This window comes from Pelecanus crispus, chromosome Z (genome assembly GCF_030463565.1).
Source record: "Pelecanus crispus isolate bPelCri1 chromosome Z, bPelCri1.pri, whole genome shotgun sequence".
NCBI classification, from domain to species: domain Eukaryota; kingdom Metazoa; phylum Chordata; class Aves; order Pelecaniformes; family Pelecanidae; genus Pelecanus; species Pelecanus crispus.
Window position 1 is genome coordinate 85,651,000 of NC_134676.1, and position 288,358 is coordinate 85,939,357.

General features: G+C 47.6%; 2 protein-coding genes across 8 annotated transcripts in view; one reads left to right on the top strand and one right to left on the bottom strand.

Moving 5' to 3' along the window:
* Nucleotides 1–17,803: 17,803 nt before the first annotated feature.
* PAX5 (paired box 5) lies at nt 17,804–157,789 on the bottom strand. 7 transcript variants are annotated; one of them, XM_075726220.1, is made up of 11 exons: nt 157,744–157,789; nt 149,888–150,053; nt 145,187–145,384; nt 141,075–141,139; nt 138,903–139,031; nt 105,729–105,904; nt 86,699–86,755; nt 82,562–82,691; nt 50,707–50,808; nt 26,557–26,643; nt 17,804–17,880 (listed from the first exon to the last, which is right to left on the bottom strand). In XM_075726220.1, the coding sequence occupies exons 1-11, from the start codon at nt 157,787–157,789 to the stop codon at nt 17,804–17,806; spliced, it is 1,233 nt and encodes a 410-aa protein (XP_075582335.1). The 7 variants fall into 7 exon arrangements, with proteins under 7 accessions (XP_075582335.1, XP_075582336.1, XP_075582337.1 ...); XM_075726221.1 differs by lacking the exon at nt 86,699–86,755; XM_075726222.1 differs by lacking the exons at nt 86,699–86,755; nt 157,744–157,789 and adding an exon at nt 154,433–154,475.
* Nucleotides 157,790–199,338: 41,549 nt separating this feature from the next.
* The window catches only part of ZCCHC7 (zinc finger CCHC-type containing 7), a 111,861-nt gene continuing 22,841 nt past the window's right edge, over nt 199,339–288,358 (top strand). Inside the window, exons 1-5 of the mRNA XM_075726607.1 lie at nt 199,339–200,060; nt 272,031–272,074; nt 273,285–273,410; nt 275,184–275,354; nt 286,959–286,994. Coding sequence (XP_075582722.1) covers nt 199,373–200,060; nt 272,031–272,074; nt 273,285–273,410; nt 275,184–275,354; nt 286,959–286,994 — 1,065 coding nt within the window. The 5' untranslated portion in view covers nt 199,339–199,372. The remainder of the gene's footprint in view (nt 200,061–272,030; nt 272,075–273,284; nt 273,411–275,183; nt 275,355–286,958; nt 286,995–288,358) is intronic.

A 288,358-nucleotide genomic window follows, 5' to 3' on the forward strand; every position in this document is an offset into this window, starting at 1 on the left:
CATGTTTCCTGGCTTGGTGGCTCGATTATTTTTTAATGAAAGTAAAAGTAGGAATCATTAAGGTTGGAAAGGATCTCTAAGATAATCAGTCCAACTGTCAACCCAACACCACCATGCCCACTAAACCATGTGCCAAAGTGCCATGTCTACACAGTTTTTAAACAATTTCAGGGATGGTGACGCCACCACCTCTCTGGGCAGCTTGTTCCAATGCTGGACCACTCTTTCAGTAAAGAAATTTCTTCTTGTCCTGGTTTCAGCTGGGATAGAGTTAATTTTCTTCCTAGTAGCAGGCATAGTGCTGTGGTTTGGATTTAGTAGGAGAAGAATGTTGATAACACACTGATGTTTTTAGTTGTTGCTGAGTACTGCTTATGCTAGTCAAGGACTTTTCAGCTTCCCATGCTCTGCCGGGTGCACAAGAAACTGGGAGGGGGCACAGCCAGAACAGTTGATCCAAACTGACCAAAGGGCTATTCCATACCATATGACGTCATGCTCAGTATAGAAACTGGGGTGGGGGGGTTGGCTGGGGAGCAGCAATCGCTGCTCGGGAGCTGTCTGGGTATCGGTCAGCAGGTGGTGAGCAATTGCATTGTGCATCACTTGCTTTGTCTATTGTTATTATTATTATGATTTTTATATTTTTATCATTATCATTACTATTTTACCTTATTTCAATTATTAAACTGTTCTTATATCAACCCAGGAGCTTTTCTCACTCGTCCGATTCTCTCCCCAATCCCATCGGGGTACGGGGAGCGAGCGAGCGGCTGTGTAGTGCTTAGTTGCTGGCTGGGGCTAAACCATGACACTTCTAACATCCAATCTAAACCTCCCCTGGCGCAGCTTGAGGCTGTTTCCTCTCGTCCTATCATTAACTACTTGGGAGAAGAGACCAACACCCACCTCACTACTACCTCCTTTCAAGTAGTTGTAGCAAGCGATAAGGTCTCCCCTCAGCCTTGTCTTCTCCAGACTAAACAATCCCAGTTCCCTCAGCCGCTCCTCATAAGGCCTGTGCTCCGGACCCTTCACCAGCTTGATTGCTCTCCTCTGGACACGCTCCAGCACCTCAATGTCTTTCTTGTATTGAGGGGCCCAAAACTGGACACAGTATTCCAGGCGTGGCCTCACCAATGCCAAGTACAGGGGCATGATCAATTCCCTGCTCCTGCTGGCCACACTATTCCTGATACAAGCCAGGATGCTGTTGGCCTTCTTGGCCACCTGGGCACACTGCTGGCTCATGTTCAGCTGGCTGTCTACCAACACCCCCAGGTACATTTCAGCCAGGCAGCTTTCCAGCCACTCTTCCCCAAGCCTGTAGCGTTGCATGGGGTTGTTGTGACCCAAGTGCAGGACCCAGCACCTGGCCTTGTTAAACCTCATACAATTGGCCTTAGCCCATTAATCCAACCTGTCCGGATCCCTCTGCAGCGCCATCCTACCCTCCAGCAGATCGACACTCCTGTCCAATTTGGTGTCATCTGCAAACCCACTGAGGGCGCACTCGATCCCCTCATCCAGATCATTGATAAAGATTTTTTTCTTTCCAGAGGAAAGAGATTTTTTCCAGAGGAGACAGTTTTGTCCAGAGGAGATTGTTGATAAAGACTTTTTTTTCTTTCCAGAAGAGAGAGTTTCCAGAGGAGAGTGAGGGTGACCCATGAATCTTCATAGCTATTAGTGCTATATGAAGGGTATGGAGTGGATGATTGCTCAGGGTTAAAAGTGCGATACTGACTAAAGGTGTGCATTGAGTTGTATCCTGTCCATGCAGCAGCTGGAATTAGATACTAAAGGAGGGACCAAAACAGAAAGGGATGGTTTAGGGCAATCCTTCAGCTATGAATCTTCCCAGTTTCTGGGAGCTGGTGGTTTAGGTAATTCCTATATTGCTTACAAAACCTTTGATTGGTTGTGTTTAACACATGTAATAAGATACACCACCTCACTTCCCTAACTGCTAAAATTCAGCTATGAGAACCAGTATGTTGCAAAAAATATCAACCAACCAGCCAACCAGCCAGACAACTTGCCATTCCCAAAAAAACACCAAGGGACCAAATCCTGAACTCTTTCCAGGAGAAGCAGCTCATTTTGTAGCCTTGTCTCAGAGTCCCATGCAAAGCAGGAGCCACCAGGCAAGACTCTGCACAGTCACCAAAAAAACCAGCTCTTTCTCCTCCTCCTCCTTCTCCTCCTCCTCCTCCTCCTCCTCCATGTGCTGGCTGGTGGCAAACCGGAGGGACAGAGGGAAGCTGCCCTGAGGAGCAGGAGGCTGCCATGGGTGCAAGAGCATTTTCCAATGGTGCCAGTGGGAGATGTGGCTGCATGCAGCTAGCAAAGGCTTCCCTTTTAGTGTCTGTAATATGAAAGCCAAGGAAGAAGCAGGGTTGTACACTCTTCATGCAAGCATTTCAACTTGGTCTTCTCAGAGGAGAGCTCCCACCACCATCATCATTTATTTGCTGTAGAAAAACTCAGATATAAAAATTTTATTCCTTTTTTTTTTTTTTCTGCTCTGAACATTCCATTTTACAGAAGTTTTAGCCTCCCCTTGTTTTATGTGTTGGTTTCTCTGATTGGTATTCAAGAGCTTTGGCACCTCCCCTTCCCCCTGAGCGGGCACAAGAAACGTACTTTATTTTGTACCTTTTATATCCCAGTAATCAGGGCAATTTTTTTTAGTCAGTGAATTTAAACCCACGGTCCCAAAGTCAGTCACTGAGCCAAACAGTCCTGCACCTTCTGGTTTATTTAACAGCTTCTCAAATTAACACATGCAGAGCATGTCGAGACAAGGAAGATGAAAGATTTTTAGGAGAATTTTGCACAAAGGAAGTGAAGTATTAAACTGGGCGTTTGTAAGGCAAACAGGGATGCACGTCCAGTGCCATTTTCATAAGAGCCAATTAAACATGCACGGAGCTCTTCTTTCACCATCAGGTTTGTCCACCAGAATTCACACAGAACAGGCTGCTCTTCTCCTTTTAGATTAGCTATTTTTCCAGCCTGACGCGTAAGAGCCATACAGCTCTAAGTGTTGGGATACAGCCCTGGTTTTCCCTTGCCGTGCTGTATGTCCTTCATGTGCTTTACTTCGTTTCCCATTGGTGCACCAGCCAGTCAGTAAGTTGCCAGTCCCAGCGGATCACTAACTAACCAGGATTTCTCCCCCAGCCAAGAACAGCCATCACTTCTCTTTCCCTTGATTGCACAACAGGAAATGGAAAGCAGGTGACAGGAATGAAGGCAGATTATTCCTCCACCTGTATGAGAAGTTTTCTTACTGTTGCTTAAAAATACCTAGTAAAAAGGATCGCAGTCACATTAGAAGTCTTGTAGACAAACTCTTCTGTAAATATGACTTGAACATGAGGACCAAGATAAACACCATCGTAGAAGTTTTGTTGGAGTTTATTTCAAGAGCATCTTGCATGCCAAGGCTCAGAGGTTTGCTGGGGAGACACCAGCAATGTGCTGCTCCGGGGATTCATTATTTGGACAGAGGAGACCCCCTCTAGCTCCGACCCGCACGACTCTGCTGTCAGGCTTCCCCCCAGTCCTTGTGCGAGGAATGGGGCTGGTACACAAGCAGGGCCCCCCCTGCCAATGTAAGTAATCCTCACTGGGAGTGGAGACAGCTGGTGGTGGGACTGCCCCACACACAGTCACAGCCCTTCTCTGTCGCAATGCCCATGTCCCTATTGGGGCTGGAGCATGCTGGGTGTGCAGCTCCAGTTCCCCTCCCCAGGAAAGGATGGGATGGTTGCATCCAGAGGGTAATGGTCAATGGCTCAATGTCCAAATGGAGCCCAGTGACAAGTAGAGTCCCTCAGGGGTCCGTACTGTGCTGTTTAGTGCTGTTTAGTTAGCTAGGGGACCAGTGCTGTTTAGTTTCTTCATCAATGTCATAGACAGGGAGATTGAACGCACCCTCAGCAAGTTTGCAGACAACACCAAGCTGAGTGGTGTGGTTGACACACCAGAGGGACAAGATGTCATGCAAAGAAACCTGGACAAGCTGGAGAGGTGGGCCTCTGTGAATGTTAAGAGGTTCAACAAGGCCAAGTGCAAGGGCCTGCACCTGGGACGGGGCAACCCCCAATATCAATACAGGATGGGGGATGAAGGGATTGAGAGCAGCCCTGCCGAGAAGGACTTGGGGGTACTGGGGGATGAAAAGCTGGACATGAGCTGGCAATGTGTGCTCACAGCCCAGAAAGCCAACCATATCCTGGGCTGCATCCCCAGCAGCGTGGCCAGCAGGTTGAGGGAGGGGATTCTGCCCCTCTGCTCTGCTCTGCTGAGACCTCACCTGGGGCACTGCGTCCAGCTCTGGGGCCCTCAGCACAAGAAGGACATGGACCTGCTGGAGCGGGTCCAGAGGAGGCCACCAAAATGATCCGAGGGCTGGAGCCCCTCTGCTGTGAGGCCAGGCTGAGAGAGTTGGGGTTGTTCAGCCTGGAGAAGAGAAGGCTGTGAGGAGACCTTAGTGCGGCCTTTCAGTGCTTACAGGGGGCCTACAGGAAGGGTGGGGAGAATCTTTTTAGCAAGGCCTGATGTGACAGGACAAGGAGTAATGGATTTAAACTAAAGAAGAATAGATTTAGACTGGATATAGGGAAGAAATTTTGTACAGTGAGGGTGGTGAAGCACTGGCACAGGTTGCCCAGAGAGGCAGTGGAGGCCCCATCCCTGGCACCATCCCAGGCCAGGTTGGACGGGGCTGTGAGCACCCTGGTCTGGTTAAAGCTGTCCCTGCTCACTGCAGGGGGGTTGGACTAGATGACGTCTAAATGTCCTTTCCAACCCAAAGCATTTTATGATTCAAACATTCAAAGGAATGGAACCACATTAAAAACAGTTTGCAAACTGAACTGGAGCCCAAATCTCGGTGCAGATGGTGCCTCAATGAGAAGCACCCACAGTAGGTCACGTTGGTCCCAGGGGGTGTGTGGAGGGAGGCGAGCACGGCAGCTCGGACAGCTTCTGCCCATATAGAAAATGGTGTGCCCTGAGGACAGCCTGTAACCTCGTCTGTAGGGTTTTACCCCTTCCTGGCAGTTATTGCCTTTCTACAAGGAGCAACCTTTCTGGCAAACCCTGGAGCCAGGCTATACAGACAAACCTACCACAAGTTCTTTCAGGACCAGCATGTGGTTACCCAAAGACACGAGGCTGGTGTGCCAAACCCCTGCCCTCTCCTGCCTTTTCTCACCGTATAGACACTCTGAATTACATTTTGCTCTGCTAATTGAACATTTTAGTATCATATGCTTGCATCAGCTGTATGTAAATGAAAAAGGCCTTAATGTGTTTGTTAATGAAAAAGTTACACTGGTACATTAAAGAAGAGTTTATTTAACTTAGTTTAATTTAAAGGCCACTTAGCACACTGAGCATTAATGATCTACAGTAAATGTATTTCTTCAAAGGATTTCTCCATTATTGGGTGTTCTTAGACAAGAGTCTACATTGCATATATAGGATTTAGATAAATTGCTGCACTGGGTAACACAGTGTGATAAATGGACATTAATTCATGCTAAATTACGATGAGATTCCTTCAGAGGAATTATTATATCCCTATGAATATAAAAGACACCCTCTGTATCTGAGGGTTTCCTGGGAAGCCAGACATTTCTGTGTGTTATACGAAATTGCAGATGTATTCATTATAATAACATTAATCATGATGACTCCATTTGTCAGTTCCACTCTAATTAAGCATTGCTGCCGTAATGGACCATTATTTTAAAGTGTTATCAGGGACTGTTTACAATGGGTTTAATAGAGTTAGGAGCCAGAATTCAGCAGTCTCCTATCAGGTGTGACTTTCCCAGTGCTGTGAGGTGTCAGAGGCTTAATAGGGACATCTCATGGCAGGGGTGGCTGAGGCATCCCTCTCAGCCCGACCCAGATGCGTTACCCACTGCACCAGGTCTGGCTGGGATGGGGTTAATTTTCTTCAGAGCAGCCTGTGTGGGGCTGTGTTTTGGGTTACCACTGCTTGCACAGCATCAACAGCTTCTCTTTCTCCCACTCTGCCCCACCATCAAGTGGGCTGGGGGTGGGCAAGGGGCTGGCAGGGGACAGCTGACCCCAGCTGACCAAGGGGATATCCCACACCATACAATGTCGTGCTCAGCAATAAAAGCTCAGGGAAAGAAGGAGGAAGGGGGACGTTCAGACTTATGGCATTGGTCTTCCCAAACATGGCTGTGTGCTGAGGCTCTGCTTTCCAGGAGTGGCTGGACATCTGCCCACCAATGAGGAGCAGGGCATGAACTCCTTATTTTGCTTTGCTTGTGTTCACAGCTTTGTTTCTCTTATTAAACTGTCACCACCTCAACCCATGAGTTTTTCTCACTTTTACCCTTCTGGTTCCCTCCCCCATCCCACCGCAGGAGTTGTGAGTGAGCAGCTGGGTGGGGGCTTAGCTGTTGGCAGGGTCAGCCCACCACACGCAGGCACAGAATCTGGCCAGAGAAGAGGCTTACGCATGTGAACTCCATTGGTGGTATCAGAATCCAACTGGTCTGTACCCAAGTTCTGGTTCCCCTTCTCCCACCTGCTCCCAGCTCAGCTCTGTGGAGGGTGATTCTCAGACCAGCTGCTCTCCTGCTGCTGAGTGTTGGCAAAACCTTCTTTTGGCCCCTCTCAGCTTTCTGGTATATTCCTCAAACTAAGGTCCTATTGACTCAACCAGGAGTATTTTCTGCTTTACTTTCAAGGGCCTTGTTCCCTTACCATGCTCTAACCCTGGAGACCCCCTACAAATGTCCTGGGTGAAAGGATCTTCATCTTCCCTCAACCTTGTTTCAGCCAGTGGGGGATTTCTCCTTTGTTTGAGGGGATTCAAACCCAGATGGTGGAGGGAAGGGATGTGGTGGGTTCTTACTCCATGCACTGGCATTGCCTCGCCATGTGTGACAGTGAAGTGGTGCAGCCTTGGGAAGAGGGCAGGGTCTACTCTAAAAATCCTCTGTGGCCCTACACTGACAACACCTCTAGTTTAGTGGCTGGAAGCATTGTGTAAATGGCCCAGATCTGAAGACCTTTCCATCTAAGAAAATCATCCTGAAAGGAAGGTTTCCTCTAAGGCTTTTCACAGGGCTCTTCTCCTTTCACAGCAGTGAAAGTGTGTCAGTTTGGTTGCACACACAGACGAGATTATGCAGCATAATGCCAAATCTATATCTTTTGGAAGTTCTCCAGTGAAGCCATTTCTTCATATTCTTTTGATGCTTCTGCAAAATATGTCCCATTGCTAATTCATGCTTCTAGCCTTTATTTGATTTTGATGTTGCTGCCAAATTTTACCTGTTTTGCTGTAGGTGGGCCAGTTTCTCGTGCATATGGTGACAATCTTTGGTTCTTCAGTTTTGGCTACACTTTCAATGCCTGCTGCTCAGTTTGAAGCAAGGGCATGGGATCCAGTTTCAGGTGTGCTCAAAGCCTCTTGCCCAGCAGAGCCTTTGGAGGGATGAAGAGTGACAATCACCACATGTTTGCAGGCAGACAGAAGTCCATCCAGCTGGATGGCAGCTGGAGCACACTTTTCAATTCACCATTCAGGTCAGTAGCCCCGCCACTTTGGAAACACTGCCCTAAAGGATGCTTCCTAATGGCTCCAAGACAGTGTATACACAGACAAAGAATTTTCTTTTCTCCCTAGGGCATTTCAAGTCTTTTGAGTTTTTCTGAGAATGAAAATAGGTCATGAAATCCTGAGACAGAAGCCACAAGTTCTCACCAGCTGTCTGTGACATTATTTCCAGATGTTCCTGCTCATAGCCATCATGGCCCACTGCAGGAATCCTGGCAAAGGGGCTGTCACTTTGATCTCTTTTTACCAGCTCCTGTGCACCCGCCATCTCTGCTCCTGACTTTCCTGGCTGGACTGCATATTGCCCTTGTCTGCAAAATCTATTACAATACAGAGACGTTCCTTTGCTTAACCAAGGGTCTTCATTTCCTATTCATTAATAGTTTAAATGACAATTCCTGAGCATCTTAAACAATGGCCATTTGTATGGAGGCTTGAGCTAAAACCATATTTGCATCCTTGAAGGGCATTCTCACTGAAGGAAGCAGTATGGGGCCTCACACCTGGAGAGACAGGAAGATCCCGCGCCTCTCACCGCAATTTTGTCAGGTCTAATCCCACTGTTCTGCTGCCAGCAGGCTGACGTGGCATTTCACATTCAGACGTAGGAGGGCTTAATGAGGAACGGGCACTGCCCGCCTGCTGCAGGACAGACAATTTGCTCCTCTCTTAACCTAGCATGGCTGAAAGACAGCAGAAGTACAAAAGTACAAAAACCAGTCAGGAATAGCAATCCCTGCCACCAGCACCTCGTTGCAAGGAGAGGACAGCCACAACACATCTTGTGGTGTCACCAACTGACAGTTCTCCTGCAAAGTCCCTTTGCTGCAGTGCCATGAATCTTCCCCAAAAGGCTGCCTGGGCATCACCATGGGCTCTGGGAGGGAAAGGCAGTTGGGTTCATCCACCCCTCTGCCCTCATGAGGTGCTGGGAGCTGCACTTGAATATACTCTGCTGTAGGACGTCCGGTGAGTGTGGTCTCTGCACACCAGACACACTTCTGCAGTCTTGCTGCCTGGGAGGTGAGCTGTCCTTTTCGGTGTGGTGCGCTCTGAAGGGCTGAGGGCTTTCCTTCCTCCCCAGGAGGCATCACCACCAGCAGACATTGCCTACAAGAAGTGGAGTCTCCCAGGGCTCAGAGGCCAGCACAGGGGATTCCTGCCCCCTCTGATGATGGCAGATCACTCAGGGCACCCGTGCCTTGATGGATGCTGGAGGACAGCAAACACCAGACTGCAGCAATGAGGTGGGCAGTGGCACTGGGAGGTGTCACTTCAGTCCACACAGGGTGCAGGACATGAAGGGCTGTTCCCAAAAGCCATGCTTTTCAGAGACCTGCAGGGTCACCCGTGCAGGGAGAACAGCTGGTGACTGATGGCAGGAGAGGAGCAAGAGGAGGGGACACTGAGTCGAATGGGAAGTGTAGCCTGGCTGCATGAGTGCTGCTGGATGAATCTGGCAATTCCAGAACACTGGTTACTGAGTGCTTGTTCTTCTTAAGTCTGCTCCATGACACTGCATGGTCAAGTGCAAGAACACCTGCTCCACTCTGAAATACTAGTGCATGAAAGCATCTCCGCTTTGTGCCACCGGAGCAGACAGTGCAGGAGTCTCCTGAAAATGGAGCCTGCTGGGGGTTAAGTAGATATTGGATGCAAGCTGCTGGTTGACTAAATTCTCCCTCTCTCTACCTATTGTCTATGATTAGACTGTGGTTTTGTTTATCTACAATTATTTCCTGAATTGTGGAAAGTTCTGTGAGCTCTGTTTCTCAAGTTGAAGACTGAAATGTATGGTATTGGGACACAGAAATAAAGTGGCATTGCACCCATTCTCCTGAGCTCCAAGAGGACTTTAACTGTCAGAATTGATGTTAATGTTTATTATAAGGAGAACACTGCTGTGGTGCGTTGACCATGGCCAGCAGCTCAGCATCCGCCCAGCCACTCGCTCACTCCCCCACAACAGGACAGGGGAGAGAATAGGAAGATTAAAAGTGAGAAAACTTGTGGGTCAAGATAATGACAGTTTCCTAAGGACAGGGGAAAGAAAACCAAAAACAAGTGATGCAAAGATAACCGCTCACCATTTCCCACAAGTAGACTGATGGTGAGCAGCCAGCCCCTGAGCAACAGCTGCTTTGGAAAACTTCCCCCAGTTTTATTGCTGAGCACATCATCATGTCGTACAGATATCCCTTCGGGTAGCTGGGGTCAGCCATCTGGCTGTGAACCCTGCCAGCCTCTTTGCCCACCCCAAGCCTGCTCTCTGGGGTCAGACAGAGAAGCAGAGAAAGCCTTGATGCTGTGCAAGGGGGCTCAGCAAGAGCTAAACACTGTTCTAGCCACAAATCCAGCACCATACCAGCTGCTATTAAGAAAATCAACTCCAGCCCAGCCAGATCTGGTACAAACATCATTAGTAAAGCACTAGGAATTCAGAATGGGTGAAGGCAGAAGTTCTGGACACATTTGCCATTATTTGTTTAATGTCAATTAAAATTTGCAATACGTCAATTGCTAGAATACTGCTAAAATTAAGACAGAGAATATGGGAGCTTGGTCCAAACACATGATCATGTGAAATCAAATGGGTATTCCATTACCATTGTCTCACAAACCCAACACTTGGGTGTTTGGGGGTACTGTGGCAGCACTAGCCAGCACAAGCAGGACACTATGAGGATGATCCAAGTAAATTTCTCACAACTCAAGGCTACACAAGAGGTTTGGCTCTGGTCATGCAGACCAGACAGCAGTCCCAAGTGCATGCATGAACTTGCAGACACACACAGCTGCTGCCATGAGACGTCAGATGGAGACAAAGGTGAGCATGCAGAAACATCAGTAGCACCACAAATAAACACCCACTTATGCCTATGCATCCAAATGTAGATGCATTTATATGTAACTCATTGAGAATAAATAATTCATCAGTCATCAGCTATAGCTCTTTTTAATAGGAGCTTTTTTATGGTAGTAGTAGTTAGCAAGATTAGTCCTGCAGATAGTGGCACGTACATGTGGGTACGTGCATCTCAAGACACTGCCAGGACGGACTCCAGGGCAGGGGGAAGGAGAGCTCATCTACTCTGCCGTGCCCAGTGCCTCCCTGCCTGGCTGCAACCCTGTCTCTGTCGGTGGCCAGTGGTGAAACAGGCAGAAGTTTGGGCTCTTCCTGTCTGTCTCACAGTGAACCAGTTATTTTTGCTTAGACCAAGAAGGCAGCTGGGGCAAAAATCTCCGTGCCTGGGAATCCCCTTCCCTTCTGCCCGCACAGCCAGGGGACACCCCCTCCCACAGTGGAGGGTCTGGGCAGGACAGCAGAGACCTGCTCTGAAGCAGGAAAAGCCTCAGCGAAACCATTGTGGTCTCCAGAGACCAAGAGCTGCTCTTTAGGTGCTCCTGAACAGCTGATGGCCCCAGTCCCCAGCAAACCATTCCAGTTTGCATCTGGGTTGGCTTGGAGGTTGTCTATGCTCCATCAGGAGGTCAACCCACCTGCAGGACCGAGTAGGTCTGAGGACCTGGACTTCCCTCACCAACACAAACCTTACTGTTTGTGTGGTGACCCGGGCTTTGCCAGAGCATGAAGCGCCCTGCGGGGTTCGACAGTGCAGCCAGCTAGTGAGGTGGGTTCAGTGAGCCCTGGGCTGCAGTGCCAGGCCCTGTGTGATGGATTCCTTTTCATGAGGGCCCCCAAATTGCCATTTCAAATGCAACCACCTGGTATTTTTTCCAAGGGATCCAGGACACAAGGTGAAAACAAGAGTGAAAGCAGACTTTCTGAACTTAAAAAAATTACTTTTATTTTAGGAACCAATAAAATTATGGTAAATATTTACAAATAATTATCTCACATAAAGGTTACATAAAACCAAATGTCCACAAGTAACAGTCACTCTCATGAAAAGACACACAGATATTGAACTACGCCAATCTTATTGCATGTTTCTTCAACTAATCTAAAAATAAAAGTGTTGCAGTCAACCATTTAACTTAGAATAAAATCACAAATTTCAGTATTGACAAGAAAAAGAATTGAAAAAACCAAATAAATGAAAAAAAATCCTTCAAAAGGCCCCTCCCTTTTGACCCATGCCTTAGCACCCCCACTCCCCAGCCCACCTCCCTTTTGCTCCTCAAAACAACCCCCAAAACAAAAACCCCAAAATAATGTTCGACATCTTTGGCAAATTGGCACTGCTGTAATTACATTCAAATATTATAACACACAAAAGCAACACACAGCACTAAGGAAAAAACACCAAGATTTCAAGTCTGTTCTTTTCCTACTAGAAAAAAAGAATACAAAACATACACATTTTAAGAAGCATTTTTCATCTGTTTTGCAACAGATGTTATCCCCTACTTTCAAAGGCAATTCAACAGTTATTTTTACGAGTTTTTTTGTAAGTTATTTTTCTTGTTTGTATGTATTTTTCAAAGGGAGGAGGCTTTTATTTCTCTCCCTCTTTTCTTTTTCCTCTCTTTTTTAAGAAGTAAGCTTCAATGCAGGCATTGCAGACTTTGGTGGATACAATAGATATGTATTTCTTTGATGCTAGAAGTCCCTAATACAAAGTAGTTTGTCTCTAAGAAAAAAAAAAGCCTGTTCTTTTTTTTTCTTGGAAAGGAATTCCATTTGCAACGAAATGAGTTTCTGTAATTTCAGAATGTACAAAGGCCACTAGAAAGTGAAAAACCAGGACAAGGTTTCTTCCTACACGAGGCTGAGTGAAGCGAAAGTCAGGTCTAAAAGCCCACCGGCCATTTTCCCGTCTCGCTTCAACAGGGCAGAGCAGAAGACCCTGGACACAGGGGTCCGGCTGGGTGGTGGCCAGGGCTATCGCAGGACTCAGGTCCACCCCTCTGCAACCCCCGCCAGGGTCTGGCAGACTCAAGCATGCCTGCACATACACACACATGTGCACATCAATCTCTACATGCCCGCATGCCCGTGCTGCAGTGCTGCGGCGGTGTCCTGCAAAGTCCCTTCAGTCTGCTCCTGCCCTGGAGCTTCTCCACTGCGTGAGCCCTCTCACAGGACTAGCAAGCCGAGGTCACAGCTGGTGCTGACGCCTACGCCAGCCACGGCACTGAAGCGAGCAATCCTGGCACCAAGCACCTCTTTGATGTGCTTTTCACTCGGTGTTTGCACATCAAGTCTCATTAGCTCCACCAGAAAAGCGACGCTAACTGGTTTTGATCCTTTCGGATCTTTTTGTTTCCCATGCTGCGGTAACGCGTACCTGTGGCAGGAGTGGGTTTCGGTCTGAGGGACACAACAGAGCTCCCCGGCTGGCATCCCCAGCCTTGCACTGCCACCGAGCGCTCTGCCTCTGGCGCAGAGCAGTGGTGGCTGCAGCTCAGGACGTGTGCTCAGCGCCTGTGTCGGTGCAAGCCGCCCGACCTGGCTCTGCCTGCCAACGCCTGTACAACCATCACCTGCATGCTCGGTGAGCGGCTGCAGGCCACGTTACTCAAGAGCTGTTGTCCCTCTAACGTCATTTTCTCAGTGAATCCAGAAGAAAAAGCAGGTTTTCCCAGCTGCTTGCTGGGACAGAGTCACAGGGTGGGTCAGCTTAATGCTGTGCTACCTGTCGTGGCCATGGCCTCACGTGTCCTGATGGCACGGGCATGGGCACACGCATGCAGGAAAGTGCACAGCACCGGGAAGGACACTCGGTCACAGCCGTGTAGCTGCCAACTGCAGCCACATAAGTTAACTCTGCTACAGACCACGGCTCTTTGAAGCTATGGGTACTCATGGTTGGAAATAAGTGACACCGTAACACGGCTTCCTCTCTCCTCCGTGCTGAAGGACATGCAGAATAAGTAAATTAAAGAAAATAAGAAAAGGAACACAACCCCATCAGTTAAGACTGGGCATGGCAGAGCATTTATCAACAGCCAGCGGCTGCCAGCACCCGGCACAGCAAGCCCACCATGCTGCCATCGCACCACAGCACCAAGAGGACTTGGCCACAGGGAGCCGAGGAGAGGTGATGGGTACCCCAGCACTCCGCTGTTGTGAGCTCCAGTGACCATTCCTTCCTGGTCAGATAGACTTTCTTCCAAAAAACACCTCTCAGCCTGTTTCTTTTTCTTCTTTTTCCTTTCTTTTCCTGGCGCTGTTTCTTCCCTTGCTGTCTCCTTTCCAAGTGCCTCAAGCACCAAGGCTGCCCCGCTGCTGGCAGTCCCAGCGTGGATCAGAGCACGGCTCAGATGTCTCTGTGCCTCTGAATCAACATGCGCTCTCTGGCCCTGTGCTCCCAGATCCTGGCACATTCCTTCTGCTTTGACAGCAAACAAACAAAGTTTTTGGTCTGCAGATCTGGTCCTGAGACATCCTGCGCTCTGCAAGTCAGTGGAGCTGCCTAATGATAATGCCTCCATAATTGAACCTTCAGACACAGATGCTAAGCAAACTCAATGCGCACAGTGTTTTACATCTTCTTTATGGTCACACTCTCAGAGTTTGACTGAGGGTTTCCTCAACAAGTCAGTTCATATAATCCTTGCTCACAGCCTCTGTTGATTTAGCCTTACAGCAGCGTTTTCCCTCTCCATCTCTCAGATTTCATTTCTCAGCCTGTACTTGATGAATTTATTGCTGGAGTGCATACTACTGGAAAAGCCTCCCTCTAGCCGAGCGTATTACAAAGTTTAGTGCTGAAACTACCTAAAGCACTTTATGGGGCTAATTTCTGCAAGGGTCTAGTAATGATATGCGATGTTAGGGGCATCCTGCCTGAGCAAAAGGTAGGCAGGACACCCCAAACCCCTGTTCTGGTCTTGCTGTCTCCCCTCCTTGCAGCCCCAAGGGGTCATTTGCTTCCAGCTTCCACCTCACCCAGTGACCCCCTGGGCAGTGGTCCTCCATTCCTGCCGTGGAGGGGCCACAGAGGAGAGGTCAGCAGCAGATGACTCTCCATCATCCCCAGAGGACCACCTTCTGCCAGCAGTGCCTTTCAAAGATGCTCCCTGAGGAGGAGGATTCCCCCAGTGAAGACTACGGATGGAAAGTCCAAGCCTCCTGAGAAAAGCAGTTTGTAAACCCCAGGTGAAATATTCTCAAAAACAGCAAGTACTGCCAAGAAGTGTCTTTTCCAGAAGTATGGCATGCATACTCGATGGGCCAACCCTTACTGGCCTTTCTTGCAGGGAAGCAGCTCCAGCAGATATAAGTGAACCCGTCTGCCATATTTTGGGAGGTGGGTCAGGTGGTCAGCACCTGCCTTGCACGTACAAGGGTGGGAGTTTGGGGTTTCTGCTCTGCAGCTCCAACCAGGACCTGTACACTGCCCGCACACCTGCATCATCTCTGCCTGCACCCCCGGCCAGCAGGATGGAGCCCACCACCAAGGCCAGCTAGTGGCTCTGGCAGAGGGCCACCCTCAGGGAGTCCCGATGAAAACCGTAGGGCCAGCCAGGTCTGAGCACCTCGGATCACTTCATCCAGCGGCATCCATGCATGCTTCAGGGGCAATACACCCACCGTGCCTTTCCTAAGTCCCCAGCACAATTGCAAGCACTGCTGGCCTGAGCATCCTAACATCTGCCAAAGTCTCATATTTCGTCTTCTCAATGTTATCTGAATTAGCATACATCATGTAAGCCATGCCACTGAGGAAAAAAATAAAAGAAACGTGTTTGCAGGGCAGTATGCAGAGTGGGTGAAGGACCCACATGCCGTTGACAGGAGCTGCTGTTCCCTCACTATTCATTTAGATTCATGTCAGCCCAGCCTGGTCACCAAGCAGGTGCTGTCTCCACAGCTGCTGTAGCTCAGCGCACCTCTGCTCCAGAGCCATCACCCACACCCTCGCTGCCTGCAGTCAAACCCTCATTTCTTTTCTCTTCAGCCAAGGTGCTGGACAGCCTCATCCCTTCCTGAGCTCACAGAGAAGGTGTGTCTATGCTCATGGTGCAGACAATGCACACGCCTTGGCCCAGGACAGGCATGAAGAGTCCCCACGCAACCAGCGTCCAGGGACAGAAATGCCCTTTGCAGCTTTGTCACCAGGGTGCAAGTGATCATGGGGTGCTCAGAAAGGGACAACACCGAAGTAATGCTTCAGAAGGTTCCCAGTGTAAATTGTCCATGCTGTTATTTGTCTTCAGTTAAAAACGGGTGTGTATCAGCTATTAATTGCTGAAAGATGAAAAGCAGGACTTTTCTCACTTGCAAGTTTGTCACAAAACTTACTTCTGGGTTAGGGATGCAATTTGAAGGAGTTCGGCCAAGATCTCTGATGGGCTCTGTGAACATCTCACTGAAACGCCATTAAGCCTAGTGGGAGCTAGGTGCCTTCATGGCTTTTGAGGATCTGAACACATCTGCCCCACAAACCTTGAAGTGATGGCTGTGTTTCCATAGCATGAGAAGATGCCACTGGAGTTGGAGAGGGAGCTTCTCGACAGGCCAGTGGCCACTAAGGACACTGGACATGCAGCACAGGCAATAAGGTGGGGAAGGAGGAGGAGAGGGAGGAGTGCTAACCCAGGAGCTGCCATTTCAGGGAAATGCTTGTACAGCTGGAAGCAAGTATTTGTACTTGATTGTTCATCCATGGGAGCGCATCTCAGGTTCAACACCAACAACCGTTCTTCAGCCTTGGGACACACACAGGCAAGTGCCAGCAGGACCCCTCTGCAGCGCCTGTGCTGCTCGGGGCAGATGAGGATGGTTAAGTCAGGACTAAGAAGGCTATGGCCAGATCTCCATCTCACCAGGGTCAGGGAGTTTCTCCACTGCCCTCAGGAGGAGGGGACGGGGTCATGCCTGTCATCAATGCATGACTGAGGTTGGCTGCCCCTTCACCTGAGGCAGGGGGAGGCTGCATGGGGGAAATCAGCAGTTCTCCTGGCTTCCATGAAGTGGCAGTGATTGGTGTAGCTGCTTAGCAGGTCATTTGTGGCCGTTCTCCTCTCTTCATCATCCCCAGGAAGTCCCATATCGAAGGACATGTCACTATTAGTGCTCTCTCTCCAAGCAGGAGGGGAGAAATGTAGAATTCACAGGGCAAAATCCCCCCGGCACACATCTGCACTACAGCAGCTTGGATCTGAAATGCCTTCACTGAAATCCACAGACTCCCAAAATGAGTGCCTTCCCCTCCAGTTTGCCTTGGAAAGTGCGTGTGGCCACCCCAACACTCGGTACGCCCCCCTCAATATGTCTGTTTAACAAAAATTATTACGGTGGTATTTCTCCCCACTTCCTCTCAGGGTGTTTATAACTGGGTTTTAGCACACACCCTATTGAGATGGACATAAGGTGTCAACTATTATTTAGGAATTCCTTCTTGGATGCTGCTTAACTTGAAACCAGAGAATTTCAGTGCTCATTATGACGACAAATGAACGTAAATTAATATTAAGCAGTAAAATGTCACAAAACTGCCCATGTCTTCAGTTTCCCATGTGTTTGATACCAGCATATAGCATGATCACACATGACTGTCAGATAGGATGCTCTATACAGAAATAACATCAGCCCAAAATATAGCCACAATGAGTGTTAACCTGGTTCAAAGTTGCTTAAAGCTTACTGAATTCTTTGAATCAGTGCACCAGTTTCAAAACACATCTTCAGATGTGTTTTGAGTTCATATTTGTACAATGTTGCTGCTTATGCTTAAGCCATTCTTATAGGAATACAAACAAGCAAGTATTTACAGTGGTGCTTGTGTAAAATTGAGCAGACTGATTTTTTTTTCTTTGCCACAAAAAAACCCAAAAAACAAACAAAAAAAAGAAAATTGCCTTGAGTCTCACAGCCTGTTTCAGTGTGCAGCAAGAGGAAGCCGCCCCAAGGAGGGCTGCTCACATCTCTTCCTTATCCCCAGATACAGCCGTGGCACCCACAGGCGATTAAAGCAGTAGCCAGCCGGCTGCAAAAGACATGAAGCTACTGCGCGTTTTTGATCACACGGAGCGTCAGGAGAACCGCTTCCTCCTGTTTCTTTGTTTGATTTCAGACCCAATCAACACGACCAGCTTTAAGAATACAACAATAATCAGTTCACCAAGTTTAAAGAGCAAAATTTCAATTAGCACATTCCTACTAGGTACTTTCTCCTTCCCTTGCAGCATGGCTGGTGTGGTTGCAGCAAGGTGACTCGTCGCAGTTGTCCCAGGCGGTGCATGCAGTCAGTGCTGGCGCCCTGGGCTCTGGCGTCAGTGGCGGTCGTAGGCAGCCGCGGCCGCTGGTGGGGCTGCACCGCGGGCTGCAGCACTGTAGTAGTACGGTGAGCCTGCAAGAGAAGAGACGACCGTGAGGAAGACAAAGGTGGAAAGGTGCCAGCTTGCAGCGTGCCGACATGGGCGGCAGAGAGCTCTCCAGCCTGAGCTCAGACTCTCAGTAATAAAGGTCAGGTAATTAGAATAAAAATCACATTCGTGCATTCTGCATGAGAATGGTGCTATGCTTTGCATTTCTGCCGGCTGTAGGGTACCTGGTTCCCTTCCTCCACTCAAAACATTAGTTTCATTTACTTCCCCCAAAAAGTGGATTACTTTTCAGTGGAAGGTCAAAAAGTTCCAGCCCCAACATATTACAACACCCTGACTTCTTTGATGTATTTTTTCCCTCCTTTTGGAAGGAGAAGAAGGTTGAACCCCAAAGCATTCAACATATTTCACTGGACTCAACAATACCCCTTTTTCCCAAACTACTTTTCAGGGAATAACTCCCCCCAGATTTTGCTTAGCTCTGGCAGTGACCTTGGAGCTTCAGACAGAAACACCAAGTCAGTGCTACCAGATCTGATTTGGCATCACAACACTGTGCCAGCCTCTGCCTGGCCAGGGAAAGTCCTTTGGCATCCAATACCTTTGCTGAAGGGAGAAATTGTCTTCAGAAAATATTGGTGACTTTCTCTTTCACTTGGTAACAAATCTGAACTCAGAAAGTAGTTTACAACTACCTCCAGCAAATAATGCCTCAACAAAGTATGTGATACTCCATATCACAGCTTTTGAAATGGACACTTAAGCATCAAACTGATCAAATTTATGCTCTATTTTTTGATTGAGTACATGCATTACACACTTGAATAAACTATGCAGACGAGGCTCAAAGCCTTGGACATTGATGAATGCCGAGGCACTCATCTGCAAAGACAAGGCCTGAAAAATATCAGCAATGACTTTCCTGCCCTGCAGGGCTAAGTGCTGGTAGATTGGGTGATCACCAAAGTATCACTTGGAACCTGGACCATTTCCTTGGATGAGGAGGAGTCTTTGACTTCAGATGTATCCAGAGCGATACTAATCTGTCCAGACAGCACCAGCTATTAAATACCGTCCAAGTGTGCTGGAGAGGTAACCAACTCTAATTTGGTGTAAAAAAAGAGTCCGGCAAAACATTTTTCAAGGCGCTACTAGCATGGTCTCCAAGTCACCAGCAGTTTCACATGCATGAGATGCAAGACATGCCACGGTGTGGAAGAAGCCCCTTGGGAGGACTTGGACATGTGTCTGAGACTCCCAGGCAGGTTTGGATGAGCGACAAAGAGCCAATGCAAGGAACGGCTCTGGAGAGGGTTGGGCTGTCACTGTTTTCACGAGTGACCCTGTCTGAGAGCTGCCGGCCATTCTGAACTCCCTGCCTTTACCCCACTTGGGACAGTGGCCTGGCAGCCATGGCTGATGGTCTAATGGCCAGGGACATGACTTGTCACAGAGGGGGTAACTTCTGCAGCTTCAGTGAGGCAGTGGAGCAGGCCTCTCTAGGAGAAGGTGGTGCCACCAGACGTCGGTCAGGCAAAGCATTGGTAGCAGCAAAGCCAAAGGTCTGTTTTCCAGCCATTGCTTCCCACCCCAGACTCTAGCAAACCCTGCTCCAGCAGATCCGACAGCTGCCCGGCAGCTGGGTGCAGGCTGAGCGTGGCAGTGCCCCAGCTGTTCCACCACCACGGCCCCGGAACACCCTCTGGAGCGGGAAGGAGAACCCAGACAGCATGCCCTGTGCTGCCAGTCACCAGCTCTCCCCTGAGCGCTGACCCAAGGAGCCTCTGCTTGGTAGGCTGGAGAACCTCCTGGCCTCCCCTCCTCTTACACAGCCTCCAACTGAAGGCTGTGCTTTTCAGAACAACTTGAGTGATTACTTGAGGGCTGATGGCTCAAAAGCCTGAGCACAGAGTGAGAATCCCATCACCAGCCTCTAAGATGAAGTCCACAGACATTTACTGTTAACCGTCGGCTGAAGAGGGTGGTATAATTGCAACATGCAGGATTTTCTCCACTTTCTTCCCAAACCAGCCTCAGTGAGCTGCCTGGAGTGGTTTCCTGGGCTGGTGAATAAGCTGTGCTGTCCAAGAGGACACCCCAAGGAGACAGCCCCACCAACTGAAACACCTCCTTGCAAGGATGGGCTCTTCTACCCTGCCTCACTGTTGTGGATCCACCAGGATGCATCTCACAGGCAAGCCCACCTGTTTCTTCTAGGCTGCTTTCATCCTGAGTGCCATGTCAGGAAATCAGCTCAGGCTTCATTGCCAGCCTCATGCTGCTCATTTCCAAGGGAGCACAAGTCAACTCATCCAAAAAATGGAGCTCAGCCAACATCTGCTATTACATGGTACATGCAATGCGCTCCTCAGCACAGCCATGGAGAAGAAACTTGTTTCTCATGATCAGAGTCCTACCAAAGTACATGATACTCTGCTGCTGCAACCCCGATGGGTCAGGAATGATGGCATTTGGCTACAGCAATGTGACTTCTGCATCAGTCAGTGCTGCAACAGCACGGGAGCTTCTACACAGTGGGGTCTGTGTTGTCCTCAGCATCATCCTCAGTGCCTCAGGCATCCCAACTTAAATATCGTGCAAACTGCTGCAGAGGGCTGGGTTTAAAGAAGATAAACCAAGCTTCAGGACTGTGGTCCCAGTTGTCTATAACGGTAGCCTTACCATACACAAGAGTAATTCAGGACAGTCCATGAAATCACTGGCCAGGCTAAGTATTCACAAAGATGTTTGCAGCACTTTTTAGGTAGGAGCCCATCTCACTTAGGTTTATTAACTAAAAGGTAAGTATTTTAAGCCATAATCGATGGAGGCAAAGCAGGTCCCTTCAGAGGGTCATCATCTTATTTACACTTGCATAAGTGCAGAGCTGACAGCCTTGCGTTATCTGCTGAGGGCACCACGACTGCTATCCTGGGCTGGATGGACATCAGGTTAACAAGCCCCAGCCTCAGGAACCATGTATCAGGGAGGAGAATACTAGAAAGTTTCACAAGGTCATTGAACACCATTCTCATGGGTAGCCTAAAATAAACTGCTGCCATATAGGCGTATCCCAGCCAAACTCAAGCAATTAAAACCACGGAAGCCCTCCTCAGCCAAATGAGGCAGTCTTGAATGAGCAAAGGCAAACTGAACAGCCCACCAGACTTTGAAATGTGCATGCCCTGTCTAGCTGGGGTCTGGGGGATGTTCTCTGTAGCCAGTGAACAGGAGAACACACTCTCAGGGGTGCCCAGTTTGTCAGTCCGTGTCCCATCACAGCCACTCCTGCTGCCTGGAAGTCCTTGGGGACCATCTCCTGCTGCAGGGCAGGCAGCACCTTGGGGTAAAACACCTTGTAGGCTCATGAAGAGCTGGGTGCAACTGCTGTCCTCACCCACCGCAGCACCAGGAGGTCAATGGGGAGCAGGGAGTGGTGGTGCCTGGCTCCCAGGCATGACTGCCAGCAGAGACTCCGGTTCTTGCCGGCACTGGCACCAACACCCAGCCACAGCAGCTCAGCTCAGGCAGAGGGGTGGGAAGTCCAGAGAAGGGATCCAGAGGCACCAAGCAAGTTCATCCTGACCCACAGAGTGACACAAGTCCCACCAGAGCCAGATGCAGTGCTCCCCGAGATTTTGAGGGAAAAGGGGTCTTTTTGGGGTCAGGGCCTTCACTTTCCCCCTCCCTCTTCCTCCACTGCTGTTCTGACTCAGTGCAGCTACCAAAGCACAATATTTCTCTCTCACGCTTTCCAAAGGCCTTACACTCCTTCTGAGTTTGATTTTTCCAGTTTGCCTATCAGCAGTGAAATCAAAAAACCTTGTATTTAAAGTGAAAAATGAAAACATCACATCACAAAGCATTCACTCTTCCTCCCTGTCACTATGCCCCCATCCAGAACAGACTTGTCCGTCCTTCTGTTGTTTTTCCTTTCTAATTCATACTATCATCAATTTATTTCTTGACACAGTCATTTCTGGTACCTACTTGTTCTCTAATCTTTTCACAGAAGCCCACAGAAGAACTGAATCTAATCCTAATTGACTGGCTCCAAGCCCTGCCCTCGCACGACGCCATGCTGGCACCAGCAGCTGTGGCACCGCAACAGTGCAAGCAAACCCTCCCAGCCAGCGTGCAGGGACCACGTCCGGGCAGGAGCAGGGACACCGCATCAAATGAAACCTGCCGTGAGCAGTGTCAAGTTGAATGCGATGAGCAAAAATGGTAAAGAAGTTATTGCAACAAGCCAGCACGAAATTGAATCGTTTTTCTTCATTAGACTGTGTTGCTGTTACCCGCTCTTAGCGTGCGTGTGTTGAGCTGACTCTATGCTGGCACGTGCACCAGGATGTGCTGACAGTGACGGACTGAGCCCCAGGCGCGCACGTGCTTGCTTCCCGTGCGCTTGTACATACACCTCTATGTGCATTCCTGTACTGTAGCACTTCCAGGTCTTTCACAGCACAGTGGGGGAAAGAAAAAAAAAAAAAAGATGCCCCTTTCTCCATCTCCTCTTCTGGCTTTGAGATGGGGACACCCGCTACAGCCACTGAGCCAGATGCCACACAAGCAGCCAAGGTTTGCATCATCTTCCCAGCACATCCCTCTGAAACTCGGGGTCTGTCCTCACTCCAGCCATGGTTGGGGCGGAACTGAGCCACCACAGCAGAGCTGTCGTGCCCCTGCCGCAAAGCTGGGTGTGGGTGCCACTGGGGGCCGATGACAGGGTGGGAGACCAGGAAGATGCTGCAGAGCTGCAGCAGGGAACTAACTGACTTCTTCTGCCCATGCTTCTGTTGACCACCCTGCAGCCTGGTTGTCTCCCTTTCCACAAGAGCTACGGGCCATGGTGTTCAGGACTGCCCTGGAGAGGAGGGAGCATGGTCACCCATTTGCATCAGTTCCCACGCCAGCTGGGGCAGACGTGAGTGGGTTGCCTGCTGCAGAGGAGCGGGGAGCACCAGAGCAAGGGCAGAGCAGGCTCAGGGACGATGGAGAGCAGCTGGTGCTCTGCTGGGGCCAGAGAGCCGTTCCCCACCACCTGCATGCAAAGAGCATCATCCTGCCTTCCCGTGGAGACACTGGCTCACATCTTTTCCTGCTGCTCCATACTCACAGGACAAAGACCAGGGACTAACGACCACAGTCTTTTCACCGTTCTCAGCTCTTTCTATTCCTATTCTCTTTATTTCCCCACCCCCCCCAAATAATTTTTCAACCCAAGTATCCTTTCTTCCTGCCACTTGCAAATCACAGCATCTCTCCTTCTGAGCTCCTCTTTCACAGGCCTCAGGCTGGTGTCATTGCTGTGGTGCAATTCTTTCTTGCCAGCACAGGGAATTAATTGAACATAGGCGCTGTTAAGTGCTTACAGTATTACACTTTCATCTCAGTGAAGGGAGCGGGACTTAGTAAAACAAACTGTGTCAGTCCATGTACCAGTCCTGATTAATTTTGTCAAGGTTTCTGCTTTGAGGCGGATACTGCCAGAGCTTGCTCTCTGGAGAGAATTACTGAACACACTCACGTATACTCCTGAGAAGAGTGGAAGCATCCTGGATATAGTTTAAATTAACCTCCTCTCCACTGCGGGTGCTCAGGCTCCTCACACGGAGCCTCTGGGTGTGCAAGGAGACTTGGTGCAGGATTTTAAGGCTCTGCCACAGGATTCCTACTTGCCCTGAATTACCAGTGGGGTTAGCAGACACCCTGGCCGAGAAGTGAGTGTAGGATCAGGCTCACAGAGATAAAGGCAAAGCTGTGGGTAAGCAGGATCTCTGCAGGGCACAAGAAATGTCTGACCCACAGCCTACAGCTGAAGAGGGAGACATTCTTGCTGGGGCCTACAGCTGTACCTGGACCTAGCAGTGTCTCTTGGAGCACCAGCCCAGTGGCCTTGCCCTCCAACACTGTGTTGGCATGGGCAAGCAGGCTGGGCTTCACCACCTAGGTGTTGCATCATGGAACCTTGCAATGCCCTGTGTGGTACAATGTTGACTTCTAATAAATGCCTTTCCAAACCGACCATTACTTTGCTTTTGGTGTTTTTCTGACTGAGTGGCTTGAAATGAAAGGGAATACCAAGGTTCAGCTCACCAAGACCTCACTGTCCAGCTCTCACATGGTGCCCATGGGGCATGTGAGCAGCACAGGGAGCTACAGGCTACACCAGCTCTCAACCAGCTCAGCGGTTCCTGCAGCAATGACAGGAACAGAGCAGAGCAGGTATTTTAAAACTATCAGTGGTCAGACAAGGGGATCCCCCTCCAGAAAACTGCAGCACTCCCAGTTTTCTGACCAGGCTGAACCAGAGTGGTAAGTTCATCCTTAGGACTTGCTGCAGAACAAAAACTCCTGTTTTGTTTTCTTTTTCATGCATTAAAACTCCCAGTCTTGCAACTCCAAATCAATGTGTTATTGCACATGCAAAGCAATACACATTATCTGTCCAGTGAGTCTGTGTTTACCGAAACGTAAGATTTTGAAAATATCAAAACAAAGTATTTAGAAGAGCATAAAGGCAAGGAATCTAAGATTATACATTTTAACAACTCTTGCCAGCAAAAAAATGCCAGCATTGTTGTCATTATACTGTGAAACATTTCATTTTCAATAAAGCTGCAGTTTCTGAAGGAAAATGGTAGCATCCAAATCTTCTCACCCTTGCCTCATTTAAACACATGTTCACAGCATGCTGCTGAGTAAATACTGCTGTAGAAATCCTTGCTGGCCTGAGACACAAGCGTTGCCATGGGGAGCATGCCTCTGTTTCAGCTGTGCTCATACAGCACACCTCCCGCACAGTCAAAGACGAGATGGAATTTGGCCCCAGAAACATATCATCCGAAAAGTACAGGAGAAGAAGAGGAGGAATGGGGAAAAAAGAGAATGGCACAGGTAAAAGGTGTCCTGGCAGAGTGTGGCCAGCTCCTAACAAACCTCTGTTTTAAAGTTTTCTGCTGACCTAGACCCATCCATCTCCACTGGCTTTGGAGCACCGCGGGGACCTATCCTGCCCTGCACCCTGGCCAGCAAGCTTAGAGCTTATAAGAGCCCATCATCTCAAACCAGCAGCAGACACAACCTGGGCACAACCTGCTGCTGCTAGAGTCAAAAGGCCACTGCCCATCCCTGCGGGGCAGCACGGAGCTCTGGGATGGTTTCAGGCCGGCTCTGGGCTGGCTCTGGTGCAGCTCCGGTGCGGCTCTAGTGTGCACGTCCTCCCACGCGGAGGTATGAACCTGCAGGCAGGAGCACGGCATGCAGGCCAGGAGCGTCACCAAAAGCCCTCTCTCCACCAGGAAGGGCAGGCCTGGGTCTGGGTTTTCATTTATTTTTAATATCCTGCCATTTTCTTTACCAGTTTGCAAGCAACATTTAAAAAGCCACCCAAAACCTGGCTTCCCAGGCCATCCATGCATCAGAGCTTTGCTAAAGCAGCTCTCCTGCTTCCAAAGGACTTGCAAAATCAGAAATTAAGAAAGTGTGGCGCACGCTCTTCCCCCAGCTGAAGCATCTTCCCCACACGGCCAAGCCAAAATCCCGCAGGTGCTGCCGGCTGTGGCCATGGAAACTGCGGGTTTAAGCGCAGGGACTCCCCTGGCTTTGTGCAGCTATGCCCATCCATATTAGCTGGAGATCTGTCCGCTGATTTATGATGGAAGCGCTAACAAACCCTTAAATGTGGCACGGCAAATAGCGGCATTATACCAGCACCATGGCATGGGAGGCAGAGGCTGTCTATTGCTCCCCGAGGATTTGTTTAAGGACAAGAACCATGATGAATACAGCCTGGGTGGCTCAATTACATGGGGACTCAATTACTTAAAACAAAGAAACTGGATGAAAAAAGTATGACAAAAATTCAAAATTATTTCTCTGCTGGAGGTCACATATAACAGCCCTGTCATCCATAAATCTGGAAATCTCTAAGGCATGCTACTCCTGTGTTGAGAGATGACAATTAATTGGTATTTTACTTACCTCATCCATGCAAATTATGCAGGGAAAAATTCTAATTACTGCATGCTACATGTATATAAGGTCAAAGTGGGCCAGCTTTTGACAGTGGTGTAAAATGGATTATGTTTATCCTTCACATGAGGGCCATGATCCTGCATGAGCCACGGGGCTCCTGCCCCCCACCGCTTGTAGGGACCATGCTGGCATCACTGAGGCTGCGCAGGCACAGCCATCCCTTGCAGGAGGGATGGAGTGGGCAAATGCACAACTGGGGAGCAAACGCAACCTGAGGTTGGGGAGAAATGCAAAGTGCTTGAACAAGTAAGAAACAACAGCATGGGGGACAACAGGGCTCGCATTTGGCCGTAAGCAACCCAGTGCCTCCCTGAAGCAGGCACTCCTGACAAAGTGCCCCAAGTTTTGTCTGAACAGGACTCCTCAGCCTCAAAAAAATGAGGATCCTGCCTTCTGGCAACACTTAGTGTCTATGGAAGGATTTTAAGGGGCAGAAAGGGGAATACCAGAGGTTTGCGCATGGGACTTCTTGCTGGCAAAGAGAACCAAGAGCATTTGTGTGCCCCGATTGGAGATGTGCAGTCCCAGACAGGGGATGAGCACGGGGACTCAGGACTGCACCAGCCATGCGTCTGACCACCCCAGCGGTGGGCGATTGCCGCCAGGTTGCAAATGGGCACAGCTTGCACCGAGCCCCCAAGGCTGGGACAGCAACTTACCCAGTAGTCCAGGGTTGGGAAACCTCCAGGAGTCATTGTACGTTGAATATTGTGGGTGGCTGTATGGGCTCCCAGAAAACTCACTCCCTAAGTTAAAGAGAAAAAGACAGAACAAAAGATCATTTGATTTGAGACCACAGTTACTGTTGTGGGGGAAAGGAGCTATTCAGTGCATGCTGTGCTCCAGTGATGGCCTTAGTAAAAGCACTGCTGGCCACTCTCTTTGAGGAAGGGCTATATGGGTGGGTGAATTATTAAGTAAATGGGTGCAGCCATCTTTTACAAGTCTTTTTGCGTTGCAGCCCAGGCCTGCTGAGCTGGTGGAATTTTCTCAGGCAGCCTGTGCTGCAGGAGCAAGGCAGCGAGGAGGGAGGGAGAGGAGTCTGGGACACACCAACGGGACTGGCCCTTGCCTCCATGGCCCTACAACACTCAGGGCAAGAAACACAATACAAGGACAGGGCTGCTCAGACAGGCTCTCTGCCGCTGGAAGAATATGAACCAGCTAATCCTCTAGACACTGGCTACCCTTCCAGGCTCTCCAGGAGAACACTGTCTTGGTCCCAGATGTCTGTCCATCACTACAACCCAAGGAGAGGGATGCTTGCATCAGTTTCAGATGGCTTTGAAACCCTCCAGACAAAGGCACAGAAAAGGCTCGAAGAGTTATTGCTATTTATCTCCTCACCAGTTCCCGCTCTCCCCATCTGCTTGTTCTCTTCACATGTCACCTCCCGTTTCATACTTCAGCTGCAAGCTCTTCAGGACAGAGGTTTGCACCATGAGGCTCTGACCCTGGGCAGGGCACCCAGCTCCACCACCATGCAAATACCAACACTGCTTCTGATTTATTAGGAAATCTTCCATGAAAGACAGTTTCCCACTGTCCTCCTCTCTTTCTTCCTCCTTTTCCCTCTCTTGTACACAAATATATGAATGCATAACACAGCATGGCAGGGGAAAGAGTAGGTTTCATATGGCAAGAGGAAGACAGGGCTGCCAGGCTGCAGCAGAAGATGCTCGCTGTGACCTTTGCCTGTTCTGGTCCTCGGTGCTGGCATAGCCCCCACCCCAAATCCAGGGGCTGCCTTTATCACAGCTGAGTGGCAGACCCCTGCCTCCACATCTCCACCTCCCTGGGCTCAGTACCCCCAGCCAGCACAACCCACAGACCTGCCCTGGGGACCACATCTGGGTCGCTAGGCCCATCAGTGGCCTGCTTACTCAGGACATGGTTTTGGTGAGTTGCTGACCCACTAGTCCCAGGGGAGAGGGGATGATGAGAGCAAGGGCAAGGCGGCGTGACCCCACTGTGCTGCCTGTCAGGGGGGAGCTCTCACCTGCGATAGCTCTGCAGTCCTGGCAGCCGTTGCAGTCACCTGCAACGGTATTTTCTGCCAACACAGAAATAACGCAGGTTGGTGACAAAATTTCAGGCCAGGTCCAGGGTAGCTTGGTCTCCACATGATGCTGCTTCAGTAAAAATGAGCTGCCTCTCAACCTACACCGAAGGATGCCAGCAAACAGGCTGAACGTGTTGATGGCAAGAGCCACCCATCACTGATTTGCTCCAGGGGGTCTCCATTAATAACCCTTGTCTGTTCCCCACAGCCCTTTGGACCTGTAGGACTGTACCAACCAGCCTCAACCTGCTCTGTTCCCCCTGACCCAGCATCCATGGACAGGACAATGAGATGAGGTCTGAAGCCAGCAGCAGCAAGTGTTTCCACGCTCAGCACTCCTTGCTGTTTTGAACACATTTCTGCACAAGCTCAGAGCAGGTTTTCATTACTGCTTCCAAGGAATGGTTTTACTTCACCATGAGCCATGGAAAATGGAGCTGTTTCCAAACCTTTCTTCTTGGTGAAGTACATCTACTTTTCTTGTCTGCTCCCTGTCCTGGATGACAGCTGACTTCAGTACCTGAAGGTTACCTCCATCATAGTGCTTACTCTAAAAGAGTGAGGCATGGTGAAGATGGTGAAGCTACAAGAGATGTCAGGAGCCACTCGAGGTACCACGGCCACTGGCAAAGGTGTCCCGATTACATTCCACCAGCCAGGGAGCAAGCTCCCTCCAGCAGGACACAGCCACTCCTCTGTGGTCCCTTCTTCTGCCTCCCCACTCCCGCACCTGAGGCTGTCTGCCCAGCCAGAGCCCTCCTTGCTCACCCTCTGTTCCCAAATCCCCTCAGCTTCCAGCAAGTCTCTGACCTAGTTCTGCCCTACTGGTGCTTGCCCAAGCCTGCCAAGTGGACAGGCAGAAAACTGGCTGGTAACATCATGGCTGATCTTTCCCATCATATGATCCTTCCCAGTACTTGAAGGCTCATGGCCAGGTCCTCCATCCAGCATGTGCCACACAAAAATCCCTTCATCCTGTGGGTGCCTCTTCTATGGGGAGGGGCTCGCACACTGCCTACCCCAATGGTTTCATCTCTTCCTTTCCATAGGGCAATGAGAAATGTGAAGATTTAGCCCTGTTTTAGTCACACAATACAGTTGTGCTGCTTGACCTACACAACACACGAAAGCCTATGGGAGCAAGTCTCGCTGCAGCATCCTTCCCTGGAGCTGCACGGTGCACAGACAGAGGGACAGGGCAGACACGACAGCAGGACAGACCCCAATCCCCACTGCAGGTTGTTTGCACAGGGTGTGCAGAGGAGCCTGCCCAGCTCCTCCGTGCACTGGTAGCACCTCAGGCTTTGAACGAAGCTCGCAGTGAGTTGCTGCACCCCTGCAAGAGTTGCAGTCAAGGGAGGGCACATGTACCCATCCAAGGACAGGATAACCCCTCATTTTCAGCTGTCCCATCACTTCCCTCCCTCCCCTTCACACCCACCACTCCCCTCTCCTGTTCTGAGGTTGCACAGACCCGGTCCGTCCTGCGCCGATGCTGCGCACGCCACTGAGCAGGCAGCAGCACTTTCTAAATGCTCATCAGCGCTGCGGCAGGGCTGCGGGTGGGAACGGGCTGACATTTCATTGTTTCATCCTCTCCTGCCTTGCTCTCCTCCCCCACCATCCCCACTGCCCTCCTCCCCACACTCACACACAGACATACATCGTGGACCCTCTCTGGGGGATGCTCCGGTGCCTGTCAGGCTGAGGCTTCCAATTCTCTGTTTTTTATGCCTCAGTGGTCAGGGTGTCAAGCTCCTGCAGTACAGACCAGCCAGGAGCTTGAGGAGTCACTGAGCACCATCAGCTCAGTGACAGTATTGCTTGCTTCTTAACATACTCTGCATATCCATCAGCCTTGCAGGGAAAAAAAAGAAAGAGAGAGAAGGGGGAAGGAAGGAAAATGAGAGAAAAGAAATATGAGAGAGGGGAGGGGAAAAGGAGAAGTGGGGGAGAAAGTCTCAAGCCCTGCTACTACCATCACAGCACTTGGGCAGACAAATGGTACAGCCATAAGTGAAGCTAAGCTAGATGAATGAATGCTGCATGAATGCCTCGTGATTTCCACCAGATATTCCAAGGTCCATCAGCTACACTTCTTGACAGCACTGCTTAGCGACCAGCCCTCGTCCCATTCAAAACCACAACAAATCAGCTACCCGGGGATGCACACACAAGCAGCATGTTGCACACACGTGCATGGTGCTTGCCCGCGCCGCAAGGAAGGGGTGAAACTGTAAGCCCCCTCATTAGTAATTCTGGCATCACTGAGACACAAAGATACCAAACCAAGGGTTTCTGCCAGAGTTAGCCCACCTCTCACTGAAGACCTGACTCCACACTGCCATGGCATTTTATGCAGCTGTAGCCCAAAAGGGGTCAGGTCCCCCAAAACCATGAGAGGTAGAGATTCGGGGGAGGAGGGAAGAATGATTCCCAGTAATGATGCCGCTACAAGGCAGCAGCAAGCCCTGGGAGGTGCAGTCCACCTTGAGATGGTGGGACAAAGGCACAGCCCCCTTGCCCATGGGGTGAGCCCCAGGGGCAGCTGCAAACAGAGTCTCAAGGTGGTGGGTGGACCCTCTGCTGCAGGCAGAACAGCATTATCCCTTCTGCAGCACTGCGTTGTCCATTCTGCAGCATTTTCTCTGGGGATTATCAACTCATGTTTACCAGTCTGTTTGGTTTTAAGGTAAGCTTCCTGCAAGTTTCCTTTGTGATGTGCAGAAAAACTGAAAAGCATGCGCTTAAAAATATCAGGAACCAAGAGATGAAGAAAGAGATTTCACGGTGTGTTTCAAACTGCCATAGTTTTAGAAAACTGCCCCTGCAGGTGACAGGAGAGGATGCAGGCACCCTTGTGCACCGGTGCTGGACGCAGAGCAGGAGGGTGCTGGAAACCGAGGAGAGAGGCAGGAGAATGGGGCAGACAGGCAGAAGGGACAACAGATGCCATCAGATGGCTGGCTGCGCAGTGGGACAGACCCAGAGTCAATTTCAGCCAGCTTTGGATCTTGGCAGGTGGGAGGGGGATGCAAATTATTTGCCATCTAATTTTTTTTAAACATGGATGCTGTAACTGCAAAGTAATTTAAGTTGGATGGAGCCTTAGTAGGTTACCTGCTCCAAAACCCTGCTCAAAGTTTTGACATAGGCCATGTCCAGCCTAGGTGTGGAAATCTCCCAGGACAGAGATTTCACATCTTCCCTGGGCCCCTCTCCAAAGCCACTGTCACTACACTGCCACTGTTCACTGCACAGAGCACCCAGCTGCGGTCACATTAGGTAGCATAACAGTAATGAATGTGTCCTTTAGCCTTCTCTTCTTAGGACCGTGTGGCACTTAACACCACCAGAAACCAGCAGCCTAGTCAAACGTGGAACATGCTCGTAACCCACCTGCTGGTACCTTTGGACTGAAATGCAAAATTTGAACAAATACTCAATAAAGAAGTTTTATATGTCACTTCCAAGTTCAACACACTGCTCCGGTCCCCAGAGTCTCAGAAGATCCCATGAATCAGAAACTCCAGAGCCAGTACAGCTCAACCAGAGCCAGCTATGTGAAGGTAGACACGTGTTTGTGCACTTTTCACTGCATCTTCTCAGATATCAGGTTTTTGCATGGGTGTTTGGGATGGGGAGAAGCCATCAGGACCACAGGGGTGAGCAGTTGTGTCTGTATGATGGCTGCGGGTAATACAATGTGCAGGTGATACAACGTGCAGGTGATACAATGTGCCTTCCTCCCTGCGACCACCATGCAACAGCTCCTGGCAAGCGCCAGTGGGAGCCGCTGCCACGCAATGGGAAGAGTAACCACAACCCCGCAGCCATGCCATCCCTCCTGCCAGACTTGTCCCAGCCACTGTCCCCACCAGTCCCAATTAGCTGCGTCCTTTTGCCATCCAAGCTCCAGGTTTAGGACAGTGTTTTATTTAGCCCTTCCATTTGGCAGAAAATTAAAACAAACCAGGAGAAATGGCGTTAAATAAATGCAACTGCATGAGAGACAAGAACAGGATGTTGTGGGACAAAAATCAGAGTCCTGGCCAAGAACAGCAACACCTTGCCCATTCCTCACTGGGGTCCTGGGTAAGTTTAAAAATAATCTGCTGTACTTGTCCCTAAATTGGGCCCCTGTGGATGAGCCCCTCTCCCCCTCCACCCCAACCTCCCGACAGAGGCTACAGGTGTCTCTACCCTTCCCTTGTAGCAAAAGACCTTACTGTAACTTTTTAAAATTAACATTCTCATGACTTTTATTTGTTTTCTATTGTTTTGTTTTGTGGAAGTAATCACATGGATCATAAATTTCTTCAGCGAATTCCAATAACAATGATTACCCTGGTAGCTAAGATATGCTTGACTGCATGGGGAGCAGGGCTAAGCACTGCACTGAGCCACACAAACACACCCAAGCAGCCTGCGTATCACTGACCAACGTTGTGAAATAACAGCTATCCAAATGCAGCCTTGAAATCTATTACACAAAAGACGCGTGTGCCACAGGGCCAGGCATCACCTGCGCTGGAGGTGGATATAAACCAAAGGACAGCGGGAGAAGTCACTTCTTACCATATGCCAACACCACCCAAGAGATTGCTTCAGGATCCAGCAGCCCTGGGCAGCATCTTGCATAAAGTCAGAGCGACAAACAAGTGCGAGAGACCTTAGAAAAGAAGGAAAACGGTCTGGCCTCTCTGCAGAGAACAATGGCGTATCTTCCCCTTGGTAAAGCAAACTTGGCTCTCCACAGCAAGCTGTCATAGTGGCTCAGGGTGAGAGGGAAAGAGGTCTGCAGCCCTGCCTGGAAAGCTGCAGCCTCCGTGACTCACAAAACTCACTCCCTTAGAAGTTTTCTCCATGTCCGGGGGAGCCAGGAAACACCTTTCAGTTAAAACTTGCTTTCACACAAAAAAGTAGTTTCACAACACTAACATACTTTTTGCAAATTTGTGACAATTTTGACAAAATTGTTCTGTTAAAAAGAGCCTCGCATTTTAATTTTTTTAAAAAATCAGATGTTTTCCAAACAAATACTTTCTTTTTCTTCTAAATTCAGAGAGTTCATAAGTTGTCAAATTCAGTTCAGTGAGGCTAAAAAAAAAAAATCCAAAAATCTCAACTGGAAAAAAACCTGTATCTTTGAAGTAAAGTCCAAAGTAATTATTATTGATGTGGGTTTTTTTATTATTGAACCTTGGACTTTCTTCCAATTTTAACATTCATTAGTAAACACAAGAATCAGTGATCTACGCTGCTCTAATCTGTAAATATCAGCTGTATTTAACCTGCGGGACTGGAAACCCAGAGCACGCCACAGGCTGACCACCAGTAATCTGCCAGGTCTTCTCCTGGTCCCCCACATTTTCTTTGTCCACAGAAGTCCCACAGGAGGAGGACACTGATAACTCTGCCTTCTGCTCTGTGGACCAAGTACACTTGGCTGCTAATCTGCCTGCTCTAGACCAAGTAGTCCACATACCACAAAAAACAGAAGCACAGAAAAGGGAAAAATTACCAAAATACAGCCCTACTGAAACAAAATGTGTCTTTTGGAAACAATGTTCCCCCTGGGAAGAAGCTGAGCGGGAAAATACACTATATCTAGCAAAAGCACGTCACATTCTACCCAATTTATCTCAGTGAGAATACTCAGGATAACAACCAGCTAAAAATTCCAGGACGAGCAAGCAGGATTCACAGGCCAGTCTTTGAAGGGCAGGCTTGGGAAATTTTCTCAAGACTGGATTATCAGAAACCGTGCCAGGACGAATTACGGGTCCAACACGTGAGGGCGATCGCTGCTGCAGCAAGATCCCTCTGGAAGGGAACAGCAGCCTGCAGGTGGAGGGGCCCATACAGGCATTTCAGGTGTTGATGCCACCTTCACGGCCAGCTCCTGAGGATGACAGACACAGCACCCCAAAGACACATAAGCCCGCACCAAGCAGAGCGAGGCAGGGACAGCAGCCCCAGCCCGCTGGCTGCTTCTCACCGCCTGCCTGCCAGCCGTGCTCACAACCTGCCTGCACTGGCAGGGCAAGGGCAGTGGGAAAGCAGGCGCGGACTGGGCGCCATGCTTTTGCTGCTTCCTTCAGACGTACCCACAGCTGGACCTCGCTGCCTGCCTCTGGCTTGCCCTTCAGGGACGGCGGCCAAGCCCCCAAGAGCTGGCAGGAGTCCCTGAGGGATTTGCCCCAGCTGGGAGCCTGGTGTCGTCCTGGCACGCAGTCCCTGCCTGCTCTGGCCCCGCTGGCAGCTGATGGAGGATGCCGGCATGACAGGAGGAGGCTCAGCATCACGTACCCCCCCGCGCTTGCACAACACCAGGGCCGGCGTGGTTTGTGGTTGGAAGGAGCTTTCATGAAAAAGAACATTTCCCAAGGGGACTGAAAAAAGCCATTTTGGAAAACCTCTTCAATGAGCAGTTTTGAAAGAAGAAAGCTGCTTTTCAAAACACCTGAGATCCTCTGCATGGAAACGGGAAGCTGCTCTTGGTCACTGGACCCTTGGTTACCTGGTGTTGTACCCAGCAATTTATCTACTCCCACAGGAAAGAAGTGAATAAAGCATTAATAAATGGAAAAGGGGAAATGCTTTCTGAACAATTAATATTTTTCTTTTTGGTTTTTTTGAGGAGGTAATAGAAGGTGATAGATTTCGGCAAAAGAACAGCCCTCACAAATTATTTTTGTGTAAAACTTTCAGAACAAAATCTTCACTTCCTGTTTTTCAATGAAAAAAAAAGACAAACAGCAAGTTCTGAGCCCCCTAAGCTCCTACCTATGTTCTTTAAACACAATATGATAAAACTATGTCCAAAATTTCATCCAGCTGTAGCCAAGAGAGAGCCCCTGGAGCTGCAATGTACTGCAAGAGCCCAGCCAACCATGAGTACACAGTCACTCACAGGATCCCAGGTAGTGCTATTAATGCCATACAATTAATTAGACAGTGTCTGTACTGCCAGATGAAAGAACAGCCAGAAAATGCAGCGCTAGCTGTTAATTGCTATAACCAGCAGTGTAAGCAGCACCCTGCTTCTGTGGCTGAGCACCCACAACACCCTCCTCGAACAAACCTGAACAGTGAAATACCTTTTGCTTGTTAAAGCTCATTTCTCTCCTAAAAGCAGGAGGAACAACCTGCTGGCTAGAACCGCAAAATGCTTCCTATACCTTTCATGCTCAGTTACCTACAGACACTACCACAGCCACCTGTCTGGATGGCCAAAGTGATGCTGAGGGCAAAATCCAGCTTTGAGCAGGGCACAGGGCTTGCTCCGTTAGCAGGTGAGGTATCACACACAGATCCACCTCCAAGGGTGCCAGGGAGCCTGCCACCACCAGCAGGCTCAGGCAGTGTTTTCCTGGGATGTCAGGAACTGTACTGTCAGCAGCAGCTTCCTCCTGGGAGCACCGAGGATGCATGTGCAGAAATACAGCCCACACGTACAGGCAGACATGCACCACCATAGAGATCTGACAGCGTGCACGGACAGGTATGTGCATGTAGAGAAAAAGAGGCTTGTAAATCCACCGGTAAACCCATTGCAAGAATCCAGTGGATCAACAGATTGGTTATTACCATCTATGACCCCTTCCACCAGTACACTTATACTCACGAAAAGAAGATCCCACTCATGTCTGTAACATCTTGTAGTCATTGATTAACCCTTCAACAAACAGTCTAGGTGCAGCCATCACCTGAACTTTCACATGTGTGATTTCAAAATGAAATTAGCCCATACACTGGCTAATTTTTCCTGCATGTCAGCCAAGCAGTTTATAGCAATTGCAGCTGGAAGGTACTTGGTCACATTCAGACAACGTCCCTCCAAAGTTCTCAGTCCCATCAAGACTGCCAATTAACTTCTAATGAAGGTTGTATATAATTTTATGATCGTACAGATTGGACAGTATTTCCCCCTTATTTTATCTTTATATTAACTAGCACCTGCTCAAAGATGTACAATTTTATTTTTAATGGTTCTGAGTGGGTTGTCATATTTTAAGAAAACAGTAACATGCAGATTTTTGTAACACTACCTCATTTCCAAGAAGCTACAAGGCACAGAAATCCCATCAATGACTAATGAGTTGTGGGTTAAGGTGGACGTACCTTGCTGTGAAGTCACTGTACTATTCTCGACCCGTGCTGCCTGCCATAAAATTTTAATGCTGCCTCTGACATATTTATGAAATACCTCACCTAGTCTTTGCAGCATGACAAAAAGATTTACATCTACAATTACTGCAAGCACATAGGTTTTAGCTATGCACTTTAAACTTTTGTACACAAAGGTATTTAACTTTAATACAACAAAGGTAGGTGGTGCCACAGAGCAACCACATTGGAACTGCATTAGCAGAGATTTATCACCCTGTTCCAGGAGGACAACTGCCCAACTCATCTGCATAGAAGATGGCATTGCAATTAATGATGATGAGGAATCTGCCCCTTCCCTCTTGCGGCTCCCCGCTGCACAGTTGTCCACCCTCTCTACCAGCCACCGGCATGCAGCCTGTTGGGACCCCAGGCAGACCCAGCAGTGCGAAGCTGCACCGCCGGCGATACCAAGCCCAGCGAGCCATGCTCACGATGCACCAGAGCCTTGGCACCAGCGCTATTGGACACAGGGCTGGGAACACGGTGCTGCTCTGTGCCAGTTGCTGCAGCTGCTCACCCCAGACCAGCTCACAGCTCCCCCAAGCCTGGTCTGTGGGGCTGCCTGCGACTTCCGCAAAGCCCCATTTTACCCCACGCCCAGGCAAGTGGATGAGGGGCACGGAGTGGACAAGGGACATGGAGTGCTCTCCATCTATATGCATAGGGCATCACTCACTCCCTGCCCTTGTACCCAGGGTCTCCAGATCTGCATGTGTGCAGCCTGACAGCATACAAGGGCAGGCATCGTTTCATCATCTCTGCTCCGGACTGACCGGCTGGTAGCACAGGCAGGATGAAAAGGAAAACTTCCATCTCACAGAAAATACCAAGCTTTACAATACCGTTTCATCCCAAATTGGTGTAAAAAGTGTCAAGAAGTATCTTGTGGGATGAAACTCTCCAAACTATGTAATGGAAATGTTGCATTTAGTTCAGATGAAAATATTCCACTCCATGCTTTGTCCTGATTTTAGCCTTTTCTATAATTTCAGCCTTCATAATGATAATGTAATGTGTAGTTACTTGCAGGAATTACACAAGTAATTTAGCTAGTAGCAGAAGTAGATATAATATTACGAGGTATAATAACATAGATACAGTGTGGAAATTCTGAAGTCCGGTAATTAAGCATTTTCGTAGCTTGATAAAGGTATGTTGTTGCTGACATGGAAGCAGTCTTCAATTATCTGCAAACATGGTGTGAACAGGGGCAGGCAAGTGTCTGCATGGCTGAGGGAGCATCCTCTCACACCAGCATCTTCTCAGGCATCCCGCTGGTGTCCCCATCCTCAGTGACCGTGTCAGACCACACTGGGGGCCAGCCACAGCTCAGCTGGGACCGGGCCAGCGGCTCCAGCTATGCCAGGCAATGGCCAGGTCCTGTCCTTTCTGCCAAGGCAGCAGCACCTTCAACAGATGGAAAAGTCTGTTGCCCTCATGTAAACCCCATGCGCGGATGAGTGTTGCCACCTGAACCGCTCAAAACCTCAGCATCTTAGCCCTTCTGCCTGCAAGACCAGGTTTTCAGCTGGACTCCAGCTTCAGCCACCCCCAGACTGGGGCTTTAGCACGTCAACAGGGTCTGCTTTCCCCCTCTGGTTCTTTGTCATCATGCGGACCTTGTGCAAGCTCTGAAATACAGAGACACAGCCCCAGCAGAGATGTCAGTTTTTCTTTCTGACACCAAACACAATGCAAATGAATGCCTGAGTGACAGAAGACAGATAATTTCTCACTTGATTTTCACAACACTGCTTTGGTTTTACACCACATCCACATTACAGTCATCCTTTTAATGCAGAGAAAAAACATGTCAGCCAATCTCAGGTCAATCTCCAGGAGCACAGCAGCTCAGTCCTCTGGCAGGATGGACACTGCTGGCAAACGTTTTGTAGCCAAAGCCATTTCCAAGTAATGTCTGCAGCTGCTTAGCCTGGTCTGATCTAGCTGAATCAGCCAAAAATTGTGCCGAGGAAGAGAACACGTGGTGCAGAAGGGATGATGGACTGGGTGTCTCCTCCCACATATAGCAGGCTGATGCTTGAGGACACCGTGGCTGCCATGGCACATCCCCTGGGGGCACCTGTGGCTCCCCACACATCCCAACAGCCCAGGGCACACCTCCACAGGAGCACGCTCCTCACTGAGGGCTGGCATTACATTTCCTGACTCCAGTAAATGTGCAAGATCAGTGACTAGACAGGCTGGGCTGAGGCAGTTCCTTTTTGCTGAAGGAGGCTGGTAGGAGGAAGAGAAGACAAGCCAACATCATCCCGTGCCCAGTGCCCCTCACCGACACAGCAAGCAGCCCCTCTCCTACTTGGGCACTGCTTATCCCACCACGCACACCTCTCCATGTAAGTAAAATATCCGTGTACACTTGGAAGTTATTTATTCTTTGATGAAGTATCTGTGTGGCAAAGCAACCTTTGCTGCTGCTACTCGAGACTGATGAGATTTAGTGCATCTGCTGCTAAATGGACATCGAGTCGGGACCAGAGTGCCACTTTTAGTCTTTTTATGTAGGAATTAAGACGGTTACATTTAAATTTCCCAGCTTATTGTGCAATCAGTGAAGAGCCTGATCCCAAATCTACTACAGTCATAGGTGATAGATGACACATTTGCAATCAAAGTGTCCCAGTGCCATATTTGCTGCTAGAAATAAGCGAATGCATTCTTCTTTCTGGAGACTTCTCGCTTCCTCATCCAGGCTGTCCCTCTTCTCCTGGCACAGCCAGACAGATGGTAAGCAGGGCATGCAGGTGACACGTCCTTGGACTCTTCCACCTGCACCCCTCTGTGCAGGGGTTTACACCTGCCCGACACAGGAGCACACACAATAGTTTTCCAACACAAACACTGCCTCCTAAAGTTTGACAGCCTCCACTTTAAATATGTTTTCAGAGGAAAGTTCTGCTGTGAAAATGGGGCAGTCCTTGGAGCACCTTCCTTCCTTTTTACTAAGGCATGTCGTTTTGCTTAAAATTTTTCACTTAATTTGGTTTTCTTTCCATTACCCCTTCTTGTTTCTTTTGCACGGATCATATTACATTGCATTGTACTGCATTGAGATCTATTGTAACGTCTTGGCATTTTCACTTCTTTTGATAAAGTCTCTAAGTGTTCAGAAACTCCTGGAAAGAGAATACTTAATTCTCAAAATATTTAATTTCAATTTGTGCCATAGATATCAGTTCTGAGTGCTGGAGTTTGCTGCAGGGCAGATGTTGCAGGTTCAAACAGTTCTAACTGCAAGCAAACTCCCTCCAGAAATACTCACACAGAAATCAAATCTACAGTCTCAGAAAACAAGTCCACCGAATGGTAAAAAGGCTGAAGTCATAAATAACATTCTGCAGGAGAATGGCTGCAAACCTCCCCAAAACCTCTGCATGGGTCATCCTGCAGCAGCAAAGGGGAGGGTACAGAGAGCCGGGGTGCCTGGGTGCAGGACCTGGTCTCCAGCGTTCCCCTGCCCACACAGAAGCAGAAGACATCCAGTTCATCGCAGGACAACTTGGCAAGTACTTCCTAACACCATGAAGCTGGGCAGGTATTGAACCCTTCAGGCTGTCGCCCAGAGCCAGACACATCTTTCAGTATACACAGAAACCCAGGTTTAGGATGAGGCATGAGAAGCCACCCTTCCATGGGGTGCTCAAGGTGGGCAGCAGATGGGCTAGCCAGGATCTAACCCCGGGAGAAAAGAAACTGCATCCTGCCCAGCACCCACCACACGACAAAGCCCTTGGCAGTTCAGCTGTAGAGCTCGGATGTGATGGGAATACATACTCTGTTCTCCCATCACTGCTACCGGCTACTGCCTTCCAGGTGACACCACGCACTCCTCGCACGGCGCGGTGCAGCAGGAATACAGCAGCCACGTCACACTCCCGCTCACAGGCACAGCGGGCCATGAAGTGCTTTCCACTCCGCTTACTTTGGGGATCTCGGTGCTTGCTCACAGTTGAACACAGTTTGTCAGGAAACTGCCTGATTGATTCTGGTGGCTGGGTCCAGCTCCTGCACACACCCAGCACGTGAGGCACAGAGCTGTTCCAATGCCAAACCACCACTGGCAGCTGTGACAGATGCTGGGCATACCACAGCACTCAAAGCTCCGGCAACTTGCTGTTAGTAACCGCAATGCTTTTGTAATCTCCGATTTTTTTAAACTCTGGCTACTGACACACAAGGAGACACAAGCATAAAAAAAGCTGAACGCTCAGAAATGATAAAGCATTTTGTGTGCTCTCACTCTGGTCTGAGAAACCTCATCACGAGCAAGGGGTTGTGTTCAGCCCTGCAAGCACAAGCCAGTCCGCGTCAGCTCCAGTCATGCTTTCCCACCTTGGAGGCAATGCCTGTACATGTCTCAGGACACTGCGCACCTTAACTGGCTTGTCGGTGCTCAGCTTCACTAATCCAAACCACAGCTTTCCAAAATCAGAACTAATTGAGACCTCATGGCTTCCTAATTACAGTTAGCTTTTTCTTACTGTGTTTCCACCAATGGACAGACGTCAATAACGACAAAACCAGAGTGAACAGGAGGGGACCCGTGGAGGGCAGAGGATGCAGCAGCATGCCTCACCCATGACACGCCGTGTCCCGGGTGGACACTGAGCTCTCACCACCGGCACACTGGGGGCACATCGCCTGGGGAGCTGCTGTCACTGCTGGTTTTGAGGGCCAGCCAGGAAACAATCTGTTAGGAAACCCTTTGTAAAGCTATTCCTGCCTTCCCAGAGGAGGAGGATGGTGGTGCACCCTGCAGCCCCCACACACGGAGGGGACCAGTGCCCGGAGGAGACCCTGGGAGCCACCTTGGTGAGGGCAAATGTACCCTGTGTAGGGCGAGCTCTGCCAACCCGCCCCACGTCAGGCAGTTCCTGATGCCAGGTCCTACAGGGCTAATGCAATTAATGAGCAGAGGGCAAGCTTTTAACACATTTCATCTACAAGCACCTCATCTTTAAATTTGGGACAGAGACTCGTGTTCGTTGTAGTTGCCAGCTTGATGGGGCCCAAAAACAGCTGGCTTGCAGGGGACAGAAAAATGTTTAGCAACATAAAAAAACCCAAAAACAGCAACAAAAGGCTTTTTAAATTCTCACTGCTCATTTTATAATCAGCTTTGTTGCTTAAAGGTGGGCAGCACGTCAGACCCATAACACTGAATGAACCATCAACAGGGAACAGCCTCTGTTTTCAGCTGCTGCCAGTGTCTCCTTGTGGGTACCTCAGCACATGCTGCACAGAGACAGGAGCTGGAAGGGTCACATGGTTGTGCCCCCCCTCACCCTGAGACACAGCACAGAGCCCTGTGCCATCAGCTGGGCACCTCCAGCCTGTCCGCAGGGGTGGGAGGCGGCCACGGTGCCGCAGGCGGCATCGCTCCAATGCCAACTGTGTGTTGCATTGCCCAGCGCAGCATCCTCCACAACGATGCTCCGTGAGCTCCATAGCCACAGCCAAGCCAGCAGCCCTGGGCAGGGCTCCAGGAGAAATGACCACAAACCCTCACTTCCACCCCTCAGCACTAAACACCCCCAACAGCGACTCCTTTTGCCACGAACAGCAGCTTAACTTGAAAATTACTGTCTGAACAGAGCACTCCCCTATCCCATGGCTGGCACCGCTTGGCTGCCAGAGCCCCAAATCCCAGCATCATTCCAGGGTGTGGAGGGGACGGTTTCGGCATCAAGGTCTGGCTGGAAACCACCCCCCCCCCCAGCCCCGCGGCCCCCCAGCATCGCTGCGTGCCGCTGCCGGCTGATGCGACTGATTGATTTGACTGAAGGTAGCCAAACTGTCACTCAGGAGGTGCCCCCTTGGTACCTCTTCTGGCTGGATCTACTTGAGGGTGGGATTGCCTGAGCCGCTCCTGTCAGGGATTTCAAAGGGAACAAGCAGCTGAATGCGGATCTGACAGCTCGGCCGCCGAATTAGGGCTATTTGCATGCTAATTTCCACCGTGCTTAACTCACTGGCAGACCTAGAGCGAGAAGCAGCCTCTGCATGTTTGGAACAATGCTTGACTGATCTAGCTGCGTTAACGAGCAAATTATGGTAATTTTGTTATTACAAATGCATAGAAATTTCCAAAGAGTGGAGCAATACAATATGTTTTCTCTCCTCCTCCTCACTCCTAAATACGGACCCTTTTGTTTATACACACTTCGCCTTGCTTACTTATGTTTAGATATGCACAGCGTCTCACCTCAACGGGAGGAGGCAGAAATTGCGGCCAGAGCAGAGGGAGCCCACAGAGCAGACGGGACCAGCTTTGCTGTGCATGGGACATTTGGGACCACATCCTCAGCTGGTGTAAAGCAGCAGAGAGCCACGGCGGTCGGGGGTCAGGACTAATTGACCCCAGGTGAGGATTGGGTCTCTAAGAGGAAGGCGGGTTTGGGAACAGCAGATCCAGAGGCTGCTGGCTTCCCAACATTTCACCTTCTTGCCCTCTCCAGTGTAATATCTAAATCAATTTAATGAAATAATATCTGACAACATCATATTGAAAACAATATAAATTTTATCTATATTCTGTGCAAGCGCGGTAATTGCATTCCTGAGAGATGAACACCAAAACGTTTCTCCAGGCTTCCAAGATCCTGGCAGCCCCTCATTCAATATGTACAGGAGCAGTGGATAAACGCATACCATTTACTTAACTGCTTCATTATTAATTAAGGGAATCATTTGTCAGTTGATTTGCAATCTGGTATTGCCCCAAGATATTTGTGACGGCACATCACTTGCTCCATCATACGTGATGAAACTTCTTCAGGATTTGTCTTCTGAGATTACAGAAGGGTGGGGAGGCACCTTTGTGGAGCAGCCCTAGACTGGGGAAAAACCAGTAAATTCGCCTAACCAGAAAATGCCAAATGTTGATACTTCTATCCTTTGGCAGCAGGTCTTCTGGCTCTGGCAGTGGAAGTTGTGGGTACTTCTAAGTGTGTCTGGGGGGTGGGGCGTGAAGGTGTTTTTGACGTGCTCCGGGTGATGGCTGGGTTTGAGCTACATGAGCTGCAAAAAGTGGCGGTAACAGCAAAAAAAAAGTAAGCGCCCATAATCCGAGCAGATGCACACATCCCTGCCAGCGTGAAGCAGGTGGAGCAGATGGCAAATGGACTTAGGAGTCACCTCCAGGCTCCAAGGAAGTAACTTGAAACTTTCCACTTCACCAAAGAAATGTTAAGGTTTATTCCTCATTTGCTTTAGGTCTTTCTAGGATAAAAGGCCTGATTCTCCTTTCACTTTTACTGGCCACAATAGCATCACTGTCCAAGCAACCAAGCAGATCCAGCTTTATGCTGTAAAGCAGAGGAGGACCCGGTTCAGGCTCTGCCACCGATTCCCTCTGTCACCCACATACTGTAATTCACTTTCTCTGTGCCTGTTTTTAAGCTTTTTACTTCTCAGCGACCTCGCTTTCAAATATTTACTGCTGCATGTCAGGAGATTACAAAATGCTATCTCAAAACTTTGGCAAAGGCAGAGCCAGAACAAATAACATAAGCTCATTAAAATAACAATGAATAAAGTATTCAGCGTGCCAGGGGGGACCAAACCCCACCAACCCCTACAGGCTTTATTCCGGAGCTCCTACATCCTAACTGCTGCCCCCCGAGCCCCTCCGCGACACAAGGCTCACGTTCCCGCTCCCCTGCACCCCTCACTGCCGGCTCAGTTCAAGGGGGTTGAGGGAGGCTGCTGTCCCTTGCAGGCTCAGGTGGGAGAAACAGCCCCAACAGGGAGAGGTCACACAATCTCAGTTCTCCGCATTAATATCTGCTAGCCACAAGGAAAAAATGCATTTGAAAACCACGTGTTTTGTTTCCCAACACCATCTCTTTCTGCTTTGCACATTAGAACAAGCATCTTCTCCTAGATAAAAGATTGCTAATGACACCGTTGCTATTTTTTATGCTTTTCTTTTCAAAGCCCAGTTTTGAATGTCACTGTTTTCAGGTCCCTTTAGTCGGGTAATTGCACATAGACTTCATATAAAGGAAATTCATTTGTTCAGGGTCACTGCATGGTTTTTCATTAAAAACAAATTACCGGTGTTCAGAAAGGACATCTGGGTTTCGAGAGTCCCATTAATGACTATATTTTCAGCATCACTATTCCGGACAGTCTACCCTTTCCTGTCACCCTGCGCGCAGGGCTGGCCAAGAGAGGAGGGGACAGGGTGAATGACAGTCCCGGGGAGGGGACAATGGGTGGCGGAGTGGGGGCTCCATCCCCGGAGACAGGGATAGGGAAAAGCAGGGAAAGAGAAACCGGGGGGCAGCAGGGGCCACTGTCCCCCCCAGTTCTAACACAAGAACTGGAATAAGTATTAAGTGAATGATTGTGGCTACTTGAGCATAACCTTATTCCAGCTCAGCCACGGCACCACAAGCCTGATGGCAAGGGCAATCAGCTGCCGAAGCTGGACATGGGCATCGTTCGCCCAAACCCCTGCCTGGCCCTCACTGTCCTAGCTGTGGGAACCGCTGTGAGCCCCCCTGCCCTGGCACTGGTGAGGACTCAAACGGCACACGGCTCCTGGGATGGTGGTCCTCAGAGCAGGCACACAAGCCACAGCTCCAGCACTGCTCCTTGTATCTTCCCCTCTGTCCCCTTGCTGACGGCCATCGTCTTCCCCACACACGGGAGGACACAGATGTTCAAGCACATCTCGGGAGCAGTCCCACAGACTGTGGAGAGATACCTGACCTGGTGCTGGAAACAGGCTAGTGGTGTCTGGAGCAACAGAGGATGAAGAAAGGACCCCAGGCAAGCAGCGCTGGTCCCCATCACCACGCCAGCCCCAGCCAACAGTGCACCAGAGCCTGTGTGGAGGAAGAGAGGTGCTGAAGGGAAGGTCCAGCCTCCCAAAGGCAAGGGAAGCATGGTAACATTGTGCTATCCATGACCCGCAGGCTGTCGCTCTAGAAGCTGCACTCCCTTTCAAACACTTCACCTCAAAAAAGGCTCTGGGTCATCCACATAGGTCACAGAGTAAAATCCCTGCAAATATTGCATTTCCCAGTGATGTGCTTCCTACTAGCTGTTGTTACTCTCCTAAAGCCATATCTGCAAATGTGAGGTGGTAAAGGGAGCAAAGAGAGCAGAAGTTGCGAGCGGAAGACAGTACCACCTCCATCAGAAGAGCCAAACAGCCCTAGGACTGCCTCTTTGGAAAGGAGTAAGCAAAGCTGGGTGGCACTATGCTCCAGGCTGCAAGTACTGGATGGGATGGAGAAGATGCAGTTTGTTCCTGCCTGCTCTTCCCAGGAGACAAAGGGAAGGCTGATTGGAAAACACTGTTCTGCGTTTCTAAAGCGACAGCACATTAGGGGCACAATCATGGTGTGAACAAATAACAGTAATACCAAATGGAAACCAGAAGATAATTTCTGCATATAGCATCTCATTAACCTGTGGGATCCTGTGCCCAGAGGTGGTACTGAAACAACGAATCCAGTAGGAATCAATAGTGGATTAAACCTCTAAATAGATAATGAGAACATACAGAGAGCTACACTAGACAAAATAAACATTTATAAGGGATATAAAATCTCTTACTTCAAGGCATAAGCCACTACACGAGGCAGATTAAAGAGAAGTGTCCACTTTGGGCAAGCTGCTCCATGAGCTACGATGTCCCCTGCCCCAGCCACGGGCAGCTGAGGACGACAGGCAGGCAGTGGCTGTTGCCAGGACCCTGTGCCTTCCCACGACAGATGCCACATGATGCTGTTGATCTCCTGCCTGCTCTCAACACATCCAGGAATACTCACCAACAGTCAGCAATTTTATGCTGGGTCCACCTGCCTTCCCCCTTTCAGCCCCGGTCTCCTGGAGGAGGAAGTGAGCTGGACAGCTGGGCACGGGGCACGGGTGGACATGGGATGCTGAGCAGGGGGCCACAAGCAGGCACCGCTGGGGCTGCAGTGGGGTGAGAGCATGGTTACAAGCAGGAGGAGGAAAGTGGAGGGCGATTTTTCCTGGTCCCTGTGTAGACTTTAGACACTGCCCTGTGACAGGGAAGCTGCCCATGCGGCTCCCTCCAGCCTCCGAGGGGGACTCATGGCTCTGTCATTAGACAGCAGTTGGGGTCTAGAGCAGAGCTGTCCCATCTGTGCACCTGCCTGGACTGCTGGCATCATGCTTTCCAGGGAGGGACCTGTTTTCCTGTTAACTGCTTATTGACTCCATCTCTGCTCACAGTACCAGGCAGAAGCATATGAATTCCTGATCCTGCAGCACATTTTCAGCAGTGCCATAATCAAGACATTGAGCCATAGGATTATGGGGCATTTCAGGATGGAGGGGACTGCAGGAAGTCTCTAGACCCTGCTCACAGGAGGATCAGCAACGAGGCCAGACCAGGATGCTCAGGGCTTCATCCAGCCTGGCCTTCAAAACCTTCAAGGATGGAGACTGCACAGCCTCTCTGAGCAACCTCTTCCACCGCTAGACCCTCCTTGTGGGGGAAAGTTTGAAGCTTTTCCTCATACCCAGTTAGCATTTTGCTTGTTTCAACTTATGCCCATTGCCCCTTTGTGTTGGGGGACCCAAAACTGCACTAGTCCCATTGTGGGTACCAAGTGAGGAGGATAATCCCTTCCCTCCAGCTCCTGCCCAGGATGCTGCTGGTTTTCCTCGCTGCCAGTGCACACTGCAGGCCAATGCTCCACTCCTGGTCTGCCTGCATCCCCAGAGCCCATCCAGCAGCCAGCCAGTCCTCAGCCTGTTTTGTTGCAAAAAGCTTGCTTCCCTGGTGCAGAATTTTACGTTTGTCCTTGTTGGATTTCATACTCCTTCCCGAGCCTGCCTAGGTGCCTCCACATGACAGCCCTACCCTGGAGCATACTGACGGTACTCCTCAGTTTGGCATCATCTGAAAACCTGACGAGGTGTGCTCGTTCCTGTTTGAGGATGAAGATGATAACCAGGACAGACCCCAGGCCATACCCTGCAGCACCGCACGTGCTACCAGCATCCAGGTGGAGCATGGCATTAACCACCACCTCCGAGCTTGACCACCCAACCAGTTGTTTTCCCATCTATCTGCCCATCTGTGCACACTGCAGCATTTCATTTGTGCCCTGTGCCGTCAGAGCACTGTGATCTGCTGGCACTGCAGTGTCTCTCAGAGAGCTCCTCTCCGGTCACATTTACGGGGTGACAGACACCAAAAGGCAGGAGAAGCACGCAGGGCCTGTGACCTGCAGAGGGAACACATTTACGGGAGCCTCAAGTGAAGCCAGATCTCACTTCGTAAAGCTCTGGACTGAAATCAAAGCCATGTGTTTGCTCATTTGGTTCCTTTAGAGAAAAGTATTTGATTGATTTATTCTCTGGGTCACGGCAGACGTTCGTGAGCCACATAAAAAAGGAAATTCCCTATTGATACGTAAGTCCCTCTTTTTCCATGGAAGAAAGGGAGGAGATATGAGAGCATGGACCAGGTTATTTGTGCCAGGCATGGCAGTGTGGTGAGGACAGGTTCCTGCATGCATCCTTGCCTGTGGGAGAGGCAGAGAAGGACCAGGGGCTGGCAGGGGAAGAAGCCTCTCCTGTTCAGATGAACAGTGGCAGAGCTGGAGGAGAGATAAGCACAGAGCAAGCAGCTGAATCCACACAGCTCCTGTTCCCAGTTTCCAGCTTGGGAATGCCAGGGAGCTGGACAGTCTCCCCAGCCCTGCAGGCGTGCTACAGACCCCCGGCAGATGCGGGACAAACACCAGCAGCATGGTGAGGGACAGGTTTACTCACAGCAGCACAAGCGATGGCAGCAGCAACAAGCATGCAACAAAACACCGCCTATGTCTTATCATGTATACATTTCTCCCACGTCTCTAAGCACTTAACTCACACAATTACTTAATTACGAGCAGAAATTAATGGCTAACGATTAAAAATCTTATCAAGGAAGCACATTTCTAGCAGAGGCTCTGAAAACTATGATGAGGCAGTGGCAGGTCGTGAAATGAATCCCTGAGACCTGGTACAACAAACATGCGCTCATGCTCAGGCACAGTGATTTGGCCATTTCGGAACAAGGGGGTGAGGGTGTGCCAATGGCACCAGACCGGATCTGTCACCTGTTCTGGGTCAGCCCCTCAGGGACTGTGGTGCTTTCCCCAGCAAGGCTCTGAAACTGCTCCTGCAAAGGACAGGAGTCAAAGAAGGATTGAGAAGGTATTTTGGATGCTAGTTAGCAAATTCTCACTTAAATGAGAAGGAGAACCTACAGGAATTGCAGCTGACCTTCACACTAGCTGGAGCAGAAGGTTGTTATTAAAGGAACCAGTGAGAGGAACAGTGCAGTTATTCAATATAATAGGTCACACAAGTCTATGTGTAGTTAAAAATAAAATCTATTACCCGGGAAAATCAGCTCAGATGACTCTACATCACCGAACCCTCACTGCATCTCCTCTAGCTGAGCACTGCCAAGGCCCATGTCCTGCAGTTTTGCCATCCCACCCTGGTGGCTGCTCCTGAACAGCCAGTGATGTATTGATTCCCCAGCACCCCAAAAAAGAAGGAAGAGCAAGTATTCCCCGTAGCTGGGGGAGGAACTGGGGCTCACAGTCAGATTTTCAGAGAAAGGTACTCTGAAAGAAGGTGGTAGATTCCCACAAGGTTTCTAAAAGCCTCTAAATTGCTGTCTTTGCCAGGAATGATGCATCCAATGCACCCAGGCTTTCAGACGTTCACCCTCAGCAGGAGGATGCCCCTGAGGTGAGGAGGGGCTCAGGACATCGGTAATGAACCAGCCCAGGAGGGACTGGGCAGGAGAGGAGGGGACCGGCGGAGCAGGACGTCTGCCCCCTGGACATGGAGGTGACCAACCAAGTCTGCTGCTCCCCATGCTTTAAAGTGTGATTACAGCTTGCAGTCAAGCTAAAGTCTTGGTGCAAGTTCAAATCTTAACCTGATGTGAGCAGTCAGCTGTGCCATCGCAGTCAGGCAGGCCTGGCTAGGGATGGAAGAAATATACTGATAATGGTGTCTATGTGTGTGGGTGTCCACGAGGAACAGCATGAAACAAGGACAAAACCTCATGCTCTTTTGAAACAGGACTTGTTTTCAGGTGTTTACTTTTCATTCTCACTCTTCATGGGCTGCATCTGGTACCCTCACAGCCACTCTTTCAGAGATTACATTTTATGGGTAAAAACTGGTTTCTACACAACCTATGATCTAACTTCCATACCTAGTTTCTAACTCTAACACACATGTAAAACGGCTGATTTTTTTTCTTAACTCCTTAGCGATTTGGTACAACCCAATCTGTAGAACATAATCAAAGCTGGTAGCAAAGACTAACCCTGAAAGAGCCTGGACATCAAATCACTGTCACCAACTCCCACTTTCCTATTACAAGTATTTTTTTCTAAATCACCATTTCCTGGAGCCATGTGATAACACATGAAATTCCACTTTGGGGTGTTTTCCTCAGTAACTCTCTGACCTTGCTGACTCCAAAGAGCTGGCCCAAACGACCTTACAGGCTTGGAAAGCAATAGGGGAAAGAAAGAGAATCTCCAAGTTATCACCACTTTTCAAATCATATGATACTTAGTGGCCAGATTTGTGACCTTTAAGATACATATTTGGGCCTCAGAATACCACCTTCCCTCATAGCCAGCAGTGTCTGTCATGTGCAGACCAAAGGCAGCAGAACCTGGGGAGAAATCCTGGTGGTTCTTTCAGGCTGAAATAAGTGCACTGATTTCCAGCAGTATCTGACCTCTGGTCCTTAGGCAGGAGTGAGCCCAGCTCGGTGCTCCCACCACTGCGCACCCACTGCTGCTTGCTGCCAGCACCCTGATGTCGCCGTCCTACCGCAGGTCATGCGCAGATCTGCAGCCGACAGTGACAGAGGGTTGCACCGATGACTTTACGTGCCCGCAGACCCTGCTCTGCCCACCCTGGGTGCTTGCACACCCTCTGCTCCCACTGGCCACACAGGCAAGTGCCGGCCACCGGCTGGCTTGTGCTACCAGCATTTCTCACTGTGAGGTTCCAAAAGGGGAAGGAAATTACAGAAATACAGTGTCCTGAAGGCAACTCAGGAGTCAGCTGGATCGGCACAGTTTTGCACAGAGAAATGTTGAGGTCAGGACACGTCCATCCCCCAGGGGCCAGTGACCTCACCACTGGAACACAGCATGGAGGGACACAGCATGTTCAGAGAAAACAGGCGGGTTAGAGCAAAGCCTGTGTCAAAGGGGAAGAGCCTGGCACAGTCCAAAATGGAGTGATCCCCAGGCTCCACAGAAGGGAGGCTGGGGTCTCTTTCAGCATCCCAGTGCGAACGATTTGCTTTGGCAGTCTACAGGCTGGATTACCTCCCGCACTGGGGAGCCTGGTCTTCCTTCACTCAGGACCGTTCTACACCTGCCCTTCCCCTTCGCCTCTGCCTCGTGCTCGCCTCAGCACAGAGCATCCACAGAGTGCCACACTTTCCTCCTGAAATGCTGTCTTTTTCTTTGCCTTTTATCACACACACCCCACCCCCCCACCCCACCCCCCCGTTCTGAAGACTCACCAGGCACCATTCCTGTCAGCGCTGGAGCGGAGTAGCTGCCCTGTCCGGCGGGGGGGACGTGCGGAGGGTATCCTGGGAGGGTTGTGCTTGCCAGCTCGCGACCTGAGGAATCAAACCAACAAATCACCACGTGAGCATCGCGACGAGCAGACACAGTTTTACATCTCCCCAAGTGCCCAGAACACAGCCATGCATTTGTCATCACTGCTCTGCAAGGACCAGCGTGGGATTTCCAGCCTGGCAGGGAGGGGAGGCACAGTTTTGCTTTCTCTATAGGCTGCCACAAGGCTCCGACGAAGTGAGAGACGGGAAGGGGAAGAGCAGAGCTCTGTAGGGAGAGGAACGTGCCCGCCTGAACTCTGGCTGCTCGCCCCTATTCCCAAGTTCCTCCAAAGCTCAGATTTGTAAAGTCAGAAACAGTGAAATGTGAAATAACACTGATCTTAATGACATTTTCCCAGAAAACTCTCCAGAAAATCACAGTGCACAGGCTGACAGTCTGCAGAGATCTAAATACAACGCAGGACATTGTTTTTATCTGTTACTAAAGTCTGTTTAAAAAAAGAACAGACACAAGATATTGAGATGTGAAGATAGTTTAAAATAGAGTTTGCTGTGGTGCTAGAAGAAGGGTCAGATTCACAGACACGGCCTGATGTAGTGCTCTTTACCTAGACCACAGAAACATGTCTTTTCATTCAAGTACCCACAGGTCTTCCATGGAAATGACCTGGCAGAAAGCAGGCAGTGCGGTGTCCCCCATCTCCCTCTGCCCCTGAATGAGGGGGCTGGGGCCCCCTCTCTTTGCCCCCCTCCCCAGGCACAGCTCCCAGGACCGCCCAGGACATGTCGCTGCCCGCAGAGCAAAGAGGAGAGGTGCAGACAGCACAGCTCATGAAGTGCTGCAAGAAGTGACATCCAGACCCTTCTCAGACCCTGCCTCCCACGTGTGGATCCCAGGATAGCCACTGTCCCCGAAGGCTGCTGCTGCTGCAGCTGGATTTCAGGGAAATCGCTGTCTGCTGTGGCCACAGGTGGCCCGCCAGGAGAAAGGGACACTCCTGTGATCCCACCAGGAAAGGGACACTCCTGTGATCCCACCAGGAAAGATCCGGTCCTCACCAAAGGAACCCTGGAGCCCACCCATGGTCTTCTGGAGTCCCAGGACATCCTTGGGCAGATTGCTTATCCAGGGATAAGTTGCCTTCAAAGAACCCTCAGGGTGCATGGTACCGTCTACCCTGGCACACCACGGCCGGGTCTGCAGCTGGACTATCCCCTCCTGGGGAGCATCACATGCTGCTTCAGCCACTGTTCTGCTGCAGGGATCTGCCTGATCCACCACCCCGGCAAGGGACGGTGCTTCCAGGTACCTCTGCCGTCCTGCCAGATGGCTCCTCCAGAGGCTGTCAGGAGTCAGTGGACCCTCACAGCGGGGACTGGCCCCTCTGGCCAAACTGCAGGCTCAGAAGCAGCGGCACAGCATGGGCACTGAGCTCTGAAAAGCTCAGTGTGCACTTCAGGTAAGAGAAAGTGACCCCAGGCTGCAGGGAGCCCTGGCCCTTGCCTAAAGGCTGCGCCCCTGCTCCTGTATCCTCTGCACAGCAGGGACTGCTTGGGCTCCAACCAGCTCTGAGCTGCTGTTGGCCCAAATCGGCCCATGAGCCAGCAAAAATCATTGTGAGCACAGGTTCCCTCATCAAAACATGGCATGTCAGATCACGAAAAGTTATGAGACTTTGTTGATTTTAGCACCACTGACAAGAAGAAACACGCTGATCCTCATGTTCAAATTGGTTTTTGTAGGTATTTGATTTTACGACGGCATTTTTTTCAAGTCTCTAGAGCTCGGAGTGGTTAAAACTAAACATTTTCTCATGAGCCAAAACCATTTTTTAACTTTTTTGGTTGGCAGAGATTTTGAGCCACAATTTCATTTCGAACTGATCTAAAAATAAAATTTTAAGCTCTTTTTTTGTTATCATCAAAGAAATGAGACCTCATCTGATGAGACAAGAGACAGGAGCACGAGTTATTGTAAATTGCTGCTCACCACCCCCGGGTCATGGCCATGAAGCCCACTTCCCCCACCACCCCCATCAGATGAAAGGGTCTGTGCTGAAACGCTCCGGCAGCACCTGGCACGTGGGCATCACTGCAATGATCTCTCAGCACATGCCCCACTTTCCTTGGCGCTGTGCATCCACAAATCGGGATGCACACCATTCCTCTCAGGCCCTTCCTACAGAATATTTATGGGGCATCCACATCCTGAAAGAATTTAAGGTTCAAAACAATTGATTAATTTGCTCTCCAGTTCTAAGGGGAAGCCAGATCCCTGACGGAAGGGCATCATGAATTCTAATTATTCAGTGCAGGCACAAAATGGCCCTTTTAGATTAAAATGTTCTCCCCTCATCACTGCCCTGCTTCCTTCTCTCCCACACAAAATTAAACTCTGATTACATCATCTCTACAGCCTGGGGAAGGCAGAAGTATCTACGATCTACTTAAATTTGGTCGAAGAAGCAAAGTTCACTCCCAGCACCGGCAGGGATCAGTGGCCCTTGACTAAGGGCTGTGCCTAACACACAAAAGCAGCTCTCACACAGCCTGACCTCCACACTGGTACCACCATTCAGGAGTCCTCCAATGACCCAAGAAGGGCCACCACCGCTCTTCCCTTCCTCGGTGGTGTAGTGTCACCACAGAACAGCTTGACACCTTGTCTCCCAAAGGTGCCCAGGTCTGTGGGCCAACAGCGGAGCTTCCCCTCCTGTCCTGTCCCACACTGACCACTCTCCTGTCCTCACTTTCCAGTAGTTATTAAAAAAAAACCATTGACCTACAATTTTTTTCAATATATTGAAATATTACAACACTTTTCACTTTCTCCAGAGCCACTGTCACACCCAGCATGTTAGGATCATTGTCAAGGGCACTGACCAAAGTAGCCACCACTAGAGACACCAAGAAAAGTAGCATCTCAGCTCCTCCGTAAATCAAGACAACATCACTCATGGTCTGTTCTATGGGTCTGGTCTGGTTTCCATCGCATCCCATTTCCAAATTAAAAGTTCTGGCATCTGCTGACAAATGTTTATAGTAGGGTCACTGCAGCCAGGCCTCAGGCAGGGGCTGAGAGGTGGCCAAGGGGGCTGGCAAAAACCAAGGGCACAGCTGCAAGTGCTGCAACCCTACCTCATCCTCTCAATTACATCTGATGTTCTCCCCCCGAAAAAAAAAAAAGGGTGGAGCATCCCTGTCCTCCATGAGATTTTTCCTCCAATATTGGAAAGTTGCAATTGCACTGAAATAACTTATTTCAGAGAAACATTAATAACCCTGGCATGAAGAGAGGATAAGAAGCAGCCTCCACCCCAGGGCGTTCGTACCCTACTTGAGCAAAGCAGGCAAGAGGAAATGAACATCTGCATTTTAGCAATGGACCACAGAGACATAGAGACCAATGCCCTTCAAGACACACTTACTGCTAAGTACCTTTGATCTGGGCTTTTTAAAGGGTATTTTAGATGCCTAAAGTTGGAGATGGGGCACAGGTGGCTGTGGGCAGAGCTGCCTCCCTCCCTGCCTCGCTGGGCTGGAGTCGTGTGGGACAGAGCAGCTCAGCTGCCAGCTCTAGCCTACAGAGAAGCATGACCAGAGCAGAGCCTAGCAGAATTTTCCAAGAACTTCTGCTAACACTATGAGGCCACTGCCTAAAGCTTCAGGTACCAAATACCTTGCTAAGTCTTGCCTGGAGTGGCCTCCCCATGGAGAGGCTGGTAGCCCCATCAGCGCTGGTACCTTCAGTGGTGTCTGCTGGCCAGCAGCTGACACGCTTCCATGACGGAGGGAGCGCATGGCAGCTCTTGTGCCCTATCAGCCTGGAGAAGGCAGTGTGGCAAAGGAGAAGGCCGCATCTCCTTCTGTGGAGGACCCTGCCTTCTCCTTCGCCACACTGACTCCTTCAGGCCACCTCACTGACCTCCTCCATATCACTGGAGAGCATCTCCAAGGGGTCCACCAGCAAGGCAGCTTGGACCCATCGCTCATCCAGCACCCAAAGGAGAAATGTTTTAGGGGAGAGGGTCTACACAACCTGTCCGAGGGGGTCTGCATTCAAAATGCACACAATACACCATGCTTGTGTTACTGAAGGCAGAACAGGTCCACGTTCTTTGAGCGGGATGTGGTGAGACTGAAAACGTCCTTCTCAGGATGGGAAGCACATCTTTCTTCTGTCACAGACGGGTCCCGATCAAGCTCTGTCTCCTCCATATGTGATCTTGCCAGAGATGCTTCCCACCACACCAGAGGAGTGAAGCCCCATCCCTTCACCTTCAGCAGCACCTGGGATACCCCAGGCCCAGGCTGCCAAGGCCAGCAGGTGAGGATTTGGAGCCTTCAGCTGGAGTCAACATATTCTGGAGACTCGGGAGAGCATCCAGCAGCCAGGCATGATGCAGAGGAGCTGGGCTGCCACCGCATGAGCATGGCATGTCACTGGTGCCACCTGGTACACCACTTCCTTGCAGCATCCTATTTCTACAAGGCAGAGCGCAAAGTGCCACCATCCACCAGGACTATAACTAAGGCAGAGACTGGTTTGAAGTAAGTTGATGGAGATAGGATTGGCATAAAAGATAGGATAAAAACAGTAATAACACCAGAACTGGTGTTTGGACAAAAAATGTGAGTATGGGATTACCTGCGCTCCACAACCCTTGCCACAGCATCACACAGATACAGGCAAATAACCCCTCTTTGAAAAGCAAAGATGCAGAGTGGAAGAGAGCTGAGGTCAAGATGACTGAAGAAGCCTCCATCCTGTAAATGGATGCAAGGAGCTCATTCTCAGTTTTAAGTACTGCTACAGACAAGCTGCTTTCCTCTCCAACTCTCAGCCTTTCCATCTCTCCAATGAAGAAAAAAGTTCACCACTTCTCCGGTGAGCTGCTGTGACTCTGATGGATTAAAAGTGCTGCAGCATGCTGAGCAATGTGACGTTTCAAACACTTTTCCCACCCACAAGGACAGACTGGCCAAGCACCCCCTCGGGCAGGCAGGTAGCGGTGTGTGGTTACAGCATTGCCTTGTGATGGTGTGGAGCCGCGCGGGAAGGGCCAGTACAGGCACAGGCACAGGCACAGGCACGGGCATGGGCACCATGCTTCTCTGCAGGAGCTCGCAACCAGCTACACCGCAGGGCCAGGGCTTCCCCGGGGTTCCAAGCAGCTGAAGTGCTTTGTCTGCACAACAGTTCTTCTGCAGGTGCTGAAATACTGCAAGGTTTGTGACACCCAGTTCTTCTGCTCCAAGAGAAGCACTCAGCCTGGAGTCCCAGCTCTCTGCAAAGCCTCATCAAGCCTGAGTGCAGCCACTGCCGCTCTTACAGATCACGAGCCCCTCTGGGGCTTCCCAGTGCAGGACCAGCACAGCAGGGCTCCCGTGCCTGCTGCACACTGAAGTGCGTGTGCGTGGTGGGGTTGCGTACAAATAGGCTCCAGGCTGAGGGAGTACATCCAACTGAAAACACCGTGCCAGCTAGACCCATCCGGAGAGGGGTTGGGGATCACGTAGCTGCACATGAAAGGCACCCCACGGGACGAGGAGCACCAGCACCCCAGCTGGCATCACGGGGAGAGGAGCAAATACCTCTGCCACAGGCACTTGCACATACAAGACCATCACAAGCTCACTACAGGGATGAAAAGTTGCACATCATTTTCAGCCAGAATTGATCCTGCATCACTCCAAAAAACAGAGTATGACAATGCCAAATAATAATTATATCAATTGGCACTGCGGGACCGGAGGGCACAGCCACGTGTCAAAGTGCTTGGCTCTGCAAGCAGAAGATACGCAATAAATATCCATCCCTCCATTCACCAGGAGCTGGCAGTGTGCTTGCACTGAAAGCAAACTATCTTTTCTCAAAAAAAGTGCAAATAAGTAATCTTCTTCCATTAAACAAATTATTTTGCTGCCAGCTGCAGGAGAAGTCAGCAACACCCCTCTGAGCAGACCTGGCAAGCAGTAGTACTCTGGCATTGGTGAATGCCCCTACTCCAGCACAAGCTGCCCGAGGCTGGCTGGGGGAAAGAGCAGCGTGCAGCAGCAAAGAATTCTCCTGTTTCCAAACTATGGTGAAAAAAAAGAGGGAGCAGTTTAGAAGCATTCTTCAGTTCACCTACCTTTAAAAAAAAAAATCAAAAGGTGGCAAAGAGCGTTTCCAAGTGTGTCTTTGTATACTACTGTGTGTAAACGTGAATCCAATTAACTTCAAATTTAACTACTAATGAAATTATCTCATTTCGCTATCAGCTCAGCTCTCATTCATGGCAGTAATTAACCACTGGGGGTTGTCACTCCCAGACACATGACACGAGGACTTCCCCAAGCTCAGGTGCTTCAAACCCTTGCAGAATTCATTACCCTGACAGTGTGAAAACCCTTCACTTTCAATACCACAGGGCACCAACACGTTTTTTTCCCTTTATCTAACTGATTGCCAGTAACAGTATGAAAGAAATGAACCCACTGGAGAGGTAATTAATTACAGCAAAGGGTACATTAGAAAATGCAAGGGGTTCAGGTGGTGGGGAGAGGTCTTATGGAGCCCTTTTGCTGCTGCCTCAGAACTGTCCTCCGCAATAGCAGGGTCGGTGATTTTCCTCTCCAAGACATGCGGCAGGCTGCACTGAGGGAAACAGCGCTCGCCACGTGCTGGAGCATTCACCCACCACTCCATGCTTACAGCAGATGTGAAACTGCCATCAGCTCAGGAGTGTGGTCAACAATTAGGTGGTGCATTGGGTTAATGGGGTAATCCCACCTCTCCAGAGACAAAGGTTCAACACCAACAGGTCACCAGTGTTGGAAAAGCCAGCCTGGCAGTGCTGGTGAATCCCCACACGTGTTTGCTCTCATTGCAGGCATCACCGCAAGGCATTTGCCAGTCTGAAATGGCCACCCAAGGTAGCACGCACCCCATGTCACGCCCAGCACCAGGGTGCTCCACCAGCAGAGACCAGCATCTCCCCGGGGTCCATCTCACATGCCCACACCCTCTCCACCCCTGCACAAAGCAGGGCCCCCCCAAGACCTGCCCACCTGCTCAGAGCAGAGCTCCCCACAGCTCCATGCAGACGTTGCTGCCTCACCTGACTCTTCATGTCCTTCCAGTCAGCAATTTTTAAAAATGCAGGTTTATGCTAAGCAAAGTGGAGATGAAGAGATGTCACCACACCTGCCCGCAGGATCCTGTGAGGAGGCAGGCACTTCCAGCACCATCCCATTCACTCTGTGGGTCTGCAGCCCCTCACCCGGCAGCCCTTGCACGCAAGGAATCCCAATGCTGGCTGTAGCAGAGATGCTGCCTAACGATTACAGCAGTGCACCAGCAGCATGGGCAAACCTGTTCCAAAAGGCAGCCACGCTGGATGGTCAGACTTGACTTTCAGCTGTGCTCCCTCCGAAATGACCTCGTGCAGTCTCTGAGATCCCACAGCACGATGGGAGAAGGATGGTGCCTGCCCCTGAGGTCCGGTTCCTGGCCCTGGCACATGGCAGCGCCTTTGTCAAGTGCCCGCAAATGTCGGCAGCAGAGGAAGGGACTTGCACTTGTGCTGCCAGGACCGCTGGGGACCATCCTGCTGCCCCTGGGAGCCAGCACACATCACTCTTTCTATCGATGGGCTTTGGCAGCCCCCCTTGCCATGCCAGGCACCGGCTACCCCAGAAGTGAGGGAGTGGTGCCTTACAGCAGGGATGCATTCGCTTAACACCGGAGAAAACAAAAACAAGTAACGGGAGGAGATGGTGTATCAGGAGCCACTTCATCTCTGGAAGCAAACCCAAATTTCCAGCCTATTTCAGACAAACCTGTTACCGGAACTGACTTTTATTTTGAAAAATCCAGCTCCCGCTAAGAACAGCTCTTCCTTTGCCCAGTAAAGATTTTGATAATGCTAACCCTGTTGTTTCAATCATTATCCTAAAGAAAATGTTTTGGCCAAACACACAAGCCTGTTATCAGGAAAAGGACCCGACAAGCTCCATCACCTGGCTCCTGTTCCCCACACCGTGTGTCGCACCCAGGGTCTGCCCATGGCAGCGGCACAGGGTAGTGGAACACCCTAAATCAGAGACAAGCATGTCTTAAAAAAATTATGTGTCTTTAACACATACAAAACACTGCTCCGTGCTTGGCACAACAGCACGGCACCTCTGTTGTTACCGCCTCAGGTCCAGAGCCGCTGCGCACGTGCCCCAGCGTTGGGTCCAGCCTGAACATGGCTCAGACTTTGCATCCCACCGATGCCTGTGGGATCACATCTCGTCCTGTTATGCCAGTAAAGGAGACGCCGCCGGCACAGGACCCCGACACACCGAAACGCTGCTGTTAATGAATAACTTCCCTCCTGTGCTCATCTAGCTCTATTTGTGGACATCAAACCTAGTGCGGCATGCTTACTGCGATGAGTTACCTCTCCTGCACCTAATTAGAGGCAGATAAAACAGTGGTAACACACAGATCACCTGTAATGATTTTGCTGACTCGATTATTCTTCTGACAATTAGCTCTGGCTGCCAAAGCCTCGCAGGAATGTCAAAGTCTACTTCCTACAAAGCAGGTAATGTCACAGGTGTGACCATGAAATCAATAATGAGGCATAGCTCTTGCAGAGGGCATCCAGGTCAGATGGAACAGCCCTTAAATTAAACATTGATAAGCAGAACACAATTATCCATCATGTTTAAGTGCCTGCGTGAAATTAGCAGCCAGGGAATGGGAGCAGTGGGGGAAAGATTAGTGGAGGAGGTATTGAAATGCACAGTGTCCACCGTGACTGGGGCTGCAAGGGCTTGTGACAGCAGCACTGTAATCTGCTATCAAAGCCATAAAATTCAGATTAAGCACACTGCACTGAAACAGGGGTTGCAGATGTGGGTCTATTTTTCTCCTCACCTGCAAGGCAGCGGCAGATGTCTGAAGGAGTCCAGAGCTGCCCATAGCAGGTGTCTTTCCTACTCTTCCCATTGACACAACTAAGCTTTTAAAAAAAGAGACAGAACAGGGAAAAGAAAAAGGAAGGAAAAACAGTACTTTCTGGTAAAGCAAAAATGTAAGTGGATAAGTACAAATACCCCAGTCTGTTTTCTCTGCAATTTCTAAGCAAAAGTCCTGGAGCTGCAGAGTGCTCTGCCCTCGGCCTCATCTATTCTGGATAATCTCTTTTGGCTGCTGCTGCATAAAACTCCTATCCCTTCTCTTGCACCCTATGAACAACCCAACAGTCCAGCTCTTCACGTACCTTTTAGGGTTGCTAGTATAAGGCGGCTTTGTCTGCAGACTTGGCTGAGCTGCACCCTGTCATCCACCTTGATCTTCAAAGCCTACCTGAGTCTCTGGTAACACATGCAAAGTTACAGTTCCCTGGTTTGACCCCTCATTTAACACACACACACACACACACACACACACACAATATTGGAGGGGGATACCTGTGTGGAGACTAGGAAAGGATACTCTAGGTGCACAATATGTCTGCAAGAACCCACCCCTACCCTACTGCTTGTGTGGCCAACAATTAGCCATGTACTAAAAGCATCAGCATAATTTAACTTCTCCCTGGCTCCTGGTAAGTGAAACTTCCATGCCTTGCAAGCTTTCTTTTTGTCCAGCTCAGCGCAGGGCTAGCAGGCACATCGGCAGTCCGCATGCAGCAAGGCATGGTGCGGTCAGGTCTCAGGTGCCCAGCTAGGTGTGCGGAGCAATGTGGGGAAGCGTGGGGAAGCATGGCGGACAGCTGGAGAGGGTCCCACCACACATCAGGTACACAACACCATCAACTCCGGAGAGGACAACTCTCCACTGCTGGCGTTTCATCTATCAAGAGGGCACTGAGGGGAATGGAGGGCAGACAGAGGTGAGCACGAGAAGAATGAGTCCTTGTGGAAGGACACATGGTGGTCTGGAGGCATTTTATCAACCCATCCATTAAATCCCTTCTGTGGGGTCCTTCCCCCCCTACACATGCCTGGACAACAGCAGAAGAGCAGCAGGGCACAAGCAGCATGGGGGCTGCAGCCGGAGCAGCACCCCACAGGAGAAGGTCCTCTGGGGAAGGCTGCAGTCTGCCTGGCACAGCCTGCAAGTCCCACATGGGCCCTCATCCCTACACAGTTCCTGCAAGCTTAAAATCTGTGAAGACCTCTGTTACTGAGGACCACAGTCACCGCCAAAGGAGGGGACAAACTGGCAGTCGCTGGAAAGCCCTGTCCACAGCCAGGGTTGCCCTGCTGCCAGCGCTTCCAGTTCTCTCAATTCAACATCAGCAATGTCGTCTCATTAAATAAAATTAAGGGAATTAAAAAGAAAAGGAAAGCAAAGCAAGCACAGGCAAACAGGCAAGCCAGCGTGCCCAGCTGCACAGCTCAGGACCAGGACACTTTGGCAGGTGCTGGGGCATCCACCAGCGCTCGGTGAGGAGGATGCAGCAGACCACAGCCGTCAGGTTCGCCTTTATGCCAGAGCCAGCAAAGACCTTTTTTAATGAAACCTTTTCATTAAGAGACAGAAATGCCTAAAAAAACCTTGAATTGTGGAAACCTGGAGTTTATGCAAGCAGAGAGGCTGTTCATTTGGGCATTTTAACTCCACAAGCTTCTGGGAAAGGTTTTGAAGATGTTACAACATTTCACTTCCCTTTAAAAAAAAATTTTAGAATCTCATTTTCAAGTCTGGAATTACTTTGGTATGTAAAATGTAAGCTACTGAGGACACATACAAAAAGTGGTCCAAATGAAAACAAGAGGCACACACTGCTCTGGGCTGTTTTTACCTTGTTTACTTCTTTCAGTTGTTAAACTTTCCTCAGATGGCGGGGCAGGGGGGTAGTTAATAGGAAGTAGACCCGAAAAAAGTCAAAATTGTGAATATTTTCACAGGACAGGAAAATCCATTCCCCCCATTCTTAGTTTTGAGTACAGCTCAGCATATGGTGGCAGCTGCGGAGTCCTCAGGGCTCTGCCACAGCCAAGGGAGGTTGGACCCTGTCTGTGCTCAGCCCAAGATGGGGACCCCAAAAAGGGCTACAGGGAACAAGGACCTGACAGCCTGAGCTTGGCTAAGCCCCCACTGGCTCCTGGTCCAGGGATTGGTCCCTCCACCAGTGTGGAGGAGAACCATCTCCCTGGACCCCAGGTTTCAGGAGCAGGGGAAGGTGGCTCGTCCTGGCCCCGACAGGACGGGGTCTGCTGGCAGGCAAAACGATATCTCAAAGATGAGACCACTTTGTACTTAACACTGAAACCGACGGAGATACTAAAACAGGTTTCGAGTCTGGGCACATCTTCTCTTTATATGGAGATAAGGTGTAAAAGGTGAGAACTGGTGTCCCTTTATCCCAAATGACAGTGAGGAAGGGACAGAGATTTTGCTGAAAACAGCCTGAAACAGGCACTTCTCCCCGTTTGAATTTCCGGCTCAAAATGCAAGATGGGAAGAAGCAGAGCTGCAGACAATTAGCATGTGGGAATTGATGAAGCAGTGTGAGGGAAGCCAAGCCAGCTTCCACGGTCTCTGGAATGAAAACTGACCAGGGAAATGTGGCCTGGAAGCACGCATGCACAAAGGTGTACGTGGGACAGAGACATGCACAGGCTTCTCCTCCAGCTCTGGTCATACCACTGGTGCCAATTATACTGATCTGCAGTCTCCACTGTTTCAAAAGGGATTCGCTGCACATCAAGCGCTCTGCTCGGCAATCTGCGTTACTTTGGAAATGACATCAAGTGTTGCCTTCAAAGGCAAAAAACCCCATGTGTCTACTTATCTGAGAGACCAGTTAGCCTCCTCCTGTCAAACACCACGTTAAAAGGGGAGAGAAAAGAAATCTCACATAAAAATAATGGGCTTACCACCATGGCAGATCTTAGCCTAGAAAATGTTATTTTTTAGACAAGTGCAGTTCATCGTGTAGTGTATTTTACAAGCAGCAATGAAATGAAACTTTACTTTAAAATAAAAATAATAAAAACAACTTCAAATAGTTCAGAACTTAAAAAAATGCAAAAGAAACAAAAAACTCCCTCCCCCCCCCAAAAAAAAATCCCAGAACAAAACACCTCTTCCTGCTAAAATGTAGAAAGTGCCAGTCTGGCTGTTTTCCTGCTGCCCTGTAACATGTTTCTGCATTTCATATCCCCTCGCATCTCAGGTCTGAACAGCCCTTACACACCTCACAACCACTGCCAAATTAAAGACGGGGTTTTTTCATCCCATTATTTCTAAAATGTACTCCAGCCAGCATGCTACATGCAATGAATGAAAGAACTAGGAGAATTAAACCACGCAATGAAACAGCTTTCTGACGAATAAAGCTATGGAAATTTTAGGCTCCATTTACTTCTCAATCTAATTTTGCCCTCCAATGCACATTATGTCTGAAATGGGATCTCATGTGGTTTGATCAGTGCTCTTAACGCATGCAGAAGCAACATATTCCCTTTATTGTTGTTTCCTTTCTGCAGCACAGCAATACTTCTAATAAGACCAGCACAGCAGGCTCTGTGAGACTGTCTCTACAGTAATCACTGTGCTGCTGGAAAGCTGCAAGATGACCAAGAGGATCGGCAGTTCAAAAAGTTTGTGGTCCGAGGGATCCCTGTTCCTGCAAATGCAGAGCTAGCTGTTCAATACACTACAGAAACTGTGAGAGTGACTGAGTTATTGGAAGATGTCTAAATAAAATATTTTTCCTTTTGTTCCTTTTCCAGTGTTTGAATTTTTGCACATACCCAGAAGCTATTTTCCAGCCTCTCTCTGCAACCAGGAGGTCTAAAAAGCTAATACCAGTTTGTGAAGAACTACAAACTCCTTTCACTGTAACGGGACTCCAGACACTGGAGCTACAAGAAAAAAAATGCTAGGATTTACAGGATGAAAACAAGAGCATCGGTAGCATTTAACTGTGGAGCAATGGATGCTCCTGAAAACTAATGGATATGTATGGGGAGAGGTGGCTGGCCTCCAACTTCTCCCTCTTGAAGAAATGAAAATCCAGCACGTTTTCAACCCCACATGTTCAGCAAATATTTAGCAGTTAATAAAAGGGACATGCATCTCAAAGCCAGCCCTGAGGAGGGTGGGTGGTCCCGCATACCCCCTGTTCACTCCTTGGGTCCAAAGCCTTTGCTCAGGCCAGAAGCTGAGCTGAGGATGGAGGAGCTGCTTACAAGGGAGAGCATCCTTCATTAGGGCTAAGACCTGCAAGATTTACTCTGGAGACCCAGCCAAAAGACCCCACTGTCCATAGGCAATTCAGGCATTGCAGTGCATGGGTGCTCTGGCGTAACAGGCAGCTCCCTCGCCTGTACCAGGCAGTGCAGCCGCCAACCACCTCCCAGACTTTCCCCGGCACCGCAGCAGTGCTTGAGGAAAGGTGCGGTGATGGCCCCTCCACCAGCCTCCACCACCACGGCCGCTCCCTGAAGAGCATCTGACGACGGTGGTGGCCACCGCTGCCTGCCGCCACCAGGTATCGCTCCCCCGGGAGCGGGGCTGCTGCTACCTGGGGGATGCTGGGCTGTGACATGAGTCTGCCAGCCACCTGCCCAAAAAGGTCCTGCTGGTACAGGCGTTACTCCAGAGAATCTCCAGTGGCAGGCGAGGAGCAGCAGGCGGGGCAGCCCACCTCTTCCTCCCAGCCCAGCAGCCGGGGGGACTCTGCCCCCAAGTCCAAGGGCTGCATGTGGGGGCCTGTGGAGGGTCCCAGAAGCCAGGCAAGCCTGTGCTGGTGGGCTGCCGAGCCCCAGGTCCCTGCCCTGACCCACTGGGCTGGGGTGGTGCTGGTGGGGAAGGGGCTTTGTGCCCCCCAGCCAGGTGCAGGAGAGCAGGCGGGCAGTCTTGCAGCAGTCTGGAGGGACCCAGCCAGGTGACCAGGCAAAAGAGGAAGATGTGGGTTTCCAGCCGCCTTCCAAAGGACAGCAGTGACATCCAGAGGGCTTTTGGGAGCAGTGAGAGCAGGAGGAGAAGCCCAGGAGCCATGCAAACCTGCCTATGTGCAAATCCTGCTGGCACTAAGCCAGACCCTTAAAACCCTTCACCAATGCCCACCCCAAAGACTGACGATGCGCCGCTGCATTGCATCACTGCTCAGGACCACAGCGCGTCCAGCCTGGCTGAGGGTTCGCTACAGCTGGGACCACCTCACAGTGGTGGAGTAGCAGGGTCTGCCAAAGCTGGGCGAGATGCCAGATGAGCCAGGGCTTCACCGTCCCCTGCTCCAGTGCAGACAGACACCTCCCAGTGCACGGGAGTCGTGCAAGCACCAGCACGGGCAGACACAACCCTGCAGCCCACTGACACATCCAGACACAGGAAGAAGCGAGTATATTGGCAATCAGTTACTCAGCTTACTAGATAAGCACAGAGGGGAAAAAAAAACTCAACAGCTTCCACCAGTCTGTTTTGCAGAGACGTTATACCCATGCTGAAATCTTCCATCTCACAAGAATCAATATTTATGATCTGCATCTGGAATTAATCTGAGATGGAGACATTTCCAATCTAAGGATCATTGCTAATGTCATCAGCAGTTTTCTACTTCTCAGAGGAAAAATATTTACACCCTAGAGTTTAACATCTTAATTAGGGCTCAACAAAGTCCAGATCGACAACCCAAGTCTGATTTTTCTGATATTTCAATAACACTATTTTTATCCTGGAATAAGATGAAAAGCTGAAATCAGGAATTTTACCTGCTTTCTGTGATGGAAAAAGTGAAGCTGTGGAAATGTTGACATATGAGGGTTTCAGTATTTTTCCATCAAAATATTTTTAATTGTCAAGATTGAAATATTTTATTCTCTTTAGTTGAAAGAACCTGAAACACCTCGTCTGAAATCACTTTATGACAAAATTGCATTTTTCATCTGCCCCGTGAAGCAGCAGGATCAAGTTCATATTTCCAAGTCCCATCTCTTTCCTCACTGCCTGGTGGGTAGATAGCATCCCCCATAATGTAGCCAGATGTGTAGCTCAACTGATGCACCAGGTAGTTCAGAAAATAATAAACATAAGGATTACTTTATGGAAAGTGTCCTCCAGTGAGTTCAGACCAGAGGACAGAACGAGATGTGGAACTACGACTCCCATATAGCATGAAACACAGGAAAAGCTTTAATATTGGGCTGAACATACTTCATCTCTGTCCAGGAAGGTATTGGGTTGACCAAAAATGCTCCAACGTGATTTTCCTGTCAAAAAACCAGGCACCCTGGGAGACCATGCAGCCCCTCCGCCACCTTTCCCCTTCTCTGCAGTGTGGCTCCTGCCTCACCCCCAGTGCATGCAGAGCCCAATGCATGGATGTTAAACAGCGACGTGGTTCTGGCAGCATTTTGTGGTTTTGTGTGTTTGCAGCTTCCCTGACATGATGAGGTCTGACACCAAATGTGGCTTCCCAGTGCCCCAGCAGGAACCAACTCGGCTGCTTCTCCTGGCCAAAGCAGGTGGCTGCCCTCTCCCTGCCGCTGACAGATGCCATTTGTGCCAACGTTGGTTAGTCTGGGGTTCATGGCTGGACCCAGCTGCCAAACAAGCAATGCAGGCAATGAGACGGCTCTGCCTGCGCTCTGCCTGCACTTTGCCACCAGCCAGTCATCCCTCCCAGACACCCGGGGAAGGAAAAGCTTTGCCACCTGACAGCAGCATCAGCCATAGGAGGCAGCACCATGTTGCTCCTGCCTGCAAAAACTACAGGTGCCCTGCCTCATTACACCAGGGTCACTAAAATGCAGTTAAAAAATGCAGTTAGGATATTTAGACACTAACCAACACATCTTTTTGAGGGCTCTTGCACGTTAAATGCAGCTGACGGGATTTTGCTCCCAAGCCATGGTGGGATATTCCCCTTCTGCCACCCACGTTCAAGCGGGACCAGAGCAGCCCCACCAGCGCCAGGACCAGGGGATGCTGCAGTGGTGCCCAGCGCTGGGCTGCGGGGCATCTCCACCTGCCGCAACAGCCTGCTCGGGTCTGGGTGAGATGCTCAGGGCTCGCCCAGCCCTTGGCCGTCACCCTCTGCCTGGGAGCTCCTGGTGCAGATTTCCCCCAGCCTGCTTCCCTCCGAGGAGCACAGCTGAGGATGGCAAGTGGGGAGACAAAAGGGGGGGTGGAGAGCGGCCAGAGGAGGTCCCCAGCCCATGGTGCCCGTCATGGCGTCAGGATTTATAACTGTATTAAATGGCATGACAGTCGGCCACAATAAATCAGCTCCCCTTCTTCCCAAATCACAGACAATAAAAGCTTTGGCAGTGAAAGTCATTCATCATCATAAAGACTTGAGACGTTCCAGCCATCAATTTCACTCACATCCTTAATACACTGGAGAGGAGTGGTGGAGTTTTAGGGGGGGGAAAAAGAGAGGGAGAGAAGAAAGGGAAAAATAATTAAAAAAAAACATGAAGAAAGATTGGACGGGAATAATTACAAAGGTCAGAGAACAGAGGCCTTTCAGGACAGCACTTTTGATGATAGGGGCAGAGCTGCCCTGCTCTCCATGGGGCATGTGTGATGCTGAGCAAAGCTGCAGGCCATCCCTACCACCCCAAGGGGTCCACGAGGGAGCAGAGGCTGGGACCATGTCCTGGAGGGGTGACCAAATGCCACACTGCATCCCCACCCCTACCCAGCACTGCGTCCCTGCACGGTGCCACTGCTGTGTCCCTGCTGCTTACAACACCTTCGTGTTGCTGAGGTGCCAGGTCCAGAGTTGGGCAGGAGGAAGGGTGGTGAGTGCGGGGGGCTGATGCTGCACTGGAGCACCATGTCCACAGCAACAACAACTGCATTTCCTTGCAGAGGAAAGCATGGAGGTAACCCTGCTGTCTATGAACCGCTGGGTGACATGATGCACCAGAGCATTGGCTTTGCATCACTCCAAGGGGGTAAGCATGGGGACTGCTGCCCACCACATGCTGGCCAGGGCAGGGAGCCAAGCTGCTGGGGAGGCAGCTCTCCCTGGGAAAGACTGACAGGTCCATTGCCAGGAGCTGCAGGCAGAGGGAGATAAGACTCAGCAGATGAGCCCAGCGGTAGACTGGGGGTGAAGGACAGCAGAGGGCACACCGCAGGCATCCCCAACAGGGCTCACAGGGCCACCTCCTGCTCCTCAGCCACCACCACCTCAACAAGCTCAGATTTTAGTGAGTCCACACCATGCTCAACGGCACTGACGAGTCCACCACTGCTTCAGTACCAAAGCCATTGTTAGTAACACACCCAAGGAGCATCACAGAGCTACTTTATCCATGTCACAGAAGGGCCCACCAATATCCCACTCATATCTTAAGAACTTAAGAGCTTCTCCCATTAAAACCTGGGCTGATGAGACTTGCAGGTGGTGACCACCCCGGACAGGGTACGGACAAAATTTATCTCTTGAGCAATAAGCTGCACAAAGCAGCCTGTATCAATGCATCCCCAAGCCTGTTAAGCAGCAATGAACCCTTATACAATGGACAAGGGTCCACCTGGCCATGAGGCAGTGATCCCATCTCTGCACAACTCCAAAAGACCTGATGCACCTCCTGCAGCTTTGTGCATCCTCACAATGAGAGGCCACGGCAGCTGCCTGCTCCTCTCATGCACCGGGGAAGGCAGACAGGCTCTGCACTGCTGAGGCCACTGCACAAACATTTGACCACCGAGTGAACACTGGTTACTGCAGGGTGGACAAAGCCATGGGGATGCTCTGTGGCAGGACATGGGAGGTACATGGAGCACCTCCTGGTATGACCCCGGCAGCTGCAGGCAAAGGCAAGAAGAGCAGAGACGCAGCTCTGCACCCTGCACGCCACGTGTATGTATGGTATGTGGCGTATGTGACACTTGTCCTGTGTGTCCCTGTCACACCGTTTATTGCCAGTGCCCACTTGTTCGTATGACAGCTGCCCCTTGCTTGCCAGGGAGTGGTCAGTGCAGCTCTGCAGGGAGATATCAGCAGGGCAACCTGGGGCAACACTCCCCAGCCAGCTCGGGGTCCAGAAGGAACTCTGCCACCCAGGCTAGACTGGGGTGAAGTCCTGGCTTGGCAAGACCAGGTCACATTTTGTTCCGAGCTGGTGCCTATCCCACCAGCTTGTCTGTCTCTGTGCCAGTGCGGGAGCAAGCCAGACAGGGACGTATTTGGGTCTGCCTGTACTGGCCAGCATAGGCAGGTCAGGCAGCACAGGACATGATTCTGCTTGGCAGTGAACAGCTTCCAGACCTGTTCAAGACTACATCAGTGCCTGGGAACAGTTTGTGTCCATATTCCATCTTTATTACAATATTAACAAGGACAGAGGAGCAAAATCAAGCCCTCTGTTTATCACCAAAAACCAGATTTGCTGACAAAAGGAATCTCATCCACATCCCCTAATATCCCACATCTCTATGGATGTTGCAGTTATTGCAGCTGCAGCAGCATCTGCTGGCTTCTCACCACACTCTTCCAAACCGTCCATCCTCCTGCAGATGCTCGAGCCCCAACAGTCCAGGACCAGCCTTCCCATGGAGGATGCTCACCTCTGGGGAGGCCACCACGTCTGGACCCACAAGTGCCAAAAATGAAACCTGCTGGGGAGAGGATAACCTGCATAATGTCCCCTCTTTAGAGGGATATTGCTGATGCACAAGCCTTTTTTAGGAGTTAGCACTCAAAAAAGGTACGGTGTCATCACAGGGCTGAGCTCAAGGAATTTAGATTGTTGCAAAGAATGTACGATGAAAAGAAGGAAAACTCCAGTGGGAGCCCAATACTCCTTTCGTGCCTTCACTGAATTCACTTTCCAGACACATCTATGTGAAAATCCCAAGTCAGGTGTCAAGTCCATGGCAGCACAGGCAGTCCCTGTCCCTGTTGATTCTCATGTGATTTCCAGAAGCAATATTCCTCACTGTTGGTAGATGTGCCAGTTTCATCATGCAGCTCAAAACCAGGCAACTTGTATTTTGAAGAAACGCCAGTGACATTTTCTTTTTTCCACTGCATTTTGCTTTTTGCGTTTTCTTTTTTTTTTCTTTTCATTACAGTTCAACATTTTTATGAGAACAGAATCATTTAGGTTGGAAAAGAGCTTTAAGATCATCAAGTCCAATCGTTAACCTAGCACTGCCAAGTCCACCATTAAACCATGTCCCCAAGCACAACGTCTACATGTCTTCTAAATACCTCTAGAGATGGTGACTCCACCACTTCCCTGGGCAGCCTGTGCCAGTGTTTCACAACCCTTTCCATGCAGAAATTTTTCCTAATATCCAATCTAAACTTCCTCTGATGCAACTTGAGGCCATTTCTGCTCATCCTATTGCTTGTTACGTGGGAGAAGAGATCAACCCCCACCTTGCTACAACCTCCTTTCAGGTAGTTGTAGAGAGCGATAAGGTCTCCCCTCAGCCTCCTCTTCTCTAGGCTAAACAACCCCAGTTCCCTCAGCCGCTCCTCATAAGACATGTGCTCCAGACCCTTCACCAGCCTTGTTGCCCTTCTCTGGACGCGCTCCAGCAACTCAATGTCTTTCTTGTATTGAGGGGCCCAAAACTGGACACAGTATTCAAGGTACGGCCTCACCAGTGCCGAGTACAGGGGCACGATCATTTCCCTGCTCCTACTGGCCACACTATTTCTGATACAAGCCAGGATGCTGTTGGCCTTCTTGGCCACCTGGGCACAATGCTGGCTCATACGCAGCCAGCTGTTAACCAACACCCCCAGGTCCCTTTCCACCGGGCAGCTTTCCAGCCACTCTTCCCTAAGCCTGTAGCATCGCACAGGGTGTGTGATGTGACCAGGACCCGGCACTTGGCCTTGTTGAACCTCATACAGTTGGCTTTGTCCCATCAGTCCAGCCTGTCCAGATCCCTCTGTAGAGCCTTCCTACCCTCAAGCAGATCAACACTCCCGCCCAACTTGGTGTCGTCTGCAAACATACTGAGGGTGCACTCAATCCTCTCATCCAGATCATTGATAAAGATATTAAACAGAACTGGTCCCAATACTGAGCCGTGGGGAACACCACTTGTGACCGGCCACCAACCAGACTTAACTCCATTTACCACAACTCTTTGGGCCCAGCCATACAGCCAGTTTTTTACCCAGTGAAGAGCACACCTGTCCAAGCCATGAGCAGCCAGTTTCTCCAGGAGAGTGCTGTGGGAAATGGTGTCAAAGGCTTTACTAAAGTCTAGGTAGACAACATCCACAGCCTCTCCCTCATCCACTAAGCAGGTCACTTTGTCATAGAAGGAGATCAGGTTAGTCAAGCAGGACCTGCCTTTCAAAAACCCATGCTGATTGGGCCTGATGACCTGGTTGTCTTGTATGGGCCACATGATGGCACTCAGGATGATCTGCTCCATGACCTTCCCCGGCACCGAGCTCAGACTGACAGACCTGTACCTCCCCGGATCCTCCTTCCGGCCCTTCTTGTAGATGGGCGTCACATTTGCTAACCTCCAGTCAACTGGGACCTCCGCAGTGAGCCAGGATTGCTGATAAATGAAAGTGGCTTGGTGAGCACTTCCATCAGCTCCCTCAGTACCCTTGGGTGGATCCCATCTGGCCCATAGACTTGTGTGTGTCTAAATGGTGTAGCAGGTCACTAACCGATTCCCCTTGGATTATGGGGGTTTCGTTCTGCTCCCTGTCCCTGTCTTCCAGCTCAGGGGCTGGGTACCCTGAGAACAACTGGTCTGACTGTTAAAGACTGAGGCAAAGAAGGCATTGAATATCTCAGCCTTTTCCTCATCTTTTGTCACTATGTTTCCCCCCATATCCAATAAAGGATGGAGATTCTCCTTAGCTTCCCTTTTGTTGCTAATGTATTTGTAGAAACATTTTTTGTCTCTGACGTCAAAACCCAAAATTCACACATTTTTAGCCTGACATAATATGAAGTCATAAAGAAACAATGGTCCATTACAAAAAAAGCCCAAATGTGTTTATAAAATCTCTATTCATAGATAACACAGTGGGTTTTGGGCCAGAACTATAGTAAGAGCTCTTTCAAAGAAGATAGTAGGGAAAATAAGTAAGAGCTGTCTTTCCTACTCTGCAACAGAAGATTTTCCCCTTCTCCCAAAACATGCTGCAACACCATTAAAACATCTGGATCCTTTGGCTTTCTCTCCCCTGGCTCAGTGATGAGCATTTTTGTCAGTTTCCAACTGGGAACAGCGAAGAGCCATCGGTGGCATGGAGCTGTCAGAGCTCCAGCAGCACCAGCTCACACCCAGTCCTTGCTTTACACCAAAGCTGTCTCTGCTGGCCTCCTGGAGACCACGGTATGAAGCTGGGGAGGCTGTCCCCTTGAGCTCTGCAGGGCTCCTCGGAGCTGAGCCTTTCAAGAGCACCTACACTGCTCAGCACCTGGAGGCAGAATCACCCACCAGGCTTTGTGCTCATCCAATTTGGAACACTTTACAGCTTTTCTTTTGTGAAAAGCTTTTACATTGCAGCTTTTCTTTTGTGAGTCATCCTAAGTTTCTCCTAGATTATAAAAAAAAAGGCACGTTCCCATTTCTAGGTGATGGTATGACAGTGCAAGCTGATGGCAGACAGCAAGCATCCTCATGGCACGCTCTCCATCACCCAGTGGCGCACATAGCCCTCAAACTGTCTCTGTTTTACCATTCCCTCTACTCATTTCCCAAACCGCTGGTCTGACATCTCACTGTCCCCTGTGTAAATACACAGATTCTCCCAAACAGTCAGGTATCACATGAGAAGTAACTTATATTTGGTCAGCTAAGGCCACCTATAATCAGTGGTGTAGCAAGTTTGGAGGTGTCTTTAACCACTGTTATCAAAACAATTACCTTCTCCTAGAAACGGTATCTGTAGCCCGACTCAGACTACCATGAGACTTTCTTTTTGTGCTGTGCATAAGCACAGATGCCAACACATCCCTCTACCCCCTCTATCCACCTGGAAATATAATTTTGGTGGCTTGCACAGATGCTCTCAGATGCTTTGCTATTGTTGAAGGCCAAAAAAAGCAATTTATGAAGCATTTATGCTAACTGCAGTGTTTTCCTTTCTTTTTTTTTTCTTTAATTTCCAATTTGGAGATCTACGACAGATTTACAGCATTTCTCTGGCAGTGAAAAATGCTGTCTGTGAACTGAATTGGCCACTGATGCCCTAAAGCAGCGAGGCAGCGAGCCACCCTGCCAGCTCTGCGTGCCCGAAGCCCCAGCTGCTGCAGCAGTGGCACAGCTGTGGGTGAGCATCCCCAGGACCCAAACACTGGTGGGAGTCACTGCGGGTGGAGCCAGCAAGGTGTTTTCTACCCACTCATGCAATGTCAGTTTGATGCCCAGTTTTTTCAGGGCATTTTGGACCAGGGTGAGCATGAGCTGCGGCTGCTCAGCACATTTACAGAACAAGCCCCGGCCTCGCTGCAATCAGGACCAGCGCAGGGGCACCAGAACCCTCTTGTCTTAATCCTCCTGCCATGGCTGTTCCATTTAAAATTGTATTTATTATCCATACCACAGCGGTATTGGGGGCAGGGGGAAACAGATTTAATTAATTAGAGATTGCAAAATCCTTAAGTAAAAGATGCTATGTAAATGCAAATTGTTATTATACATGCTTTGCACCAAAACATGTTTACCATAGTTAAATGCAACATTTAAATCCACAGCCAAACTCCCAACAGAGTCAGGCTGTACATCATCAAAAGAGGCAGTTAATAGCCTGGGTCTTAGTGGGGTACAAGTGGCCTCGTTTGCTTTCTCAAATGCGCTTGTTCTTTTTTAATGGCAAGATAAGAATTCATAAAAATGGAAAAATTCAACAGTGTTTCAGTTAGACTTGGTCCTGTCATTAAAAATGACACTTTTGTTTTTCAGATTGGCTGCCTTTCCACAGGAGTTTATGTGGCCTTTTTTCAAGTCTTTAACATGACAGGCCCTATTGGGAGTGACGAATAGATTATTGGAAAATGCATCTGCACTTTTATCTATTAAATGTAGAGACTAAGCTGTAAATCTAGCATTATGCTGCACTAGAAAACAGCTATCTACCAACACCGATTTGCACTTCAAAACAGTCCCACAGAAATTAAAAGTATAATTTGGTGATAATGTTTAAATACTGATCAACATTTCCACGTAGAGACAGATTATATGACCAAAACGTAATGGCCTCAGAAGAAGATTTTTTATTATTGCTATTACAATTAGCCAGCAAAAAAATTTAACAAAGCATTTTTCCAGAAGAAAAAGCAATTTCAACAAACCCAAACCATTTCTTTACTTTCTTCAAAACTGTTTTGATTTTAGGGGCAAAAAAAAAGAAACAAAAGTGTCCTGGTTTCGGCTGGGATAGAGTTAATTTTCTTCCTAGTAGCAGGCATAGTGCTGTGGTTTGGATTTAGTAGGAGAAGAATGCTGATAACACACTGATGGTTTAGTTGTTGCTGAGTACTGCTTATGCTAGTCAAGGACTTTTCAGCTTCCCATGCTCTGCCAGGTGCACAAGAAACTGGGAGGACGCACAGCCAGAAGAGTTGATCCAAGCTGACCAAAGGGCTATTCCATACCATATGACATCATGCTCAGTATAGAAACTGGGGGGGGGGGGGGGGGGGGGGGTGGCCGGGGAGCAGCGATCGCTGCTCGGGAACTGTCTGGGTATCGGTCGGTGGGTGGTGAGCAATTGCATTGTGCATCACTTGCTCTGTATATTATTATTATTATCATTATTATATTGTTATTATTATCATTACTACTTTACTTTATTTCAATTATTAAACTGTCCTTATCTCAACCCAGGAGTGTTTCTCACTCTTCCTCCTCCGATTCTCTCCCCCATCCCATCGGGGTAGGGGGAGTGAGCGAGCGGCTGCGTGGTGCTTAGTTGCTGCCTGGGGCTAAACCATGACAAAAACGAAGAAGGATTGTGAAAATGTTCCATTACTCTTATTTTAGAGAATTGGAACGGAAAGTATAAACTGTTCACTTTGAAACTACTTTTAATTAAAAAACTGCAAGTATTTTTTATTTTGAAATCAAAATAATTGAAATCCTTTCATTCAGCTAGTGAAAACACAGCTGTAAAACTGTTGCTTACCAATATTTCAGCAAACATCAGCTGGATAACAATTCCCTCCAGGACCTTCATGCAACACTCCTTCCTGGCCACAGGGCAGGTCCACCCACCCATCAGGTCAAGCTTAAGCTAAGTGCTCCTTGTTCCCTCAATAGTCATTGGAAAGAAACAGGCACCTTCTAATGAGGTTCCCTAACTTTATATCCAAAAATTCATGGGGCAAGTCACCTTCCGCAGGTGCTTTCTCCTTTCCACCTGGAGATCTTGCTACAGGGATGACCAGCCACTGACCTCCTAAATGGTAAGATATCAGTGAAGAGAGTCAACTGCTACTGTCATTCTTAAAATGCAAAGTAGCACATGCATTTAAGGGACAAACAGTGTTTCCTGATGAAACCACATTCTTTCATTGTGGTCAGCAAGACCTGGGTTTAGATCTAAATTCACAACAATAAACAAACTACAACTGCAAAATCAACTAGATAGAAGATTTTTAGGTTGATTTTTTTTTTTTTTTTTTTTAACTACAGCAATATACAAATTAAAATAAATGTCCTCTTTTTCCACCAGGAATCACCAATGGCTGATTTCACAAAGCATTTCCCAGCATCATTAAGGCACTTTTGGACTTCACATTAATGAAATATTGACCCCGTACCACATTTTTGCATCTCTGAAATAATAGTTGTCTTCACTGTGAACATCACGTGTGCAAGAAAGAGTGAAAAGTCCTATTTCACTACATATTCCTCAAAGGCATGTATTGGGAGCTTTACTTTTGCTTCTAAGCTTCACATTATTGTTCCTATTGGACATAAAAATACTTAGTTGTCTCAGATCATCATCAAAAATGGTCTGTACAAGGCAGATCAAATAAGGCTTAGGCCAAAAGAGAAGCAGCCCCTTCTTGGCTCCTTTCAGCACCAGTTCCAGAGAGCACAGTGGTGCTGAAGAAAGAAGAGTAATGTTTATCAGTTCAACTTCTGTCTTCTGCTTGGCAATAGCAAAGAGAAGGTAAAATTTGCAAAGAGGCAGTGACTCAGTTCTGATGTGGGACGAGCACTCAGAATCCAGCCACAACATGGCAGAGAAGGGCGGGGTTTTCTTTGGGGTCCACACAGACCTTCATCAAAGGGTTCAGCTTGTGACTATTTCCCACCTTACCTATCCACATTGATTAAAGGTTCATTTTCATGTGTAAGAGGGGTTTCCTGTGTTTCAGTTTGTGCCTGTGGCCTCCTGCCCAGTCGCTGGGCACCACAGAGAAGAGTCTGCTTCCATTTGCTTTGCTCGCCCTCCATCAAGTATTGGTGCACATGGGAAGGCTCTCTCTGTGAGCCTCCCCTTCCCAAGTGCAAACACTCCCAGCTCTAGCAGGGCACACCATCACCACTTCTAAGCATGTATACAGAGTTTCTGGCCCCCTTCTCTGCATCATTCTGCACAACTGCTGCATCTGCTGGCTGTTCCCGCTCTTGCTCTGCTAGGTGCACTCCAGTTCTGTTGCTTGCATAGGACCCCTCCTTAGCATCAGCTTAAAAAGTGTTTGACCATTCCTAATCAGGAGTCAGCTGGAGACTGAAGCTCAAAGCACCCTTTGATCAGGAGTATCACGATCAAGTGTGTTATAAGGCCCCCTAACTTGGGATATGCAAAAAGTAGATGTCTAGTCCAAACTGAATGCCTCAGCTCTAGCCTGTGAAGAGAGGAAGGTGTCTCCAGACTCCTCCACCCAAAGGCTGGTGTCTAGGGTTGCTCAGATGAATCCTCCATCCATTGGCTGAGAAGAATCTGTTGCCATTCTTCTGGAAGTGATTTGCATCCTACATGCCACTTGTTTTCTTGTTAAAAAAACAAGAAGTCCTTCTGGATTGTATTGAGCTAAATGCTAAATATTATCAATGTTTAATCCTGGCAAAAGATCAGCCTGGGATCTTAGAGAAGCAGCTCTTTTCCTCCTTTTGAAGGCACCAGAATCCACACTGTCTGCAAATACTGAACTGCTCAGGGACAATCCATTTTTGGCGAGGTTTCCAGCCCATCTGCAGTGCCACCATCTCATGCCTAGCTTCAGAAGTGATCAACACTACCTATCATTCAACAAAACCTGGTGAAATAGTGGCTCATAAATTGCAGTCACAGCATGATGGGATGAACGAAACAGGATGAAGAGTCAGGAAACGGACTTCTATGAGACTGAGCACTCCTAAGGAATAACACGCTGGGAGGCCAGCTGAGGACTGTACGTTACAGCAGAACAGTAGCAAGAAACAGCTCATCTTTTGACATGCATTTATCCCCTTGCGGCATTTTCATTTCCTAACTACAAAAATTTGACAAAATATGCAGGAATATGGAAGGCAAAACATATCCTTGTTACCTGCATTAGGCACAGACCTATGTCACCTATGAAGAAATAACTACCTGGCATAATATGCATCTAACATGTTGGATGCATTTGCCCCACTCGCTCTATGTTCAGTTCAGCCTGAAGTCTGGGATCAGTTACGTCTGGTGGCTGAGTCCAGCAATGCAAGCCAGAGCAGATGATTAAGATGATAGCCATTGAGAATAACTCTCCTTCCCCATCCCTCCAGATAACAAACTGACTCTGCTCCTGGTTTTGTTCTGTTTCTTCTCACCTTTTTGATGTGCATACAAAATGTGCACGCAAGCCAATGCATTTGGCTCTGCAGTACCATTGCCTCCAAGGCTGACCCCACAAAGGAGCACATAAGGTAACACTCTTTCCATGGTGTGGTTACAAGGTTGAGTATGGAGGATAAGGAGTAAACGGTCCATATTTGGCAGAGTCTCATTCTTTCCCTGCACGGATGTGTAAGCTGTGAAATGCACTGCAGCCTGTACTGCACCAGTATAGCTCCAACAAAACATACTCATCAGGCTGGAAGCCAGCGCATCTGAGAGTGCCCTGGCAGCGACCTGCAAGAGCAGGCAAGCAAAGGGAGGCAAGCTGCAACGGAAATATCGCAGCATGGGAGAAGACTAGGTTCCCCGACTCCAACATCTGCCAGAGGAACAAAACCAAAGCCCACTGCCAATGCTTTGCTCTGAGTTGCTTCTTTCAACAGAGCAATATAGAGTTCACGTCAAATCCCACTACAGTGAAATGCACTGCTCAGGCTCTGGGTGAGGCTGGCCGACAGTCACTCCTGGCTCTGCTAATGCAAACTGACTCTGCAGCCGGCCGCAGACAGGGCTGCCCACAGGTTTGTCAATCTGCCCTTGGCACTGTATTGGAGAGCCGCGCGAAGGTGTCAATTTAGCACGACTTTGTCCTCTCAAAGTGATACCGACCACACTGAAATCAGCAAGCCGGAGCAGGGAAAATGCATCTGCAAGTAATTAGTAACAATCACGGGCTGCTTGGAAACTGCTGACTACAGCAGTAATGAGCTGGGCACATGTCATTGGCTTGTAAATGGAGAGAACACTTACGGACCGTGGCAGCAAGCAGTAAGGGAAGGGTTTTTTTAAAACTTAATATTTAATGTGGCATAAAAACGGTGGAGAGAAATCGAGTGGTTCTCTAATCAGAGCTTTGGCTGGTGGTCCATAACACAATGGAGTTGGCAGATGAAGCAGTACTGAGAACTGTCACTAAATTTTTCCTTAGACATATTCTAGCAGCAAGTGCTGGCATGAATGCCAATGTTTCAGCAACCCTTTCATCTTCAAAAAGTATCCCAAATGTTTCGATCTACCAGCTTGCTAAGAAACAGAAATCTTACATTTTCTACCAACAGATCACAGAGGATCTTCTGCATCTCAACACTCAATATTGCTTTGCTGCCTACACCACAGGCCAGCAACAAGAACAATGAAAGACTGATCATAAGTCACTTAAGACCTCCATTCTCAGCTTTGTTTGCATTAAATTCTTCTACGATCTGTCTTACAGACTGACAGAATTAACTAGACTTAGGTCTCTTCACAAATGGCAGCCCAGAAAGTCTCCAGACTTTCTCATAAAAACTGATTAAGCTTCAACGGCAGATACCAGCTATCAAAAGCTATCAGCTTAGCTCAAACCCCCTGTATGTCATATTTCAAGCTCTTTACCTCCAGAAATGCAGCTTTCCAGCCCTATGCCCACTGACAGCCCCACTCTCTGTGGAAGTGTCATGCAATCACACGTTCACAGCTCTGCTTCACACACACCAGAAGAGTTCCTGATACAAACGCTTGCCAACCAACAGACTCTTCTGGATACTACAACTCACTTGCCAGTGTTTTAAGCAGCTCTTGGTCTCATGACAGTGAAGGTGTTACAAAAGTGTTTGTAATCTGTAATGTCAACTGAGAAGTGAGGTCAAACTCTCAAGCCATTAGCACCACCAGACACAGACTTTGGACATTTTGTGGAGCTTTATCCAGACACCCCTCACTTTTACAGCTGAAAACATACTAGCTAGCACGACCAAAACAAGTTGTCCCCCAAGGCTTTCAGTGTCCTGCACTCAGTTTGCTTGGAAACACCACAGGACAGACTGTCTGGAGCAAGGAAGAGTGGAAACACTCAAAAAAAGGTGAAGAAATTAAAAGCAACCCAACTTTCTGAATGCCTAAGAATGGAGTTCAGGTTGGCCATTCCTCCTCCAACGAGGAGCAGTTCACAGGAGAAACGCCATCACGGATCTGCAAGGCTCAGGCTCTTGCATGCTGGACAAGGGACTGAGGTCCAGGACCCGGCTCTGGCAGGACTTCTCTCATGAGTCAGTTCCTGACCACCAAAGCGGGGCTGATACAAAGCTAACCTTCTTCCAGGTGTTGTCTGCCTTATCTACTGCTTACCCCAACCAACCACTCTGGCCCCAGCTTAGGAACACTAAACCACTGAATTTTACCATAACTTTGGTCAGACCAAAGACAACAAAGTTCCCAAAAGGCAGAGTACGTGATGTGCTAGCAAATGTTTGTTGGGCCTCGATCTCAAAATCACCATTGTGTATCATTGCCCAGCTCCTCCTAATTTTCAGTGTTATCTGCTACAGAAGAAAGGCCAGTAGCAGTATGCAGCTTTTGGTTACAAGTGGAAAAGGGTCAATAAATGTGTCTCCTCTTCTGAATCCCCTGTCCCATGACAGAAACGGGGTGGGAAAAGAGTCATGACTGAAAAAGTGAGTTAATTCTTGGGAGAAAATGGAGAAGTCTGTCCAGAGCTATGGTGAGAAACGCATCACCAAGTGTGCTGTAGCTTACATGCCTTGCACATTACAAAGTATAGCTTGCTGCCTAAATGTTCCTGCCGGTCTGCAAATCCCCTCAGCTTATTAGGAAAGCCTCAAAGCAGAGAGCACAACTTGGTCATATCGTACATGCTCAGTGCTATAGAGCCCAGATCGTGCCAGGAGCTCCTGGGCAACTCCAGAGCATGAGCAGCACAAAACAGTTGCTACAGGTGTTACGAAAGGAAAAGGATGGATAACAGTCAGACAATCATCTCCAAAAATATATCAAAAGGCACAGGTTTTGCAGGGGTTTTGATATGCTGGTGTAAATCTAAGTTTTATGAATGCAGGTGTTAGAAAACTCTACAGCAATATCAAATTAAAGATATAAATGCCTACTGCCTTGTAAAACATGCTCTGTTATAGCTCTCACCCCATCACATTTAAGACCAATGGCAGGTTTTTTCTAGGTTTGCCTCTCATAAAGCCTGCTCCATGTTTTTGATAAGAACTAGTAAATTTAACATTTGGAACTTTTGCTCAAGTGTAGGTTATGTCACAGGGAGAACCCACGCAAAATCCATATTGAGCTTTGCAGCAGCATTTCTGTAGTCAGTTTTGCTCTAACAAACGTGATCAGTCAGTTCACCAAACTTTAAGGAAGTAGTAACATAAGAAGCACAAGAAGTGCTTAAACCAGCGTAAAAGAACAAGCTCTGCTGAAGCATCAAATCAAGCAACAGCTTTTGGCTGAACCTGATTTTGGGCAGATGCAGATCTTGGATAGGCAGTTCCTTAGAAGAAGACAGAAGTGAGGAAGCACTCAGCTTCTCTATCATCTTGCCTTTCTAACTTTCACTCCTTGATAATGCAGCTCAGTAATTTCTTGCTATTTTGCTCTCCCCTCAAGACATGGCTCCCATCAGTTCCCAACCCGCACTGTAAGTGTGGACGCTCCTGGTTGGGAGAGCCCCAGATAGTGATGCTCACAGCACCTGCTCACGTGGTCCAAGCTGCTGCTGGGCTGCACTCATCAGGAGAGTGCAAGTGCCTCTAACAGGGCATCAGGGTTGTCACAGGGGCATGAACTCGGACGAGCAAGAGACAAACACCCAGAACATGAAAGAAGGGCAACAGGACACCCATGATGTGCCAAAGCAGGCTGGGTCTTTTGCAATGAGCAGCAATTCAGGCTTCAAAGAAAGATGCAGGAAGCTCTGTAGCAAACAATTACAGAATAACTTGCCTTAGGAGACATTTCTTTTTAACTTTCATAGGCTGTACAGATGGCTTATGACCCCAAACGTGACAGTTCATGTTCCTTCTTTTATTTATATATAAAACTCTCTATATGTATGCTTTCTTTCCCTACCTGCCATAAGCCACAAATATCCAAAAATCCCTCTTTCTGTCCCTCCATCCAGCCCTAGACACCTTTCTTATCTATGAGTCTACCTCTTGAACCACCCACCCATCATCTGACAGTTATTTCAAAAAGTTTCTCTCCTCCTACTTTGAGGACTTCCTTACAGTTCATGCAACTCTCTAATTTCATTTGAATACTCCTAAATTTTTGGCAAGGAGAGCCACAGACTGATGCCACACTGGGTTAAACAATTTTGTAACAACATTCGTTTTCAAAACTGCTCTCCTCCTTGATGAGATTGTAGTGCTTTCAAGATACGATAATACTATACTAAAAACTGTATCACCTTCCCTTTTAGCAATAAAATAAACAAGTAAGTCCAACCTTTGGCAAAATGGAGACAATCCCATGATGAAATCTGCATAGGTTAGACACAAGGACAGAAGTAACACACACAGGTAACACACATAGGAAATATAGAGCCTTAAATCTTAAAATCCTTTTTTCCTGGTTCCCACAATTCCTTTGGGAAACAATTTCGTCATTTTCTTACCATTTGGGCAATCTCTTTACAAGTGATGTGGTCAGTCCCAAATAACTAGGTGACCAAAGCATTTACCAAATTCTAGCTTTCCTTAACTCTCGCCCTATGCCTCCTAAATAAATGCAGGTGATGCTGCAATCCTTGAACAAACAAGCTTTGCTTTTCATTGAAATGCTCAGCCTTAGTGCACAATTACAATTCCAGAAATAGTATAAAACACGAGCATTTGTAGGAATCATAAGCATCCAAAATTCAAGCTAGTTTGAACTGTCATAAAAACCCCATCCGGTCGAACACACCAGGTGCCTTTATGAAAAAGAAGCACCAAAACCCAAAAGCAGAGGCAAACATTCCGCTTTTCTGTTACATCTTGGTATTCAGGACACAGGCTTGGGGTGGAGGGGCATATCCCTTCCTGGACAAGAGGGATGGATGCTTCATCTGTTGGCTCCAAGCAAACACTACTGATTTAGACAAGCCATGCACGTGACTTGCAACACAGCTGCTATGAAATCACAGTTAAAAAGAGACTTTTTGAGCAAATGACTCCACATCTGACACACCTCCTCCGTAAAGGGCATCACCCCGCAATGTGCACACATACACACTTCACACCACTTATCGGCACTGGAAAATTGCTTACCTGTGACAATAGGATATGACTGAGGCCCGGGAACACTTGCTCCCAAATCTGCAGAAGTAGGGCTGGTTATATTGGCCTTCATGTCATCTAATCCACCAGCTAATGATGCCATGGCTGAGTATTCAGTTGCCTGGAAAAAGAAACAAAAGGCATTTTAGGGATAATAAATTGACTGTTCAAGAGCTTTTGCCTGTATGACAAAAAGTAGATGCAATACAGAACTCAAAAATCATTTGTTCAGTCAGTTTTAAAGGCAATACCCATTTACACAGGGCTGTTAAGTATTCAAAATGCTCAATAAGCTGGTCTGTGCTTATCACCAATGTTCTTGGAGAACACCAAAATGGGCTTTCTTTATAAAACCAAAGCCAAACTCATCAATATGTAACAAGGCTTTCCTTAAAGAGGAAATTTTGTAGAGTAACTGGGGGCTGTAACTGCTGAGTGCAAGTTACTAGCTTGTTAGAGAAAAATGTTTGTGCTAGTTAACCTGAACTCTCCTTATTTCATTGGTAGCACTTGAGATGCACAAACAAGCAGGTGGGAACGGGGTCTCCCGTTTCCCCCTTTTTCTTGGGGATGCTGCATTTCCTCATCATCTCACAAGAAATAAAGTGCACGTAAATAGAAGTGTTTTCTTAATGGATGGATTTGTAGCCAACTGTTTCTAAATCCAAATTATTTAAAAATAAATCACCTGACCATTGAAAGGATGATCTCTCATCTCATGAGAATTTTTTAATCTCATTAGCCAAAGCTATGGTAAATGAGCACAGGTCCTCAGAAATCAGATTGTTTCTGTCTTATAACCCTATAAAAGTCCATGTAGCTACGAAAATCTACAGCAGGTGAGGCCAATCCATACATGGAGAAGGACTTCTATGTACATGGCAGAAATCTCATCTTCACTGGACTTTTTCCATGATTTCTTATTGTCAGGATCATTCATAGAAAACTGGGAAGTTTCCTCCCAAAGTTCTCCCTTCCCTGTTGCTACTTGCACTTTAAGTTTTAACTCCTTATTTGTGAGATCGTAATCCTGCCAGTAACAACTGAAGCATGACAACTTCAAGTGAAGAACAGCAATAGGAACAGATAAACTGAACAACAACGACTCCGAGGCTGATCCCTGCTGTATTCCTACAAACTAAGTCAATGCAGAAGCTGTGCAGAGCTGAAGCAACACAGGGCAACCCAGGACCCCGAGATTTTTTTGAGTGACCAAATCAAAAAGTTGGGTTGTTTTTTTTTTTTTTTTTAAGAAAACAGAAGTTGATCTGAGTGAACATGTCTTTCTCCCTCTTGCAAGTTTCTCGGAAGTGTCTGAGAACCCGGCACACAATCTGGTACTTGCTACGATCTCAGCACTTTGGGTCAAATGTATCTGTGTCTCTGTTGCTCGGTTCTCACTCAAACAGAAGTTAATTTATGTGGATAATCCCATATTAGCAGGTCTGTGTTAATACGCATGCTTCTTTGGAGGAAGCATGAGGCACGAGTACACCCTGTCACCTTGAAGGATCCCCCATACAAACCTCTTGCAGATGAGCGTGTCAAATACATTTTGCCAATGACCACCTGCTGGCCACCTTGTCCTTTGAACCAGCCCACAGATCACCACTACAGGGTCCTCTGCACCAAAGGCTTCTCAGCAATGACCAGTCTCCTGTGCTCCTCCCTAGCCTTTGCATTTAACTTGTCCTATTCCTCAGCCCTTTCAGATTATTCCTTCTCTGACACCCTCTGTACCCTCACATTTCCCTTGCCTTCACACACCCAGACCCTTTCTTCTACCACCACTGCCCCAAAGATACACATGCCCACACCTCTGCTTCAGCCCCACCTCTGCACCTTGGGGAGGACAGCCCCTGGAGCATCCCTGCTCTGTGCAGGATGCCAGCAACAGTCCCAGCCTTTCTCATTCCTGCAAGTGCAACCAAAGCTCCTTCTCATTCCATGTCCTACCAAGGTGTGTTCTTCAGCCTTCCCCACACCACTCCACACTGCCCTACACCTGCAACCCCACCTTCCCCCTGCACTGGGTACATGCACATGTGGCGGCACCACTGGTTTTTTTTTGCTGATCTGACAGGACACAGGAGGAACAACAGCATGGCTGCAGCCCTTCAGAGACATCCTGGGCAGCTAGTGATGCACGAGCAGTGTGGGAGGGGCAATCAGTGCAGCAGAGGAAAAAGCTGTCCTTGTGCAGTGCTGTTTGGTATTTCTGATGTCTGGAGAAGAGCATAAACCCCTCCCTGGGGAAGGACGCCTTACTTCACCCCTGCTGCTCTAAGCAAGCTGTAACTGCACCGTATCCAGACTAGAAAATCTCTTTGTATCTTCCCACAGCACATCAATCCACCACTTTCCACGGGCAGGGTGTAAATGTGGCTTCCAGCTTACAAAGGGAGAGCTGGCCACTTCTAGTTTGGGAGGAAGCATCCAGCTGTGCCACAGGCTGGCTTACACACAGGGCTGGGGCAGGGGGTGTACATCCAAAGTGGCTTTTGGGCTGCTGCTCTTTGCGCAAACCCAACCAGGACCAGTCCAAGCCCCTGCCTGCAAACCCCAGACACAGGACTCTGGAGCAGGCTGCAGATATCGAAACACCACAGCTTGCTCCCCTTCTGGGGTCCGAGGACCCAACACAGGAGGAAGCAGGACCAGATCTTACCTCTTAACTGTAACGATCTGGAAGCACATCAGCAAACTGTGAGCTTGGCCCTTCAAGCTTGGAGGGACCGACCAGTTTCGGTGTCAGAAGCAAGCAGCTGTCAGGGTGTAGCACACCCTGCCAGGGGCCAGGACGGGGGTACCCCATGCTCATCCATGTCACCCCACTGCAGGGAGATGGAGTGATGTGCAACGGCACGGCCCTCCCGCAGGCAACGCTGCCCCATCTCACCTGCCTGCAGCGGCACAGCCCCAAACTGTGGGACCACTTCTGCTCACTGGAGGGAGTGGAAGCGTTACAGCTGCCCAGCACCATCTGGAGGCAGAGCCCACGTCCAGGCAGCACTGCTGCAGGGCTCCAGGAGATGGAGGCATGAGAAGTGGAGGTTTGGGTTCCCTCCCCACTTTCGGTCCCAGTAGCTTGCTGCAGACAGGAGCTGCACCTCTTTCACAATGGCCCAGCAACTTTTCCCAGAGGTAAGAATAGTGGGATTTTCAGGGAATTTCCAGCTGCTTCCCTGTTCCCATAGCAAAACTGTGCCCACATCTGCCCTGGGAGCCACCAGTGATCAGCCACCAGCAGACGCACCGACCATGCACCAACCACCGGCACTGCTCCTGGCACCCAGGCAGAGCAAGCCCGAGCCAAGGGGGAGCCCCGGCAGCCACCAACCCCCCACCTCCTTGCACAGTCCCAGTGAAGGAGTGAGACCCCGTGTCGCATGCATCTCTGCAGTCACAGCTCCAGCTGCAAAGCAGCAGGGACATACATGGCCAGGGCCAGCAACAGGCTGGTGCAGCGACAGTGAAATACTGCGCAGCCGAGAGCTGTGGGCAAAGAAGGTAGCAATACCACTGCAAATGGTGTCCATCGCCATCCTGCTGCGAGATGCTGCAGGGAGGCAAGGGTCAGAAGAAGGTATCTTCTGGCCCCCAAGGAATGGGGAGCCAGAGGTGCGGAGCAGAAGAGCATCCACCCCCGAACCAACCAGCAGGCGCTGTCTGCAGGCCTCCTTGCCCCCATGCAGGGACTGGGGGATCACAGCACCCCCTGAAGAAGCAACAAGCCTCGCTGGTGCTGAGGGTTTGCAGCACCAGGCATTCACCTGCTCACAAGGGGCACAGCAGCATCCCATCTTCCTGCTCTCCCCAGGCAGAGCCCATCCTTCTGGAGAGGAGAGGAAACCCCGGGGGGAGGTAGTGCTCATGGAGCAGCCCCTCACCTCGTGGCCCCATCAAGACCCTCCTGCTGACCCTCCCCAGGAGCCTCTCCAGCTGCTTGGGGGCAGCAGAAGGGGTCTCAGATTAGGCCCTCCACCAGCGAGCCAGCACCGCCGCTGGTGAGGAGCAGCCAGGATGTCCAGGCATGGCCAGGGGTCCCTCCCCGCGCAGCGGGAAGCCTGACCTGCTGCTCAGTAGGTGAAAAAGCAAGAGTCGGGTGTTCAGTACCCTCGAAATTACCTGAAAAATGACTGCCTGCGGTTGTACCACGCACTGTCTCATCAGCATGGAGCACCACTGCCATAGCATGGAGGAGAGAAAACACAGACACGTGAAACGAGGAATATATAAAGGGAGAGACCAAGAAGGACAAACCGCAAGGAGGGGCCAGACGGGGTCTTGTATGCTCCCCCTGCCCCATCCCACGCAGCTCAGGCGGATGGGATCTGGGCTCCTGGCAGGGGCTGGGGCTGGGCCCCCCCAGCAGGCATGGTGCCCGGCAGGGGAGCAGCTAGGGTGGGGAGGAGAGAGATGGTCTCTGCATGCTCATGGGCAGCAGCACACCCCCTGTGACAGGCAGTGGGGTCTGCACGGTCCTTTCCCTGCCAGCCTTCGCTGCAGAGTGCAAATGGGGAGGTTTCTGTGCTGGGAGAAGTTTCACATCCACCTCCACTGCAAAAGCTTTATTTCTAAATACTACTCCCCAGGGCGGGGGAAGAAGAGGTAAAAGGGGTGCAGAAGTATTTCAGTACCATTTCCAAACAATTTGGCTCTGCCACCTCCTGCTGCACTACAGTGAAGTGGCGAGACAGCCCATCACTGGCTTCACCCCACACTCTTCCTAGCAAAGATTCCTGAATGTAATCCACCTAAAGATCCACCCACCCTACATGTACAGCAATTTGCTCTTTGAGATTTACCTGGAATTTTATCCTAAGGTGGCAGGCAAAGGTGGATGCACAGTGGAGAACAAGACTGTTCCCTAAACCAGCCTGGTTCTGGGGTGCCAGCGTGGGAAACTCAGGCAGGTCCCACAGGCTGAGATGAGCCTTGCGGCAGTGCTGCAACCCGGGCGGCATCAGACAAATGCATCCCCCTCGGGCCCCATCCCTTTGGCAGGGCACAGACTCCACACCCCTCTCAAGAGACCACACCAAGCAAAGACAGAAAAGAGGTGCCTGCTGCATGGGGCAAGCAGCCATGGAAAGGAGCCAGCTGGCACCCGCTGGGACTCGCACATGTTGCTTTTTGCATCTGCTCAGTTTTCCAAATCACACCTGCGAGACACCAGGCAGGCATGAAGTGATGCCTCTTGTGCCCTCCTGCTGCTGGCATGGCTGCCCCCAGACCCACAGCGCTGCTCGGGATGCAGCAGCATCAGCAGCACCAGAGGGGCTCGGACCATCAGAGCAACGCACCAGTTTGGGGCTTCAGGACTTGGTCTGCTCTTGTACAGACCGTGTGCGCTGCCTTCCCTTCCGACAGACATGGTACACAGAGCACCTTTGCTGCCAAAAGCAACGGTTCTATTCTTTTAAGCCAGAGAGACATTAATCTGAGGTCTCCAAAAGGCGCAGCGTCGTCCCCCACGTCACAGCCACCAAACCCCCTGCTCACCCCTCACGGCAGCAGCAAGCCAGAGTTCATACTTAGTATCTCCAAGTCATCACATTGTAATACTTTAAAATTAATAAATAAAGGTAGAAGTGGCACATACCAGGCAGGCTGTCCACAGAAACCCCCACCTCAGCCTGACAAAGGGAAGAAATTTGTAACATTAGATATGGTTCGGAGAGCTTAATCCAAAGCAGCTCTAATTAATCTCCCCAGGCTTTCAGAAACCAGCACCACTCGCAGCTGCATGGGCACTGGTGCTGCTCTGCCTGAAATTTTATGGGAATGGAAAATCCATCTTAACGCCCTCCTCCTCAGCCGCCTTGGATCCAGACGGGAAAGGCATCCGAAAACCTATATATCAAAGCCTCACTGCTGCCACCCGCCAGCCACCCCTCCATTTCATAATTTACATTGCATTCCCTGTGCAACCCACTGCGACCACTGAAACCAATTCTGCTTTGGAGGAAAAGCTATTGCCACAGCTAATTGGGGCAAACCCCCAGTTTCTCTTTGGTTTTGGCAATGTTGGGCTCTTTGCTGTCTAACAGGGCATTGAAGTTTGATTTCAGTAGTACAACCTTTTTCCCTCAGTTTAAATTGAATATTTCTGAATACCCCTTTCACAAAACATATATGTTTTTAAAAAATTAACAGCTGTGCTTCGTTTTAGCCCAAATCCAATTAGGATTGTGCACATCCCCAGAGATTCCCCTGAAGATAGTGGGAATTAGCTAGTGCACCCTGCCATGAACACATTTACCCTCATACGTCAGAATAACTGACCTGTTTTTGACCCAATCTTCAGATTATCTGCATGTGGGAAACAACATGCTATGTTTTACATTTCCACAGTCCAATCCATAAGCAGATACAGCCATTCTCAGATTTTCCAAAGGGACCCCCAAATCCAATCTAAATGCCTAGAATTTACCTGTTGTTTTTCTTTTATACATATAAATAGCTGCATTTCCATTCACTCTTTGTTTCTCATTTTCATTTTGTTCTAATATCTGCATGTAAATGTCTGAAAATAGCATCTGTAATTGAAGATTATGAAGTATAGCCAGCTCCTGACAGGCTGCTAAGGAAGATGGATTATCCTCATTTTTCTGTAAATTTTGTCAATTTTGGAATTCATAAGCTATCAACACTGATCAAAATGTGACCGCACAGCTGTGTCAAAGCGGACGGCGCGGTGGCGGCACGGCTGCTGAGGAGGACGGCTCTCCCCAGCTGCCCGGCGAGGGGCACACGCTGCGGGAATCCTTCCTGGCTGCTCCCAGTATCTACATCCCACCACCCCACCCCCCCACCCCACCCCCAAAAATTTCAAATAAATAAATTGAAAGTACGCAAATTCTCTGTTGCACCGATTCACATCACAAAGTGCAATTTATTGCATGTTCTCCCTTTTTATTTATCCCTAAGTAGTAAACACGATTTCCATTCAGGGGGTTCGTTATGTTCCACTCCTACCAGACAATCACGGCACACTTGAGGCAATTGTTTAGCCTCTTCCTCTCAATTTTCCCATTACTGGGAGTAAGTACTGTTGGGACTCTTTAATAGCCCGACTGCAGCCCATATCAATAACAGATGAGGTTTAATCGTCCAACACAAAAATTATTTAGGCTCAGTAAGGACATTCAATGTCATTTGCATAATGGCATTTCTATCCTGAGCACCTAACCCATCGTGCATAAACAAGGCCCTGGGACCATAAATAATAATAAATCATGACGTCCACGCTCCTCTTGCTGTAATAGGAGCCTCTCTTTGTAGAAATTATTTCAGCAGGAAATGGGCACTGTAATTTTAAAGACATGTGGCATTGCACAGGCCAGTAAATCACACCCGTGCGCACACACATGCACGCACGCTCCAGCGAGGCTGCCCGTGGTGAACAACAAAACCCCAAGAAAGAGCAGCACAGAAAATAGACCATGCTTACTGCTGAAATCATCCCCTTTTTATTATTATTATTATTATTTCTTAGTCAGAGCTAGCAGACTAAATAAAAGCAAGGTGTCAATAGTGTGCATGGTGTCTGGGCATGCGTACAGGGGCATGATGGACCCATAATTCTGCCAAATCCCTGCCCAGCCATCTCTTGCACCCGCAGTCCTCTAATGTCTCCTGGACGGTCTGGTGGGAAGAAAGCAAAGACCTGCAGACACTTGCAGATGTTTTCCAACCAAGCTTTTCATCGGCCATTGCAATCCCAGTCGCCTGGCTGGGGCAGAGGAGGCCAGCAGATTCTCTTCCTGTGGTTTGTAAGCAGAAGCTTCCATAGAAGATCATGATAAGGCCAGCCCAAGGAACACAAATGGACACATTCAACCCAGTGAGCTAAGGTGGCTTTCCACTTTTCAGCCTCATCAGGCCAATAACAAGCACCTGGATGAACAGCGACAGCACAGCAGTTGTGAGAGCCGGCCGACCTCTGCTTTTGCCAGGACTGGCAAGTTTCATCATCACACATTTATCCCCAACAGCTCCTTCCTCTCTCGTTATAAATACTGCTCCGTTTCCTCCAGGACACGAGATGAAATGACGACTCACCCCAGCTCCCACCCGCTTTCGTCAGCACTGCCCAACATCCAGGCTCGCCAGGCACGCTTTCACAGCCCCTGCACAGGCTCTTGACTGCTGTTTCCACACCAGAACCTCCCAGTTCAGTTTACTGAGGAATGCACAAGCGGCACAACAAATTTTGCAGGAGCCTTCTCCCAGTGCCGGTGTTGCACACCTATCCTGAGTGCTGCACCACAGCCGGCCACACAGGCATCTCCAGAAACAGCATCTCCCCCAGCCCGCTCCACCTTCTCCTCTCTCAGCCCTCCTCCTCCTTCCCCTCCTCCCCATGAGGCAGCCCCTCGCTTGCTCCTCTCCAACCTTTCCTGTGGATTCACACAGGGTGTTTCTCCTCTCTCGCTCCTTCCCACTCTCTCCTCCCTGTGATTCCTCTCACCCCAGCACGAACTGACTGGTCGCTTTGCTGCTCTGTTCAGCAGCCTCCACCATCCTACACGCAATGCTAAAAAAAGGGGCACCCAACTGAAATAAAGCGTGACACACAGAGTTAAAATAAAGCATAACACATCCCACTCTGGTGGAAAAAGCGGTTTGCTTTTCGCAAACCCAGTACATAATCACTTTATGCCACTCATTGTCACAAGATATTGCTAAAACACGCTGTTTCTCAGGACAGGAACTGGACGCTTTCACCCCTAACGACAACAATTTCAGACACAGGAGGAGGGAAAATGGACCATCCTCCATCATGGTGGCTCCACTGTTTCCACTGAAGCACCTGGCATGGGTAAGCAGGGAAGAAAACACAACCAGTGGCATGGTCAAGCACTTCCCTACAGAGAAATACAAAGCAGAATTATGAAGGCACATGGAGAATGTGCATGAAGTTTACATCAATATTGCCATATCTTTTTAATCCACCCTACTGACAGCTCCTGACATTTCATGAGTCTTGTGCACATTTGCAAGAACAACATTTGCATTTCTGTAGAGCTTTCAGATGAACTATCTGAAGGTATTCCACAAATGCCGTCTAAGAATCCTTTCATCATAGTATCTATACCATATTATGTACTGTGCACAATAAATTGGTTTCAAAGCAGTACCCCATGGCAAAATACCCTGGGCAGCGTTTACAACAGACAAGCCTCCCAGATAGCCAAAGCCCTAGCAGCTGCTGCAGCTCTGGGTACACCAAATCTCTACCCAGATGAAAGCCAACAGAGAAGACCACAGAGTTTGCTGTGTTTTGTGGCATGTTGCAAAGCCAAAGCTGAACAAATCCTATCAACCCATAAACTCCCAAATTTCAGGTCACTTTCAAAGCTGGACACAAACATACATTCTTCATTTTCCAAAAGACTTTCACTCTTCCTGTTGGTGTCCCTGGGAGCCAGGTGAACCTAAAGGGATCAGAGTCTTCTGGTTTTTGTTTTGGGGCTGGCAACTTTCCCTACAATGAGTTCTCCGTCAAATACCCAACGTGGAACTGACCCAATCAAAAAAACTCAAATACAGAAATATATTTTTCCAAAGTTTTTTTTTCATTTCTTCACCTGTACCCAAGACTGGAATGGGAAGGGCCACAATACAGCAAGACAGTTTTCATTACGATGTGTTTATGGAAAAGCCAGAAATATAAGGACAAATATAGTTCTTGGTAAGATTTACAAAGCACTTTCTAGTTACAAGTCCTCAGGGGCATGGGGCTGGGGAGACAGCAGGTACCTAACTCTGTGGGGAACAAGCCATGCTCTGACAGAGGGCAAGGCAACTCCCCTGGGCTTGGATCGCTTAACCAGAGTGTTTTGTGGAGCAAATAAGATGTGCCAGGGAGGGCTTTGGGGGATGTAGAGGTGTGGAGACCCTCCTTCCCCTTCACACAGGCTGCAGGCATGTTTCATGTGAGTGGACACCCTTGGCAAGGGAAAATCTGGGGAATGATGTAGTGCTTTTTTTGATGCCACATTCACTAAGGAGTAACAGGCACTGAACTACACTCATCTCATGGGGTAAATATTGAGCTGGTTTACCCCTTTGCTAATTAGCTGAAACCCGCTGATAACCAAACCTGACCAGCAGCACGTCTGGAGTGTGGAGGCTTTGGGACAAGGCCCTGGAGGCTGGGGCAAGACAGCATCACCCACCTCAGAGACACCTGCTTCTGCATTGAAACACTCCATCTACCCTGCCTGCCCGCAGGGCAGGGAAATGGGCTCCTCAACTTCAGAAAAAGCACCTCAAAACATCAGAAATTGTCTGCCCATGGGTACAGAAAACAAAGAAAAACTGAGGCAGGCTGACCAATGAGTGGGGTACCTATAGGGTACCTATAGGGTGCTGGTTCCAGTTAAAGAGACTCTGTCTGATGACACCCAGAGCTTGCTACTGCTGGAGGGTCTGCACCTCCTCACTATCATGAAAGACTCCAGTGAGGGAACTTCTATGCAGAGAAATCATCAAAGATGACAGGTTTCAGTGAAACATTTCAGTTTTTATCAAAACATTCTCTGTTGGAAAGACAGGTTCAGCCAGACATGCTGCTGTTGTAATAAACATCATTTTGCCGCTAAAACGTCAGCTGTGCTAGAGACGCCCAGGCGCTGCTCACGCAGTAAAACATCATAAACAAGAAAACAGCATCAGACAACCAGAAGGGATCACACTGCTGGTGTGACCTAAGCACCTCTCCCACCCCAACAGCCACCCCGATTCTTATGCCAGAAGTGTATTTGGGGTCATATTTTCAAACTTTTCTCTACAGTCACAAGAACCAGAGAGCAACCACTTGCGTGCACTAAAACACAGACATGGTGTCTGTGCCTTCAGCAAAAACTCCCACTGGTGCAAAGCATCACAACCTGGCAATGCTTGAAAACCACTCATCAGGCACATAATCTGATGAAAATTTCTTGTGTACCTTAATTTTATCTGTTATTTAATCATGTGTTTTAATTATTTAGAGAGGTCCTAATAACTGGTCAAACACTCTTAGCCAAACACAGCATCTGATGCATGCAGTTTCTCCACCTGGCTCCACTCCGCAGCTCCCATTTCGGAAAGGCACCCGCCACCTCCAGCACCTCGTTATCCCCCAGCCCTCTGGGTATGTCTCCAAATGTGACTTGTCTGGACTGACTCAGACCTCAGGTCAGCTCTGAGCCTGGAGGGGACTTGTGCAGAACGGAGAATGAGCAGAGGAAATGCCTGCCTGACTGAGGTTGCCCTTATTCAATTACATTTTCAAGGTGAGAGGAGCAGGGCTGAAACCATCCCGCTACATGTTAAGGTGCTCTCTTAGCGTAAGAGTTTCCTTCCTTTCAGATTTAATTATTTTTTTCATTTCAGCAAATTCTGCTGCCACCAGATTTTTAAGCAGCCACTATTCAAATGAGCAGAGAGGAATTTTGAAACTAGCTCTTTTTTTCTGGAAGTGGCTTAGCTCCACAATTGCTTTTTGTCATCATACAACCACTTCTGCAGGTTGTTTCATTCAATCCCTTCCTAAACAAATGGCAATCTAAAACTATGGCATTCTTCTGGAAACCCAGCATCTGCATTGAGCAAGTTGCTTAGGCTCCTGGGTGCTTCAACCCAGGCAGGTCTCCATCTCATCCTGCACACTGTGTGAACCGGGTGCTGCTCTCCCACCCCCACCACGCTTTTCACATTTTCTGTTGCAACCATACAAAAGTTTCCCTATATCCCATAATAACAGTTGGAATGAACAGCAGGTAGCTGGACATCAAGGTCATAGGATAATTCAGGTTGGAAGGAAGCTCCAGAAGTCCCCCAAAGCAGGGACAGCTACAGGGCCAGGCCAGGTTGCTCAGGGATTTATCCAGCTGGGTCTTGAAAACCACCACAGGTGGAGACTGCACAACTGAGGGCAACCTCTGCCTTGCCTGACTATCGTTGGGGGGAAGAAGGGCTCCCTTAGACCCTGCAGAGCCTCTCCTGCGTCAGCTCATGCTCCTGTCTCTCGTATTCCCACCATGCACCACCGTGAAGAGTTTGGCTCCTAAGATGCTTTAGCACATCAAGATCTCCAGGTGTTCACTAGCTGTGTAGGGAGCATACTTTGAGAAACCCATCTTTGTTGATTAAAGTCCTGGACAGATTTAGAGAAAGCCTACAGAATGAGTGTAAAACAGTGGTGATCTCCAAACCAAAGGGTGGAAATTGTATCTGAAACTATTCAAAGCCTGTGGGATCCAGGCTTTTACTGGGGACTAAGAAGAGAAGTCTTGCTCCATTCATCAAATGCCAATGCAAGCCCTTCCCCTCAAATATAATGTGAGCAGGCCAGGCATTAAATAAATCAATGGGCAAGTGTGTTTACTCACAGATTTGTCTCTCCCTCTCTTGCAGGGATAATACAGACATAAGGAGGTCAGTCAATTTTTCTGTGACATAATCTTGGCCAACTACTGCCATTATACGATGTTGTCTTTTTCCAGAGAAAGCCAGCTTCAGGACAATTCCAGATCTGTTTTCCTATGCAAATGGAGCATCACATACATACACACTGTAAAGCGCATGGATGACTCCCCTATTATTTTTCAAAGGGACAACGAGTACGTGAGCAATTACAATTCTATTCATCTTACTCATATATTACGCTTTGATGTGATACTGAAAATCTGATGGGTGGCCAGTAAATCACTGCTCTCCTTCAGCTCTCAGGCAGAGTCCACTGTTTGACTGGCTGCTGTCTGTGACTTTTTCTGTAATGACAGACTTTCCGTTAGATGTCTGCTGGTGACATGAAACCTTGGAAGGAAGACCCTGCTAAAGACAAACATGTGGGTTTTTATTTAAAACTTGCTGATGTGATAGACCTGGTTTATCTCTCTAACTGAAAAAAATTAGCTATTTATCACAAAACACATGATGAACAAAGGGATACAATTACTCAAAGCCAGCTCCCAAATTGCAAGGAAATGTGGACACTTCTGGCAAAGACAAGAGGGGAAAGCTATTCTTAAATTTCCCACCTCTGTACTGGACTTACGGAAGCTGTGGCGAGTCTCCTGAAGATCACCCGCTCCCTTTGCAGGACTTTGTGTTCCTAGGCAACAAAGTTCCTTCGTTGTCACTAAGCTCCAGGTGTAAAGCTGGTGTAAAGTGGTGAGATGAAACTTGGTGACTGGCAAAGCAACCCCTGCCAGCGTTACCCAACAGAAATGGTGCTAATGTTGCAATTTCCAATCACTGTTTCCCCAGATCCTCAGGGAAAAAGCACACCACACTCCTCTTCAAAGGCATTTCAGTCCCTGAACAGCCCCCAGCCATGCCTCAATACCAGGGAGCTCGTCTGCCGTTGCAGGCACTGGACCTTGGCTCCCGCAGGCTCAGCCACGCATGTGTGCCGGAGCGCTGGGAGCATCGCCAGGACCCCGGGAGCAGCAGCTGGTGACACGCCAGCCACAGTGCCCTCGGCACTGCTGGCCGTGCTGCACATCACCGACACCCCTTCCGCACAAGCCTGTGCACAACCTGGGGAGCCTGCACAGGGCAAGAAACAGCCCCCACTGCATCCGTACAGAGCAAAGAGAAAAGAAACAAGGACAAAGGGGATGTCAGAGCTCCGGACCCAGCAAGGCTGGCCTTTCCTTTAACTTGAGAATTTGTATTTTCACATACGGTCATATCTGAGAGCAGTCAGGAGGAAAAAAGGGGCTGTTAAAACCCAGGGATGCACTGCAATTCCTGAAGGCATTGTCTACCTTGGTATTTTGAGATTCGCCCTCCCTGCTGGAGCAAGGGGAGGAGGAAACAAGGACTCCTTGGGGTAGGAAATGGACCCACACTCTGCCCCGCCCTGAGCCAGACGTGGCCCCCAGGCAAAGCCATGCGAGCAGGGGGACAACCCCCAGCAAGCGCAACGCAGCAGACTCGGAGGGCAGCAGCATCAGCATAAACGCAGACCATCACTGTGGCTTCTCCAATGAAGTAACAGGCACTGGGAGAGCTCTAGTCTTTCAAATACACCCTGAAATCCCTGAGACCCGGGCACTGGTGCTCTCCCATAGCTTGGTTTGATTGCACTGATTTGGCCACATGTTGCTGGAAGGAAAGGGAATAAGCAGGCATGGCCCAATGGCGCTTTGTATTTGCTTTTTGATCTGTTTCTTCCGACTCTGACTCACTGCAGCCTGGTTGAGACACAGAGACCCAGAAGGACAAGAAGCAGCCTGTGGGTTTCGTTACATGACAACAAGTAACTCTACACTTTGCCAGCACAGCAGTGTCAGTGCAGTGAAACCCCGGCTCCATCTTCCGGCAGCAGCTTCTCTTCAGCAGGGCAGCGCTGCTGGGGTATTGCACACTGGGCACTGCAGACCCTTGGAAATGTTCCCTATCGTCTTTTGGAAAATTTTGCAGGAGAAATCCTGACCCCAGGCTGCCCATCGTTTCCAGACAAAGTGTGAAAACCAGTCACCACCTGCCCCCCCATGGGGAGGGATCCACCAGAAGGGGCATCGACCTCAGGAGGGGGTACAGTGTATCCCCAGGCCTGTCTCGGCATGACAGAGGGCACCCCTTGGGTTATCCCACCTGTGTTTCTTCCTACTTCTTTTGCTTACTCAAAGACAGGATGTTTCAATTCCAGCCCCTGCTCACACAGACACCCCACATGTCCATGCAAGCTGCAGGGTGCTCTTTGCAAAGATGATGCTGATACAGAAAGATATTAGCAGGATACATGGCTCCTGTCATGGTGCTTCCTCAGAAAACTCCCCACTGTCACACAAAATACCAGATGTCATGCAACACAGTCTGACTGTCACCACCCAACACGACATCTCACAGCAAGGCAGCACACACAGGGAATTTTGTGCACTCTTCAGAAGCTCGTGCACAAAAAACTGCTTTTAAGGGAGGGCAGAGAGGCAAGGATGCAAATGGGAAGCGTTGGCCCAAAGAACTGTGCTTTCTACTCATAAAAATTGTTTTTCAGCAGGAAGAAACACATGGCAGGGTTCTCTTCTCCTTCTTGACCCTAAAAGCTGAGCCAAATGAGAAGGTGGTGTATCCCCTTCCTCAGCAGCACGATGGAAGGATGGAGGGCTCAGACGTGAGACTGTCCCGAGGAGGCTTCAGCCTCTCTGCAGCACCATGGAGAAGTCACTGCATATGGCTGCTCTCTCTTGACCTGCACTGCAGGTGAAACTGCTTTCCTCTCCCCAGCCATTACTTGTCTTCTTCATCTGGACAGCAAGACCTTTGGGGACATCACTCTCCCCTAGACAGCCAGTGCACAAAGCTCTTAGCCCTGTGCTGCCTGTTGGGTCCTCCCAGTACCACTGTAATGCAAATAAGCAATAATCACAGTGATGGTGAACAGGAATAGGGATTCTAGACAAAGTCTCACATGCTGAAGGCTCAGCCTCCAGAAGCCAAGGGCAGTTCAGAGCTCTGATGTCCCCAGAGCATCCAGTGGACCCGGCAGATGGAGGAGCTCTACCTGACACCTCTGCAGAATAACCCTGTTATTTTGCCAGGAGCTGATGGCTCCCCATGAACCAGAGGCTGCGGTTAGCAGCATCATCTCAGGGCTTGAAGGGCTTTGTGGACAGAGCAGCTCTTGAGCAGCCACCTCATGCAGGGAAAATGGGGGTAAGTGCAGCTGTTGTCTCCAAAGAGCTGCTGCTCCTTCCCAGTGAAACTCCCAGTGTTAGAACCAAGCACTGGTCCTCTCCAGCTTTTCTTAACCTCTTTAAACTTTGCCATTATTTAGATGTACTACTCAGCAAGAAAAAATATTGTCAGCCTGAGATACCCTTCTGAGTAGCCTCTGACTCCCTCAAAGGACACTCTCGCCGTCTCTGCTGCCTGTGTTAATCACCAGCCAGCAGAGACAGGCAGCACCAGGAGTGAGTACATCTCCGCAAGCACCCCGTTCCTAAACCATGCAAGCACCCTGTCGATGGCTTATCTTGCAGATCAGCAGCAAAGTCCCAGACCCAGGAAATCAACAGAACAACTGCGGCAAAGGGCCGGCACCATATCCCACCAAGTGGCAAGAGTACAGCAGGGTCACCCCAGAGGGGGAGAGTGCCGAAATCCCCTCCAGCCCCCAGCAAGCTCCAACTCCTACACCTGCACGTGGGGACACCACACCCCTCTCCCACCCGAGCAGAGCAAAGGCAGACGGGCAGGTGGCGAGCGGCCGAGCCGTGGCTGCCCTGGCCCACATTGCTGCCTGGGAGGGGATGCGTTCCCTTATGGATGGTGAGGGAAGGAGGGAGCTCTGCACAGTTTAACCCCCCTCAGCCCCCGCACGGGGCGGGGGTCACGGGCGCCCACGGTGCTCCCAGCTGCCGTCCCTCTGCCACCCTGCCCGCCCAGACCCCGCGCCCTTTCCATTCGGTAGGGGTATTGATCTGCTGGCAGCAATGGGCTGGATAATTAGCCAGGAATTAGGGTTTCTATTACAGCCAGGAGGCTGCCCCAGCTGATTTATCACCTGAATAATTTACTGTGATTGAAAGGAAATTAAAATGAACTCCATTTGACAACTGTGCGCTTTTATGGGCTTTAGTGAAGACTCAAAAGCCAAATTAATAGCCTGGTGTTGTTTAATAGTCTACTGAGAGTAAATATGGGAAGGTTTTTCCTCTCCTGATGTGCTCTCTTAGGCTGGATTTTAGAGTTGGGTTTTTTCCCCTCCCACCAATAAGGCCACAGACTGGATCAGAGGAGCTTTCAGATGAAGAAGCGCAGATGTAAAAACCCCAGAAGCACCCTTGCTCCATGCTCCTCTCCGCACTGCCAACGCTTGCCCTCACCTGCCCATTTCTGCAGGCCAAGAGGCCACAGTGCTGGCAAAATGTGGGCAAGCAGGCAGCACCCGCTGGCTGCTCCCAGACAGCACCAGCACCAGCACCAGCAGCCGGGGCAGCCCACCCAGCTGCAGACCCTGGCCAACCTCCACTGGTGCAGGACGAGAGACTGGCTGCCAACGGGGCAGTGATGTGGGATGGCACGGGGGTAACGCAGCCACCCACAAACCTGCCCCGTGCCCTGCGACCCCCGATCACTGTGTCCACCCACCACGACCCCAGCGGAGCCGAGGCTGCGTTCCACCGTGGCGCAGGGTGCCGAGCCCAGCGCAGGCATGCCTTCGCACCCAGCTGCCTGCCGGACTCCTGCCTGCACACAAGGAGCTGTCTGCAGAGCTAGCAGATCAATGCTGAACTCCACTTTTCCTTTTCCCTTGTCTTTTTGCTTTTTTTTTTTTTCCAATTTTAGCGTTTGTGTCCATTTCTTGAGTCATGTGTTGTTGTCTTGTTTTCCTTTTTAACTTGCTCTTCATTTACCACACCTTCTCACACAAGCCAGGGGCAAGAGTTTGCATTTACATGCTCAAATCACTTCTGTAACTGGCAGATCAAGAAAATATTTGACTCTGGACGTTCAAATACAGCCATGAGTTAGTGTCATAATTTTCACTGTTACTGGCCAACACAGAGTCACAGAGTTTTGGGAAGATACAAGCACATAGTAGCTCTGCATTTCTCATTGCAAGCCTCAGGGTATTTTAAGAAGATCCTCAGCAGTCACTGTCCACCCAAAGGTGGTATCCTTCAGGAAAAAACATTCACACAAACAGGAAAATTAGTCACACTTTCTGGCTCTAACTGACTTTTTCTGACTTTTCTTTTATCTGACATATTTCTGACTTTTCCCTGTTACTCCTAAGATCAAACCCCAACATTGTAAGGAGGACTGTACATCTCTGCACTCTCAGGAGCTGTGTTCCTGTGGACACACCACCCGACACAGCTCCTTGCAGTGAAAACCAAACTTTCGTTTTTCCAAGCTGGCAAATACTTGGCCAGATAAAAGCAAAACTTGAGGATTTTCAAAAGGACTTACGCCCCTCTCTTGGTCAGTTCAGAGAACTCCTTCACTGCAATGCTCTCTGAAACAGAGGGCAATTGGGTTTTAACTTGGTGTGATTTTTCCAATTTTTTTCAACTAATTAGTAATTTTGGGGGGTTCATTAGTTACCCAGATTTCATCTGGCTGTGCTTATCTCCAGATCCAAACTTATCTGCACTGCATGTCATGAATAAACATGTTAGTGCACATTTGCCAGGTTACTGGTTTCTACCTTAGCCCAGAATATCTACATTTTATCCAGAAAATAATCCAAGAAGCAATATTCTGTATAGTTCTAGCTAAAATTAATGGAAAAGCATCAGCAAGGGCCTGGGAATTATCTGCTATTAGCAGCAAGCAGTTCTCTTCTAAGTCGGTGACCTACATAGTGTTGAATCTGGTCACATCATGTTATGCCTCATTATGGCCCTGATCTAAAGTCTATTGAAGTCAATAGAAATATTCCTCTTGGCTTCAATGAGTTTTCGATTGGACCCATGTGTGAAGCTGAAAATACAAGAGAATCCATTTCTGTTGTGGACAGAAATCCAGCATAGATAATTCTCCTCTTTATTCTGAGGAAATTAATGCACTGCCTCTCCTGTCGAGCCAATCTTGCTGTATATCCTTCATACCACAGTTTTCCCCTGTAGAGGCATTAATCCCACTCTCACAGAAACCAAAAGCACATCAGTCCATGAGCCCCACACATGCTCCCTGAGCCCATCCAGCCTCCTGTGACTGAAGGCCCCCAGCCTGCAGCTGCCTCCCTGGTCTTGATCTCCAGGAACACCTCCTGTCCGTGCTTTAACTGGCGAATGCATTTGAGTCAATGGTTCACACCAGCCATGCTGCGGGCTTGGACACTCCAAGACAGCTTCCCCAGGAAGCTGGGGAGACCTCCTCCATCCTTCTGGCTGTAATCAGGAGAAGCCACTGGAGGACAGTTGGCCTCATGGCCATAGAGAGGGCTTTGCTGAGTACAGCCAGCACCTCCAGTTCCTCCAGCTGGGTGCTCCCTATAGACTAGGCACTGGAAAATTACACCACTCAGTGTAGCAGCTCTGTTCATAGGAAGGACACAGGATGAGTGCCAGTTCTGGATAAAATCTGAATTGCTGGTGCAGTGACCACGAACAGTGGGGTTCTGCCTGTGTCAGGGGCGAGGTGGGAGTACGGTGCTCCGCCACGGACATAGCTGTACAGGACAACTCCAGGGCAGGCAGGCAAAAGCTCCTCCTTGTGTCAGTACAGCTTTACTCCAAGGGAAGTCTGGATGTCAGCTGTCCAAGCAATGTGAACAGCCTTCCCCGTGGGCAGTGGGACTGCACTTCAGAGCCAACAGAGCAGGGAGCAGCAGGGCCTGTCCCCACACACATCAACAGGCACTGAGAGGAGAACAGGAGCTGCTGCCAGTCCAGAAGGCAGACACTGTGAAGGCTTTCCTTCTTCGGGACCTGAGGATTACGTGACATTCATGCCATAGGCTTTGTCCCGGCCGATGAAAGAGCTGCAAGGTGCTGCTGGCCAGCAGCCATGAGCAGAACAGCAGTGCAATGGTGGTGTTGCAAACACATCACTATGTGCATTTCAAAATCCATGCCCAGAAATGCATGAAATCAGTTTTCTGTGAACATTTGCAGCCAGTGCAAATCGATCACAGGTTGTTTGCAAAAACTGAGCACAAATGGCACAAACGTGAGGGAAAGGCATTCATTTTATACATGGATTCTTGTTTATAGCAGGTTTCTGTCGGGGGGGGAGGCAGGCCAGGGTGCTTCTAGAGTACTGACTTTATGCCTTGGTTCCTCCCCCATAACCTACAGACATGAGAGGACTAGACTCCATTTGCACAGCCAACCCTCAGCCTCAGGCTTCCCAGCTTCCAGCTGCTGGACTTCACCTGCCATTGAACATTTCTTATGCTTTACATGTGCAGGCATCACATACCTGTGCTGTAGATTACACACCTATGCATGCACAGCTGCACTGCCAGGCATTAGGTGGCAAAATGAGGCACATAACAGGAGATGCCTTGCGTCTGCCCCCCCAATATACACAGTCTGACACAGTCTTTAATTATACAAGCCCATGGTGGAATCCCTGACTCACCCAGTGCATGCAATGGGCACTGTTTCTGAACAAGGGACTGTCCGGTATTTTATTTTCCTGTCATTGTCCAGCAGTTGCCTTCTCTCTCAGCATTGTATGACCCCTTCCCCAAAGACAAGTATTCATTCCCTGTGGGTCTCTCTATAGAAGCCACAGCTTACAACAGATGTGAAAGCTCAGATGATGCTTGTCGAGAGCACAACATATTTTGAGGTGACAAATCACTTATGAGTCTCTGTTTTATACAGGTGAACTGAGGAAAACATTAAAGATGGCAAAGTAAAGGAAATTGACTGGAAGCACTCAAAGTAAAGGGGTTTGGCAGCAGTGAGCAAGCACTCCCAAAGAGCCCATCAACACGTCTACCTACATGAGGGTCAATGCACGCTTTCCAACAGGCAAGCCCAAATTTTGTCCAGAAAATGCATCTGGAGGACTTTGGGCAGCTGGAGCCAGCCTTCAGCTGCAGACTGAGCACGCTGAGGTTGCAAACGCTTTGCTGTGCAGAAGGGACCTGTCCCCCCATGCCACAACTCACTGTGACCAAGAGACTGATCCCAGCACACAAGCAATGAGGGAGACTTAGAGAGGAGCCACAAAATGGAGAGAAAAAGGAATCTCCTTGTCTAGAGAACAGCAATTCTTCCAGTAAAATACCTGGACCCCTCTGCAGGTGAACAGTGCAGGGACATCGACAAGTTTTTGAGCCCAAGTAAGATTAGTGATATTCAGCTGGCTGCTACTGGACCATGTTTCTAACAAAATAGATAAGCAGTGGGTCAACAGATCCTATTAGACTTCTCCCCACATCTTGCCTCTATGGGGAGGAGCATCTTCTCTGTCTTTTCCTCTATAGAAATAGCTCAGGACTCCACACATCCATTTCCAACTTAGCTCCTAATGCATGGCTCTGGGCTCAGTGGCACTCTGGGCAGCCAGATGCCAGACGCAGGTCTTGGTTTACTACAACAATCTATTGAAGGGACAACTCTGGTTTTCCAAGTCACATCATTAATATTCTCAGGATTTTCTTTCTCATTGATTTCTCTGGCCTTACTAATTGGTCCAGACAGCTTCTCCACTTTGGTTAAGCATCATGAAAGCTTTGCTTGACTCATCAAAGAGGTAAAACATGACTGCTTCGGTAAGCAGTGGAGTTCATGCTGCATCCTTGTGAACCAGAGCTAATCATACAGATCACATGCGTTCATGTTGAAAGTTACACTTTACAAGCCACCAGAAAGAAGCAGCCAAGCCCAAACAGACACGAACCCTTAATTCCAAGAGCAATCGACAATGCTCCAACCTACATAAAAGCAAACAACAACAAACTCCATTTGTAATTAAACTTAAAAATGCCTAGACAAGACGATTCTGCTAAGCACCTTTTGTACATCATAATATCACATTTCTCAGCATCTGTTTGACTTCCCAGAGCATGCAGAGGGTACCCTGTTAACCAAATTAATAGGAGCGTATCTCCAATCTTAACTCTCTGTCAGCACAGCCATTCCAGTCACAGCTGCTTACATGGACCCAGGAAGATCCTTGCTCCACCAACAGCCGAATAACCCATATTTGACAATCGGGATAATACTTCAGCAATATCCTCATTCAGTTCTCCCATTCTTCCTATTAAACCAGCAGCAGTTTATCTCTGGATACATGTTCAGTGCTGGAATGTCTCCCTTGAGCTACAGTGACATGACTCAGACTTCAGAACACAGAAATGAAGAAATGATCCTCTTCCGTCACCACTCTCTTCATAATGACATTTTTTGGTGTATAAAAGTTAGAGAGGGACAGATCTAACACCTCACAACTTCTAAATGACCAACACTGAAAAGGCTGGCTGCAGGAGTGGGCGCAGTGCCTGTCCTCTCCAGTATCACCCGTGTTCAGATGGGATAACCACCATCTAGTGGTACGTGAAGGCCATTTCACCTTCCAGAGACACCGCTTGTTTGGCTTTCCTAACGAGTTTTTAAAAAAACCAGATTGACCCCAGCATCTTCCCCATCTTTTACCAGCTTCACTTCAGATCTGCAGAGTTCCTCAGCAAATACAAACCATGGAAACCACAAAACCAGCAGAAGCTGGTGAAAAGCAAATGGGTCTATGAATGAAATAAGTAATGACAGATGTGAGCTTAAAGGCATGAGAAATTTCTACTCTACCATATGACTTTCAGCATAAGTAAGCAATTTTTCAAAAAACTTATACCGATACATATTCCTTAACTGGAGTCACGAGGGTAGTAGGCTGCCATGAGATAATCTCCAGTGGCCCTCTAATGTATAGATTCCTCCAAGGGAAATGAGTGGTTGTCTGCAGTTTGAGAAGTCCATCCACCTTGCTAAAAAGCAGGTCTAATATTAAGAACACTGAAGATTAATGGCCAAATACATCATTAAGTAGCAAGCTAGACCAATAGTGCTGCTGACAGCAGTATATTCATTTCCACCTCCCTCTCAGCAGCTAAATTAAAGGCTGCCGCCCAAGAAGAAGAACACAGAGAGACACAGCTCATCAGTTTTTGCATATGCTTCTGTATTGCGCCTGCAAAAATGGAACTTTCCCAAAAAATTAGTGCCAAGTCCTTCTCAAACACACTGCTAATCTGTAGGTGCAACTAATTTACCTTCACATACTAATTGGGTGTTTCTCTCAGCAAATGGCCAATTACATGCCTAATAAGCCATTTCTGGACACAAAAATCTATTTTGTGTGCACAATCATGCTAACTATGAACCAAAATCAGGCGTTGGGTTTTGCAAGTCTTCTCATTGTTACCTATGCATAGCCTGCTTTTGATCTAACAAAAGCATCAGAAGCTGTGATGCTCTTTAAGCACTCATTTCATGTAACTGGCCCAGATCAGGTGTAATTTCATACCCAAACACTTGCTAATGTTTACACAACAAGTGTTTTCCTTCCTTTTTTAATACTCAGTCTTCTGTAGCTAACATGCACTTGGCTGAAAAGCTTGATACAAAACCTGTTTCTCCATGTTTTTCTACTGAGACTCTGAGTCAAAGTGTTTGGTGATGTCCACCAGGTAGACCTCTGCTAGCAGAAAGCATATCAGGAAAACACTGAATGTTTGCAATAGTACCTGCTCTGGTTTGATGGGCTCAGTTGTTGTGAAAATGTCAGAATAATGTTGCCTCTCGAAGACTCGATCCAACACTTCTAGCTGCTGCTGGGTGAAAAGGTCTCCTCGCATCTGTTTCCGAAGAAAATCTCTTCCTGGGAGAGAATGGCCATTTGATACTGGAGACTCCTGAATACCTTTCAAAGAGGAGAGAGAAGACAGAGAGAGAATAAATAGGTATCACAATGATGAGACCTACAGAAGAATGTCTCATTTTATCCCTTGCACAGATGGGAGTACCCGTACGGTGACACCATGAGGACTCTTTGATAGGTTATAAGCAAGATGCATATCGTCAGAAGATACGCTGACCAGTCTCCCGTTACAGCCAACACTCAACACAATTTACCAACAATGCTTTCACATATAATTTAAAGGCAGGACAAAGCATAATGGTCACGTCTTTGCTAGCATCACTTTTACTGCACCACCTGAGACCTGTCTAGTTCATGGTCTGCATGCAGGAGGATGCAGGAGGATAAATACACCACCTGATGCTACAGTCACAGTCAACTTCATTCAGCTCCAGCAGATCCACTTTGCCCAGTCACTGCCCATACATTTCACCCCCTTCCTGCAGTACCTCAAGTCTTGCTTAGCTCCATCCCATGCTGAGCTGAGCTATGGTGTGCTCGTGTTGGGAAGCAAGAACTCTCTGTCTAGCACCCACTGGCAGCAGCTGGCCAGACAACCTCCAAAACACAGGCACTACCTGTGCCATACTGAGACGGGATGTCCCTGGGGCTCAAAGTTACCACTGCAACACCCTCAGCAAAGCCTGATCCAGTGCACGCTCCTGGCACTGCAATTTTACCTTGTATTTCTTAAGCTTATTGGTATGATGAAAGCCTGGGCTCCAAGGCACATTTTTCTCTCTCTCCCTGTTGGCAGAGATTTTTAGCAGAAGTGACTGCCATGGCTGAAAAGCCATGAGACAAGTTTAAGAAATGTTTAGATTGGCAGTTCAAAAAGACTTCTGCAATACAGGGGCTTGTTTCAATTTGCTTTTTGCAGATTCACAGTGGTTTTCTACTTTTCTTTCACCTGTCAGTGATAGAAATGTATCTTTTATGCACTGAAAGCTGAGGTCTGCAGTATTCCCAGGACTCCAGGAGGTGGAACTCCAAGAACAACAGTAAATATCAGATTTCTTCTCCAGATGGCAACACCACACTAGACACGGGGAGGAAACGTTTTAAAAATAGAATCTTGCTGCCAAGATAGTTTTGAGGACCAGAATTCAAATGCATCCTTAACAACAAGATTTCCACAAGTGTTGCAGTGGCTTACTGTCCAAGTAGTCTGCAAAGGAGTAACATCACTCAGTCCTTTTCTGGTAGATTCTGCATCAAGTTTTTTAACAGCAAGGATCAGAGGCAATCTGTGTAAAGACACCCTGCTGCTGTAGAGACCATTTCTGTCCCCAGACATGTGCTGGCCATCAGTAACATGGCTGATGCCCAGTGGACAAGATTTTTCACAAAGGACTATTGATTTGAGATCATCCTCCAGCACAGCTGGATTTTGCAGAAAATGCTGTGTAGCCAGAAAACCAGGCTCTTTTAAGACAGATCTCTCAAACTGGGGGACCAACTCACAGAAATACTTTTTCAAGCTAGGACGCTCTCTGTAACAAACTGCTTATACTGAACAGGCATTTGATGTTAGCAATTAATGCTGGAAACTTCCTTCTAAATTTTAGTTCAGCAATTTAGGCAACAACAGCTTTATATTTGCCTGTTTAGACGAAGTCATGCAACTTAAACCAAGAGTAGACAATGCTGGCTTTTGTAAAGTGCAAGCATCAGTTTATCCCACACAGGGAAAAAAACCCCGAACCTGTCCTCTGAACAGAAAATCTAAGCATGTGAAAAAATACAAAGGGATATAAGAGAGCAGTGTATCTTTAAATCTTTTTTTTTTTTTTACTATTCTAAATCAAATAATATCTAATAGACCTAGTGCTGAGTTTAGTCAACCATGGCTTATAAAATTAAAATTCTGGTTGCTAGCTGCATGGTAGCAAAAGGCCGGGGAGACCCTGTCTCTGGAGCACGGAAATGCTGGCTTTAAATTTCAGGTTAAACTAACGTTATTCACAATTTGGCATCAAAGTTAAACCTTTATGCAGTTTTGGTCTAAAGGGGATAATGAAAGGAAGTGAAATGATCCAAGACGTGGTATGACCTGGAAAACATTCTTGGCAATGCCAGTACAGTTTGTGCATTGTTTATACACCCAGAGATCAGGTGTATAATGAGACCCCATCATATTTAAATATGGAGCAGCCGACTTTTGTTTCACCGGCAGCACTTGTATTATGGAGTGCAGCTCTGGATTTTTTGTGGTGTAAGTTGGAAAAGGGGAGCCAGATGAAGGCGAAGCCTGGCACAGCAGCCTTGGCTGGGGACAGGCAGCAGCACCGGGCTGGCAGCAGCATCGTGCTGGGAGCTGGGCTCCTACCCCGATCCAGGAGCACGATGTCCAGAGGGGTGGCTCGGGATGGGCATGGACAGAGACACCACCAAGTGTCTGCAGCGCCGTCTCGGCCACATCCACCCCTGGCTGCCCTTCCTCCAAAGGGGCAGCAAGGCAGGGGACCACCCCAGGTGCCTGCTGCCAAAGCATCCCAAGAAATATGAGGAAGAGGCGGAGATTGCCTCTGCAATGGAAATCCACAAACAAACACCATACCAGAGAGACCTGGGAGCGAGCCAGCAGATGAGGTGCCTTGCTGCACAGCGCTGGGCAATATGTCAGGGTATGACATCGCATGGAGATGGCAGTGGGGCTTTGGAGGGGTTTGGTCTCAAGGTCACGATCTGGTACGATGCTGGAAGCACTACCTGGACAGCCAGCCAGAGAGGGCTGCCCCACCACACCATCCGCCCATGTCTGTTTGCTGCGGTCTCCACACACCATCCCGAGGATCTGAGATGGGATCAGCCTCTGAGCAGTGCTTCCCAGCGCACCTGGGCTGTGCTGAGATGAAGGAACAATGCACGCAGGGTTTGCTGCTGGGGAGGGACCTGGGCAGCAATGGGGCAGGGCTGGGACCACAGGGATGGCTGTCACTGTCCAGAGGATCCAGCACCCTTGTCAGAAGAATCTGGGAACCGCCCAAACCTAACTGACCCTCCTTATTGCTCCCTGTCCGCATCCCGTGAATGAAGGGATAGCTTGTTCTTTTGCACTGTGCTTCCCAAACTCGGACTAATTGCAGGTAAGTGCTGCATTTCACTGCACAAAGAAAGGACTTTCTATACACTGCACATGACACCTGAAAGTTCGTGAAGGTCTGTGGGATGTGTTTGGCTGTTAGACATTATACAAATGTGAGATAATTACCATTAGCATTATGCATTGTTTGAATACACTAGACTATCTTCGATAATTAAAATACTGGTGGCAGGTTTGAAACACTTTGGGTTATAAATAGGCTCCAGGGAGTGGTAAAAACATTTTTCATATAATCAATGCATCCACCTAGGAGGGTTATGTTTTGTTGACAGTAGCACTACGTGTGTACCTACCTACTCTGCAAAACAATTAGTTCCCAGTCCAATGGCATCTTTCCAGACATGCTAATGAAGAGCACAGATATAACACTCTCCTTAACGCAGAAGAGGACATTCTTCTCAGACAAATATTTCATCCCTCATGTCTAGCAGATTACATAGACGGGACAAGATGGTGCCATTAGACCACAACTTTCTGAACTACCTCGGATACAACATACTGCCCTCCCAGCACGAGGCCAGAAGTGCCATGCCTCCTGGGGATGCGCCAGCAACCTGTGCATCCAGATCTGCCCTTACACCCCAGAGGAAGCCCATGCCTCCCACTCTGCCGGCACCAAGTTCCAGCATATGCTGGACCTGCTCTGGCTGCCTCCCCACTGGTCTGATCCAAGTCACTCCCAGGCATCCAGCCCTGCTCTGGACACTGACTTGGCTCCTCTTAGGTGCGCACAGATCAGCACATGATCCAGCTTGCAATCTGCAGCTGGAGGACTCACCATGCCAGGTACATCTTTGTATGGGGCAGAGTCCCAGTGACACCTCCCCAGTTCCACATTTACTGGCAGGCACTTGCTAGGTGTAAGAAAAAGCAGTAATTTCTCACTCTGAACTGCACGGACACCTGCTTCCCTTTTTGCATCTTACCCAGAAAAACAACCCGTGGTTTCACAACAAAAGCCAGGCACACTCCTAAAGAAACTGCCCTGATTTGGACAGCTGAAGGCTAACATAATATTAATATTACACACTAGCAAAGATTTCCTATGGCTAACCAAAGTCTGAACAGCCTAGGAAGAGTTAGGTGCAGAACAGATCCACCTCTGAGAAGAGGTACCATGCACAGTCTTGCTGACAAAAGGCTGCCTAAAATGGTATGGCTATCATCCAGAAATACTATGTTAATTAAGAGCAAGTTATTTTCTGGGGACCTAAGCAAATGACAAGATCAGTTTAAAGAATTTGATAAATTGTGATCTAATTTTTTTTAGCATACTTCTACGGTTAAACACTTGTCCATGACATGTTTTCTGAGGAGAATATCTGAAATTGCTAAATACACCAGAAATACATTTTTAGCAATACTCACTACATAACTCACTTGATTTAAAACAGTGTTTTGCTTATACGCTTCTAAAACTATGAGCCAAAATCAGGAGAACAAATGACCCTAGCCCCTATTTTCACAACACACTAGAACATGTTTAAAAGCCCTAAAGCTTAGTATTAGAAAAAAGTAAAAGATCAACTTCGCCTTGTCTTTTTTTATTCACAGAGGGACAACAGCACAATTTAATTACTGCACTACGAAGTGTCACTGTGAAATGGCATGGGATAGACCCTGCCCTGGTCTAAACAATTGCAGCTCCAGTAAAGGACCTCAGCCAGGCGACAGCAGCTGAGAAATTGGTGCCATCCACAAATTCAACTGGAATAATATTTCCAGTGTTATCAATAATAACGATGTACCATGGTACATCTGTCTGATGAGATGCTCTTCTGAAGAAAAAGAGAATCTTCTCATTTCAGGTTTTCAGGTTGTTTTCTTTTTTTAAACAATGTGTTTTTACAGGGTTAATCAAGGAAGTAAATAGCTAGTACTATGAACAGCCCATATTCATAAAAGACATGGCTTCTGTCTCTAATTTGTACTGTCCAACTTCATTACCTGGTATCATACCTAATTACTCCACCTTATAGGGAAATGCAGGCTAATTAGGAAGGATGTTATTCACCACATTTAAAACATTATGAAGCAAATGAAATATTACCAGGAGGCAAAAAGGTGATTTGTTTCTGTGTAGCATGCCTGTAAATTAGTCCAGAGAAGATAAAGACTTTGTTTAATTACCATTTGGAAGGCTTTGTTTAAAACGTAAACTGAATTTTCATGCCACCTTCTTGGGATTGTGTGCATTTGGCAGCCAGGGGCCTCATGCTCTTCCCAGCAAAGTGTTGTTTCAGGACTGCATACACAGTGAGAGATCTTTGCATTTACACTATTTGAGTTTTCCAAGCACTGTTATTTATTTTTTCGAAGGACAGTATCACTAAAAAGAAGCTTTATACTTTGAAGTGTATATAGCTGATCATCGCACAAATATTTTCAAGAGAAATCACTATATTTCATGAAGATGGGTATGGGTTTTGCTGTAGATCAAAGTGAGAAAGAGGGGGGAAAAAGATAAATCATCAGAGATCCAAAAATACTTTTCATTTGGAGAAGATATCAGGCCATTTCGATGGCACTGATAGAGTCTCTGCTCTGTCTCCATTACCTACCGAAGGCAGCCGGAGTCAGGAGCTGACTACGCTAGATTATATTCCCTATAAGATGGTCACCAATATATATATATATGATCTTCAACCTCTATTGATTGACCAATTTCACAAGCAAAGACTGGTGAAATGAAGCTGAAATGAACATCATGCTTTAACTCATTGAACCCATCAGGCCTGAGTTAATCTCACTGCCCACTGTCTCTGATAGAATTCAATTGATCAATCATGTTTCGGTGATAGTACCATTTCAGTGGCTTATTGCTTCTTCATTTCAAGGCTTGACCTGTTAGATATACTTGGACCAGCTCTGCTCCTCCTGGAGATACAGAGACCAGCATCTGCTGATGGCAGTGCATTGTCCTGCCTCCATGCTTGGAAAAACTCAGGGGTTTTTGCTGAACACTCCCACCTTTCCATCCTGTTTGTATGAATATTCTACTGATTTTGCAGTTGGGATGGGTGTGAGGACATGAGGAGCCTGAGTGGCCTGACCCCCCCTGCCCTCTGGTCAGTGCCCGCCACCTCCCACCCCACACCATCCCCACCTTGGACAAGCAGAGAAAACACCGGGTTTGCGCTCCAGCCCCCAGGTATGGCACAAGCTGCAAACTAGCCTCTGTGCATGCACACTTCCCTGGGGGATGGCCCTGGCCAGACTCTGCCCAGCACGTCTGCAGAGCCCACAGCAGCAGAGCTGGCTGGGGGGGTCTCCACACTTGCAGCTAGTGCTGGATGGCAGGGGGTCTTCAGCCATCTCCCACCTGCCATTTAAATGCACAGCCAGCCTGGGTACACCCTGCTTGCCCCCAGCCTCCCCTCTGTCCTGCCCTTTGCTCTTGCACAGTCACCGGTTGCTGCTGGAGCCAGGGGCCATTCAGGCTCTGCTGCCACCTTGGTCCCAGCTGCCCTAACCCCAGCCAGCAGCAACGGGGGTGTCCCCAGCTTTTGGCAGGGTGCCTTCACCCCGTGCACATTCTTGCAAACCAGGCTGCATCTCCCTGGGCTCCCAGTGGCAAACCCTCCCAACAGCACCCGTCTGCTGTGCAGAGTGCGTCTGGCAGGCAGCTGCCTCATGCCTGTACATTCAGCGCTGTGTTTGCACCAGCTCCGGGAAATGGAAGATGGAAGTACCTGAGCTGCGTCATTGGCCTGTCAGCGCTGCTCTTCCTAAAATGCTCAGCAGCACAGCGATTAGCCCTTTTGTCATCAACCAGCCACCTCTGGTCTTTCTCTGAGAAGTGATGGAGCTCCTCTCCACTGTGAGAACATTTGTCTCTGCTCTCTAGGACAGCTGGAGGTCCTCCCTGATGTATGAGCTGGAGCTACACTGTATATTGACAAGATGTATGAGCCAGAGCCATGCCTGTGCACCCACAAGGAGCCACGCTGCAGTGTGGGTGCACACCCAGGGTGCAACTCCATAGCTGCAAAGCTGCACCACCAAGCTGGTTATGGGCATCATGAAAAAAGGGAGGTTTATTTAACAGAACAGATTTCCCATGAGATTACAGCTCATCTTCTACTATAGTGATTTTAATCCCGCAGTAGCCACACAGAAATTCTATTATATATCTCCTAGTTTGTGCTAGGAAAGCCCTGCAGTCAGCCCCATCCCACACTTCCCACTGGAGAAGTCAGTGAAGGTGTGGTGGCACCCCGCACCTTGGCAGCCCTAACGCTAGTGAACCTGACAGCCTATACATCTGAACAAACACTTGTGCAAATAGTGCCACTGAGTGGAGCTGGATTGCTTGTGCACCTGCGAGGGCTGTCAGCAGGACAGACTTTGCTCATGCCGCAAGCTTTGCACACGCAGGATGCAGCCCTGTCACTGCTGCCTGCCACACTGTCTGCAGGCAGGCTGACGGAGGGCTTCCAGCCGGGTCAGAGCAAGCCTTGCTGCACCGCTGGCCGGTGAGCTGCAGACTGACCTAAGGCAGGCCTGGGATTGCTCTGCTGCCCAGCAGCTGCAGCGAGGGCTGCAGAGGCAGAGGGGAGCCAGGCACCCTGGGGGTCTCTAGACCATCCCCTGCAATGCTCCGGGGCAGTGGCAAAGCTCACCGCACAGATGTGCCCACCCCAGTGGGGGTCTCGGCACATGGGAGACAGAGATCTACTGAGCAGCACAGGTTGTCATCCAGACTGCCCCGAGCCTGCAAGACATCAGCCTCCACACAGCACCCTCAAGGAGCCACGGTCATGCCCACAGCCACTGGCCCCACCATGGGGCAGAGCTCATCTGAGGACAGCAGCTCAATGGAGCGAGTGATGGAGCTGCTGTAGGTTTTGTGATTGTTCTTATGATGCAGTTTTATGTTTAAAAAGCAGCAAAAATTACATAAATGATACCTCCCCGCTCCTCGGTGTGTGGGGGGTGCAGAGGGCAAAGACAGAGGTGAAAAGGAAGAGGCTGAGCAGGATGCAGCGGTTGCCCCAAGCCCGGCTCACGCACCGCAGGCACATGCAATCTCCCTGCAGCTCCTGGGGCCTCAGGGGACTGCAGGCACCTGGACAAACCCTGGGGCAGCAGGACACCTTGGCCAGCTGCAGCATAGTGTAGGAATGGGCTTATATTTCTACGTCTTCTATAATATTTAAGGGGAGATATAACTGCAGTAACTATATATATAAAATGTCATGACAAGTTCATTAACAAATGATTGCGAGAAACTGACTGTTTGCCTAATCCATTTTTGTAAGCTGTGTTCAGCAGCAAGCTGTGGAGACATGCACTTTATGTCATGTACTCCCAGCTCAAAGTGCATTTTTAAATGGCTGTTATAAGCTCATTCAAGCAATTTTAACATAGTTTATACCTACTTCTGTACCATGCTGTAACAGGCCCTTTCAACATTTCTTTCAAAAAATCATTTCTAGGTATGCTCGGGTGACACAGACTAGAGCAGGTTGGAGATGAAATTGAGCTCTGCATATCTTTTGAAATACCAAACTGGCCTCTGGTTATGACCGACTGGGAGAGGATTTACAGCTCTGAAAAATACTGGGAGACCAAAATCTGACAGCCAAAGGAAAAAGCAGTAGTAGGACGCAGCCCGATTGGGTGTATGCAAAGAGGAGTGACCACTTGGTACAGTAACTCTGGGGCATTTGTTATTCTGGTGGAGCGAAATGCAGCAAACACCAGAGCAGAAGACAGACCTGTGGGAGCCAGCGGAAAGTTTGCACACTGTGAATGGCTGGCATTGCACACCCTGCAACAGCTACAGCCTGCATGGACCTGACAGAGATTGCCAAACTTCTGCCCTCCCCAGGAACTGACATTTGATGAGAAAAATACAACGGCTATTCAACGGTCGTCAGTCAAAATTAATCTTTCCATGCAAGCTTACAACAGCAAAGCAAAATTTCCACCTAACACCTTGAATTCATTGCAAAGCACTATCTGGGAAACTTACCCAGAGAAAATAAAAGCAGCTGAAGGGCTCACCCACATCACGCCCACTTGATGAGCTGAACTTAGAAGCACCAAGAGCACTGCTGCGTCCCAGCAGGCTGACGGCTGGCAAACTCCAGGCAAGCTCTCCCCAGGGAGGAAAGCCTTCCTCCACTGCGCTGCCAAAGACCTTGGCAAAGCTCCTAAGAAACGCAGAAGAGTCCCAAGCAGTGATGCTACTCCTAAAATGCAAATTCCTAAAAAACATTCAAGCAGTACCACCAGCCTGTGACAAGGCTGGATTTACTACATGCAAAGGAGAGAGAAAGACTGTGGAGGATGTAGGTCGCTCCACCAGCAGCATAGCTGTAAACTGCAGACAGATGCTGTGCACCCTCCAACAAGTGGAAGGTGTCCGTCCACACTCTCTATCCGATTATCCACAAACAGCACTCACAAAAAGCTGTTAATATCTGCAGACTTTTCTTGTGCATAAACTAAATAAAGCCTTATTTTACAAAATCAAGAACTGTGGTCTCAAGCCTGCAAACGTGCATGCTTACAACGAAGCAAAGAAATGTCTCAACTGAATTCAGCATAATAGCTTACAAGCATAATGCAAAACATAGGAATCAAACACTGTTATAAAATACAATATAATATGCACCTACAGATCTTTACAAGTTACACAAAGTGCAAGTTTAACGGTATTTTTATATGTTTTATCCACATGCATTAGTCAAGAGAAATTAACTTTTAAAGATCCTCCACAGCTGTGTAATGTGGGTTTTTATGCCTCAAAAATTTCCGTTTACTTCTTCCATCCAGGAGCTGCATCTGTGCATCCATCTTGTTCAGCTGTACTTTCTGTCTGCCTAAATGCAGGTGCGCTCTCCCACACTGGCTGCAAGCTGCAGACATCCCCAGGCCTAGGTCTGCCACCCTGCTTCATGCTTAAACAGCACCCAGCGCAGCGGCCACGATGTGGGTGCTGACGGGCATGCTGCCATTACTGCTGGCTGTGCAGCATCCATCTACTTAACTCAGCAAGATCAGAGGAGCACGGCATTTCCCCATGCTCCACCATCCTCCAAGCAGAGGTGGACGATGGAGAAGGTCCATCAAACCAGCTCCTGAAGGAGAGATGCTGAGGTGATTTCTGGATCCCACTGAAGTCAGCTGCTGCCATCAGACAGAGACGGGACTGTGGAGCATGGGTGGTGAGATGATGCCCAATCTGCATCTGTGAGCAGGTCCCCCAGAGCCACCTACCACCGTGGCACTCATGACGCAGTTTGCTGCCTGGAGCGTGGTCCAGCAGCTTCCAAAGCAAGGGAGATCTCCCACCAGTGCCCAGAGGGACAGCACTGACAGGAGGTCCTTCCAGCTGCAACCCGCCCTGCATGGGGAAGCCTCTGGCACCCCCCAGCCCCAGCACCCTCCTCCAGAAGGGAGGGCACAACACTGCTGCCACCACCCCAGCTCTCACAACTGCAATTTAGGAGATGCTCTCTGCCTGCATGGGAGATGCTGCGAATGAACAGGGTGCGCAGAGCAAAATCCTGTGCACCAACACCCACAGGTCTCAGCCCTGGTGTGAACGGGCATGCACATGCACGCTCCCTACTGCAGATGCAGGATGGAGGCAGCAACATGCCAACTTCAGCAGCCCTCAGCACCCTCCTTTCATACCAGTCAAAGAGGGACAGGTCTCAAACGGGAAATTCAGCTGCTACCATTTCTGACCCCCACCTAATTTCATGATAATTTCAAGGAGAAAGAGAAGGAGGAGGAGAGGGCACACAGGGAGCAGCCCACAGCCTCAGGCAGGAGGGGAATCATAGCACCATAGAATGGTTTGGGTTGGAAGGGACCTTTAAAGATCACCTAGTCCAACCCCGCTGCCATGGGCAGTGACATCTTTCACTAGAGCAGGTTGCTCAAAGCCCCATCCAACCTGACCTTGAATGCTACCAGGGGTGGGGCATCTAACACCTCTCTGTGCAACCTGTTCCACTGTCTCACCACCCTCATCATAAAAGATGTATTTCTTATGTCCAATATAAACCTACCATCCTTCAGTTTAAAACCGTTGTCCTGTCACTACAGGCCCTGGTAAAAAGTCTTTCTTGTAAGCCCCCTTCATATATTGAAAGGCCACAATAAGGTCTCCCCGTAGCCACCTCTTTATTCTGGAGCCAGAATGAAGAAACATGAGGGAGGAAACAGAGACAGTTGTGATACAAAGACATGCCGGGGAGCTTTATGTGAAGAAAAGGGGGTGGTAAATAGCTACTTCTCAAACTGTCAGCCTGTCACAAGTGGGGTCCCCCAGGGATTCATATTGGGCCCAACGCTGTTCAGTATCTTCGTAAGTGATCTGGATGATGGGATCAAGTGTACCCTGATGAAGTTTTCTGATGATACCAAACTAAGTGGGGAAGTGGACACTTCAGAAGGGAGAGCCAACCTGCAGGAAGACCTGGATAGGCTGGAAGAGTGGGCTAACAAGAAACTTATGAAGTTCAACAAGGACAAGTGTAAGGTCTTGCATCTGAGAAAACATAATCCAGGAGTGCAGCACAGGCTGGGATCTACCTGGCTGGGAAGCAGCTCTGTGAAAAGGGACCCAGGGGTCCTGGTGGACAACAAGCTCAATATGAGTGAACAGTGTGCTACTGCGGCAAAGAAAGCCAAGGGGATGCTGGGTAGCATGAACAAGGGTGTCACCAGCAGAGATAAAGAAGTCATTATCCCACTCTACTCAGTGCTTGCAGGCCACACCTGGAATATTGTGTTCAGTTTTGGTCCCCACTATTCAAAAAAGACGTGGACAGGCTGGAGAGGGTCCAGAGAAGGGCCACAAAGATGATCAAAGGACTGGGAAGCCTGCCACATGAGGAAAGTCTGAGAGAACTGGGTTTGTTCAGCCTTGAGAAAAGAAGGCTTAGGGGAGACCTTATCACCGCGTTCCAGTATTTCAAGGGTGGCTACAAAGATGGAGGTTCCCTTTTTCCAAGGAGTTACATGGAAAAGACGAGGGGTACAAGTTAATCCCAGGGAGATTCCAGTTGGACACAAGAGGAAAATCTTTCACAATGAGAATAATCACCCATTGGAATAATCTCCCCAGGGAAGTGGTGGATTCCCCAACATTGGACACTTTTAAGATTCAGCTGGACAGGGTGCTGGGCCATCTTGTCTAGACCGTGCTTTTGCCAAGAAAGGTTGGACTAGATGATCCTTGAGGTCCATTCCAACCTGGTATTCTATGAATCTATGATTCTATGAAAAAGGCAGTTGGCAACCCAACGAAAATGACGTCTCCCTGTATAGTTTGTATTTTATGGTTCTGCCTTAAATGTTCCGATGCACTGGACATGGAACAAAACTAATCAGCCAAGATTCTACTTTTAAGGAAAAACAGTGTAGCTCTTTGCTAATTACTGTAATTAATTAGTGTCATCTAAACATTAATTATTTATCCTGCAGTAAACTCAGCAATCTACAGTACAACTCCCTTGACACTGTGCTTATCACATGGATGCCCTTATTAAGCAAGTATGGGAGAATCTCACTGCACCTATTTCTGTTATTTCAAAACCTGCTTTCATTCAGAGGGAGGTTGAGTGGGTCACTTTTTGGGCTGCGTAACGGGAATTCTGCCAATAGTCTCTCAAGTGGGTGCGCCTGGTCTTGCAGCTTCACTTGAGACAAACATTCTGGGTACAGCCCCACCCCACCACCAGCTGAGACTGCCCTCTCACTCATGTCTGCACCAGTTTTCCTAAGCTCACTTATTCCCCTCCTATCTAATGGGATAACTCCTCCAGGAAAATTTAAAAATTTAAAAAAAAAAAATATATATATGGCTAGAGCTTGGCAAATAATTTTTGCAGACTGCTGTATCTGAATGTTCCCTCTCTGCTCCCGACAGCCAGCTGTTGGGAAACCAATACCTTTCATCAATCAGTAATGGTGGTCTGAGAGTGAACACCCAGCGTGGCAGACACAGGTCTCGCCTCTCTGGGTTTGCTCAGTGCCACAGCAGCCAAGGGCAGTGGATGCAATTCTGACTGCACTGCAAACCTGCAGCAACGGGGAAATTTTTGAGACTTTTTCTTGTGCAGGAAAACACTGATTGACTGAAAATGAATCTTGTTTGCAAGTGGGAATCATTTCTGAAGAACTGCGTGACACAAAGCCCTACTGGGGAAAATCCTGAACATGTCAAGAGAGCCCATCCTGAGACTTTCAAATGAAAGTTATTTTAGCTTTCCAGTTTAAAATAATTTTAGTGTTTAAATATAAAGTAATCAGCTTATAGAGAATCACAGAATCACTGAGGTTGGAAAAGACCCTTAAGATCATCAAGTCCAACCGTAAACCTAACACTGCCAAGTCCACCACTAAACCATGTCCCCAAGCACCACATCTACACATCTTTTAAATACCTCCAGGGGTGGTGACTCAATCACTTCCCTGGGCAGCCTGTTCCAATGCTTGACAACCCTTTCCATGCAGGAATTTTTCCTAATATCCAACCTATACCTCCCCTGGTGCAACTTGAGGCTGTTTCCTCTCATCCTATCATCTATCTATATATCTGTATCTATGTATACACATGTAGAAGTACTAAAAAGTAAATAAGCCTTCACTCCTTGTGACTGACCAAGCCCAGGCACCAGTCCCTCCTTGCCCACCATGTGATCCCGTTCCGGGAGCGTCCTTTGTCCCAGGTGGGTCTCACTCCAGTGTGTCAGCCTTTCTTGCAGTTTACTGCACTGCTGTCCATGCTTGCAGTCCAGCATGTCGCATAGAGTGTAGGATGCTTGCTGAGGCATTCTTCTCATTGCTAGTGCAAATGTACATAACCCAAGAGACTGCATTGCCACCCTGCACAACCAGGGCAACAGAACACATATTTTAAAAATATCAGTGTTTCAGGTGTAAGCAAACTCTTTACATTATTTTCTACAACTTGTGCAAGGCATGATTATTCTTCATCGTAGCTTTTGTCTAAACTGGTTTGCAAAACAAAAAAATTAAAATTTTTAGGGGTAGTTGGCAGGCTTTTAAAGATAAATTAGTTTTGGTTAATAAAAACCTGAAAATATCTCCAACTTTGTACTTTGTGATGAACAACAAATAGTTAAGTAAAAGACAAGCACTTCTCCTTTAAAAAGATTTACAGAATCTCTAGGAGGGGTTCATTATAATTTTTCATGGTTTTACTTCCCCAGCTCTTGTCTTGACTTTATTCCCTTTAGGAAGAAAGGAAGCACATTCAGGATGCATGCTGCCTAAAATTTTTCTTCCTTACATACATACATGTGAGTATACATAAACATTTACACAGAGTCATGGGCTCTTCACAAGGCATGCTCTGCAAAGCCATGACCACGTTCCCACACCCCAGCTAAAGCTAGTGCCGACAAGACGAAACCACGCACAGTTCACAAAAATGACTGGTTTGCACCACTCTGCATCCGGGTGAAATCTCTGAAAGAGCCTTTTATTTCAGAAAAAGAAAGGAAAGAAAGAAAACTTGTAATGCTTGTAACTTGTAATGGTAACTCCGCTTACCATTGCACAGCAGGCACCAGGGCAGTGGCCAGGGGGTGGGTGCAAAGCAGGGGGGTCAGGCAGTGAAGCCGTTACCCCCACACAGCAGGAAATGAGGGGCCCCTCCACCAGCACCCATTGCTGTTTCCCCTTTCCCCGAAGATGGTGTGGCAGCTCTGCCCGTAGCTGCAGACGGACCAACAACCCAGGGTCTCCTCCGCCACCACCACTGAGATGAATCAGGAGCACACCGCCAGCACCCCGCACCTGGCATCATCCTCTCACCGCCAACCCGCGCTGGCCGAGCCCCTCGAGTGCCGCCAGCTCCCATCCGCCATCGTGCCCAGCAGCAGGCCCTCGGGAAGGCGCCCTGCGCCCCAGGGCTGCTCGCCAGGCTCCAACACCTCCCCGTGCCGCTGGAACGCGGGCACCAGTCGTTACCATAACACACTCGATTGTTCTCAGCAGTGCTCCAGCAAATAAAGCCATTAATTACGGTCTCCTCCTCAGCCGCCATTGGCTGGAGCGGCAATCAATGCGCAACCCCTCATTGCCTGCTCTCGGGGAGCGGAGACAGATGCCATAAAAATGATCCGCAGCCTGCACCGAGCCCCGCCAGCGCGGCGGCAGCAGGCTGTGCCAGGAACGGCCGCCACGCTGCTTCGACGTGCGACGCCGTATTTATTTGGCCTGCCGCAGCCGTGGGGGAAGGCATCCCATTAGGCGATTATTTTTATCTTATAACGTCAATTTACTTATACTGATTGGCTTCCTGCCGCCAAATATCAATTAAATTGCAAATGCCTGCTGAAGCTTATTTTCTCTTTCTCTTTCCCCCTATTTCCCTTCCTTCTTTCTCTCACCCCTTCTTTTTCTTAGAGAGAGAGAGAGAGAGAACCCTATGTTCGAACATAATTTAATTTATTTCCCTCTCCATATCTCAAAGGAAAATCTATATCTCCCCCTGGAAGGCCATTTGCCCTCTGTTATTGGGAGCTGAGGTATCACAGCACTGGGCAATTTGTTTGAACCGACTATCGGCAGCCCATCAGGACTCCTCAGGACCTCTGCTATCTCAATGCAATTGTATCTGGTATTGCCATTTATGATTTGTTTTTAATAGCTGCCAGTACCCACCAGACAGCCAGGTTTTGGTTCTCATATGGTGGGCCCACCCCACTTCCTCCTGCAGTGGCCATCTCCTCTCCCGCGATGATCATCAGCTGCTGACGGAGATCTCCGCTTGTCCCGTTGTCAGAAACCCTCATTAGCTCGGGCTGCTGCTCCCAAAAAGCTGTATTTCAGGAGGCAATGGAGTGGCCAGAGCTGCTGGAGGTTATGAGCTGTTCCCATGACAAACAGCTGCGTGAGCGGGCTCTGATGCACGGTGAGCAAGTGCAGGGAGCAGGACCCCTGTGGCGGCTGCAGGTGGGCTTTCCCTGCCTTGCACCAGGGACAGGGGCTGCATCTGTCTGCGCTCACCACCCCTTCCCCGCCACAGGAGCGCTCGGTGTCCTCTCATCTGGAGAAAGGTCTAACCAAGACATGGCACCTGCTGGTGCTTATGTACCAAAGCAATGTGTAAGACACCTTCCCCTTGCTGCTGTGACCTTCCAGAACCAGTGATGACTGCCAGCGCAAGACCCCAAAACATTCCACTTCACAAGCAAACTAACACCCCATCACGATGTCCTACAATGGAGCACAAGTCCTCTGCCTGTGCCTGCAGCAAGAGGGAAACGGGATGGGACCAAGTCACACTAATGGGGTCGGGATGGCTGGCAGATGAGCATCAGTGATAAAAACAAACATCCCTGGCAGCCAGACATCAACAGTAGCAGTGGGATCTGGAGGGCAACCAGGAAGGTAAAGCGGAGCAGAAGTGCAATCAGAATGAACAGGTGAGCGCTGATCAGTGATGAAGAGGTGAAGTCCCTCATACACAGAGTGCACCCGACCCACAGGCACTGGAGAGGAGCTAACGCCACCTGCCCTGCCCTGCCCAGGCTACCTTCAGCTTCCTACAGGGTGTGTGGGATCACCCAGGGAAAAGCACAGGAGAGCAAAAGACCATGAAAATGGCCCAACAAAATCAGTTACAACCTCTCTGAACAAAGAGAGAGCCATTACTCATGTATCTCCATCACTCCCCTGTGCTGTGTACACACACTCAGTCCATGAGTGGGTGGGAAATATTGGGCACACAGAGGTACAACATGAGAACAGACACATCCACACACACACACATTCCTCCAGCTGAGGACGATACCCAGCAAAAAGGAACAGGTCATATCAACCTGAAAACAAACGTAGCTTTGCCTGTCAGGCCCTCACATCTCTGTTGTGCGAGGACGTGTTGGCGAGGACACTTTTCCTGCGAGCAGGTACGAGAGATTCGGCCATGGCCACCTCAGACAACGGCTCCTCCAAGGGCAGGACAGGCACCCTGGGACAGACTGAGATTAGCCAGCACGGGTGCCGTGATCACAAGGGCAGCCCTGAACTTGGTCTCTGCCAACCTGACTCCAAGCCTTGGCTCCTCCACAGTGCCACTGGCAGCCTGCAGCAAGACTTTTCCAGCCCCTAGTGCCTCATTTTCCCTGCTGATGAAGTGAGGACCAAACACATTGTAATGCAGTAAAGATCTCCTGCCTGCAAAGTCCTACCCATTATAAATTGTCTGTAGGGCATCCAAGAATTCTTTGGCACCTTAGAAAAACACAGGTGTGTTTATTCTGGGCTGGTCAGCTACCAGGGCAATTGTCACGGTGTTTGCAATTATGTCCACAAGGAGGTTTTGGACAGAAGCTGTACAGGTTTAGCTAAGGCTAGTTTAAAAATCTGGGCCCACATATTTGAATGACGCATTCAGAAAGGAAGAGAACGAGCTATGAGGAACGCACTGGTGTACGTATACATATCTAGATCTATCTATACACATATATACACATATCTACTATATGTATACACATATGCATAGTAACCATCTATATTCCATCTGTCTATCCATACAGCTATTCCCTATGTCATGCTCATAAAAAATATCAAGGGTAATAAGAAAGACCTCTGCACCCTTTGCAATGGTGATTATCGACTGGTTCATTCAGTGCCTGATGGAGATAGCGTGATTGCCTGGGATGTACCTTGCAGGTTTCTAAACAGAAGGCTCCAGAATCAATTTTGTGGTAACTGGTTAGATGTGACCAGCTTACAAACTCAGCATGGGCGTCAGGAAGCAAATTCAAGCAGCACCATTACTTTTTTTTAAATATCAGAGGTGAGGAAAGCCTCCCAGCTGGGAAAGCCACAGGACAGAACAGAGATTAACGATTTTGGCTCATTTTCATCTCCAAGGTGACAAACGGGTGCACAGCAGGTGTGGTGCCATGGCTGGTGGTTCAAGGCAATGCTGAAGCTCACAGCTTGCACAGGAAGATTTGTGTCTTTCCTGAAGTGAGGACAGCGCTGGGAGCTTCAGCGGAGCGAGATCCGTTTGGCCGGTGATCACCACTTCCAGCGCTGTCTGAGGGACCCGCTCTGCACAGCAGCAATGTGCAGAGGGCAGCCCCCGACCCATGCCCGCTCCGCTGAAGGTCTGCCCAGCTTCCCCTGTCTACCACTGCCACCACACTAGCTCCTCCCACAGTGTCTGCAGCACCCGCTTTGCTGGGGGAAGCGCTGCTCTGCAGGAGAGGGCCTGGGTACAGGATGGAGGACGTGAGCATCTCAGGAAGCTTAGTGAGAACTCATTCCTGGTGGCCACTGTTGGCCAAGGGGCTCCCACCCCAGCAGTGGTCAGGGTAACCATGCATGGATACCCTACTGCCAAACAAATTTTCCGCTCACAGAGCGGTGAAGTGGCACTAATTTCATACCCTAGAGCCAAGATACCATCATCCACGGCATCCTAGGAGGGAGCGTGCTTCGGAACTTACCCTGGCTGTGACGAGGCTCTGGAAGGGTGAACTGTCAAACAGGAACAAGAGCAAGAGCTCCCAGAGGTTTACACTGATTTCACGCACCAGACACTAACTTCCCAGGGAACCACAGACAGATTTCTCAGCATCCCCGCACCATGACCTTCCTCTTTAAAGTAAACTGACCCCACTAAGGTACTGTGGTGATCAAACTATCAGGCACCAAACATCTCCGCAACAAGGACCTCATAGGTGTAAGAGAGGGAGAATGGGTAAACTGAAGAGTTACGCAAATTCAAAACTCAAAGCCACACACCTAAACAGTTCAAAAAAAACCTTCCTTGGAAGGTTCCTTCTAGGAAAACCTTCCTAGGCACATCTGTAATTATGTTTCTCCTATCCTGCACCACCCGTGCCAGGCCTCGGGCACTCTTCCCATTGCCAGCCAAGACCATGGTGGATGGGGACTGTTCTTTTTCTCCCCGACTGGGGCTGTGCAGGAAAAGACCGGCTCTGCTGTGTCACAAAACCTCACTCTTGCAGAAATGCCACCTCCTGCATCCTCCCGCCTGGGAGGAAACCGGAGAGAGAATGGGGACAGAACGGCCAGGTGCCAGCTTTCGCGGAAGCAATTGGAAATCCGAGGAATCAGAGAAGGAAAAACCTGCTACATGACTATTTCTTATTAGTCAACTTACAGGAAAAAAAGTCAGGCACTGTCAAGCATGAAATCTTATTGGGACAATAGAGATGGAATTGCCACTGCTGACAGTAATGTTTACAAGGGCATCATGTGTCGATGCTGCACAGCATGAAACCAGCAGGCCCGTCTAGCTCTGTGAATTGTAACAAGAGACAAAATGTCCCATTTGGGACAGGTAGGAATTGCACCACCAAAAATAACCGCTCAGGTGTAAAATCCATTACAGGCAGATGGGAGGAAATGCAGAGGAGCCCTGTGGCATGGCAGGAGGCTCCTGAGCTCTCTCCAACCATAGAAGCTAGTGAACACAGTCTCTGAGCCGGGAAGATGACTCGCCAGTTGGTTTGGGGGCTTCTCTTTGTGCCCAGATGAGGACAGGCAGAGCAGAGGGAGCAGGAATGCGCCCATCCCCATGTTGCTAGGGTCCAAACCAGAGACCATCCCTGAAGGGTTTCCAGTTAACATGAAAGGTAACACACCAGTTGCCTGCATTCAGGCACACACTTTGAGCCCTTATATCAGACCAGCAAGAAATCAGTACCATATCTGAAGGATCTGAATTTTTTAAAAGCTTCCACCACAAAATCTGTCCAACTCAAAGGAACCATATTCAGGGCAGTCAGGCAACTGCAGCCCGCCATGCCCTACAACAACTGCTCATTATGAGACCTTCCAAAGAATGATCTGACATGCAAATGGCCCAGAGACAGCAGCTACAGAAAATTATATTGCAAGGAAAGCAAAACCAGAAGGAATACCTTGACCACAAAGTCCAACAGTAAGTGCTCAGAATTATAAGCGGGGAACTGAAGTGTGTTCAGTCAATATAAGGCGTTCTGGTTTCTGCAGCTGAAATGCTGAGCCACCACAAAGCCTTCAATGTGTGCACTTGTGCATCACCTGTCTCACAGATTCTCCTTTGGGGCTGTGCCTTCTCTCTCTCATGATACATCAGAACAGGTGAAGAGGAGACATATCCCAGCCATCAGAAGCGGTGGTGTGGAAGCCAAAGCCCTTTCACACTAGCTCCCGCAGGGCAACCCAACAGCCCACCAGGCAAAACCCAGCGTCTGACCAGTTACTGCTGCAACAAGGTGAAACTAAGTTCTGCCCTGTGAGATTGCCACCGTTCAACCAAAATCCTTCTTTCAGAGGTCTTCTCACTGCAAGTTTGCTTTTTGGATTGCATTCTTCACTTTTTTGACTAAAAGTTGATGTGATTTGTGTACAACATCTGAAAAAAGGACCTTCCTTCAGTGATGCCACTATTCCCACAAGAAAAGCATCCCTACAGCACTTGACCTGCATCCCTGATGTTCAGAACTACAAGGGACATCTTTTCTCTGGCTCTGCACCTGTTTGCAAGATGTTCAAGTACCATGATGATGGGGCTGCAGAAAGTTTCTGAAAAAACAAAGTGCTGGCAACAACCACATATCCTTACCCAGCCTGTGACCAAAGAAATTCAGAGCTGCAGATGCAGCCTTCAGACATATCATTGCTTCAACACCCTGGTACACAGCTACAGGGAAGCTGTTTTATGAAGATGGAGCATCCATGTGATCAGAAAGCCATCGCATTTCACTGATGTTAGTCCCTGACAGATTTCCAATACACTGACCTCCACCGTAGACATCTCTTTTGCCATGCTACAAATCAGCCAGATCAGTGACCAGTGATAGGAGATTTTAACTGGATTTCCCACCAACACAGGGTCTGGGGAGCCACCTCAGCTAAAGATCCTTGGATTCCAATCTCCACCTGTAATGTGGAACTGCAGCAGCAAAGGAAAATCAGTCTCCTGCTAGAGGCATAACCTTAAAGCAATTACCATAAATATACTTTAATCACAAATATCTCTCAGCAGATTCTCAGAGGAGATAAAACATGGGAAAATTCCACACTCAAATTTCCTAGGCATCTGCCATAAGAAATGACGGTTGCTTTCAGGAGTCCCAGCACTTCAGTTGCTCTTGCCATCTCTGAAGTCATGGGCATCGTTACGTGGCTGGTCACTGCCCCAGAAGTGAGAACACACAAAAACGAGGAAGCAGCTGTGCAGGCACCTCCATGTACATGCCAGTCTCCACAGCTGAGGTTCATGAAGAGACTAAAGAAAGCAAAGGCTCTGGCTCTGAAACTGACTTCAAGGAAAAGATTTTGCAATGTTGCTCCAGAGTGGGGTGCATCAGCACGAGTGGTGCACTCGCCCCATCACGACAGGAGAGCTGGAGTGCAGGGAAACAAACCTCAGACCACCTGGGACAACTGTCCAGAGGTACAGACAGAAAAAAGAATCCTAGCTGAATATGAAGTGGGGAAACAAGTTAAAATTCATCTTATTGTGGAAGTTCAACAAAACATCAGTGGAGTACTTCATCTATCAGACACATATAGATGTTATTGGGGCAGGTAGGGACACTGTATCTCTGGATTTTTCCAACTGCATCTTTTTTTCCATCTGCAAAGTCTGCTCAAGCAAAAAAAGAACAAAAAGAGTGTTTTGGCTACCTATGCAGCACATCTGGATGTCCTGCTGTCTGCTCAAAGCTCCTGCTGATTTGTGATATGGTTGCTGCTGCTCTGCCTGGGCTGCTGGATGTCTGGGACCCTAGACAGGCACCGGGCATGCACAGGCTGCCCGCGCCTTGGGAGGCGCAGGGCACGTCCAAAGCCTGAGCACCAGAGGCTGACAGCACGTGCACGTGCCCTGCGCACACCAGCTGCACTGAAGCCACAGCACACACACTGCAAAGTGCATCCTCCCCTATCTCCATCTGCAGTTCCATAGCAGAACAGACCCTGCCCCAGTGTTTTGTGCTCCAGAATGGTGCACAGTGAGTAAACTGCTGTCCTCTGTAAGTACTACAGCTCTCTCCAAGCTTTGCTGTATCCTGGTCGCTATGCCATGACAAATTTGTAAAGGTGGTCTTCTTGACTTAGGCACATCCAGACAATATAGACATCCTGTGGGTGTGAGTCCAATACTTCTGCAAACTCAGTACAACCAGCCATTCACACAATTATTTAAAAACCACACAAAGTGCAAAATGCAGTCACCAAGTCTGGTGCAAATAATCCCACAGCCTGTGTTGCATTTCCTTCCAATGTTTGTTGAATAACAGGACAGGTTTGTAAATAAAGGGACTATTCCACAAATGCCAGGAGAGGCCAAAATTGACAGGATTCAGTCAATACTGCACAACTACCTCTAGCAATAAGTAACCCTTGGTGCAAAGAGTACGCACAAAGGCTATGACAGACAAAAACTGAACCGGAGAAAACTTCGAGTCTCAGGACACCCCAGTTTTCTGCACCTCTCTGATTTTGCACTGTCTACTTACCAGGAGCTTCCTGATTGGCAACAACAGCAATTACAGCTTAAAATATTAGCTCTGGCACTTCCCAAAGCACCAACAGAAAAAGTGGGTTTTTCACTATCATTCGGGATTTCAGGAGTATGTCATTCCAGCTAAGAAAATAATTCTGACTTTAAAATCCCAGTAAGCTCAAATCAAATCTTGCACGAGCTGCAACAGAAGCAGATTTCAGTCCTACATGATAATCCTGGTACTAGTGCTGCATTTTGTGCAACCACAGAGAAGGCAGCTAACCTGCTGTTACCTGCGGGAGAATCCAGTTTACTGTTCTCCCAGGAAGAAGAGCAGACTCAGGATGTGGGATACCCTGGCCAACCCACACCCCGCACAGGCGGTCACCCCAGCATACAGAGTGAACACAGGATGAGACGAGGGGAAAGCAGTTACCGTATCCAGGGGGCACAGAGGAAGCCTGACACAGAAATACATGATGCTCACAGAGTTCCTGCCACCACAGAGGTGCCAAATCATTTACTTAATGCTTTGGCATTGGACCTTTCATGTGGGAATAGCCCCTGTGCCTCTCCAAGCACCGTCTGCAACTGGCCAAATCTCTCTCTTCCAGGGTAACTGCACGCTGAGCCGGCGGCAGCTCCCCAGAGCTCCCCTTACACACTTCAAATTGAAGCATTTATTTTAACAGCGTGGATGTATTCTGACAGACCCAGGCAACACGGATCTACACACAGGGAAGAAAAGGGAAAATCCAGCATCGCACATCGTGACATGAAGCGTGCGACCCTCCTCTCACAGAAACACCTCACTCAAGCGTGTCATTTGAAAGGAAAGTCACAAAAATAACCACTACACCGACAAAAGCCCAAACAACCACCTTTTCTCTTCTTGGTTTTGTTCTTCAGTCCTCCCAAAGATCACTATCATCATTTACACCATGGAAAGCTAATTGTGAAAGTCTGTGAATAATATAATATATCCATCCTAAGGCAAAACTTTTATCACCTCTCTCTGTATATGTATGTAGGTGATAAAGACATTAGATGTATGCACATACATGCTCTGTATAGATACGTATGTACATACACGCACTTCAGTATATCCTCCTCTCTGGATGCTACCAATTTCTCAATAAAATCAGAATGATTCATCTTGCTCATGACCTTTCTATTTTATTTTATATTAGCATTTATAACAAACATCCATCAACATTGACAAGTCCTGGTTTTCCACAAAACTGCTTTTTCTTTGGAAAATGCGTTCCCGGAGAAGATTCTGGCCAGCCCCGGTACTGGCACCGTCAGGACAATCTGACAAGACATCTACCCCTAAACTGGATTTTAGCTAAACCTGTATGAAGAGGTTATTCCTTGAAAAGCATCTAGCACTCGACAGCTCCTGATGAGAACAGCTGGAGCTACAGCAGGGCTGTAAGGAGTGGTGGAAGTCTGGGCTTTTCATTAACATAGCTCCAGGAAAATCCCCGCTCCGCCGAAGCTGGTGGCAAACCAGCAGGGCTTCACCCCGGAGCTGGAGGAGAGCTCTCTTGAAAATAGGGGCCCCGGGGACTGCATTAGGAGAAAAGTGACAAACACGCTTGACGTGCACACAAGACAGCCGGTAACCCGCTCACTCAGAAAGGGCAGCTGTGCTGGCGGGGAGTTTTCCTGCATTAAGCTGTGAACACGTAAAACCACCCACGGGCGACCATCACCGACAGCCAGGGCAGAACCAGCCCAGCCCATACCTCCAAACGCCTCAGGCACGAGGGCACAAGGATGCCACCCCTGAGGATGGCTGCCTGCCAGCCACTGCCAGCCACCTGGCCGTACCCCACATCCACAGGAACCGTGAAGAGCTCATCTACTGGCACTGGTACCCCAAAGTACAGGGATGCAGGCAGCCCCAGGTGTTCAGCACACTCGCAGCTCAGGGTGTCACAGGGAAGCTGGGAAGCACACAGAGGGTTGTAAGAGCGTGGGATGCTCCCACTGTCCTACAGAGCTGAAGGGATTTCTCCCAGCGATGGAGGACCTCAGCACACAGGCTCCATCACCCAGCTGGGCAGAGGTTGGTCCTTCCCTCCCCGGAAACACCGTCCTGCCTCAGCAGCGCTCGTGGGAACGCATTGCCCTCAAATGTCAGAACAGCACGGTCTGGGTGCTGAAATGGCTTTTTGTTTCATTTTCATGAATTTAGATGTGCGGAACTTGCTCAGAAGCCCAGAGCAAACTTACACCATTTTAACACTACTGTAGCTGAGAGCTGAACTGACCCGCATTTATTGGTTTTTCCCTAGAATTTCTTGAGGAATGTCAAAATATTCTCTTTTTCTCTCAAAGGTAAATCCTGTGCCAGCTAAGCTCCACTTATTAATGTCCTGGATGACCAGGTCAGCACCAGTAACCCCACAGATGGAGGGTGGCTCTTGGGAACACCCAAGGGGGGTTTACTCTCACGCCACAGGGGGAGTCAAACTCCTCCTCCAGATACCCACCACCATCCACAGGTGACACTGTCACTACTCATGTCAAACCACCACCACCCACGGGTGACACCATCACTACTCATGTCAAACCAGCACCATCCATGGGTGACACTGTCACTGGTGGTGTCAAACCGCCAGCGTGGCTGGAGGCTGCTGCCACTTCAGCACATTCAGAATGCCCTGTGTAAGGTGCACAAAAGTAACTGTAAATGCAAAGAGTGAAACAAAACAAAAGTCCCTGTGTTGTGGGACATTATATCCAAGGACTCAGGAAAAAAGCTTTCAGTGAAATTAAAAAAAATGAAAACCTCCACCAAGCCATAGATTGCATTGGATATAGGACAGATGAAGCCATCACTGCAATGTAACTAGCAAAGTCCAGATCAAACTCCATTTAAAAGGATGATTTCAGTGACCATGTGGTGGGGGAAAACCATCTCTTTTGAGGCACTAATGAACCAATGGGACACCCACTCTGCAACACTGAGAAAGGATCCCTGAACACAGAGGACAATCTGCATCAGCAGGAGAAATCCAAATCAACACTTGCTGACCCTGCGAAACCTATCCCCTTCAAAGGCTTCACCTCATTATAGTCACTGGAGTTATCCACAGGATCAAAGGCAACTCCAGTCAGTAAGCACTGCTGAAGTGAGCCTAGAAATTATTAACGTAAACTCCAGCACTTCCCTGGGACTCTGGAGGGTGTTTCTTTTTCCTTAACCTCTGCATGGACGTGGGTGGCTCTACCTGTTTCACCTGACCATCTGCAGTGCAGAGAGTTTGTTTTCTGATTTTTTATGCACTTTTCCACCGCCTCTTTCTGGCCATCACTGACTTAGCAGCAGGGTCTGCACCTGCATGCCCCTGCACTCCAGGCAGGCATCGCCCCTGTGGTGTGGCACAGCTAGGAGGTACAGCCAGTTCCATCTCAATTCCACTCAGCAGTCCCTCCACATACCCCTTCCCCACTCATCACTGCCCAGACTTAGAGTTTGGCCCTTTGGCAACACAGAGTTCAAGTTTCTATTGGCAGGTGATCTTTTTTTCTCTCCATAACCTCCTGCTCTTTTCCCCTCACAGCCTGTTTTTGACTGTTTCCCTTGCGGTTCAGATCCCCAAAGGCTTCAGAACTTTGCACATCACTTGCATGGTGCAGAAGACCCCAAGGAAGAGATGGAGAGGACAATCGATCCCCACCACGTACTGTCAGGCTCAGGTCCTTATCTAGGATGAGAGGAGTTATGGGGACTTCTGTCAACGTGGGACCTCGACAGTGATTGATTTCTGCACTGAATTCCATCATCCACTGGCTGCAATGTGTATTTTACTCCTGCTGATGCTCTGGAGTATGTGCAGACAATACAAACATGTCTGTGGGCTCCTTCACCTCCTGAACTCCCACACCAGAGACTGTCCAATGCCCTGCAGTCCCCATCAGCGCTGTGACCCCTCATTCAGTGAGTCCTCCCTGATAGGGATGCTCAAACCCCGCCCCCAGGCCAAAAGTGCCTAAACCTATTCAGGAAACTTGAAGGAGTAAGTCTGGAGTAGGAGGAGATCCCAACCCCAAGAGAGGAAAGGACTCTTATGCCAGAGCAGTATCTCACCAGAGGTGTCTGGGATGAGCAGTACACAGAGAGCACCCGCAAAGCCTGGACCCAGGTCCCCTGCCAGCACTGGCTGCCAGGAAGAGGGGCCCATGGGTGACCAGAGGAGTCCCATGTTTCAGTCCTCAGAGACAGAAGAATGAAGATCCTCCATTACCAAGGAAGCGACAATGAGATCTACTTTGTGTTTACTAAGACTTGGAAAGCTGTGGCTGGAAAGGGGGGTTTACATGCTCACAACTAAGCCCATAGCTGGCAGGGCTGCCCTTATAACCCCTCAATGTGAGCCGCATTTTCAGCCAGGGCTTCAGCCTAGCCAGGACATCCCCATGGCATGGTGCTCAGTGACAAGGTGGGGAGTCTCCACTGGCAGGACAGATGGAGGACACAGGCAGGACAGTGGGACCAAGAGGGCAGAATGGGCAGATGTTTGTCTCCACCGCAAGAAGACAGAGCAGCGGGATGCCCCTGGACACGATTCATGTGCTGCATGAATACACTGCAGGTCACAGGGCAGAGCTCCCATGGGGACAGAGCTGTGGACATAGCACCTGACCACACTCAGAGGAGACAGGTACCAGCTGTGGTTCTGGTGTTCAACATTTAAAGAAGTGAAGCTAAACCAAAGGGAAAAAACACTTTATAAGCCTTCCCAGCAACCTCCTAGAGGTTGCACTGGAAGCCACATTGTCCCTCAGCCACAAGAAGGGATGACAGAAGATCCTGGCAGCACCTACTCAGCATTGTGCTCCCTTTCAAGGTTGCTGACCATCTGCCATGCAGCCTCCAAGGCATTTGCGCCCACAGCCTTGCAAGTCTCTGCCTAGCTGTGACTGTAGCTTTTTGTTTCTGTCCCGCTGGGAAAACATAGTTCATGGGCATAGGAAAAGACACGAAGGAAAGACACAGAATGCAGAAATACTGTCTGTGTTATTAGTCCTCACTCATATTTAGTCATGCTTGCTTTGCTTTTCCTGGTCTCTCTCCCCCCAGACGTGTCACTGACACGGCCAGCTCATGTCCGCATTTGTCAGTGCAAAGCACTTGGTTGGCCGTTCTCAAAGGCAGGCATCTCCTGCAGCCACAGCAGCACTGGCACCATCAGAAATGTGCCCAGCAGCTCCAGCCAGCTGCACAGGTCAGTGCTGCTGGGATGCCCAGACATGCCTAACCGGGGGCATCCCTGCATGAAAACGTGGTGATTGTAACATCAGATGTTTTATAAGGCACTGGATTGCACCTGCCCCGTTTCTTCTCATTCCCATTAGCATCCCTGCCCGCTCTTGGAGGCTTTATCCTTCCAGACAGAAGGCTGTGACCCAAACACCTTTAAGTATACCAAGTCTATGCTTAAAGGAAAGGCATTTTTCAAAGAGTTCAGTTGAGAAAACAAAGCAAAAGCACCTATATCATCACACCAGATGCTGACAGCAACGTAGGGTTATGGTTGGTGAGAATGGAAACAAAACAACTCATATGAGTGAAGGTCTCCTGTTATGCTGGTTTCAATTCCCCAAATGCCTCCACCACTGAGAAGACTCTATAACAGTGAATTTGAAATACGGTCTGTGCAGCTGCTTGGTGCAGGTATTTAAATCTGCCAAACCTCTTCTGCAGCAAGAAGGGGTGGGTGGGTAGCAGACACTCGCATCCTGCACAGTGCTTTGTTGAGGGTGTCCTGCTCGATTTGGTTCCGATGGCGCTTCCTGGCGGGGGCCAGGGCCGAGCTGACAGTTTGCAGTAAGGCGCTCATTGCTGCATGTAGCCTTTTGCTCTAATCAGCTGCATCCACACGAGGGAAGAAAACAGGCTGACTCGTCTAGCACACTCTGTGTCCCTGCGAGGAAACTCTCTTACCCTCTGTACCACTGCAGCTGCACCTGAGCTGAGCAGCAGAGCGATGCCCTCCCTGTGCCAACCCCTGCATTAGTAGACACTGGCTGAGAGGACGTCAGCTTGCACAGGCCTAAATCATGCCAGGGCAGTGCTAACCATAGCAGGATGGGCCAGCCGAAGTTTTTGCCTGTGCACCAACAGTCTCTAGTTTAGCAGCATAGCTGTAGCACTGGCGACACAATGGGCGTCCTGGACTTATGGAGCAACTACTGTATGCAAACAGATTTCAGCCTGGCTTGGCTGCTGCTCATGTTCACAGACTGCCCCTATTAGCTGCCAGTATCAGAGATTTTTGCATGTTTCAGTGTCAAAGTGAGGATATAAGCATATTTCTGCATCAGTCAGGCTGTGGGTCTTGGACTGGGCTAAGCTGCTAAAAGCATGTAAATGTCTACAGCTGCAGAATCAGCTGGTTGGTAGAAGACTCACAACTAAGCATGATGTTCCCCAACACAATACACAGCATTTGCTCCAAAGGTCATCACTCCCATGTAGGAAAATGGTCCACATGTTGCCTAAAGCAAGGAAGAGGTATGAGAATGGAGACTGATGTAATTCTTTCAACCCCTCTTCATAAATCCAGTGAGAGCCACTCACAGCTCTCTGCAAGGGTGTGGGAACTGAGCCTCTTCCCCTGGCCCCCAGGCCAGCCCTGACAGCGAGTGCCGGCTGGAGCAGAGCACAAATGGCAGCTGCTTGTGCCAAAGGCAAAACTTGTGTACAGTCATGACATGCTCAGACTGAGCAGCCCAAGCCCTGCTGGACTGGCAAGCAGAGGGCTCTGCATGAGGTGTGATGGTGCTTCTCCACTGAGCTTGTCCCTATGGCAGCCAGCATCACCCCCCACATGCGCCCCTCTCCCCGGGGAGATAAGCAGTTAGAAGAGGGCAGCACACACAGCCTGCCTCTTACAGAGAACAGGGGTGTTGTAGAAGCAGGAGTCCTGGGCTTTGCCTAGGCTTTGATGGAGAGATGCTGCTCTTCTGCAGAGACAAGAAGAGACACCACCAGCTCTCAAGAAGATCCCAGGTGAGAGCCACGTCCCATGCCTCTGGCACGTGTGCCTACTTCAGGATCCCTCTCAGCTGGGACAGCACGAACATGCCCAGAGCATCAGTCAGTTGGGCTTAAGCTCTTCTGGCAGCTCTCCCCTACCTGCAGAGCTCTACAGTGCACAGGATGGAAACCAGGGCTAGGAGACAAAGGAGTGAAGGGAGAAGGAGGGGTGGGCTCTGCCTTCCCTGCTTTGGCCCTTCCTCCCCCATCCTTCCACAGGATCCTCAGATCTTCCTCCAGACCACTCACAGCCCTGCCCTGCCTGGGGACACAGCTCCCTTTAGCCCTACTCTCACAGCTCACCAAAGATTATTTAATCCCACTTCAGAAAGCTTTGACCTCCAGACAGGGGATGCTCAGCACTTCCCAAAAATGCAGACCTTGTCAGGTGTCCCATTACAGGACCATCATCAGCCACCCGACCAGCTCTAAGCAGTGCAGTGAAAACAGTCCTTGCACTGCCGATGGCTGTACGCACTGGACGGAGCATTCAGCCTGCTCTGACTTGTGGTCTCGCTGACCACCCTTGGCTTCCCTAAAACACACCCCATTCACTAGATCATTCTGCACACCCCTGCCCCACACCCCCTCCTCTACATCTTTTTCCTGAGCTGTGGGGCCAGGCAAATGTACAGCCACAGAACTTGAAAGAGGCAATCTGCAAGCAAAGCAGCAAGATTGCTGCCCAGCAGCCTCTGCTGCTTGAGGCTGCGGCGGCTGACTGTATCTCTCTGCCTCGTTACAGAACAGCCTGCTTCTTGTGTCAGTCTCCAGTAGCATGTCCTTTAACCACAAGTGAAAGCAACCGATCCCCCGCGAAGGCACATCTGCTCCAAGTCCGTATTACAACAGGGAAAAAAATGACACCTTCAGCTATATAAACCAATAAAGACTGTCTGATTTGGTTTGCCCCTGTTGCTACCCAGCAAGCTCCCCACTGGGTTAAAGACTGGTGACATCTGCTAAAAAAAAGTCAAGAGTGAGGAGAACAAAACCGGGTAATGAATCACACCGAGCGCTCAATGCAGCTGGAAGATGGAGGGCCTAGTCCACCCCACGTCGCTCACAGGCCAAGGGGAGCCGGGACCACTGGACAAGCGCTGCGCAGCCTGCTTCTCCAGGAGATGCACACAGAGAGGTACAGCAGCAGCCACACACCTTTGCAGCAGCTACCGAGAAATGGTGCAACATGGCAAAAGACATGATGTGAGGAGCTCGATACGGACATAGTCTCTCTACAGCTCTCTGAAGTCGGGAAATGGTAAAGTTAACTCTGCCCCCTTGTGCATCTGCATCATGATACAGGCCATAATTAGATGACATGCTTCTCTTCTTCACACGAGAGGCTAGCATACATGATCCACCTCCCTGCCACCTGCAGCATAGAGCCTTGGGATGCCTCCGTGGGCACTTCGCGCCCACCTGTGCAGAGGGACCTTGTGCTGAGCAGGTTGGGAAGGGGTTATGGATGCTCCCAGGGATCTCCTCAAACACACAAAGATGTTGAAGTATCTGTTTATGCCTCTCCAAATCTGCAGCCCTGAGACTATTATAAAAGCAGTTTAAATGGTCTGCTGAGGACAGCATTACTGTCCAGCTTACAAGCTCGAAAACCATGACTCATCCTGCCAAAACGATGGGGGTTGTTTTAGAAATCACATGCTCTCTTCTAAACGTGAACTGGCAAAAGCTGGGGAATTTCTCAGCTCTGCTTCTGATCTTTCCAAGGAAACATTTAATTCTTTTCTCTACAATCTTGGGAGCTTCTCGTTTCTTAGCCAGAGAATCCTCTCCAGTCTAAATCAGAGATTCTTCTTAATCACAGGCATCCAAGAACCGGTGCTTCGGGACAGGGCTGTGACAGAGCCGTGTGGTTTCAACACAGACAGCCTCTCTCCTGACATGGCTGATAAAATACAAAATTTCTACCCTACTTGTTTTAATGCATATATTTATGTATGCACTTGTGGCCTTGATTTGGGGAAAAAAAAAAAAATCAGATATACAATCGCAGAGTTAACAAACAACAGCATATTCAGCAAGTACCTGAACACAGGGAGTTTTATACTCCCACCATTGGACCAGACCCCACATGGCTGAAATTGGCCCCAGAAACCTCTTGCAGTTTTTCCCCCAGTTTCAGTAAAGCAAGCGCTACTCTGGACCACACCGGGCATGTCCACCAGCACATCTGCAGACACCTGACCCTATCTGCACAGCTTGGGCACCAGTCTCCTCTCCCACTTTTAGCTGGGTTTCCCCAGGGATTCAGTTAATGTCACTATGGCTCCTGCCCACCCGCCCATCCCTCCTACACCTCCTGTGGGGCCAGGCAGTGGGGGGCAGTGGGGGGTAGCAGGAGGCACAGGGATGCAGACCCGTGCTGGCTGCAGGATGGCACTGGACCCGCATGGGTGACACAGGAGCCAGGGACAATGGGTGCTCCACAGTGAGGGGCAGGAGCCTGACCTGCTCCTGGGCAGGACGGCAGCACCCCCACCAAGAGCAAATGGGGACCCCCAGCCCCCAGTGCTGCTGCGGGGCGGGCAGCCACCCCTCCTCCAGGTGCCCTCTGCAGCCACAACCACAGCATCACTGCTAAGGCTCTGGTGTCCCCTCTGCTACCACACACATGTCCACAGTCTTGGCCTCAACTCCTCTCTGTAAGCTCTTACTAAATGAAAGGGATGCCTTAGGTTAAATGCACTTTTGTAAGACACCAACACAGAATTTCTCCTTTTCCCTTCCACTCTATCCCCAATGTCCTTCTCTCCAAAACAGTGTTTTCATTCGGAAAGTGCCAGCACACAGAATGAAACAGGATCATAAACCCTGCAGCAGATCTGAGGAGCACCCACAACATCCAACCCCAACCAGATCATGCTCGTTTCCATGTCCTGGACTGACAAAAGCCCCCGGCACTGGGGGGACCTGCAGAGACGCAGCATCGCAGACAGCTCAGCCATTAATTTTCTGTCTCTGACACTTCGTATTTCAGGTTGCCACAGTGTCAACATAATGGTGACTTTTCCCCTTTTCACTAGCAGGATGGAAATGTTCCCCAGTCGGGAGAAGGGTCTGGTTAAAAACTGTGACACACCCCCAGTGCTTTCTGAACCACCCAGACAAGCCTCCGCTCCTCGAAGAGGTCCTGCCTCTGGCCACTGGGTCACACCGAAGGTCCCTGGGTAGGCTGTGACCTTGGCAAAGGCCTGCTGAGACGGGACTAAACCCCACCGCAGCTGACAGCGATGGGGGGCATCTGCAGCTCCACCACGTTGCATGCATGCAGTATCTGCCCCAGCCCTGTCCCATCCCTCCCGGCTGTGTGTTGGCATGCACCCTGCTGCCAGAAAACAGCTCCCACTACCTTCGTCCCGCTTGCGCTTGTTGCTCTCAGTGCCGGGGGAGGCGATTCCCAGGATCCCGCTGATGGAGTAGGATGAGCCGGCAGAGTCGGTGCTGACGGAGGACACCTGGGTCACAGACCCCGTGGAGGCTGCAAGGCAAGACCAGGTGGTCAGTGGGCAGGACAACATGAATGCCAGCCTCCCCAAAAGCCACCGGCCCCCACGGCATGACCAAGGTGGGCTGGGGCTCTGCCAGCCACCACAGCCCCTCCAGCTGGGGAAGGACCCCAGCCCAGCCCAGCCCAGCAGCATGCCGCAGCAGCCCTGGGCAGGGGCAGGAGTGGAGGCATGGTCACCCCTCGCCTCCGTCACGAGGGGCCAGGGCCATGCGCTGCAGGATGGAGGATGCTCTTTCTTTAGTGGTCGGTTGCCCGTCCTGAGTGAGGCACAGTGAGAAGGCGCATTGCTCAGGACAGCAGACTCCATCAGGCGACTTACCAGCCTGTGTCATCAGCAAGGTGGACAGAGCTGGCTGGAAGCACAGCCATGCAGAGAGAGGAGGCTCTACAAATGGGTTCCCCAGCGAGGGCGTGGGGCAGGCTGCCAGCCTCTCAGTGCAGGAACCTCATGGGAGCGGAGCAGCCTCCACTTGCTGCGCTTGGCTTGTTGCCTGCGTCCTGCTGGCCCAAGCCACCAGCCTTCAGCCAGTGAAGCCTCCCAGACAGCTGGGGTTGCCCAGGGTCCTCAGGGTGGCCAGCTGTGGGCCACATGGCTGAAAGGCCCTGAGGCTCCCCAAAATACAAACTAAATCCACTTTGCTTTAACAGAGGCCTTGGGAAAGGGTGCTGGCTGTGTCCAGCCAAGGGGGGGTCATTCATCACACCTGACACAAGCCTGGAGATGTCGGCCAGGGCTGCAGACACTGTGTCCGCGTGATGCGGTGGGAGTCTGAGGCTGTACGCAAGCAGGCAGAGGAGGCAATACCACTGTCACCTCCACCTGCTCACAGGCTGAGCCTGTGCTGGCACATCCCCGCATCCCAGAAAGCTCCGTGCAGCCCCTGAGCACAGGGGGTTCCTCTGCAGGACCACACTGAAGACCCCCAGGCACAGCCCACATGGAGCAAACCTGTGTTGGGAATCCTTGCTGCCCCTATCTACCCCAAGGCCTGAGAAACAAGAATTCTCTTCTCTGCTCTTGTTTTCCTCAAGGAGAGACAGCCCTTAAGCCACCATAGCAAACTGGGGGATGCTGTTCCTCCTCTGAGACTGTTTTGGCATCTCCTGGAGAGAAAGGCTCAGGACACGGGGCTGCAGCATGATTTCTTTGACAAGCCCGCAGAGTTCACACAGCTCTGCGCCCTCGCTCTGTCTCACGGTGCCAGCCCACCCTTGCCAAGGGAGGTCAGCAAGCATTTCCACATTTCACAGGTGAGAGCATGAAGGCAGAGAGGAACAGGGTGTCCCCCACCTCCTTTTGCCTATGGAGCAAGGGCTTAACTATGCTCTGGCGGCTTTCATGGAACAAGGACAAAAAGAAAGCAGCCCTGAGCCTTGACCCAGCCCCTCCATCCCTGCTGCAGCACGGCAGAGCGGCCACCCCAGAGAGACACACAGCCTCTTGAAGGGCTGAGGATGCCTCACCAGCCGGGACACCCCTCCCAGGGACCCCCTCCGCCAGCATCACTGGCCTCAGGGCGCAGCATCACTGGTCTGTGGCTGAATTAAAGTTTCGGAAAGTTTTGCTACCTCTTCACTCAAGACTGCAAGTGCACAAAGAATTATGGAAGGGATGGTTGATAGATGAAAAAAACACATTCAAAACTACTTACTGACTAATGATGCAGAAAATGTTATGAATAAGTATCCCTTTCTTGATTTATTACTTTAATTATCTGACATTCTATAGACCCCCATTAGTGGGGGTTTTTTGGTTTAGATTTCAATTTTCTGTCTCATGGTGAAAGCTATTTATCATAATAATCAGTAAAATTCAAAACCTTTTAGCACTATTTATAAAATTCATTTACTATGTTCAGCCCTTGGAGAATGACAAAGAAGGTGCATTAGCACGTGTGCTGAAGTGTTTTATGCAGAATTATCTGTCCATAAGAATGATTAAAAGTTCTTTAGAATATTTGTAATCCATTATGCTATTTTTTTTTATATTAAAAAGAAAAAAGTTTTCCTTACCTATGCTGTGACTGGAGGCTGGGACCTGCTGATTGGGTGGCTGCTGCACCTTCGTCCGTATGATCCTGTATGTAGTTGAAATGACTACTTAGCATTAAGCACGCAATTGCAGGGGGCATCAGACACTATTTTTCACTTCCGGACACCTACATCAGTACAAAAATGCCTTTCTGCATATTATCCCCTCATCATCCCCTGAAAGACCAAAGTTTGGCAGGTGGACCAGGACCATGTTTTTGCCTCCAGCCCCTGCCATTATGGACATTTGGGTGACTGACTCCTACACGCTCCTTGGGATGCTGCAGAGTTTGGTGCTTCGGTCCCTTTGAGGACTGAGTCCTCACCACCCAGGAAAGAGATATCTGTTGCTATTTGGGCACCTGTTGTGCCCAGCGCCCCCTCCTCAGGGAGCTGGACACTTCTGGGTCCTGACGTCCCAGCAGGCTGTGATCTGCACCCTTGGGTGCTGGGACACATTTGCAAGGTTGTCCCTAGACCACCCCAGGTACAGTACTCACACAGCTCAAGAACTTGGATAACTTGGAAAAGGACCTGCTTAGCCAAATTAATATTAAAACAAACATGTGTTGGATTAAATGCTAGTCTTAAAAGCTGAATAACTGCATTGTCATCACCGAGGACAGCCCCTGCTCTGATTTATAATGATGTCAATCACGAAGAATTCAGAGATGCAGAAAAACTAGAAGGCCTATGTTGTGTTGCAAGACAGAGGGCAGCTGCTAAGAAGGGCTGGGGAGGTGCTCTAGCAAGTGCTCACCTGCCAATGCACTGTGAAAAAAAAAAAAAAAAAACGGGGTTTAAAATGCCTCCAGAGATAACACAGTTCTGCCACCAACTGCAGCAGAATCGGAATGGGCTTGAAGGAGGCACGCTGCTCGCTTACTGCACATCTCCCTGCCTGACGCACTCTTAAACAGTGGTAATGCTGCGGTCAGCACTTCTCCTCTCTTTACCTAACAAACTCTTCTTCCATTTCTGCCTGCCGTGAATTTGGAAGAGGGGAGAGGAGGGGAGGCATGAGATGGAGCTGGCGTGGGGATGCATTCACAGGAACAAACAGCAGTTGCTTGCTTGAAAGCCACCCCGTGAGCCGGTACAGGAACCACAACCAGTGAAGCCTGGCCCCATCCCAGAAGAGGACAAGCTGCCATCCCCTTCCCCTCCCTTCCCTCTGCAGAGTCTGACTGAGGCTGGTGGGGGCTTGGTCTGTTAGTAAGCCAGCTTTCAGCTGCCAGCCCCACAGCGAAGCTGCTGGGTGTTAGACGTCTTTGGTGGATGGGTCCTCGGCAGCAAATTCCCTGGCCACCGACCAGAGGAGCCAGCCTGGCGCGGGCGTCAGAGGGAGCTGTACAAGCAGCTTCGGTGGGGGAGCACAGCCAAAGACCTGGCACGCTGCATGAGCAAGAGTGGAAATAACACCCTGCACAAGCCCGCCTCACCATCATGGCGAGGGAAGGGTGTCCAGGTCCTTCTGACACATAAACGTCTTCATCTCTGGAGGGTCGGAGGACTGGAGCACTTTGAAGCAGCTGGGCAGCTCTCAGCTTATTTGAGCAAAACTAATCACAATGATTAATTAAGCCTTAATCACACAGAGTTGCTCCTGCTGCGGAAGAGTGGCCTATTATTAATATTAATTAATGTTATTAATTAATAATAATAGTTATTATTCACTTCTATATGGGGGCAGCAGCTCAAATTCATCTGCTAAAAGGCACCCTCGGCAGCAGGGAGTGCCGAGTGCAGTCCATCCCAGCGACCCCGTCGTTCTCCAAGAGCAGCGACAGCTCCCCTGAAGGGAACAGCACGGCCCCCGGGGATTCCCTCTCTCCACCGGGGAGGCAGGGATGGGAGAGCAGCGCGCAGCTCCGTCCACCCTGTGCAGGAATGCCAACTGCTCAGCTTCACCCTCCCTGCAGCAGGATGGGAACCGCACTGAGCGATTTCGGATGCGTTCAGGTCTGCGGCGACAGGGCAGCACCTGATCTGCACCTCAGTGGTGAATAAGAGCATTGTGCCTTCAGAGCAGGGGGTCTGCATCTTTGGCATGTAACATCCCTACCATCCAAGCCTTGAAGTATACACTTAATTTTAAATATGAGGATAAATCCCACAGACTGCAGTGTGGAACTGGGAGGATTTAGCATTAAAGCCAACTGTTTTGATGCGAATTCCAGGTTTCTTGTTATGCTAGTTTGGTCTGGGTTTTCAGGATGTGCTCCCAGGCTGGCAAAAACAATTCTCTGGGTAAACATACTGACTCAAGAAGATTGCCTGCATTTTTAAAAAGGGATTTCACACCTTTAAGAAAAGGAAAAGATGTTAGCCACAGCCGCAAGCAGATGAGGAAGAATGAGATTTCCGGCCAAAAAACTTGGTGGCAGATGATGAAACAGGTTTCTGATGCAATGGTAGTGGGTGTGCGGACATTATCATTGTGGAAACACACAAGGATGCAGCAAGAGGTAGAATATTGAAACTGGCTCAAAACACGACTGGAAGCTACTTAGTCCCTCATTTTTCTAGAGCTATGACTGCCTTTTTGGTAGGTTTTTGGAGGATGCTTGAAGTCCCACTACACAAATACAGGGCTGCTCACAGCAGCAATGCTTCTCACATGGCAGGGCTTGAGCTGACTTTTATGAAAGCAGAGTGTGCCCTTAGTTACTTGAGGACAATCAGAGTGCGATTTTCCCTCATTTTTCCTGGTGTCTGTATTATTTCTCAAATCCTTTTTAAAAATGAAAATGCTATGTCTGTAGAGTTACTGAATGCTGCTCTGGAGTGTCAGCGTGTCTGGAGCTCCCAGGCAGCAGGAAAGGCTGCGCGTGAACTGACCCGTTTTTGCTCTTAAACACACAAACATATGACTCAATGTTCAGTTCGGCAAGGCAGACACACCACTCTCCGCTAACGCTGGGGAAGGCACTCCAGCTACTCAAGCGGCAACTCCATGAATGCAAATCAGGTTGGGATAGCCAATAAGAGAACATTGCATCAATTTATTTCACGTCCATGGACACAGATGGGACTTTATACCTAGCTGCATTCAGAGAATTTGCATGCAATCGCACAAGTGAAAACCATCTCACCAGCGCGGTGAGGTCGAAGCCCAGCACAGAGCATACTCCTGAGCGAAAATGAAAGTACTCTGCTTGCCAGAGGTGTGGGTGTGCATGAGGCTGCCCAAGCACTCCCCTTATTATCAGTCTGGCAGGGCTGGAGACATAACAGAGTATTTCACCAGGTTTTTTCAATACCAGCTTTATACATCCTTCGACTCGGAAGGAAGCAGGCAAGTACAGAAGGTGTAGCTGAGATGGCAGTAAGTTTAGTATAGCTCGAGACCCCTCTGCGAGTCCAGTCCAGCCTGGCAAGGTCAGGGCAAAACTCCCAAATATGGGACTAAGGCTCCCGATGAGATTCTCCTGCATTTTTACAAAAGCAATTCAAGGCCATTTAAGTGCGTCCATGTAACAAGCAGACGGCCGAGGCACTTGAAAGCTACCAACCAAATTGCCCCAGTGATATTCATGCTGACAGTAGCAGGCAGCAGCCACCACGGTTCTGGGCCCAACTTCAGCAAGAGTGAGCAGGCATCAGGACAACAGAAGCGGTACCTTAGACCTGTGCCTTGGGTCCCCTGTGCCTTGGGTCCCCTCCATCAGGCACCCAGGTCCCCCCTTTTCCCAGATGACTGCTGCCCCACTCAACAGCCATCTGAGCTTTCTGCCTGGAGGAAGCATGTGCCACTGAACCACCCCCCTGCAAAGCAGAACTGGGGCCTCATTTGGAGCAAACACGTAGGATTGTTACGAGCGAGGACTGCAACTCATGGATTGGGGAGAGGACAGGAAAGAAGCAAAGACCAGCAGCAGAAACTGTGCACTCCTTGGAAATGCCCATAATCTGTGATGCTTTGGACACCAAGGTGAGCCTACAGCTGCTCCCCAGCCCCAAATGCATCGTGGAAACACATGCAAGCTGCATTTCTTGCAAATAGCCCAAAACACCCAGTCCTACTAACAAATGAGGATTCAGTGACAGCACTTCTGAGAAGCATCCCTCCCCAGGACCAGACAGATCTTTACCTGTTAATTGAACTGACGCTGGGCACGGTGTCGTTGTCACACACTCGCTCAGCAAGGAGTCTATCCCTGATCTCCCAGGCAAACATGGTGGGATTTTGGCGTTTGTACTCCGCAATTTTTTCAACGACTTTGGGTGTGGCGACCTTTGGTTTTGATCCTCCAATCACTCCAGGCTTAATACTCCCAGTTTCGTAATACCTGGGACAACATCCAAAACAAAGCTTTAGTTATCACAAATAGACAGAAAACATGCTTTGAGATTTATAGAGAACATAATTTCAAGGTAGCCAAACCCCAGCAAATCCCGAGATACATCTTCACTTCCACATACACATTTTCTGCCTGTGTAGTGCTTTATCACCTAATAGATTAACTTATAGTAATTGGAATTAGGCCTCAGGATACAATATATATTTTTCTGTAATAGCAAGACAAAAGAAACAATGCAAGATTAAAGGGCATGCCGGGATCCAAAATTAACTGAAAATGTGTGTTATTAATCAGTGGTACTGGCAATAATAGAAACAAATCACACCAAAGACCACTTTTTGCAGTGGACTCTTCTGTAGTAAATTACTGTTTCTACAGAAATTCTCTGTTATTAATATCTACGGCTTGTTATCATTTCATAGTGAAATGAAGGCTAGGTATTGCATTTTATTTGCACCTCTGGAACAAATATGCCAGCATATCTTTTTCCCATTTTATGGTTTTAATGTGCATATTATGGTTTTAATAGTTAATATTTTTCAAAATGTATTCTTTTTAACATGTTTTTAGCAGTTTCAATCATGAATTTCAAGTAAAAGCGAGCTGCCCACACTCTGGAGGGGTCCAGCTGATGTCGGGGCTGGTTTCTGTGACCAGTCCTGTGACCCTTCCTCAGGTACAGGATCTCTACCCACACCAGCAGTTCTGCTGATGCCATGCCGGGAAGGGTGGAGGACTGAATCCCTAAACCAACAGAAATCTGCCAGATTTCTTCAGACGTAAATCACGCACGAGCAACTGCTTTTGGTAGCATTGCAACAATACATCGCAGCTGACATCCCCAGCCAAAGTCTCCCCTTTTAATAAACGAAGCCTTGAACACGCTGCTCAGAGCAGAAGTCATATCTTATCCATTGCGGGCTGGAACGGAGACCAAGAATGAGATTGCGCACCTCTTGTGCTGCACTGTCAGGGAGCACAATGCGCAAGGCACTCTCCCACCCATGCACTTCTTTGTATCTTGTGAATTTTCTAGTGACCACATGAAGAATAAACCCTGTGCCTGCCTGCAACAACTGCCCTGATCCAACACGTCCTTTCTGTACAGAGCAGATCTCGACTTCATGAGCCTTTTAACCAGACGTCCACTGAGCTGCACGCTCTGAGCAGCTTAAACACATCCACTCAGTGCTCTGTGCCCATATTTCTAATAGGGAGCTCAGAAAAGACTACCAAGTAAGAACGTAAGACTGCTTATTAATATATTTTCTCTGCAGCTACTTGACATACCCATTATATGAAAAAAAAATTAATTCCTCAATCTTTCCAGCGTAAGCAGGGCACAAACAGGCTCCGCAGCCAAAGTCTGTCTCACTGTAACATGCAACCACGTTCATCAAATTTCTGCCAGGCTACCGGTTTTCAATCTTTCTGGGAGAGCTTTGTGTGCAGGGCCTAAAATTCCTTTAAAGAGACTGACACCATGTTGTTTGTACATGTTTTCAGATATTCTGGATGCAGATGTGGACGCGGATCTACCAGCCTCCATAAGCCATTTAAGCAATATTAGTAATGGAAAGTGTCAAGTGTCAGAGATGGATTAACCCTCCTGGTGTCCCTAAATGCAGTCTAGTAGCAAGCTTTAGGGCAGAGCGGGGGAAAATTCAGCTCCTCCCATGCTTCCTGAGGACATGACAAAATGATGGCAAACTTGAACCACAAACCTACTTAGACCTTGCACCATGGCCTCAAAACCTTCGCTGCTGGCACCTCTCCTGTGAGGAGGGTGTAGAAGGAAGCCAGACAATACCATGAATGCTACCAAACAAAAAGTCATAGTTTCTTTAGTTCCAGTCAAAACCATGGATTTTTTCAAATATTCCTTAGTGTTTTTCTCCAACAGTGCCTCGCTGCACCGTGACATGGTGCCTGTCGACTACCCCATGACGCAGGGCAGCCCAGCTGAGCAGGGCATCAGCCAGCAGCTTGGGAAGCCACGGCTGTGCAGATGAGATGCTGTTTCCCACGGTGACTCTGCCACGGTATGTAAGCCGTGATGGCAAAGGCCCTTGCCGCCATGACTCTGAGGCAGCGGCAAACTCACCAGGGAACAAAGCCCTGGTGCCCTCTGGACAGCGAGACCTGCACTCCCAAATCCTCTAACCGTTGCCTACCCACCTGCCCTCACCACCTCGAGCCTGCAAAAGCATGCACACGTCAGTGAAAAGGCTTGCCTCGCATGGCAGAGTGCAGGATTGGGCCCAGACCCTTTTCCCTGGGCAGCCAGGAAAGCTCGCTGCGACAGGAGACAGCTCTCGCCCAGCGACGCCGCCGACACCACCCTCCTCTTCACCCTAGCAATGAACCTGGGTGCAGCAAAGAGCCTGCAGCACAGCATGGGCATCCTTGACTCCCATCTCCATTTTAAAGGCAAGGATGGCTGCAGTCGGCTTCATTTTATGCACATCAGGTCCCGGTCTTTTGCTCCCAGCAAGTTGCCAATGCAGGTGAAGAGTGGGCACCCCTGCGGTACCCTCAGCCGAGGGGTGAGAGTTTCACTTGCACTGCAACTGCTGCTTCCCTGGCTCTGGATGTTTTCTAAGTCTGTATCGAGGACTGAAAAATTCTGACCATAAAATTCCAAATGTAAGGATTTATCACAAGGATTCCTGTTTTTCACACACACGTGCACACATGTAAAAACACACACACACAGAGAGCTGCAATTACGGTGACATTTTACCCACTGTAATTATTAGTTATGAAAATAATGAGCTATGAAATTCCAATTTATTCTTGACAACTTTAATGACAAAGCTCTGGAGCCTTGCTCTTAGCTCTATAGTGCAAATATATCTAACAGTAAATCTCTTCAAACTACCAAGAGTAAAACCATCAGACATTTGCCTGGTAGGTAAATAAATCACCCCTTTCTTAGCTGTACATTGGTCCTGATGGGAATTGGTGGCAAGTCTACTGTAGCAGGGAGCATCACCAGCCAAACCGCGCCAGCCAGGCTGGGAGCAGGAGCCTGTGCTGACAGCGGATGCAAAGCAATAACCGAGTGAAACAGCCCGTGATGGGCAGGCAGGTCTCAGACAAAGCCCATGGAAAGTTTTCCTCTCTAAAATAATAAAGGCATTGATGACCTCAAACCCACATTGGGAGGAATGCATGTAGCTTGCAGGGGAATGCATCTTCCTGCAACGAAGGCATGAGAGAAGAAGCAGGAACGCTGAGCATAACCTGCACGCTGGCTCGTGCGGCTCTCTAAAAGCACGCCGTGCGGGGCTGTGGTCACTAACTCAGGCGAGTATAGGTGAGAGGGGACCATGGGGAAATTAATGCCAAGAGCTACAAAACCAGGGGCCTGTGACTTTGCCAAGTCAGCCTGACTGTGAACACTTCAGTGGCCACTGAGAGATCGTAAATGCTGCTAATCCAAGCAGATCCCCTGCATGATACTACCAAAAAGAATTGCCTTAACTGTCTTTGCGGTTATGCCCAGGAAAGCAAATTGGTTAAAAATTGAAAAAGAAAAAAATGATAAAAATAAAAATAGTAAGAGTAAAATTCTAAACAATGAGGTTAACTGTGAAAGTTTAGTAAATAGTTCAGGAATTAACTTTTACAGGTTATCAAGAAAAACGTATTCTTAGCAAAAAAAAATGTTTTCCTTAATGTAAGTTGCTTGAGTATCTCAGAATACCTGGATTCCAAAACCATTTTAATACTATAATTTGCGCAAAATATGTTCAGATTTGTTCACAAGATACAAAGAAGCAAGGAAAGTATTTTTGACCTGAATCTATGTCAAATCTTAGAACAAAATCAGGAAATTATATGAATTTGGAGTTTAATTTCCTGTTGCAACAGTGGTTCAAGCAGCTCCAGCCTGAAGAGAGGGCTACCCCAAAATAGCCAAAATTAAGATAGTTAATAGTAACTTACGGTATTCTGTGCTCTAATTAAGAACATAATCCAGCACAACAGTAGGAAAAGACATCAAACAGTGGGACGGATTGCAAAATACCCTTTGTGAGTGAATGCATGGCAACATTGATGTATGTATATCATACACAATTGTATTATCGCTAAAAGAGAGTCTTCTTCAGGAAGCAAAATGAGTAACTTGCACAACTTCTTTTTCCATTGTACTGAAGATGACTCACAGATTTCTCTGCTTGTTCAGAACAGACAGGTGCAGGATATATGCCATATATACAGCAAATACACCCCACATGGCATTTTGCACTTTGTGTTACAATTACCTATAAGAAACTATGAAAGGGGCAAACCAGAGAGAGGAATAGTGGCGCTTTTTTCCCACATCAGGCATATAAAAGCGTGAGTGCTCAGGAAGCCCCTCTCCTCACTGGACTGATTTCCTGAGGTTTCTACTATTCTCTATTTGTTTGCAGCCTTCAATTAAGGGACCAGCAGTGATACTTTTCTCGACGGACACAGAAGGATTCGTTGTACCCCCTTTACCTGCCAAGTATTTTGCTGACGCAGCCGTGGCTGACGCGGAGCTGCCGGGAGATATCACACGGCCGGACCCCTTGGTGGGCAAGCTCCACAATCCTTTGGCGAACGACATCTGGGAGGGGGCGGCCGTTCACAAAAACACCCCCCAGCTGATTCACGCCTCCATGTCCTGAAACACACAGGGGAGGGGGAGAAGGGCAGAAGAAGAAGAGCTGTGTGAGAGTTGCAGGATGTTTCTCCATGGCAGACCCCCAGCCCAGCGCTTCCCAGCACTGGGCATCATCTCCCCAGCATCGGTCCTGCCTCCAGCTGCTTTTCCCCAGCGCTCCGGGACCCACAGCACGGAGGCAGGTCACGGCCACGCTGCCTGTGCTGCCGCAATGCCACTCGCCGGAGGGGAGGACCCTCCTGCATGAAGGCAGATCGGGCCCCATGTTGGGGAATGGCCACGGGAAACCCACACAGCAATGCCCAGCTGTCCAGACACGGGCCACCCTCCTCCCGAAGCCGGCGGCCACTGTCGCCTGACTGCAAACTCCGGGGGCAGGCCTGGTGCTGCCCCGCAGAGAAGAGGCTGCTCGTGAGCCTCTGCCTAGGAAGCCAACTGAAAATAAGGCTGGGTGATAGCTCAGCCTACACGCTATTTGTGTCTAAGCACAGAAAGGGATACCTGAAATTAAATACGTGTTGTTTGGCTTTTTTTTTTTCCCAAATGCCTTGACTTAATCAAGAGCAAAAAAAACCCAGAGCATGCTTTCTGCTCTTATAATTTACAGCAGTCTTGGCAGATATTATGATCCCACAAATGAAACATGAACACTCAGGCAAGCCCTGTATATTATTCCTTTTCCAGCAGATTTGCACTGTTCACCTTTAGCAAGGTGAGCCATATATCTGGTGGGAAATGGGACCCACTTGGATGAATAGTAGTGAAACTGTATAAAATCCATGAACATGTAATAATCCCAGGTACCAAGCGAGGAAATATAATTAACCCTCATGTTGCTAATCATCCAAACTACTTAGATTTCAGAGCAGCGGAGAAACTGAAAACAAGCAATAGGGGCAGTACAGATGCCAATTTTGGAACAAAAATAATACAGGAAATCTCTCTATTTGCACAGGGCTTGAATGGTACTGAATAAGCTGACAAGCCAAATGCCTCAGTGTTTAAAAAAAAAAAAAAAATTATATAGAGCTATTTTTATTTAAATCCAGCCATTTCACCACTGATAAACTGCTGTCAAACTTTACAAACACCTTCTAAAACTGTCAGGACACATAATGAATCCACATGAAATACGTGATTGCTAAACCCAGCTAAAGCCTGTGGTGAGCAGACAAGTGTCTGCTCTGCCTTCATTGGTGCGAGAGGCAGACCTCTGCCAGCGGCCGAGCTGGCCTCCGGCTCTCCTGTCCCTCCTGCTGCCCCGGGGTGTGGGGAGCAGGCCCCAGGCGTTGGGGCTGCCTTCAGCTGCCCCTGCCCAGGGAGCTGCCGGCAGCGACAGGGACACGCTGGGCTGGGACGATGCTGCAGCCAGAGCAGGGACAACTCGATGGCTGAGGCGTACAAGGAGCAACCCCGCAACGCTGCGGCGAACGAGACCTCAGGCTTCTCACCTATTAACGGCTTTAATTGTACAAAATCACGCACGGTGCATTCAGTATGAACGTCAAGATCCTGTGGCAGTGGTTGGGGAAAAGAAGAAGGGAAGGGAAGGGAAGGGAAGGGAAGGGAAGGGAAGGGAAGGGAAGGGAAGGGAAGGGAAGGGAAGGGAAGGGAAGGGAAGGGAAGGGAAGGGAAGGGAAGGGAAGGGAAGGGAAGGGAAGGGAAGGGAAGGGAAGGGAAGGGAAGGGAAGGGAAGGGAAGGGAAGGGAAGGGAAGGGAAGGGAAGGGAAGGGAAGGGAAGGGAAGGGAAGAAGGGAGGAAGGGAGGAAGGAAAAAGAGAGAGAAAGAGAGAGGAAGAGAGAGAAAGAGAGAGAGAGAGAAAGAAAGAGAGAAAGAGAGAAAGAGAGAAAGAGAGAAAGAGAAAGAAAGAGAGAAAGAAAGAAAAGAGGGCAAGCAAGCATGAAGACATGCGTTTCCTTGGGGAGAGGGCTGATTCTCCCCCCGGAGCCAGTTCCCGGCCCCCGGGAGGCCGGCAGAACCCGGGCCTGCCCAGGCCGAGCGCATCCGACCCCGCAGCCGCCGGGCGAACAAAGGCTGGGGCCGCCGCCGACCCTCCCGCCGCGCCGGGGGACCCCTCCCCAAACCTGCCACCGCCTCGGGAAGCGGCACCGGCGCCGGGCCCGGCTCCCTGCCCGCCCGGGCTCGCTCTCCGCCGGCTGCCGCGCTGCCCGGACGGCTGCGGGCGGGCGCCGGGGGTCCCGTCGGGCCGGGGGGCTGCAGGAGGCGGGGGGGGGGGCGGACACACACGTGGGCTCTAGGCCCCGGCCCGGCGTGGGGCTGGGGGAGCGGGGCCGGTGCGCGGCTCCGCTCGCCGCTCCGTGCCCCCACCCCGCAGCCCCCGCAGGGAGCGGGGACGGGGCGAGGCTCGGGGCCGCCTTCGGGCGGGGGCAGCCCCGGTGAGGGAGCGGGTGTGGGGTCCGCGGGCCCTGCCCGAAGCCCCGGGGCAGCTGCGGGCGGGGAAGCTCGGGCGGGCGGAGGAGGAGCCGGGCCGAGCGGCGGCCGGTCCCGGGGAACCGCCCGCGGGGTCGGGGCCGCCCTGGCCGCCCCCCGCCCGCCTCGGCGCCCGCGGGGCGCGGGACGGCGGCGGCCCCGGGCTCTCCCCACGCGGGACGGGGACGCGCCAGAAGGGGCCGAGCTCCCTCTCGGGACCGGCCCGTCCCCGGCCGCGGTGTCCCGGGCTGCGCCGCCGGCCCCGCTCCCGCCGCCGGCGGCAACCTCCGCCGCTGCCCGGCCCCCCGGGCCCCCTCCGCCGTGTTCCGCCGGGGTCCCGTCCGCGCCCCGCCCCCCCCCCGGAGGGGGCAGCGGATCGGGAGATCGTTTGGCAGCGAACGGCCCCGGGGGCTCCCCCGCCGCGGCCGGGGGCCAGCGCGAAGGCACGGCGGTTTTGGTTTGGGGTTTTTTTTTCCCGTTCTGTTTTACCCCGAAATTCCTGCGGAAGGTATCGATTTTCCGCGGCTGCCAGTGCTGGAGGGCGCCGCTGAAACCCGCCGCGGCTTCTCCCGCCTGGGGTGTCCGGCCCCCGCGGGAATCCCGTCCTCCGTGGGCTGCGGGTCCGGCAGCGCCGCGTCCCGCTCGCCCCCCGCGGCCGGGCGGGAAGGGTCGCTCCGGCGGCGGGGGCTCGGCCTGGTCCCCGGCGTCCCGCACCGCGGGCTTTCCGCCCGTAAAGTTCTCCTTTTGCAAATGCGGTTTGGTTCAGTGACGGGAGAGAAAGAAACGCGGGTTTGGAACGCCGTGCTGTCGCGGGAGGGAAAGTCCGTTTTCACGGGCGCGCAGAAGCGCGTTAGCGGCTGCCATCCCTGCTCCGGACACCCTCCGAAACCGTGGGACGGACAGAGGGATATAGGGCAGCGGGCAGGCACGCAGCCAGCGAGGGGGAGACGGAGGAAGGGAGATTTCCAGCCCCCGCGCTGGACGGTTTATTTTGCAAACAAATTTCTTTTAGCGAAAAGGGCTGCGGTGCCCCAGGAAATGAGATTAGTTCTACCTTAAATTTCCTCGCAATCTCTCGCCGTAATGCAGCGTTTAACTCACCGTGAGAGGAGATGTCATTTCACATAACGCTGTGCTAATGGATAAGTCTTCCCCGACCTCTCAAGCACAACAAATCTCGGGCAAGCCCACCGCGCACGACCTGTTAACTTAACCAGCTCTGCTGCCCGCTCGTCCGCCGCCGCGCCGCCCGACGCGGAGCTCGCCAAGGAATCGTTATGCCTTTCTTTGGATGGTGAAAAAGGAAAAACAAAAACAACAACAAAAAAATCTTCCCTCCAGCCCCGCCCCGTGCCCTTCGTATTTGTTTGCCTTTTTGTTGTTGTTGTTGTTACTGTTTTTAATTAGCGAACATCAAAATGTGGAAATAGAGCGAGAAAATCGTACGGCAAACTTTTCCGTTCGTCGGAAATACCGGGCGGCTTTCTTCACAGAGATTTGGTTTCGGGGGGAAAATATATATACAGACGCAAATATCTACATAAGCGTGCGTCCATATACACAGATAGACACACACAAATCGTTAGGTGTGTGCGCGTATCTAGGTGTATGCAGAAATACGTATTTGCATTGGCTCTTCCTCCACGGGAAAATAAACCTCGGACAAGCCCGCTGCCCGCAGCATCCCGCCGCCGTCCGTCCACCGGTGAAGCCATCCCCGCGACGCGGCCGCCCTTCCCGAAGGGGCACGGTGGACCCGGGGGCCGGAGGGGGCCGCGGCAGAGCAGTTCCGCGCTCCGGGGCCGGCGGCAGCCCGGCCCGTCGTTTGCCCGGACTCCCCCCTCCGCAGCCCCGGGGCGAGCGGGGAGAGCCGGCCCGGCGGCCCCGTCCGCGATCGCGCAGGGCCCGTCGCGGCCGTGTCAGAGAAGTTGAACTAGCAGCCTACTTACTATGCATTGCTGCAAACGGGTCGTGCTTACAGTGTATTTCCATCGGAGCGGTCCGGGCCGGGGCGGCCTCGCCGAGCAGATCTCGATTCGCCGGCGGTGCTCGGGTTTGGGGCTGGGGGAGGGGGCCCGAGGGAGCAGCCGGAGACCGACCAAAAAAAAAAAAAAAACCCCAAACCAAAAACCAAACCAAACCAAAAAAACCCCACACGCAAAAAAAAAACAAAAAAAAACCCGAAGAGTCCCGCCCCGAGCGGGTGGCGGTATCCGACAGCGCCGGCCGAGCGCGGCTCCCCGCGCCGCTCGCAGCCTCCGGTGACTCCGTCGGGGGGGCGAGGAGCGGCCGCCCCGCGCTGCGCCCCTGCCCCCCGGACGCTCCCGGGCGGCCGCCGAGCCGCGGCACAGACCGGCCGGCTCCGAGGCGGCGGAGGGGGCGGGCGTCTCGGTCCGGCGGCCCGGCGGCTGCCTCCCCGACGGCTCTTTGTGCTGGCGGCGCCGGCGGCTGCGCGGCGGCGGGCGGGGGCGGGCGCCCCGTCCGCGGGGCTCGGTGCCGGGGCGGCGGCGCGCTCCGCCTGTGCCGCCCCCCCGCCGCGCCGCTCGCAGCAACTCGCCGAGGCCGGGCGGGGCGGCGGGGTGGGCGAGGGGAGCGGCGGGGGAGGCTTGTGCGAGAGGGCGGGGAAGCGGGGCGGGGGCCGGGCTCGCCTCGGGCCCCGCGGGACCGGGCCGCCCCGTCAGCGACCGCCGTCCGAGCTGGGGCGCCGGCGCGGCGCGCCCATCGCCGCCGCCCGCCGGGCCGCGGGGCCGCCCGCCGCCGCCGCCGCCGCCCCCCTTCCCCGCCCGCCGTGCGGCTGCCGGGGCGGCGCGGCGCCTGCCTGGCTCGGGCCGTGCGGCCGGAGCGCTGCCGGCCCGCGGCGGGCGGCGGGGGGTTGTGGCGGGCGGAGGGGGCGGGGGCAGAGGCGGGACGCGCGGGGGCGTGCGGGGCGGGGCCGGGCGGGGCGGGGGCTGCGGTGGGGCCGGCGGGGCGGCGGGCGCGGACTGCGCCCGCCGCCCCGCCGGCCCCGCCGCAGCCCCGGGGCCGAGCTGCGCGGCCCAGCGCACCCGCGGAGGAGGCGCTTCAGCACCGTGGACAGCGGCGGGCCGGCGGCGGGCGGGGCCCGGCCCGTCACTCAGCGCCCCGGCCAATGGCAAAAGTTAACTTGCCGGCTCCCGGCATTGGCCGCCGGACGACAACGACGACGATTGGCGGGCGGCGGGCCAATGGGGGCGGGGGGCGGGGCGAGGCGCAGGCACGGGAGACCGCGGCCCGGGGCGGGGAGGGGGGGGGGGGGGGGGCACGGAACCCGCGGAACGGGGCCGGGGGCGTGGGACCCCCGACGGGCGGCCGGAGCATCCCAAGGCCGCGGGACCCTCGGCGGGTGGACGCCGCGTCCTGGGGCCATGGGTCACCCGGCGGCCCGACGGAGCCTCCCGCGGCCGTGGGACCGTCCACGGGCGGACGCGGTGTCCTGGGAGCGTGGGACCCCCGACGGGCGGCCGGAGCCTGACGAGGCCGCGGGACCCTCCACGGGTAGACATCGGATCCCGGGGCCGTGGGCCGCGGGTGGACGTCTCGTCCTGGGGCCGCGGGACCTTCCACGGGTGGACGCCGCGTCGCGGGGCCATGGCACCCCCGACGGGCGTCCGGAGCATCCCGAGGCCGCAGGACCCTCGGCGGGTGGACGCCGCGTCCCGAGGCCGCGGGACCCTCCACAGGTGGACGCCGCGTCCCGCGGCCGCGGGTCCACAGCCGCCACCGGCCCCGGGAGCCCGTGCAGTGGGTCAGGGCCCCGGGGAGGATCGCGCTGGCGGGCGGGGGCCGCCGCGTCCCGGCCCGGCGGCTCCCCACTCCGGCCGCCGAGACACGGGTCCCACCCCCGGGGCTCCAGGCCGGGCAAGACAGCCCGCGTGGTCCTCTCGCACCGCAGCCGTCCGCCACGGGTGAGCGTGGGGCCGCGGCAGAGCCCGGCCGAGCCAAATCCTCCGCCCGCCGCCCCGCGGCCCCGCTGCCCGGCCCGCCGCCGCCCGGGGGATGGGGACGCGGAGGGAGCTTTGCCCGCCGCCCACGGGCGGGAGCCCCACGCCCCGCTGCGCCCGCGGCCCGCGCCCTCGGGGCCTCGGCGGCGGCCGGGCCGGGCCGCTCCCCCGGCGGCGGGGTCTCGGCGGGCGGCGCGGGGCGAGTTTTCGTTGAAGGCGAAACTTCCGCGGCAGCCCGGGGCCTGGACGGGGGGTCCGGCCGGGGCGGGGTCGCAGCGGGCAGGGGGGGACGGCGAGGGCCGTTTCCCGCGCAGCCACGCAGCCGAGCCCGGGGGCTGTCGGGCCGCTCGCCCCCCTCCGACGTTCGGCACCTCGGCCCCGGGGGAGACGCCGGTGCGGGGGGGGGGGCGGGGGGGCGGCGGTCTGCGCAGCCGGGGGAGCGCGGGCGCGGGCGGACAGGGTCGGCACCCTCCCTGCCTGGCCTTCATCCCGGCCTTCATCATCCCGGCCTTCATCATCCCGGCCTTCATCATCATCCCGGCCTTCATCATCATCCCGGCATTCATCCCCCGCTCCTCCTCCTCCCCCGCGGGGCACTGCGGGTGAAGCCCCCCCCGGCCTGACACCCCGCAGGGATGCGGCGGCACCCGCGCTGCCCGCGCTGCCCGCCCGCGGCCCGGGCAGAGCTGCCGGTGCTGCCGGTGCTGCCGGTGCTGCCGGTGCTGCCGGTGCTGCCGAGCCCGCCGCCCCCGGCCGCCCCCGCCGCGCGGGGCGTGCGGCGCGCCGCCATGAAATGCTTTATCGATTAAACGATTATTCAGGCGATTTAACTAATAAAAGGCCCCATCGATCGCTTCGGAATTGCATTCCGCCACCGAACCGCGAGGCCGCCTCCTCGCCCACCCCCGCACCCGCCGCCGGCCCCACGGCCACGCCGCCGCCGCGCTCCCCGCGGGGACGCCAGGACGAGGCCCGCCGCGGCCTCTCGCCGGTCCCCGGTCCCGCTCCCCTCGCCCGCCCGCCCCGAGCCGCTGGGCCGGGGACACCCGGGCGGCCCCGGCGCCGGCGCCGGGTCCCCTCCGCGGGACACGGGGGTGTCGGCAGCCCCCACGCCGTCCCGACGGCGCCACGGGGAGCCGGCCCCGCCGCCCGCCCCGGCTCCGGCCCCGGTCCGGCCCCGCCGCACCGACTCTGCCCCGCACCCCGGCCCACGCGTGACGGCGGGCCGCAGCGGCGGGTCTCGGCGTCCCCCGTGGCTGCGGAGCCGCCGGGCTCCCCGCGGCGCCCACCCTGAGTCCCACCTGTGCGGCCGGCCCGGGGGGTCGCGTAGGTTTTCTCCAACTCCATCCCGGCTGTTCAGGACTTGGGGAAACGGACAGAGAGAAAAGTTTCCACGTCGCGTTGTTAGCGCCTTCCTTTCCCTTCTTTTTTTCCTCTTTTCTTTTCTTTTCTTTTCTTTTCTTTTCTTTTCTTTTCTTTTCTTTTCTTTTCTTTTCTTTTCTTTTCTTTTCTTTTCTTTTCTTTTCTTTTTTCTTTTCTTCTTTTCTTTTCTTTTTTCTCGTCTCTTCTTTTTTCTTCTTTTCCTTTTTTTTCTTCTTTATTTTCTCTTTTTTCTTCCTTCTTTATTTTCCCTTTCTTTTCCTTTCCTTTTTTTTTTTTTTTTTTTTTTTTTGAGGGGCTCTCGCAGGTTGGAATAATTCAACTCTTCCGCTCCCCGCCGAGCTTTTGCAGCTGATCACTGAGCTGAAACTAAACGTTTTAGGTGGAAAAAAGCCTCTGAAGGAACCGTGAAATGATTAAGAAACTAAAGAGCTCCTCGCCATGTGAGATCATGTCCTGTTCTCTAAAACATCACAAGATGTCCCCAGACGCAGCCAAAATCCAAGAAAACTCTGACATCTGTTGTAGCAGGAATCAAACTTTGCTCGCAACCAGCCGCCCCCCGAGCGCTCCACCGGCTGCTGCGGAGCGGCGGCACCGGCACCGGCGACGGCAGCGGCACCGGCAGCGGCACCGGCAGCGGCACCTGCCCGCTCTGCCTCCGCCAGCCCCAGCACGTCACCAACTTTTCAGCAGAACCGACTTCCCCTTCCCGGGCCGGGGGGTGACGCCGCAGCCCCGGGGCCGCGCTCCCCGCCGGGCCAGGCCGCCGCGGGGGCGGGACGGGGACTTGCCTGCCGGTGCCTGGGGGGCTGCGGAGGGACCCCCGGCGTCCCGCATCACCCCCTGCCCTGCCCTTCGCCCCTCGCTTGGGGACAGCCCTCCGGCCGGAGCGGAGCCCAGGGGGCCGGGGCCGAGCGGCCCGATGGAGATGCTGGGGGGCTGGGCTGGGCTCCCCCGGCCCGGGGGGGGGGGGGGTCTGCCGGGGCTGCCCCCCGCACCTCCCGTTTGCACGGCGGCCTCCCGCCGGTACCGAGCTGCGGCTGCAGGCCTTGGCGGCGCGGGTGAGGGCGGGGAGAGGGGAGGGGGCGAATTCACGAGGACTTGATCGCTCCCAGATTTATTTTTCGGCAAAGGCGACTCGAGAAAAAAAAAAACTAACGGCTCTCCCCTTCCCAAAGGACAAAACAAACATCAGCCCCGGGGCGTCCCCCGTGAAACCGGGCCCGGGCAGAGGTCCTGCCTGCAGCGCCCTGCCTGCGCCGCGCCCCTCGCCCACCGGCGCCTGCAGCGATGCACCCCCTCCCACCCACGCACACCCACCGCCCGCGGCCTCCCACGCCGCTGCCCGGTCCCCTCTCCCACGGAACCCGCCCAGACGTGAAACCAGTCCGCTGCCGGGGAGCGTGGCTGAGTTCTGCTCCGCTCCCCGGGCTGCCCCCGCCGGGACCGCCGCCCCACGGCCTCCTCCACGCGTGGGCAGCCGCGGCCCCGTGCCGAGCGGCGGCGGGCGGGGGAGAGGAGCTGGGGGCTGCAGGGAGGGGACCACCGCTGCCTGCAGGCAGAGCGGGCAGGGCTGCCCGGAGGAATGGGCCGCTCGCTGGGCTGGGCCGGGCCGCACCGCCGGCAAGGAGGGACGTGCCCGGATTTGGGGACGGGACGTCGGTAACGGGGCTCCCGGCCGCCTCTCCCGGCGCAGCCCCGCTCCCCCCCCCGCAACCCCGTGTCCCTCGGGAGCTGATATGGACGCGGCTCTGTTTCTAAACCCTGCCTTTTCCCTCCCGCCCACCCCTCCGCTTCGCACGCCGTCGCATCCGAGGGCCGGCGGCCCGGCTGCCCCGTACGGCTCTGCAGCTGGGCCGGGGCCCACCGGGACCCCCGGCCGCCTCCCTCTGTCCCAGAGCGGCTGGAGGGAGGTCGGCTCCTGCCTCTCGCCCTTTTGCTTCCCTTTTCACCAACGTTTCTTCGCTCTCATTTGCTTACACAAAAATAACCGGCGGCCTAGAGCCTGCTTTCCGCCGGCTCGCCCCGAAATGCGAACAACCGCCCCGGGATGGTCCTTCCCTGCGCCGCTGCCCTGGGGAGAGGCACCCCGAAATAAGCCAGCCAAACGAACAGCACACACCCCACCCCCCCATCCCCATCCCTCCAGATGCTCTCCTCGGCCTCTCCCGGCCACGCCGGACCACGGCCCCGTCAGCAGCGAGGAGCCCTGGAGCGCTTCTCTGACCTCAGGCAGGGAAATGAACGAGAAAAAAAAAACATTTTATTGTCCTGAAAACGGGCCTCGGGGCTCCCGCCCCCCATCCCGCCTCGGCAGCGGAGCCGTGGGGAGGTGGCGGAGGGGCGGCGGCGGGGGCTCGGCCCGGCCCCGCACGGTCTGCCAGCACGACGCCGACCCGCGTGGGCACGGCGGGCCCCGCAGCACTGCGGGACGCGGCCCGCGTAGGCGCCCGGCGAGCGGGGGCCGTGCCCGCCCGGGGGCCGCCGCCCGCCCGCCCCGGCGCTGCCCCGGCGCGGCCCGCGGCCGGGCCCGTCGCCCTCGGGGGCCGCGGCATCCCGGGGCTGCGCGGGGTCCGGCCCCGCGGCCGCTCCGCCACGGCACCCCGGCTGCCGGGACCCGGCCCCGGCGCCGCCCGGGCACCCCCGCCAGCGCCTTAAACGAGAAGAGCGCGGGGTCTGCCGCGGGCAGCTGCACCCCTCGCTGCCCGCCCGCCGCGGCGCCGGCTCTGCCGTGCGACGTTTGGGGTGACACCCTGCCGTGCCCCCCGCTCACTGCCCGCGGGGAGCGGGGCTGCGCTCCGCGGGACCCCCCGGGAGGGAGCCGCCCCCCGCCGAGCGCCCCGGGCCCCGTCCTGCGCCCCTGCCGCGCCGGGACCGAGCGTCTGATTTAAGGCCGGGTGTGAGAAACCTGAGCCCCACAGACGCCCGGGAAAAAACCCCGCTGCTCCCACGCAGGGACAACGCTTCTGCTGTCGGCAGGGCTGGGAGCAGCCGGGATCCTGCCCCCCGGAACCGTCCCTGGAAAACGCCTCCCGCTGCTCCCCGAGCAACTTCTGCCGGGGCGCGGAATGGCAGCGTGGGTGAGCCCCCCCCCCGGGAAAGGGGCGCCCGGGAGCCAGCCCACTGCCACGCCACGGCTGCAGCCGGGGGGTCCCCGGCCTCGCACGGCCCGGGCCGTGCCTCGGAGAGCCGCTGCGCTCCCCGTGCGCGGCGGGAGGCAGGTAGAAAAGCGGTGAAGAACGTCGGCGCGGCGGAAAATCTGTTTTTGGAGTTTTCCAAGCACAGTTGCTGTTGCCTGCCCTCTCTCAGGTGGCAAGAAGATCGTAAACCCGGCCTACCCTCTTGTCCCCTTTGTCTCACATGTCAGGAAGCGGAGGGATGACCTCCACCCCACAACGCTCATGCTACAAACCCAGGCACTGCTCAAGGCTCGGCTTAACAAGCTGCAGCTGAAACACCTGGAGCCTCCAGAGCAAAGTATTTGCATCGCCTTGCCTCCCCAGGTACCAGCCGGCTCCGATCCTTTGGGCAGCCCCCTTTTCCCAAGGCGTGGTTAATTGTGACTTTGGGGAAGTGGAGGACCGAGGGTTACACAGAGCATCCAAAGCCCGGTACCACCTTTAAAGTTATTTGCGTTTTCTCACATTTCTGTAAAACACACTGATACCAAATGTGGAAGAGGGGGAGCGCTGCTACAGATGATCATCTGCCCCTCGGTCTAGGCAGGAATAGAGGGTAGGGTTTTTACCGTTTTAGAAATAGCTGCTGCTTCTCTGCAGCACCATAGTCTTTTTTTTTCCTCTGACATCTGTCATTTCAAATTTAAAATATGGGAGATCTAGTAGTGATCGTGGCCCAGTGTGTTCCCAGAGATAAAAGTGAACTCTCAGATGGCTATGTTAATTAGACTGAAGTAATTTAGAAGGTGTTAGATGGGCAGTCCTGTAAAGTTGAGAGCATAATCTAATACCCTCGGTGATCTTTAGAGAGCTGTCCGCGGGAAGCCATCGGGAAATGAGGCTTGAAAGATGAGAGCATGGGGAAGAGGCATGGTGTCGGCAGCAGCGTTTGCTCAGGTGGTCCGGGCAGAAGTGCTCTGTGCCCCCTGGATGAGGTTGATCGGGAGAGATGTTGACAACCTTACCAGCGCTCCCTTTTCCAGTCTGGTCAGTCCAGGGAGGGGCAGAGCCGAGGTGGCGCAGCTGACAAAACCAGTGGGTTTTATTTTCGAGAGCATGAGAGGAGGGCAGGAAATGCCGAGAGACTTCTCTTTTTCAGTCAATACGCATTATTACTTTTGCTCTCCCCTCAGCTACCACCAACTGCTGCCTCAGAAGTGCTGCCGGTTGTACCAGGCAGCGAGCAGCGCGCCAGGGGTCCTTGTCAGGTGTGTTCAGCAGAGAGAGCTGCTGCTGATCTGCAGCAGGGAGCACCACGGCAGGGTGAAATGCTTTTCTGAAAGAGCAGCCCATAGCTTTGCTGCCCTACACCCTGAGGGCTGCTCATCGCTACCCTTTTCTGTGCCTCCAGGACATTTTTTCTCCAGTACACAACCATACAGTGACCAGGGCCTGCATTTTCAGAGAGAGATTTGTGTCAAAGCAGAAGACCAACCTAATTTATCAAAGCAATGAATAGTCCTAAACCTCTTGTATCAGTCTAGTGTAGAAGGGTTCAGGGCCACAGTGAACGCTTCAGTCCCCTCTCTCAGTCACTTTCACTGATCTCGAGTGTGGTTTTTTGATAGTTAAAAAGACATGGTTTTAAAAGTCAACTTTGCAGAACTTTCTGCCTGGTGACACGCTTACATGCACAGCTGAAAATGAGCCAGCATCCGAGGGAGGCCAAGCCACACCAGATGCTGGCTTCTACCTCTTCCTGACAGCTCTGTGAGAAACCCCACCGTATCCTCCGACATTACTGCAGTGACGTGGTAGAGCGAGGGCCTGGCCTCCTGGGAGCGCAGCATGGCTGGACTGCAGAGCTCGGGCTTCCCCGGCCCCTGCACCATAGCTCCTCATTCAAACCCAGCGGAAGAGCATGACGCAAGGCACTGCCAGCAGCCGAGCTGGTGTCTTCCAGCCTGCGGGATGTCCCAGCAGGCTCCTCAGGAAGGCAAAGTGCTTGTTTCGGATGCAGCAGCAGAGACAGGATGAGTGCTGCTTTTGGGACCGGAGTGCAGAGGGGAGGAAAGAGACGCCCAAAGGCTGTGGTGTCTGGGGGTGCAGAGCAGCCCCCGCCTCGCCAGAGGAGCCATAGCCGGGCCAGGGGAAGGTGGGAGAAGGGAAAGGTTGCTGAGCCCTTTGCCACATGGGAGACCTAGGGAGGTGCAGTGGCATGCCTGGGGACTACAGAGGTCTGGGCAGAGCACAGAGCAGGAATCCGATCTTTGCAGCTGTAGCTCAGGGGCCTCATGAAAAAGCACCCTGGAAGTTCACCCTCCATCACTGAGCTTGGACTTCAACAGTGCCCCTGTGCACCCAGCAAACAAGATGCCCTGAGGGGCAGGTTCTAACCTGGCTTCTGCATTATGCAGAATAGAGAAGCTTGCTGCGGGGCTGCCATTTTGCATGAAGGAACAACTTGCTCCATTATAAGCCCTGCTTCCCTCTCTCTGAATGCATCCTCCTATGGATATTTTGAAAAGAGGGGCCCATTTTGGCTATGCTGCAGAGTAAAGAAACCAAGAATGAGGATTTTTTAAATGGGAGCTCTAGCTGGAAAGCGATCGACTCTACTATACAATGCTTGCTTTTCCAGTCTCTCTTGAGAAAGCCAGCAACAAAAATTTCAACCCAAGTTCATCCTGTGCTGTAAGTTTTGTGTTTGCTGCTATTAAAACGTTGAAAAAGGTCAAATTGATTCCTTTGCTTTGAGAATTGCTGGGAGAAGAGGTAGATTGGAAGATAAGACGTTAAATCACTGAATAGTCTGCTTCCAACAATTGCCAGTGAAGAGGAAAATACAGTTGATTAAGTGGGCCCTGTGCTAGACATAAAAGTGTCCAGAAAATGCAAGCAGAAGACAGGAGGTTAAGAAATCTAAGGCTTTCTCCAGGCTCAAAAGGAGACATACCCAGGGTATTAACCGTAATCTTTCCTAGATTAGATTTCATGTTAATAACCTGATTCTCCCCTATTGATTGAAAAAAAGGGTGGTGGCTCACAGTCTCTAATCACATAATTAATCGAATAAATGGCCAAGATCAGGAACTGGGCAGCATTCAGAGTCCAGCTCTGTCCAGACTCTCTCTAGACAAGGTGTTTAATACCGACAGGAACATGGTACAATATTCTCCTTCTACTCCTTGGATAACTGGTTGATTGTTAAGTAAATACATGTCTCGGTCAATGTGCTGCCACGTATGTAAATAGATGCCACTGTAAAGCCCAGCTGCCAAAGGATTTTTCATCTTAATGTATTTTTCTACTAAGGAGATTTCAAATTTTCCCTAGAATATTTACTAGATGCGTCATAGCATATGCTTTAGGTAGATGTTTTAACCACCAGCTTTCAATGGCTTGCAGAAAGGTTTCCTTCCATAGTTTTAGGAACCATGCCAGTACATGAAAGAACATTTAAATATGCATTTTATCATGCTAATCACCAGAGCCTTTGTGCACCAAGGCCTATATATTCACAGCAGATATTCAAAGGAGCAGTGCACTAGCACGGATGAAAATGTTTGTACATTTTCAAGCCCCAGGCCACACTGTTACAACCCAGGAAGTTTTTCATTCACTGCAGCCCTGGGCAAAATCCTGGTTAGACACATGGGCTGGGGAGGGTTTGTGCAGAGCAAGGTGGGATGCACAGCCTGGGGTGCTGGACTCATCTCTTAAATGGGTGCTGCAACTAGGGCCTGGGGCAAGCAAAGGACTTGCCCACAGCAGTTTGCCAGATTTTTGTACCTGCGGAGCACCACCAGGAGCAACTCGATGTTCTCCCCATTACTGTGGACAAGCAGATGTCTTTTTGATAGGAGAGGCTGAAGCTCTCTAGTTGTTTTTTTTAATCTTGTTTCATATGCACACACCAAACCAGTTCCCAAGGTCCCTACATGGCACAGTAAGTTTGCTCACAGCGGGTCTGCCTTTCACACAGTACAGTTGCATGTCATGGCCATGCAGGTCCAGGAACTAGCTGCAGCCAAAAAGGCAGGTCTTGCACCCTTCTCTCTCCCTCCCCTTTGTGCTGTAGCTGTCTCTGGGGAGCTGAACTATCAGAAGACAAATCATTTATAATCATCCCAGAGTGGCTGTCCTGTACAATAACTCCCTTAACTGGCACACGCTGCACTGCACAAACACAAATATTGCTGGAATGGAAAGTGCGAGGGCATGAGGCTAGGGAAGGGGTCTGGGGAAGGTGGTGCTGGGTTATCTGTTGGCAGTGACCTGTCACGCAGGGCTGCAGCAGAGCAGCTCACAGGGGCAGCCAGGGCTTTCCGGCGCAGCACCTGCAGCCAGGCTCGCTTGGATGCCAGGAAGGAGCAAATGACATTGGCTGGGCCCACACGGAGGTCGTATGTTCTGTCCGTCATGCGCAAAAAGGTAATTACGTCTCTTGCCAGCTCTGCTCTCTTTCCGTTGTTTTTCTGCTCAGTGTTTCCACCACCACATCCTCCCAGGATCCAGCCAGAATGGTCTCTGACAAACTGGAAATGCCCGTACCATGGCAGCAGGGCAGGCCCTGCGAATTGCACCCTCATCAAGGCGACTCCACGATGGCTGGCCAGCATGCAGTTTGGTCAGCCGAGCGCCAGCCTGCCAACCACTCTGGCACTGCAATGCTGCCTCTGCTCAGCACAGGCATTTTCCCAGCGACCAGTTCTTTTGTTTTGCCTTCTGCCAGGATACTCACAGCCTGGGCCAGCCACCTCGTCCCCATTAATGTCCAACTGCCTCTGCTCTCCCACCCCAGTCGAGAGTGCCACCGCTCACCCTCTGGGCTGTACTGCTGTACGGTGCTGCACTGTGGTGGCACTGCTCTTACCTAACGGCAGACTGAGAAAAAAGTCCATTGCCCAATGAAGAAAAAAAATAAAAACAAAGAAGGAAAGTTTCAGCACATTTGCTATCTGTACTTTATCAGTTATTTTACTTCAAATGGTCCGGAAGGTTTCTTGCCTTTTCAGTTCAAGAATTAACTCCTCCCCTTTCACTCTCGCTGCATTTCTCTCACCTGCACCCAAGCCATTAGCCTGACAGTAACTTACACACTGGCATAAAATAAGACAAAGCATTTCTCTCCCCTGGAAATCCTCTCAGGCAGTGTTTCAGACCACCTGGCTTTGAAAAACACTTTGAAAAAGCAGCCTCCAGCTGTGGGTCCTGTACAGTGCGAACGAACCCTGCTCAGCCCCAGGGATGGCTCATCCTTTCACCTCTGCTCTTTGCAAAGTTGGGCTCTTCACCTCTCCCACAGCACAGCAAGTCACTGCTCCCTAACACCATACACACCGACATACGACCTTGGGTGGAATCCATCCCACCAAGGAGTCGTGAAAGGACACTCGGTGTAGGATGTGAGTAACTCGTACTGGTTCAGCTACGTATAGCAACAGGTCGGGGGTGTTTTCAGTCCTCGCGTTCCTTCGAGAATAATTGCCGCAAGAGATTGTTTTTTTCCTCTCCTTAGGTATTTTTGGTGTAATTTCTTTTTCTTTATTTGCATTCACTCTAATTCTGCAGGGCGGGGGCTGTGTTTAGAGCAGATGACAAAGAGCTCTGCTCTTTATCATCCCACGGTGAATTGTAGTTAACTGGAGACTTGAAGAACAATACAGAAATCTATTTCATTAACTCCAGATATTGCTTACCTCCAATTATACAGCTGTACGAAAATTACTAAGTGTGAAATATAAAAAGGTTGTCTTGTAATTGAAACCTTTTTTTAGTTAAATTTTGAAATCAATAAGAAGAAAATTAAAAAAGAGCAGTTTGATAACACTTACCCTGTTTGCTCAATATATAGCTATAAACACCATGAAAAGCCATTTACCCTGTGATATGTTCTGCAGGAAGGAAAACTGAAGAATTTCCTTGCTTGCTTGCTTTAAAATACAGTATTTCAGTTAAGCACAAGATGAGGCAACATGTGTGAGCAGAAATACAGGATGCATCACCAAAGGACAAAACTGTGTTGAGCACAGCTGGTGGGAAGGCCTCCTCCATCACCTCACCAGCAAAAATCACTGTGCTTCATCCGCACCCTTCTGCAGCAGACCCTCGACGCAGGCCTGGAGGTGTGCAGGGCCAAGGCTGCCTTGACATGAGCTGGGGGAAGAGCCGCCTGCCCAGGCGGAAAGGGACTGTGGGCCCCAGCCGTGGGCAGGCACTGTCTGGTGTCCCAGGAGGCAGGACCAGCTCTGCCTGCTGCACAATGCTCCCGGGGGAGTGTTGCGTAATTGCCCACTCAGCAGCTCAAATGGGAAGAAAAGGCTCATTTTCTGCTAAAATCTAGCCTTTCTCTTTTCTCGTGTTGGAGATCCTAGGAGACTTTTTGGTGGAGCTGTGGGTCCAGCGATGACACTGTGTCCGATGAATGCCCAGCTGAGCCCAGGCATGTGGGTCCGGGGGACAACCCTCCTGCTCACACAGGATGTGCTCCTGTCACTGAGGCTCATGGCAGCCTCCAGCATGACGGAGATTACGAAGATGAACCCTCGTATCTAGCATCACTAAAGCGGAACAAAACATTCTTTAGGGGAATTTCCTCACTGCTTTTACAGCTCTGCTCTGATATTTACTTCGCTCATTAATGCTATTTTAGTTTTGCCTCTATTTCTTGCCCTGTAGGACATGCATTATTTTGAGTATAGCAACTGATTTCAGGGGAGTTTTTCAGAAGTTTTGCAGCAAGTCACATGGGACATTGTTAACCTCTTGTTTCCTGGGGGCATGGTGCCAGATGCCCAGCTGGGACACCTCGCTGGAAACGCGAGGTGTGACAAAGATCTTGCTCTTTGACAGGGCTGCCTTGCTCTGTTCCCCTCCCTAGCTTTAGGAGTCAAAGAAACCATCCTGGCCCATAGTCCAACCTCACCCACAGCACAAGACAGGTAGAAGTTGTCACCACTGTGAAGGAAGATGCCACCAGTTCTTTTGCTGGCTGTCATCATCTGGTCAGGGGGGTTGTAAACCAAGCTGGGTTTATGCTTTGCAGCTTGGTGTGAGTGACAGCAGGTATCCATCTTTCTGTCTCACTCTCTGGCCCTGCAGAGAGGACATCATCTGAGGTATGCCAGGTATACCAGTGGCACACTTTAAAGGAAGGTCTGGCCAAGCCTGAGAAGGGAAGTATAGCGGTACTGGATGGACAGCAAGGGAAATCTATGGGGAGAAGAAAGGACTCAGTCTGAAAAATAGAAAGGCTCTGGCATGGAAGACAGAACTTGTATGTGCTAGCTTGGATGGGCATTTGTGTTGGAGAGCAGGGCTCAACATGTCCTAAGATCTGCCAGATCTATGTGATTAGACCAAAAAGACCCCAGCATGAATCTGGGTGATGAGCAAGACAAAGATCTGTGGAAACTCTCCATTGCTGTTATCTCACTCTTTTGTTTCAAATTTTGACATACTTTTTGCTAAAACCTTGAGTTTTAGAAACCACTGGGGTTCATGTGAAACTCATCAGGCTGTCAGCTCTCCTTGGAAAAAGCAACTCATTTAGCATCTGCAAGTCTGCAGAGGAGAAGCTACAAGAGGCAGCTCCTGAGCACGCAAAGCTAATAGCAAATAAGAAGGCTCCATGTTAAAAGAAAAAACTTATTATTTTGCTAACTATGTTACAATTCCGTGGCTGGTGACCTGACTGCTTTGACTGCTAAGGGTTGTCTGTACTACCTTATCCATAGGAGTGGCACTTACGCACAGCAAATGTTTCAATGACTACCATGATTAGAGGCTTCAGGAGGGAACACAAGGATTTTAAAGGACAGAGTGAGTCCAGCCTGTCCGTGCCTGTCCTCTTCACCACTCAGCCAAGAGGTTGGCACTCCCAGCACCATTAGGAGGAGAAGACATGTCACCCACCCCAACCATTCTCATTGCCTCACCAGCAAGGAAATTACATGCTGTCCAGACAGAATATGAGCAGAACAGCTTCCCCCCACCCCAAACCCTCCTTAAACCCACACTCACTAACTGCAGATATTATTACTACCACAGGAACTAGAGGTCTTGACCACAGCCTGGCTCCCCAGTATGCCAGCAGCTATGCAAGCTTCACCACTAAAGACACCTTACATACATGCTCCTTTTCCTACTCCTAGTATTAGTATTTAAAAAAAAAGAATAACAATACCACTAGTGGGCTTCCTCCATCTACACTCAAGTGTTTTTAAGGAGCAGTCATGGTGAGATAGCAGGCCTGAAATGCAGATCCTTGTCCTGTCTAGGTAAGCCACCTGGATCTCATACTAGTTAATTATATCAACATAGTGAATCCTACCTTGCAGCTGGATGAAATTCAATCTAACAACTTCATTTGCTCTGGTTCAATACTGGTGTTTTAAAATATAAAAGTCTAACTGCAAACTACAGTCTTTAATCCAACCTTCAGAACATGAGCCTGAAATTTTAAAACCACACGGAAGAAGAGCTTTTCTACTTGCTGTGTTTGCTATCTGAATATTGCAAATGATTTTAAAAACAGAGTTGTACATGTATATCAGATATCATTTGAAGTAATGAGTGTATTTTTCTAATCTTCCCAATGCCAACCTAACAACCCATTTCCAATATCATGCATAATAATTAATTTGTTTTCTGTATAGTAATAAGATTAACAACTTCACATTTACACGGGGTACTGAGTTATGTTCAAATAAAGTAAGTTCTAATGAGAAAAATTGGAAGTGCAGCAAATCAATGTTCCACTCAGCAATCCAGGTTTATGTGTGTTTGTCTATCTTTCCTGCATGTATTTTTGTCAAGATTCCACGGTAAACAAGATAATTTCTTTCATGTTGGGTTAGCCTGGGTAAATATGTTTAATGAACAACAAATACATTGTAAACATTGAAATAAATCTGAGTACCTCAGAAAACATCCTGGAAACTATAGGGTGCTTCAACAGATGCAGTATACTAAATATGAGGCTACACTGCATGAACTCACCACACAGAGAAAGGTGACATCAGGCACAGCTTGATTTCAAAATAATTCTTAAATGCTTTATTTTAAAAGATCCACCTGTATAACATGCATATATCAAAGAAGCTTCTTTTTGTCAATAGGGCTGGAAAATTTGCCTTTTTAAAGTAAAACATTGAAACACTAGCAGAAATCAATGATTTTTAACTAAGCAACAAAAAGATTAGAGACATTTCTAGTTCTTCCTAGAAATCGATATTCATAGAAGAGCCAGTGCTAAAACACACTGCAGTGACTGTCTGAACCTCTGGGATTTATCCTAACAATCCTTTTTCTAGGGCTCCCACTTAAGCCCATGCCTCTCAGACAGCGGAGTAACAAGGTGGCCAATGTATTTCTGCAAAACATGTGAATGAGTAATTTTACTTGAGCATTGAGTTACTAACACTTTCGGCATCCATCTGCCTTCCCACTAATAGGGAACTTGATACCAAAGGCACAGCAGGTCTCCACCATGTTTCATAGTCCAGGAAGCCGTGCACTGCCTGTTGCGATACGGGTCGAGACACACCTGTAAATGTCTTGAACACAAACGAAGCCCTCTATTACTAGGCAAATCCTACATCTTCCCGGGGCAGGACACTCACGGAGAGTGAAGACACTTCATTTCACACCACCGCAGCAGGGTACGTTTCTGCACTGCCACCACAGAGATAATTCCTGGCATCTCATTGTCCCAGGCAGGAGCCACTCAGAAAGGGGAACCAGGGTCCTGATCAGGCAGGTTCTCTCATTGTATGTCCACCAAACTGCAGGGGAAGGTATTTTCCCAGCCAGTGGCAAGGATTTTGTCCCTTATCCTTTAGATCCTGCGTGATCTACAAACACGCTCCTCTCTCCTCCCTGATTCTCCTCCCTGATTTGCAGCCTCTCCCTCCCACATCCTGAGCATGGCTGTGGTGCTGCCCAGAGGTGGGCAGTTCGCGCCGGGCGCAGGAGAGCCCCTGCCCAGAGGCAAACCATGGGTCTGCCTGGGAAGCAGGCAGACGCTTGGTGTGGCTGCAGCTGAAACGGTGGGAGGAAAATAGAGAGGACTGATGCCTGCAGGTGTCGTGTGCCACCCACCAATCGAGACATGAATCCCTGGGTCCTGAAAACAGGACAGGTCCTGCACACGAGGGACTGGATCCACCATCATGTGCTCAATCAGAACCAATTGCATTTTCCGCCTCCCTGGGAACGTCCCTGTGGCTGTGGGGCTGTGCCAGTCCCCATGCCCAGGCAGGTCTGTCCCCTGCCCTGACAGAATGCCTCCAGCTCCCTGCACTGCAGACACCCATCCTTTCCTTCTATTATTCCTGGGGCCACGTTGATATTTGACAAACACATTTTTGTCAAAGCTCTCCACGCACTAACCTGTGGACCAGATCTAGTTGGGAAGGTGGGATGGAGGTCCAGTGAATGATCCCAGACCCGGGGAGGTCTCTGCCCACCTGACATCCAGCACATGGGAGGCAGAGGTTGGGAGCTCCCTCTCTCATGTCCCCACAGCTCAGGAACCACCGCTGTTCAGCTCTCATGAACGCCGGCAGTTGTGTGGGCACTATGGTGAATCTGCAAGGAGCATCATAGCAAAGCAGACCAAAGCCACTTGCACCAGAAATGTCTCCTGACCTTGCTGTATGGGTGAGCAGGGTAATGGGACATGAACATCTGGGTCAAATTTCCAGAACAAGCCTTTTGCATCATGCTGTCCTGCCTTGGCCATGGTCTTGGGCTGCTGGGTGAGCCAAGAGGGAAGGGATGTAACACTTAGAACAAATACTGGGTTACAGCCTGTGTCCCCTTAGGACATCTGCTTTACCACGGGAAACAGTGCTCAGAGTCCCTATGTCTGCTTCCCTTCCATCATCCATGGAAAGCCTCCAGCTGTCAGCTGCACAGGCTGCGCCGAGAAACGCCACACGGCTGTGGGACGTGCTGAGGATGAAGCGCAGCCAGACTCTGCACCAACGCAGTGGGGCAGGTTCCAAGGGTCCGAGGGCAGCTGCGCTTCGCCACGGGGGCCAGCCCGAGCATCGCCAGCGAGGCTCCAAGACCAGTCTAGCCCTAACTGCTGGCTGGAGAATGGTGAAAATGAAGCAGCTATTAATAGCTTGTTTGTATAGTTTCCGGTATACACACATGTTTCCTTGCCTAATTATAGGTGATTCAAGCTTCACTGCCTAACTGAGCACGGCCATCACTTCCCATAAGATCTTCAGTTGCTTACACCTTCACCAAATTTTAAGAGTTTGGGCTGAAATTTTCCACACCATGTATATGACTCAGATTATGGTTTGGTTTTTTGGGGTGGTTTTTTTGTTTGTTTGTGTGTTTGTTTTTGAAAAAGTTTTGATAAAAAGTAATTGTTTCTCAAGAATACAAGAATCATTGCTGTATTCCTGCCACAACTTTTTTCAGAATTACTTTGCTTCAAAACACTACTTTGACCAGTTTTTACCATGAAAACATCACACTTTTTCAGTAGGGGACTCCTCAGGGTTACACAGCTACTTTTCCCTGCAGAAAACCATACATATTTGAGGACACTGTAAATTGGTGGTTCATATATGATCAGCAGAGATTAGGCAAATGGCTGCTGAAACACCCAAATTTCCACCGACATTGAGTAGCATCTTGTCTTCCGTCCTCTCCCTTCCTCTCCCTGGCCCAGCCATGTGTTGGTTTCATAAGGTCAATGAGTAGTCTGTTTCAGCCTGGTCTGAACAGAGCGTCCTGGGAAAGCCTTCCCCTTCAGCCTTGGCTTTGGCCTCCCAGGGAAAGAAGGTGGGTTCAGCAGGTCACCAGAATTTGGGTCTCTTCCTAAACACTGGTACATCAGGACTGTGACGTTCTGTACGCACGATGTAGCCTGCCTGCCCGTCGACAAGCAGCTAGTCTGTCTCTCCAGCACAGGAAAGACATGCCTAAGAGGTTTTCAGAGACATTTCTTGTCTACTAAATGCAGGGAATTCAACTAAACAGACCCAGTATTTGCTTCCTCTAGCTGCCTCTGGAATCATAGAATCATAGAACCATTTAGGTTGGAAAAGACCTTTAGGATTATCAAGTAGTGACTTTTCCTCTCCTTCACCTTGCTCCAGTGCTGCTGTATGAAACCCTTCCACTTGTGCTATTCTGGACCACCTTGCTCCTAGCAACATGCAATATCTGGACAGGCTTGGTAGCCCTGAAGAGATCAGCAATTTTAGCTAATTAAGTTGCTGAAATAAGTAGTAGATACCTAGCTCAACATCCTGTTGAGCATCCTGTTGAGCTGCTACTTATTTCAGCAATGGAATTAGCTAAAATTGCAATGTTTAAAATAGTTCTATATACATCATCATGACCATGATGTTCTTGCGCTGGCAGATGCATTTACCACCCCTCTTGCTATCAGCTCAGGGGTGGCTGCAGCCCTGTGCCTCCCACCAGAGCAGCAGCCATCACTGGCTGGCTTCCCATTGCCTTGGCGAACAGTTTTGCCTCCCCAGCCACATGCTGCCCTGAGCAACTGCCTGCTTTGCCTAGGCTTAATGTGTCCCATTTGCCTTCACAGGAGACATGGTGTTTTGCTCCCACAGTGTCCCTGGGGATATACCTCTATGGTCTCTACACCAGAGAGCAAACACCCCGAGGCAGCCACAACCGGACACTGCGTAGAGCTGCTCTCACGTGGACACTTCACCACCACCACAGAAAGCTTCTCTATGCCCAGCAAATATACTTGAACACCAGCTTTTCACATTCATAATCACCACAGATGCTGTGAATCCAGACATCTTCGGTCATGAGAGCCAAAGACTATGCCCAAGTATTGGAGTCTGGAATTGCCACCATGGGCGGCCCCTGCAGCTGTGCACATCCCTCCTTGCAGCTGTGTGGTGAGAGGCAGGAGCTCTCCTGGAAGGCCGTCTCTGTAGGCTAAGGCAGGAGGAATGAAGCAGGGCTAAGGCTGACTGGACACTGTTAATGACACAATTCCTGCTCTGTTTGTCCTCCTGAAATTAAAAGTGAAGGAAGAGGCAGTGGGCTGTGAGGTCACCTCGTGGTTAAAGTTGCTGCATCTGTACTAGCAGCTGTTGATTCTGGCAATGTGTTGGCTGTCACATTTGTATGCGGCACTGCTCAGACTACTTTGGGCTTGTTTTGCCTCTGCACTGGCTGTACTGGCTGTGTTGTTACCCCTATTTGCTCTACACCTCGTGCGAGACACCTGGGGTCTGGCCCTGTCAACAGCCAGCTGCTCCTAAACGCCATTCAAATCAAATGTCGTTTCACAAATGCCCAAGGGAACAATAGCTGAGCTCTGCAGGGTGCTGCAGGGGGTCAGGGCTGCAGGGGCATCTCCTGGCGTGGCTCCATTCTCTGTCTGTAGACCCAGCGCACAGGGAAAGCAGATCTGCAAGTCTGCAGAGCATGCCAAGAGAAACACATGACCTGGCAATACTGACCCCAGCAGTTCCTGCAACTCTGGGTATTGCTGATCTGCAGCTCAGAGACCAGCGCAACGTGGTCCAAGGGTTTCCCTAGGGTCCTGGTGAATCCAGGCTGCAGTAGTTCACGTGCTGTGTGCTGTGTTGCACTGGGGTCAAGCTGGTTTGCCCACGTGGCTCTGCATGAGCTGCTATTCTGCCTTTGGCTGCAGAGCAGACAGAGCACCCTGGGGTGTTAAATATTGAATGTCTGCAGGAATGGGCTTGTAAGTGAGGAGAACCTGAGAGCTATCCCTGTCTTCCCTAACTCCCAGCATCATCTCTTCTGGTCTGCCTATCCTCAGAGCGAGATGAGTGGTTCTCTGGTGGAATCTTCTTCCCATGAACAAGCACTATGAGGACCAGCAAGAAGAAACATGGTACTGGGAGCAGGTTCTGGGGTTGCATGGAGTGGGACATGTGGCTTGCTTACTCCCCCAGCCTGGTATGGATCTGTTTCCCTCCCTGGGTGCTGCCTGATGAAGTCTGGCTGCTCTGGAGGCCCCCCAACTTGGAGCCCCTACACCGCACACCCCCTTGCAGAGGCTGCAGTATCTACTGAGGGGCAGGAGGGCTGGATGTGGTCCATGCTCTCACAGCTGCACCTCCTGGCTTAGCCAGGGCCCAGCACCACAGCTGGGGCTGATGTGGGATATTGAAAACAGAAGAGGGGTTCACCTTGCTGCAGAAGCGGCTATAGGGTAAGCTGGACAACTAGCTGGGTTTAACTGGAAATCCTCGTGCACAGGAGGAAGGTAAGTTGGACTACAAGAAGTAAACCTGCATCTGCCTGGACCATGGACAAGAGGATAACTTCCCTCAGGGACACATTCATGCAGGTGGATTGATGGTATTTCTCCCAGTTTTGTGATGGAACAGGTAAAATCTCTGCTGATGCCATTCCCAGAGTGGGAATGATTGCGAATCTCTGGTAGACAGGCTTGGTGAATTTTATAAGATTGCTTGGTGAATTGTATGAGAGTGAGCAACAAAGCTTGTGACACAGCCAGAGTGACCCCGGGGCTGGCAGTGCAGATGCCCCTCCAGGCAGGTGGGCTCCTGCCAGTGAGGACACGGTGCAGGGGAAGAGGGGAGAATTGGGTGAAGGGGGCTGCTGTGGCGATGCCACACTGGCACTTCACGTACTGTTGCAGGAGGTGGCGGTGCGGGCAGCCCAGCAGCAGTGGGGGTGCCAGACTAGCTCTGTGCTGCCTTGATGGGTCCCATCCTGCCCTTCCCCGCTCAGCCCAGACAGGGATCAGGGCACAGGGGTGCAGAGAGGAGCCACACAAGGTGAAAGGATTGGAAACCTCATGGGCCCAGGCTGTGTGGGCTATTTCAGTGTTCAAGGAGACTGTGAGCGCTATCTGTAAGTGCCTTCCTGGGAAGAAGAAATTTGACAGAGGGGGCTGTTTGGTGCAGCAGACAAACTTAGAGCACAATGCAGCATCTGGAGCAGACACCGGATAAACCCAGACTGAAAATAAGGTGTATGGTTTTGAACAGTGAGGGCAATTCACCACCAGCATGATTTACTGAGTAGCGCTGGAAAACTTTAAAGGGAGGTTGATTTTGTTGTGTGTTACATTTTTCCCCAAATGCGGTGTTTTCATCAATTGCTATGGGAGCCACCAGGAAATCGTTCAGGGGACCTGTGTGGTCTGCATTGTCTGGGTCACAACTGCTGCTCCTGAGGATTCTTCCCACATTTTTAAATACCAGAATGTCTATAATGATCCCCTAGAAACAGAAGAAGGCATTTCAGGTCAATGCTAAGCCAGCCAGGAAGAGAAATCTGTTCTGTGGGACAGCACCAGAGGAGCAGCCCATTCCCCCACTGAAGACTGTGGTCCCAGTGCTTCCCAGGTTTTCTGTGCTCACTTCCCCTTACCGGAGCCACTCATCTCACAGCAGGGAGGCACACTTCAGAGAGCTCCTAGAAATTTTGTTCCCACAAGCATTAAAAATTTCATCAGCCTAGACAGAAAGACTCGTGGGAAAAGCAATGTTAGATGAGACCAAAATCTTGGTGGTAAAATAACCAGCCAGGGATATTGTACTACTCTCTTTGTGAATGAGGGTATTTACCAGCCTATCAGCCCTAGCTAAAGTCATTGCTCCTTCTGATCACCTTTCCCTCAAACCCTCCTGGTAAAGGGAGAGACATGGACCACATCTTCAGCTGGCACAGACTGACTCTACTCCAGATCTCTGCTAATACCCTTGTTTAAACATATGGCCTGACACAGACTTAATACTAACAAGTAAATAAAAGCCCGCACTTTGATTTACTATGCAATTACAGTTGCAAAATAAGAAGGAAAAATAAGCTTGTATTAAGCATTGATACACACATTTTTTTCAAGCACAAGTGACATGTGACGATGCAGATTTGCCCTCTGAGATGTCAGAGTTTAATGAAGTAGGAGAAATCCCACATAGAGTAGCATAGGACTTAGATTCCCCCTTATGAGGATTAACTTCATACCCCTGTTTGGGAAAACAAACATTTTCTTCAGTAAATGGAAGTTGCCCACTAGCTTGGGATTGCCTTTTACAGCCACTGCATGGATTACTTTCTCCTGTGCTGACCTGCTCCTGATGATAAAACACATATTTGTATCTGAATGTACAATCCCATTGGTAACAAGGCCCTTATGTCCTTGCAATGATAGCCCACTTCATGCAAAAGGTCCAGCGTGTCTGTCTGTCTTAGGCAAAACAATTCGTGCTCACATTTACATCTTTTTCTGGACCTAATGAAGAAGATCTGCAGCATCGTGGAGTGCACTGGAGGGGAACCTGTGGTTATACAGTAGATCACTGTAACTCATGCTTACAGTGAAAGGCTGTCTTGCCCATTGCTTCCTGGACCAAATGTGCAAGACGCTGATCTTGCCGCAGCCTCGGAGCATTGCTTAAGCATTGCCGAAACTACTTGGCTTTGGTTCATTTCCCAAAAGAGACTCATTCAGATATTTCATATTAGACTGGCTTCAGCAACAGCGTGGAGGTACTGCACACAGATTATTCTCCTCTGCTCCCAGCACTTCTGATGGCAGGTACCACCAGAGGCACAGCATCTGCTCAAAGGACTCAGTGGCTGGATGCAGTCTGGTGCATTCCATGGACTTGATGGTAGTTATCTGGCTGAATTCCCAGTTTCTGTGTCTTCCAGTCAGACTGATGTTCAGGCAGGGAGCTGAGCAGAGAGGGTAGGAAGAGAAACACATTCACTCTTGGGGGGGAAAAGTGGCTTTCCTGGGGGAAGTCCTCTTCAGTCTTCAATGAGACTTCCCTTGGAAGTCCCTGTTCAACCCTTAACTTCAGAATCTCCTAAAGAAAGAGGAAAACAGTCCATCACCTTCAAAATAAATGGATGAACTGCAGCAGGTGGTATACACCTGGGAGATGTGAACATCTCGGACTGAAGGTGCTTGCCCATCCACACAAAAGACAATGGCAGACTTTCCGCTGGCCATGACAGGTTTTGGATGGTGGCTGCAGACAGTCTCAGACCCCATAAACTAGAGCTCCCATGCTGACCATGTGGCAGGCCCTCACAGCAGCTGCGCACCTTTTCACCAGTCAGTTGGTTGCAAAGGTGGGAATTTAAGAGCATAATAATGGCCACTTCATAAAGCAGTCCTGAAACTCTTCTAGCATTATGTTGCATCTGCAGCTTGAATCACTCTTTCCAACTTTTCTCCTGAACTGTCTCCAGGAGTAAGTTCTGTGCTGAAACCAAGCCCAAGTGCCATCATATTTATTCATTCTAGCGCATTTTTTGTAAAAATGTCATCAATTTTTTCCCTGTATCCCTATCTGCCTCATTCATCCCAATAAGCCCAGTTTCCTTCATCATATCTCCTCTGGCTTTCTGTGCAACCTCCTCTTCCTCTCCACTCCCATGTCCCCATTTACCAGTTCACAGCTCCTGTTTCCCCAGCATCCTTCAACAGCACTCCCAACCCATTCTCACACCCTCTAACTAGCACTGAGCAATAGGCAGCTTATGGTCTGGCTGGTCCTAGACCACGTCCAAGCCAGGAGACCCTTGCACACAGACTCTTGCTGAGCCCATTCTGGAGCGCCGTGACCAGTGAGGACACTAGTCTGCCTCTCTCTTCTCCATGTAGATACTGTTTTTCATGAAAAGCCTGTGAGTTCAATTCCTCTTGAGTTCTTCACCACTCTGGTGTGTTTGACCAGAGCTGGTGGCCTGTACGGCACAAGGTTCTGGAAGGGTGGAGAGCAGGACAGAGAAGAGGAGCAAGCAATCACTGATGACACAGCTGCATAACTCATTTTTTAGGGAAATCCAGCTAAAAATAGTCCATGGGCTGTTTTCTGGTACACATGGAGAGAAGTCAGGCCTTTGGCCTCTCTCTTGAGTTCACTATAAAGTGGAATCCTGGCTGAGCAGGTGAGCTCCTCCTATAACCCTGCAGACGTGCATGGACTCGACATACATCAAAGCACAGTGAGCAGCAGCTCCAGGATACAGGTCTGCACAATGTTAAGAGCAATTTGGACAAATGCTAAGAACTCCAGCAGGAAGGTCTGTCATGCAAGAGCTGAACATCCTCTTGCTCTAACCTTCTGCCTACAGGACAACAGGCTCACAGCACAATTCAGGCAGGAAGGGACCTCAGGAAGTCTCTAGTCCAACCCTCTGCTCACAGCGGGGTCAGCTATGAGGCCAGACCAGGATGCTCAGTGCTTTACCCAGCCTAGTCTTGGAAGCTCCCAACGATGGAGACTGCAGAGTCTTTTGTATCATTTTGCACCAATATTGGGTTCTGTTACAGCACAGCTCCTTGAGACAGGGGCTGACAGCAGAGGGTAGAGCAGCTGACTTGCCTCCAAGCAGGTGAATTTCAAGAGCTCCTCTTCTTTATATATTTGTGATCAAACAAACCAAATCAATCAATCTGGAGTCCTAGGTGGATCCTTAGTCATGCCCTTCCTCTTCTTTCTCCATGTACATTATGTTTAGGCATACTAATCCTCCCATAAGGGTCTGCCATTCTTACATGGTAATTAATGTAGAATAACAAACTTGTAAACTCTGAGCAGATTTGATTTGGAACATGTTGATATATTTGGCACCAGAACCTGGGTCACTGATTATATTCCCTCTATGCATCTGGTACTTGTTGTTCACTTTCTGCTACCATGCCAGGAACACAGGTGCTAAAAATTGAACACTATTGCTCTGGATATATAAGTCTATATTGTATTCAGTGCATAATGTCCTAAACTTAGCTTTCACCTTTTGATAGTGATATTAAGTAGAATTATTACTTTTTAAGGTTGTGTCTTTTCTCTATAACCCCTCAAAAGGAAAGAAATCTTCCAAACATCCATGCATAGGCAGAGAATGAAACAGAGAATTTAATCATGGTGCTTGTGCATGGCTTTCAGACTGACATCTGTACATTAAGAATATGTAAAAATACCAATTTCATGCTCTGACAACTTATTCTGCATTGATGGGGGATAATGCCATGGGAATGCCAAATGTCAAAGCATTACATAATGCAAAGCATTCACACACTCTCTCCTGGGCCATCACTGGTGGTTCCTTGAGGGAAATTTTCCAGAAAAAGGAGAGAAACAGAGACTGGGAGCTGCCAAAAGAAAATGGAAATCATGAAGTCAGAGTTAAAAACTATTGCCAGTGCAGCATCAAGTCTTTGAGCACAGAGTCTTTTCTGGCTCTGAATTGTCCTTTCACTTCTGTCAAAAGAGGAAATTCGCACGTGTTCATTTCAGAAGCTGTACATAAGCCCAAAATGGTTTTCCATGGAGGACCTGCACATTCTTCCCTCCAACACATTCTTTTAAATAAGCTATTTTTGGAAGTTGTGGATGTCCAGAAGGGCAACCTCTTTCCTTAAGCCCAGGACCCTCAGAGTGGGGGGCAGCAGAAATGCTGTTCGCTAGCAGGAGGTTGCCCCAGGGGCAACAGGAGCACGTGAACAGCTAGCTATCTGCTCACTTGCTTGGTCCACGTTCCCTCCACCAAGAGAGCAGAGCAAGTGGGAGAGCTGGGCAAGGCAGCAGGACCTGCCTTCCAAGGCTTGCGGTGCAGTCCTCTGCATGGAGGCATGGAGCTGCCATGGCCACTCAGCCTCCTCTGCCTGCTCTGAGGGCACTGCCTGGCGTGGCCAGCGCAGCTCACACCGCAGTGTGCTGGGACACATGAGCACCGACCCCGCAGACAAGAGGGGAAACAGCAGCCTCACTTGTTGGCTGTTCCTGTCTGAGCTCTGGTGTTCAGCAGCTGGCCAGGACTCCGGGGTGCTGGCAGTGCTGCACATACTGAGCAGACTGGGGTCCTGTGCATGTCCCTCAGAAGGCTTCAGCTCTTCACCAGACAAGGGATGTTGAGATTTTTTGCCCTGAAAATGCTGAGGCTTCTTATTTGCTGGAATTTGGAGAAAGACAGAACACGGTTGCAATTATTTTGCTCATTTAGTCAGAAAAATAGAATAACTAAGGAAAGGAAATACTTTCTCTGACAAGGGTCAATATGTTGTGAAAGCCATTCTGTCCTCCAGAAACCAATCCCCACCCAACTGCACCGCAGGACGGTCACTGGCAGTGCTTGGATTTGGAGCCTGGGCATTTATCTGCTCTGCTAAAGAAGGCAGGTGGGCACGAAGGACATGCTTCAGTGATGCCAGCACACAGAATCCCTTGGTGCCTAACCTGTGTCCCCGTCACCCTCCACAGATAAACCATGCTGCTACCCCTACGCAGCTCTGCCTTTCCCCTCTTTTCTCTGCATCTGCTTCCCAGCTGCTTCCCGTTCCCTGCTTTTGCCCAGGTTCCTAGCTGCTGGTGCCCCGGGTCCTCTGCCCCATTTCACTCTGGCTTCTCCCCGCTGTCAGCCCTTGTGGCTTCTTCCCAACTTCACCGAGTCCCTCCCCTCCCTCAGCCTGTGCCCCCTTCTTCCCACATGCTCTTCTGGTCCTCCACTGACTAGCACAGCTGAAACTGTAATTAACAAGCTATGAAGCACTGTAGAGCTAGCTCTAAGGAGCTAAATAATTACACTCCCTCCCCTGTCCCACTGCTCGGTTTGAAGCGGCAAAGTGGAGCGTTGGGAAGAGAAGGAGCAGGTCGGGTGGGGGGTGGGAATTTAATTAACTTCTGAAGTGCTCCTGTCCCTGCTGCACTTGGCTGAGGATGATGATGGGCTGCAGCTCAGGAGGTTGGATAGGTCCAAATGCAGTGTGGTGATAAATGTCCTTGTGGTATGTGCCCAGATCCAGCAGCACTGGGAGCTGCGCATAGCTTCCGTGCTGTTATGAAGGTCTCCTAAATGGGACCCTTCTGGGGCAGGGCACTGAGTACCCTGAGGCCTGTTGGGGTTCAGCACCTATGATTTTTGTGCCATTTCAGTGCAAAGTCTTTTGAAAGTGCCGTTCCTATGACATGGGCAATGCAGATTTCTGATGCTGAAATGGGCAGCAAGATGGGAAAATGGCAACTGCATCCACCACCTCTTCCCTGTCCTGGCTTAGCTGTTCCCCTTCTCTTGTATCTCCCTCCTCTTCCCTGCCTCTCCCTGCCTCCCTGCCCAGCATTTCCAGAACCATTTCAGCCCTCCTGCACCTGCAACCTGTCAGGTTCTGTGTGAGGCCGGTGCAGACAGCACTGCCTGCCCCTGCCCAGCACAGTGCGGCAGATCCAGCTTTGAACTTCAGGGAGGAGTGGTTCATCACCTCAAAGTTTACATATTTTACTGGATCAGGACAGACGAAAATGGAGTTCACAGGCCCAGACACCAAACACAAAAAATACCGTCAGTTTCAGCTGCTGGATGGAAACAGCCTGATTGTCGGGAAGCAGCCTATACTGGGTCAGAGACAACTTCCTTTAGCACAGGTAACCAGAAGCTAGTCCAACCCATTCAACAAGTTCAGGTAAAAATAGCATTCAACAAGACTGCAAAATTAAAATCTTAAAAACGAGGAGATGATTGCCTGTGCTCATTTAATCGACCCCCTCGCACACCTGCATTCTTCAGTCACACTCTCATGGTTTTCCTGACTGGAAGAAACATCACACAAAGTTTTCAACGTGGCCAAAACTCCTGTGACTTTCTTCAGTGACACTCTTGGACAGGGCAGCTCCTTCCAGCTGTAAATTCTCACAGGAATGCCAGGTGAAGCAGCAGCTCTCAGAGGCCATTTCACCTCACAGGGCTGGCATCTAGCAAAGTTACAAGCAACAGAAAACAGCATCCTGACATGGACACCTTACTGATGAGTGACACTGTTGAGTCTAATTCTGGATTCCTTTGTGCTGTTTCCTACAGCACTCAGAAACACACTTTGAAAAGAAGCAAAGGAAAATCAGCATTTCTCTTGCCCAGGGTCCTTTCTGACAGTTCTCCATCCAAGCAGCAGAGCTCTCCAGGCTTCCCCCGTGGAGACTGGAGGCTGAAAACATGTCTGGTGAGCAAGCAGCCAGGCTTACACAAAGGCTATGAACAATGCTGCACATTCTTGGGTGCCACCTACTGGCATTTGGACTGTAAATTGCCAGTTTACATATATGGAAAATTTCCCTCTTTTTTCCCTTTTTTTTTTTAAGCATATAAAGGTTGTGGTGGAAGAACGATGATCTCCATTGGACTCCTGCAATCTGGAAGACTCAAGGGGACCTGGAGTGTCCCCAAGCAGTTAGAGGTGCTGTAAAGTCTCCCTCTCTGCAACTCACACAGATTTCCCTCCAGACTCTGGCATGCCTGTTTCTTCTCACTGGGTTTGTGCAGCCATTTGGCCACTCCCCAAAGGGCAGGCAAGTGGGGAGCAGAAGGACACTGCAGGGGTGCAGGGCAACCCTGTCGGGCATGGGAGAATGGACGGTCCTTTCCCTGCATGGCCAGTGACTTCTGGGGGGTCTGGGCAAATCACAGCGGGAAGATGGTACTGCAGTGGCCAAAGCACAGTCACCCCCCTCCCACAGGGGAATCTGCTGGCTGGAGTTCAGTGTGGAGGATGCCCATGCTGTGCTGCAGGCCCAGCCTGGACAGCCTGAACTGCCCTGCACTGCCCTTGTGAAAGATACCTTGAGCAGTCAGCTACAGCCAACGGTGTCAGGTAGGAAGGAGACAGGGTTGTTTTCAGTCCCACCACTCCCTGCAGCCTTGGAGCCCAGCTCTGGGCTACAGGAATATGCCTCCTTCCACCCTGAACAGCTTTGAAAGCTGCAGGCTGTGGAGGAAAAGGGAACGATCTCCAGGGAGAGAGTGCAGCTCCACAAGCTGAGCAGAACTTGACCGCAGATGTCTCACAGCACCAGCAACAGGATGGAAAGGGGGTGCCACTCCCTCATCTCCTGGCCACGTATGAGCGTCAGAACCTGAATCTCTGTGCTGTGGTCCTCTCCTCTCATAAGTGAGTCGCTGGCACACCAAAGATGGGCTGATCAGAGGAGGAGAACAGTTTTAAATGGGTTCAGGTGCATGGCAGGTGGAGTTTATCTAAGAAACAGTGCTCAGAAGTAAAGGCAGCAGCAGGATTCAATTTGCCTGAGAGAGAAAGGGTGCAAGAGTGAAAATGCTGGTGCCTAAGGATCATACACGAATCCCATTGGATTGAATGCAGGCAACTCTCTCTGCTTCTCTGCAGCAGCAAAGTACCCCATAGTACTCTAAAATGGAGTTGTGGCACCTCCTCACCTAGGATGGATGCACTTGGACAGCATCACGCAAAAGCTCTGACGAGGGCTGTTTCTTCAAGGAGAGACAAACAAGATAAAGGCAAACATGTGGCCTTGCTTTTCCTATGCCACAAGACATTCAGAAATTCAGTGCCACACCTAAACCACTGTGCTTCAGTGCTGTCCTAAAGCCGTGACTGCTTTCAAGTCGAGCTCAGTAAAAGCCATTATGGCTCCTGATGACTTCATCTGCACACAGAACTGGTCAGACTAGAGAAGCTGTGCTGGAAGACCTGGAAAAGACACTAACTCCCACCAGGTGAGGCAAATGATGAATGCTGTTGGCATGCATTTGGTGGAAAAGTTTGTGCTGGTTTGTTTGTACCCATTAACACCGATGCAAGCCAGAGCAATACAAACCATATTAAGAGCTACCTTCAAGCGTCCATCACAAGTAGTCCTACATGTATACATATGGCCCAGATTGGGCTCAGGAACTGACAGCACAGAGGAGAACTGGTCACTGGTGAGCTGAAGAGGCTGCTGTCAGCTCCCGCTGTGTCCCCAGAGCAGTGGTGGCCCCAGGGCGGTGTGGGAGAGCACAAGCCCATGGGACAGGCAACCGTGCGCAGGATGCATCAGAGGCGGTTGCTGACTTTCCGCAGTGACGCCACCAGAAAGAAACTTCCTTTAAGGTCAAATTTGGCAAGAATGAGTTCTTGCAAGTGTAAAATACCACTGTAGTCAGTGCTAAACTCAAATCCTCTTTCTGCTGCTTATTCTAGAAATTTGGAATTTTGTTTCCTGGAAATACTCTGAGGAAAGGTACCTGACCTGAGGTCTTTCTCCAAACACATATTTTACACCATTTCAGTAGCTACCCCGGTGGGGGCTGACAGGGCAGGGCCTGGTAGTCAGTGCCCACCCCCACACCGCAGCCAGGAGCAGGGGAGCCGAGGGGCACCAGGCCAGCCCCAGCCCTGGGCTTTGGGCACTTCCATGGGGATGGGGATGGACCAAGGCCAGGCCAGGATGCCAGCCTGTAGTTAAGGGTCAGGATCAGGCCTAGTGAGGGGAACCAGCATCAGACACAGCCTCGGGTCGATACAGTCCATTGGTGCCCCCAGGACCCTGACAGTTGCATAACATTTTGCAAGTCCAGCTCATCCTTTAATCGTATTAACAGCAAACAATTAATTATCTGATACATTTGAAAAGGTTTCGTAATATCCAGAGGCAGTAAAAACATTTTTGTGTTGTAAGGTATCATGATTAGATCAGAGAAAAGTACCTGTTACAAGTATCAGGTATCACAGCTGTGTTTTTGACTCTTGCCAGGGTCTGCGAGCTCTCTGCCGGAAGATAAAACCTTCATACTTGTGGGTTGTTTTTTGTTCACTTTCCTTCTTTCTTGACCCAAAGCCTAGAGGATCAGAGAATCAGATCATTTTGCCCTTCAGGAGGCACTTTTGCAGCCAACACGTACATGCCTGTGCTAACGTTCCCAGAGGCAAAATGCAGGTTGTAATTACATGCTAGTAATGTTGAAAATAGAGTACCAGCAGTGCATTAAGGAAACCCCCGAAGTCTGAAAGGCCTACAAAAAATGAAATGAAAAATGAAAGCTCTGGGCTCAGTGGACGCACCAGCGCGCACATGTCAGTCTGCACACGCAACCCACCCTGTGGGGTCAGTGGCACTGCTGGCCTCAAGGGAGCTGTGCGGGCGCCTGTCCTGGGACAGGATGGAGGAGCTGCTCCACAGCTACAGGGTGACCAGGCACGTGACCATTCCTGCAGCAGGAGATCCAGCTGAAGTCTCCCATGGCTCCCACTCACTCATTCCTGCTTGCCTCTTCTGCTTCTCAGATGCCCTGCATGACACCCTGCTGCTACCTGCTATAGCTCATCAGGCCCGTTACACCCATGAAAGCAGAAGCACACTATGCAGACTCTAATATGAGCTTGTTTGGCAATATTAAACAGGACATCTAACTGTTTTCCTGGGTGACGGGCTTTCTATGCTATGTGCATGTGTGGCAGCCTTAGAGCTGGCCAGAGGTGTTGGACCCTATATCACAGGGGCCACGTGCGGTGGTGCAGCGCCTGGAGAGATGTGGTGTGTCCCTCCTCCATGGGCGCATGCTGGTGAGGGCAATCACTACCAAATGCAAAAGTGTGCTGGCCAGCAAGTAGGACAGAAGGCTTGGGAGCCCAGTGTCAGAGAGGCAGATACTGGAGACCCCAGAGCATCTGAGAGCTCACTATTGAGAGACAGCAAGCCTGGACCTGCTCGGTGCACTCATGTCTGTGCATGGCAGCTGGGGACACTGGGGCAGCCATAGCTACTGGGCAGGCTGGCTAACGCCAGCTACTGGCACAACCTGCATGGTGTGTGTATATACATATGTACGTACCTGCATACATATGCATGCACACATGCACACATGCATATGTGCATGTTTTCCGCTAAGGGACCTGCATCTTGAGCAGCCAGAGAGGGGAACCAGACAAGACTGTTGGTGCTGCTTGTGTCTGCGTGAGTGCTGTGGTTCCTGTCCCTGTTGATCTGTGTGTCCAGCTGCATGCACACATCTATGTCTACGTGCTCTGCGTGCGCGTGTGTCTCCTCATGTGCCTATTGGAAACGTGCTCAGCCCCGCTCCTGGCTGGTCCTGGGGACACAGCGTGGCAGCAGCCTCTCCTCTGCTGGGCTGCTGGATTTGGCAGCCCCTCGCAGGGGGGAATCCCTGACACCTAGCAGAGAAGGGGTGCTGCCGCACCATCGGACCGTGCCAGGGTCTCTGCCAAGGGTCAGGAAGGAGCAGCCACCCGGGGAGCAGCCACCTGGTGCTATACAGAGTCAGCCAGCCTTTGCACAAGCAAGAGGAGCAGTGCCGCCACTGAATGCATGTACGGGTACATGTATGAAGGAATTGGAGATTGCCGTGATGGGGGCAATACAATACATCAGGCCAGCTTGAACTTCAAAACAAGACCGACATTCATTAGCAGCACACACTCTTTAACACCACCCTTCATGCCTGTGGCTGGTGCTGAACCATTCGGTGTTCAAGGCAGCCAGTCCTCCACAGTTGCATCCCACATTTGCCACGAGCGCCAGAGGCAGTGGAGCTGGTGCTGGCAGTTGGCACTGCCAGCCCTGGTGCTTGCTGGCCCTGGTTGCAGAGGTGGAGGTGAGCAGGCTCTTACTGGAGGTGAGCTTGGAGCCAAGCCAGGTGTCTTCTCCCTCCCAGCAGCACGCGACCACATCTGTACACAGGCTATGGGTGGTGGCTGCTGCAGGGTGCTGGCAGGCAGAGGGGCTGCTTCCACGGGCCATGCAGCTGCTTGACCTGTTTCTTCCCCTAAACCTTGCCTCTAGCCTAAAGCCAGAGCAGGCTTTTCCCACCTCTCAAGGTTGTGCTTTTCCAAGGACTGGCAATTGACCAGTGGTGAGTTTTCCCTGCTGGTCTCTGAGGCCTCCGCTTCCGACCTGTGCCTGCATCTTCCAAAGCCTTTGCTGTCATCCCGTTCCTAATTGTAGAAGAGACGCCTGCTAGTGAGCTCTGCTCCACACAGCTCGGTCTGACAGCATGAGCCAGGCCAAGGCCAGCAGCCCGCTGCTAGCAATGGCAACGTTACTGCTGCCAGGCCACTGAGCAAAAACCAATCCCCTCCAGCATTGCATCAAGTGAAGAAGAGCAGTTCTTGCTAAAATGACTGTGCTTTCCACAGAAGTAATTCAACCAAAAGCTGTAAGCTGAGAATTACTCATCATCATGATAGAGTATTTGAAAACTAAATTTGCACAGAGGTTTGCTTTCAAGAGAAAAAGGAAAAAGACAGTTACTTGAAAGTCCACAGCACATTAGAGAATTAGCTGTTGTTTAAGTGAAAACTGCTTGCTCTTCCTATCCATTGTGAGCACTTGAACTAGAAATCAAAACACACTAAAAAGAAAGCATGTTAAACTTTCCAGCATGCTCCAGGTGGGTACCAGGGTGTCACTGAGAATGTCTATCAATAATTTGGGGTTTGTTTCTGAAACATGCTTTTACATGAAAGGCACTTTTAACTCAAATGTTGACTTTAGATCCCTTAAAAGCTTTTATTTTCATTCCTTTTGTTTATCTTTAGTAAGCTGCATAGGAAAATCTTTGAACTGCCACCATCAGAGCAGCAGGTAAAACAGTCTGATGCACAAATTCAGCTTACAGAATGTTTAGTTTTATGAAACAATGATATCCCAAACCATTTATAGATGAAATATATGAAGTGGGGTTTAACTGAACATTCCAGTTTCAGGTAAATCCTCATACAATTGCATATTCTTGAAAATGTTCAATGGCCGTTGTGTCCCTCCAGGGTGGAAGAAGTTCATTCTAAAATGCAAAGACAGGAAAATAAAGAAACATGACCACTTGCTCTCCTTGCCAGATCACAGCAATGAGGAAAAATTACTGTATTAACAAGTCAGGGAAGAGGCAGCTGTTTTGCACTGGGAGGTGCTGGTTCATTACAATCCCAGTAAGAAAGGCACTAAGACTCCATAAAGTATCACCAAAAATGCTCATTATTAGAGTTAACACCATAAAGAGAAGATAGCATACATAATCTTGGGTCCCTTTAGACGCTGGTACCCACAAGCTGTGCAGCACCAAACAGGCTTCCAACTAGCACACAGCATGCCCAGCAGGTCCTGTCCATGGAAGGGGTACCCCGCTTTGGTCATCTGAGCTGTTACACGATTTTCTCACAAGAAAACAGTCCTATTCATCATTTGTACTATCAGACAGAAAGGAGTTTTACATGAGAACTCCTCGCTACACTCTTGGATAAAGGCAAGGCGAGGCAGGTGGTGTAGTTGCAGGGACGAAGTGGGAGCTGCTTGCAGGCTCCTCTGCTGCCATCACCAGCCGGGGAAGCTCACTCTGCTGCCAAGGATTGTACCCAGCACCACACAGCCCGAGGGCCAGGCGGTGCGGAGCAGCACAGGCCAGCTCAGGTTAACTGCCAGGTTAACTGATTCAGCAGCTCTGCCAAAGTCATCGCTGACCAAGAGCACCCCTTCTCTGCCGCCTTCTCCTCCAAACTGCCCTGCAACACAACAGGGCAAATCCTCTGCCTTCTCCAAAGCAGCCACTGCTTAGGATTGAAAAATCTAGTTAAACTGTTTAAATTTGGCCAGTAGTTAAGACAAGAGACTCAAATTTTCCAGGGCATCCATCAAATCCCACAACTTGGTTGTTCCCAGTCTCTGTCCTGTCCTTGGCAATCCTCAGCAGATTCTTTGGATGGTTCACGCTTATGTCCAAGTCCACCCCTCTGAGGGCAGCCAGCCTTAAAGTTGCTCAGGCTCTTTGCACCCAAATGACCACTTCTTCCTCAGCCAGCTCTCTGCTTTCCCGCAGGTAGCCCTGCCTGGATGCAATTAATTTCCTTGCTTGGTCTGCAAAGATACCACATCCTCTTCATCAACTCTTCCTGGAGCATCTGCCATGGCACAGGCACACAAAGGTGTGCAAGGGCTTCGTTCCCACTCACCATGGAGCTGTAGTCCACACAGTCCCATTCAGGGAGCAGAAATGAAAGTGGCAAAGGCAGAAGGCCCTGGCCGCAGTGTAGCCGTGCGGAAGCTGGTTTGACCGGGGGTTTGTTTCCTAGCGGGAAGCTGCATGGAGTGAGGCATGCCACGTGCTCCCTCGTTGCTTTTCTCACCTGTGATACTCCTCCCTTACCCCTGCTCTTTTTTGTCCATCGCTGTGGCTTCCTGCAGCCCTGGAAGAGACCTGAACTAAAGACAGAAGGGATGCTGTGGAAATCCCTCCAAACGCCTTTGGTAGAGTAACGCACCCGATTCACGGTAATTTCTCCTCAATGCCGTGCTGCCAACGGCCAGCAACAGACACCCAAGCCCCAGAGCCCTCCCTCTGGGCCCGGCCCGAGGCTGCGGCCTGCAGCGGCGTTGCCCAGCAGGCCCGGGCCAGCGCTGCTGCTGCTGCCGCGCCATCACTCCGGTCTCCGTGAGGAGCCCAGCAGGGGCCGGGACCCCCCCGCGGGGCGCTGACGGCGGACAGGCCCCTGGGGCAGGGCGGCGGAGGCAGCGGGCAGCGCCCGGGTCTGCCACTTGCTGCTCCGGCGGCCGCGGCAAGGCGAGACCTGGGGCAGCTCCCCGCCAGCCTGCACGCCAGGCTGCGGGCGGCGGGGAGCCCCGCGGCCGCTGCTCCGGGACGTGCGGACAGCTCCGATCCCGATCCCGATCCCGATCCCGATCCCGATCCCGATCCCGATCCCGATCCCGATCCCGGCCCGGCCGCCGCCTCAGACCGCGCCGCGCTCCCCTAGCGGCCGCCGCTGGGCTCCCGCTCAGCCAGGCCCCGCCCCTCGCCCCGCCCCGCCCGCTGCCGGGGGGCGTGACCAGGCGGCGGCGGAGGGGCGGGGCGAGCCGCGTGACGGCAGCAGCGTCGGGGGCGTGGCCGGAAGCACGCGGCCGGCGGGCGGGGCGCGGGCACCGCCACTTCCTGCTCGGCGTGTCCCGCGGCGGCCGGCAGTGAGTACGCGCCAGGCGCCGGCGCCGCCCGCCCGACCCCCGCCTGCCCCCGCCCCGCCGCGCCCCGGCAGCTCCCCCGGCAGCCCTCCCGCCCTTCCCGCCGCCCTGCCCGACCTCCCTGCGCCGCCCCCGGCCGCTGCCCCCCGCCCCGGCCCTGCCCGGCCCCGGCGGGCCCGCGCTCCCCCAGCGGCAGAGGCCGCCTGCCGGCTCCTCGCCCCGGCGGGCCCCGCTCCCTGCGGGCCCGACCCTTCCGCCCCGGGGCGGCCGGGCGCGCTGCTGCCCAAACGCCTGCGCCCCGGCCGGCGTCCGCTGAGCCCCCGCGTCCCCCGCCCCCGCCTCCCCGTGAAGGCCGCCGTGCCCGCGGCGGTCTCTGGGCGCCGGTCCCGGCGGCGGTGCGGCCTGCCCCGGCGGCCCGGCCTGCCTCCGCTGGCTCAGCCCCTCCCTCTCGGAGCGGTGTAACCGCGTCCGGCGGCGGTCCCCCAGAACGGAGCGCGGTGTCCGCGCCTGCCCCGCGGTTACGGCAGCGGCGGCGTGTGGGGGTGTTGGGGCTGCGCCCGCTGTACGAGAGTGGGCTCCAAGGGTGCCCAGCACCTTGCGTTCAGAACCTCCTTGCCATTAAACAGATGTGCGAGCCACTGCTTTAGTGTCCGTGTCTGTCTCTGGCTGCAGCGTGTCCCAGTCCTCAGACGAGCTCCAGAAACGAGTGGACCTCCAGTCGTGAGGGGCTTCAGGCTCGGTCGCCGAGCTGTGTGAGGGGCTCCGGGGAGAGGGCTGCCCTGAGAGGAGGGGGTTCTGTCCCGATAAGGTCTCATTTAGATGTGATGTGGAGTGCTACCCTGTACGGCACGACCGTCAGCAGTGTGCGTGTGAACTGACTCCTTGTTTTCTCCCCTGTTTGCTACTCTGGATACTCAGCATTTGTATTTCTTTCACCCTGGCACAGCTCTGTTCAGGTCACCAGACCAAATTCAGTCTTGATCTAAGACTAATTTGAGGGTATTTGCAGAGTTACTGTTAAACACAGTTCTGAAAGTTGCTAGAGGGAAAAATCTTCCAAAAGGCTTGAAGTAAACTTCGAATGTTTTGTTATTTTCCAGGGTTTAAGTGTGGAAGATATATTCCTGTGATCTCCTGAAGGTATAGCTTGTTACTAGAAAAACATTTACCTCTTCTCCAAAGCTCTTCTTCTCTCCTTTACACCTACCTGCACTGTATTTAAAGAAAGTACAGAAAAGAAACATTTTCTCAAGCACACAGCAAATCAACATAAGAACAAGTTTTACATCTCAGCATTGAGCAATGCACGTTATCCTTGGAAGAAATGAGTGACAAAGTTTAGCCAAAAATAACTAATAGCAAATGTCACCATTAGATCAGCTTTATGGTGCTGTCTACCTTTTTCTTGGCTACTTGAAACTGAGACAATAGGTACAGTACATACTTGTCAGGGTTTGCTTCATGAAAACCAAGGGGGTGGCTGCCCTGGAATCTACCTCATGACATTTTTCATGTGTCACTGCGAGGACATTTCTACTCTAGATTGGGCACATCGGTGCAGGGAGCTGTTCTAATTATCTAACAGCTGCACGTCTCACCTTGGGGTGGCAAATGAAAATTTTTTCTTTCTCACCTGCTTTGAGTGCAGCTTGCTTATCCCTGTAAGCCAAAATAAGATCTGTGTTACGTTTGGTGCAGAAACACTACAGGGAAAGAAAAAAACTGTCTCCTGATATTGAACTCTGATAATAACCATATATTGTTTTTCTTCTTTTTAAAAATCCATTCAGATTTGACATTTGCATACCTTTGTATGGTATCAGGAAGAACAAAGATGTGATTTTCATTTTGGTGTTGCACTTCATAAACAATAATTTTGATTGCTTATCTCTCCTGAAAAAGAGGTATGCAACTTCTGATGAAGGGTACAAAAGCAGTTACAGCAGCTGAAATGAAAGATTCTATTAAACTGCATTTGAACATTTAAGTTCTGTATCAATTTCATGTTGGTTGTACCTGTGCAGTATCTTAACAGTCTAAAGTACTAGGCAGTTTATGTGTCACAAATATGAGTAAACAGAAACTGAGAAAAGGGCTAGTCTGCACACAACTATAAAGTCTGTTGACGTCTTCTACTATTCTGATGTCTGAACCTCTGTTCTGATAGATACTTGTGGTTTTAGGAAGTTGGTGGTAATTTGCTCGAAAGAGCTTTCTTTTTCCATTTTATTGTTGTTCCTATCTGTAACAGAGACTCTGATGATAGGGTTATGTTTTGTCTTTACCTCCTAAGACAGCAAACCATACATTTGTTGCTGTCTTTTCAATGCAGCCTTTTGTCATAAAGTGTTAGATTTGACATGACTGCAAAGGTCAAGCAGAGAGCAACAAATATAAGGAAATAGTTGGAATTCACTGATAATTTGTGGTGGGAATAGTACACTTGCCTGAAAAGTCATATTTGCAAAAGATAAAGAAGTAATCTTTTTTCTTTTAAGAAATCTCAATATTTGAAGTTAAGCAGAATGCACATTTCAGATGGCAAGAGGAAGAGAGAAAAAGGTTACTGTGTGAGCTCTGAAAGATTTTAGGAGTTGAAAAAGTAAGAGCAGCAGAAGTTATGAAGTTAAGCAAAGGAAGGAGTTGGTAGGGAGAAACAAGGTGTGTGAAGCAGAGATGGCATGGGAAGGACTGGCCTGGGCATCTTACCGGCCCTTATCCAAAGTCCCTTCTGCATGTATGTTACATCTGAGCATCCCAAACTGCTTTGAAATTTTGGCTGAGGAAGTAGCTGCCTGCACACAACTTGAAAATTGCTGTGGGTGTTCTGATTAGCTTGTTTGTGCTCTTTCTCCCTGCCTGCAAGTTGCCGTCAGCACCTCCCTTATGACTGCACTGTGCTGCTGCCAACTTTTGTTACTTTATCAAGTGGGGGATGTTGGGTTTTTAATGTACTAGATAAAAAGTGCTGGCAAGCAGTCTTTGTAAATCATCTGGGAAAATTATCTCCTGTAATTTCTAACTATAGCCATCTGGAGTTTTGTTCAGAAATGGTTAAAAGAAATTCAGATAGCTGTGATTTTTAAATTTTTTTCTGTAACATCATTAGCCCTTTACCTGAACTGGTCTTACTTAGGGCCTACCAGAGGGGCAGTCAGGTACTTTTGAGGAAAGTTGTGCTCTGGATTCAGGTAGGAATGGGATTCCTTTTGATGAAGGGATGGTGTTCTCCCATGGCCTAGGGTTTGAAGTTTGGGGTCTTTTTTTAAAAGTAAGGCAGGCCAGTTCCAAAGTATGATGCATCAGTGCATTATGCTCTCTGCAGCCTGTATTACCTACCAAATCAGCTAGTCTGTGCAGGACTATTACTTTTAATGTGGTTTTCACACTCAGACATTAGGGATGTCTTTGTCATAGTCTAGCTGATAGCAAAAAGGACAATTTCCCATAGCCTCAGCCTTTCACTGGTAAAAGGAAATCTAAAGTGCTGAAGACTGGCAGTCAGATATATCTTTCTCTGTTTGAGTATCAGTATGAATACAGTAAGAGACTGCTTCACTTTGACAATCCGAAAAACAGCACAACTTTGTCAAGCTCCCCTTTCCTAGATGCAGTGTTTTTGTCTGCTTTGATGCCAAACACCTGAAACAGGTGTTTCTCACTCTGTGATTAAGAGGTGGGGCATAGCTATTGCCTGAGTTTGAGGATGGTGAACAGTAGAACAAGATATCTTCAGACTGTATTGTAATGCTGATGTTTGATGTTTCTTTTTTCTCAGTGGCCTGGCATACATGCTGAGCAAGAGGAAGAGCCCTTCATCATTCCAGTCGTGTGTGGACCTGAGAGGAGGAGGAGTGGTTGTTTGACCTGAGCTTCTGGGGAGGACTGATCAAAGTAAGTGTAGTGCAGTGCTGTCTCTTCTTACTCTTGTCTTTGTTATGAAGTGTCCATGAGTCAGCTCCTTGGGTGCTCTTTGACACCTGTGATCCAGTAGTCTTGTGTAGTGGCATGTTTTCAGCAATGGTCACGTACTCACTTTGTGTAACTTCCAGTGGGTGACAGAATGGGAAGGAAAGAGCACTTGAATTAAATTGGCTTTTTGACTATCACTAAAATTGCTGCATGCTTCAGGGGGATTCTTTCAATTCCTGTGTTACTGAAGGTCCTTTTCTCACATTCCATAACCACAGATTAATATAGTAAATATACTTGGTTGGAGCCAGCTCTGCTTTTATTCTGACCCCGTGGATGGGAACAGGCTAAGACCTGTTTGAAAGGATGACCCCACGTAAAGCTGAGAGAAATGTTTAAGTATGGGTGCTTCAACTGTGAGGTGCTTTTCTGTCTTATTTTTTTTTACTACCTACAACTGTTCAGGTGACCAGCGTTTTACTTTTTCCTCCTTCCTACAGCATACAAACTGAAACACTGGTATAAAATAGGTTTATTGTGTCTATTACCACCAAGTTCTGACTGCAGTCTTTCATACTTTATTTGGCATAATAGATGTTATATTTACCTAAGAACCCAGATGAGAGAGGCAGAGTCTAGCAGATACAGATATATCCGCTTTATCCTCAGGTTATTGCTGCATGCACTGTGCTGCTAAGCAGAGTCCTGTGTTGGCAGGTGTGGAAGCTTCCAGGAGGTTATAGTCATCATGTGGATAGGAGAGCTTTTAAAACAGATTCTATAACCTCCACTTGTTAAGTTTTAGGACTGTATTTGTAGGTTAGAAACCAACCTGAGTGTATTAGGAGATAGTGGAGCTGAGCATGTGCGTGGATGAGTAGGGTTCTGATGGTCTTTGGATGTGATCTCAGCTAGCAATGACCAAAATGATGTCTTTAGCTGTGCAGGTGAGATTGAATGAGGTATGCTGATCTACTGGAAGCCTAAACAGAAAAGGGTACGGTGTATGGATTGTCAGTAAGCATTGTATTTTCCTGGTTGTGTGCTCATGTTTTACGTGGCTTTGCTTTGTTTATTTTGGGGGGGAAAAGTGTTTTCCTCTTTAGTTTGACTTCTGGTATAACAGGAACACAAATGAGGTCAAATCTATCATGATCAGGAAGGACTCTTGCAGGGCGTGCACAAAAAACTGTCATAATAAGAGGCTTTGGGTTCTTTAAATACCATAATTGCACAAATTACTTATGTACAGAGCTCCTGAATCTAAATTTTTGTACTTGTGTATCAGTATGTGAATTTAAGCAATACCATGCAACTCCCTTCCAAAACTAAAAAAAACAAAACTCTATCTGACAGTTTTCATGTCTAAAAAAGCTTGTTGGCTTCCCTAGGAGTAACAGTAACACAGAAATAAAGATAGACTTTTCAGAGAAAGTATTGCCTTTCCTCTCCTCCCTGCCTGATGTGGTCATGTAAATGAAATAATGTATCCTGTGAATTAGGCAAAGTAACTTCAGAATGTCTCTGGATTTCCTGTCTCACTAGGGAGTAGGTAGTGAATTCTAGGGACACTTGCTGTTGGGTTGGGATCACAGGACAGTTCAGGTTGGAAGGAACCTCTGGCAATTGCCTTGTCCCACCCCTTGACTCAAGGCAGGGTGACCTAGAACAGTTTGCCCAGGGCCATATCCATCTGGGTTTTGAACATCTTCAAGGATGGAGGCTCCATAGCCTTTCTGGGCAACAGAGTAGAAAAGGGGTTTTTCTTATGTTTACATGGAATTTCCTGTATTTTATTTTTCGTGTCTGCTGCCTCTCACCATGTTGCTGGACACCACTTGGAAGAGCCTGTCTCTGCCTTATCTACTCTTCCCCCCCATCAGGTATTTATGTATTTATGTATTTATGTATTTATAAGATCCCCCTGCGCCTCCTCTTCTGGAGGATGAATAGTCCCAGCTGTCTCAGCCTCACCTCATATGACAGGTGCTCCAATCCCTTAATTGTTTTAGTGGCCCTTTGCCACACTCACTACAGTATGTCCATCTTTTTTAGGACTGGAGAGCCCAGAGCTGTACACAGATGTGGTCCTGTAAACACTGACTAGAGCGGAAGGATAACCTCCCTCACCCTGCTGGCAGTGTTCTTCAGGAGCCCGGGATGGTTCTTTGTCCCAAAAGTATATTGGCTTATGGTCAGCTTGTCCCATCCCCAGGTCCGTTTTTGCAAACTTGCTTTCCAGGCAGTGGGCCCCCAGCCAATCTCCTTCCTAGGTGCAAGACTTGGCATTTACCTTTGTTGACCTTCATGAGGATCGTCTCTGCCCACTTCTCCAGCCTGTTGAGGTACCTCCAAATGGCAGCACAACCATCTAGTGTATGAATCACTCCTCCCAATTTTGCATCATCTGCAAACTTGCTGAGGGTGCACTTTTTCCCATCAGCCAGCTCTTACAGTTTATTTGTTTAAAAAGCAGTATTGCTGAGTGCATGAGAGGGGAAATTGGGGCTTTAGTCCTAGATCCACCAAAAAGGCTGTTAAAGGTTGTAGATAATTACTGCTTAACTGGTAGCAGCACAGAAATGTCATAGCTAATGTTGAGCTGGACAGACACTGTTTGCAGGTATATTTTCCTCAGGTCTAAGAGCTTTGTAGTTGCATAGACACCCATCTACAAGAAGGGCCAGAAGGAGGATCCAGGGAACTACAGGCCTGTCAGTCTGACCTCAGTGCTTGGGAAGGTCATGGAGCAGATCACCCTGAGTGCCATCATGTGGCACATATAGGACAACCAGTCAATCAGGCCCAGTGAGCCTGGGTTCATGAAAGGCAGGCCCTGCTTGACCAACCTAATCTCCTTCTGTGGCAAAGTGACCTGCTTAGTGGATGAGGGAAAGGCTGTGAATGTTGTCTATCTAGACTTTAGTAAAGCCTTTGACACCATTTCCTACAGCACTCTCCTGGAGAAATTGGCTGCTCGTGGCTTGGACAGGTGTGCTCTTCACTGGGTAAAAAACTGGCTGGATGGCTGGGCCCAAAGATTTGTGGTGAATGGAGTTAAGTCTGGTTGGTGGCCGGTCACAAGTGGTGTTCCCCAGGGCTCAGTATTGGGGCCAGTCTTGTTTAATATCTTTATCAATGATCTGGATGAGGGGATCGAGTGTGCCCTCAGTAAGTTTGCAGATGACACCAAGTTGAGTGGGAACATTGATCTGCTTAAGGGTAGGAAGGCTCTACAGAGGGATCTGGACAGGCTGGACTGATGGGCCAAGGCCAATTGTACGAGGTTCAACAAGGCCAAGTGCCGGGTCCTGCACTTGCATCACAACAACCCCATGCAACGCTACAGGCTTGGCGAAGAGTGGCTGTAAAGCTGCCTGGCTGAAAAGGACCTGGGGGTGTTGGTCAACAGCCAGCCAAATATGAGCCGGCATTGTGCCCAGGTGGCCAAGAAGGCCAACAGCATCCTGACTTGTATCAGGAGTAATGTGGCCAGCAGGACTAGGGAAGCGGTTGTCCCCCTGTACTTGGCACTGGTGAGGTCGCACCTTGAATACTGTGTCCAGTTTTGGGCCCCTCACTACAAGAAAGACATTGAGTTGCTGGAGCATGTCCGGAGAAGGGCAACAAAGCTGGTGAAGGGTCTAGAGCACAGGCCTTATGAGGAGCGGCTGAGCAGTTCCCTCAGGACAGGAGGCTGAGGGGAGACCTTACTGCTCTCTACAGCTACCTGAAAGGAGGTTGCAGCAAGGTGGGGGTCCGTCTTCTTCCAAATAACAAGCAACAGGACAAGAGGAAACAGCCTCAAGTTGCGCTAGGGGAGATTTAGATTGGATATTAGGAAAATTTTCTTCACTGAAAGGGTTGTGAAGCACTGGAACAGTCTGCCCAGGGAAGTGGTTGAGTCCCAGTCCCTGGAGATATTTAAAAGATGTGTAGATGTGGTGCTTAGGGACATGGTTTAGTGGTGGACTTGGCAGTGTTAGGTTAACAGTTGGACTGGATGATCTTAAGGGTCTTTTCCAACCTAAATGGTTCTATGATTCTATGATTTTCATGGCACTGTAACTCAGTCCATAAGTCCTGATAGGACAATGTGACATGCTAGTTTGTATGAAGGCTGCAGATTTGTATACTACCTTTAGTATTCTTTTTTTTTATGCTACCTTCAGACCTGAGCTTGCGCAGAGCACGTCTGGGTGCTTCTGTATCATAGCCCTAGCACTTCTCATCATCAGGTTAAATTCTGAAGTGCCAGTTCAGGTGACTCTGCAGCCCAGGTGCAGATAGGCTCCAAGTTACTTCTGACAAATATGGCTGAATGTTCCTTCCCTGCTCTTTCAGGTATGTATGTAAGATATTAAACAAGTTGCAGAATACCCAGAATTAATACTAGTTGGTGGAATGATCCAAACTCGGATTCAGACACTCATTTGGCTCCTGATCCATGCAGGTACCCTGCTTTTCAACCCAGGATGGAGAGGAGCTGTGCAAGCTGAGAGCACATTAAGTGCAACTTTCAGAAGCCAAAGTAGTTGAGGTTAAAGTAGTAGTTAAGATTAAAGCAGATGCACCCTTAACTAGCTTTTGCTGTTACGGATTTGAGCATTGATTGTTGTAGCTGTTAAGTCTGCTCAGTTTTATCTTCTGTATGCAGAGCTCTATGTCTAACCTTAGCAATTTCAGAAAGACCAAAGGTATCATTTGAAAGATGGTTTTGGGCATACATTCATGACCATTCTGGTAGAACCTTTTGGTTTTTTGTAGATACAGACTATTCACTTTCCAGAATGTTTGTTGGATATGAAGACACTGAGGATACTGAAGTGTATGAAGATGAACTTTATCATGAGGACTCATCCAGTGAGCAGAGTGTTGATAGTGAGGTGGAATTTCATCTCTACAGCCAGATCCACTATTCCAAAAATCTTGAAGAAATCAGCACGCTGGAAATAGATGAAGAAGCTGATGTTACAGAATTCACGGGTCATAGTTCAGATCTAACTGAGAAACAGTATAAACACAAGAAAATCACTGAAGTCATTGATCGTGGTACTCAGTTTTCAGGTGACCCTGAGATCATCGTCTTGTCTGATACACCAGATGAAGACAGTGTTTACAAAAGCAAAGTAAAGAAGTCAACAAGCTCTTTAGCTCAAGGTAAAGTACATATCCATCCTGGATCTTCCACATTAAATCATGCCAAAGCTGCTGGATGTAATACCCTGTATCCTGCTGAATCAGGCACGGACATTTCAAGGCAAAGGGAAGGCACTAGTGGGAAGCTTAACCCAGTTAGTTCTGCCGGAGCTTATGCCATCCAAGATGTGTTGGTAATAGATGATAGCTCGGAGGAGGAGAGCTTGGTATCTGAAAGTGACAACGTCGAGAGCTGGATGCTTTTGGGAGCCAGTGCAGATGACAGAGATGAAGATATAATGTTGAACATCGAAGGCTGTGCAACTCCTGTCAGTGAAGGTTAGTACTTTTTTTAAATCACTTGTTTATTCTGTGTATGGGAGGATTTGTCTGCAATGATACTGATGTCAATGTTTGAAAAGAAAGATAAACAGAAAGCAAATTGGAGTGCATAATGATGGGTGCAAAACTGTGATGAAGGAAATAGCCATTTATTTACACCTTTTCAATGCCATTATTTCAGTAGTGTCATATAGGGAAAGACAGCATTTTTGCTGGTAGAAACTTAGAAGTAATATCAGAGCGATTCATGTTGTGAACTTTCCAACTTGCCTGTATATTTTGTATTCCTAAGAGCATGTAAGAAGTTGTGGGGGGCAGTGGGGTGAAATAAAGAGGTAATACAACGGTTTCTTATTGTCAACAAAGTAAGTAGAAAAAAAACAGTTTAAGGACTAAAGATATAAGGAAAATCAGAGGTAGGAACTGCATAACAATAAAAAGTTTGCTGTGCTGCAGGGTAGGAAAGTAATCAGCGCTCCTAACCCAGGGAGCAGTGTCATTCCTCTTTTTGTGTGATGAGATTTCTGCCCCCTGCCCCTGTCTGCCTTGCCTCATTGGCCCTCAGCAGTGCAGGCACCAGTGCTTGTTAAGGCTTTGCTGAATGGTAGACCAGAGAAGTTACAACTCAGGAAAGGGATGAACTGTTAACAGGAGAGGGCAAGGAATGGAGAGGAGACCTTCTGAGCTGATTTCCCTTCCAGAAGCAGATTCTGTAACCACTCCTTCAGGAGTCTGGCAGTTTGGGCTGTTGATCTAAAATTTACTGTAACTTCTTGTATGGATTCTGCACTGAACAATTCAGAGAGATTCCTAACCACTAAGACTAACATCTAATGTTTTGGTATTTTGCAAAATATTGCTCCATGTTACTGTGCAGAAAGTTAGTAATGTGACAGTCAGTGCAACAGATTTTAGACATGTTTGTAATAATCATATTATGTAATACATACCTTGTCACCAGCAACTAAAAACTCTTTTAGATGGTCAGCCATGCTTTTTTCTTGCCCACTGGTTTCCCAAAGCACAAAGATCACTTCCAGAAACAGCGTCCCCTGCCAGTCTGAGAAAAAATACTACCTGAAGAAAGGCTGCTTTGGTGGCAAGGCTAGCCAGATCAGCTGCAGCACTGGAGACCTTTGCAAGATTGGTTTTTTGTGTTTGGGGTTGTTTTTTTTTTTTTAAATGTATACCATAATTTTACTTGGTGCACATGTAAATGAGGCAGTTTTGGGTGCAGGGAAATGAAATGCTCTGCAGCACTGATCTGCAGGCTAATACTCATGAAGTTTCTCCTTAGGATGGCTGTGTAAACCATGCTGCTGTTCACATGCTGCTACTAAGCTGTTTGGGGGGGGTGAAGCTGAGAAAGTGTCTTTGCCTTCTCTTCTGGTAGAACACCTGTTTCCTGCCCATAAGTGTTCAATAACTTTTTGTTTAGAGTTGTTCTTGTGTATGCTTTTGCATAGCTATCCATAGTCCATGGCTAAATAGACCATAGTGTGCACTTGATCTCTAATGGCTGATTAAAGATGCCGGTGTGTTTGCCTGCCTCAGAGATGTAAGAAATGCTTTATTCCCAGCACAATGCCGGAAGAGTGGCAGAGCATGCAGTTGCCATGCCAGAAACCCAGACAGCCACATTATATTTGGAATTTATGTAATATTTTCTCCCTATAAATCTTTTAAAATGCAGTTTCTAAGAATTAGCTTAAAGTCGCTAAATTTCATCAATACCTTTCTTTTTGTATTTTCATATCCTGTCCTTTTCTTTGAAACTAGAGCTAATCAGCTTGTCTTTTTCTTAAATTGCTCTGCCTGTTGGGGAGCAAATGTTTGGTGCCATGTGGTGACCACTGTAACAGCAATGCAGTTTGTGCATAGCTCAGTTAATGCATTTTCTGGGTAGCGTCTATTTTTCTTGTAACTGCTGGGCAGCCAAATGACCCAGAGTTAGGTTGCTTTTTTTCGGTTTACTCTGTGTGTCTCCCTGGATTTATGTACCAAAATTGCTGATGGTAGTGTTAAAGATTACCGAGAAAGACAGAAGATAGAAAGACGTTTAAACAGTGCTTGAGACTTTAAGCATATTTCAAAATTACATATACAGGTTTTGGGAAATACTCTGTAATTAATTTATTGGAGTGATTATGCTTACTAGGTGTAACATGAAAATGAAAATTCATGTCTTCATTCTTTGTGCTCTCCTAACAAAGGTGTGTCAGTGCTAACCGAGAGAGGCTTTTAAAAATCAATACAGGAGGTTAATATCAGGAGACAGTTTTGCTAACTTATGGTATGTTTTTGTAACAAATGTAGTTTCTTATTGGTGTGTATATATATATTTATAGCTGTTGACAATAAGCAAGCCACATTCAAAGCAGGTAACGGGAGCAGAATTTTCCTGTGCTGTATAAACTTGTCATACTGTTCAGAACTAAAATTGTTTCATTTACTGTAGGCGATGCAAACATTTTTTGAGATGCTGAAATGGGAAGTTAAAGACAGCCACACAAGAGGCTCATAAATATAACTGTTCTTCTACTCTGATTTTTATTCTCAAAGCTACTGCAGAACCTTCTCAAAACCCCTTCTTGCTACTTGCCTCTCATCAGTAGTAGTTCTGCCAACAGCAGCCTCGTGCCTGGAGCTTTGGGATGTACAGAACATGCATCAGGCACATGCAGCCGTTTGGGAGCAGGTGCTAGTTGTACATGCACATCCCTCTTCATTTTAGCTGCTGCCTTTCTACGTGTGTATGACTTTGCAGAAAGCCTTAACCTTTGCACATTTCTTCCAACTGTGAACAAGTTAATGATGATCTGTTTGAATCTGCTGTACTCAATGGGCAGAGCAGAGGCCCATGTCCTGGTTCTGGCCCTGACGCAGGCACACACCTGAGGCAGAGAGAGTACCACAGGACTGGGCTCCGGTCAAAGCCCTGGTTCTCAGCTGTGTCCTGAATTCCAGTGAATGTTATTCAGGTAGCTCTGGTGCACAAAAGTTTGGTACAGCTGCTCTATTTCTAATATATATGGTAACAGGGATGCAAAGACACAGGCTTAAAATAAATTGGTGTTGTATGTGTGTGTGTATGTAATGAAAAGCCAAAATAGCATTAAAATAGTTTTAGGGAACAACAGCCATAAGTCTTCCTAATGTAAAGTGACTATCATTTGTATGTTAAGCTTACACAGCATTGTATCTCCAGTTCTATAAAGGACTCCTTTGTTGAAATGTAAACATAAAAATTTTAAACCCGAAGGAAGAAATGCATTTAAAAAATGTGTGTCGGCAAATTATCCTCTCAACGATATTCTCTGCTAATTAATTTAAATTATTTTGAGACACGCACAGTTCTGTTTTCAGGGTTTCTAAAGAATGAGATCAAGCATTTAGGTGACTACATGGTATGTAAATTACTATTTCAGGGTTTGCAATATCAATAAGGATGGACATAGAGTGTAGTGACTGGTGAAGCCTTGCCCTTTCCCTTCTCCCCCGAAACTGCCTGTGACTGTGTAAATGGGATAGACCTCCCGTGACAGTGTCATGGTGTGTCTAGTGTCCAGTTTGCTTCACATTAAAAAGGGAACTGAAACGTGAACAATTCTATGACTATGAGAGTAGCCGGTTGTGTCAGTCATTTGATGAGTCTGTTTTCATGTTGGAGTCCCTGAAATAGAGATGCTGAGGTTCCACTGGAGTCAGAAATAACTCCTCAAGGAAAGGAATTAGGCATATGTCCTTATTCTGTTAACTCCTCTACATCTTACTTGCCTGCCCTGCTCTTGTCTAACAGCCTTATTATTTTTAATATTCTCTTATAAACAAATAACGCTTTCTTGATGCCTCCAGTGCAGAGAGTTTTCTTCCCATGCGGCCTTCTAGCTTCAGTCGCCACTGTCTCCTGTGACAGAAAGAGATGTCCCTTTGCCTTGACAAATGAGCTCTGGTTCCTCATGGTAAATCAAGATTCACCTGTACCCTTCTGTCTTCAGCTGGTATCTTGAAAGTTATGGCTGGTCCACAAACACTGCTGTTCAGTACACAGCTGAAAACCTTTCCTCCCTTTCTGCTGTCCTTCCAAATAGCTTTAGATGCCTTTCACTTTTTATTTTTGCTTGTCTAATACCACGTTAAGCAAAACCGTGTTTGTCCCATATTTCTGTAAAATCCAACTTTTCATCATGCATCTGGTGGTTTCTCAGCAAATACAGCTGATTGGCAGCCTTTGACTATTTGGGAAATGAAGATGGGCGCTGGCTTTCTTGTTTCACACAGAGGAATATCAAGGAAAGCACACACTGTGTCCGTAGTGACTCTGGTCCTCTTTGCTCTGACTTCAGTTTTCTGTGGTGAGATTGCGCATAGCTTGGAAGCAAAGCAGGCACTTGAATTACAGACGGTCGGCCAAGCTGAAAGACAGCAACCACATACCTGTGTGTGTTACTTGCCCCCATCTGGTCATCTGTGGGTTTCCTTGCATGGCATTTGGAAAAGTACACGCTGATGCTGCTTGTTACTTTGCAAAAAGGGTCCTACCACTTCACATGGCATTTAAAAAATTGGTTATTCAGCAAATCTAAGTCTTTGGTATGATTTACCTGATTTTTTAAACGTTTAGAGTCCATAAGAAAGCATGCACAGAGTATTGTAACAACCTGTACTGCATATTAAATGTACTTAATTCATTTTTAGTGTTGGAGAGTCTCCAGGTCTTTGAGGGAGGGTTCTCCCCTCCCACCCCTTTCTTCCACTTTGCAATAAGAGTATATATGATAAGAACGTTAATCTCCTGTAGTTGGAAGTCTTTCATCCATTCCTTCATTAAAAGCTTCCTTTTAACGTATTTCCTCTCTCATGTATAGCTGCAATCCTAATCTCTGCATTTTGGGTTTTTTTTTCTTCGCGGCTTTTGGAAAGACAGCTTTCAAAGCTGCAGCATTGATGTCCGGCCACTAAGGGGTACAAAAAACAATTTATCTTTTCCCTATTTCATCCTTTGCCCACCCAGTACCTTCCTCTGAGGCAACAGGCTAATGTGATCTCGCTCTAGGCTGGGCAGGTTTGTGGAGTGCAGTGCGTATGGCTGGTTTTTAATCCAAGGTTTTTATAGAACAGCACATACTTACTATGCTGGGTTCCCAGAGAGGGAATGGTTGGTTTTTTTCTCTGCTTTGATTTTTTTCTTATTAACACAGTAGCGAGGCTTTTACAAGAGCATCGCTAGAGGTGCTACTTCTGGCACGAGAAGTTGCTCTTAAAAGTAACAGCCACTGGATATCTGTCTGCCCTAGTAAAGAGCATTATGTTCAAATGCCTTTTGTGGTCATTTCTCTGCAGCCTGCAAGCCCGTCAGAAGCCCTGGTGCTGCCTCCTTAGCAGCTCTGGCTGCGTTTTCGTGGCATTTACTGACAGTGACACAGTGTGTGGTAGTTTGGGCAATTCCCATGTGTGCTGCTCTGGGGTCCTGGGGGGCCCTTCCCTCTGCCAGCAGCAGCCCCCCCCAGCCAGGGACCTGCTCAGCTTCTGTTCGGGTGCAGTGCCTGTTTAGCTGGAGCTCACTCCAGCCCTGGGGCACAAAGAGGCTCCCTACCAAGGATGACACTGTGCTTTTATTTAAGCATCTTGTTCCACAACTGTGTAGAAGCTGTACTTGGTGTAGCTTTGGCTGTGGTGGTAGCCTCAGACAAACGAAGAGCAGAAGACTCGGTGCAGAAAGCACAAAACTCAGCTGAGGCTTATGCGATGTTACGAGATAGTTTTAAAACTGTTTATCATATGACCTTCTAGCTGTCTGAATAGGTGAAGTCATTTTTGTGTTTACTAACAGATTGACTTCTGGAATTTGGTAAAATATGAGTATTTTTAATCTTCCCTGTTGAAAGTAGTTATGAAAGGAAACTAGCATCCACGGGGAAAATCGTTTCACTTGAGGCATGGAGTTTTGTGTCCACTTTTGCTCTTACTGTCCTGTAAAACTGTCCTGTACAAAAAGAAATAGTGAACATAAAAGTACAAGCTAGTATTTCCAAAGTAGTTTTTTCAGCCTTCCATTTTGGCATCCATGTCCGTCTTGTTTTCCAGGTTTAGAGGTCTTGCTATGCACTGATTTTTATCCTTAGTAATCATGTCTCTCATTTAGTCAAAGAAACCATAATAAAAATACATCAGTAAAATGAAAAAAAAGGGGGGAAGGGGGGTGGAGAGGTGTATTTGAACATTTAGTGAATGAAACCATAAAATAATATATGCCTAAAATGAAAAAAAAAAAGGAATTTGAAAGAATTTTATTTTTGCCTCTTCCCTAAAAAATAATGTATGAAAGACTTTTCTGTTCAGCCGCAGTAACTACAGCTTATGGAGTCAAAATAGAAATAGCAGTCTCGGATAAATTTGGCTTATTGTTTTATCTCTGTCAGCCATGCTCAAAAAGGAAATACGCTTTATTAACTACCGGTGTGTTAAATGGCTTCTTCTAGATGTATGACTTAATTTTCTCTTAACTCTGCGTGGTACTACAGAAATTATTAAAAAAATCTGACCACATCTGTATTTTTTTTCTCTCTGTCCTGTTATTCAAATCCCTCCGTGTATTTTTAGATGGTGAAAAGGTGTAAGCTTTTTTCTAAAATGACAAAAAGTACAGTAAGTTGTGCTTTTCTTCTTTAATTTACCTTTTCCCTTGACAGCTAGTTTTGAAGATGACCTTTGCAAGATATAGTATGTTTTTGTTCTAGAGTCTTGATATTTGTAGCACCAACTTACTTTTTCCACAAAAACGTCTACAAGAATTATTTCATTTTGTTGGGCCACAGAAAAACTATTTCAAGAGCCATACTTCCCTGTACTTTTTGGATGTCTAAAGTTGTGGAATTGCTGAATTACATTTCAGCAGAAGTTGCTTTCAAAAGTAAAAAAAGATTTATTGGAGAAAATTAGCTTAGTAATTAAAATATTTCTATTATTAATACCTAATGATATGTGCTGCATTTCTTAAAGGCAGCAAGACTTACTAGTGTGGTCCGTGTACAAATTTCAATGTCACCAAAAAAACCAAAAAACAAACCCAAAAAAGCACGGGTTTATTTTCTTGGCAGTTCTGTGTGGCAGCTCGCAGCACGCTGCTGCACGCAGATTGCTGCTTCTCCACTCACTGCTCCCTCTTCTTGAGGCCGGGACACTGCAGCCCGGTGGCTGTGGCCACGCCACGTTGGCGGCAGCTCAGCATCCCCTTTCGAGGGGTTGCCTCAGTGGGGCCTGAGGTGTCAGTGAAGCTGTCGTGCCGCCTCAAGCACGGCGTCAAGCGCAGGCAGTGGGCAACTGGAGGGGTCAGCTGATGGAAAAGCAGGAGAGAAAGATGTCTCTGTAAAATTAACGTTTGTTCGGAAGTAGCCTGTACTGGGAGTGGTGTTCGTGTGGGTTGGTAAGCCACACGTGTGGGACCGCGCTGTCGCCTGCTGCGAAGCTCGGGGATGGAGGGGCTTCCAGATGTGAGGGTGGGAGCAGGAGGAACCTGTGGTCCTTGGTCCTCGGTCCTCCTGCCCAGGCTGAGCCCGTGCCCACGCTGGGGCCCTGCTGACAGCCTGCTGCTGCCGCAGCCCTGCCCATGGCTCCCGGTCCCATCCCTCCTCCCAGGCAGAGCCAGGCACGCAGGGCTGGGGGCTGCACGCTTCTTCCCCCTCAGGAGGACAAACAGATGGAGTGGTGCCAGGTCATGCCAGCTGCGCATAAAGCGGAGGTTGATGTCACCAAGTTCAATTTTTGTGTTTGTGTATGCATTGCTGAAAACCTTTATCAGCTTGCTTTCCTCAGAACTGCGCCCTGCTGAACACTTGGGCTTTTCCTGTGATTTGGGGGGGTTTTCTTCTTGCTTGTGTTTGCTAGAACCTTAACGTTACTTAAATGTAGTAGGAGTGGTTTTGTGCATGAGTTACTATAGCAGAATGCACCCTGGAGCGGTAATAAGCAGTGGGAATCCACCCACCATTTGGAAGATACAGCACATGCATATGGATATTTTGATTAAAGAAAAAAACTTAATCTTCTTTACTGTGTAATGTGGATACACTCGAATCTCTTGGTTATTTAAGAAAAAAATTAATAAAACTAATAAAGTTCCTTTGCAAATCTGAAGAGATCTAGACTAAGTATACCTGCAACCTGATCAGACCCTTTTATCTGTGCAGATTTCTCTGCTATTGTGGACCTTAGCTCTAATTTAAATTTCCCATGGCTTTGGATTGCTGACTAGGTTTTCTGCAAGAGTGCCCATGCTTACATGGTCATATATTCTGGGTGACTTTTTCACTTTTTTCCTCTTTTTTTGCTGTTTTGTTGATTGTTATAAGGGGAATTTTTTTCTACTTCTGTCATTAGTTTGATCTTTCTTCCTTGTCCCTATTTCTTTGGGTTTCTTACAGGTGGGGAAAAACTCTTATATTGCAATTGAATTTTTGAACACTGATGGGAAACTGATTTAATCCTTCTGAAGGAGAAGCTCAAGATTTTTAAGTAATTAAAAAATGCAATAGGGAATATACTGAAGACAAAGGACTCAAGGGTTTAAAAAGGGGAAAAGTAAAGTTTGAGTTGGGCTACAAAGGGATGTAAATCATGCAGATATGTTGATGGATTAAGCACAGGAAAAAAAGAGTTTATATTAACAGACTAAAAGTCTAGAGAAGGACTGATAGGAATAAAATGGCTTGTTAATGCTTTATTATGTGTCTTCCTGTTTATAGTAGCACCTAGTGGAAGTGGGTTTGTGCTTTGAAGCTGTGGGCAAAATTGACATTCAGAGGAATGTAGAAGGATGGCACATACTTCACTTCATTTTGTCAGCCCTTAGGCTGTAATTGGCACACTTCTAGAGAAATTGGGGCATTTTCGCTGCAGAGAACTCACTCAGTTTCCTCCTGGTACGGACGCGATTTGCTGTGGAGGTTTGAACTGCAAGTGAGTTGAGCTGCTGCGTTGTCAGAATAGGCTCACATGCAGCATGTTAGACACTCTGTAGGTTTCTTACTGAAGAGCACGGAAAACTTACACTGTGATGCCATCACAGTGACCATTAATCTTGTGACAGCTGGTATTCGGTGGCTCTTTCATCTTTTAATCTGGAGGGGAGACAGAAGTAGATCCTTAAACTATAATATCTGTGCATTCGCAGGTGTATATATATACACAATATCTTTAACACAAACTAACAAGCCCTGGAATGATTATAATGGTTGTCTTCACACTCTGTTAAGGTACATAATTTGCATTTCCAGTATGCTTACTGCTGAGTATTGTGTGCCTTTCGTGACTGTATTTCACATGTAACAACCCTGCTCCAGTGGCTTGTACCAGGCAAGAATTGTGGCATGCGCAGGCAAGAAGTCGGTGCGTGTCGGTGCACACCTCGTGTTGTTCACCAGCCCTGAGCCACTGTCCAATGTGTTCTAGGCTGAGTGCAGTCCTGCACTTGCTCCTTCTTTGTTAATTGTCTGTATTGTTTCACCCCTAGTGCAGAGGCAGTTTCTAAATCGAAGTAACTCCTCAAATCTCCAGAGAAACTCTGGATTAGGGAGGTTTTTGTCCCCAGAAGCTGTCCAGTTCCCTGATGCTCATGAGGCCCTGGCTGTCCCAGGAAGCTCGCTGCGCTGGCACAGGGCGCTGCGGTGCCGGTGAGCCAGCAGGAGCCTGTTGCCCTCGGAAGGTAGGAGAGGCGAGGGTGACCCTGAGGACCTTGGAGGAGGTTGCATGAGCAGCCCATTGCCCTGCTCCTCTGCTGAGCGTTTCTGGTTAACAGCAGCATTTCCCATTAACATGGCAGCTTTTGCAGTTGTGGAATTTAGCTTTTAGCTGTTTGTTTTTATTTGAAAATTTTTAGCACCAGGAAGGTTTCCCACCTGCCAGGTTCAGCCTTTATGATGGTGGTTATGTTTGTCTGTTTTTTCCCTAATACTCTTGTGACTGTTTCTGATTTTACATTGTATGCAGCAGTGCCAAGTATCTTGAATATATCTTGGGAGATAATGACATCATTAGAAGTGAGAAAATAATAAAATAAAATCTCTGTCTATTCAGCTGGAATTCTTGTGGTGGATATGGTGATGTATGGCTTATGTTACAGAGCAGTAAAGCCATCACCCACACACTGTAGAAAATGATATGCACAGAACTGGCTGCCAAGATGTATTTTGTCTACCAGTTTCGTGCTAATTCTTTGAGTTTCTTTGCTGTCTTTGTACAGTGGCGGGTTGGCTACACAGTGGTTGGTTTTCTTCTGTTTGAGCGCTTTTGAAGTGGAGGTGAGGGGAATATACTCACGGACACAGAGGAGACCTATTGGATATAGCAGATTTTGGCAATAGTCACAAAGCGATTCTTTGCTCAAAGTACACTTTGTTGTTGTTTTTTCATCGTGTTGTGCTGTTGTGGCATGCTTGTCCTTCCTCAGAGTCCTGAAGCACCAGAAACAGCAAGGTCCTGGCCAGGCATCCTCAGTACTTGATAAATCTTCCTCCATCAACTCCTTTAAAACCCCAACAACCAGAGAGTGAGAGGGGCGGGGGGGGGGGGGGGGGGGGGGGGGGGGGGGGAAGAGGCTGCCAGATGCTTTTTTCGGTCTCTTTTTGAAACTCTCTGTGCATGGTGAAACACCAGAGTTTTCTCTGCCCTTTTAAAGCAGAGGCAGCGAAACACTCTGTCACAGCCTCTGTGGTGACAGTAATTGCGTTAACCTTGTACGTACTTCCCAGTCTAGACACTGCCTGAAGGTAAGCCACTAAGTTGATAACTATGTCTTGTACGTTTAAAACTTTAGCTGCAGAGGTCTGGGGATTTCCCCCTCCCCCTGAAGCCGTGGGGGGCTCCTGCTGCGGCTATGAAACGTGGCGGCTCACTCCCTTCGCGCTAATGCTGGTTCGGGACTGCCTATAAGAGCATATAAGAACATACATACACACACGTGTAAGCATATGCACATGTATGTATTTGTATGTATATTTATAGGCATATACGTGCAGCTTCAGCTTTTCCATTTGCATTGTGTTCATGTGGGATAGCTGGCATGCAGCTTTACAAAGAAAAGTGAAAAAAGTTGCCAACTTTGAACAGAGATTTCTCTAATGTTCCAAAACACATCTCTCAGAGAAGCAGCAGCGTTTCCAGCCTTTATCCATTACTGAGATGGCTGAAGTCTGTGTGATAGGCTTGAGCGTGCGATAGCCCAATACAAACCAAAACTATTCCCTGAGGCTTGCTCTTCGGGACGTACACAGTTTCTGTATCATTTAACTGTACTTCTGGTATTTCTAGAACTAAAGATGAGTGGGTGTGTACTAGAGGGATTTTCTCATCAGATTTTTAATTATTATAATTTTGTTTTGGCATAAAATTTAAGATGGCAAAGAAGAGGATCCCTTTAAGGAATCAGTGTCAGCGATCAGAGCAGGGGGACAATTCAGCTGGCATTTGTAGTGTATCTATGATTTATGTTGTACACCTCCCTGCAAGCTGTTCTGCGGGGGTTTTTGTAAGTTGATCGTGAAGGCAGTTCATTCACAGTGATTTTCTGAAATAGGTCCGTGCTGACCTTTTTTTTTTATTGTAGCAGTGATTTGGTTTGTTTGTACCTTTTAATCTTAATTTTCAGTGTACCCTTCTTTTTAAAAACTCTTTTGGAAACTTAGATTTCTGCATAGCAAAACCAAGTATTTAAAATGATCTAGTGCTACACCCTTTTGTCAAAAATGAAGCCTAAAAACCAGGCATCAGGCATTCATTTGTGTTTTTTGGTTTGGGTATTTTTTTTCCCCCTTTTGACCAGTAGCCTCGTGCAGGAGGAGCGACGCCGTTTTCCTTGTAGTTTCTCTAAAACCGGGGTGATTTAATTACGGGTCGGAGTCATCGTTCGTTGTGTTTTGTTTTGTTTTGTTGTGTTTTGAAGCAAGGTGCACAAGCATCACGGAGCAGAGGGCAGGGGACAAGGAGCTGCCCGCCGCTCCCGCCGGCCCTCGCTCTCCCCTCCCGGCGGGAGGCTCCCGCAGCCGGCCCGGCCGCGGCCCCGCTCGGGGCGGCGGCGGCTCTGAAGGGGGACCCGTGAAGTGCCCCGGCCCCTGGCCGCTGCCGCTGCCCGCCCTGCCGCGGCCACTGCCCCTGCCCGCCGCCGCCGCTGCCTGTGCCCGTCCCCGCTCCTGACTGCCGCTGCCCCTGCCCCCGGTCGCTGCCCCTGGCCCCGGTCGCTGCCTGCCCCTGCAGCCCTTCCCCTCGCCGTCCCCTCGTCGCTGCCGGACGGGGCCGGGGCCGGGGCCGGGGCCGCTCGGCGGCGGCGCCCCCAGTCCCGCCGGGCCCTGACGGGCGCGGGCGGCGGGCGGATGCCCGGGGCCCACCCGCGGGCGGAGCGGCCTCCGCCGGGCAGAGCGCGCAGGGCCGGGCCGGGCAGCCCCAGCCCCAGCCCCAGCCCCAGCCCCAGCCCCAGCCCCAGCCCCAGCCCCGCCGTCCCTTCAGCCCCGCCGGCCGGAGAGGCGGCTGGGGAGCGGCTCTTCCGCTTCTCTCCCTGCCTGATTATGAACGGGATTACACCTAAGCCGTTGTGTACTTAGTACCAATTAGTTTCTCGTCGGAGAGGTTCATTATGATTTTTTTTCTCTCCTTGTAACATTTTTTCACTGTTTGACTACATTTGTGGAGGAGTCGAGGGAGACGCTTCCAGGACCCAGCGTTCTTCGGTCTCCTGTTCTGCTTTTACAGGTTCTGTGGTAGAGGCAAGGTGGCTAATAGGCCATTCTGAACCCACGTATTTGTTATTTACCTTAAAAATTAGCTTTTGTTGAAAATGGTCATCAAGTTACCAACGTCAGAAAACAGCAAAATTGCAAAAATCCATTTTGGCATTATTTAATCTCTTTCCATGAGGTCTTAAGTGAGAAGTTTGCACATTAGTTATATATCTTAGCCTCCCTGTTCAAAGTGCAGTATGTTTTTAAATACAAATGGCACTTTTATGACGTATGGCAGTGATGCAATTTTTTTATGGCACACACGTGTGCACGCTCTGAAGGACAAAAGCTGAAAAATACTTTCCCTTGTATTGGACATACGCATTTGAAAATCATTCTCCAGTAGACTCAATTAAAACGAGCACATGAAAATGTTCCGGGTAGGTGGTGAGGCAGTGAAACACAGTTGCATCAAGATGGAAAAAAGCAGCTGTAACTGCTTTTCAGCCCATGTTGCCTTAGCACTGAGAAGGGAAATAAATGCTGACTGAGAAAGCCTGGCGGCATTCTGCTAACCACCTAACGCCTTGTCACAGGGTGGAGAACAGTTAGCATCCAGCAGTGGTCACTTGGACCTGACACTGTGTTCATACAGACAGAAAGATAGGGCTGCCTTTGGAATTAGAGTGATTTAGCTTTATTAGTAGGATAGTGTTATTTACATTAGTAACTGGTTTTAAGCCTGGAAGTTGCATATGTCTAATGTATTTAGTTTATTTAGTTAATTTAATGCCTAGTCAGTTGGTTTGTTTAGTATCCCACATTCATCATCACAGAGAAGGCACCTTCAAAATCACCCCAACCCCCTTTTTATTTTTTTATTTCAAAGCTTGACTAATCTTGAGTTGCTTTGTGAAGCTGAAAATGTGTAAGAATTTGAAGGAGCAAGCAGGCTTTTTGGGAACTGAATTCTTCTCAGAAGAAATTTGTTGTAGTCTTTATTTATAGTGTCATAAAAGAAGCTGAAAATTTACTGGTTATTAAGGATAACTTCATTTTAACTTTTCTTTCTTTTTAATTTGGCAAATATCTGGGGTTTTTTCATTAGTAAAATGGAGACCATTTCTCAGTTGATATTCTTATGTTGCCATTCCAGTTTGGTTTCTTACAGGGAGGACACCTGCTCATAAAATAGACATAAATGAAAAATACACCAAAAACTCCTTGTCAGTAGTTCAGAAATGGTACAGCTGCAAGACCAACTTTTAATTCTGATGTAGCCCTCTTCTTCTGTAGTTTCTCTGAGAACGTAAATACACGAAGGAAACACAACAGCTTCCCAGCGCAGGTGGATTATAATGTCAGCAGTATCCTTGCCAGACAGCACAGCTGCTCAGATGCCCTGCAATCACACAGCAAAAACCTAAATGTCCTTACTGTGGAAATTGTAGGTATTCCCATGCAGAACTTCATTGCACACAGCAGTGTGAACACAGCGCAGGTATCAAAAACTCTGTGCTTTCCCACTGCAAACAGTGGGAAATTTGCTGCAATAGAATTGTGGGCGGTTTTGTTTTTAAGGTTAACTGACGTATGCAAGCCGTTATTTGTAATTCATCTTCTCTTAGGTAATCATGTCACTTTTAACTTTGGGTGTGCCACTGGAAATTAAAAGGAGAAGCAGGAAAGGATCGGTGACTTCTGGTGTTAGCTATGGTAGCATTAAATGTTACAGTCACCCTGATTTGAATGTGCTTTCTGCCATCTCCTTCTGATGGGACTGACCACAGTGGGCTCATCAGAAGTTCACCGGATAAATCAGACTGGGAAATAACTGAGATCTAAGTGGCTGTCCTGTTTTAGAGGAAATGGATAGCTGGTTTAATATGTCTAGTTAGTTGTTTTATTTTTAAATGGTATACTTACCATCAATGAGGAAAACATGAAAATTACTGTTAATGTCAACTAATTCAAGGACAAAGAGGAAAAATAAAAAATGCTTTTCCAGTCTGAATGGGAAATTTAGACAGTCAACAAGCTATTTTCAGTTCGTTTTCCAAAATTTGACTTTATTACTGTAATTTCGAAGTTTATTAATAAAATGAAATGCCATATAGGACACAATTCTGTATGGAATGAATGAAAAAACAAGAGTCTGTTCAAACAATTCTCATCAAGGAAGAGAAAAAAGGTCAGGAGAAGAAAGGAAGGAAAATCAAAATGACATCAAGGAATCAGTGTCAGACTCTCTTTACCTGCCCATGCTTAAAATTCTAAGTTTTAATTATTGACCAATGTCAGCGTGATTCAGTGAGCAAAAATTAGGACAAGTGATCTGAGCATAAATATTACCATTGCTTTGGGTTGAAAACAGTTGGTTAATGACTTAGTTAATCAAATTAGTGTACAGGTGACAGTGCTGAACCTCTGTATTCAGCTGCGTAGTACAAGCATCCTAACTCCACATACACTTCTTGATTAAAACCCCCTGATTTTTCAGCTTTTTGTTCTAAGCAGCAGAATATAGATTTTTTTTTTGTGATAAAAATACGTTTAGTCCTCCATTTTCTAGCACACTTTATAAGTAGTAGAACAAGTACAGCAATATAGTACCATGTTTTCAGTGGTATTTTATGCATTATGACAGTAATTAAAATCACTAGTATTGCTCTTCTCTCAGTGATTCGTGCAGAATGCGTTGTGTCCTAAGCACTGCACATCACAGAGGTGAGAAGAATGGTGCAAGGTAGTCTGGGGGCAATAAGTATGAAGTCATCGGTGATTTAATAATATGTTTTTAATTCAGAAGTTAAGATTATTTTCCCCTTGTAAAACTGAGAGGGGAGTGGTCTGAAAGAGACATCAGGAAAAGGGGGGGAATGGCTCATCTTACAGCCCACCAGAAAGACCTGGTACTTATTCATTTACATTTTAGCATTGAGTTTTCTGAAGACTCTTTTTTTCCCCCCCGAACACATACTTAATAGACAATTTATGTAATGTTCCTGCAAAATGTAGTATAAATATAGAGCTTCAAAATAAACTTTCATTGTATCTTTCCCGAAACAATTATGCTACCTGTATGCATTTCAACTCTGTACACACTAATTTCATTTAACAAAGCTCATCCCTGTGTTTTTATTTACAGCAAAATCCTTACATTTATGAGTACACAGTATCTCTAATTACATAAATGTTAAATAAAACATTTTTGGATGGAGTATCTGTGAAGGGATGCATATTAGTTATTTCTGAAATTTAAGCATACAATAGCTAACAACAATTACAAAAAGCTACAAAAACCACAGTTGTGCTAAGTTGTTAATGCCAGAGAGTGCTAATAAAATATTAGCACTAGTAAGTTCAGCTGCGTTCTGTCCCGGACCCCAATATCAATGGCTGAAATGTGCCAGAAAACCAGATGAAATTAATTTGCAAAATAATAAGCTTCTTGCATTTAAATAATCTTCTTAAACCAGCAAAAATGGAGAAATATGATTTCCAATTTTATTTCATTCTCATTTTCTGAGGCAGAAAGATGAGATGAGTTTACGTAGGAAATGTTACAGGATGAGTATGGGAATACAGCTACGGTTAGGGGGTGATTCATAGCTGGAATAGCCGCGTTTTGGATTTTTTTCACCTTTAACAGTTGTCTACCAAAAGCTACTCCTTCAAAGCTAGTTTTGACACTGTACGAGACAGTTGTCTTGTAAAAGCTTTACAGAAATCACAATGTGACTCCATGGCAACTACTAAAGCATAACTTTTAAAGTAACATTTGCTATTTCTTCTTTGGTTTAACTCCCCTTTTTTTGAGAGAGAGTGAGCGGGAGATTTCTTAAAATATATGATCTTTTAAAAACTATAAATAAGTTGGAAGGAAACAGAAAAAAATCCTTGTTTGACTACAAGTTGTAAAAAAACACAGTAATGGTGACGTCTGTCTTTAACAGAAGACTCTCACTTTCCTTTTTTTTTTTTTGGTAACAAGTAATTAATTAATGAATAATTCACATAGATTTTGGCACAAGTTATTTTGGAAGCTGAAAAATTACTGAATTTCTAATATATCTACTCTGTATTGGAGAAATTTAATTTTTCAGTCTTTTTAGTGCAGTAACAAGATTTACCTTTGGGAAGATGTTTTAGTGTTAACTTGTGGTATCAGTGTAATTGTTTTCTTCATTTTGATACTACAGTGCTTTATCCTTGTGTTTGAAGATAAATCAACAATCCGAGGGAAGGAAAGAGTAATAGAAGTTGTTGTTGGGCTCTGTAAGCGGCTTACTTTTTCTTGAAGATTTCTGTGCCTTGCATTTAACAGTAGTGGGATGTACCAAATCCGAATGTTTAAGGCCCAATGTCACTGCCAGACGAGAGATTATAAGGCAGGGGTGTGTTTAAGTGATGGAGAGGAATCTGCTTTAGATACCAAACAAACAAGGGCTGGCTTTTGGGGGCAGTCCTGTACAAGAACACTCTCGTCCCTCAGACATAAGGGGGTTTGTAAATGCACCATCCTGTTGGACTGAATTCCTGCCGTGGTTCACATTCTCATTTGCAATTTACTGCACACTTACAAAGTGTTCAGTCTTCTCTTTGACTTCCTTTAAAGCAAGATTACTGTTGCTTTAATGCATTTCAGAAGGGTGGCGTTTTAACCAGTTTGTTGGATTCTTACCGCTTCAATCACTGATCATCATCTTCCCTGTGAAAAGCCAAGGCTGCTTTAAAGAGAACTGGGGGTAAATTTTGTCATGTGTGGCAAGAGGTGCAAAACGGTGATCTAGGTCGCGAATCTCCCTTTATGTCTAACTTGTGCACTTCCTTGTATAGTAAATGTAAATGTGTTGATAATAGGCTAGCTCAGTTTAGTTGCTTTTCACTGATGAAGTGTTCTGTGGTCCAGGAAGGACAGGCATGCTGTAGTGAACTTTGTCTGAACAGCATCTTTTCTTGGGATGCTCATCTGCCAGTATCGGATCCTCTAAGCGGCGCGTTCTTCAGTTGCCACAGATAATTGGGTAAATTTTTCCTGAACACCGCTTTCCAGCAAATACTTCCTACAGCTGTCCAATTTTAGTTATATTTATCTAAACGTGAGTCTTAGATTGAACCGTCTGATTATAACAAGGTGTGCCTCTTTCATCATGTGCTGGAGTTTGGACAAATGGAAACAGCAGTACAGGTGTAGGGACTGCTGGCTGCAGGCGTAGTGGGACATGATCAGTCTTGTTGCCCCATCCCAAATGTGGCACACTTATTTTTGATCCTAAAAGAAGCAAAATCTTACTGGCAGTTTCTCTAGTATGCTCTTTTTTTCTCTACTTTTTCTGATCAAAAATTTATTCACCTCTTCTGAGTTCCAGCAGCGAGTTACAGTATCACCCAAGGTACAGAAAATGGCCTCTAGTCATCTTGCCAAAAGCTCTTCATTTACATCTTAGAGACTTCAAATTACTCTTCTTGGCCTTTTTGCCCTATACTTCCCTGACCCCAAAGTAATCCCTTGATATAATTTCAAATAATGAGGAACTCGTCTTTGGAATTACACAGATAACATTTTCGATGGCACATGTGATAGTTTGAAAGATACAGTCAAATTGTTATTTAATTGGAATACTGTCAATGTCCTATTTTTAAATTATTCATACATCTTGAAAACTATGATAAGGGCTAGAAAGCAACCGGCTGTATAGTGGCCTTGAAGTGTATGTTAGTTATCACACCAAAAAAAGAAGAAAGGAAAACAACTGTTAAATGCCATTTTGCAGGCATAGGTTATTTTCCGTGGCTTAGGAGAGAGAATCTTCTGAATTGTGTGAATTTATGAGGTGGTATTGAATGTCTTAATGCTGACACTAGCACTGCATTTGGTCTTGGTTCTTGATGTTTGCCGAGTGGCGTTTCTGTCTAGCCCGTCATCTTAGTGTTAGTCAGTGCTGGTCAGTTCTTTACCACATGGGATCTAAGGAGACTCCCAGTCAACAAAATTCTCCTACTGTTCAAATAATTCTGAGTTCTGGTCACCTTATCTATAGATTTTTTTTGACACCCTCCTGGAGGACGAAGTGGGAGGTGGAAGCAGAGCGGTAGGTGGTGTTGGGGTAGAAGGCAGAAGCTCAGGCTAAGGTCTTCTGTGCCTGGTGGCAGCTGAGTCGGGTTTGCATTGCTGCTCTGCCTCTTCCAATCCCCCATGCAACAGGCTATTGAAGTGAGCGAAGATAAAGGTAGAAGAACTGAGGCAGTTGCACCAGCACCACAAGCAAGGCTTTTCTTCGTCTTCTTGGGAGAGCCTGTGCTGACTGGCTGCGGTCTGACAGTCTGAAGGCTGGCTGCAGAAGAAATAACCTCAGATGGGAAGGAGAAGATGCTGCTGCAGCTCCAAGGTGAGGGTTGTCTGGGAATGGCGAGCATGGCAATCTAGACCAGTTCAGAGAGTTTGAAGGTTTTTCACAAGCGGTACCTTTTCTTACCCATCTGAGCACAGGATTGGTGTGTGCGATGATGCTCACCTATCTTGCATTAGGTAAAATATAGTAGGTTCTGCATGCAGCTCTCCTCATAGGAACGTCTGGACACTTCCAGTCAGGGGCCTTCTGCAGGCTTGTGTGTTCGGTCCTGCTGTGCAGACAGTCAGTGTCCATGTGCTGACAGATGGGCTATTCCCCAGCCTCCGGGTGATATGAGCAACTATGACTATGACAAGTTGAATCTTGAGGATGTTCAGTGTTAGCAAATTTAGTCAGGGGTTGTTTGGCGTTAGGGTGCATTGCATATGTGCATTGCTAATGTGTCATGAGTAAGAACAAAAGTGGGATAAATATAGAGACATCTAAATTTTATACCTCTCTAAAATTATAAATGGAAGAGTTTCCTGCCAACAGCCATTCCATCATTTGGTCAAGTAAATGAAGAAGGCAGCTCGAGAGGTCCTGTTATCAGGCTCAGATTTTGAACCCAAGGGGCCTTCAACACATTGAGTGTCTCACATTCATTTATGTTTGGAAAAGCAGAAATCCAAATCAGTAATCTGTCATGTCTTGAAAAGGAAGAGCATTTGGCAGGGACCTCTTCTTACTAAATGGAGATGACCCTGCAGTGTAGGAAATCCCTGCAGGGCAGGTGGGATTTTAAGGTTCCAGGACTGTAATTCAAGGAAATGTGAGGATTATATTACCTCAGTAATTAAAATCCTACAGTGCAAAACTTCTCGGTGCATTTGTGGTGAGAATCACTGAAGCAGCATGGAGACTCATGCAGAAGCTGTGGTGGCATTTAAGACTTGTGAAAAGAAGACGTGCACTACGCAGAAGGCAACTTTTATAGTAAACTCAGAGGGAAATACTGTGTTATTTTACTCATTTTTTTTACAGGATGGACTGTGAGTAAATGTTGAGACATTGCATTCTGACAACAAAACTTATATTTAAATAGGAGTTTGGGGCATTCACAGGGGCATTTTGATAGCATACATGCTGATTTTTGTTCTCCTTTATGGAACAGCCTAACCTGTGCAGTTAGCATGGTGAGGTCAGTGTATTCACAGTATCTGCATGCCATGGATATTAGTAAAATCCACGTCACCATTTTTTAATTTTTAAGAAACCGCAGTCCACGGCTTATCCTCTAGCTCTCATCTGTATAAGCAATCACTTTATTAAAGATGGCACCCCAGCCTTTCTCACTTGCACCCTTCTGTGTACCTTGCTGTTAAGAAATACTGCAGGAGTCCTAACTTCAGTACAGCCAACTGAGTGTGTACTGCGGTAAATTGTGGTAAAAGGAGCAGACTGAGAACATTAGGTGAAGTTGAGCAACTTCTAATTTGTCTGTGGTCATGACAGGTATGTTTGCATTGCTCCAGCAAAACCCCTGTGGCATACCCCTTGGTGCTGCGGTGCTTCACAGTGGCACCCAGCCCTTCCAGGCTTCCTCCCCATGGCATGGTGGGTCCTCACCGTCTGCTGTGATTTGTGTCCATTTTGTTCATCCTCTGCATGACTGTCTTACCTCTTCCCACACCACCTGTTCTCTGCCAGGAATGAATTGTTAAAAGTGTAGGGAGAAGAGCACAGAGGCTTCTCAGGGAACCCACACTTGGTGATGCAAGGGGACACGTAAAAGGTGCAGAGTCACGGCCTGGGAAAGTTGTCTGGGCAGCAGCATAGAACATGGAGGTAACAGACCATGCGTGCCAAGGTCAGAAAAGGAGGTTGTCTGACTGATCGAGATGCAAGATGCTGAGGGTTTGGGCAATATCTCCGTCTTTGTGGAGGGTGGGAAGAGTGTGCTGTGTGAGGTATGCACAGCCTAGAGATGGGGTGCCTGGAGCCGTTGCAGCAGCAGCAGGCTGCTGCCCGGGGAGCAGCACTGCGCGTGGCGGCTGGGGGAGCGAGTAAGAAGACCTCTGTTTCAGCTGTGAGCTGGTGGCCAGGTAGCCACGAGAAAGCATTTCAGTTCGACAGCTTGATCTGGGGAGAGGAACCAGCAGTATACCTGGCTGTGAGCTTTCGTCTCTAGCTCCTGGCTCGTCCTGTGGTAGCCCACCCTGGGGGAGGCAGAGCCAGCACCAGGCAGAGCCTGGGCTCTGTACTCCCAGGGACTCGGCAGCCCGGGGTGCAGGTTGCCCCCCTGCCCGCGCCAAAGGCGGGCCACTGGTGGGCATGGGTGCTGCACCCTGGTTGTGGAGATGCCACCAAAGGCACCTTAGGCTCAGGGAAGGGTGGGATGAGGGTGCCGCAGCCCGTGTCCTTCCCATCCCCTTTCTGACAGCAGCCCTTCCTCGCTCCTGTGTCGTTTCAGATCCTGTCACAGCCTTACTCAGGGAGTACATTGCCATTGCAATAAATTACAGGCTTTCTTTTAAGCACATGCCAGCCTTGAGTGTCACGGTACAGAGCCTGAGTGGATGTGGGTCAGGTACCCGTGCTGCAGGAGCACAGGTTTATCCAGCCATGCTATACCCCTGCCGTAGCACATGCAGAAATCCTTGCTGGAAGCCAGCCGGAGCTGGCATGTGTAGTTCAGTATGCTTTGTGATTTGTGGGGCAAAAGTTCATTGTCTCAGTTTGAAGTGAGTTTCAGTTATTCCTCGGGCTGCTGCTCATGATGCTCATCTGATGCTTGCAAAAATTAATTTGCTCATTTAATAACAAGGCTTCCTTAATTCAAGCAAAGATACATGACACGTGGAGCTAAATACACTAGTTCTATTATTTTTTTAATTTGAACAGTACTAAAACTTTGGAAAGCATTTAATAGTAAGTAGGTCTTCTGTGATAAACTAACAACAGATATTTCATAGGCCAAAACTTATTCTCACACTTCATATATCCTTCACAGTGAGTTCATACAACATCCATCTCCCGTTTATGAAGACCAAAAATGGAGACTTGCTGGTCAGGCAGCAGCAGAGTGCTCTGAGGCTGGGATTGCTGCTCTCTGCAAACTGCATTCCTCCTCTGAGCACACCCCAGATAGGGCACTGATGTTTCCGTAGCTGGAGGCTAAGAGAAAACGATCACCTGCTGCTCATGGAAAAGGGGAGGAAAATTACAGAATATGAACTATAAAGTGCACCATTTTTGTTAGGGTAAATAGTAAGTGTAATTTTTTTATTGTTTGCTTGCATACAGTACCTGCTGAATTGAGTGTTCCTCAGGTTAGGCTGTTTACTCAAGGCGCAGTTTGACTTTCTAATCTTAAGTGCATTACTAAAAATGTTGAAAACAGACTTGCCCTCGAAATGGTAAAGGGCAAAAAAAAATACGAGGAGCAGAGTTAGGTTCAGGTTTCCATTGTAACACTTATTTGAAGCCTCCTCTTGGCTTCTGTTATTACTGCAAGAGAAAAATTTAGTGCAAGGGAGAAAATTTAGTGCATGTCTTTTATCTCTTATATTTGCTATTATTTCTGAAATCCTGGCTACCATGCTTGAGTTGTGACAATATAGGTAAGTGACAAATGCACAATTAAAATATATTATAGTTTCTTCTGGGAACAGCAGGGTCTAAGGAGGGCATGGACTATTAAATCAGTAAATTGAGTGAAGTTCTTTTTATTTCATTCTATATCACAGAGATCTCCTTAAACCCAGTAAATGCTGTTGGATTTAAGAAATAAAAGTACTATGCTGCTCTTTACAGAAAGAAACCACCTGTAGAAATAATGGTGCTGCGAGAGGTGAAGACTAGGAGGAGCACAGGAGAGGCCAGTGCAGTAGGTGGTGTACAGGCTTTGCTGAACTGCTTGCATGAAGTGGTGTTCTTTCAGTCTCAGCTGTAACTGTGGAGTCAAAGTAGTCATATGCTCTACAAAACTGTCCTCCAAAATCTTAGAAAATAATTTGCTGCTGTATTATGATAATCAAGCACAGTTTCTAGAAGCTAAAAGTCTTAATTACAGTAAGTTTGCTGTCTTTAGCATGACAGCTTTCCTTTACTTAAAAAAAAAAAAAAAAAAAAAAGCAAGCTCTGTAGCATGAATTAGTCTTACATGGTCTGCTGGATTTACACCAGTTGTTGGCATAGAGGAGTGAGTGCGACTGTACTACTGAAATGCCCGCTGCTTGTTCTATTACTCCATGCATATGATTTCCAGGTCGCAGCCAGAGCAAAAGTACAAAGTCTGCCCCTTGCCTCTCTGCAAGTACCTTACCTTACTCTTTTTCTGTGATGATGTTCTTTTTTGAGTAATTCAGACTGATAGAAAGCGCAGGAAGCACAGGACAAGAAGATAGGGGTGGGCTTAGTTTGTGTCCAGAACAGAAAACAAATGCTGCATTTCTGAAAATGAGGTGTAAATGTGAAAGCCATGAGCACAGGGTATGTTTTCCAGTTCTCCAGAACACATCAAATCAGTTTTGCAGGTCTGAGCAGGCAGATTTTCTAAATGGTAACTGAGGTAACTGGAATCTTGCCCCTGCTATAGCTCTTTGCAGTTCAGGCAGGGTTTCTAAGCTTGTACATCTCAAGGGCACGTTTCCCCACTCCTCCCCAGTTTAAAAAGAAGCACAAGGCTTTTGTTTACTGTTTGGAAATATAAATTAAACCACTCAGAGCAACTCCTGCACAGCGATCTCTTTCAGTGAAACATCCGATTTGAGGAAGAATTACTGTGAAGAGTTCCTTTTAAATAAATGAATCTTAGAATTTGCTAACAGTTGCTTCCGTTTAACTTTGATGTTAATCAAAGTTCTGTTCTGTTTCATCATTAATGTGCCACTATAATGGTGTAATTTTCAAAATTTATTTCCTGATTTTGGGAAGAAACCCATTAGAAGACACATTAAATACCAAAGAAATTAGAATATATGCAAAGTTTATTTTGTGCAATATTGCAATACTTGCAGATGCATGAAAGATTAGAAATTGCTTCTCATTTGAAAGACATTTTTAATTTTCTTGAATTGATGGGCTTATGTCATCTGAATTTTTAACTTTATGATATTTGAAGGCTTTGTCAATAATTGAGGTTAACTTCTGTTTCCTTTAAAAGGGAGATTATGTGCAAAAATAATCTTTAATATAGATATTAAGTTGAAGGATCAAATATTTGGAAGTTAAGCAATGCAGTTTTAACAGTAAATGCTCATCTTTAATAATATGTTACATTAGTTTTAAATAATTTGTCACAATATTTTGTTGCAAGTTACTCCTAGAAAACTTCAAAATAAAAGTTACTGCGTGGCATGTCTTATCTCACTCTTGGATATTTTCCAAGTCTCAGTTCTAAAACCTGTCTTGGTGTGAAGGATGCTAGCTTGGTGGTGTAAGATTTTTAATGGCTGAGACCTGTGATACTATGCAGGTTACTGCATACGCTGGAATTTGAAGTCAGGGACTAGAAAAGAGTCTGAACTCAGAAGAGCTGAACTCTGCAAAGGTCTCAGTGCATGGTACTACTTGTTGGCTGCGGCTGAGTCTGCAGTGACACTTAGTGAATACACAGCTCTGGTTTCAAACCATGGAGGAATTTTGGTTTCCTGAATAAGGCTGATGAAATTTAAATGCTTGCTGGATGAAGTTCCAAACCTGGACAACTGCAGACTTTTATATTAATTTGCAATACAATAATACAGTGCTGTCCAAAAATTTGGTCTCTACTGTGTACGTTTAAAATTGGAACACTATTTTGTTTGGGTCTGGGATTATTTCTTACATAATAACTCAAAGTGACATGTGGTTTAAAGACTGGATGTATCAAAGGGCAATTAGAAAAGGATTTTTTTTGTTTTTTGCATGATCCATCTCAGTGTATAGCTTTCTGTAGTTGCCATACAGTTTTAATGTGATAGAATGTTTTTTGAATACTGGGAAAAATCACAGAAATAACTAGCACTAAAGAAAAAAATTGAAGTACTTAGAACAATAAAACCCAATGTTAAAATTGCCCAGGCATTTAATTAATGATTTGAACAGTGTGCAATGAATGAGACGGAAATACACAGAACGGCTTTGGTTCAGCAAAACACTCAAACATGTGCTTCACTTCAAATGCATGCTTATGTCCTCTAGATTTAGGATTATTCTCGTTTAAAGCTAAGCACAGCTTAAATGTTCACCAGGTGGTGGCCAGAGCATTTCAGCCTTGCCTGTGGGCACACAGTAGCTGGCACTCCCATAGTCTGACTTCGGGTTATTAGAGGGGTGCATGTCACTGCAACAAGAAATATTTTGGTTCATAGTGACAGCATACAAGTGAAAGAGTAGTACGGTCATGGGGCAGTAATTTTTAAGAAAGAGAATATTTGCTCCATTTGTCACACCCCCTGCAGCCCCCGCAGTCCTGCCAGGGTCCTGACGCTGCTGTGGGCAGCCACGTAATGGGAAATTGTGTTTCCTTGCGTTCCACGCGAGGCAATGCGAGGGCCGTGCAGGCAGGCTCAGGTTTTGAGACATCTTGAGCCTTGATGTCCTGTTTTAAATTCTAACAGAATGTTCATTTAAAGCTTTTTTGCTGTTTACCAAATTATTGTAAAAAAACAAAAAACCCTACCCAGATAAAGGCGATGCACTCTGGTTTTGTTTAGCAGTAACTATCAAAAGCTGTTCCACGCAGCGTAGGACCACAGTCCAGGGCAGCTGCTCAGTCAGCATTAAGGTAGTACACTTCCTTTTTTACGTTTCCTGAATCGTATTAATAAAATCCAGAAGGTAGTATGTTCTAGATAATATTTGTTTTCTTTTCACTGCTTGGTGTATTTGATATAAAGTGGTATTAGTGAAATCAGAAGCTGTATTGTAATGTTTCTCTTTTTTTTTTACCAAACCACTTCTATCTCAGGTGAATGTATATTGTTCTGTCTCCTTAAGACACATAAGCAGAGTTCTTTTCAAAATTTGGATTGAACTTTTTCACCTGGTCGGTGAAGAATTACTTTCCTCACTTAAGAAATAATCATATTTTTACCAACTTTTCAGCAACAGTTAAGGGAAATCTAAATTCTCTGCTCCTCTGACTGTATTAGATTGCTGCCTGAACATCATGTGAGGTGAGTCTCTGATTTCTAGCTGCTGTGAAGAAGATTGCACAAGAGATTATGAACATCTTCTGCAGCCTTTGCAAGACATTCTCTTCTAACATCAATAAGCCAGTTCACCAGGAGGCAGGTAGAAAAATAAGTCAGGGATCCTGTGGCTTTAGAGTGAAGCTGTGCCTCCTGGAAAGTATCGGTAGCTGGGGAAAGAGAGTATAAATTCCTGCGTGCACATGCATGCACACATTTACTTTGTAAATGCATCTGGTGGCACTGGTGAAGGCAGCACCGTCCTTCTGCCGCTCCCCACCGTACGCTGCTGTTCTGATCTAGCACACCCATGCAAAAGCGTGATACTGGTGCAGGAGACAGGCACTTGCTGGCTGAGCCCTATTTGTCCGAAACTGCAGCCATGTCCTACCAGGTAGTTGTAGTGGGACCTAATCAAGGTGAGCCCTGTCCGAAGGCGGGCAGCGAGCTCTCGTGTGTAGATGGCGTGGGTAAGTGCAGCGATGGTACCATGTGTTACTGGGCCGTAGTCAACCAGGTTTTAACCACAGGACTTTCACAATTTATGATTATATATTTTAACTTAAACTTAAAGGTCTTAATGTAAGGTTTTAGTTTTAAAGCTGCTGCAGTGTCTAAACTATATTGCCATGCTTAAAATATGCCAATGTAAAATGGCAGTATTGGGTTTTTTTTTTCTTTTTAAAAAAACATTTGCTCTCCTAACCTGGACTCTGAACTGCAGGGTGTAACCCTTGCCCAAATACACCATGCTAAACTAACTGTTAAACTTTTTGTTGTTGTAGGAACAGTTGTTTGACAAATAAAATAACATATGAAAATAACACAGTTTATTAAATTCCTAGAGGAAAAAAGGGACAAACGAGTCTTAATTACTATGTTGTGAATAGTAACAGAAGTGAAACAACTTCACAGGTATTCTGCTTTTAAACCTGACTTTCCTACAGTCTTTCACATATAGCCTGTGTTTATCCTGGCACATTGGGGTCTCTGTGTCATTTTCACGTTTAAAAAAATCCGTGTTATTAAAGAGAGTGACAGGTTTTAGCTGCAGTCTGAAGGAGTACGGGCATCATGTGGCTGAGGATGTGGAAATGTGCTGCAGAGTTTCTACAGCGTATGCGTGCTCTGGTACCACACAATAGTTACAGATACTCACAAGGACAAATCAACATGATTTGTTGATTTGTAGATTTACTACCAGGTTTGTTTTGTTTTCTGTGAGCAGTGCTGATCTGCAGAAGGGTACCATGTGGCATGCAGGGTTTGAGTGCTCTGGGCATGAGCCGAAGCGTCACCTGCAGCTTGCACAGGATGGTGCAGAGTTTGCAACGTGTGCAGTGTTTGGTCTGTGCACTGCTCTTCAGTGTCAGTACTTCCGCATCTGCAGCCAGCTAAAAGGTGTGGATGCTTTAAAACGATAATAATTGACAGTCTTCCAGATGTCTGCTGTCAGTTTCTATTCATCGTTAAAAAAAAAAAATCGTAGCTATGTATAATTTATAAATGTCATGCATAAGCCTATATGGATCTCATTTTAAAATTAAGATGAAAGATACTTGTTTCTGGCACTTTCTTGTAACAAAGCATTTTAGGGTGTTTCTGTAGACAGTAGGTAGCTGAATGCTGTATTTCATCTAGAATTTTTTAAGTGAGTGCTGCTTCTATCACAGCAGCATTTACATAAAGAATCATCTGTGAACCTCTGAGTCAGGACATTAATACCAGTTTTTAAAAGTGGTGAGCTAAGGCACGGAGAAGTTAGGTGGTGGGACAGAGCTTGCTGACGTGTCTGTAGGAGAGCCAGGAAATGGATTAACAGAAAAATCACACTGCTTCTTCCCCAAGATATTTTAGACATTTTTTTGGTCTTGCTTTTTATTTTGTTGTGGGAGAAATGTGAGAGGTTTTTCATGTTGTGCCTTGATCTCAGCATATCCAGACATGCAACTTAGACTAGCATGAAGCAGATAGGAGTAACCTATGTAAATCTTTACTGGTTTTTTTGTAGGAAAGAGGTGGAGCTTATTTTTTTTCCTTGTCACTGTTAATGGTGTTTTCCTAAAATATGATAGATATATAAATATGTTTAACATGCCTTTCCTTTTTTTTGTCTTAGTTCTTTGCTCCTAACTTGCAGGCGCGGTGGCTGAACAATAAGCTGTGTGGTGTGACAGGTAAATTTCACAATTTACCTGCTGTAATAGTGTGCTCTGTACTGCCATTCAATCATCTCAGAATTTTACCTGCCTGATTAGTTGAGTGCAGCAGATTTTCAATTTAAATGTAACTTCATCTGCTTGATTAAAAATGTAGCAGAACATTATCTGTTGCAAATAAATTTCAGAGGAAGAGATGATTTTGCCTGTTTAAAAATAACATCTGTTTATATTGGCTGGGAGCAGATGATTAATACCTCTCTAATTTCGAGGTTTACCAGTCCAGCTCACCTGTCTCTTTGCATGGATAGCTGAAATTGATGGCTGTCGGGTATAAACATTTACCTGTTGATGTTTATTTGATGGATTTCTTTTTTAAGGATAATATAGAATCCCATCATTGGGCATTCATTTATTTGCTGCTCATCAAGATGATTGACAGTTTTGCCAGCAACATAGAAAAAGGTTTTCCTTCTTGGCACACGCAAGAGAAATTTACTTCTAAGTGATAAGTGCCTTGCAGAAGAGACCAGATTTCCAAGATTTTTCACTTCCAGCATTTATTTTAATTGTGCCGAAGGGAGGCTTGAGGTTGACGTGAGCCTGGCGGGACATAGCGGGAGGTGGCAGGGCGATCCTGCAGCTGTTTTTTGTGAAGTGACGGCTTGTTTAAGCTGCAGAGCAAAAACAGGGAAGCTCCTGCCAGCCGGAAAAGCGGCGATATCCAGCAGCGTTTAACGTGAGATGTTGGGTCTGCAAGAGCACTTCCCGGGTGTGCTGGAGCTTCCCAGCTTCCCAGCACGCTGCTGGGTGTGCCTGCACCTGCGACGGCCCTGACTGCTGGGGACATGCGGTGGAGCTGGGGCTGCCAAGCTCGTCCTTCCCGCTGCATGGGAGCACTGTGGCAGCTGGTCCCAGCTGCTGGCCGCAGCTCTGCCCAGTCTTCTGCTTCTGCTCTTTGGTGAGCCCCCTGCTCATGGGGATGCCCAGGGGCTGCCACCACCATGCACCACGTCAGCTCTGCTCCTGCTCGGCACCGCACGCTGCCCTGAGACCGCTGTGTGCGCTTGCTCTCGCCAGAAGAGATGCTGGAAGTTGAAGGCTGCTGTTCCAAAGGGTGGGAGCGAACGTGGTTCCCCATAAATATGATAGGTTGGCAGGGCTGAAAACAGGGGTCAGGGCTGTGCTGCCCCTGCAGCAGCCTTCAGGCTTGGGGTGGTTGTTCCATAACCAGCGCCTGCTCTGTCTCGGTAAAACAGAGCTGCACGCAAATCCCGCTCCCAAGATGGTACCTGGGGTGCAATACAGACAATCACAAGGATTGAGTTTGCACTGGTTTGTGAGACTGATTTCTCTGTGAGCCTGGGCAAATGGCTTCGTTTATCTCCCCATTTCCCAACCTGTAACAGAGATTTGAAAGTAGCTTCCCAGCTTTGCAAAGCATGTGTGCTTTACGAGTTTTGTTTCTACTGGTAAAAAGACAATTTCTTCAGGTTTGTTTTTTTTTAATGCGGAAATTAGATGTTATGGAAAGATCTACAGTAATTTCATCTTGCTCCTGTCTAAAACTATGAAAAAATAATTATTTCTATGGGATATCAGGATGTATTTAAATTCATTTGATATTAAGGTACCTGAGGAAAATACTGTAAAATTCTTGTCCTGTCCTTAAAACCAAGGAGTGTGCACACTGGGGGCCAGATGTGGCACTTGGGGACATGGTTTAGTCTAGTCTACCCTTGATTGGTTTAGAGTGGACTTGGTAGTGTAGGTTAATGGTTGGACTGGATGATCTTAAAGGGCTTTTCCAACCTAAACGATCTATGATTCTGTGATTCTATGATCTACATGGCCTCCACAGGATGGTGCTTGCGGCTCCCTGTTTTCAGCTACTTTGCCATGGTGGGATGTAAAACTGTGGTGAGTTTGCTATAAAGCCTATAGCAGACTGTTTACTGCTGGAGGAAATAAATACAGTGGAGGAAATAAATACAGTGGTGATCTACTCTCTTCTCCATGTTCCCTCCTCTTTTTTGTTCAAGGCTAAGGGCAGCTGGCATAGAAAGCAGTAATGCAGTTTTTTCCCACTTATTCTTAGCAGGCCTGGGTATTCCCAGCCTTTCAAGACCCCATTACATTGTTTCCACAGCATAAAGTGATGACAGCTCTGCAAAGGAATCGAGTGCTAAAATTCTAATGTAAAAGTCTGTGTGTGGTGTGGAAATGCCCTACCCTCACGTTTTGTTGTGCTAAGTGGAGCCCCTTGTCCTTCCTCTTCAACGGCACAAACCAAGTGTTACTTATAGCCTACCTGTGGAGTTACTTTCCTTTTTTCCTGTTGCCAGAACACCTTGGAAAACTCAAGTAGAGTCATAAGTTCAGTTCTTTTCCAGTGGCTTTGAAATGTCAAATACATATTTATATAAAAATCACAGCCTATTATAAGCTTGACTTTCCTGTCGCTGAGATTGGTAGCAAAATTCTTCCTTCCCAGCTGTGGGATCTGCCCCCAGACACACCTCACTTTCTGGCAAAAGTAACCACAAATTAGGAGAGCAGCCCTTGGTGTTCAACTTTTTCTTCTGCATGTTTTCAGGAATTTTTGGTGGACCTAACTGCACATGTGAATTTTCTTATTCTTGTACTATTATGTTCTCCTAAAAAATATTTTTTTTTAAAATACAGCCTTGATACTACTAGAGGCCTGTGCATTTGTCAGTTCAAGACATGAGTGCCTCATATTTTACACCACTGTGCAAATGGCAAACCATGTCCAAACAGCTTGGAAAAAACCCATTTTTTTTTTTGAATTGCCATTTGTTTTGTATTGTTTTGCCCTCTGTATTGTAAATACAGAAGAGTTCTATGTGCTGGGCATGTAAATAAACCTATTAGTTTTTTTTTTTTTAGTATAGTCTATTTCTCTTTATTATATATGAGTGAAAGGGTTATTGTATTTTTAGATCTAGAAGCTCAAGACTAATCCAGGCTGCGTGGAAAACAAGGGGGTGTACTTCAGAGGATTTGCTGAAGTTCCGCTATTGTTGGCCCGCGAGGTCTCAAAACGCTGTTTCAATAGGCCTAGATGACCTCATCTTTCGCTGCTCGCTAATCCACAACCTCCATTTTCACAATGTCTTAGAAAAGTTTATTTAAGGAGACTTGCACTTGGAGACTTGGAATAATGGGTGATGCTTTGCATAAGTCATAAAGTCAAAGTTAAACAAGTACATCTATGTTGTACTTTGTATACTTAACACTGAAGAAAAAAACTACAAAATTTGCTGTTTGACCGAATTTTTATAAAAATGTTTTAATTTTATGCAGTGAAGTTAAAACTTAAAGCAGCCTCGTACAATCCATAACTAGTACTTCAATTTAGTATTTGTCATTCAATTGCAATTTTTTGAAATGTATTTACTTCCTTTTTCAGTCAATGCTAGGAAAAAACCAGTGAAACTGCCTTTCGGGGGGACTCTTATTCCTTGCATGCTTACTCTTCTGCTTGAAACCTGTGGGACACCCTCGCAGTCCGACAGTGTTGTGGTTGCTGAGGTGCGTGGCAGGGAGATTTAGCCAGGTCCCGCAGCACCTTGTTGCAGGCCAGGTTTGCGGTGCCTGTGCATCGCCTGGAAAGCCTCAGCTGGCTGGTGGTGATGGCTGCTGGTGGACACACCGCCCTGCAGACATCTGCCAGCTGCGGTACCTTGTTTCCTCATTAATGCCATGAAGAAGTCCGGAGAAATCCAAAGGACCTTGAGCTCATTCTCATGCTTCCATGAAAATCTATATTTTTAGGAAGCAAGCAGAGCCCAGCTGCAGAAGGGGAAGAAGACAGTAGCTATGCTGGTTTCCTTCAGGCCTCTCCGATGTCCCGTGGTCCTCTGTTGGCAAGAGGGGTGGAGAAACACCTGCTGTTACACTATCCCTCTGCATTAGCACAGTTGTGTTCAGATTACACAAAGTAGGGGATGAACTGCCCAGGTGTCAGCTCTTCACAGCAGAGCTGGGAGTACCTTGGCATCCCTGGCTCTGCTGCTCATGTCAAAGCCCTCCTGACCCCCATCATGACTGTGCCCGTGCAGGAGCAGGTCGTTCTTCTGGTGTGGATTCTGTTACTGCAGCTTGCCCCAGCAGCTGACCGCCTCTGCCTTGGTCAGTCTGTCCCTGAAGGTGCTGGGAGTCAGCGGAGGATGAAGTCTTCCTCCTGGGGGCAAGGTTTCCCCAGCGAGTGCCTGCCCCGCTCGGTGGACATGTGGGTACAGTCTCAGCATTGAGGAGCTTCAGAAACCTGGTCAGCAGAGAGTTTCCTCTGGATTTACTGGACAGGCTGTGTTTTTATAGTCTAACAGATGAGACAGGTTTACCTGAGACACGCTTTCACCCAGCACTTTGAACCACATGCTGGTGATGGAGGGCACAGTGACACTTCTGCAAGGTCAGCTTGAGTTGTCTGCGGGTACTGAGAAATGCCAAGAGGATGGTTTTGCAGTGTTGCACCGAGCCTGTGAACAGACAGACAGATGAAAACAATTGCCTTAAAAGCCCACGTGGCACAGAGTTCCCGGGGACTGTAAACTGCCTCTCCTTTGGCAGATAGATTGCAAGAGACGGTACCAGGCAGAAACAGGAGCTGAAAGTCTGGCCAGAGACAGCTCCACGGCCTTGAAGAGCCTTGCGGGCAGCCTGGTCTGGGCCCTGGCAGTGGTACCCGTGCCCTCTGCTCCAAGTCTCCTCGGTCCTGTGGGCAGACAGGATGGGGTGTTTGCCGCTCGCTACGCTGCTTATCTTCCCGTTCCCGGATCCCAGGCACCCAGGTTTCCAGCCTGGGAATGCCGCCTTCTGCTCGCTGGAAGACAAGGCTGGGGTTCGCAGCTCTGGTCTCTTACGTCCCAGTGCCTAGCTCTGTGTGTCCCTGCAAGGGGCATTTGCTGAGTACCCATGACATCTCCCACACCGGGAGGATGGAGAGTGAGAGGCAGCTGCCTGGGAACAAAACATGACGGATGTCTGGCTGCAGCAAAATTACACTTTATGTTGAGAAATGCTGAATTCTGTGGCCTCTTGGAGAAAAATTAATAAGCTTCAAACCTGTGGAGTTAAGGATTTTGAGATTAATTTGTTAACTCCCACATTCAAATCGTCTTGTTGCAGACTCAAGGATGCCGGTTCCTTCAAATCATGTTCTCAAAGTTATGACGACAGGCATGCCTTATTTTATAAACTGAATTACAGTATGGAGGGCGAGGTGAACACCGTAACAAAATTCATGGCTGCATAACTCAGTTGTGGTAGGCCTTGTTAAAATGTCACTGGTGAAGTGTTTTTCCATTGATTTGTTTTTGTGATACCATTTTTTTTAGTTTACATGAGTAGTATTAACGTAATTGTTTATGTGGTTTGAATTTCTTTAGTTGAACATACTTACCTGAGCACCTAAGGTAAGGACTATACTGTAATAACACATAGCTATAGATGGTTGTTCATACCCTTTTATTCTGCAGTTTGAATTTGACAAGGGGATGTTTTCCTTTTGCAGTTTTCCTCATACACTCCTATTCTTACTGATGCTAGCATATCTTGACAATTAGAAAAGTGATTGCAGCCTTAACACTTGTTTGAAAGTAATTTTACTTATTTTTTCTAACAATTTTACTAGTAAAAATAATGTAACTAGGATTTTACAGCCCCTTGCTCATAAAGCAGCATGCTATCTCCTGTGTATGCTATATTCAGAATTGCTGATTTTTACTGCTTAAGGTTTGTTTGCTCAATTGGTGTGAAACTATTCTAAAACTTCATGGGGTTTGGTATATATGGTTATTCAGATGAAATTATGTTACTTCTGCTGTTGGTCAGAAAGTTGCAGCTTTACAACCTGATGCCTTAAAAATCCACCCAGGAGGCACTGGTGGGGCTTTGTGGCTTCACAGATTTACATTAGTTTCCATGTTATTTATAGGGGATCGGGAAAACTCATTCATCCGTTGCAAAAAAGCTGTTTCTGAAACTCCAGCTTCCTCTGTTTTGAGCCACCACAACAGACAAAGATACTTCTTTCCTTTTCACACAATAGTGCTTTGCAGAGCTCTCACCCTTGCTGTTCCCTGACGTCCCAGCAGGAAGAGAAAGTCAGTTTTCGGTCGGGGAGGCTGCAGGCGGCCAGGACGGGGCTGGCTGGCGGCTGCTCTGCCCAGTGGCCTCCGCATTTTGCCACCCTTGTGCCTCGCTGCCCTCCGCAGGCCCGGCACTGTCGATACCCTCTCCCAATTGCATGGGAGGGGGCAGCAGGGGGGCTTCGGGTGGTCTGGGTCTTGGTTCTGCACACATCTGAATAGCCACCTCCTTTTTACCTCTTGCTCCCATGCAAGGTGCTGTGCGAAAACCCAGAGAAGGTAAAAGGGATGTGGGAGAGGAAATCAGCCCTTTCTGAGGCCGACATTTTTAGGGCAGTGGGTTCCTAGGACAAACAGAATCTGCTGCGTGTAATAGCTCTGAGAAACGGATTTTCATAAACTTTTTATCCAAAGTAAAGGAATTCTTCTGTGCAGTATAAATGGTGTTGTGAAAATGTAAAGTTCATTAACAAGCTGTGTATTTTTTTATCCACTTGAATGTAATTTAGAGATTATATACTGTAATAGGATTTATAACATTATACTGTTTAATCTTTATGGTTTTACAAACACGTTAAGTACAGTTGGCAGAACCTACTGCTTGCCTTCAATGTAAGGGTGCCCTAACATAAGAAAACAAGCAACACATGCTTATCTACAGAACTTTTGTTTCTTTTATTGGCATTAAAGGAATTAAAGAAATCCCTGTAGGCAGTGTAGAATACAGACCTGATGAATTCAGCATCTTTATTTCAAGGATAAGGTGGTCCTGGTTTGAGGGAAATTTGTATTAGATATGGAGGGTATTTGTATCTTCATGTCAGCAAGCTGCTGTGCTGGAGGATGTGTTTTAAAAAGCAACTTAGAAAGCACCCCATTAGGTAGGGAAAGACAGTATTTCTCTTGAACCAGAGGAATAAAAGTTCATCACTGTCTTGCAGTATATGAAGCTCTAAACTAAATGGTTTGGGAACAGGCAATTTCTCGTTTACAGTCTAGAGGTATAAGCAAAGTGAAAGAAGAGAAATTTGAGAAAGGCCAGTGAAAGCAGAGGGTACTGTACCAGATGATGTAGCACAGCACACCTTCTAATGAGTATTAAAATGCTAGTCCAAGTCAAGCCATCCTTCCTCAGTACAAAATACTTCTAGGCATTTCTTTATGCTTTTGTGCTAAAATACATCTTTTTAGTTTGCTTTTTAACCCTTAAAATATGCCACAAAGGTAAGCTTCTGCAGGGTTTCGTATTGCCTAGTATTCCAATCCTCATCTGCCCCTTTCTTGTGCCAAAAAAAAAAAAAAAAGGCACATTCCAGTAGACCTAATTTTGGGGTACCCCATCTCCCTTGTTTTTGGCTGGGTGCAGAGAGCTGTGTACTTCTTTCCTGTCTTCATGTCCTGAGCAACTGGTCAGAGATTGGCAACACAGCCAGATGCTCTTGCCAGGTATTCCTTGTCCTTAATAAAGTGCAGATCATGTTTACTTTGAGTTGCAGTCACTGATAGTAGTTAAAAGAGACATGATGCTGCTTCATCTGTGCTGTCATGTTGAGTATGAACCATCTTCTTTGGGAAAAGGAAAACCTTCCAAACTCTTCCAACAGTTGTTTTGTTTTTAGAAATTTTCATAAATGTGTTAGAGAGGAGGGGTTTAAGAAAATGTGCCGAGTTCAGCATAATGCACAGCCATTTATTAATGTGCCTTTAGCTGAGGACAGTTGTGTGCTGTGCTATGTCTTATTTGTGTGTAAGCTAGTTATTAAACTGTTAGAAATACAGTGGTAATGTAGAAATATTACTTGTATTCACATTGTGTCATTGTTTTATTTTCACAGCAATTAATCAGGCATTACATCCTCAAAGGCTGTAATTTATACTGGTTTTGAGACACGGTGATGTTTTTTCCCCCCATTTAAGTCTACATTGAAAAATCATGGAAATGCTACTGGTCTGCTGAAATGCAGGATATTTTTGAGAGAGGGATGAGAGACAAGAATTTCCATGTAGGTGACAGTGTGTCTCGTTAAATATAAAACACAGTTTCAACATTAATCCACTGTAGCTTATTATAAACCAGGCAGCACTGACCTTAAGAGCTTAGCCTATGCCAAAGAAAGGTTGCTGCCCTTCACGTGCTGAGGAGAAGCAGAACAAGCCTTGTCTGTCCAGCTTGGCAGGCCTTTTAGTGAAGTGGTAGAAATTAGGGGAATTTGGAAGCTGGGGCTAACTTTTCTCTGTTCTTCCACCCAGAATGTTTTCGAGCTCATGAGCTTTTGCTTTTTAAGAAAAAGCACTGTATAATGTATCTATCAAAAGCACTACATAACTGCTTAGAAATGTGGATACCCACCTTGCAAAAATCAAAGTCAAAACCATTTCTACACTAAAAAATGGCATACACGGCATTAGTATTTACAGTAGCGGGAGAGGAGTGCCTGCGTGCCACCCCTCAGTGCGGGCACCCTTGCTGCCTCCCTTCCTCGTGCAACGCAGGGCTTGCAGGAGCCCGGGCTCGAGCCGGCCTCGCGTCTGCGGCACGCTGAGAAAAGAGCCGCTGTTCCTTCCCCGGTGCAGCCTTTGTCTGGGGGCTTACGGGGGTCGCCGGACCCCTGGAGCGGCCACGTATGGCAGCTCCCTGCCTCCGGAGCAAACGCTAGCTCCGCATTGACTTGCACAATAACTTATCCTCCTCCTCCTCTGAACCGTATGTTTCTCAGCCAGATCCTTTCATCGCTCAGAAAGGTCAGATGGGCTGAGGCTAAGCTCCCGGCATCAGAAAAAAAATTACTTGGAGAAAGACATCCAGAAATAAAACAGGCATGTGAACAGTGCAGCTTCAACAAAGATATCTGTTTGTCAGTAGATGTCACCCCATAAACCTACCTAAAATGTCCTTTTCTTCTCCCATTTCTCCATATAGCTTTTCTTTTTTTACACAAAACGTCAACTTTTTAGCATTTGGGTTATTCCTTAGAATGGATCTTTTCTTTGCGTAAAATAAGCTTTGGATGTTTATTTAGATCTTCACTGAAACTGTGTGGAGAGCAGTAATTGTGTTGTACTAAAGAATTAATCCATTTAGTCATGGGAAGCACTACTTAGCCTTTTTTTCTTTTTTCTTTTTTTCAGTGTAACAGGCAATTTTAAGGAATCAAAACTTAAATTTAGAAATTTAATTTTAATAATGATATTGATAAACTTGCTTTCATTTGGAAGGAAAAGCAAGTCCCTCCTATACTACTATTTCCTTATTTTCAGAAGAATCATTGCTTTCTGTAAAACCATGGTTTTGTGCTTCCATTCCTTTTATTCTTCAACTTTTAAACAGGCAATCTTCTTGTAAAACAGATGCTTCAAACTATTTTATGGAGACTGCTAAGCCAGCTTAGGGAATCTTAACATTTAAGCATATAATTGTCTACTTAGAGCCCTAGACTGGTAAAATAATGTACATAGCTTGCTGTATCTTTTGTACTTTGCCTTTCACTCGCGTTAAAGCAGTCATGCTTGGAATTTTTTTGTTGGGTTTTTTTGGTTGGTTTTTTTTTTTTTTAGCATCCCTAAACATGTTCTGGATCTCACTGTACGGTGCTGCTGTCTCTGTTAGAAACGCAGCAGGGAACCATTTGTTTACTGGCTGTTAAAACCCCTTCCAGCAAAATTTCAACGCGTCTTCATTGGCCTTGGGAGCGCCCAAGGGAGAGCATTAAAACCTGCGGGCGGCAGTGAGTCTGGCTGGCCAAAGCGCATCCCTGGGAGCAGCTGGTCCCCAAAGTGGCAAGTGATGCCCATCAGCGGGCTGGGGAGTGGAGAGGGACTGGCTGCTGCCCCGCGCAGAGCATAGCCGGGGGACGCCAGGGCATGGGTGTCAGGGTTCGCAGCAGAGCACCATCCACGGCAGAAGGCAAAGCCACCGATCCCTGTGGGGACTGAGGGGCCAAGGCAGAAGGTGTTCCTGAACAGTGTGGTTGTCCTGAGGGGAGGGGTTGTAGCTTTCCTTTCCCTAAAGAGACAGTCGTTATGAACGTGTCCGCAGTCTGTCCCTGGAGGAATAAACCCGAGGTTTTAGGGAGAGCACTCCTGGTGCTTGGTCAGGGGAGGACTTCCTACACCGGCCCACAGGCACCAGTGGAAATCAGTGTGTCCAGGGGGGCTTGACCTGGCGTGACTTCTTCTGTACTTCACAAAAATGATGCTGCCCATCCTCTGTGGGCCACCCTTGGCAGCATCGCTGTGTGAGGCTGGGTTGTCTCAGCAGTGTCTCCTGGCAGAATGGGCGGTATGTGCTCTGTGTTAAATACCCACCAGCAAACTGTGTGCTTTTTGCTCACTTCTTCCATACACCTGTTCATTCTCAATGACTGAAAAGGCTTTTAATGGGGAGAGGGGGAGGTTGTAAGCAACCATATTTGCTTTGCATAAAATTAATATGCAATGTTATCTACCTTTTGTTTTCACGGCCTTTCACTTACACCTTTATCTTTTGTGGTTTTAGGAAAATGTTTAAAGTAATGGAAAATATGTTAGAAATTGTAGCATCTGGAGTGCTTAGAGGTGATCAAATTGCAGCGGTTTTTGAATGCTGAAGTGTTCAGTGCTGAAAACTGATGGCCAGCTTTTCAGTTCTGGCTGTTTTCCTTTTGTACTTCTAAAATGGTACACAAGTACAAGGAAATTGTTGAAAATATACCAATGAATGAGTTTATCAGCTAGTATAAAGCTGACAAAGTCAGCAGTTTGCCTGCAATGTCCCAGTCCCTCAGAAATGGTAAGTTAAAATGCTTTTAAAATGAGTCTGTTAGGGCTAGAACAGAGTGATGTAAGGACTGGGAACTGCAGCTGGATGTGTTGGTTGTTCTTCTCCTATAGCACGTGCATTGCTGGCACAAGGGAATTTCAACTCAGTTTTTATTTTTGTCAAATACAGTATCTTCATTATAGTTATGCAAAAGTAGTACATCTTTTTTTGCCCTACTTGTACATTAAAAGTGTGTTAAACAGCATTTGAACAGACTATCTGGCAAGAATAGAACAGGTAAAAAGGTAAGACATACAAGGTTGTTATTTGTTAGAGAAATACAATTATTTTTGTTTTATCATCAATGAAGATTATTGCACATACCAGTATTTCTTGGAGTTGGAATCTCAATTTTAGACATTTAAAATTGCATATGTATTTATGCTTTTAAATGTTATTATTATACAAAACTAAAATTTGCAAATGCATCCAAACATGATATATGTGATACTTTATGGTAGTCTCAAATACTTTTTAATTTCTGTTGTTAAATGAGGCCTCAAATAGAAGCAATGGGAGGCTGATGAAGGCGCTCTAAAATCATGTGTGTATGGAAAAGAGGATTATTTAAAAGTCTTTGTTGTCTGTTTGGTGCAAGAACCTAGGCAGCATCCAGCAAAACTGGTGTTTGAAGTAAAGTCCTTCTTCAGGCTCCGTGTCATTAAGCTGTGTAAGCATATGCCACAAGATGCCCCGTGGGCTCTGAAAACCCACCAGGAGCTGCCGGCTGTGGGGGCAGCCAGGAGAGGTTTCAGTGCCTGCCCTACCCTTGTACTTCTCCCTAGGTGCTCGCACTTGGCCACAGCTGGAGGCAAGAGCTGGCCACAGATATTTGGTCTGAGCTGCTACAGCTCTGTTTGTGTCCAAGTAACATGCAGGATGCCTTGAAGGCAGCAGGTAGCCCCAGCCCTTTGGAGGTAGAACACAAAAGGCTGTTAACTGTAAAGATACATAATCACTGCGATTCGATGCTTTTTACTGTTACTGTGTGATCTGGCTTCTTTGCGCTATGAAAGGAGATGGGCATATTTGGAAATGGGCGTTTCTGGGGCCACAGTCCGTGCTGCTGTGGGCCCCTGCGCTCCACGTGGGTTTGCAGTGCCACTGAGCAGACGGCCCATGAAGTCCATCCCTGTGCTGCGGCCACTCGTCCTGGCCCCAGTCCAGCGCCTGCTGCCTGGTGAGCCGGATCGTGGGAGCTGATGCCATTGACAAGTGACCTGGCAGCAGGGGAAAATGGTCTCCCGAAGGTGGGCAAGAGCAGGGCTGCGCTGTACGGGGGCAGCTCAGAGGCACTGCTGAGGGGGCTGGGTTCCGGGGCTGCCCCATCCCCGCCGGAGGGTCCCAGCCTGCTGTGGGCCCCCGTGTGTGTTACGGCCGATCACGGCTCCGGGGCCTACTTGGAAGAAGCAGAAGTTGGTCTTTCCTTCAGTGGGCCTTGGGCTCCACTGTCCCAAACCATTTCTGTTGAAGAGGTCAAGGGCTCTTCCCAAACCAGTCTGTCCTATGAACTTCATCACCGCACTGGACACCTCTCTCGCTTGTGGGAGGTTTCCGGTGCCTGATGGCTGTGCTGAAGCGTAAGTTTACAGTTCTTCCTAAAATACCTCTCTGCTTCTTAGTCCAGAGGGCAAGAGGTTGATTACTTACTCCACATCCAAAATGGTTTTTGACATTTGCATCTGAGCAGGTGGAGCAGAAAGCTCTCGTGCTGGTGCTGGTCAGCTAGTCCTGGTGCTGCAGCTGGTGCAGCTGCCACGTCCCAGTGGCCATGAGGAGCTTCTTGAGCGTGGACCATGAGCGGACGAAGGGGGTTTGGTCACCCTGTTAAGATCCTGGTTGTCTGCTGGCTACAGCAGGTTTTCTTTCTCTCCCTCTTTCCTAAGACATCTGTTAAGATTACTTTTGCACACCTCTCCATGAGTTGGTGGATATTGGATTTGCACAGCAGTAGTGGGGAGGCCTGCCAGTTTGTTGCAGTGATCTAATGAATCCTGGCTTCAGTACAAAATGGGCTGCGGTCAGTCAGGCTGACAACACGAGCTGGTCAGACACTCTGGTTCAGTCACATTTCCTGGACAACCCATGGTACCTGTGCTTTGGGTAGGAAAGAGGTAGATAGGGTGCTCTGATGTGCAGCTGTAATGTCCAAAATCTGTAGCCTATTCTAATAATTAAAAAGAAAAGTCTAAAATTGGTCTCCTAATTAGACTTGGCTTGATTTAAAGGTTTAATATGGATTTAGAAATTTAGTTCCCGGCATCTGTTTTTGAAATACCTAACCATCACATCTGGCTGGACAGCGCTGAGTGCCCAGGCACTGAAGCAGCACCTCTTCTGTAGTGGTGGGTCACTCAGTGCCACCCACTAAAACACCCTGTTGGGAAATATCTGGCTTCTACTTAAGAAATGAGTAGGGTGCTTGCAGGCTTTGTCCAGGCATCAGACTGGATGTTTAATTCTTGCTGATCTGGCATATCCTTGATTTGGCTGGCTTATCTCGGTGGCTTCACTGTCCCGTTTCCTGGTACTCGGTACAGGACGTGGTGGACATTTTCAGCCAGCTTCAGGAAAACAGCAGCAGATTCAATAACAGGAACTTCGACCCAAATCTGAAGCTGTCTCAGAATCACAGAGAGTGGCTGAAGGCTTTCTCCCAGTGGGATTTGTTCTTTGCTGCTGGGTTAGATCAGCCATGGGGCCCTGGGGGCTCACAAATCCAGTCTGAGAGCTGCTCACCTCTCATGGAAAATGGGTGTGAGCAGCACTTTGCTTTCTTGAACTGCCCAAAATGGGCATCTTTAATCTCGGTCTTGTTTCAGGAGGTGGTGTTGGAACACAAGCTATGTATATGTATATACAAGCAGAGCTAACGCAAGACAAGGGAACTGAATGAAGTAAGAAAACCTCCCTTTTCACTGCTGTAGCAACACAATGAGGTAGACCTTGTCACAAAACCAAAGAATTCTCTTAAAAGTCAGGTTTCTAAAGTCTTAACTAAGAAGCCAGTGATACTTCTGCATTTTGAAGCATCAACTTAGAAAGGCATGCCCAGAGATCACACTAAAGTTTTTCCTTCCTCCTGCTAGTTGTTTTGTTCCATACTTTTTTAATAGCTTTTTTGTCAGCAATATTTCCTTTTAAAAATTAATTTAATTATATTAGTGAGGTTTACTGATTGTTTTTAGGTAGTGCCCTGTGGTTTGCTTAACAGAATTGCAAAAAAAGATGCAGCTGCAGCAGAAAATAAATGAAGTAAGAAAGAAAAGAGTGGCTAGAGAAGAAAGTGCCAAAAATCTCTAGGCAAGGGCTCTTTCTGCTGCCCAGCCAACACAGCAGAGGGCAATCTACATGCTCAATTTATTTGTCTGCAGGCTAGAACTTGGAACAAGTGCAAGTGATTTGCCAGTTCCCCCATTTCTTCTTGGGGCCTGGAAAAACATGCCGGATAGGATTGTGATATGCCTAAAGTTAGATGCCTCTGACAATTACTTTTGCTTCCTTACTTGCAGGGAAAACTGTAAATGTTTAGGATACCTAAACTTGCAGCCGCTCATACAGTTTGTTTTACCTGGTTTAGACATTTGGACGTTTTACTTTTCAGCGAATGCCAACAGGCGAGCGTACCGAGAACATTGATTCTTTTTGCCATGTCCTGGTTTTTATAAGCCTTAGTACCAAATCAGTTCACCTAAACTTTTGTGATTTGGGGTTTTCTTTTGGGCAGAGAGCAAGACAGAAGGTCGCAGAGCTGCAGTGAGCATCCCTTGGCGCTTTTCTGCTGAGAAGGGAGGTCATTCTGTTATTTATTCTTCCATTTTTTCAAAAGACAGCAAACTGTAATTGAAACCAAGTTGCAGCAACTTGTTAAACACTTCAGGACCAGCACCCGTTTTTATCCAGCGCTGATATTTAGACTGCAGCTGCTGCAGATAAACGCGAGGCCCCAGATGGTGGCTGTCTAATCCTCATGAGAATTCATGTCCTAGAGGCAGCTCTTATCTCTCCAGACCTGACATTGTCTGCAAGTCTACTATAAGGGGGAATAATATAAACATGCTATGCATGAGTTTCACTTCCTTGAATAACACAAAGACACAGGAAGTTAAGTTAAATGTTACAAGAATAGAGTTCACATTACCGAAAGTCTAGCTATTTTTGTTACCCTAATAGGTAGCCGGTGGTTTGGGGGATAAGGTGCACACTCCAAACATCATATTGATTGTAGTTTGCCGCGCAGGATTGCGGTATAGAGATCATTTTAAAGAACATGCTTGCATTTGTTTTGTCTTTGCTCCTAGTCACCTTTAGCTCATCTCAGTAACTTTAAAGATGCCACTTTTGACTCTCGTCACAGCTGCGCAGGAGATGGTGGAAATGTTCCGATTCTTCAGTTTTCCCACTAGAAGCGTACCCTGGTTTTCTCCTTTAACTCCGTTCTCCTGTGCCCGTGCACCTCTTTGGCTGTCCTAGCAGGCAGAGGATGGACGGGTTCTGCTTCTTTCCAGAGCCTGCCAGCACAGTGGGATGTTACGGCTCCTCCTGGCAGGCAGAGGGGTTTCTGCCTACTGACATGAAATATCTCCTGTCACTTCTTTATTAAGTTACTTTGCTGCGGTGTAGCAGTGATAATTTTGCACCTTCTTGTCTATTTCCTTCCATGTATGCCTTTAAAAATAATCTGTGTTAGACTTTAGGTGAGTCAACTTTATTTTTAAAAAGTGGTGTTAATCAGTTAATTCTAGCAGGTCCTGCAGGTATTTCTGTTGCGTTCATGTATGACTTGACTTTATCTTGCCAACTCTAGGGTTTGTTTTGGTTTCCACAGCAGTAGTAATGGTGTATTTATTCACTGCCTGGATAGGAGGACTTAGAGATGGAATAATTTCACAAGACCTACTTGCTTCACAAGTTGAAAGTTGCTCCCCATCTCCTTCAATGACAATGTGTGCTTGTGAACAAAAGGAGCTGCTAAAAGGAGTGAAATCTAACAGTCCAAGTATGCCAGTATGACTGTGCCTCAGAGGTAGCTAAGGCGTAGCACTGACTCAAAAGCATCTAGTTAAATTTAAAAAAAAAAAAAAAAAAAAAAAAAAAAAAGAGAGAGAGAGAGAGAAGAAAAAAAAAAGTTGCTGGAATGGTGTTCATGGAAACAGGTTATCAGAGGTAAGTAAGTTTGGGAAGATATTTTAGAAGGATAGCTAAAAGGAATACTTCATTATTGTCGGAAGAGAAAATTTACACTACTAAAAACCTAGCCTGCTTACTTCTTTAGAGACCAGCCTTTCTGGAACGATGTATATTTATTGAACTTTTCTGTATTATAAGTGTGATAAAAATTACAATATTTTTCAGTAAAGGAGGAATAGGAATATAGCAGAGAATACTACAGCCTGATTTATCATCGGTGTCTTGGTGTTGGTCGAGTTGTTAAGTTTGTGCTAATTTTACGTTCTATCTAATTTATGCTGTGCTATATTTTTCCACTTCATACATGAAAAATTCCAGAGGCACTCGGGTTTCTAATGTTTCTTTCCAGTGCTATATAAGAGTATCTTTTCTTGCCTACTATATTATTGCCTGCTGCTCTGGAGCTGAAAAATAGAACATCTGAGGTGGTTCTGCAAAAAAGTACATCTAAGTCTCTGTAATATTGCAAATAAAGTCCTAATTTGGGGGTTTTCTGCTTTTTTTAAAAGAGTGAACAAAAATTACTAGACTTTTCATTCAAAAGGAACCTAAAATAATTTAACATTTTTTACCCTGTGAAAGAATTTTGGTCTAATTTAGGTCAAACAGCACTCAGAAGAGAGAATATGTGCTTTTTTTCCATATTTTAAATAACTGTGTCCCAGCCAATAGCATGTTGGTGAGAATATACATCTGTTGAAAGTTTCATTAGTCAGACTTTTTTCGGTTGAAACTGTTTCATGAGGAACTACTTAATTTTATCTCTCTAGTTTAATTTTGGCAAAAAATGACAGTAGGCTTTAATAGTATCTAGTAAGAGCAGTACTAGCAAGCTTTTATACATTGGGTTTCCTGCCATGGAAATTGTAATTAAACATAATTAAACTATAATTAGCAAATTTAGAGCTGTGTCCTGAAGTTAAGATTTAATTGCATTTTATCTCACTATATAGCAGTATTGATGGCCTTCCTAGGAGAGCCATCATCTTTCTGTTAAACCATCTATTGCCGAAGTCAGCTGGTCTATGGGAGCAGTTTCCAGAAGTATGTTTGTGCTGACTAACCTCTTGGTGCTAGGTAGGATGCTCATGTAAGCTTGTTCACATAAGCTATTCTGGGTTGAATGTGGATGCTCTTAGGTTTTAATGAACATTTTCTTAATATTTTGCCTGTATACACAATTATTCCCTGAAATTGATTACTGTTTTACGGTTTGCTCATTAGTGATTCTATTTGCATCCCTAAATAATTATTGTTAGTAGTATTTATACTACATACTAGTTTCCTGGGTGCACATTGTTGCATTGCAATAGCTGTAGGAGCACAACAGAACGATAACCTCTCAAGAGCTGAACATACAAGATAAAAGATGTTTGAGATTAATATGCAAACAATTGAAAAACAATGGAAACAGAAGGCAAACTATACCACTTCTTGAAGTTGGCTTTTCTGTGTAACAAAACAGTCAAAGACAAGAAATGTAAATGAAGTTAGCTGCAACTACTGGGAGCACAAACATCATAGAATGTGTACATTATTAGTATGGAAAGCGAGCCAGGTATAGCAACGGTTTATTCCCGATGTAATCTTAGAAAATAGGGTGCAGTAGGAATGAACTTCCTTGTTTGCACTTGAAAGATTTCTCTGTGTTCTCTTTAATTTTAATGGCATTGATATTCCGTTTGCTTTATGAAACCCTTTATTACAAACAGTTATGAATATGAACATCTCATTTGACTGCTGATGAACAGAGGGGAAAATCTAAATTAAAACTTTAAATACCACTATTTAATTACCCAAATGGCTTTGACTGTGTTAAAGAGTGCCTGGGATTATTCTGTTTTTCAATTTGTTTTAATGCTTCCTTGGTAAAAGCTGATGGATTCCCAGGCCCATTGCTGTCACTGATGAACTATATAAAGATAAATGACATTATGGTAAATTCCACTTAATGACACATTTTTAATTTTCAGAACACAGACATTTTCTGGCTAGTGAATGAAGGCTAATTACCTCAAGATCAGAACAAAATAACTCCTCATTTTGAAAGATAATAGAAAAGAAATGTTGCAGATTAATGATGCTATTTATCTTTAAAAGAAAAAAAATTCTATCTTTATCCTGATAGTGCTGTTCCCTGAGGAACATGGTTATAAAATGAATCTGAAGTCGTAACTTAATAGGTTATTAAAATTATTTGAGTGCGGGCTCCTCTGGTTCAGCCTTTCCATAAATTTAAATTGAAGGTCTGCTGTATTTCTAAAGAAAGCCGCTTGTTTACGAGACCACAGGGAGAAGATAGGTTACTGACAAAAGATGCACTTAACCCCATTCTGTATCTCCTTTTTTTAAGCCTGAATGGAACAGATATGTTTCAGAAATAGTTGAGAGAAAAGTTTAAAATGTCTGAATTATGTTACACTGGTGTCTTTTCTTTTCAGCGTGTGTCATTAGAAGAGTAAATGGGAATAAAGAACACAAAGGTAAATTTGCTGCAGGGATGCGGCAGTAAACAGCATTGGCTATGAAATGCTGGAATTGGAGATGCTGTAACTGATTGCACAGATGATATGCTGTTAGTGCTTGCTGAGGGGATGTTAGCAGTGCAGTTTCACCTTTAAAAAGCATGGGTAGAAAAACATTCCTTTCCGAGTGTGAGTTTTGCACACACTTGTTTGGGCTGTCTTGCTCCGTTTATTGTTGTTCCCAGCTAGATCGCTGATAACACTTCTTCTGTCCCTCTCCATGCTGAAATTAACAAGTGTGTCGTGAAAGCCAGTTCCTGTCAGATACCATTCTCCTGCAGATAACTAAATTTTTGGAGTGTGAAAATGTAATGGAAAAAAGAAATTTTCATCCATGAAAATATCTTTCATGTGGAGTTTTTACCCAGTCCTGAAAAGCTGGACTCTTGCTTGTACATGGACAGCCATGCACCTGGAAAACCTTGTGTATGGCAAAGCACTCCTCCTTACATTGTCCCTGTGCGGTTTTCCCGGCACCACTGCAGTTCTGTCAGTAAGGTTTGTGGCTTGGCCCTGGCAGAGTTTACTGAGGAGTGGGAAGAAGACAGGGGTGTCCTCAGCTGGCCAGGTCAGGTAAGAGAGTTCTTGGAGTTTGCAAGGCTAGAAGACAAAAAGGTAGAAGGAGATCCCATTCACTAGGTTCAAATATTGTGCGCTGAAGTCGTAACTGTGTTTGGGGGTTAGGTTTTTGGGTTTTTTCCTATTTCTGTTCACAGGAGAGAGTGCATTGTTGTTTTCTCTCAGCAAAGCTCAGCTGCAGTGCTGGTGATGTTTTGCTGCAGCTCTGCTGAAGAGCATGGATCTGTTCCTGCCACCTGTGCTGCTGGAGGCAATGGGGTTGAACATTTCCCTCTGTTGTTCACTGCAGTTCTAAGTGACATAAGTCTCCGGTGCTCTCCTCTCTCCCTGGAGCTGTTCGACGTCCTCTGCCTTTGGACAGGCAAAATAGTTCTGTATTTAAATAACGCCTAGACTTCAGAGGGCTCCCTTCATCTGCAGTAATTCTAATGCTTTCTATCCCTCCAAGTACCTCACTGTGCACCCTGCTCGGTCCTGCCATACGTGGCGTAGCAGACTTTGGTTTCATAGCGCAAGAGGCTGCAGGAGGGTCCGGTGGTCCTGCCACGCACTTTCCTCTCCGCGTCCTCCGCAGCTGGAGCCGCTCTCGGGGCGGCAGTGGCTTGGCAGGTGCTTCCAGAGGCAGCCACGGAGCCGCCGCGGGAGCTGGTGGCATCGCTTTGCTTCTCTGCCAGAGTCTGCCCCGTGCCACTAAATTGTTAAGTGAGATAGTGTGAAAGGAGGGAAACTTTACTCGGCTGCCTGCTGAAGGCCTTGAGGGCTGCTGTGAGTCCCTCTCTAGCACCAGAGCATGTGGCCCCCCCCCCAGCTGCTTCGACCCTCCCTGGATGTGCAGCTGCCCGCTCCCCATCCCAGCAGCCCCACTTCGTGGGCAGCGGACATGAAGTTGTGTTCAGAGCAGCAGCGTTTGTACAGCTGGAGCGGTGCTAGCGCTCGCTTGTTCCCTCTCGTGTGTCCGGATGGCGTTACCCTCCCTCAGCTGCGCACCCAGGGATGTCCAGGCCAGCTGGAGGGTGGTGGGTGCAGCGCTGCCTGGCTCCCAGCCCCCAGAGCCCCTCGGTGGGTGGCAAGGCCCAGCCGCCACACTCCTATGTGCTCCCAGGAGCTCCCAGCTCCATCCTGGCTCACTGCACAGGTGAGCTCTGTCTGCACCCACTTCTGCTGGCTTTGGCCTGGCATCCCTTAGTTCCACTGCACCTCCCCTGCCGTGCTTCAGGCAGAAGCCACCACGCTTTCTGCACCTTCTGGAGGTCAGCATCCCTGCTGCCATCAGCCCAGAGTCCTCGCCAGATTGCACACTGCCAGTGCCCCAAGTCAGCGTCAGAGTTGGGGTTGCATCTGCGGAGACCTGGCACGTTTGGGACCACTGGCGGGCTGTGCTCTCCACCCCTTCTGCCCCCTCTTGCCTGCTTCTACTTTTACCACCAGCATTCTCCTCCTTCTTGCCCAAACCTCCCTTAGAAGGTTTGGAAAACCTCTCCACGGTGCTCCACGCCACCCTTCTTGGCCTCATGCTTTAAAGTCTGTGGACGTCTGCCTGCACCAGCCAGCCCCTGCTGCCTGCACCCCGCGGGCTGTGGCTGCCTGCCCAGCTGCTGCCAGCGGCGCCCACTGCCCACGGCCACCGGCCAGGTCCAGCTGACCCCACCGGTCCCAGAGCCCAGACCCCACCGGTCACTGTGCCCCATCCCCGTCCCGCGGCCTCGCTGCCCCTCTGCTGTCCCTCAGAGCCCCTGCGCGTCCAGACCGCGCTGGTTGTGGTTGCCCCAGGAGGCACCATACGGTGTTATCTCCCTGATAACCTCAGCGCAGAGAGAAGGACGGACCAGAGTTTCTCTAAAGAAAAAGAGGAAACTGAGAAAACACAGGCAGGCTTGTACTTTGCTTTGTCTGCTCTTCTGGTTTGTTGCCGTATAAAATCTGTATTTAAATGATCTCTCCAAACGTAAGAATGCCATCTAACTGCTGTGTTTCAGGAAATATTTTGAAAATAGTAATCTAAAGGGATTTTTTTTTTTTAATTATTTGGTTTTAGATACAAATTATTGCCACAAATATCTGTATGTGAGTTCTGAAAAGATGGGTATACAGTCTTAAGAAAAAATGTCTTGATGGCAACTTACACATGTTTGTTGTGCTTATTATTATTTGTTTCAATATTATGCATGATCGAACAAATTGGCTTGCCTATGGGGTTAAGCACAGAATAATTAGAGTTTAAGCCCCAGTTAGGTCACTTACTAATGAAGTGCAGTACTTTTGATGGCAACAATCAGAAAAAACACTTTTAGCATCTGTGGTGTTTTTACTGTATTTTTCATAGTTCTCACTACTTTTTACATGTTCTTTTTGCTCATCTTTTACAGTGACATCTTTGCTCTTTGCCCATGACTTTCTTTTGGATTGTCCATCTACTTTGCAGACATTGGTGACCCACAGTCTAGTCTTTTGCATTTCTACTAGCCAGAACAAAATTAAAACACTTGGTTAGTGTGAGAGACAAAAGCAAGGGGAGATCATCATACACAATGCAATTAATTAGTGCCAAAGTAAAGAAGCAAATACAGAACAGTTTTATTTCGATTGAGTTTTAAAACAATTATTCATTGAGTTTTTAAGAGATCTTGATTAACCTAGGTTTTATGGCCATAGTTTAAAATTCTACTGTGGATATTTGTTGCTGTGGATGAATCAGCAGTTCATACAACAGTATTTTCTGTAAATTATTAATCTATTCAAGAAAGTGTAATGTGAGCATATTCTCTGTCCTGAAGGATTACTGGAGTTTGCTTATGCAAGGGAGCAGTGGCTCACATGCCAAAGCAATTTCAAATGATTTGGAAATCAGCTAGTCCCCAGTGAGTTCAGTCCTGGAAGGGTCTGATCTCAGCTTCTGCCAGGCTGGTGGTTCTGCAGGACCTTTGCAGGAAAGAAGGTCCATGAGAGCATGTGCACACCCCCAGATGCACAGCCAGAGAGCTCAGCATCTTCTCCTGCGATACTCTTCAGGGTGTATGTATTGCAAAAGGCAACAGCAGCAGGTACTGTTAGCACAGGCTGGAGAACCAGTGTTTGGTCTTCCATTGCAAATTGTGGGGTTTCTTCACAAGCGATTTTGCTTCTCTGTATAATCCCAGTATTTTTAGGTGCAGCTCAAATGGTAACTTCCCTCGTACTTTAGTGTTTCTTCCAGAAGTTCAGCAGATACTTCAGGAAGAAGTATTGGAAGTCACCAAAAAAACAATTACTATTAGAAAAGGGTTTATTTTCAAAAGGTTAGGGCCGTAGTGCTGGCTGAGGATGCTTCATTTTTGAAATTTTTTGAAAACCAGACAGCTTACAGAGTCTCTTCTGTCTTGGGGAATTGTCAGTGTTCGTGTGGTAGATACACATCATTTTCTCATCTTACCCTGCACAGAATAATTGTATGGCTGCTTCTTATGTTGCCCTTAGTTTCCTATTTTCACTGAAAGTTTCTATTGGTAAGTCTGCATGTTTTTAGAGGAGAGACTGTACAACCGCACTGGTATGAGGGAGGATACTCGTCATTTCTTCAGTAATATTTGTGAGGGGAAAGATATGGCACTTAAGGAATAAAGGAAAGCTATTTTCTGACTGATAGGGATTATTTTTTTCACTTTTTTTCAATTTAAGTTTTATGAGGCTTAGAATCTTGAGAAGGAGCCTCTTATAGCTAGATTGTAATATCAAAACTATACTTTTTTTAATTATGTAATTATGGTACTACATATATGGAATAGAAATGGTATGTATCACTTATGTTTTAATAAATAGTACAATGCTTTATGATGAAATTCCTGGAGTTAGTTTTTCCTGATTTTATAGTAGTAGTGCACAGAATATCAGAGATGTATATGCCAATATTTTGCCTGCATTTCTGGTGCATTCTGCCTCCAGAAACTACAATTTATATTTTTAGGTTATATGGCTTTGGGTTTTCTGTTGACAATTGTCAGTACGGCTAAGGAGATCTCATTTTTTAAAAAAAATAAAATTTCATTTAGATGATGTTATCCATAGACATAAGTCTTAAAAATAGCTGGCTTCCATGGCTCTTGTGGTTCATATATAGCATTAATATATAAATTCTTCCAATTGTACTAATGGAATTCCAGTCCCAGGCAGCAGCATTTTACAGCACCATAGCAAAAAGCAATGTCTGAAACTACGAGTGTCTCTAAGAAGTTCTTTCATGTTTAAGCAAAAATGTGCTCAGCAAAAAGAAATGTAAATTTAAGGAAAATCTCCAATTTCCTATTCTATGCAAAGCTTTGATTTTTTGCTGATTCAGGCAGTAGGGTTGACATTGGAGCTTCTCATTTCATCTGGAATAATCACTTTTTACTTTGGAACAGTCTTTCATTTTTCACAGCACTATCTTCTGAAACAGTCCACTTTGTATGTATGAATCTGTTTTTCTCCAGATAATACAGAAAGTAAAACTATTAGAAACAGGTTCCCTTCTATTACTTTCTTGAGTGTATAGAGAAATACTAATTTTCAGTGGCACCCATTTGGGGACTTTACTGATGTTTTTTGCCCCCTTTCAAAAAAGACAAAAAGAGGAAGAAGGAAATATATCTATAGTCTAAATTGAGTGTGCCAAATAAAACATTAAATTTCAACAGAAAATGTAAAAGGCACATAGTTAATGTTAATAAAGCTGTCAGTAAAAACCCAGTTGCTGCAAGAACTGTGCCTGAGCGGTTGCTGTAACCCATGCAAAACCCATGCTGGAGTGTCTGGGAACAGTCTCTGAAGCCACAAGCTGCCTACTGGTTGGGGATGCGGTCCTCTGTTCCTTTGCATCTCATATAGCTAAGATTTAAGACATGCCAGCTGTACTTTACATTGTGTTTTCCTGTGCAATTTGGGAGTCAAAACAAGGTGCTACAAGGGAGTATTTTTAAGGAGGTTAGCGTAGCTGGGCACACGTTTTGGAAGTGGAAAGCTTCACTGGAGGATGGTGCACTGCTGATCTTGCCCATGTGAACTGGCAGTCGGTGAAACTCGGGCCGTGCTGCATGCAGGAAGGTTCTTCACTTACACAAGCAGAATTTCAACCTTTTATTTAAGAGGGATTGCTGTGCTATAATGGTACGGTTAGGATATTCTGAATTAATAAGTCTGTTCTTCTGTCCACAACTGCCACGGTGTGCCTTGTCCTGTTCATTCATCTGCCTGTGAGATCCCACCGCATGCCATCTGCGAACGGCGGTGGAGCTCACCGCAGATGTCCCCATGCTCCAGCCGCAGTGGGCTGCCAGCGGAGCTCCCGTGCAAGCTTTACCATGCCTGCCAGCCCTGTGCCACCCTGAGCCGTGGGGGGAACACGCAGGTTTGGACTAACACCATCCATTCTGGTAGTTGTCATGGCTGATGTGACCCCATTTCTTACCTCCCCACACCAGTGGAGGAGAAGTTCAAGATGACAACTTCTCTGCTGCATAGCTTCTCCCTGGTGCAATCTCAGTTACAGTGGGCTTGACTATGCTGCTCATTGCCAGAGGGGCAAGAAGCCTCCTTTGATGGGAGCCCTGTTGTTCTGTAGGCTGGACCAACCCCAGTGGCACGTCTCCTCTCATACTTTCATCTTACAAACTCATTTTGTATCTCATTCTGTTGCTGTTCTATGGCAGCTGGAGGCTTTTGCTCATTCCACATGCTTTCATCCCATTCCTGCCTGTTGTAATGCAGAACCAGTTCTCAGGGTTAGGACCACCAACTGCCTTATGTTTGTAACAGTAGGTTTGCACTAAAATGCCATACAGATAGTGCTAAAGGCAGTATAAGAACGTTTTGGTGACAGTGAAACCTGAGATCGGCTGCTTATTTAACAAGATGAGGTACAACAACCTGGTTGGAATTGGTAGGAGCAGGCTAGGTAAGGGGGATCAGGTAGGGGCAGCAGTGCTGATGCTTTTGCAGATCAAGCTTCAGTGAGGACCTTTAGAGCACTTACATAGAGAATAACTTTGCCAATAGTTGATGTTGCTCTAAATAGCAAAATCAGACTTTCCTGATGGCTGGGAAGCGAACGCAGCTTTGATGGTGTGCCCAATTTGCTTTTAATCCCTGAAAAGATTTGCTCCTTGCAATGATTTGCCCCACCAAGAGGATTGAGAAGAGGGTTTACACCTTGATGCTTTGTACAAACACCACTAGATTAAGTGTTCCTGCCATGCTCCGGAGGAACTCTTTTCTGGTCCTCAGCTGGAAGGGTCATGGATATAACTTTGAGAGGCAGAGCTGTTGTAAAGAAAGGAAAAATGTTGTTAAGCTGTAGTGTGAAAAAACACTATGCTGGCAAGCAGTTGTGCTGTAATCCTTCATAATATGCTAGTGGGTAGATTTGCCATATTTTGGCATTTTCATGGGGCCAATCTGATGTGCTTGCTTCCCTAGCCTAATTACTGACTATGTTGGGGTTAGAAGTAAGGTCTGCTCCCAGAACTCATTGGGGTCTTTTAAGGTTTGTTTTCTGTATGGATTTCTGACTATTGTTTCTCTTTTCTTGTCACTTGTACTATTTCAATATCTTTTTTTCTGGAAGTAGAATCCCTTATCATCCCTTTTGCTGCTTCACTCTACAGAAGTCCCTTCTGTTTGGCTTCAGGTTCTTCAGTGGAGACATATTCTGCACTGAGGCACTTTCTGACTTTTTCCTTGTGATAATCACATAATAATTACTACCCCATACCTTACGGTTCCTGGAACTGTATTATTTTCTGTCTCGTGGAGGGGCACAGCTAGGTTCCCACTCTCCCAGCTGGTCATCTTTGTTGCTGAGAGTGCTGGCCAGGTGGCTGGTATCTTCTGCTGAAGTTAGGCATGGATGGTGGGAGTAGTTGGCACTCTGTTCTTCGCCATGTTCCTGTTCCCAATGCCTCTGCACTCCTGGAGCCACTCAGATGCTCCCCAGTGCTGACTGTCGATTTCAGGCTCAGAAGCTGTGTTACATTAGGATACCCCATTGCTACTGAAAGTATTTTCAAGCTGCAAATTTAGCAAATTAGAACTCTATTCTTTTTGACAAAGATGCTCTGCACATTCCAAAAAGCAGATCATTTTTTAGTATATGCCTTTGGAAACAATCGCCTCTCGTGTGGCAAATAATTTAGGTTTTCTCTAGCCAGTGTTGTTCTTGTCATTCATGTTTTTGTATCCTGCTGGCTTTAAAGTTAGCTTGCAAGGCTGAAGTTAAGATATTTTACAAGACCCTTCTGTAGGAAGGAGTCGGTCTTTAAAGTAACTTCTTGAGTATCTTGGTGCCTTTCCTCTCCACAAAATCTAGTTTAAAAAACCATAGGTAGCAAATGATATATCCACCATTCTTGTCAATGTCATGGCCTTGTGTCATGATGCTGAAAGGTATCTCCTTAAATTATTGTTCTCCAGTAGTTGTTTCTTTCGGAGCAGGCCTCTTGTATAGCTATTTGTTGAACTGTGTACCTACTGAATTAGTCAAAGACCTGGCTAAAACCATTTTTTTCTTTTCCTCTTTACCCCTCCCCCAAACTTGCTTTTGTTATGTATTGGCTTGCTAATCCTTGTGTTGAGCAGTATCAGACATCACCTTTCTTGGGGGCACTTAGTCCACTCTTCCGCTTTCTTTGTCAAAGGGCTCCCTTAATAGGAGAAGTCAACAGGGAGGACAAAAGGGATTGAAAGTTGTATTTAATCGGGGTCAGAGAGGTGGTGTTCAGAGTGACGGGCCCACAGGCAGGCTGGCCTTTTATGCTTTCCGACGCAGATGGTCCCAAAGCATTCAGCTAAGTGAAGAGAAAGCTGCCCAGTGAAAGCTATTGTAGGGCAGCATCGTTACAGTTGAGAAGGGTTGCCAGGGGTAACTGGAGAGTATCACCAGCATCCTGTGATCACTAGTCTGTGCCATTGAAAACCTTAGACCGAGGATCGCTCTGGGTCCCTTGGCATCCTGATGCTCCTGCATAAGCAGCAATATCTTATGCTACCTTTTTAAAATTTAATATCATTATTTTTACTTTGAGGCACATAAACTGTAGAATGATTTGCATTTCTTAATTTCAGAATAGCCACCTTCTGCAAAATGTACAGCCACTTGCTTTAGAACATATTGCTTTTCTTCCCCTGGGGAATAGTCTAATAATATTTGAACTTATTAAGATAACACTGTGTTTACAGAAACTTAATTTTTAAAAATTTGTCTGAGTGCAAGAATAGCTGAATTCAAAAAAGAGAAGAAAAGAAAGGAGGTTATATTATTCAACACGAATAAAGCCTGCAGGCATGTGCGAAAGCTTTGGAAACTGTGCCCAAAATAACCCAGGGAGATTGCTACAGTACCTTCTTTGGTCTAAACAAATAGTATATCGCAGCAGGTAAAATGTGTTCCTGACAAAATAGTCGAATGCTGCTTTTTTTTTTTAAACAGGAACCCTACTGACTTTTTTGTTGAAGCCATAGATGCTCAAGATCATAACCGTACCTTGTCTCGCATGAAACGCCATTTGAAAGTGCAAATACGAGCGTGAACCTTGAGCAAAAGTGCGAGGCAGTCAGCACAGAAAATGAACTGTGGACCAAGCAGCCATCCGTCCACGTGTGCCAGCAGCAGGGTCCTTGCCTGCTGGCAGGCAGCATCCCTGGGTGCTGAAGCCGAGGGGCTGGAGGCCCTGCCCTCGGCTGGCACTGCGCTCTGCCGGCATGGCTGGGAGGGCTAAGGTGCTCCCCTGGTGCCACCCTGGGAGGACATGGTGCCTTGGGATGGGTCTGGAAGGGGCGGGTGCAGAGCCAGATGTGCTACCTGGCCTTTGGTGCAGAGCCAGATGTGCTACCTGGCCTTTGGTGCAGAGCCAGCTATGCCACCCAGTGTTCGGTGCAGAGCCAGATGTGCTGCCCGGCAGTGCCCACATGCCCAGGGCGTCTTCTGCTGGCTGATGGTGCTGGCGCTGGGGCATGTCTGTTCTGCCGGAGAAATGACAGGGGCAGAAATAGGAGGTCACAGTCCAGCCTTTGCTTTATCATTTGCGTTTTCTCACAGTTAGTCATCATGAGAGCGCAGTCCTAGGCCATGTAACATGGAAGTGTCATAACACTGATGTTTATGCAACATCAGTCGTGGAGGGGTTTCTCACACCAGTTACTGTACAACAAAATTAGGGGGAATTCAAATGGACGTTTTGTGTGCACTTCATAAAAAAAATTGAAGATTTGTCTAAAAAATTAGCCATTTTGGGTATTTCAGCACTTTTGTACGCTTTTAACAGTGCAAATGTTGTCTATGATTAAGCAACTCATATTTTCCACTTGTTTGTTTACTGCTGCAGGTCACCAAGATATTGCAATCTAAGCGTTCCCTTTGAAATCGCTAACAGTGGTGGCATCTGTTGTGGACTTCATGAGCCCTGCATTCTCTACACTATTTGGTTTTTTTGTGTGGTGTCTGGGGGTGGTGTTATGGCTAAAAAAAAAAAGAATTGTGTGTCGTTTTCATTATGGCACTTTAAGACTGCAAGGGAAAGGAAGGTTTTGCAGGATTTTATAATGGCGAAGTATAATCTTCATTATAATGAAACATAGAAATAATGAAGGCTGGAGGCAGGTATATAATTCAAAGAGCATGTCATCAGAGACAATGGCAAAAAAGGAAACGAGTGTTTCTACAACTCCTTAGATATGTTCTTTTCAAGTGACCAGTTAATTTAGCATTCTTTATATTTCCAAGAGAGGGAGGCTAGTTGTGCATTGCCTTCCCAGATTAATAGGAAGTACTTGGCCCACGCATTTTCTTAGATTTTGAATGTTGCTGGTGAGTGATGTAATCTGTCTTGTTTAAATAATTTGTTTACTTGGATGCATTTTTATTGAGTAGGTGGCTTTCTACGTTTGCACTGTATCTTCATTTTTTAAAATCATTTGAAGAGTTTTAGTGGGTAACACATTGCAGATTATCTTTCCCTTATACTTACCTTTGTACTTCTGTTAAAAAATAATAATAATGTGATCACATTTTTCCTATAGCATCATCAAGCTATTGATCTCATATGAACACAGGAGTAAACTAAAGCAAGTGTACAAATAATGCATTTCAAATATACTGTCTTCACATTTTGTTGAAAATTAATAGATGATTTTCAAACTTGTGCAGTAGATGCAAAATATATGTCTGAATTCAGTCATACTGGATCTTCTGGATTACTGACTTACAGTGAAAGTGGGGACAAACTCTAGCATCCAGGCATTTCTTTATTGCTAATATGTCAAGGACTTCAAATAAAATTATTTGAGGTTGTTCTTAGCAGAGGTCCTAACTGCTATCCAGAAGTGGTAACTTTTTAATAGTTTCCTGCTTCTGGTCTTGCCTTCCTTTTAGGAGGTGAGTATATGGGAAGAATATTGTAAGTCTGTTTTTTAATTGATGATACAGATCTGGATTATTTTTTCTAAACCACGTGCACTCAACATCAAAGCCAAACCTTGTGGCAATTCACAGCCATCAGAACTAGGCGCATGTCTAAAACAGCTTTAGTGCCAGGTCATGTATTCATTGTGTGTTGGCCTGTGTTGCTCTCTTGTGCCAGTGCATTTTGTTAGTGGTGTGCTGAAATGCAATTCCTCACCAACGCAGTCAGTGCTGACCGCAGTTCCTGCTGCAGGCAGTTGTTCCAGCAAAAACACCTTCTGCAGCCGTAGTTTCTTTTAGGCTCAGGTGAAGACATCTAGGGCTTGATTCCGTACCACAACCAACAGTGCTGCCAGCAAACCCCTTCTGTGCTAACGCCTTTTGGTAGTACAATGTCTGATAAGCCCACACCGAATGAAACCTGCCTGGTGTGGATGTTACTCCACTGTGCAGATACAACAAATGAGACAAGACTGCTGTGTGTCTTTGGAGAGCCTCTGCAAACACCAGAGCAGCTGCTGGTGCATTGCCCTGCGCATGCTGGTCCTGTCCACACTCAATGGCCAGCCAAAGATGGAAGGTAGATGTGGGTCATCTTTTGCCTTCTCCTCTAAAGTCCAGCTGGTCTTTTCTGAAGTTGCATGTTAAGTGCAGCCATCTCCGTTCACGAGCATCTCATGTAATGTTTGCCTTCTGTTTCCACTTCCCAGCTCCTCAAGATTGTTAGAAATGGGATTGATCTTCACGAGATCTGTGGTGGCTCCACTTCCTGGTGCAAAGTCTGTGCCCTGGTGAAGGGTTCAGGGCATCCGACATGACGTTTTATTGCTTCTCTTGTCTCCTTCCTCTGTGCTTACAGCCTAGTGAAAGACAGTGCGGGTTAGAGAGAGTGTCTGTATTATTTGTTTTTAAAGGAGCGACGAGCTACCACACTGCTCAGGAAATTTGGTTGGTTGCACATTTTAAATGAGGCATTGATAATTTTTTTCAGCGATAGGACTAGTTGTTTTTTCTGAGTGTTGCTAGGTAGAAGCAGAATCCACTTTGCAACCAGCCCTGTAATTCATTCAGACAAACTTGCTCTTGTCCAGACGAAGGGGAAAAACCTGAATCAAAGATTTCAGAAATTATTACCCTGACTTGCAATATGGAAAGTATATTCAATAAGTTTGCACAGTAGAATCATAACTCTACTGCAGTGACCAGTGTAAGGGACTTTCACCTGAGGTATGTTGGCAAAACTGATTAGATTATTCAGTCTTTACCAGAAAAGAATGACTTAAATTACAACTTCAAATATGTTTCAGCTTTCTTGGATTAATACAAATGTTTCAGTCCCACACATGAAGTTATTAAGCTGAATTAAATAACCACATGTTTTAAAGAATATTACTGTTTAAAAATCAACATTGAAACAAAAAAATGCTTTAATCAAATAAAACATTATAAATTTAAAAAAATTATAAATATGAAGTGCATAACACTTTCCTACAGGAACAGCAAAAAGTTGAGAGTTGCAGTACTTTAAATTCAGGTAGGAAGAGTTTGTGTATAGTATGCCTTCCAGTTTTAGTAATGTCAGGAAAAAGTGTTATTAAGTGTCTTAAAATGCTATTTTAAAAATAATTATGTGCACCTTAACTATTCAGTACTTCTATTGTCTGATTCATTTTCAGCAAAAATGAAATCAAATTCTTGTTAAACTCTCAGAATTTAAATGCTTAAAATCAAATATAGACTTGTGAGCTTTTCTTGTCCCTGTGTAACTGTTTTATATCTTGAGCACATCGACACAGGCTGTGAAAATACTTGAGCAGCATCCACCAGAGTTAATATGGTGCTTAACCATTCGGGCACTTCTTCCTTGATCTCATATTTATTCACCCTTGGTTATTTACCTGAATGGACAACTTGCATTTTTTGTCAATGATTTTTTATAGAACAGGACTTTTGAATTTGAGTGCAGATTGGTTGCAGTACAGTTATTCGGGCAGTAACCACATCCAGCACAAACTATATTTATACTTAATTTCTCTCTAAGTAGAAAGTAGAGCACAGGATACGTTATCTATGCCTAAAAGCACTATGGTTCTAGTTTAATGCTTGTTGGTTATTGAAACGTGGTTAGTAGTGCATTCAGAGCATAAGTATTGCTATTGTCTAATAGCAGTTCAGCGAAACAGGGCTGACTTTTCCTCTGACTTCTTCTACACATCCACGCTGTTACCAGCAATGTGTGAGTTCAACATCAGATGCCTTCATTTTTGGTGTCAGTGTTTTAGAGTAAATCCCAGTAAAATGCTTTAACCAGTCCTCGGGATCTTAAACAAAGTCTGCCTTTCAGACTCCAGTGATCCTGGGCTAGTCTAACACATGTTTTACCTTCCTGGCTGAAAAATGCGGAGCAGCGCTCCTGTTTCTACTGGGCAGCTGCTGAGTGTGTGAAAAAGAAGCGCATTGCCTAGGTAACAGTCCGGCAACTGGAGCTGGGCTGGTTGGTCCCCGCAGGTCTCTGAAGCCCTGCCAAAACTGTGGGCCAAGGGTCTGCAGGCCAGAAAAGAATTCGTTCCATGCATCCTTTGCACCGCGGGACATGATGGTGCTGATCACATCATTTCTAACATGCTTCCCTTGCATGCTGTGTGGCGGTACTTTGGGAAGGGGTGCAGTTATCAAGGACCTCAAGTGCTTGAAAAACTCACCTTGTTAGAGAACTGAAATTTAGTAGATCTGGAAGAAAGTTGTCATTCATTACAATAGCATAATTTTGATGTGCATTGGTTTTGGTAGAAGTGAGAAGGTTTTTCCTATTGCTGTGGTGTCTGTTTAAGGGGCAGGGGGAGAAAAAGAAAAAAAAAACCAAACAATGAAGAAACCAAAACCACAGAGACAAATACTCAAGGTGTAAATAAATACCTCTTTAGTATTGTATGAGGCACTTTTGACCCAGCCATTTAAGTATCAATTGCGGTTACACCGCATTCTCCTCCAGAGTCAAAGGCCTCCAGCTTTTCTGCTGAAAGAATGAAAGATGGTGTGTGGACTAAATAGACATGATCTTTTAAACGTGGGATCCGAGGATCTGGAAAAAACACAGTGTGAGGACTTCCAATTTTTTGATCCATCGCAGGCTTTTGTAGGGAAAATTGGCTTCACGCTGTTTCACTGGTAACTCTTTGGCCATTAGTAAAAGCCATGCTCTAGTACAGTGGTCTCCAAATGTTTGTGATCACACACCCCTGTCAGGAGGACATTTTTGAGCACACACTCCCAACATATGTATATTTATTTATTTATAAATTATATACATGTAGTACTGTAGTAATTTATTATGTATGTTATAAAACATACACAAAATATTAAAAAAGGATGACAAAAAGATTAAGTAAACACTATTTTAAAAATACATTTTATTTTATTTTATTTATTAATGGCACAAAAAAAAATTTTCTTCCTGTGCTGCAGTGGAATGTCTTCCAAACCCCCTGGGGTGCCTGCACCCCACTGTTGGCACCACTGTGCTGGTGTACACCAGAAACAGAGATGAAATCAGGGGTCTCAAATTATTTTACTTTTTTTCCCTGCACCACTGAAACATTTTTAAATAAGCAAAAATTGAATTCTCTCACGGAGAATTGTTACTTACTGATTATGAATAGAGACCACATTGCCTTTTGCCCACTTTCTCTTTTCTTTGGAATAGGAGGAAAGAGAGTGACATCTTTTCTGCTGTGGTCCTTGTTGCAAGGACAAAACTGTTCTAGCCAGTGAGAATTAGTAGTTCTTTAGCAAAGGCACTTCATTTTTCATCACCTTATAATTGTGCCTCTTAGTATGGAAATTATGTGTTTCTGGAAAACTCTATGTTTTCTGTTGTGAGCAGAAGACTGATGTTGAGCAGTCATCCATCCTAGTTGTTTTCTGTTCCCAAGAAAAGGATGTCTTTCTCATGTAGAACAAAGTATACGAAAAATGAGGACTTAAAAGGAAAAGGACACTGTGTTCTTTTGAGTTCTTTGCTGCATTTTGATCTCTGCCCCTCAGAGTCCAATGTAAGATCATTCTCAAGAAGTGTGTATGACTCTCAGGGCCTCCACAGCATGTTAATGCTGTTTGGTGCTTTTACATTTGAAGTGTCTATAGAGCTTCATGGTGAGTTGAGAGCAGTGTATCATCTTTACTAGGACAAATTATGATCTTCCGTCACAGTGACTCCCAGAAGAGCTGCTATACCATCCTGATGCACGCTCACAAACCATGAAGAAGGTGTTGAGAAGACCTTTCGTCCTCTTCCTTCTGTGAGAGGTGTTTGTGGTGCATGCCTTCAGATACTGGCTAAAGAATCTGCCTGGACGGTAGTAAGGTCATAAAAGCTCAGGAAGACCAAAATTAGAGCAGAGTGTTAGCACTGGAGTTTTCTTCTCATAAAATAACTATATGCTGTTACACATCCTCAACTGCATCAGTGCTTTGTTACCAGTTACTGTTCAGAGTGCTGTGTTACTGGCTCACTTCTCATGTCTTCATTTTCCTGGCAAGGGCAAGTTTGAAGACGATGTAACGTGGAGGGGGCACTGTAGTGCCCATCGTGCAGTTTGTATTCCTCACGCCTGGCAAATGGGGGGAGGTTTCCTCAGATACACCTTTTGATCTACGGGAAATCCATGGAGTGACATTAATATCTGTTCCTGAATTGTAGAAGTATTCCTTTCAGTATGATTGTTTTTCAGGAGCTCCTGCATGCGTTTCGTTATTCCATCTTTGCTATAATCCTCAGGAAGATTAAAAGAGGAACTAGGGATACATCCAACAGGATTTCACCTGTTTCAGGTCTCCATATTAGCTTCAGCTCAAACTTCAGGTCTGCTGTCAGAGTAATGCAGTCTCCTGCATCCTGGTTTTGATCAAGCTTTTTGGGACTCCTTTCATCTGGAGGTAATGACAGTGTAAACACCTCTCTTGCAGTCTGTTCAAGTGTCATTTTAGACTGCTCTTGATCACATTTGAGCTCTGTACTAACTTTGAAACCTGTAAAGCTTGTCGGTAGCATCACACTTTAGCACAAGGGCGTTCACATTTCCATCTGTATCTTTAGAAGTGTTGAGGGTTTTCCTCCTTCACATCTGTGAAGCTACCACATGATGTGTAATACTTTGAAACCTTGAAAAGGTATAGCCATCGTCTAAGTCTGGTTGTGTTAACAATTTATAAATAGCTTCTCTTAAGAACAGCAGGAGTGCCAAATCAGAATCGAGCCACGATGTCTGGTTGTTACAGTTTTATTCTCTAGAGATAGGTTAGTCACTGCAGCGTTTGTTTGACTGCTCCCAGGAAAAGAATGTGAAAGCACTGAGAACTGCCACCTTTGGAGCTGTTCCAGCGTGATCACCCTGGGTCTACCTCATCCCAGACACCCCATGGTGGTTCTTCCCATGTTCCAAGAGCTCTTCTTCTCCCACGTCACTATGTGGGAGTCTGGTCTGACCTTGAGGGTGAGAAGGAATCATCAGAACTGGGATGATGTAGTTTGCCTTTGCCCAATGGACCAGGTTATCAGCATGAAAGAAAGTTGAATCAAAATTCTGGCCCATACCCAGAGACTAGTGGTTAGCCGGTGTTGAAATGTGATTTTTTTTTTTTTTCCCGTTTCTTTTCTTCCTGGCTTAAAGATTTTTGGAATTTCAGGGCAAAAATAGAGGCAGGTCAGAGCCCCAGTTAAGCTTTACAAGTTTCAGATATTCATCTACATCAGTATTCTGCAAACTCAGGAATTTAGTTCCATATTTCATCCTAATGGCATCATCAAGAGAGCCATGCTGTTTTTCTAGGATACAACTGATTGTTAATGGTTTTAGGTTTGTTATTCAGTTGAAGCATTAATGAATCATTTCCAAGGAGCTTTAAATATGGATACCTCTCCATTGTGGGGAGAAGCTTAATGTTGTTGGCACATCTCTTACCCGGCTTCTTCAGGCACAGTGATTTTGCCAGATCAGACACCACAAGCCTCACTAGAAGAAGGCTCCATGGACTTTGTTCACTCTTTTATATTTATATCTCCTTCATTCTGTATTGGTGGAAGAAGATGCAATATGTTGCCAAAATAGATGTCCAAGATGCAACTGTAGATTTTCTATTAAATGATTCTTGAGAAGTGAAGCAATGGTACTCTTCAGGCTCTGGTCTTAGCCATTAATAGAGTACCATCTTAGCTGACTATATGAAGGAATCTGTACAAATCATCAGAACAAAGTGTATGCATTGGTTAGGCTTCTGGACTGTAGTAGTTAATATTGGTAACTACAACAGATACCACTCTTCAAGGACTGATTAAGAGATGAAGATTCTGTGTTATACAGCTGCCAAAGCTTCTGGCTTCCCTTATGATCTTCTTCGATGAAGTGTTGTATTGCCACTGACAAAATCTTGTGCGCAGTAACAATCACTTAAATACAGAAATAGCCTCAGTGATGTTGAAATCGGTACTGCAGAATCAATTCTTGGTATCCTATTGATCCCATAAGAAATTTCAGAATATCACTTCCACTGGAGCTAAGCGCACACAGACTTTCCAGTCTTCTATGCCAGGACCTTGACCGTACTGCCTAAGCTCTGCCAGCAGTCAGTCCTACGAAGACTGGCTGGGGGGGGGGAGGCTTACAGCAACATTCAGTTTGATACTAGAGTGAATATTACAGGTGTGTTGTCAGATGAATGACACTAGAAAGTGAAAATTATTTTTCCTATTTTGAAACGATAATTTTATTTCAAAACAGGGTTTTTTTATGAATAAGTTAGAACAGTCTAAGGCCATTTTTGGCAGTAATCTATCCTGAAACTTCCCTTTATTTTGTGACTGTAATTTTGATTTTAGCTCTGTATGCATTTTTTCACATGTAATTCTGAGTTAGCGTTTATTATTTTTCTCTTCACCAACGATTGCTGGAATCTAAAAGGTATTTAAGACAACTTAATCAAATAGCTAGAAAGGCTTTCTCTTCAGAGTAACCTATTATTCCTTTTTCAGTCATATAGGAAATAGTCAAAAAGTGAATTCTTGATGCACCCGATGAGAACAATAGATTTGTGTTCAGTCTTTGCTTCTCTAAATTAGAAATCACATTATAGACAATGGAATTTCTAAATCATATATTATACCTTATTCTCTGGTGGGAATAAAATGTTCATGTTTGCCTCCTTTTCTCTGTTTAACTTTGACTGCTGTGAACACTAGGAAGAATAACCCTGCAGCTTTTCTTTCTTTATTTCTTTTTTTTAATCTATTCATTTTATACTTTTCAGACAGATTTTTCCCCGGGGTGAAACAAAGGTTAACTGAAATTTCCTCTGTTGTGTACCTGAACGAATCAGCAGTTTGAGAAGGAAATCCCATTGATGGGCAAAGAGAGTGACAGGCTCTATTTAAAGAATTCCCCCGACTGTGTGGTAGACCAACCATGCCATGAATTTAACTGTTCCTGTGGTCCCCATACTTGTACCCACCAAAAAGAGAGAAAAACCTACTTTGTTCTGCAAATGTTGCGCTAAGCTTTGAAAATCATGAGCCACTGGGTTTTGTGAATTAACATTACTAGCAGTGGTCAAGACTAAAGGAAGCAGTGTTTATAGCATGAGACAGAAAACAGACAGAAAATTATGTGCGCTTACATAATAGAAAAGACACACTATGTGTTTTAATATGTGTGTATTGTAGCAATTTGACAGTATACATATTCCTCAAGAATATGATTTACAGACTTATGTTATCTTTTGCTTTATTCACTGCACGTTTTTATTCCCACTTAGCATGTGAAACATCTTACCCATACATAGCCCTAAGAATATATGGAATTGAGGTAGATGCGGAAGGGCATACACTTGGAAGAAGGTGCAGGATTTATTCTTAGAGAAGTTGCGTAGCAGGTCAGCTAGACAGAAAAGAGAGATGTGGCTGAAATGCAATACTGGATGCCTGACATTTGGTAAAAAGAGGCAGTATGTGCTAACACCTGGGTGATTTTTGTATTTCTTAATATCTGCTTTAAATATCAAAACTGCACATCTCTGCTTGGTTGAATACTCTTAATTCCTGTGTATTAAACTTCATGACCTCTGAGTCTTCTTGAAGACTGCCGCTCTAGCCCTGCAGCGGGCCCCAGCCAAACATGCTGCCTGGGGATTATAAGTACCATGTCGTAGCCCCCAGCCGTCAGACTTTTCTTCTCTGGCAATGACGGTTAAGTCTTCTCCCATGGGTAATGGCTGCTTAAGTTTGCTTAAAGTTACTTTAATAGGTCTTGAGTTTTTGGTTGTTTTTTTTTTTTTTTTAACTTATGCAGGACTGTTCAGAGGTGTGGGTTGTTTTTTTTTTTAAACTCTGATATACTTTTGGACAATGCTGCCCTTGTTTCAATCAATGTCTTACATTTTAATTCATTTCAAAATGGGTTGTGTTTTGTTGCTTGTTCACTTTTGTCTTTCTGATTTTGTGATGCTTTTCAAAAACGTCATGCTGGATCAGATAAAGGTTGCTAAAAATAAAATATTGCTAGTGTTTTCTCACTGACAAAAAATGTGCATATTACTGTGCATATATATATTAGGTATCAAGGGGAGAGGCAGGAGAGTCTTCCCTTGCCACGAGAAAATTTCTCAAATTGAATTTCTGTCAATGATTACATCGACTGATTTCTCTGTGGGAGCTTATGGATCTCTTTTAAAGTTGCGTTAAAGAGATATTGATGTGTAATCCATTATAACAGCAGGTGTCTTGTTTTTAAGTAAATCACCTTTTTCTCATTAAAGCAAAGTTGAGAAATCCCTAGAGGTGTCTAAGAAAAATACTGCAGTTGATTCCATTCCTTCTGCACAGGGGTTAATTCAAGTAACTGGGTGATGCAGAGAGGGCTTCATGCGCTGTGGCTGCTGTGCATCTCCTAGCCCTGGTACCCTGCGGGGAGTTATCCGTGTTGGGATGAAGCTGGAACTGCGAGAAACCAGAAATCTGTGATGTGAGTCCATAACTGGTCTCTCAGAACAGTGCTCTGAGATCCTCTGGCTGCACAAGGTGTTGTGCAGACCTGCTCTTCCCTCCCTCCAAACAGCAGTGTTTTGGAGCCCCGTGTACCTGAGCTGTGCTGTGTCTGGATGCAGCTTGAAGAGGAACTTTAGGCAGCATGAGGAGGACTAGCTCCCCTTTCCGTTCACAGTTAGTCTTCAGTGGCTGTAGAGCCAGGAATTCAGGTTTCTGTGCACTATGATTCACTACACACCTTTCTCTTCTAGTAAGGTGTATTCCAAGTACCTCTCTCTCTATATATATATACACATGTACACACACACACGCACGTCACTAGAAGTTTTTGAAGTAAATGATGTCTGCTCTACAGCAGTCAGTTTCTTTTTTGGGACGCTGCTTGGTTGTTATCACTTCATAATTCCATTCCTTGTTTTTTGGAAGAAGGGCTACTGGAATATGAAAAATGTGAAACTCGTTATAGCAAATTACGTTACAATAAGACTTGAATCACTTTGGTTCAAACATAAACAGGAATTTTCAGATATATGTAAAATGTCACAAGGTGAAATTCTTACAGATCTAGATCATTTTTAGGGGTTTAAGACTTATCATTTTAAAATGTTATTTGTTACTCCAGTAGCAGCCAGAAGCTGTGTCCTGACATGCTAAGTATTGTTCAGAGCTATGTCTGAAACAGTTCTTTCCACAGAGGTCTTACAGTAGAATGTAATTAGGGTTCTGTATTCTGTAATGTGCTATATTAATTAGCAGTCAAAATCCAATTTTTAAAGCCCAGCTTTGAAACATATTTGCCCTTCAGGCCACATATCGTACTGGCACAGCTTGAAGCAGCCTGTTTCAGTGAATTGATCATAAAATAAACTAAATAAAATACATGTCTGCATGTCTATTCCAGGTAGAAGCCAGGGGGGACACCACTTGCCTTCCCCTTATTGAAAAGAAAACACTAAATTTTCTAAGCTGAATGTCCAGGCTCTACAGTTTCTCTGTGTTGTTAAATCAGGTAACGAAATAAACCTTTGCAGGGTAGGCTGAACTTGCACAGAGAATACAGAGAACAGGGATGTGTTTTCTCCCAGCTCCAATGAGCGGCATAAAAGTGCGAGTTTTGGTGTGGTCCAAATCTCTGCTCAACTGTGCCCTGCCTTACTGGGGTGGCCTGCTCAGCCGCTGGGATCGTCAGTGGTATGGCAGATAAGGAAATCTTCTGAACAGTTTATTGTTTATTCTCAGTCAGTTTTTCGTTCTGTGGAAACGGATTGTTCCTCCGGGCAATTTCAGGTTTTGACTGCTGGTCGTCGTTCTCCCTCCTCCCCTCCTCTCCCTTTCTGGAATGAAAGAGGGAAGGCTTGAATGCACATTGAACAGTGGTCCTAAATCTGGCTTCATCATGAGCTCTGCTCGGAAATTTACATTTTCATGCTGGTGAAGGGATCTCAATGATCTTTCAAAATTTTTCTTTAAATAAAAGCAAAGCTGTTGCTTACCATTCATCCTATTGTACAGGGGCGCAGGACAGCCAAAGTGTAATACTTTATAAAAGAAGAACCTTGCACAGAGCTTCCATTTTCATCTAAACGGTATCTGTTTTGCATCCTGTCTGTCATTTTTTCTGGCCTCTTCTTTCCTTTCTCTTTTTCCCTGTTCTGCCATTTAACAAAACCATTTTTTCAAAGTATAAAACCAAGAAGTTTATATGGCAAGGTCAGTTGTATTTTCTAGTTGAAGTATAGAAATTAATATAATCTTAAAAAGGAGATTGCTTTTAACAAATGAAGATGAGAAAAAATAAAAGCATGAATTTGTTGAAGATGTTCTCGGAGGATTTTATGTGAAATTTTACTGTGAAAACTCACAGGACCCTTTAAGTAATGCAGGTTTTGTGTGTGCAGCTTCACAGAAACAGAGGAAAGTCTTGACATAGATTATCTGAATAGTTTTTAAACTGCTGCTTTCTTAAGAGTAAAAATAAAATACTCATAGCCCCATTCCTTAAGGCAGAAATCCATCCTCTCTGTGTGTCTGTCTGAAAAAAGGATGAAACGCTTTAACGTTGTACTGGCTTGGCCTGGAAAACATCATGTGGCAGGTTTCATTGTACTAATACGTGCTAAATACGGAAACTCAGTAATTAGCATATGTGTTTTATGTGTGTGCTTTGACCAAAATCACCCTCTCAGTCCCGGGCGGGGGTCTGAGGCTGCTGGTTGGAGCGATGGGGTGTGAGAGTACCATCCCTGGGCACCCCGGGGTGGTGAGGGGTGCCAGCTGCCTGTCCGTCCCCCGGGCTGCGAGCTGAGCCACCACCACTGTGTCCTCCAGGGAAGAGCTTCTCCAAATCTGCGGTCCCAGACCTGTCGCCTGCGTGACTCTATGTATTAAGGAGTGAAAACAAAGATGATGGGTGCTACAGACCAGGGAGAGCGTGGTACAAAGGAGTCTTCAGCACGCCAATGGGTATTGCTGCTGGAGAATGAGCGAAGGGCAGCAGCAGAGCTTGTGGGAGATGGAGTAGCCAGAAAGCCAGCTCGGAGGAACCCACAGCCACCCAGAGACTGGAAGTGCCTGTTGGACAAGTTAATCCATCCAAATAAGCAAACTAAATCAGGGGGAGGGGAGGTATTTGTCAGCTCGAGCCGACTTTGTGATTTATTTCATGATTTAGTGCCAGACAAAATGCTGTGGTCAACGAGAAAAATCGTTGCAGGTTTTTCTATGTCTCTAAAACAAGATTTCAAGCTGGTGGCAGAAGCATAACTCTTCCTACATAATCTCAGTATGAAGAATTTATTGTGAGCAAAAAACAAGACCTTATGCATTCTGTTGTGAATTAGACTTAACTTTTAGGTCACCGAATGGATTTAATAAAGAGAGATTTTGTTGAAATATTCAGCATTAAAGCTCTTGTATTTATTTTCTGGTTTGAGCAGTTTTAGTTTCTAGCATTAGGAATATTTGAATCATTGTATCATGGTTTTCCCCCATGAAGCAGGGGATTTTGACAGTGAAGAAGAGAAACTTAGTTGGTTTGTCCTCAGAAAGGGCATGCCTAATGATTAACAGGAGTTAATTCGCTGGTAATTTTGATCTGTAGCCTGTCAACCATTCTGCACGTGCATTTCTGTGAAACACGGCACTCACAGTACTGATTGCCAGGGCAGAGTTTTGAATTACAAATATCTTTTTCTTTATGAATGAATTTCCTTAACAGGCTTCCAAGTAATAAATAATGCACTCAAATATGTCAGTGTGTTTCTTTACTTTTAATGACTAGACACCAAAAGGCCTGATTTTCCCTTGGGCATACCCACGACTCACTTCCACTGAAGAGAGCTGACGTGATGCTGTCCCTGCTGTCCTCTCTGCTGGGAGCCGAGAGTCTGGGAGAAGTGGTCTCCAGGGGTGCAGGCATGGTACCACCTCTTGTTCCAGTGATCGCTTCTTATCCTGAATGATGCTTGGGTGAAGGGTCCATTGGATACTTATATTTGAGCTCTGGCTGTGCCCGTGGCTATGCATACCATGACTTAGACAGGACACATCACTCAAATCGCTTTACAACGAGGGCCGTTAATTCATTATTAATGTCTCTGTGATGGTTGTTAGCATTGTTAGCATTAGTGAGTGTTGAAAATACAAATATTTCAAAGTGCTGTTCAGATTAGAGCAGACAGTATTAGCCCCAACTTTTGGATGAAGAACAGCGGCAAGCAGGTGTTATGCTCTAAAGCACCCGTTGTATGTTTGAGTGACGTACCTTGTATCCAGATATTGCAGTACAAACTTCAGCTGAAATTATTGACTTTTTCAGTAAATGAAGGGTTAGACATGACATTGTAGATGGTATAATTTTAATTTCTAGTCATCTGCCTTTTATTGGAAATGAACAGTACAATAAAATCAGTTGGATACATTTTTACTGTTTTTTTTACTGTTTGTAAATCTTGTTGTTGTGATTTGTGTTAATAACACATGTAGATGCTTCAGATTTGCCTTGTGGGAACAGGATGGGACACTTTGCATTAAAAAGTCTGCAAACACACAGGATTAATTTGCACACGAGTTGTAATGGTTACTGTAAAAGTATAGGTAAGGCGAACACCTCCGTTGACATGAATCCTCCCTTAATGATGAAAAAGATGCTGTGGTGGTACAGCTGTCTTTGCACAGTGAGAGAAGTAAACAGTGTTGACATGCAGAATTTTTAAACAGCTGTAACTGCAGCCCTATTCTTTTAGCTTATTGTCTTTTATTTCCTTTTTGATTTTTTTCTTTTTACTTCTCCAGTCCAAAGGCTGTGTGTGAGAAGGTTATGGTGTGACAGCTGATAATTTAGTGTGTCGTCCTGATTTATTGCACATTACCAAACGCTGTTTTGAAATAGAGTTACTTAGCTTACAGTCTTAGTTGCTGTGGTTATGCATAAAGTCATTTCGGCATGTAGCAGTCAGAAAGCAGTGCTGAAGACACAGATTTTGTAAATTCGCAAGGAGGAAAAGTCTATTTTATGCTGTGCGTTAACTTCTTGTTCCATGTGCTCCCTCTCTGGCAACCTCTGGACTTGAGCTGGGCATCCCCATGAGTGCAAGCAGAGACAATTCAAATGGCTGGAATCAGAAGCTTTGGAGCTCCTGTCTCTGAAGAAATTAAATCCTTGCCTCAGTTTATACCCTACCCTGGGGGACAGGACAAGAGGGTGGTGTCAAATAAAGTCCATCTGATAGTTGGACATGTGCTGATTTTAAGGTGAATCAGGTTTGGTGCCAAGCAGGTTGATAGTTTTCCTTTACTGAAGGTACAACTAGTTTCTCTGCTTTGGCACATTAAAAGTCTATTATCAGTTTCAATAAGTGCAGTAATCATAATATTGAATATATTATAGAAAAATATTCATATAAATTAAATATAATTAATTTTATTTCTGTTTTTCAGGAGAAGTGCATGTGGACTGGTCCATCTGTAATAAAGACTTAGAGGTAACACAGACAACCAAATTGTTCCATAATCCTTCATTTTTGTGTTTATTACAAGCAAAGCAAGATAAATGGGATTGAAAATCCATCTGTAGTTTTTCTGTGGAATGTTTAGCAGTGTTCTCCACAGGCAGGCGAAGCCTGAGCTCTTGTGCAGTAGGAACAGGTTCACTTGTTGGGGCAGGCTCACAAGCAGAGTGGGAAGAGGATGCCAGGAAGACTGTGCAAGGACGAACTCGGCTCTTCCTTCTCAGGCTCTTCGGAGAATAGTAATTGTTCTGTGGCAGCTGAATTGCATTCCCACAGGCAGCACTATGAGCCGTCTGTGTTTGGTTAGCCTTCCTGCACTCCTGGAGGCTGGACTCAGCTCAGGAGTTGGTATGATTAGGCTGTAACCTGGAGTACTCATGCAAGGTACTGTAGCATCCAGGAAGAGTAAGCTTCAGCTGTAAGGTCCAACTCCTTCTGATTTCTCTTTCCAAGGTTCAGTAAAGCTTACACAATTAGGTGACATTACAAACTCTTTCCCCTGAGAGAAATGGTATTTTTGTACCTCTCCCGTTCACTTGTCCAAAATTTAATTTCTGTTTTTAAAAATTTTGATGTTTACTAAGCAATAAAGGTTGAAGATAGGATTTTCAATTCTGTCTGCCTATGCAGAAAGTATGTGTGAGGTCACTGGGAGAGAGAGAGTTGTTTCCAGCTTCTCTTTTTCTTCTTTTTCCTTTTTAAATCTTTCTTTACAATTGCAAATTGCAGATTTGGTCTAGACTTGTATAGCATTGTATTTTGTCCAAGAAATTTCCCTTAATGTGTGCCAGGGAACGTGTAACTTGCATTTGCAATTAATGTTAGTTATATTTGTATTTTGGGAAAAATTCCAGTTCGTCATGAAATAGCATAGTGAGTAAAAGTGTCTTGACTAATCAATAGAAAGCAAAAGATCATAACTGCAGTTTTAAACAGCAAAAAAGAATCTCCCAAAGTGGAAGTTTGAACACGACAATACTTTTCTTCTAGACAATGCAAATTTCTCTGTAACAGAATTATCCAGTTCAAACCTGGATGCCTGGATGTGTAAATTGTACTTTTAAATAGTTAGATTTGTAACTGAACACTGCTAGCAGTGACCTTTACAGATTTCCAGTTCTAACAAACACTAAACCACAGAATCTCAAATGGTAAATACATTTTTCTCTTCTTGTCTCCCCAGGCACAGATCTCCAACTATGCAAGTATGAGGCATACCAGTATGCGGTACTATGCAGCTGATAAAAATGTTACCTGTAGAAATTGCAATAGACCAGGCCATTTGTCCAAGAACTGTCCTACTCCAAAGGTAAATGCAACAGTTTAATTACTTGTAGATGCAGCTGTTGTTTCTAATACTCTTTCGTGCTTGCCATTAAAAGCATTGCTTCAGTGGTTTGTTATTTCATCGAAAGGTTGCTCCAGATTGAGGGATAACTTGTACAAGATCAGTTTACTATGTAAAATCAGCTATCTTTTTTGTGGAGGTCATTGCATTTATTGTCTTTATAAAGGAAAAGATCTGTTAGTATAAACTGAGCAAAAAGAGAGTCAAGTACAATATAGAAACAATTTTTTCAAATTGTAAAACCAGTTTTAAGATGTAAAATGTTTTTCAAATGCATTTTCAATAAGGAGGACATAAGGAAGCCAAAGATCACCCTTAGTAAATGACTGAAAGCAGGTATCTATATAATGAACCATGATTTGAATAATGTTAAAAGTTACAGACAAGATGAAATTGGAAATAACTTTAAGCAGCTCAGATAGGTGACAAATATTCAGATAGTTTGTCCAGGGGTGAGAGGTTTAAAAGTCAGTCACTATACTGTGAGGAAGTAGGGGCAGTTGCATGAGAGTCTGCTTTTAGGAGCCCCCACAGCAAAGTCTGCAGAAACCTCAGTCCCTGAGGCTGTTACCCATGCTGAGACATTGAGTGACTACATCCCACCCAGATGAAACGTAAGCCCTTGGAGTGAAGATACACTCAGTCACTGGGAAAACTGGCTTTAAAGAGATACAGCTATGGTCCCATAATAGTTTTCAGTATTTTGTATTTGTCGGTCCATGTGCTTACTTGTGTGAGTCACAAGGCATGTAGCCAAGCGGTTAAGGTGGACTGACCCCGGCTGGCAGCTAAGCCTCCACCCAGCCACTCACTCACGCACCCCTTATGGGGTGGGGGAAAGAATTGGAAAGGCAAAAGCAAGCAAAACTCATGGGTCGAGATAAAGACAGTATAGTAAGTGAAGAAAAACCCCAGTGATGCAAAAGCACTCACTCACCACAGCAGCCTGATGCCCAGCCAGTCCCTGAGCAACAGCGACTGTGGAAAACCTCCGTCCCCCCAGTTCTGTTGCTGAGCACAATGCCGTATGGTACAGATAGGCTTTTGGTCAGTTGGGGTCAGCTGTCCGGCACTGTCCCCCACCAGCCTCTTGCCCACCCCTAGCCTGCTCGCTGGTGGTCAGGCTGGGAAAAAGAGAAAGCCTTAAGCAATAGCTAAATGTTGGTGTGTTATCTAAAACACAGCCCAATAAGGCTGCTATGAAGAAAATTAATCCCATCCCAGCCAGACTTAGTGCAGTGGTCTATTGCACAGACCATACTTACAAACCAGTCCAATATGTTGTGTTACATACTGTACATCATGTTTCTGTGATACAGTTCTGTTTTTCAGTTTTTAAGAAATTTAATAAAAAAGTCAATGTTCATACCGAGTGCCCAACACTTCTGCTCTGAGTGAAATGTGCTTTCCAGTTTAATGATTATTTTTGTTGTATTCACGGAGCAACTAACATGGGCACTAGGCATTTAACAAATGCTTCTGATGCAAGGTCCAAATCAAGAAAGTACAAATCAAGAAAGTACAGGGAGTCTGTGGAGTTACAACTTCAAGTTTTACTCTATTCATAGCATTCCTTCACTTCAATTCCTGATGAAACATCTCTGCAACTCCGAGTAAGCAGTAGACATTTATTTGGGTTAGTTTCTTCTTCATTTCCTCTTTTGATTTTTTTTCTTTTCTTTAATCTTTTGAAACGTTCTCATTTAACATAATTCTTTTTTTATTTCTCCATAGAAAGTTCCCCCTTGTTGCCTGTGTGCAGAAAGAGGTCATCTACAAAACAGTTGCCCAGCACGTTTTTGTCTGAACTGCTGTTTGCCTGGCCACTATTTCAGGGAATGTCTTGAGAGAGCCTATTGGAATAAACACTGCAATCGCTGTGATATGAAGGGGCATTATGCTGATGTGAGTATAGCCCATGGCAAAGAACTCATTCATTATTGGCTTTGTCAAAAATTGAATTTACAACAACCACACTCTTTTCATATTTTCTTTAATTTTATGTAGTGCTTATTTGTGTAAGCATATGAAAATATTGTAGTTAGTTGTTACCTAACAGTATCACAGTTTTCATGAAGAATGGTTCAAAGAAAACAAACCGGAGTGTTGTAAACAGTCTTTAGTTTAGTTTTGTCTAGCTTAGTTAGGGTGGTGAAAAATGTCCTAATTTCTATTGAATGGAAGGTGTAGGGAGGTTGAAATTAGGAGACATGGTATGCTACAAGCATGCCAGCAAGAGGTAAAGAATACCTTTCATGCTCTAAGAGTTCCAGATCCATGGTTTTTTCACTGTGATCACATACTCATCAATGAAAATATTACAGAAGTTTAAACTAATGTCTAAATGGGTTTGGGAGGCACTTAGAATGGTGTTGTATTTTACATTGAAAATGTACTTTCTGAACAAAATGGAAATGGTGCACTTTGTTTCTTATGCAAGTATAGATGAATAGAAGTTTAATCTGATATTAGCTTATAAGGAAGGAGGTCTACAACTGTATTCACATGCCTTAGCTTAGTTTCTGCCTGCTTTTCAGTAGAGTCCTCTACTGAAAATGCAAGAAGAAAGATAATGATGAAATTAATTGTCTCTCTACTTGCATATCACTGTGGACAGGCCCATCACATATATACTATAAAAGAATTTGTAAAGTAGTGGAACAGTTGCAAAATTGTGTACTCTACTATTGAGAGGAAAATTATTGATAGAAACATTTAACGTCTGGGACTTACTGATGTTTTGTCTTAATCCCACAAGAACCACACTGATGTTATCCATCTTCACTACTGTCATTCAAAACCCAACTTTTTCTACTGAGACCAGCGTAGCTCATACAGTTTGTGTGGACACTCTGGTCCTGTTGCCAGTCACTCTAATTCTTTGTTCATGTTATGTTGTGCTGCCTCTATGTCACAAGCACCAGAGAGGAAAAAAATACTTACTGCAAATAATAATTTCCGTACTGTACCTAACAAAACAACATTTCAGAGGTGTTAGCAAGCTTGCATCTGTATTCATAGTACAAATGGTTCTGTCAAGTGGGAATATGGAAGTGCTCCTTTCGTCTTGCTAAAAGATCGGATGTTCGGTTTATTTCCCACCAGATGCTTGGCTGCTTGTTTCAGGTTGAGCAGCAAAACAGGAGAAGGGTTTCCATTTATTTTACAGGGAGGTGGAGGCCCCATAGGATACATGCATTCTGTTATTAGTGTTTACTGAGCATTCAGAGTTGTCTTGGATAAATGTATAAGTAACTTTGGTATGAAAACAGGTATGGAAATACTAAAAATGTTCGAGTACTGTAAGGATGCTGAAGTATGTTAAAGGTCATCCAGATACAGTGTACTCTCTGCACTGAAGACTAGATGGCAGGTAAGGTCATGGGCCTTCATTTGGCTGAGACTTTTGTCGCAAAACTTTTATCATTTAAACAGTACCATTATGTAAACACGCTCTTTAGTGTATGATCTCCTTTCTTAAAAATATTTCTTCAGTTCTTCTGAATGCATTTTGAAAGAAGTAGAAACTGTTTTGCTCTTGACAGTCTGCCCAAAGCTGTTATTACTGCTAGTGAAAGTTAGTAGATACAAGAAAGACAGAGAGAGGCTTTTTACCAGGGCCTTTAGTGACAGGGCAAGGGGCAATGGTTTTAAACTAACAGAGGGTAGATTTTAGGTTAGATATAAATAAATGTTTTACAGTGAGGATGGTGAAACACTGTGACAGTTACCCAGAGAAGTTGTGGATGCCCCATCACTGGAAGTGTTCAAGGACAGGTTTGACAGGGCTCTGAACGACCTGATCTAGTGAAAGATGTCTCTGTCCGTGGCAGGGGCATTGGAAGTAAATGATCTTTAGAAGTCCTTTCCAATCCAAGCCATTCTGTGATTTTATGATACCGCACAGTTGGTTAGCTCAGTTCTGTACTAACTGCCAGGAATCCTGGATGTGAGGAATGTAATGTCATGCACCACCACTGCATGCTCTGCAAGAAATCTAGAGATTTTGAACAGGAGCATTTAAAGTTATTACAATCATGTAGCCTAAGTAAAAGCTTATATCAGTATTTCAAAATAAATATGTACCTATTAACAGATGTTTTTCTGTAAAAGCTCAGAGAATTCACAAACCAGCAACTTCTGTTTTATCTTCTAAGTGTGGTGCACCTCAAACCTCGACACCACTGGTTTTTAATTTTTTGCTTCCTGGATGAATAATTTGATGTCAAGTTTCAGGGCAGGATGAACTATTTTGGCAAGAATGTTCCACCTCTGAAGGAGACTCTTGCACAAAAGCATTCTTTAATATTCTTAAGAAAGTGTTGAATGCTATAGCAATTGGAAGTTTGGTTAAAAGAATAAAAGTGAAGGCAAAACAAGCAAAATTTTCAAGGTTAATAACTATATTCAACATTAAAGATCTGTGGGATTATGACCAAGCAGAAGTATACTGCAATGATGTTATTGCTTTATGAGATTGATACTAGAAAACTGCACTTGGAAAGGTCTTGTATTTATGTGCTTTTGTGTCTGTGTACAAAGCCCTTCCCAGATAGGGAGTGTTTAAATGTATGTACTTCTCATATAGATACATAGATAGTGCTGAATTGAATTTTACAAATATAATCTAGATGACAGCAATGACTTTGCAGTAGGTCACTTAATTCAGTTTAGTAGGAGGTTTAGGTATGACTGTAACATGAAGATTTGTCCTCCTATTTCATAAATACAGGTAGAGGACTTGCTTAACTTCCCTATGGCTTTTCGGTAGCAGCAGTGCTTATGCTGTAAGGACCGAAGAGAAAGATAGAAGTAGTTTGAAGGCCTTCGAGTTTGATATGATCTACTAAAATAAAACACAGATGAAAATTAAAGTGTGATTAAACGTAATTTTATCTTTTTTAACCTTGTATGATATTATTACAGTTTTCCATGTCCCAGAAATTCAGTCCTGTACATAGCAGTTAACCTTTTATGCTTTTTTCCCTCAATTTAAAAGCAACTTAAACACAAAAAGGTGAGGATAAAAGGCAAGCTGTGATAACATCAGCACAAATTCCTACTTCATTTTCTATCTAAAGATGTGGCTTAAATGTTTGCTCTCCAAATACACCTGTTCTACTCCCCTAAACATTAGGGTTTTTTGACATTCAGAAATATTTGAATCTCCTCTAAATGTCTCCTCCCTACCTTTATTTCTTCTATTTGGTCAAAGAATGAGAAAGATCCTGAGAAGGCCTTGTCTTCCCTTTCAATGAATACAGAAGTTTATCTGAGTAACTCTTCTACCTGGTAAAGCTTATGTTCCGTAACCTCTGTCATATTCAATCCCTGTATTGCAGAATCATGGAATAATTGTGTTTCAGTGGGAGGTTTGACCCTGCAGCTTAGCAGTCAGACACGAGAAACTTCCCTTCATGTGCTTTCTGAGTGTCATTTCCAGGCGAGGGGAGAGGCACTGTGCATTGGACTATTTGTGTGTCCATCCTGCTCCTGCTGAAGATGGCCTGGTGCTACACCAAATGTGAGGAGCTAGGGAAGGAAAACTGAGAGGTTGTTACAGGCTCACCATAGACAATGGTATCTGCGACATGCAAATGATGCCCAGCCCCTTTGGGAGTTTACTATTTATTTTGATATTTGAATGTTAGAAATTTAAATTTGGTCTTCCTCTTCTAGCTATACTTTTGCTGACGGTTAACATGTACACAGTACCATTACTTTAAAGAATGAAGCGTGAACGGGTTCTGCACCCCTGTCGTGGTTTAGCCCCAGCCAGCAACTCAGCACCACGCAGCTGCTCGCTCACTCCCCCTACCCCGATGGGATGGGGGAGAGAATCAGAAGAGTAAGAGTGAGAAACACTCCTGGGTTGAGATAAGGACAGTTTAATAATTGAAATAAAGTAAAATAGTAATGATAGTAATAACAATATAATAATGATAATATACAAAGCAAGTGATGCACAATGCAATTGCTCACCACCCACCGACCGATACCCAGACAGTTCCTGAGCAGTGATCGCTGCTCCCCGGCCAACCTCCCCCAGTTTCTATACTGAGCATGATGCCATATGATATGGAATAGCCCTTTGGGCAGGTTGGATCAACTGTTCTGGCTGTGCCCCCTCTCAGTTTCTTGTGCACCTGGCAAAGCATGGGAAACGGAAAAGTCCTTGACTAGCATAAGCAGTACTGAGCAACAACTAAAAAAACATCAGTGTGTTATCAACATTCTTCTCATACTGAATCCAAAACACAGCACTATGCCTGCTACTAGGAAGAAAATTAACTTTATTCCAGCTGAAACCAGGACAACCCCCTTTCTGGTAAGCAGTTAGACAGAACTGTAATCTTAAGTACCTTTTCTTTGCATCTCTTGCCACCTTTTCTATTGAACACATTTTATGAAGCCAGTTGTCATTAAGTAATTTTCTTTTCTGTAAAGAATTATGAGTCCTCTATCATCCCAAAATTGAAATCCTACCTAAGTTGTGAAGATTTTCAGGAACATCACAGTATGTATTTTTTCTGCTCATTTAAGTCTCCCTTAAAGTAGAAATGTTTGTCTTTGAAACTTTCAGGCAGTCCTCTTGCGCTTCTGAATGACAGGCACGAGGCCACCTGCACAGTGAATGCTGGACTGTAAGAGCAGGGTCTCATCTGCCCTGTCCTTGGAAAGAAAGATGGCACAGCAGAACTGCAGAGTGCAAAAGGAAGGTTGTGAGGCTACACGGCAGGGTCAGAGAGGTTATGGAAAGCAAGAAGGTATCCTTTGAAAACCTGATGTCTGTATGCAAATGAAGAAAACAGAAAGGATCATAAACTCTGGCAGATTAAATGCGAAACTGCACAATTAAGGGTGAAAAAGAGTTTAAGGGGCACTTTGCAAAGGAATCAAAACCAACAGTAAACCTTTCTTCACACAGGCAAGAAGCTTGTAAGGCCAACAGGTGATCAAAACGTGAAAGGAACACTCAGCCAAGATAAGGCCATTGCTAACAGCCTAAAAATATTTTTTTGGCTTCTGGCGTTCATAGCAGAAGAAACCGGGTACATTCACACACTGCAATCTTACTTTGTGGAGGGAATAATCAGAGAATCTCTCTGACATTGAAGAGAATGTTAGGGTTACTACTAACCTATGAATACTAACCCGTTACCAGAAGTGGGTAATGATTACCCAAAAGCTGTAGAAGAGCTGGAAGGTGAAATAGCCAGATTAGTGATGGCGGTGTGTAACCTTTTGCTTTGTGTCTGATTGGTAACTGTGGGGCAAATACAGTGACAATATTTAAAATGGGTCCCAGGGATAGTTGGGCAACCAGGCCTGCCAGGCTGATGTGTACACCAAGCAAATTACCAGAAACTGCAATAGCAGCAGCATGTTGGAATGGATGTATAAATATGATATACATGGGAGGATTCAAGATTGCTTTTGTAAAGGGAATCCTACTTCTCAGAAATCTCTGGGCTTCTTCAAAGGAGAAGGTCGGCAAGCATGTGTGTAAACATGATCCAGTTGATATAGTCTACGATTTCCAAAAGGCATTTGACAAAGTTCCTGACCAAAAGCTTTTAAGGAAGCTAAACAGGCATGGAATAAGAGGATAAAGGTAGGATATGCTAGTGTGACATGGAAAAGGGTGAACAATAGGGTGACAAGATTTGCTGAGAAGACTGAATTATTTAGAGTGTCAGTGCTGTGAGCCAGCTGTGAAGAACTGCCCAAAGACTGTAAGCAACAGAGGGAGAGAGAAATAAAATGGTGGATGTACTTGAGTGGCAATACGTGTAAACTAAAATGCCCAGGGAAAAATAATCCCATCTTTGTATATGGAATGGTGGGCTCTGAGCCTACTTTTACCATTCAGGAGTCTAATTTTAGAGTTATGAGATACGATTCCCCAAAAAATCAGTTTAGTGTTCAAAAGCTGTGAAGAAAAGCCAGTGAAATGTTGGGAATCACCAGGAAAGCAATGGACACCTAGGTGCAACTTTGGTCCCTCTCTTCTGCATCCTTCAGCACATCTACAACTCTTCAGCCTGGAAGAGAGACAACAGAGGGAAGGATCTGTAAAGAGCTTCAAAATCACCCGTGACAGGAGACAGTGGTTAAGGATCAGTTGTTCATCATTTCTTCCAGTACAAGAATTTGGGCACATCTGACGAAAGCAGTAGGAGCTAGGTTGAGAAGAGACAGAAGGAGGTGACTTTTTGTGCAATAGGTAACAGACTTGTGAGACTCCTTGCCAAGCAATGCAATAGATGCAGAAAGTCTGCTCTGGTTCCAGAGGAGATGGGAGCAGTTCACAGAAGGTAAATCCATGGAAGGTTGTTGAACACACAGGCACTTCACCCAGCTTGGGAAGTCATTGAACTTAAAACGGCTGGGTGTGGAAGAGTGTTAGGGAAAGGATGTGTTCTTGCCCTGTTTTTAAGCTTCATGAGGCATCAGGGTTTTTTTCAAATCAAACTTTGCCTAGTTTGATTTGAAAATATTCAAAGTTATTGAAAACATTTTCAGACTAATACATTTATTTTCAGTTAGGACAGTCACTTTCCCTGAGATGGTACTGAGAATATATGGAGTCATCTGAGATGGAGATGTGTTGGAAGCAGCTCAACCTCATGTGCTTTCCTCAGGAAGATCATCAGAGGAGCATGTAGCAGAGTTGTTCAAAAGTTTCAAGTGCAGCTCTGACTGTCTGCTGCTTCCCCTGGGAAAGAGCACATCAGTCTCATGCAACATTGTGTGCACAAGAAATGTCTATCTATATATATCTGTGTGTGCATATATATACTTATGCTTGTATATGTATAAGCTGAAAAACCCATGCTGTGAACGTCCTGTGTTTTGCAGGTTCGGTGGCAGTTAGGTGGATGTCATGAGGCTTGTGGTCTACAGTCTCACCTGACAGCTGCAAGGGTGGGAAAGAACTTCATAAACAGGGTGATGTGGCAGGGAGGAGGCGAATGTGGCAGGCAAGACAGTGTCTCCTTGTATACTTAGGAAAAAACGATGTGTGGGTGCTCAGTGAGCTGCCAAAGCTTGTCCAGGAGCTGGCAGCCAGCAGTGCCTGGGTCCCCAGCACTCTTCAGCCATGCTGTGCCTGCTAGCCCCGTTCATGTAAAGATGCGTGCATGTCTGCACACCCCAAACACCCTGCAAGCAGCGCTTCTTCCCAGAAACCAGCCAGATACCTCAGCTGGCGTCTTCTCCATGTGTCTTGACACCTTTTCTGGACGTCTAAACCACCACCAGCCTCTTCTCTCCCAGAAGATTTCCTTCTGCATTTGTCATTTTTGGAACCCATGCTGGTGCTTGCTGTGGGGACGTGGCCACCTCTGCGTGCCGGGATGTGGCTGGAGACACGGGGAGAAGTCCACGGGGCTGCACCAGCGGCAGCAGGTTTTGCGTTTTTCCCCTCATTCCCCAGCAGCGTCCCCCATTTTTCAGGCCTGCAGCAAGTCAATGTCTGCCTAATGGTAAGCGTAAGTAAACGTTACCGGGAGCCTGGTCGACGCCAGCGGTTAACCAGCTCGGCCTGCTCTGTGCCGGCACCGGCAGTGGCGGCCGTCTGTGCTGGCAGCGCAGGGAGAGGTCTCGACATCTCGACATCTGCTCGTGCAGGAGTGTTTTTGAAGGGAAGCATTGTGTGTTTTCCGCGGCAGTTCCCATGCGGAGGTGATGAAAAGTGTGTGTTTTGGCAAATCTTTTGTTTTATTGTGGTGGCTTGCGGCGGGGCAGCTCCTCGCAGCCGCCGCTTTGACAAAGCACCAGAGGATTCTGTTAAAAAGTTGTGTTTAGTAATTGTAGTCGTCGTGTCAGACCATAACTGACTTGGAGCTGAAGGATTTTTGCGAGATGAGTAGCTGTGCCAGCAGGGACCCAAGTCTCCTGGGCCAGCCGTGCTCTCATTAAGATTTGCCGCTAGCCGTGGCGGTGTTCGGCAAGTATGTGACGTGCATGCTGTTATTGTATGCTTGGCTTGTCAGCCTGCAGCTTTCTGACACTCACTTATGTCACTCTTTATTCAGAGAGGAAGAAGCTTTTGATAATTTGACAAGACAAGCTCTTAAACGATCTAGGTCATGGCCTTCACTGTCTGTGATTGTGAACATATTTCCTGAAAGCCCTGTCACTCATCACAGCTACATTTTCTCCCGGGGAGCCGCAGGCCCGTCCCGGTCTCCTGTCAGCGCGTGCATTTTGGTTATTCATACGCCAAATACAGTAGCGGGGTTTTTCCTTCCCTTTTGCAAATGCTCGCATGTTAGCGAGGCTAATCCTCTCCCCCGCGCTGCGCTCCCAGCAGGGCTGCCGTCGAGGGCCCTCTCGGCACAAGGCAGACGACCGGCCAAGGGGAGCGGAAAGGAGGAAAGGCCGCTTAGTGCTGTTTTTGTGTTTGCTCATTGTTGTGGAAATATGAGAACTGGTGGCAAGGGCCTTGTCTATTGAGCACTGGAGTCCTGGTCTGCTGTCAGGGGCTGTTTGAGATTGAGTGTTTTATTTTCTTTGATGTTCACGTTTGAGAATAGGGAAGTGGGAATTAAACAACAGATGCATTAAGCCGTTGTTCTGGTAAAACAATAATTAGCACCTGATAAAATTCAATACAGGTCAAAATGCGCAGTATCAAGCCTTGATTCATCTGGTGTGGCAACCTTAGCTGGATCAGGCTCGGATATGAATAATCACCCTTCCAAATTCACCGAATGTGGGCTGCAGCAAAACCAGCACGGATTTGGGAAAATTAATTGCCCAGCACTTGTGCGGCAAAAGGCACGCGGACATAGCTAAAGGTGTGGGGAACTGCACCTCGCCTGCTCTTTCTGCAGCTGTACCGCAGTGGCACTGCTTTTAAGAGTAGGCACCTTTTGTGCTGGTACATCTAAATGCTAGTAAGGTCAGACCACTGGGGCAGGAAATAAATGCAATTTTATTTTAATGTAGTTCATCACACTGCCATCGTACTTGTATACCACAAGGGCTTTTCTTTAAATGAGGGCCATTCATGGTTAAGTACTTTTAAATAAATAAGAAAAATCACAGGTTCGGTGGTTGTTGTATTTGGTTATGCTCTCTTCCATAGCAAACCTCTTTGCTTCATTTGAGAAGCCAGTATTCAGTAGTAATTGTTAATTATATTTTTTGTCATTCCGTGATAGAAGATACAGACAATAACTCTGAGCTGATGCAAAGTAATATGACTCCTAGTTAAAAGCATCGTTTCTAAAAAGCTGTTGTTTAGCCAGGCATCCATTTTGGACTATTGTATTCAACTTCTGAAGTTCGTAAGTGATCATTGTGACAATGAAAAGTATTACACTGAATCACCATCTGAATGAAGAAATATGCTTGGCCAATTTTCCCTTACTACCTTCTTCCTACCTCCCTCAAGTTTTCCCACAGCCTTAAAACATCCTTAAAGATGATGATGATGATAAAACCTACCTCTTGATAGCACTGCTGAGGGGTTGGGACTGTGCCTCTTCCAGTGTTTTGGTAAGAGCTGTGTCCACTATCGTTTCCTACTCTGAGTTACAGATTTTCGCTGTAAGTGATGTCTTTGTGTCCAGAGCAAGAAAAACCCCAACCAAACTATTATTAAAAAATAAAGTAATTTTTTTTATTATTATTAAATAGCTGCTGTGTGAGTAAAGGTCATATCACAGAATGGCATTTTGCCAGTATATGACAACTCATTGATTGCGATTTTTCAACCATATTAGTCTGGGGACACTGTGGTAATCGAAAACTATCCAGAACTAATGTATAAATAACTGCCTGCTACCCCTGTGCTAAACCAGCAAAAGTCTCATGTACAGTTGAAGCCTTTTACAGGTTTGAAAGAGAAGGCAAGGTCTTTGATACAACATTTTTGTACGCTCAACAGTGTTTATGTATCGCACCTCCGAATCCTGTGTAAGTTAGCAAAGGAGGAAAATCCTTTTGTTTGCACTTGAAGACAGCTCGAGTGTGTTCAAACTGTCAAATGTTGTAGTCTGTTCCTCTGTTAGAAATGTGATGTACTTCACACATTTTCTTTATAGAAATATTAATATAAAACTCAAATATTTACATGCAGTATTTGAGTAAGAGGAGAAATGTTGAACGATTACACAGAACAGATTGTAGATTTTTCTCCAGAAAATTGTGTTACTGACGGAATGAATAATAAATAATATAATTTCCATCACATCCGGGAAAAACATACTGTGTATGCCATAGGGTGACTGTCAAAAACTTGGATTATTTTTTGAGAGATTCAGTTGCTAATATTGGTTGTTGGGTGGGGTTTTTTTTAGTAAACATGCTCTGTCAGACTAAAAGAAGGCAAGAATTTAAGCATGAGCGAAAAATTTATTCAAAATCTAAAGAAATGTTAATAGTACTCATTTGCAAGTAGTCATGAGGCTTTAATGCTTCAAATTGGAGCTACAGCATATTATGTAGAAGCCACAGAATAACTAATATTTCTTATTAAAATACTGAAAATTGAGATTGACAAACCAAATTGCTAATTGTTCAAATTATTAAGAAGCTATTTTAATAAAAGGGTAAATGTTCCAAACAAAAGTGAAAGACCTCCATCAAAGTGACTGTGTGCACACTGAGTTAAACACTAAAATGGCTTACAGACAAAGTACTACTATTTCTGTACGTGTTTATGGCTTGAGGGTCATTGGAAAAGGCAGAAATATTGTAAAATTTGTAAAAATATTAAGAAGCCTTGAGAAAGTGACCTCTGTCTCATTGATCATTAACACATTCTGATTTTGTTTAAAGAAGAGCCACATTTTCTTCTTTCCTGTCTGTTATGTATTTCTCAGGTCTATTGTGTTATTGCTGTGATTCAAAAATCTGCTCTGTAAAATTTTTTACAATGGGCTGCACTTACAAGTTTGTGTGAGAGTCTGGCAAGTTTAAAAAAAAAACTAAAAAAAAATCAAGGAAGCCATTGTAAAAATAGAAACATTAAAGCAATCTGTTATGCTTCTTGTTTACAACTCATCTGACATTAGGCTACTGAGGATTATTACATGTAACAATTATATTTTGATTAGGATAGAGATATGTACAAAAATACTAAAATATTTCTGTTTCTACATGAAAGGAAAGTGCCTTGTGATTTAATTTCCAGAACATTATGTAAATTTAAAATGTCAGAAAATGTAGAATTTAAATTAATTTCTGTTTGTTTTGCAGTATTAATTCTTATTACAGTTAAGAGCACGTTACTCTCCCAAACTTCTAACCTTCAGAGAAGAAGGGGAGAGAGAAAACTGTTACTGGCTTTCTGACAATGGCAGGGAGTGTGTTAAACCAGTGTAAAATTCAATTAAACTGTCTAGCCAGGTTTTTGAAGCTGAAATGCAGACCCTTTCAGTTAAGCTTCTTATTTTCCTGTGACCGACACCGGTGGATACTGTGTTATGCCAAAACCAACAGGCTGTAAAGCACCTTGTTTCATGCTCCTAGCTGATCAATATTTTTATTTTCCAGGCTTGCCCAGAAATATGGAGGCAGTATCACCTAACAGTAAGTAGAAACACCTTTTTTGTTTTCTTCTACACCCAACCTATTTACTCTTCTGTGAACTGCTGACCATAAAATATAGACAAGCATCTTCTGCGAGAAGATAATAAACATCTGAAGAGTTTTTGAACTGAAGAATGCAATGAAACACTGCCACTATTTTTTTAAACATCTTTAGAACTTACAATTTTGTTTTAATACTGCAATCATTAAATGAGTGCCTTGCAGCACTCTCTCCTCTCAGTGACTACATTTACACATATAAAGAGGGTTAAATTTTAAGTTGAGATTGCAGAAGCAATAATCCCATCTCAGATATCCCAGATGCTGGTAATTAATCACTCTGTGTGACAAAGCTTTCTTTTTCAATGAGCAAAATAAATCTCAGCTACAGTGGAGATGTTAATTTGAGCAAATACACTTTATAAACTTTTGCAGATAACTTCTAATTGGTAAGGATATAGCTATAACTTCTTCTTTGGCCTGCATTAGTTGTTCTTTAAACATTGAAACAAAAAAATAAAACTTTGTGAACTGGACCAGTGTATTACTTAAGGTTTTTCCTCCTGTGTAAAATAGAGATAAAAATAAAACAAAATGCATATAAATTTGGCTAATATTGAAACCTGGAACAATATTTAACTGGTTAAGACAGTGTTCAATGGACTGGTATCACAAATCTTGAATATATTCATTTATAAAATTATTATACATAGAAATGCCTTTAAAGATTAGGATTTTTGCTGTTCATCTGAATCTTTGCTGTCATTGCTATCCAGATCAACCTCGTATGTATTTGGCTGTTACAGATAATTAATCACTGCTGTCCGTTCAAAACAAAGTAGAAAAGTTTGTCCACTACTTTTCTTTATGGGTCTTTCGTGTGAGCTTTTTCTTTTGAGCAATAAACGGGATGTGCTTTATAATTTGTTGCCTCCACCTCTTCATGGTAGTGGAATGCTCTTTTTTCTGTTTTTGCTTATAAATTCAATGAGTAGGAGAAATCTGTGCTTAAAACCTCTTGCTTGTGTTCTCTGCATAATGGTTTTAAAACAAAGATCTGCTTTGGAAATCCTTCACCCTTTTGGAGCATTTACTTCTGTTTTAAACAGAATTGGTATAGACTTTTAAAAAAACCATTATGAGCAAAAGGTGCATTCACTGAGTATTTTTGTTTGCTTTTTTAAAATTGCATGAAGGAAAAAGGTAAATACTGTCTTTCATTACAATCCCTAAGGGTGCATGTAAAAATGATTTCTAAAATGTTTATGATATTTAGAAGCTAATAATCAGATAGTTATATTAGATGCAGTAATATGTTGGGTTCTGTTTTTTACTCAGTTATGATTTAATTTCATTTTAGTGTT

Excerpts from the sequence above, each read along its gene's own strand:
- PAX5 (XM_075726220.1), bottom strand. The coding sequence starts at position 157,789 with ATGGAGTTGGAGAAAACCTACGCGACCCCCCGGGCCGGCCGCACAG. Across the intron at positions 86,756-105,728 it reads AGCCCATCAAACCAGAGCAG|TGGTGCTCCATGCTGATGAG; the intron begins GTACTATTGCAA and ends ATGCTATGGCAG. Across the intron at positions 50,809-82,561 it reads GTCATATCCTATTGTCACAG|GTCGCGAGCTGGCAAGCACA; the intron begins GTAAGCAATTTT and ends TTGATTCCTCAG.